Source organism: Anolis sagrei, chromosome 4 (genome assembly GCF_037176765.1).
Source record: "Anolis sagrei isolate rAnoSag1 chromosome 4, rAnoSag1.mat, whole genome shotgun sequence".
Classification (NCBI taxonomy): Eukaryota; Metazoa; Chordata; class Lepidosauria; order Squamata; family Dactyloidae; genus Anolis; species Anolis sagrei.
In genome coordinates, this window is record NC_090024.1 from 184,840,858 (window position 1) to 185,085,511 (window position 244,654).

The window sequence follows — 244,654 nt, forward strand, 5'->3', positions numbered from 1 at the left end:
AGAGAAGGAAGGAAGGAGAGAACGAAAGTATAAAAAGGAAGGAAAGGAGGAAAGAGGGAGGGAAGGAAGGAGAGAATGAAAGGAGAAGAGAAAGAGGGAGGGAAGGTTGGCCACAGCAATGTGTGGCCAACTTCTCTCTCTCTCTCTCTCTCTCTCTCTCTCTATATATATATATATATAAATATATACATATATACATACATATATATATATATATATATATCCACGAGGGGTATTTTTTAAGTAAGGTCCGTTTTGTTGTAGACACTAGTAGTTCGCACGCATACTCATTGAAAGTTGATGCCCTTAGTATATATCCCCCCCCCCAAAAAAAGGGGGGGCAGAGTGCCAAAGAGAAACATGAAAAAAAGGATAAATCATAAAATGCAAAGAGGAAGAGGGTTGGAAGAAGCCCTGACTCTACATTAGAGAAATTGTGATTGGCTGTAAGCCTTTTTGAACCATCCAATCAAACACAAAGAAGGGCAGGACTTTGTGCAAAGGAACCGGATTTAAATGCTAGCTTTGCTGTGTTTTATGTGTGCCTTCTGTAATGTGGATGCCATGCATGCAAGCATTCTTGATAAAATAATCTGCTCCACCAAACTTTGTGTCCAGAGAATAAGATACAGGCACTCTGAATTTGGGGAAGAAAACAGATTGAAAATATTTAATCCCACAAACTTTGGATAGAAAGATATTGACAAGCTGGAATGTGTCCAGAGGAGGGCAACTAAAATGATCAAGGGTCTGGAGAACAAGCCCTATGAGGAGCGGCTTAAAGAGCTGGGCATGTTTAGCCTGAAGAAGAGAAGGCTGAGAGAAGACATGATAGCCGTGCATAAATATGTGAGAGGAAGTCACAGGGAGGAGAGAGCAAGCTTGTTTTCTGCTGCCCTGGCTAGGAAATGGGACAATGGCTTCAAACTACAAGAAAAGAGATTCTATCTGAACGTTAGGAAGAACTTCCTGACTGTGAGAGCTGTTCAGCAGTAGAACTCTCTGCCCCGAAGTGTGGTGGGGGCTCCTTCTTTGGAAGCTTTTAAACAGGCTGGATAGCCATCTGTTGGGGTGCTTTGAATGCAATTTTCCTGCTTCTTGGCAGGGGGTTGGACTGGATGGCCCATGAAGTCTCTTCCAACTGTATGGTTCTATGATTCATCCTATATGTTCTCTCTCTCTCATACACACACACACACACACACACACACTTACTTACTTATTACTGTATGGATCCTATGTGCCTTAATTCTTTGGAAGCTGGATGGCTAAAACATTTCAATAAAGAAGAAAACAAAATAAGTATTTTTTTTTGCCTCTTCTATATTCAATGGCCCTCTGATGTCAGTTATCCAGTAAGCTGCTCAAGGAGGGTTAGGAGAACTTGAGATTTGGACTGCTTTGGGAGGGAAGCCTGGAGGCTTGCACAGGATATGAGGCAATTCGAGACTGTCTTTTGATCCGGAGCAATTCATACCAAACTGGAAATTGATGTGAGATGGCAGGGGACTAGAGCCTTGGGCAAGTGTGGGAGGTGCTCATGAGGACACCCTTCCTGCCTCCCAAAGACTGCCTGCAACGTTGTCTTCAGATCTTTAAAAACTTTGGTTTTACACGCCAATTGCTAGAGCTCTGGTTTTATTCCCAGTTGTTTCCTGAGGACATAACATGTTTAAAAAAGGAAAAGAAAGAAAAGCTAGACTGACTGGTTATATTTACCAAATTCTCCCTAGTGTTTCTGGAGGATGCTCCAAAAATATAACAGAACAGAAATTCTGGGGAGGGGAGTATATTTGTGTTTCATTGCTGCGGCTCTGAAATTCAGATTTGGGGATTTTTTGATTAAAGCTTGGGCAAATTGGTCTAATGTTAATGTTTCTTCCAGCAATTGTTACCCCAGCCTTGCATTCGTCGAGCCCTGCACATTTATGAGCAGCTATACATTCTTGAATAAGCAAATCTGCCAAAGAGAAGCCTGCAGATGTGGGGAGCTAAATGTAGGTTTCTGATTATTGTTTTTAAGTGCTGGCCAAGGTCTTTAGGGGCTGCATCCAGTGTGCCGATCACCACTGGGACCACTTTTACTGGCTTGTGGCAGAGTCTTTGCAGTTCGATCTTTAAATCCTCGTATTGTGTAAGCTTTTCCAGTTGTTTCTTGTCAATTCTGCTGTCGCCTGGGTATTATTATTATTATTATTATTATTATTATTATTATTATTAGGTGAAATTATATTATAATTGTATGAAAGGCCCCCAATTTGAGGGGAGAAGGTGGGATGTACGTAGGAAGGAAGGAAGTTAGGAAGGAAGTTAGGAAGGAAGGAAGGGGAAGTCCAATTCCACTCTTGCTCATGATTGTCTCTAGCACAATATGTGTAGAATAAAATAAGAGGATGCCCGAGGCAAGAGCAGAAGATACTTGGGGTTTGAAACAAAGTAGACTCTTTTTCAAAGCCCTGCTCCGGACCAACAATATGTTATTGTTGTTGCTGTTGTTGTCATTGTGTGCCTTCAAGTCATTTATGACTTATGGCAACCTGAAGGCAAACCTATCATGGGCTTTTCTGAGGCTAAGAGCATATGACTTGCCCAAGGACTGAGTATTCAAACTCTGTTCTCCAGAGTCATAGTCTAACACTCAAATCACCAAGTCATGCTAACTCATACAACTAAAATACTCTCCCAAAATGTGGATTAGATTTACTTCTGAGTTGGCATTACATTCTGAAACTATCAAATTGTGGAATTACATTCTGAAATCATGGCTCTCAAAATCCCTCTGAGTGTGTGCAGCCTCTGAGCTTTTCTCAAGTAATGCCCACATATTTGTAAACACCATATATCTTTACATCCTTATGGATTATTATTATTATTATTATTATTATTATTATTATTATTATTATTTACCACACTTGTACCCTGCCCTTCTCACCCTGAAGGGGGAGTCAATGCCATATACACATATACATATCAATAAATAAACAACTGCATTAAAATCAGAAACACTACAACAATCTGATGCCTCTTTCTCTTCCTTCATAAAAGAATTGAATGTAAATTGAGATTCAGAACTCTGTATTTAGTATTTGCCACCAAATTCTTCATTTGTGTAGTGTGCTCATGATGGACTATTTTATTCATTTATCTAACCATATTTCTATCCTATTTTTCTTAGGTGGAATACAAACCTCTTTTTAGAAAGTAATAAAAAATACTTTCTAAATGTCATAGTGCATAACATTGTAGTTCACCAGTGTGAGTATTTTGTGAAGGCAAAGGAAGAATTTGGCTGAGATGGCTGTGCCAACTAGATAGATGTCGCTATTGCATTTGAGGAAAAAGAAGCCAATTGTTAATGAAAGAGTGATAGAAATGCAAATAGAAAGTCTGAACATGAAGCAGCACTTTAACCTTAGATTTATTTTATTTCATTCTGCCACTTCCCAGGGGTGTTCTATCATTTCTTTCCATTTATACGGACACAAGCTGCTGCTGTTAAAAATATTAACTCTCTCTGGCTTACATTTTTATTTTTTTCTAAACTGTTCTTATTGGAAAGTCACAGTGATTGTCTCTAGTCCTCATAATCACCCAGACAACCTAATGAAACATAAATACCAACCAATTTCTCCAGCAAGATGGATAATTTTGATTCAATCTCTGCTGTTCTGCATGAATAATAAATTTTAGTTTTGCCAAATGAGCACAGAAGCTGATCAGGACCAGCTACAGTGAAGCAGACTTAACAGACAACAGTTCTAGGAATTTGCTAGATATAAGGCAAAAACGTATGAGGGACCTGCCCATCGTTTCTCCTCATTCTAGAAGGGACCACCCAGAGCTGTCAATGGCATTTAGACCTTTAGGCAGTGTCTGCACAGCCAAAATAAAGTGGATTCCCTGCTCAGCTGTTGCAAGGAGTCTACACAATGCAGCAGAACCACTGCATCCAGCTGTTAATCTGCATCAACGGAACACAGAATTTACTCTGGAGTTTTCTGGAGGCTCTAGACTAGTGGTTCTCAACCTGTGGGTTCCCAGATGTTTTGGCCTTCAACTCCCAGAAATCCTAACAGCTGGTAAACTGGCTGGGATTTCTGGGAGCTATAGACCAAAACGCCTGGGGTTGAGAACCACAGCTCTAGACTTATCCCACTGTTCTGGAAGTTTGTGATCCAGCCTGATCCGTTGCCTGCACCATCAAAGGTCCCACCACCATGTCGCTGCCAGTAAGCAGCTTCCTCCTAGAGGCTTGCTGGCACTGTTGCCTTTCTAGTGGTGTCATTTTAAAAGCAGCTGAGAAAGTGGAGCAGCAGAGATTAATTGGGATAGTGCCCACCAAAACTGGAGGGCATACAACTATTTTCTGTAAGGGAGCAACTGGAATTAGTCTCTGATTCTTTTTCTTCCTCCACTAAAAATACTGTGCTAGAAGGCACATGTAAATTGGGAAGAAGCTGGTGGAGGGCTACTTACCTGAAGACTAACTTAGCTGAAGATTGACTGCACCTTTCTTTTGTGTAGACCTTTGGATCAGGACCAATTAAAGCTGTGCGATGTTTCACAAAGATTAAATTTGATGGAACAGTGGCATGCCACACTGACATGTTGCTGCATTGGAAGCAACCCTTGATCTTTCTGGATGCTCTCTAAATAAATCATGAAAGACATGAAATCTGGAGTTCTCCCCATTAGTATATGTTGAAGAATCTCTATGGGAGAGGAGCAGTGCATATTTGTGTTTCAGTGTGAAGAGAAGGACTTAGTTTTTAGTATTAGCTGACATTTGTAGCTTCTGTGGATTGCTTCCTATTGTCGACATTCTCCTGTTTTATTCCCAGGGCTTTTCACTGTGTAACATTTCTCTCAGATCTTGGAAAGGCTCTGATCCAAAAAAAGTAACTTTGGAAGTTTTATTTTTCCTACCAATACCAATGGTGTGTTTGTACACATGCACATATTTGTTACAGAATAAATTAGCATTTTGCAAAATAAGAGAGAAAAAAACAGGGCTTTCAAAATGCTCAACAAGCAACAACAGAAAACACAATTTGCAGCCAGTCACTGTCCTTTTGAATGTTAATTACACATTTGCCCTGTGTGAATTCAATACACAGTGCCAGTTGTGCTCGACACGCCACTCCAATTACAAAACCTACTGATGATGATAAATTTTATAGGGGAAGATCTGAAAAGCATTTAATTGCTTAGCCATATTACACAAACATTTGGGATGCACATTTAAAGCCATCCTGATCTACTGTGCCAGTCTTGCTTGGGGGGAAAGCATTTCTGTCAGTCCAAGCTCCCAAGCCTATTGAATCCTTGTGCCGATTAAAATGTTCATTCCGATGCAAAGGGCAGGATCCCCCTTTGTGCTTGCATATGTTTTTTGTCTGTAACATTTGGGCATCTGGCATGAGATGGATGAAATATGTGGCCTTCCGGATATTGTCAGATTGCAACCTTAGCAACAACTGTAGGGCCACACATACTTCATCCACTATTGAAGGATATGCACTACTAGAGCCTTTTACAAGGGATTAAAAAGATACTCTTACTGCCTCTGTGGTAGTCACTCTGTGCTCCATCATGGTTTCTATAAGGATGTATTAAATGTGGGATGTCTTTCAGATGTTACTGAACTGCAACTCCCATCATTTCTCACAATGGATAATGTTGATTTGGGCTGATGCAAGTTGTAGTCCTTCAACAACTGGCAGCTGCACATTCCCCATTCCCGTACGAGATACAGAATTATTCATTATTGACTCCTTTCTCTTTCCTTTAGTTCTTCAGAAGGATGCCAGTCAGTGAGCTTTAGAAAATTAGTTTGAATACTATGAAATTGAAATACAAAAATGTAAAAAAGGAGGAAAATACACCTGGGATTACTGACTCATGTAGATTATGCCAGTAGACACCACATGGGATTCCTTTAAGGTAGAAACTGCTAATGTGAAATTTCTATTTACGGTATTTAGATTTGAGGTGACTTTGATCCCTTTGTCTATAGCTTGCCTACAGTAATTGAATTGGCCTTGCAGCCTGGTGCCCTTGGGATGTGTTGTATTACAAGTGGCCAATGGCGGGCTGCAGATGAAGGGAATCATGTGTTGGATGAGAGTGCAACATTAGGCAGCAGAGAGCTTAGGATGCAAAACTCCATAAAGTTTTCCTAGGAGTAAGCTCTGAGTAGAGATGGATAGGTTTGTATAGTATGAGAATTTTAACCAAGTGATGTGTCATCTGGTTATTTTTGACTGGGTGTTAAGAATTGTAATACAGTATTCGCAGCCCTACTGTGGAAAATAGCAAACCTTATTGAATGAATGACTTCCTAAGGAAGCATACCAAAGAATTGTGCTGGAGAACCCTAGGGAATACATAGAGAGGACATACAGGTATAGCATTTCCCCCAAAATGTATAGTTAAAATAAACTATGGTGATTATTGGAAGGATACGTAAGCACATTTCCATTGAAGAAGGTTAGAATAATGATTTAATCAGTTAGACAGTCTTATCTTAAATTACATTTAACCCACTGATGCCTCAATTAATGTAATTTTATTGGTATCTATTTTTATATTCAAATTTACTAGTAGCTGCTGCATTTCCCACCCTCGGCTTATACTCGAGTTAAGAAGTTTTCCCAATTTTTGTGGTAAAATTAGGTGCCTCGGCTTATATTCAGTTCGGCTTATACTCAAGTACATAAGATAAATCCAAGATCATATTAGACTGTCTGCAGAATGTAACTCTTCATCATATATTTTTGTTGATGCTTCTGTCCTCATTGCACAGTGATAAAGGGAAGGATCCTCCAACATCTGTGCAATGGACTGCCTTTGTGGTGATGTGTGGAGATTCCTCAATAGAGGCCGGATGACTATCTTTTAGGAGTTATATATTGTTGCATGACATGCCGTTGGACTAAATGGCCATTACAATCTTTTGCAAGTCTATGATTCCAGTTTCAATCACTGCCTGGCTGTGGATGGACCTAAGAAAGAGATGAGCAGAGATTGTGTTTCTAAAAGCATTTTCCCATTAGCTGCTTGATTCTCGGTATTCTTGTAAAACCATTCTAATCAATTATGTGCTCTGAAAGTGATTCTAGATTCTAGATATTGCTGACAATATTAGAACATCTGATAAGCCTAACGTGTCATTTATGCTTTAAGATAAACACTCACATGTCATTTTTAATAAAAGGAATCATTTATTTCAGTTTAAGGCAATCCAATAGAAACCATATTACAACAGACATTCAACGTAGAATACAGTAGCATAAAAGATATAAATAGCCATGCAAATAAAAATAGTTGTGAAGTGGGAGGGCAATGAGGAGAAAGTGAAAACATGCAAGATGGGTGTAAGAATCACCAGAAGTTAGAGGAAAGTGTTGATGTGGGGAGTAGACAATATACAGAACAGGATTTCTCCATGCTTTCCAATGAGGTTGCCTGGAGAATACCTATCTCCTTCACTGCCACCTGAGAATGACTCTCTGGACCTATGACTTTTCAGGTGTATCAGATTCTGTATCTGATCTTATACACACACTATACATTTTTGTTCCTGGAATGTTTCACTTCCACACTGTCTCTATAAACCCCAGGGCACAAATTCATACAACCTATGTCACTTACAACTGAGAAGAGGATTACTTTGCCACGAGTCACTCAACACATCTATTTTACAGATGTGGCAAAGACAAATTGCAAACTTCAGTTGTATTTGCCATTTTGTAACCCTGGACAGAGAGACAGAGCACAAATACCATGGGCAAATACTGTTCAGTAGTATCTCTGCTCCTTCAGAGCTGGGCATCCATGTTAAACTGCCTCTTCTATGTTGACCATGGTGGCTGGTGGTTTTCCTGTTACCTGAGTGGTGAATCTACATCAAGTTTCATCCTAATTGTAAAGGAGCTATTCAAGGAGCAGAACCCCTTGAAGATAGGCTTTAATACTGTGCATGGCTCCTTTAAAGTTTGGTCTAAAACCAGAGTGGATTCCATACTCCTTGACAAGGAAACCACCAGGTGCTTTTGAATGTGACTTTGGTTATAAGTGGTAGGAAGGGATGTAGTATGACTCAATACTGTTAAGACAAATAACAAAGGCAGAGAAGTTATGTTTTCAGCACTTCTCTTCTTCTAGAGCAGTGGTTCTCAACCTGAGGGTGCTCAGGTGTTTTGGCCTACAGCTTCCAGAAATCCTAGCCCGTTTACAGCTGTTAGGATTTCTGGGAATTAAAGGCCAAAACATCCGGGGATCCACAGGTTGAGAACCACTGTTCTAGAGCTTGGAAGACCATATATGTGTGGAGATTGCTCTTTGAAAGAAGAATCCACATCCCAAAGCTATCTCACTGGAAAATCTTCCATTTATCATACCTAGTTATGGATTTCTTCTGAATTGGTTATCCAGCATGGGAGAGAATTTCATACAAACATTGAGAATGTTGAGTTATAGTTCTTTCCACATCAACAGACAATTCAAATCTGGAAGGGGCCTGCTTCCAGACAAGGGTTTTATCCAACAATCACTAAGGCCATATTTTATGGGCAGATCCAGTAATTTTGTTCAGTAGCATTAGGAGCTCTTCACCTGGAAATATGCAAAATTCCCTGGATGGCATGGCCAACCTCTTATCTAGATATATGTTGGCATCCTCTTTACTTATGTCATAGCTAGGGGTCATAGTGTAACTACTTTTTGCAATAGTGAAATGAGGTATCCAGTACCTTTTTGTGCAACAACTTCTCTCAGCTGTTAAGGTGGCCACCAGAAAATGGCTGGTAGAGCTTATCCCCCTCCAACTCAAATGACTGCCTTGTTGGGGGCTGCACTGAGATGGCTCCGTTGCACCCAGTTGGCAGCTCTTGCTCTCTTGGACCTCCTTCACAAACTGTGCTCCAACAACATGAAACAAACTTTTGGCCTAAGAGATCTGAAGAATTCAGGACAGCTTCTCTAGGATAGATTTTTGTCCAGGTTATCAGCCTCCCTGCAGTATCTTGAGAGCAAGTGACATGGGAAGACAGTTTGATTTTTTAAATGGGGATTTTAATGGGTTGAGATTTAAATTTCAATAGATTTTTTAAAAAGTTATTCACACACACTGGAGATGTCTTGTGAAAGATAGATCAAGTATATGGTAGGTACTTTATTGAGACAAACTTGAAAAAGAGAGGCTGGAATATATTTTTGTGGACCTGCATAAACAACATCTTTGGACTCTCAGAAGCTTTTTCAACTGTGACCATTTTTAATCCTAGAGCATTTAGGAACTCAGTGGTCATCATTTCATATTGATTTCACTTCCAGTTGTCCTCTAAGAGTTTGATCTAGAGGTTTTGAAGCTACTTAAGGAATATCATTTGGAGATAGCAACTCCTCATTATTTTGGGGCAGTCAGTGTTGTTATGTGAAGAGATGGATATGTGTTGGGAGTGATGTGGGGTAAATGATGTAGGAACGGAAGTGATCATGGGTAACAGGGACTATGAATGAGAAGAAAAGGGATGTGAAAAGAATAAGGAAAAAGCTTCTTTGCCAGCAATATCAGTGAGGCGATCTACAAGTGAAGCAGATGTGGAAAAGGCCACTTGTTTGGAACATTTGGTGTGAACAAGGGACTGGATGATATGCTTGACTAAGAATTTGTAAAGTGTAAGCCACCCTGAGTCAATGGAAGAGGACAGTTGTATTACTGAAACAAGAGAGCAATATAAGGGCTTCCCAAAAAAATGAAGTAACTGTTTGGGAACTTGCTGAGACTCTTCCTGACTGCTTCAAAGCAGGAATAGAGAACCTGAAGTCCAAAAGCATTTGGAGGACAACAGGTCTCTCACCTTTCTCTCCCTTAGCATTATATGCATGTTGAGTGATCCAGGCCAGCTGGAGTTTTTATGCAGCAGCTCTGTATCTTACAAAAGATTAACATGTTGCAAGGACCCAGTAAAGTGCAACACCAGAATGTGGAAAGAACTACAACCATGGATCACATGGGAAGCAACTTTCCTCATCCCTCTGTAAACACATATTTAAAGCCTAAACCTCAGGCCTCTGCTGCCTGAGAAGGCTGGCTATTGATGTAATGCTACTAACTTGAGGGTCAGAACTGCAATAAGGTCAAAAATCTGGCCCAGTTTTAATTTTCATCTCTCTTACTGAGAACATCATATACAGAACATACAAAATCTCAAACTCTAAAAATGGTAGTTTGCTGAAAACCAGGACTTTATAAAAATGAAAGGGAACATAATAGAAGCACAGAAACAAACCAAAGGACAAACGGTTCGGGTCTGCACAAATATTTGCCAAAGTAGATTTACAAAGTATTAAAGGGGATTTCAACAACCAAGGGACAGGATGCAGAACAAAGAACAGCAATAACACCAGTAGCTTAAGAGATGACAATCACACAGACACTTGATCACAATATTCAGCCTGCCAGGTTAATCCATAAGCGAAGCCATTACAAAGCAAGAAGACGTAGGGCGGCAGGTGGACTATAAAAAACAAGTCATTCAGAAATTGATGTTGGGTTAGGAAAAAAGGAGAGATGCTTGGAAAATTGGGGAAGTCGTTGTTCCATCACACACACCATAAAGCAACACACAGGAGAGACAGGATTCCTGTCACCTCCATAGCCTTCCCAAGTACAAAGAAGCTTGCCAATGATTGGGGTTTTCCTGTATAAAAAAGACAAAAACCACATTTCCCCCAAGTTGCTGCATCTCAAGCATGGGGTATCTTTACCAATTATGCAAACTGCTTTGTCAAAATTACAGGACAGACTAGTTCCTGCTTTTGGACTTTTGGGGATGTAAAGAGTAGACTGTGGCTTTTCATGTTGTGTTGTGGCCGCTGCCTTGAGGTCTGCCCTCTGGGAATTGATGGTTGACACAAGAGTGTGACTTGTGTTTCGTTGGCACCTGTCTGGTGTGCTCTTTTCTCTTCCTCTCCTGATCTTCAAATCTCTGTCTGAAGGGTGTGTCCTGTAGGGGTGTATGGAGGGGGTGCCGGGTTGGGTTTGATGCCGCGTCCCTTCATGTAGGAGATGAACTGATCTGGGATCTCCGCCAGCACATCCTTAGCCAGCCGGGCCATGCTCAGAACATGGTTCCCTGTACGGTCAATGTAATCTCGAAATGGAACAAACTGGGAGGGGAAAAAAACAATATTTCAAAGACATGAAAAGCAGAATAAAGATTATGTAAAAGCCAATGGCCTAAGTCCAATTTCTAGTCCCAGCTAAAAGGGATTTCATGAATCAATGTTGAACTGATTCAACACTTATGTAAATTGCTTTTAAACCAAAGAAAAGCTCAGAAAGGCTACTTTTGGGGTGAGGGTTCTTGGAATTCTTCACACAAAGCAACCACTGAGTGTGCAGGCTGAAGATTTTGGATAATTTTTTAAAGCTGTACTTCTAAATTCCTATCTTGACACCTTTTGTTAACACCCACCTCCTCCTGCAATGTAGACATGGCTGGTTCTGCTGTTCCTCACTTTTGCTCTTGCTGGAGGTATTATTTCCACACACCACCTCAAGCAGGAGCACCTCAGCAAGTGAGAATCCAAAAGTGGCAGGTTAAAATCCAGCACCCTAATCAGTGGCTGAGCCCGGATGAGAAACTCCCTCCTGGGCACACAGAAGATTGGGTGAGCTGAAAGGCGCTGAACAGGCCCTGCTCTGGCAACCTTCAGAAATGAGGCTACAAAGTGGCGTCCATGACATGCGAGTGTGGAGAAGAGCAAACCACAGACCACCTATTACAATGCAGCCTGAGCCCTGCCACATGCACAATGCAGGACCTTCTCACAGCGACAGGGGCACTCCAAGTGGCCAGCTTCTGGTCAAAGAACATTTAGCATAATGCCAAGTTTTTTTATTTATTATTATTTATTTACATTATTTCTATCCTGCCCATTTCAGACCGAAGGTGACTCAGAGCGGTATAAACAGTCGGCACAATTCGATGCCGAAACGTATTACATACATTAATAAAGCAAAAACATCAAGTGCAATTAAACATAAACGACAGTGCATAATAAACAATTTAAAAAGAAACTATGTCCTCTCGTTCAAATCTTCATCTGTTACATTGTCTTGGCTGTTCCTGGGTCAATTTCCAACTCTAGTTTGTCTGTTTAATTTTGTTTTTTTACAATGCCTTGTAACTGTACCCTCAACTTGCTTCTGACACACACACAAAAAAAAACCCATCTCAAGCAGACTTAGAATCATGGAAACCCTTCAGTTCTTAACTATTCTGAAACAAGAGTGGCACACAATTTCAGAGGCCAGGTAGGTGGATGACTGTATGCACTCATGTATAAGTCAACCTCACATATAAATTGAGGCCTCTGGTCACTCCCTCCATTTCCCCACCCAGGCATTCAAAAAGGCCAGAAGCAATGCCATAGAGGAGGTCAGTGCTTTTTCAAAAGGTTCTTCCAGAATAGACAAAGCTCTTTGTTCATAGAAAAGGGCATAGTTCCTTTTCTCTTATGAATTAAAGCACAGTACTTTATACTTTTTGAGTATAGGAATATAGGATATATGAAATCTTTACCTGGACAATGTCACGTTCAGCAATCTTCCCACGAGATGAAATTCGAATAGCATCTCCGTCCAACTCCACCATAGCTATCAATTGCAGGCAAAAGGATTAGGAACAACAAGGATTAATCACTACGACTGAAGGAGCACCACAAGAGATTCTCAAAACCCATCTGTGTAATGGTTGATTAAAAGACCAATTGTCTCAAAAAAAAAAAAGCAATTTAAAGAAATGGCACAACTATTTTCTTGGTCAGACTTAAACAGGATTCACATGCTTTCTTTCTTTCTTTTTTCTTTTTTACATATTGTAACTTTCTCAGTTAATGGCCCCATCAGTGCTCATTTGTCATTGTTCACTGGATGGTACAAGTAATTGGTTATATTTTACCTGTTAATTATATTATGTAGACTTCAAGCAAGGGACTGATTTTTGCACTGGAGGCTGACATTAAATATGTAGTGCAAACATGTATATGACCACAGTTAGTTCTTGCTTAGCAGTGCCTTCAGCATATATTGCTGTTTGCTGATCTTTTAAAAATGAAGCATATGCCTTCAGTTTTGTACTGACAGAAGTGTAGATGGTTCTGCAGTCTTTCTTTTCTGGTTTCCTAAATATGTACAATTCAGGTATGTGGTGAGCACCTGATACCTAAGGATAAATGTTACACACACCCAACAATTTATCTCTGTGTAGACTGGGCTGTGGCGCAGCTAGCTGATAGATAGCTGCATTAAACCACTACTGACCAAGAGGTCATGAGTTCGAAGCCAGCCTGGGTTGGAGTGAGCTTCTGACCATTAGTCTAGCTTGCTGTAGACCTTTGCAGCCTGAAAGACAGTTGCATCTGTCAAGTAGGAAATTTAGGTACCGCTTTATGCGGGGAGGCTAATTTAACTAATTTTATGATGCCATAAAAAACATCCCAGCAGCATGCAGAAAAATGAGGAAGTACTCCATCAAAAGACTTGGTGCCATAAATGAAGCAGCAGCTCCCCCTGTGGCCGGAATCGAGTTGGAATTGAGCACACCCTCATGAAGCTGGAAAAGCTGGAATGTTAGATTGCCTCTGTTTCTGTCTATACATATGTTGTATGTCTAAATGGCATTGAATGTTTAGTATGTATATGTACTCCCTGAGTCCCCTGCGGAGTGAGAAGGGCGGAATATAAATACAATAAATAAATAAATAATTTTTCATCTCTCTCTTTTTAGTGTATAAATACAATAAGGGAGGTTTGAGTGGGGGAGGATCTTGCTTGAATATTTTCTAATAAAACTTAGGAAAGAGTATGTTTGTTTTCTTTTGTGGCTTCTAGAAGTATTATGGCATCAAAAACATTATCAAACTGAAGGGCTGCTGGAAAAACTCTCACAGACTGAGAGCTCATGTATTAAGAGAGGTGACATTGCACTGCCACCAGGGAATTCAGAATTATCTTTGCAAGAAGCTCCAGAATTTGTGTCTATAAGTGTCCAATTCATTGCTGGCTACAGTGTTGGAAGAATTTAGAGCTTGGTATCACAAAATACGGATACTTTTCTTCACCAACCAAAACGCACAATACATTGTGCAAGGTTTTGATGTTCCACTGACTTCTTCATCGTATAAGAGAAGAAAGTGATAATGTTTGAGTTATAGGGCCATATTTAGTGTCAGATGCTGTTTTTGTTATAATTCATTTGGTTTGGTCTGATCTTCGCAATGCAGGCCAAGGCCATTTTCCTTTCTTGTCTATGTAAAGATGAGACAAGGACAGTAAAGGTGAACTTCTCCTGGGGACCAGATTGTTTCAGTCCTTTGTGAAGCTACAGTAACTTCTCCTGGGGACCAGATTGTTTCAGTCCTTTGTGAGGCTACAGATCCCTTAGGCAGAGAACAAAATTCATTGGTGGAAATGTTCTCCATACCCTAAGAGGGCATTTGGAGGCAAAATAGTTATTTTTGTAAACATAGGAGTTTATTTCTATGCATGGTTGACAAAATACCAGTGTTGGCGGATAGTAAATAACACCGATGAAGTTTTACTGGACTATGGAAATTTCTTTCTGTGTTGTTCCATGAGCACATTTTTATGGGTGGCTGATACAGTTAATTTTGCTGTGGGTTCAGAATAAGGTTGTGATTACTTCATGCTAGCTTTAGCCCAGTCATAACTGCTGCCAATATAGCATGTGTACAGCATAATAAGATTTTTAGTAAAGGCATATGAAATACCTCACATTTCATTATTGGAAATAATTTGACACAAATTTCATCCTTACCATCAAATTCAGCCTGGCCAACTCCCACAATGATTATGGACATTGGAAGCTTGGCAGCCTTAGAACCAATAGGAAAAAAAGAGAATTAATGTAATTGTGGAGGTGGAGAGGATTAGGGTCAATAGATGTGGAGAAAGTAAAAGGAACAGCATGGATTTCAGATAGCAAGTTATAAGATGGGTAGACAACTTATTTTTCTCCAGATGTTGTTGGACTGCAACTTTTCCCAATACTAGTTAGCATTTGCCAATGGCAAAGGATGATGGGAGTTACAGTTGAATAACAACTAGAGGTGATGGGAATCACAGTTTGGTACCATTTGGTTGAACACACAATCTCCATCTCAAGTATAGTGTTGTTGAAATAACTATGAAGTGTTAAGCACTATTGGCTAAATCCAGTTACTGATCCCAGCTAGCATAGATTCATTGAACAAGTGGGAATAAGATATGTTTACACTCATGCAGAGCTCATTAACTCAATGGTGCTTTCCAGCTTGGCACTCACAATTGAATTTAACCCTAGGTGGCTCCTGAATCTTTTAAGAAATGCTATATTAGCAGTGCTATCAGAGCAGAAATTAGTTACAAAGTAGAAAGAAGTATATACATAATTCACAAGCTTAATAAAAGAAGCAGTTCCAAATTTGTTGTTTAGAGCTAGTGGGTGGCTAACATTTTTGGTATAGGGAAATACATCTCTGCTGTGACTTCAAGACCATATCTTCTTTAGCCAGAAATCTCTCTCTCTCTCTCTCTCTCTCTCTCTCTCTCTCTCTCTCTCTCTCTCTCTCTCTCGCACACATGCACACACACATATAATATCCCACTGTGGGCAGCTTACATATTAGCAGGACCTATGTGGCTAACATTCCTACTTGAAGCCAAAGGTTTTTTTTTTTTTAAAGATTAATCATTCTGGCAGAAATCAGAACACTTTCACTTGCTTTTGCTGAATTGCCAAAACAAACCCACTAGTCTGTGCTACTCACGTTGACAATTGCTTCCTTTGTCTGGGCCATGTCTGAAATCACACCATCAGTGATGATGAGCAAAACAAAATATTGGGAGCCATCCTGCACAGCTGCAGCATATCTGTATTAGAAGGAACAAAGTTGAATTCTGTCAGAGTGGCCTGAAATCTTCCTTTTAAAACCCATCTTTTCACCTGAATGAATTGCCCTTATGTATTTTCAACAAGCACTGCTTGGGAAGTTGGTCTCTAGAAACTGTTCATAGCACTTTGCTGATGAGGGCTGGGAGATTAAATGAAAATGTACAAGAGAAAATGCTCCTCCTCATTGCCAATACAAAAGGAACTTTTGCTGTGAGACTCATCAATGCCAGTACATTTTCCAGACCAGTATCATTTAGAGGTCAATGTCTTGTGAAGTTCAAGCTTATATATGAAGACTGATATCCAACATCAGCTCAATAGAAGGAATACAATGAGTGCTGGATTTACATAAGAGCTAATTAAATTACATCCTTGTTTTCTTCCCTGCTGGGCAAGATTCCATTTGATAAATTGTTGCCACTTTTCTCTTTACTAAATCACAATGGCATAAGTCTTACATCATCACAACTCACTTTTATGGTCATTGCTTAGATTGAAATTCAGTTCTGACCACTTAATGATCAAAATCCCTGCCCTCCAAACTCACCTTGTAAGCATTGCAACCCCTTCCAACATGGTAGAATTCAAAGACAAAGCTGGATCGGTATGCAAAGGGATATTACAGAAGGTAATTTGTCGGGGAGTGGCAGTGGGAGACACAACTACAAAATCAATCTATCTGGATTGCTCACTCAGACACACATCTTGCATGCTTTGCTATAGCATCTTGTTCGAGCAGCCAGAGGCTTCCATACTAGTGGTGCAGTGATCCCACTTTTGCTTTCATTCCAAATATTAAATAAGCAATCCAAGTTCTCAATCTATTTTTACCTATAGGGTTCAGCACCCTGGATAGCTCCTTTCAAAATGTAAATGATTTCCAGAGTCTTCACTGGACCACTAACACAGGATCCACTAGATACCCCTGCTTTGAATGCGATTTTCCTGCTCCTTGGCAGGGGGTTGGGCTGGATGGCCCACGAGGTCTCTTCCAACTCTATGATTCTGTGATTTACAGAACATACCTTGCAACATGGTTAACCACCGGCGCAAAGTTTGTTGGACCATAAAGCTGCACTGTCTTGAGGCTCTGGTGGTAGGCTTCAAGGATTCCTTCTATGCCACTACAATGAGGATTGTCAATGTTGCCATTCTGCATTAGAGAAAGGGAGACACAACTATAAGGAAAGTTCTTGAATTGAAACTGCAGCCTTGCTTCCTTTCTTATGCTCTTTCAATTCCTCTTCCATTCTTAACACTCCCTTTCAGTTAATAGCATGTTTAGCATCAACCATAAGACCTATAGGTCACATGCAACTCCCAGGGATGTTCTGTTTTGCTATCTTCTTGGAACACCAAAAGCCTTTTCCAGATACACCCAAAATCCTCCTCTAATATGTCTTCTCCTTTGAGATTGCATTTTTTCTCCAAATTACAGCTCTCCTGTCTTACTTTACCTCAGTGGTTCTTAACCTGTGGGTCCCCAGATGTTTTGGCCTAATTACTGGTAAACTGGCTGGGATTTCTGGGAGTTGTAGGCCAAAACATCTGGGGACCCACAGGTTGAGAACCACTCCTTTACCTACTTCTCCCATCTCAAGGGGCTAACCAGGAAAGGCTTGTGAATGAGTAGATGTTTTGTCTGTTAGTAGACCCATCTGGAAGTAAAGCATAATACAGATGCAATTTCAGAATGCTCAACAGATCTCAGGAAATCTGCTTTTTATATTAAAAAATGAATATCCCATGCAGCAATGGCCAGGACAGTGAGAGTTGAAATACTGCAACGTTCAGGCTCTGAGTGTGATTCAAAAGAGGCACCATTCATACCAAGGGGAATTCATGGGAGACATGGCCATCAGGTGGGATCTTGGCTCCAAACCCAAGTGCTGGGAACATTTTGTCACTGTCATAGTCCTGGATAATCTCGCCCACAGCCTTCAGTGCCATAGCATAGGCATTAAGCTGGTAAGGATTCATGTAGTGAAGTGAAGTCGACTGAGAGGGGTTGCCTGCCAAAGAAGAGAGGAAGAAATTGATAACAGCCTTTTGTTCATTCTTTGGAAGTCTACGGTATTTGTAATGACAGCTGCCCTGTAGTAGTCCTTAGTATGCAGTATCAGGTTAAGACTCTTGTATCTCTCAAGCATTTCGTTGGTTTGCTTTGTAGCTACACAAACAGACATTGTAAATTGTATTTCAAACACTGCTTTATACACCATAAAACAACTTTGTAGTGCTGTTTGATCAACTGTATTCTCTTTTAGGCATTAGATTAAAATATTTTTATTCTCTCAGGCATTTTAATGTTTTGCATTTTAAGTATTTGAAGAATATTGTAAACACTAGTGGGAAGGTTTTCACTGATGTTTTATTAACTGCACTATTTTTCTATTGATTTTAACAGCTTTATTGGACATCTTACCACTGTAATTGGTGTTGTAAACTACCATGGGATAAATATTATGGAAGGCAATGCATAAACAGCTTAAACAAACAAATAAGTGACATACAGTATGAAAGCATCAGGCAATTTCTCTCTGATGAGTTGGCCCGTGCAACATACTATTAGCATTCATACCTGTTTTTTGAAACTTGCCTGAGTCTGGCCAAGAATTAAGATCAGAGAGCCTCCTTTATGGCATACTAATGAGAATTGTTAGTCTGCTAGGCCACCTCATTACTTTTTAATATTGATTTCCTTCTACAAAGCAATGATAAGGCCATGCAATGAGCAATGTATTAAGGAAGGCTGTACTAACATAAGTATTCCTTTTGAAAAGCATTATTCTAGGAGTCGTATTATACTTCCTTGTGCAATGCCTTTGGCTCTAGCAATGCAAGAGCAGCAGGAAAGTCTGCTATCTCCAAGTTCCTTACTGGCAGTGGAGTACATTTGGTTGAAAGTCAGTAATTCCTGGAAATCTGGTAATGAAGTATATGCCATTTTCTGGTGAGCAACCCCCCCCCCCCCACCACCACCACCTTTCTGGTGTGCAAGTATAGCTGAATGATCCCCAGATGCATGTGCCACAGCCAACAAGTGGCCAAGGCAACCTTTATTGTGGGGGAAAAGATTCAACCTAGAGGCTGGATGGCCATCTGTCAGGGGTGATTTGAATGCAATATTCCTGCTTCTTGGCAGGGGGTTGGACTGGATGGCCCATGAGGTCTCTTCCAACTCTTTGATTCTATGATTCTATGAAACATTAGGAAGAACTTCTTGATGGTAAGAGCTGTTTGGCAGTGGAATATGCCTTGGAGTGTGGTGGAGTTTCCTTCTCTGGCGGTTTTTAAGCAAAGGCCATCTGTCAGGGGTGCTTTCATTGTGGTATTCCTGAATGGCAGGGGTTTGGACTTGGTGGCCCTTGTCTCTTCCAGCTCTATGATTCTTTGATCCTGTAGTGCATAATCATTAACAATTTTTCCAGCAATTGCATTGTATCTTGGATTTTGAGTATACATGGAGAGTTTTAGAAGGAGAAAGAGTCTAATCCCCCTTTCCACAGTTGGAAACAGTTCCAAGAGAAAAGTGATTCCATTAGATCTCTTGCTAGATTGCTAGTGGTGTTTCCCCTGAAAGTTACTCAACTATCTTTAATCTTTCTCTGTATGTATGTTCTTTCAAGCTGCCTGAATTTATGGTAATTATGGGTTTCATTGGGTTTTCCTAGGGAAGGAATACTTAAAGGTGACTTTGCCAGCTCTGTCCTCTGAAATAACTTCCAGATTACATTTTAAGGAGAAGGTAGGGTCGGCCCAGGTGAACGGCTGTCTCTTTGGAATTCTTTTGTGCTTCAGTGTATACTTGGCACGCAAACCAGACATTTGTTTTGAGCATGCATTAGTGTGTTGTCACTGAATCCTGTTTAACTAAGCAAGATTTAAGAGGGACACAAAGTTCATGTCTAAAGTGGTTTGAAACTTCAGGGCAAGGTTGATGTAGGAGAGAAAGGACTAGCCCGTGCAATGCTGCACATAGCCTCATCACACTGCGTCATTTCTCACATGCACTTTTATCCCAACCAGGCTTACTTTTTGCATATAATGTTTCATGAAACTAGATGTAAGCAAACAAAGTTTCTGGATTTAACACTGAATAGATTAGCACAGTGTCATCTGTTTTACACAATGGACAGTACAACCCTAACTCAAGAGTTGTGCCAGCTGATTTCAGAAGTATGTTGACAGACCAATCTCTTGGCAGAACTGCTTTGGGGGCTGAGATCTGCCAGAAGAAGAGGCTCCTCTCCCCACCAAAAAGGGAAGATATCAGGAGAGGAAGGAGCCAAGTCACACCTAAAGTAAATCATCCGCAGGCCAGGGACAAAGCCAGAATGCTCGGTTGGCTGTCTTCGTATATTGTGATTACATTCCCAAATGACTGCATACTCCCTGAGGGGAAAAGCCTATGAATCATGTAAACATGCTTGAGACTATGATGAGGCTAGAGTCAATAAATATGTACATCACAAAATATATTTGGTAAACTTTGGAAAATATATATGGATCCTTTAAAATATCTGCTATCAAAGCAACTTACCATTAGAAGCTGTGAAGTCAATGGCCACAGTGAAATTGATCTGTGTCCTACAAAAAGGTCACAGCACAAACATTAATAATTATTATACCAATCAGCACTTTGATTAGCCCAGAACCTTGGAGACAAATAGTGGTCTCTGGGTGACACCTTGGACTATCACATCTCAGATTCATCTTCCCTTTCTACCATGAACTGTAAATACAGTAGACCCTTTGTACCTGCTTGCCTATCAAAATCCATGGATAACAAGTCCCATTATATACATTGGTATAGTGAAATGGTGCCCTTTATTCAAAACTGCAAAACTGAGTTTGCTTTTTGGATTTTTAATATAACATTTTCAAATTGTGGATGTAATAGAGTTGATTGTATACACAAACCTCATTTTTTTATAATAAACACTCACAACAGTGTTCCAAGAAAGGGGTCAAAAAGTCAAATTAAGTTGACCAGTAGGGAAATGATACATTTTAAAGTGCAAACTCTGATTATGGCCATGGCCATGCTCCCAAGGAGAATTCAAAAATATTGGTCACTACGTTGCACCACATTTATAGTTGTGTCTGTGCACTCACAGTTATAGATATAAATATTTAATATTTGTATATTTAATGTGCCACCTTATCCTTACCAAGGCAATTTGCTGGTCAACTTGCTTCTTATCATCCAATTAACTGACTTCAGACAGTTGTTTCTGCTTCAACAAGTAGCTCTTATCTGTTACTTACATTACTGCCTTAGTTACAACAGATTGAGACTTCTATGCTTCTTGTTCACGATGCAAAAAGAGACAAAACCATGGTGTCTGCTATATTTATACCAAACTGTTATCAGCTCATTAATTCAGTGTCCAACCTCCTTGTCTATAGCAACATCTTCCTTGTCTGTTCTACACATGCTTCATAACATTACAAAGGTTTAACTCATTCATTACTTGCAGCTTGGATTTTTACCTAGGCCATTTCCATAATCTATTACCTGCCCTAACAATCCTGACATGGGATCCAATACGACTTACAACAAAATTACAAGATTGAGCTAAAAACCTGACTAAAAACTGAAAGCCAAATGAAAATATAGCATATTATGGCATTCATTTTAAAACGTATGAGAAACATAATAGATGAAAGTGCAGCAAGCCCTCATAATAAAGACTCCTCAGGAACAAATCACTTATTATATAAATTATCAAATTAGTCACATTACTTGTTTAAAGAAAATGGTCCTTGTGCACACATTTCAAAGATATACTGCCCTACATCCCAGGATCTGACATCAGATTATCTAGAGAAGGGAAGCCCTGTTTGAAGAAAAGGTCTTTCATGGAATTGTTATTGTGTGTGTGTGTGTGTGTGTGTGTCAGGCATGGGCAAACCTTTTGACCAACATAAACTTAACAGTATTTCAGTGGAAGACCCCAGAGGCCACCCAGTCCATTCCCCTTCTGCTATGCAGGAAAAGCACAATCAAAACACCCCTTGAGCAGTGGGAGGGAGATAGGATTTTGGAAGCAAGAGGAAAAGGGGATTATGGGGGTGAGGGAGGGAAGAAAAAAGGCTTTGGGGCAAAGGAAACAAGGGGAAAAGGCTTTTGGCAGCAAGGGAGATGGGCGGGGGAGGGGGAGAGGAGTGGGAGGAGGAAGGTATCGAGTCCCTGAGTAAGACAAAGATGCTCAGCAATACATGTAGTTTAACTGAGTGATCTCACCAGTACTGGTGCAAAAGGTATCATACATAGAAATTGAATGGAAATACTAAGCCAACACTGATAGAATGCTGGAGATTCCTACCATGTCTTTGTAAGGCTAAAGTGAACCCTTCATTCTAGTCCTGTTCTAAGGTTTTTCTGGAATTTGAACACTTGACAACAAAGCCTGCAGTTAATGCTTTAATGTTCCTCTCTTCATTGCACATTATTGATTTCAAGTTCATTCACTGTTCTCTGCAAAATTACCGTATCTTCCATATTTGTGGATTACATGATGTCCATATTTCTGTCTTTATTAAGGTCCCACATCTCCAGATACGGACTTTATGATATGTGAGGGTTCATCTACACCAGTGATTTCCAATCTTTGACCTTCCATGTGTTTTGGACTTCAGTTCCCACCATTCCTAACAGCTGGTATGATGGCTGGGATTTGTGGGAATTGAAGCTCAAAACACCTGGAGGACCAAAGGTTGGGAACCACTGATCTACATTATAGAATGAATATAGCTCGACACCACTTTAATTGTCATGGCTCAATGCTATAGAATACTGGAATTTGTAGTTTGGTGAGGTACTAGCACTCTTCAGCAGTGAAGGCTAAAGACCTTGTAAAACTACGGTTCCCACGATTCTATAACATAAAACCTTGGTAGTTACAGTGGTATCAAACTGTATTATTTCTATAGTGTAAATGTATCCTTAGACAGTTTATTTGAAAGGAAAATCCTTCCAAGCCTCAAAATAGAGAGCATCCCTTATTATTTGGGACATCTGCCAGTATACCAAAGGGCAAGCTTTCTGACTCTCAAAAATAGGACATCCCTCACAAAAAGAAACAACAGCCAACCCTAGTTGGAATACAGTGCCCAACATTCCCAGCCAGCACCAATCTGGCAAAGGCTGGTGTACAGAATGCCAAGTTGTGATTCTATTCTTTTGAGAATCTCAAGTATTTCCAATGTTTTGTTGACACGTTAAGTGCCAGATGCCTGCACTAAGTGGAAGCAAACTTCACTGCTAGGAAGAATGCAGTACATCAGCCATATATTATCTTTCCTTTGTTTCTCTAGGACTGAAAGGAAGCAGGGCCAAGTCCTGGAGCTGGGCTCCCCTTCCCAGTGGATGAGAGGCAGTGGTTTAGAGGACATGGAACATTAGTCCTGATAAAAGGGATGATTGAAAAGCCTGTCATCAGACATTTCTCCAGCAGCCTTCTCAGATGAAATTCCAAGCCTGTCATCTCCTACCCTCCGTCAATATCAATTGCTCCCATGACATACCCTTCAGATGTCATGCAAGCATCCTAATGAAAAAAACAGGGCTGTCAAAGGAAGATAACATTTAAAATGCTGGTTAGATAGGCAGAGACAAGGCCAGCGGGAAAGGCTTTTTTGTTTTGCTGCTGTTCTAGAGATGGCACAGGGTAGCTGGAGTAGGAGAGGGTGGGCAAGTCCCCTGAAGCCAGTGGGGAAGAATGAAAGCAGGGAAGCATCTCTGGCAGTGCAAAGATTAGGATGCCCCACTGATTTCCATGTGAGATTCTCTTATTGGCGGCTTTTGAATAGTTGTAACTGAGGATAAAGGAAAAGGAACACAAAAATAAATGCAGCATAATAGACTGCAATAAAATAATGTGATAAAACCCACTCCTGGGGTCGGAGTAATCCAAGCGCTTGAGTGAGCAACTCCAAACAAGCCCAAAATGTATGGATGAATTTTTCACTGCCATTCTTGGACCACAGGCTACTGGTGAACCCACTCCTGTTGCAGGGCTAGGGGAACAGAAAGAGTCACTAAGGAAAGTTAGCCCTCAGCCCCTCTGGTTGTTGTTATGTCTCCAGTAGCATATTTGGGTGCCTGGGCAACTAGCCAATCTCTTGTTGATCAAGTTGACAGATCAGGAGCTTCTGAACACTAAACAGGATAGAAGATGTTGCTGATGGTGGGCATAGATTGGTAGACGTGCCCATGAACAGATAGTCTCAAAACAAGTCATGAATAGTAGATCAGCCAAGTTCAGGACTTCAGGAGAATCCCAGTTTTCCCAGCATTTTGGAAATTTATTATTTATTTATTATTTGCACTTATTGACCGCCACTCTCAGCCCGAAGGCGACTCGTGGTGGTGTACAGAACATCGAACATAAAGACAACAGTTACAGTAAATCAGGATCATAACACACAACTTACTAACACACAGCTAATTAAACTAAAAATCCGCTTCGTCTTGTTTGGGTCATAATCAGTCTCATCGTCATAGTTCATTCCGGTGGTCATTCCGAACATAGCACTTAATTGAAGGCCTTTCCGAAGAGCCAGGTTTTCAGGCCCTTACGGAAGGCCATGAGGGAGGGCGCCTGTCTAATTTCGGCAGGGAGGGAGTTCCACAGCCGGGGGGCCACCACCGAGAAGGCCCGCTCTCTAGTCCCCGCCAAGCGTGCCTGTGAGGCAGGCGGGACCGAGAGGAGGGCCTCCCCGGATGATCTCAAGGTCCTCGTGGGCTGGTAGGCTGAGATGCGGTACTCAAGGTATTTTGGGCCGGAACCGTTTAGGGCTTTGTAGGTTAGCACCAGCACCTTGAATTGGGCCCGGTAGCTAATCGGCAGCCAGTGAAGCTGGGACAGCAAGGGCGTTGTGCGCTCCCTGCGTCCCGCTCCAGTTAACAACATGGCTGCCGCGCGCTGGACTAGCTGGAGCTTCCGGGCCGTCTTCAGGGGCAGCCCCACGTAGAGAGCGTTGCAGTAGTCGAGGCGGGATGTGACCAAAGCGTGTACCACCGTGGCCAAGTCAGACTTCCCAAGATACGGGCGCAGCTGGCGCACGAGCCGAAGCTGTGCAAATGCTCCCCTGGTCACCGCTGAAACCTGGGGATCCAGGCTCAGCGATGAATCCAGGGTCACACCCAAGCTGCGAACCTGCGCCTTCAAGGGGAGTGCGACCCCGTCCAGCACAGGCTGTAACCCTATACCCTGTTCGGCCTTGCGACTGACCAGGAGTACCTCTGTCTTGTCTGGATTTAATTTGAGTTTGTTCGCCCTCATCCAGACCATTACAGCGGCCAGGCACCGGTTCAGGACTTCGACAGCCTCCTTAGTAGCAGGTGGGAAGGAGTGACAGAGTTGGACGTCATCTGCGTACAGATGACACCGCACCCCGAAACTCCGGATGATCTCACCCAGCGGCTTCATGTAGATGTTAAACAGCATGGGGGACAGTATGGAGCCCTGAGGAACACCACAGGTCAACGGCTGTGGTGTTGAACAGGAGTCCCCCAATAACACCTTCTGGGTGCGACCCTCCAGAAATGACTGGAGCCACCGCAAAGCGGTGCCCCCAAGACCCATCTCTGCAAGGCGTCCCAGAAGAATACCGTGGTCGACGGTATCGAAGGCCGCTGAGAGGTCCAGAAGCACCAACAGGGACACACTCCCCCTGTCTAGCTCCCGGCGGAGATCATCCACTAAGGCGACCAAGACCGTCTCGGTACCATGTCCCGGTCTGAAGCCAGACTGTGCCGGATCCAGATAATCCGTGTCTCTCAAGAATACCTGGAGTTGTGAGGCCACCACGCTTTCCATGACTTTGCCCAAGAAGGGAAGATTGGAAACAGGCCGAAAGTTGTCAAATTTAGTGGGGTCCAGTGATGGTTTCTTCAACAGCGGCTTTATAATAGCCTGTTTTAGGCTCGCTGGAATCGTGCCTTCCCGAAGGGAGGCATTAACCACCACCGTTACCTACTCAGCCAATCCCCCTCTGGCCTCTTTCAGAAGCCAGGATGGGCAGGGGTCTAGGATGGACGTGGTGGGCCTCATTCCTCCAAGTATCTTGTCCACATCCTCGGGTTTCACAAACTGAAAAGAATCCAACAAAATAGGACAAGCAGGTGCTTGTGTCACATCCACAGAGACTGCATTTAATGTGGCGTCCAGCCCAGAACGGATCAAAGCGACTTTGTCTGCAAAGAACCGAGCAAATGCTTCACAGCGCGTGTCCGCATTGTCAGGGCTCCCACCTGAGGTAGGGGGAGTTAAAAGACCTCTGAGAATCCGAAACAACTCCGCCGGACGGTTTTTTGCAGACGCAATAGTAGCCGCAAAGAAAGTCTTCTTTGCGGCTTTTATTGCCGCGGCATATGCCCTTAAAAAGGACACAAACCGTGCTTGGTTTGGCTCGCTTGGGTCCGAGCGCCACACGCTCTCTAGTTCCCTCTTCCTTCGCTTCATCGCTGCCAGCTCCTCAGTGAACCAAGGAGCTGGTTTAGCTCGGTTACTTGAGAGGGGACGTTCCGGAGTGATCCTGTCAATTGCCCTGGTCATCTCCCCATTCCAGAGAGCGACCAAGGCCTCGACATGGTCACCTACCGAGGTGGCGGGAAAATCCCCAAGAGCCGTCAGGAATCCGTTCGGATCCATAAGCCTCCTGGGGCGGACCATCTTAATGGGTCCTCCACCTTTGCGGAGGTTAGGGGGCGCAGTGAGCCTAAATCTGATCAGGAAGTGGTCGGTCCATGGCAACGGAGAGATGGACAACTCCTCTACACCGCCACCTTGCTCCCATCCCTGGCAGAAAACCAAGTCCAATGTGTGTCCAGCACAGTGGGTGGGGCCAGTTATTTGTTGGGACAGCCCCATGGTTGCCATGGCAGACATGAAGTCCTGAGCCGCTCCTGTGAGGGTCACCTCGGCGTGGATGTTGAAGTCCCCCAGCACAAGGAGCCGTTGGGACTCCACCACCAGGCTCGAGACCACCCCTGCTAGCTCAGGCAGGGAGACTGTAGTGCAGCGAGGTGGACGGTACACTACAAGAATCCCTATTCTGTCCCGGTCACCCACCCTCAGGTGGACGCATTCGAAATTTGTGGTCTGCGGGATGGGACTCCTGGTCAGATGGATGGAATCTCTATAGACCACTGCGACCCCGCCTCCCCGTCCTCCGGCTCTTGGTTGGTGTTGCACGGAGAAGCCTGGAGGACAGAGCTGGGAGAGGTTTACGCCCCCCGCTTCATCCAGCCAGGTCTCCGTGATGCACGCCAGATCTGCCCGCTCCTCCAGGATTAAATCCTGGATCCAAGTTGTTTTTCCGTTGACAGATCTGGCGTTCAACAACACCACCTTCAAACCAGAGGGTCCGCTCACCTGGTTACACCAATTTACCTTAGGAGACCGGTTGGGGGTTGTTAATATGGATAAGCGGTCCGAATTAGGCCGAATTCGAGGTCTCCTTTTCCCGCATCTCCTCCTTCCCACCACGACCTCTATGGGGGCCCCTCGGCTCATGGAACACCTCCCCCCCTCCATGCCGCAGTCTAACGCCAAGGTCTTACTTCCCGCTTTATTTGTTGTTTGACTTTCTGGTCTTTGCCAGTCTACTTTCTTCCCCACTACCCCCCTCCCCACTTCATTTTTATTTATAGGGTCCCACCCACCTCCTCCCCTGTCCCTCACACTATACAATAGTAACAAGGATAACACACAGAGAGGGATGGGGGACCACATAGATAACAGCAGTACAAAGCGGTGTTGGATGCTCTGGCCCCACCACTAGAATAGTTCATAAAGTGCACAATACAGAGCTAGATCAAAGTGCAATCGCTATAATAGCTAAAGTGCAATAGCTAAAGTGCAGTAACTAAGGTGCGGCACGGAGGGCTAGGAAGGGGCGAAAGTGCTAATGCGGTTGGCGGCACAGGCAGGCGCCTTAAAGTGCTTCTCTTATATAAGTGCTATATCCCGTGTTAATATCACATAGTCAGCCGATATAGGCCCAGGAATGTACAGTTGATGGTATATAATCACCCTCCTATGGGGCTGAGGTGATGGTCAATTAACTCAATGCGATTATGACCCAGATGGAGTCTCAAGACCGTTGGAGTGAAGCGGATGGGGCTTCCGGGGATGGTAACTCGGCAAGGGCCACACAGTTGGTCGGCTACGGAACTACACACTCTGTACTAACACAGAAAGGCCAGCCTAGCTCATAACAACTCCAATGGCTCATAACAACTCCAATTGAATGAGTTCAGTAGGGAAGCTGCACATTAATTCCATAAACCAAGGCTGGGACTCATGTAGATTATGCATCCTGGAAAATAGAGGCAGAATAACAATCTTAGGTGGAATAGATGAGGGATGCTGGGAGTTGCAAGCTAACCACATCTGGAGGACTTTGTGGTTACATATATTGTTGAACTACCAGTCGCAGCACCCCAACCAACATAAAAAATGATACAGACTGATGAAAATTGCAGTTTTGTTAATACCTGGTTGCAGATATTGTTGAATTACCAGTCACAGCACTCCTAGTCAACACAGAAAATGGTAAGGACTGATGGAAATTGCAGTTTACTTAACATCTGGAGAGTTTCATGGTCATAAGTAATCCCCTCCAAGCCTGTCACATTTTTTTTTGCTTTTTTTCAGCAAAGACAAAGAAATTCAGATGCAAGGTGGTTTCAGGCCTTTTAGATCTCTTCTTCAAAGCAGCACTTTTTAGAATACAAGCAAACCTAATTTGCAGTCAACCCTCCCTTAACATTTCCTGAGCAAGTTTGTTTAAGCTGCCAAATGTTACAAGGTGATATGAATCCACCCATTTCACAGAAGAAAACTGACATTAAGTGGTTGCCAACTATTTTATTCGTCTTGTTCTTGTGTTTCTAACAACCAAAGCTGCACAGATGTTGGGAGACCTACTGCAGTGTGTCCACAACAATTTTGGTCTCATTTCAGGAGGGAAACCGCAAACAAGATAAGCAATGGGCAAAATGGTTTCCCAAGACTGAGGCAGGACACCTTCCAGCTTGTATATCATGTAATATGTTCAAAGCATTCTCCAGATGGGTTGGGTTACAACTTTCATCACTCCATGCAGCATAGCCATGGCATAACACAATTAGTGTTAACTAATTCATTTGGGAGAGGCCAATTTAAATGTTGGGTGTACCCACCATGCTGGAAAACAGCTACTTATGGGTTCTTCAAAGGAAAAAATTTATTTAGGCCTTTTCCACACAACAAAATCATAGCAATTTGATCCCATTTTAATTGCCATGGTTGCCTCCTATGGATTCCTGGGATTTCTAGTCTACTGAGGCATTAGAATCCTGAATATTTCACAAATCTATAAACCTGAGAATCACAGTTAAAGTGGAATGAATGGATTATCAGTGTGTAAAGTGAAAGAGATCTTATATCTGCATGAGGATGAAAAGGTAATTGTATTTATTTACATTAATTTTACATTAATATTCCACCTTTCCTCTGGCAAGTTCATGTTCTTCTCTATATGTCCTGACAATAACCGTGTAAGGTAGGGCGGTTTAAAAAAGCATGACTGGCCTAAGGTCAACTGGAGAGTTTTGTTTCCTAGAAGGGAAAAGAACATAGACCTTATACATCCATGTCTGACATTAATCATCAGAGCACACTAGTTAGTCACAAAAGAAGAACATGGATGGATCCTTGATGTGTGTTTAATCTTTTTTCCCACAATACTCAACTGGAAATTAGGTATTTTGGACTGAAGCTTCTAGACTCCCCTGGCCAACGTGAATAATGTCCATGCTAGCTGGGGAATTCTGGGAGTTGCAAAGTAAAAAGTATCACTTCCTGTTCCTGGACAGACCTATCTGTCAAATCAATAATGAATAAAATAGAACTTGATATTCTGAATGTGCTAAGCCTATAAGGAAAGCAAATCTTTGCCCAGCTGGCTAATTGCTCTCCCGGATGTCAGCCTGAGGCAGCGCAAACAAAGACACCACATCAGCCTGGTTGGTAGAGGAGCCTTGCTGAGAAGCCCAGTTTCCCACCAGCCCCAAGTGGGAGGACTGATGACTCAGGGAGAGGAATTAATAATTAACAAGAAATTAAACCAAGGCATAATTAAACTGAATACATCTTGTCTTGAGAAGGCATTTTTATGGCTCACAAAAATATTATGAGAGGAAATGAATTGAATCTGTTATCTGGAAAAGAGGTGATAGTTTTCAAGAGAAAGGAAAACCACACAATAAAATCTAGGGAGGAAAAGCAGTGGAGACTGATGGCTCCAGAGTCAATGATGCAGTAGATCCTCTCCAGGTTTTCACTTGAACATTAAGGGAACTATCAAAAGTGCTGAAGTTTGTATGATATGGCTTCAAGTCACCTATCTCATGGTGACCCCAAGAATTTCACAGGGCTTTCTTCAGGAAATGAGTACTCAGAGGTGGTTTTTCCAGCTCTTTCTTCAGCAGCAAATAAAGTTTATCGCCCTCCCACCCCCCTCCAAGTAGGCTCAGTGCCTAGGGAAACCACTTTACAGTTTGGGTTGAAACCCAGAGCAGATTTACTGACCCACTGGCACCAGAGCTGATTTTGGGTATATGCTATGTGTTGTTAACCAACTCACTAAATCTCTGCAACCTGAATGCTTTTTAATCCAATCAAATGCCCTTTTAGAATTTCTTCTGAGAAGTTTATAATGGCCAAGCAACAATCTGACAATGGCCAAGGAACAATCTGACCTCACTACCTCTGAGGATGCTTGCCATAGATGCAGGCGAAACGTCAGGAGAAATGCCTCTAGAACATGGCCATATAGCCCAAAAAACCCCCACAAGAACTGAGTGATTCCAGCCATGAAAGCCTTTGACAATACAAATCTGACTATTGTTGTTAAGTGCTCCGAATGAACCTATATTGAGTTCTACAGTTCGTCACCAAATTGACCTCTGATTAATTCTTTTTACAATTAGCCATTACTGCACTCTTTCCCCCCTCTGGACTAGAGTTCCCAGGAAATGGTCCAGCCAGTATAGCCACTGGCTGTGCTCACTGCAGGATTAGCAGAGCTGTAGTCTTAAAGAAAACCCCCAAGCTCTGGCTTTTGCAGAATGAGAATGCAATAAATGCAGGTGTAAATAAATACTAGGAATGTTATGGCAATACATGTCTAGGAATGTGTTGTCGAAGGCTTTCATAGCTGGAATCAATGGGTTGCTGTGAGTTTTACAGCCTGTATGGCAATGTTCCAGAAACATTTTCTCCTGACGTTTCACCCACATCCATGACAGGCATCCTCAAAGGTTGGGGGGGGGGGGGAGGGTGTCTGTTGGAAACTAGGCAAGTGACCCTAGGCATGTTTAGGAAATAAGCATTTTGCTAGTATCCAATTTTTAAATAAAGGCTAGAGTTCCACTAAGCCTGGAAATCACCATCCCAATGAAAAACTTGCCAACTGCTCATAGGATTGACTGCTGAAGGATCCAGAACATGGATGGAGGGGGAAAGCAGGCAAGAAAGGAGTATCTTGACTGATGGAGAGCTCCTCCCATGCTGCAACTTTTTGTTGCAAATCCTATTTGTACTCCCCAACTGCAGATGCTCTGAACATTGGCTTCAGGAGTGGATTATGACTAGGCCAGATATGCATCAGAAAAGTAGCTTTCAGCGCTGAGGAACTGATTTGCATTTTCCTTTGTTCTTTTTGAATGAATTTTGACTTTTAGAAGCTATTTCTCATCCCTTCTATGTCAAAGATTCTCTTTGGATGCAGGAGGAATAGGAAACAGTAAAGCTTCCACCGTGAGATGACTAGAGAAATAGTGCTGATATAACCCTTCCATTCTTCATGGAGATCATGTCAATTTGTACCCATCATTAATTTATGTCCTAAATACTTTTTCTTCCAGGACGTTCTTTTTAATTGTAGGAAGATTCCAGCTGTAGTTCTACTGGATCAGCTCCAGAGTGGCACTTAGCACAGATCTACTTGCTCTGAAGGAAGGGAGAAATGAGACAGCTTTCCAAGTCCCCTTTCATCTTGCAACATCTGTGCTTCTCAAAAAGCTCCTCTGCGGGGTTGGGCGACACTCTGGAGAAACATGAGAAGCAGTGCAGGAGGAAATCAGAAAATTAGCTCTTTGCCTAGGCATGGAGGCTGCACTGGACCCTCATATCTTCCATGAACAGAAAGAGCTTTTCATTCTATTCAAAAAATGGCCAGTCTGTGTCCAAACCAACAAAAGTAGGTTATGCAAAGGGGACTCCTTTCAGCTCAAATTCAGAATCATATTCAATTAAGATACATTTTTAGGGGCTCCAGCCCAATGGCAGGAGCAGCCAAACAAAGGAAGCATGAAAAATGCCAACATATTTGGATTAAAATCTTTTTCTGTCAGTCATTAAGCTTTAGAAAATTCACTCCAGCTTTTCAGGATGTGTTTAAAACCTGGAACAATATCAAATGGATAGTATTGTGGGAATGAGGGTATGGGATCAGTAGTTCCCCAAAAGGCTGAAGAGAGACTCCAGGTTGGCTGGATTTGGCCTGAAGGCCTGGGATTCCTTACTGATGCCATTTCAAGTACCAACAAGTATTGTTCCCTTTTGTATACATGTGTGTTGTTGACTCCTTAACATCATTGTCCATAGTAGACTGAACCATAGAGTTGGAAGAGACCACAAGAGCCATTCAGTCCAAACCCATTGTGCCATGCAGGAATACACAATCAAAGCATTCCTGACAGATGGCTATCCAGCCTCTGTTTAAAAACCTCCAGAGAAGGAAATGTCACCACATTCGGAAACAGCAAAATATTCTACTCTCGAACAACCCTTACCATCAGGAAATTTTTGCTGTTCCATTGAAATCTTTTTTCCTGTAATTGGAATCTATTGCTCCATGTCTTTTTAGTCTCTGGAGAGGAGAAAACAAGTTTTCTCCACCTTCAATGTGACATCCTTTTAATGATGTAAGCATTGCTGTTATGTCACCTCTTAGGCCCCTTCCACACAGCTGTATAAAATCACATTGAACTGGATTATATGGCAGTGAGGACTCAGATAACCCAGTTCAAAGCAGATATTGTGGATCATCTGCTTTGATATTCTGGGTTATATGGCTGTGTGGAAGGGCCCTGAATCTTCTCTTCTTCACCAGGTAACTTTGGTGACATCAACAGGAGTTACATTGGACATGATTCCATTGATTTTAATGAGTGAAAGTATGCCGAATGTTGGGTCTAAACAAGTTATTTCCCCAAGGCCCTGGGCATTGTTTTCCATGTATTTCTTTTGTTGCTTCCCAAATAGTTATTTTCCTGATAGGATGTAATCTGATCAAAACTCTTTGGTCCATATAACACGTTTCTTTCTTGTGATCCTTTAAACATTACCTATCGGCTAAGAGTCTCAGCCTCAGGTGGTATAAGTAATATGCATAGCATTGTCAGCAGAACTACCATCTGATGCTACTGATAGACATTATGGTACCGCAAGCTGCATACTTTCCTGAGTCACCATAATTTTCACCCTCTTCCCATCTGCCTGGTTCTTTGTACATTTTGAAACTTGAAAATGCCAGGAAATGATAATTCACATGCATATGGATATATAGAGAGATATAAAGAAAGACCTTTATAAGTATGAGAAAAAGCATACATATATTTTTGCACAAGGAAATGCCAGTACAGTGGATCAGATAACATGTTTGGTGCAATACCGTGTCAGCTGTGGTTTTTGTGTCAACAGGGTGAGTCCCCCTTCGGGGGGAGAAGGGCGGGGTATAAATATAGGAAATAAATAAATAAATTTTAGTTCAGATAACTTTATATATACAGTTAGCTCTCCATATTCATGGATTATGTGCCCACAAATACAATAATCCAGAACTTGAAAATATTACCCTTCCCAATAAATAAATAAATAAATAAATAATTCACAAAGCAAACCTTGATTTTGCCATTTTATATTAGAGGCACCATTTTACTATGCCACACACACACACTTATATATACATACATATACACACAGACACACAGGGATTTGAGTGCCCATGGATTTTGTTTTTCACAAGGAACCCTGGAACCAAACCCCAGTAGATACCAAGGACCACCATATTTAGTTAAACAACAGAATCACTAAAAAATCCCCGCTGTTGGTGAATTATCTAGACAGCTATTGGGACAATGGAAAAGAGTGTCTGGTGTTTCCTGAGATTGATGTATATCAGTATGAAATACATATTGGTATGCAATCCACATTTGGCAGTTTGTCAGCTTTGTTGCATAGTAACGTAACAGCAGCCTTCTACTAGGCATGAACATTATGAAACTGACCCATTCTAATTCCTGTATATCCACGTACAAAAACAAAATTCCTATATAGGATCCACTTTTATCATTCCTCAAATTTTGGGAAATGTGGCTTACAATTTAAAGCAAGAACAATCCAGTTTTTTTTAAAAAAAATACAGTGAACATTAAAATGGAATTAAAATATTCATGATATTAAAAATTCAACCATGCATTTAAAATGATAAAAAGCCATTTAAAACAGTTCTGTTTAAAACAATACTGTACCTTCTTAAAAGACTACACTCTAAAAACTTTCTGTTTAAAAAGCAAAAGGAATTTGCTTGCCAACTGAAGAACAATAAACAAAGGGCCATTCTGACCTCCCTGAGATGTGGTTTCCAGAGACTAGGGGTAGCTCTGTCTTCAGCCCCTTCCACACAGCTGAATAAAATACCACAGTATCTGCTTTGAACTAGGATAAATGGCAATGTGGACTCAGATAACCAAGTTCAAAGCTGACACTGTGGGATATTCTGGGTTATATGGCTGTGTGGAAGGACCCTAGGAGTGAATGGAGCTGTGCTAGCAAGGAAGTCGTATGGCCCTTGTAACCTGCCCCAGTTAAAATTATGGTTGCCGCTCATTGCACCAGCTGAAGTTTCTGAACGGTCTCCAAAGGCAGCCCCTTCCGCACTGCTGTATAAAACCCACATTGAACTGAATTATATGGTAGCGTGGACTCAGATAACCCAGTTCAAAGCAGATATTGTGAGATTTTTTTGCCTTGATATTCTGGGATATAGGGCTGTGTGGAAGGGTATTAAGAAAAGAAAAGACTCAAGGAGGCTATAGCAATTAAATGTCAAAGAAGCATAAAACAAAAATTGAAATTTATCACAAGGAATAAAAATTTCCAACAAACAACAAAAGGAGCAAACCAAGGTAATGACAAATGAGTGCAGTATCCACATACTTACGGATGGGACATTTTCTCAACTGAAGGATTAAGTAAAAAATCAAGTGGTCTGCCTCACCCTGAAGTTTTGGGGCTGATACTTGGGGGGGGGGGGGGGGAGGGGTTGCATCCATAAATTAAAATAAGATGGTCCAACTACCAACCAACAGTTCTTCTATTCTGATTAGGGAATCTACTTACCCTCCCTTGATGTAGTCTAGAAATGTGTGCTCTGATTCTGTCGCAAATGAGAGCAAGGTAACCTTGAAAATAAAGAAACAGAGGTACCATCACACAGGCGACCCTGATGAACTTATTATTGATACAGCCAAATGTTCATTTACTTTCTGCTATGACATTTGTATGTAAACCTGTACCTTCTTTCAACTAAAGTTAGGCAGGAATGCTTTGTAGAGTATAAGGATGGATGGCAGATTTGATGTGATTGTCCTTTAACTGGCATATCATGGGTGGAAACATTCAACACGTTTTTCTTTTCTATTTGACAAAGGAATAGGCTCTTGTTGTGTCCAGTGGCTGCAGTCAGGTAAATAAAGAGGGAGATGTTGAGCTGAGCCTTAGATACACCCACTTGATATGTAACTTAGGGCCTTTCCACGCAGTCCTATATCCCAGAATATCAGGACAGAAAATCCCACATTATCTGAGTGTGGACTCAGAAGTTATTGTGGGATTTTCTGCCTTGATATTCTGGGATATAGGCCCCCTACACTAACATATATCACAGGATGTGATCCCAGGTTATCTGCTTTAAACTGAATTATATGAGTCTCCACTGACAGATAATCCGGGATAAACAGATAATCCGGGGCAGGCTCAGATCCTGGGATATAGGGACAATGTGGAAGGGACCATAGACATAAATGCAAATTAAAATAATTACAATGTAATGTAAAAGTCATTAAATTGTAAGCATTCAAAAACTAAGAATAAGAAAGTGAATTAAACTATAGTAATTAAAGTGATATCAAACTGCTATTTGGATAATCTCAGAATGTATCAAAAGTATATAGTTACTGCAGTTAGGCAGTATTTTGAAGGGTGTGGCCCCATTCTATAAAATCAGTGCCTTCGATGAATTTGTAATCCAATGAAGAGTTTAAAATCCTCAGCTAGAGTGAAGAACTAGAATTAGAAGAGAATCCCAACTATCTCACCAAACTATCAACCCCAGGAGCCCATAGGATAGAGTCATGGCACTTAAAATGGTATTATACTGTTGTAACTGTTTAGTGTAGGTAGATGGAATTATACATGGAGGAAAATGATGAGAGTGCATTGGACCTCAAGAAGATCACACCAATCCATACTCCAGGAATTAAAGCCCAACTGCTCACTGGAAGGAAAGATATTAAAGACATAGATGAAATACTTTGACCACATAATGAGAAGACAGGATGGCTTGGGGAAGATAATGATAATGGGACAATGAAAGGAAAAAGGAAGAGGGGCTGACCAAGGACAAGATGGATGGATCGTATCCTTGAATTGACTGGCTTGACCTTGAAAGAGTTGGGGGTGATGACAGCCGACAGGGAGCTATGGAGTGAGCTCGTCCTTGAGGTCACGAAGAGTCAGAAACGACTGAACAAATAAACAACAAATACATAGAATTGCCACCCTGTTTTTTGGCCTACATCTGTGTAGCATGAGATCCATTATGTCTTGGGAAGTAGGGCAGAAGTAATTTCTTGATGGCACATTCTTATTTAGTGCACGGTTTTCATTCATGTACATAATGGCCCTCCTGCAGTTGAGTTTAAAAATTAATTAAATTCCAACCAGTTGACCAAAATATGGCCCATGCTACTGAGATACTGAGTCTAAAACCATCGGAGAAAGTATATCTCTGCTCTTGTTCAGCTTTAAAAGGATTTCTTTTTAGAAACATAAAACACGAGTTAAAATAATGTTACTCACTGTTCCAGAATTAATGTACTTCTTTTTCTTCATCTTCTTCTTGGGATTCACTACCTGAATAAGAAAAATAGGAAAAGAATAGCAAGTGAGGGTGATGCCAAATGGCTGTGGAAGATGCATTAAGAGCTGATATGTAAAAACTACTATAGTTGCATTGGTACAGATATTTACATTTCTTTATGCTAGACAGTTGGATAGTGGTAAGGTTTGCAATACAGATGTGCCACATTTGAGTTCTATATAATTAAATATCACAAGCACAGTTGCACTTTAAATACTGAAATATTCATATTTTAACAACAATACAATAAATTATTTTTAAAATTTGACATATATGCATGCAACCTACATGGTGCTTATACAGGACTGCATTAGGCTCGTAATACTATAGGATGCTCTGGTACCAGACCGTTACTCCAAATTATGTGGATTTGACTTTCTGTTCCAGATCTGAGACATTCCCTGAGTTATAACAGATGCAAATTCAAACATCAAATAGGAAATAATTTTTTGTAGTAAGAAACTATTGAAAATTCAAAGCAAATACTTTATATATTATTACACTGTAAACTACCACAGCATGTGTACAAATAATATTTTATAAAATAGATCTGACGTACAATGATAATCTTCTGTCCTGGTGTGTCATCAAAAAAGGGAAACAACATTTCTATATTAAGTCCGATCACAGCTACCAAGTTCTAAACAAACTATTTTGGGATGCTGCATTCAGTAGACATGATTATTTGTAGTTAGCATGAAGTACATACGCAATGATAGGAAAATTATTGTTTGCATATTTGCTATTTTGGAAGAGTGAAAGGCAACAAAATACAATAGGAAAACAGATTATGTTCCAAGTCTCTTGGACGTGTGATTGAAATGCATTTGTGATTTAAAAAAGGATGACTGTTAGACGCCAAATCCCTGGCTCTGCATTCTTTTCTCTGAGGGCAGGAGATGGTCTAACACTTTGCCACTGTTATGAATCGTTATGTAAATATCTGATATGCAGGATGTATTCTCATTCACTGGACCAAATTTGGCACAAATACCCAATATGCCCAAATTTAAATACTGGTGGGGTTGGGATGGGAGGATTGATTTTATCATTTGGGAGTTGTAGTTGCTGGGACTTATAGTTCACCTACATTCAAAGAGCATTCTGAACTCTACCAACGATGGAATTGGACCAAACTTGGCACACAGAACTCCTATGACCAGCGGAAAATACTGGAAGGGTTTGGTGGGCATTGACCTTGAGGTTTTGAGTTGTAGTTCGCCTACATCCAGAGAGCACTGTGGACTCAAACAATGATGGATCTGGATCAAACTTGGCACGAATATTCAATATGCCCAAATGTGAACAGTGGTGGAATTTAGGGGAAATAGACCTTGACATTTGGGAGCTGTAGTTGCTGGGATTTGTAGTTCACCTACAACCAAAGAGCATTCTGAAGCCCACCAATGATAGAATTAGGCCGAACTTCCCACACAGAACCCCCATGACCAGCAGAAAATACTGTGTTTTCTAATGGTCTTTGGTGACCCCTCTGGCAACCCCTCGCGACCCCCCCCCCCCGGGGTCCCGACCCCCAGGTTGAGAAACACTGGTCTAACAGGACCAGCACTAACATTAGGCCAAGTGAAGTAACCCTTTCAAGTGGCAGATGCCCAGGGAGGGGGCAATAGTGGCTGCCTACTAGCTGTTTTTCACTGTTATTTAGAGGTCTCATTGCAAAGAAGAAAGATATGGGAGCTGTACATCTGTCTTGGTGTCGTAAGAGAATGCTATTCCCACCATCAGTGCAAACATGTGATTTGGTTCTCATGCAAAGGATGAGTTGGGGTTCCCAACTCATCCTTTGCATCAGGCAGCAAAATGTCTTGAGCTGATATCTTGCTTTAATTTGTTGTAAGCTACCTTGGGGTTCCATGTCAAGGGGAAGGTGAAATATTAAATATATACATACATAAAAGTGAGGTGCAAAACACCTTTCTCAGTGTCTATTCTCAGTAAATAGTGGGGAAAATGGAAGGAAGGAAGAGGGGCCGACCAAGGGCAAAGTGGATGGATGGTATCCTTGAAGTGACTGGCTTGACTTTGAAGGAGCTGGGGGTGGTGATGGCCAACAGGGAGCTCTGGCATGGGCTGGTTCATGAGGTCACAAAGAGTTGGAAGCAACTGAATGAATAAACAACAACATTCTCTATATCTGGTCCCATCTTCACTGTCTATGGTGCTTGATTCCAGGTAACGAAAGGAGGAGGTTCAGGGTGATGTTGTGGTTTGAACACTGTACTTACTTACTTAGGCAATCCTCATTTTCTGAGCATGATGGCCTTCCAAGTGCAGTGCCTTGGCGGTGGATACGTAGGTGACTGTGGAGCCCTATTCTTGATCCCTATGTTCTTCCTCAGTGAGGGCATCATTTTCCAGGTGGAAGGCATGCTTGGTCAGGGTTGTTTTGATGTACATTCCTCTTGACACATTTCTCCCTTCTGCTCTCCATTTGTGCCTCTTTGAATTCTGCAGCACTGCTGGTCACAGCTGATCTCCAGTTAGAGTGCTCAAGGGACAGGGCTCCCCTGTTTTTGGTGTCCATGCCACAGTTTTTAAGGTTGGCTTTAAGCCCATCTTTAAATCTCTTTTCCTGTCCACCAACATTCCACTTTCCATTCTTGAGTTAGGGGTATAGTAACTGCTTTGGGAGATGATGATTGGGCATTCAGACAATGTAGCCAGTCCAGCGGAGTTGACAGCGTAGGAGCATCGTTTCAATGCTGGTGGTCTTTGCTTCTTCCAGCAAACTGCTATTTGTCTGCCTTCCTTCCCAAATAATTTTCAGGATTTTTCAAAGGCAATGCTGATGGAATTGTTCCAGGAGTTGAGTGTGATGTTTGTAGACAGTCCACATTTTGCAGCTGTATAACAGGGTTGGGAGGACAATAGCTTAAACAAACACCTCGGTCTCCCTATGGATGTCCTGGTCCTCAAACTCTCTGCTTCATTTGGAAAAATGCTGCACTCACAGAGATCAGGAGGTGTTGTATTTCAGTATCAATGTTGACTTTTGTGGAGAGGTGAACACTGCACTACAACTCAGGAGACTAGGGCTCAAATCACCAAACATTAAAACCGACTGGGGATACATCAACATTGTAGAATTCATGCCGTTTGACATAACTTTAACTGCCATGTTTCAATGCTATGGCATCCTTGGATTGGTAGTTTAGTGAATCACTGGCACTTTTTGGCAGAGAAAGCTAAAGACACTGTAAAACGATAACTTCCAGGATTCCATAGCATTGAGTCATGGCAGTTAAGTGTTGTCAAACTATATTAATTCTACACAACAGGTGCACTCTCTGTTTCAAGCTATAGAGCAGGGGTCCCCAAACTACGGCCCGCGGGCCACTTCCGGCCCACCAAGGGAACTTATCTGGCCCGCAGAGGAGTAGCGCCCCCCCACACAGTGCCCCTCCCTTGGATGGCTCACGCTATCCATCAGGCCTGATGGGCAGCGTGAGTCAGCCAAGGGCAGCTGCTCCGTGTGGCCTACTCATGCACAAAGCAGCTTGCGAGGTGCTTTACTCGCAAGTAGGCCACGCGGGGCTGCTCCTCCCTTGGCAGGCTCACGTTATCCATCAGGCCGATGGGCAGCGTGAGCCACCCAAGGGCAGCTGCTCCGTGTGGTCTACTCATGCGTAAAGCACCTCGCGAGGTGCTTCACTTGCAAGTAGGCCGCACGGGGCTGCTCCTCCCTTGGCAGGCTCACGCTATCCGTCAGGCCTGATGGGCACCGTGAGCCAGCCAAGTGCAGCTGCTCCGTGTGGTCTACTCGCACGTAAAGCACCTCGTGAGGTGCTTTACTCGCAAGTAGGCCACGCAGGGCTGCTCCTCCCTTGGCAGACTCACGCTATCCATCAGGCCCGATGGGCAGCGTGAGCCAGACAAGGGAGGCTGCACCATGCAGTCATGCCGGCCACATGACCTTGGAGGTGTCTACGGACAATGCCGGCTCTTCGACTTAGAAATGCAGATGAGCACCACACTCCAGAGTCAGACACGACTGGACTTCGTGTCAGTGGAAAAACCTTTAACTAGGAAAATTGTGGAAGATCTAGGGTGGGAGAAAGAACTCTTGTCTGTTGGAGTTAGGTATTAATGTTTCAATTGGCCACCTTGATTACCATATCATGGCCTGACAGTTTTTAGGGAGAATCCTTTGTTGAGAGGTGATTAGCTGGCCCTGATTGTTTCTTGTCTGGAGTTCCCCTGTGTTTGAGTGTTGTTCTTTATTTACAGTTATAATTTTAGAGTTTTTTAAATACTGGTAGTCAGATTTTGTTCAGACTAGAAATAGGAAGATTTCCCATTCTCTGCTCCTGGAATTACTGCCTAAAGAGGGCTAGAAAGAACCCCCTCTAAGGACCCTTCCACACAGCAAAATAAGATATGTGCAATGTGCATAGGATTTTTTAATTAAGTTTTTTTTAAAAAAAAACTATAGTTCGGCCCTCCAACGGTCTGAGGGACAGTGAACTGGCCCCCGGTTTAAAAAGTTTGAGGACCCCTGCTATAGAGCCTTGACCTTGCAAATTCTACCTCACTTACATAGCTTAGATCTAAAAAGCTATAAAGAAATCCTACAGCAGCTTTGAGACAGAGAAAAAGAAATGTCTAGCATAGGTTTCCATAAACTCCAGTCTTCTTTATCAGATGCATCTAACTTGTGCTAGAAATTTATTTACCTCACTTAGAATCAAAGTGTAAAGATGTCACCAATTTGTAACGATGCCACCACTTTGTAAAGACGACACCAGAAGCAGTAGGGCCATCACTGAGTTATTAGGGTCTCCTATTATTTGTAATGGATTTATAAAATTGATAACACAGTTAATAGCTTGTAATATTTTGTTGGGCTTTCTTTAATGTGCAGCGCGGCTTGACTTGAAAGTATTCGTAACAGAGACTTGGCTTTAAGAGAAACTGTAAGAAATGTAATGAAGTATAGAAGAAGCTTAATGGTTTCGATGTTTCTTAACTACTAGAGGCACATTTCTTTAGAGGTTACATTTATAACATTTCAAAAAGCAACTCTTGAGAGGACTGTTCCTTCCACTAAACAGGTTTTAACTTTATTTTTCTTCAAACTGAGTTTCTTTCCTTAACAGTTCACTTCAGGTACCAGCTTATTCCTTCCCTATGTTATTTCTGTTGCAGTAAAGATGCTTACTGGGATTCTCTCCCCCTTTTTGCTCATACACTAACTACTAATCTAAATAAGTCAACTTGACCTATCTAAACCACACAGGCTAAAAGCCTAAATCTTCCTGGTTCTCAACACTGTAGAACCAGCCTTTCCTGCAGTTCTCAGACTACAGACTGACCGTTTTAAAATGCCTGCCCTGCCAAGTGGCAGTTGGCTCCGCCCCTTTTTCCATGGCAACCAAGCTCTGAGTGAGCCGAGCTGGCTACCATCCCCCTAGTTATGTTATTTCAAATACTTACCCTTTTTAAACACCTATCTATAATTATACATAACTGTAGGTTACAATTCACACTTCATCACACAAAGGTGCTGTAGGATTCCTTTATAGCTTTTTAATGCTAATATAGTTAAGTGAGTTCTATTAGAGAAAGAACAGAGGGAAAGAAAGATTGTGAGTGGGGTGAGGTGCTATGAGGTTTCTAACCTCTGTGAAGCTGGGTTTCTTACCAGCAGAAAACTTAAAGCATGCTGAGCCAATAAACTATCCTTGATTTCACTTGGAGGTCTCCTCTCCGCATTCCTGTGCATGATGGTTTCCCAACTTGTCCCTTCAGATCTGAATCATACTCACCACAATGTGTTATTTGAGCTATATTGGTATTAATGAGGCTACCTCTAAGGCACAAGCAGAAATAAGCTAGCTCTTTCTCTTACATACTGGCTAATGGGAACAAGGATTAATTTTGAAGTATAGTCAGCCCCCGGTGCGCAGCGGGTTAAACTGCTGAGCTGCTGAACTTGCTGACTGAAAGGTCGGTGGTTCAAATCTGGATAGTGGGGTGACATCCCGTTCTTAGCCCCAGCTTATGCCAACCTAGCATTTTGAAAACATAATGTGAGTAGATCAATAGGTACATCTTCAGCGGGAAGGTAACGGTGCTCCATGCAATCATGTTGGCTACATGACCTTGGAGGCATCTGGTATTGATTTGCATTTTGAAGCAAAGCAGTATGAAAAAATAGCAGAAATTATACTTAGTACTTGGTGCGCAATCAGTCATACAAGCTGTTTTATTTTTGTAGCAATCCAAACTGAAGATTAGGAAGAATTGAGTACTTGATTGTACTTTGTTTTTTAAAAAGAATAAAAAGCTCTTCAGCTTAGAAATGGAGATGAGCACCACCCCTCAGAGTTGGACACAACTAGATTTAAAGTCAAGGGGAAACATTTACCTTTCAATAGTGAGCCCTCTGTAGTAGTTGTGGATTTTGCATCCATGGATTCAACTATCCCGTTTGAATTTTTAAGAAATCCATAAAGTAAACCTTGATTTAGCCCTTTTACATAAGGGTCATCTTTTTACTATGCTATTGTATATAATGGGAATTGAGCATCCAATGGGTTTTGGCATTGATGGAGGTCTTGGAACGAAACCACAGTGGATACCAAGGGCCCATGGAATTATGTTATCGATATGTGTTTTCTCTGATCGAAAAACACATATGGCAGGGAACAAGTTCATGGGTCTAATTCAGCTCCTGGTTCATGACAGTCTTCCTGTTGGACATGCTCACTGTTCCTTATTACCCTTTCTTGCTTTTGATCGCCTTAACTATTATTGTAAAATTTACTAGTTGTGGTTAGGATGCAGTCTTTTATGTTCCAACTTCTTCCAGTCATCTTGTAAATTTGGACGGGCAATCTGCATTGCAACAACCATTTATACATGATGTCTAAAATTGATGGGAGTTGTTGTCCAACAATTTCTAGAAGGCTGCAAGTTTCGTACCCCTACTATAAGTCTTCTACATTTCCTGGCCTCTTGTTACTTTCCAGAGGACTCACATTCTTTCCAGGGCTTCTTATTGCTTCCTGGAGCTTTTGGGTGTTTGTCAATTTCCAGACGTGTTGCTGTAGCATCCGAGTGTTCCATTTACAGCTGTAGCTTTCTTTGCTTCTGAGCCTCCCACTCAGGAGTCATGACTAAACACTGGGACGTATGATTGTTTCTCGAGGGGCTGAATGTGCACTTTGAAGTGGATTTTATTTTTTGTCTTAGATGTTTTCAGTTTAATGTATTTTGCTTCTGTGAAAATGTGATTTTGAGTTTCATTTTTTGGGGAGATGGTTCCTTTGCCCTTCTTAAAAACATACAAATCCCTGGGTTGCTGTAAGTTTTTTGGGCTGTATGGCCATGTTCCAGAAGCATTATCTCCTGACGTTTTGCCCGCAACTATGGCGGGCATCCTCAAAGGTTGTGAGGACCAAATCTCAAATCTCACTTGTGGTCATAACTTTTTTTTAGCCTATCCTTCCCCTTGCTCTCCCATGGAAATGGCCTTGAGAATATACTACTATACAATGTTCCAGAATATACTGGCAATGGACTAACCTCTTGTAGCTGCATAATAAATCTGTCAGGCTTAGGAGACATCTACAGTGACCACTTATTGCAAAAGGGTCCCAGATCAGCTCCGGTTTTGTCAAACAGTGAATGGAGCTGATCTAGACTAATGCAAAGCAAGGCCACTTTAATGCAGCCTTGACCCACAGTAACCAAAGTTGAGGAATATTCTCAATTCTGGACCAGAACCCAGAGCATCTCCCAGGTTTGGACCCACATGAATAGTTTAGTCAGTTCCAAGATTTCACTGCCATCCTGTTTTTCCCGGGCTCGGGTGGCCTTGGGAAATGGGATTGCACTAGCTATTCCCTTCCATTCTCTATGTTGTTATGGTCTCTGGCCATGATATATGTTCTACCACTTGGTTTCTCTCTGCAGTCGCATTGGCTGGGGCAACAGGATGATTGGGGAAGAGAAGGAAGAGGTGGTCACCAAGCAATGCCAAATCAGGATTGGGGTGGCTGGGTGATCAGGACTTCCTCCCAACTCTGTAGTAGCATGGGTGATATTGGTGGTGCTTGTAAGAAACATCCTGGGGCTAATCCAGAATACACCATGCTGGACTGGCCCTGGAATAGTGAGTCAGTGTAGATCTGTCCCTACATAAAATTCATAGCTAACTAAAGCTTTCCTCACAGGTTCCTATCACAGCAAGCAACATCAGAATGTTCAAAGCGTGGCAGCATCCATCCATATACATTGCTGGAAAGGCAAATATATAAGAAAGTACACACATGAAAAATTAGCAGAAATACATACATGATATGCCTTAGGTAAACATGGCAGGAGTTAAGCCCATGGCACCTGCTCAGCCTCCCTTTACCTACAATTTCATGAGGTTGCCGTAAGTAGGCAAGTGACTTAAAGACTCCTGGAATATGTTCTTCCTTCCACCCTTTTTGGATTTTAATTCAGCACACAGCAAGAAAAGGTTCACCATCCCAGTAGGACATGAAATAGAAGGAATGATTCTGTTTTGCTTCAGTTCTCTTTTGTGAGCCTCTCTAAAACCTTGTTTCCTCTTCTCATTATGGTAAATTGATAAGAATCCCTTTCATAGTCAGTGATATAACTTTTACCATGGTGTGTGGAAACTGGATTTCCTGCTCACCCCTCCTTTGTGGGCTGTGTTCTGCTAAAGTCTTGCAAATTAACCCAGAACAAATCCAGGCTGTCATGATTACAGGGGGAGACATCCCTACACACAACAAACCTGTTTCCCTCCTTCCTGCACATCCTCCCATTTTTTCCTTGTCAAAAAGAAAAGCAAAGCTCTAAGAATGGAGCTGCTGGGATCTGATTGTGTCTAACTCAGGTCAGTCGTTTTAGAAACCGGCCTAGAACTGTCACATTGGATAATATTAAAGCGAAGCTGCTGCATCTAACACATGCGGAGCTCAAAAATGTTAGGTAACAGAAGAAAACACAGGCATTGGGGCACAGTGGTGTGTGTGTGTGTGTTGACACTGCTGCAGCAATTTGTATTTTTGTTCCACACACAGGCTATGCCATCTGCTCAGGAGTTCAGACACTTGGCTTGGATTGAGAGTATAAAATACAATTCATGCTCACTCTCACTAATATCCAATGCAATCTGGAAAAAAGAATGCCCTGTAGTTAAAGGGGGAAAGAACTAGCAGAAAATTACGAGCTGCTCATTGCCTGATTGAAGGAAGAACTCGGTGCAACATTTTTATAGAAACTTGTTTGTGCCACATACTGGAAAAATAAGAACAGCAGTGTATCATCAGACGAGATAAAGAAACACAAATGATCTATAAAGAAAGTGCCGATTTATCTAGTAGTTTTGTTATTTTCTAGTTTTTCTCAGTCCCTATCTACCATTAGTTACCAAACTGATGTAGACAGAAACTAATTATTTCTTATACAATATCAAGATGATTTTTTTAGCAAGTTACAGAAGTTTTGTCTAAATAATTCCATATTAGGTTTTACTTTTTCCAGGGACCTTTCACACTACTCAATAATCATGCTACATTCCACTTTAACTGCCATAGATCCATCTTGTGGAGTCCTGGGATTTGCAGTTTAGGAGTCCAGTGCCTCTCCAAACTACAAGTCCCAGATTTCATTAGAGGGTGCCAAAGCAGTTGAAGTGCAATTATAGTACTATAATTAATTATGTAGTTTGAAATGGCAACTGAACAGCAAAAAATATCTATCTAATCTGACTAGTGGCTTCTAGTTTCTACTTCCTATTCTGCCATTGCTTAGGATCAGAAAATGAAAATACAAGAGCTTTTTAAAGACAAGCCGCTGCCCAAGGGAATCTGGAAACGGCAACCCCCCCCCCAAAAAAAAACCCCAACTTTTAAACCTCTCCTTAAGTTTCAACTGTGACACTAATGTTTTGGCGATCTTGAAAGTGTCAGAAAACAAGCAGACAGGAAATCCATGATTTGATTCAATATACTAATTTCCAAAAAACATTGATTAAAAGCCCACTGCCAAAGGGTTTTGAGTAAATCCAACATTTAGGGCATAAATGGGAGGATTTTTGTATGGAGACCGTGCCAGTTCTCATAATGAATTTTAAACTCACATCTTGTGTTCACTATATTTTAAGCTTTGTTCTGTGTATTTTAATATATGTATTTGTAGGAATATGTTTTATGATATGTATTTTATATAATGTTTATGATTTTTATGTGTTTTAGCTATGTTGTGACCCACCTTGAGTCACAAGGAGAGGAGTGTAAGAAATAAAAATTATTATTATACTGACACAAAAACACAGTATGTCACAGCAAATGAGATATATATGCCGGATTTTGTATCACAAAATCACAAGTCCAACATGTCCCAAGTGCCTAGGACTGTGTAATATATTTTCGAATGATGCGTGCAGACCGAAGTAAGGTGGCCTTTTGCAGTTGACAGATCGTAAACATTGACAAAATCATGATGATGATGATGATGATGATTATTATTATTAAAAAATACCTGAAATCCTATCAGATCTTGGAATCTAAGTAAGTTAAATCCTGGTTAATACTGAAATGGGAGCTGTGTTGGTGCAATGGCTGTACTGCTGACCTAATGGTCAGCAGTTAGAATCCACAAGAGGGAGTGAGCTCCTGTCTGTCAGCCCCAACTCCCCATGTATGGACATGAGAGAAGCCTCCCACAGAATGGTAACACATCCAGACATCCCCTGGGCAACGTCCTTGCAGACTGCCAATCTTCTCACACCAGTCCAATTCACTTCTAACATGATAAAAAGAAAGTACTGAAATGGGAGTGTGCCAATGAATACCAGAAATTGTAGGCTACATTCCAGAGGAATATACTGCCTCTGAATATTCCCTGGTTAAGAAAACTCAAAGAGATCCATGAGGTTGCCATAAGCTGACAGACAACTTGAAAGCACATGAACACATAGCCAATTAAAGAACAGAGGAAATGTGAAGAAGTCGAGGGATCATACTAATACATGTGGTGGCATTGTAGAAAAGCCAAAACATACTGGAAAAACATACAGCAAAAATTACAGAAAATACTGAAAATAACCATACCACTGAAACCAGAGATTTTTTTGCTGGGACTCTCAGATGAGATAATGGAATTAAACAAAGATAAGGACAAACTTCTTTCCCTAGCAACGACAGCGGCTAGAATTTGCTTCGCCAAAAAATGGAGGAAGAAGGAGATACCGGATATAGAAGAATGGGAAACCAAACTGGTGGACATAAGAAATATGGACAGACTAAGCTTTTTAATACAGAAAAGTAAAGGTTTTACAGAAAAAGAAACGGACTGGACTCCAATAAATGATTATTTTGGATGGAATGGATAGATAGAAAAAGAGAGATACTTGCCAAAAATAATTATAGTGATAAACAGAAACTGAAGTTTGACATACAAGAAAGAAAAGGAAACTTCTTCAACAACACCAGGAAGTCGGACCGAACGAAGGGGACACCCCAAATCTTCACACCTGCGCTTTTAAATCTTTACACTTTCACACTCCATTCCTACCCCAATGTTTGTTTTCCCCTCCCTTGCAACCCCTCAACCTGCATCCCATATTCCCTTCCCCCCTCCCACCGACCCACCCTATCCGTCCTAAATCCTCCCTCTTTACTTCCTTACTCTTTTCTTTCTTTTTCCTCTATTTGTTCTATCTGTTTTTAATATGTAATAAGAAAATCTTAATAAAGATATATTTTAAAAAAAAGAACAGAGGAAGGGAATCAAACGAAATGTATTTTCGCAGTGAAAGTAAGCAATACGTTTCTTCTGTGAAGGATCTGAATGGGAAGTGATGCTGTTTAAGTTATTCAGAAATGGTCTAGAATCAGAGAGTAGTGTTGCTAAGATTGCAGAAGATGGTAAATTATTTAGGATCATAAAAGTGCAAGCAAGTGTGAAGAAATCCAAAACAATTTCTCCAAACCGAGTGACTCAGCAACAAAGACATTTCCATATAAATAAGTATAAAATAAGCACATTTTGAAGAAAATATTTTAGCCATATGTGCTCACACACATTGTTTTTCTGGACTGAGAGTGGTGAACCAGGAAAAAAAATGAGGTTATAATTGGTAGATAGGCAAATTATGCATCAACAGAAAACAGAAAGAATTCCTTGCCTGGGATTATCAAGAAATGTGTTAGAAACAGATTACATCTGTATATAATCCCAAACAGAGAAAGAGTTAAGTAGCAATTAGAGATATTGATAACAGAAAGGTATAGTGTGGCTATAGCATTGGCATGTTGACCGAGGTATTCTGGGACCTGCAGGGCTCCTTTAGATTGGATTTTTTTTTAAACCGTGACATTCCTGGACAATTTTCTGGAAAGTTCTCCTACCAGCTATAACACTTTATTCCCGCTCTCAAGTGGGATTCTTTTTAATACAGAACAATAGGGCATTTTCATTCCCCTCTCACTCTTTCAGCGTTACAGTGCACCAATGAAATTGCAGTCTTGCACTACAGTATTATAGCTCTGTAGATTGCATCATTCTTGACCACTGGCCATGCTCCTTGGAGCTAATAAGAGTTGTCATCCCAAACATCTGGAAGGATCTATGTTGGGGAAAACGGTTCTTTGATGGTTATGTTAACTGTATTGAATGCGCTTTTTCATCTATAACACACAAATTAATGCCGGCATTATATTGTTATATGTTACTTTTCAATCAAAGTAAGACAATTTCATCCAGGATGATGTGATTTTAGCAAAAGAAAAACCCAGCAAATCTTTCTCTAATTGCTTTTCATTGTTTATTCTGCTGAATGCACTAGACCAATTGTACCGAATGCTTGACAACTTGATAAATGGCCCAATACTCATTCCTGTAATAACATAAGGTATTATATAAGTTTCTTTAAGGGAAAAATACAGATGAAGCTTTGACAAGTACAGTTTGAATGGCACTATGCAATCTCAAAGACCCAACTTTCCTTGGAGCTAATGAAGAAAGTTGTGTGGAAACTTCTTACCAATATATGAACCATTTCCTTTAAGACACTGGTTCTCAACCTTTCTAATGACGTGACTCCTAAATAAAGTTCCTCATGTTGTGGTGACCCTCAACCATATTTTTGTTGCTACTTCATAACAGTAATTTTGCTACTGTTATGAATTGTAATGTAAATATCTGATATGCAGGATGAATGTGCCTTGTACTGTCGCCCTTATGTTGACACTTCTGTATCATACAGAAAGGCAGTTTTGTAATACACAGTTACACACACTGTAATGAAAGATACAAGAACACAGAATCACACATACAGCACAAAATGGAAACATTTTTGTGCAGAAAGAGTGTAGGATGGCATAGCTCTCCTTCCCCTTCGGTTCTAACCCTGCTGTCATATTTTATTTAGTTCGCTGGGCAAAAGAGTCCAAAAAGCAATTCTTCCACTTGTTAGCCATTTCATTGGGAAGAAATTCCACTGATTCCCTTAATAGGATGATCTCGTCATCCCCGTCCCCCCTTGGGTACTGAAATTTAGCCTACTGTGGCAAGGCAGTTTCATCCATCCATTTTCTGAAGCATGTAGGGCTTGTGTAAAGGAAGACTGGATTTGAATGTGCAAAACTGGTTACCTTTCTGGTTTCCATGGCAGAGTGCAATAGAAAGGGAGAAAGAAGCTCAATTTTACATAGCTAATTTTTCCCTGGATATTTCCTTTATGGAAGTTATTAACCAAATACCAATATTCATACTATTTAGGATACAGAATCAGCTGCTGGAAACCAATTGTCATGATTTTCACTACCTTGAAATCTAGTTATTCATCATGTCTTTATAAATCTTCATTATCCTTCCAACATGGTATCCCTTTTTCCTTAGAGATTGTCCCTGTGCTTTTTGTGACTGGCAGGATAGGCTATGGGCATCTCAGTTGACTTGATTACTCATAGGGTTACTTTTAGATTCTGCCAGATTCTCTTTTTGTTGTGTGCATTCAATTTGTTTCAAATTGTGGCAAACCTAAGGTGACCCAATCCCAAGGCTTTCTGGGGCTGAGAGTGTGTGACTTGCCCAAGGTTGGTCAGTGAGCTTCCATGGCTGGGCGGGGAACTGAATCCTGGTCTCTGAAGTTGTAGCCCCCATACCAGTTGTGAATTACATAAGACCTAGGATCAAGGAATGGTTCACAAACTTTGATTAAGTGCATTGGTCCCTAAGGGCTTGGCAGAACAGCTTAGTCTAATAATAACAAGGTTGAAAGTCATTAGCATTCCATATTAAAAGAATATCTTGGCACTGATGTATAGGTAACATAGGCAATTTGTACTATACTTATCAGAAGTCACCAGCATTTTTGAAGCCTATTCTTCACTTTCCTTTTTTGGTGCTGTACCACATTTCCCTCTGATTTTTTTTAAAGAAGCAAACATAGTTATAATTAACTCCCTCCACATCCCTGCCTGTTAGCCTAATAAGCAAGAAACCCCACAAATGGTTTGGGTGTGAGGATGGAAAACAATTGCTTTAAAAAGAGAGGACACAAGTTAAGACTGTGAAAGCCTTATTGAGATAAACAGCCATTGGCTAAATTCCCATTCACTTCAACAGGAATTTAAGAACAGCCCAGTGGATTGTGACCTCAAATGCTTCTAGGCATCTGGAAATCCTTATTCGCAAATGTTCCCTCAGCCACCTGCCAATATCAATTAGACTGCTATGTTGATGTTGAGAGGCACCTCAAAAAGTCACTCACCTCGTAGACGTTAAATTGACTTTGCCCTCGTGCCAGTTCCCGATAGCTGGTTGTAAACTCTCCAATGAAATCATGGCTGTTAGAGGGAAAGAAGTCATGTGAGAAATACTGCAGAATGTTGTACCTCAAAATAATGTTGTAACGATGAACAAGTTTTCTGAAGCTGTCACGAAAGAAGTTGACACTGTTTCTACAACCAGCGTTCAACAGTTCTCTCGTCCTGGGTACCCATTGTGCACAGATCTTCCAAAAGCCAAGCAAAGCAATAAGGTGACCCACACGTTCTTGTGAATTGCTGATTATGCTTGAAATTTCTCTCTGAGTGATACGACAATCGTCCTGAATCAATCTGTCAACCTTTTGCTTGTGAAACCCAGTGGTTGCTGTCAAAGGACGTCCAACTCTTTGTTTGTCACACAAATCAGATGTTCCCACCTCAACATCGTTAAACTTACTCGCCCAAAAATGCACAGTACTCACATCAACTCAATCACCACAGCTTGCATTCTCTGATGAATCTCCTTTGGGGTGACACCTTCTGCTGTCAAGAATTCAATGACTGCACATTGCTTAAGTCGCATTGACCGACCATCTGTGCAGGGTTCCACACTTCGCACTTTAACAACACAACCATTCAATGCTAAGGCTTCCCACCAAATTGAACTGTAGAGGAGAGTCTACTGATCAAGCCAGTACCTGCCGCATACCAGTACTGCCATCTGTTGATTTTCATTCAACCCTTGTATACTATTATTGTTGAGGGTGTTTGCATTTATGTGCTACCTTTCTTCCAACAGTGAAAACCAAGGTGGCTTGTAACTTGATTACAAATGGATGATGCTAGAATACTTTGGTTACTATTTGCTTGGCAATGCATGCTGATTACACAACTGTCTATGGTTTTTTGGGAATCTTGTGGAAGGAAGCATCAGATATCATCTTGCTGAACAGCAGTCAAGGGATTCTGGTCCTTCTCCCCAGCTGCTGATTTTTTGGGGGGAGAATACTGGGACATTTAGGCTGCCTTTGCATACCTGCATATTTATTTATTTATTTATTTATTTATTTCGAGGTTTTATATACCGACCCTCTCACCTTCAAAGAGGGATTCGGACCGGTTCACAACATGTGTTAACATACAAAAAATATATAATAACAACACAATGCCACTTCATTACACGATTAAAATATCAGCACCATACACATTAAAACATGATCATCCCAGTTAAAAGAGCCAAATTGTCCGACACCATCACAATCCCATTCATCATCTTCCTTTCATGTGGGCAAAGAATTAAATCAGTTGTCAAATGCCGTGTTCCACAACCAGGTCTTTGTTAGTTTCCTGAACGTCATGAGGGAGGGGGCAGTTCTGATCTCTAATGGCAGGGAGTTCCAAAGTCGAGGGGCCACCATCGAGAAGGCCCTGTCCCTCGTCCCCACCAGCCGTGCTTGTGCAGGCGGAGGGACCGAGAGCAGGGCTCCTCTAGACGATCTTAAAGACTTTCGGTATATATTTCAGATTTCAATATTAATGTCAAAAATACGTAGTATGATTTTACATAGGATTTGTGCTACATTAGAACAGTCAAGACAAATATCACTTAAGTAAAATAAACATTAAATATTAAATAACCAGAAAAATAAAATAAGGTGTAAACACTAAACTAATCTGGGAATCTGCTATTGCAACACATCCAATGAAGTGGTTTAAAACCAGTATAAAAAAAAGATTATGATGGTTCGTAGGGGAGAATACGTTCGGAGAGGTAAACAGGGCCGGAGTCGTTTAGGGCTTTATAGGTTAACACCAGCACTTTGAATTGTGCTCAGAAGCTAATCGGCAGCCATTGGAGTTTGAGTAACAGCGGAGTGGTGTGCTCCCTGTACCCCGCACCCGTTAGTAATCTGGCTGCCGCGCGTTGTACTTGCTGCAGCTTCCGGGCAGTCTTCAGAGGCAACCCCACATAGAGAGCGTTGCAGTAATCTAAGCGGGATGTAACCAAAGCGTGTACTACCGTGGCCAAGTCAGCCCTCCCAAGGTACGGACGCAGCTGGCGCACAAGTTTTAATTGTGCGAATGCTCCCCTGACCACCGCTGAAACCTGGGGTTCCAGGCTCAGCGATGAATCCAGGAGAACTCCCAGACTGCGTACCTGTACTTTTAGGGGGAGTGTGACCCCGTCCAGCACAGGCTGTAACCCCGTACCCTGTTCGGTCTTACGACTGACCAGGAGTACCTCTGTCTTGTCTGGATTTAGTTTCAATCTGTTCTCCCTCATCCAGTCCGTGACAGCGGCCAAGTACCGGTTCATGACCTGAACAGCCTCCTTAGTGGCAGATGGAAAAGAGTGATAGAGTTGGACATCATCTGCGTACAGATGACATCGCACCCCAAAACTCCGGATGATCTCTCCCAATGGCTTCATGTATATGTTAAACAACATGAGCATCCATAGGCATATCACAAAACCAATGCTTTATTTTAAAAAAGCAGTGTGCTTTATAAAAAAATATTCTGTGCAATTTTCATATTTTGTGAAAATTTTACATTTTGTGCAACAAAAATTGTTACGTGAGATTCTGAAATCCTAAAATGCAAAGTGCTACAAATCTGCCTTTTTTATGAGGTGTCTTAGAGACACCCTTTCTCGCAACAACATGAAAGTTCATAAAACGTCTATATCTCTATATAGCACCCCTGCAACTACTAAAGCACTTCTCCCACAGTCAGTTAACAGTTAAAAGCCTGCTTGGATAACAAGATTGGGGGGTGTTGCAAGCAGAGAGACATTTGAGAAGTAGCTCTGATCCCAGCAAACTAACAGTATCACAGTGTCTCTTGCGTTTCATTATTTGTGTACCTGTGCTGTGGTATGACTGGGAAGGAAAGCAGAGTGAGAATTCACCTGTCATCACAATATAGACAACTGCTTATTTATTAGGTGCATTGACTAATGGTGCTGAAATGTCAGATTTTCCATAGGGTTTTGTTCTTGTTGCTCCTCTATTTTCTTGAGTTATTAAATGCTGTTCAGGCGCTCCTCAACCCAACATATTTTTGTCACATCCCTCTCCATCCTAGGTTTCTTTCAGTCCAAATCTATCCAGCCAGAGAGTCTGAATGCCACTTACCTGCCATCTCGGTCCCAGTCATACACCTCCACCTTTATGGTTCTGGAAAATATGAGATTAATGGTTATTCTCAAAACAAGTTACCATACCCATTGTTACCTCTTTCATTCCAATCTCTCGCTCTGCAGAGACCATTGGCAAGACATATGTCAAGCTGTGCATTAGAGATAAAATTCACAATTCACAGAAAACCTGAGCAAATGAACACCAATGGGATGTGAATAACATTAAAACTTCACTGGTTTCTCTGTGTAATGGGAGCAGTAAATTTCCTGTTTGGACCTGAAATGGCATTCCCAGCCAGTTGGGGAGATTAAACTTCTATGTGTTAGCATAGTTAAATGAGCATTCAGGTATGTAGGTCTTTTCAAAATGTCAGGAAAATAATGTTGCCAGTGACATAATTTCATACTTCCCAGAATGTATCCTGACTAAATCAGAAACCAGAGAGTGATATTTTGAATAGATGCTGAAAACACAGCTTGCAGAAATAGCAAAAACTTACTTTTCTGTCTATAATTCTCATTCAGTTGGTCCACAATGCATGAGTTAGAATGCTCATGAGAACATAGTGAATAAAGCATAATTCTGGTTATTTCTGGACAAGTTACCAATATAGTTGACCCTCTGTATCCACAGATTCTGCATTCACAGATTCTACCATCCATGGCTTTAATTTTTTTTCAATGCTTGATTTTGCCATTTTAAATAAGAGACACTCTTTTACTATTCCATTGTATATACTGTACTTCATCGCAAAATAGTCACCACCACATAAAAGTCTCACTCCCCTTTTGGGGGGGGGGATGCCAAAATTGTATTTTAGTTTTCCTCGCATAATAGTCACATCCACAGTTGACAGGCATTACTAGGGGACAAGCCTTGAAGGAAGTGGCAGGCAGGCAGATATATGGATGAGCTTTCACCTACCCACATGTCTGAGCCTTCATCCACCTGTGTGCCTACAGGCCAGAGGTGTGGTCAATTCTTCACCTGCCCGCATATAAAATGTGTCAGTGACACAAAATGGGGAAGGTAGTCCTGGGGAACAGAACCAGATTTCACAATATCCTTGATTGATTGAATTACTGAGTCAAAATTTAAAAATTGATTTCAACTGGGATAAATTTAAAGCACCGCATCTCAGTAGGAAAAATGTAATTCTCAAATATGAGATTAGTGGTATTGAAAGTAGTACACGAAGAAAGGATCTAGATGCCATATTAGAGCACAAACTAAGCACAACTCAACAAAAGAGCAAATGTAATTTGGGGTTCTATCAATAGGAATATATTGGCCAGAAAGAGCAAAGAGGCAGTGCCACTCTATTCAGACCTCACCTGGAGTAATGCATTTAGTTTCTGGGCACCACAGTTCTGGAAGGACACCAACCAGATGGAACATGTCCAAAAATAGCAACCATGATGATCAAAAACCTGGAAATCAGATCTTATGAAGAATATTTGAAGGGGCTGGATATGTTTAAGAACCCCATTACATGGGGTAATTAAAGCATCCTAGGACGCTTCTGCCCCAGTTTGCCCATGGAGCCCTACACTGCCCATCAAATGACATATGGTGACTTCTGATGGGGCTCCATGGACAAAGTGGTGCAACAGCATGGTGGGACGCTGCTGGCACCAACAGAGGGGCTGCCTCGTATTCCATAAGGAACAACGGGGCTTTCGCGCAGCAGGGACGCTACCCTATGTGGGATGGGGAAGCGTCAACTGGCAGCTGTGGTACCAGGATTGCCCCACTGTCACCTCACTGCTGCCATGATTCACTGCAGAGGCTGACCAATCATGGTGCTGGACCTTATTCATGTGATGAGATCCTAACTTAGACAGGACTCAGATGACTTGGTAGCTATTGTTAAATATATGGATGTCACACAGAAACTTGTTTTCAACAGATTTAAATTACAAGAAAAAAAATTCACTTAAATTATAGGATGACTTTTTATGCTTAGAGCTGTTTGAGAGCTTTGGAGGTTGGTAGACCCTCCAATGTTGGGAATCTATAAACAGAAGTTAGATGGGCATCTTTCAGGGGTTGTGTACTTATGTGTAGCAGAGCATTGAATGAAATGGCCCTTGTGGTCCCATCCAACTCTATGGAAGATATAGAGAAATCAGTTGCTTGGAGCTGGCAGATTTTGTCTACTTTCCTATCATAGTTCACCATAAAGTTTTTGACCATAAATGTTTCACTCATAACTCCAACAACAATTGTACATTTGTTTTGCTTCTGTCCCTAAACTGTAAATAAATACAAAGGCTGCCAGATGAGCTCTCTCTGTCTTTTCGTAATTATTACCAGCAGGGCCTGAACAATTTAAGCATTGATTAATAGGTAGCAGACCGTGACAACATTTGTAAACCTTTTGTTAGTATCAGTGGAGTGAAGCTACTCAAAAAAATATCTCTTGCTCTCTGTGATGCCAAGAAAGGCATGCAGCTGCTGGGCATAATCATTCCAAATTCACCCATCCGCCCCCAACAAGTTTCCAGCCACTAGGTTAGTGTCAAAAAATGCTTCCAGCTAACTGGCCTTTTAAATTCCTATTAGAAGAGTGACAATGATAAACTGCCCTGGTTTTTGGTATGTTGACAGGTGACAAGTTGAATTCTAGGGGCACTGAAGTGAGGGGAGATCTCGAATTGCACTTTCAGCCTTGGCTGGACCTCATTTGCAGAGATGCCACCACATCCCCAGTGACCTTTGGAATTGTTTTCTAAATATTTTCAGACTGGTTGGCCTCTTCAAGCCAACCAGTCTTCAAGCAAACTGCTGAACTGGCTGGCGAATGACAGAAGAGGAACATATTGTAAAAGATGGAGTAGAGTTGAGTAAAGGTAACTCTGAATAAACTGTATGGTGAGAAATTCCTGAAGGGATAATAAGGATAAGGATAGTCAGGCCACCACAATTAAAAGTACTTTTTTAAGATGTAGGGATGTGAAGTCTTAACAATGAATAGGAAGTATTCAATAGATTTAATAAAAGCAGCAGCTGATAGATATGTGCTTTTTTGGTGAGTTAGGAACTGAGCTCACACAAAAGCTATCTGAAAACCAATGGGCTGTTACACCCATAACAAAAAATACAAACAAACATAAATTATGTGCCCAGCTGGCAGAGGAAGGTCTGTTGATGTATGGTCTGTGAATGGCTCAGCTCTGTGTGGATGTTGGCACAGAAGGACCACCTTCTCTTATAATACTAAGAAATGGGGTTCAAAACCATATGCGGCCTTGGTCCCTGGTGTTTCTCTGTTGATTAATATTTTTAACATAATGTGCTCAAAATGCTAGTGACATCTGGATTTCTTCCCCTTTTGCAACTCCCCTAAGGAGTTTGAGGTAAGGTGACTTTCAAAAGAGAAATTCCACATTGATCTGGTCGGTGAACAACAACTCAGAAACTGCTCTAAATGACTTCTAGTCATAATGGCTAAGGACTATCTCCAGGATCAAAAGCAGCATGCTTCTGCCCTACTTATTTTAGGGGAAGGAAGGGCAGGTGGGGGCTGTTGCACTCATGTTCTGCTTCTATGTATCTAGTTTGCCATAGGGGTGGATGTGGTTCCAGTGAATTTTTATATTGTGTGTGTGTGAGAGAGGGGGGGGGGAGGGGGGGAGAGAAGACTGCTTAGACAGTGTGCTGCTGTATGTGTGTGTGTTGACTTGTGGGAAACTCATTAATTTCATAGGGCTTTTGTAGGCAAGTAACACTCAAGGTGGCTTTGCCAGTTGCTTCCTCTGAAATATAGCCAATCACAACTGTTATTCATTGTCAGTCTTTCATCCAAGTGCTAGCCAGGGTTGACCCTGCTTAGCTTCCAAGGTCAGACAGGATTTGGTGCCTGCATGCAAACAGCACGAATGTGTGTATTAGGGCTGGGCAGTTTCGTTTCGTAATTTTGCAATTCGCTAAAAATTTGTTATTTGTTTTATAACGAAGCGATTTTGAACCATTCAGGAGCATCTAAAAAATGAAACGAATTTTTCAATTCATTTCGTAATTGCTTCGTATTCGTTTCGTATTCGTTTTGAAATCGTTTCGAAATCGTTTCGTTATTATTTCCGCATGTCTGGGGCAAGTTTTATAGCTGTTGTTTGTTTAATCAGTAAAAAAAAAATATAAATATCACACCAACAGTCAACAACAGAGAGAGAGGGAAACTTCAAATGTTCCCCCTGTCCCATATGGAGGTTTTTTAGCGTATTGAGCGGTCGCGTCCGCCATTAACGAATCGATTCGTATTCGTTTTGAAATCATTTCGTAATTGTTTCGTAATTTACGAAATTTCGTAAATATTGAACTTTTTTAAAGAAAAATTTCTGAATTCTTTTAAATATCGAAACGCAAAAAACCCCAAAAAATGAATCGAGTTTAGAAACAAATTTTTCCATGGTTGCCCAGCCCTAATGTGTATGCATGCTTTCCCTTTGTGGTTCTATGCTATCAAGCACCACTTCTCCTCCTCCTCCTCCTCCTCCTCCTCCTCCTCCACCACCACCTCCACCTCCACCTCCACCTCCACCTCCACCTCCACCTCCACCTCCACCTCCACCTCCACCTCCACCTCCACCTCCACCTCCACCTCCACCTCCACCTCCTCCTCCTCCTCCTCCTCCTCCTCCTCCTCCTCCTATTAAACAGTCTACTAGGTGTTACTGACTGAAGTTCTGGACCATCAGTGATTCAGATTCTATCTCAGAATCGGGTTTCTTTTGTCAGATAATACAGCACATTCCACATTTTGCAGCTGTGCTGTTCTGATCCTCCATAACAATTTCATTCAAACATTTGGTTCAACAGTACCTGCCCTCAGTTCTTTTGCTCTCAGTCCCAAGCCTATTTATGGTGCATGGGCTTCCATTTCCTCCACTTATCTCCCTCTCTTATCACATGTACTAGCTCAATTGAGCCAAAAGGTCTAGTTGGCTGGGTACATGCTACTTATTTTTGTTCCATGACTTCAATTCTCTGTATTTTGATATTTTTATTAACAAAATATAATAAAAGAGCAAAACAGGAAAAGAGAAAGCAACATGTTCTATAATTAAAACTACAATACATCTTCTGATAAAAATGAAGAATAAGAAAAGAAAGAAAAAGAAGTACTTCTGATCTGCATATCAACAGTTATATTCAAAAGCCTTATCTCAACTCTTCAATTATTCTCATTAACCTAGAGATGGAACTGTCACTCTGAAGTAAGTACACACTAGGTCCAAACATCACTGGAGAACTAGTAAAAAAAAACAAACCCCAACACACACAAGCCACAAATTTGAGAGGTCAGGGAGACCCCTAAGCTTGAAAGGCCAGAGATCTCTGTGTCAGAGACCCATGAACCTAACTCAGAGGTAGACAGTGACATATGGAGTGGAAGGCAGACCTTCTTGGAACAATCTGCTCATATGGTGCTCTATAAGGTCTTAGCAACATCTATCTGCTTTCCACTCTATGGCCTCTGCTACTGGACTGAACAGCCATTACTCATTGAATCCAAGGACTCTGATGCACAGGACTCTGGACCTGGAAGTCTTTCTGTGTTGAGTACTCTGCATTAAAGTGAGTAATGAATGTTCAGTCCAATAACAGAAACCCCAATACCAAGCCTGACAAGTGGCTACTGATGCAGCCTATGAGGAACTTCAGCAGAGTTGTGCCCCCCCCTCTCCCAGTCTCAGTCAGACTTAAGAAACACTGAGGAGACAACCCTATGGTTTGTGGAATGTCATCAGGACAAGGAACAGCAGTAGGTAACAGATCTTAAATAAGAAATGCTGAGGAATCAAGCACATGGCATGTCATAAAGTCAAGCAGTTACAAATCCCAACAGCAGCTGCTGGGAGTTTTTGTTGTTTGCAACTATTTGTTCTCTCTGGCTCTTCTACAGTTCCTGTTAGTGAATTTATTTGGTTTCTTGATCTCTGGATGGGTTGATGGCAAGTGTCTCTATTTTTGTTGTGGCCTTGGTTAGTGTGACTTCTGGCTATTCAGAACACAGCCCCACAAAAGAAATATTGGTGTGTTGGTTTTTAGGCTTGTTCCTGGGATTATTTGGGGTGCTGGTTCAGAAAATTGCATTGGATAGAGTGCATCAGCTCTCTAGTTTGCTAGATATGTTTATCACGATTTTCTATGAGTGAGCAGGTGGTAACTGGTATATATGCCATGCATTCTGTATCTCAAAAATTAAAGCTGATAGGGGAAAACTAGGGTCATTTAAGAGAACACTCTTAAAGAACAACTTCAATGGAACATTAAAGTAGATCTATCCCCTTGTCAGGGCATGCCTTCAATATTGAGTGTGATCTGCTATTCGTAATCCTTTCAGATATCCTACGACTACTCCTTGACAATAGGAGCATTTGCCATGCCAGCTTGACTGCCTGAAACACAAATCTTCCCAAATGTTAGTTATTTTCTTTTTAAAAAATGTTTAAAAGCATTTTTTCAAATACAGGGTAACCAGAACCGCTCAGAGAATCCTCAATGTGGATGAATGAGAGACAGATATTATATTGACTGCAATAACAGTAGCTGGTATTGAAACTCACCCCAGCATTAGGATGATCATCATATTAAATGCAACCATGTATGTAGAGTCACTTATATGAAAATCATCTTGATTAGCAAATAAGTTGACTGAAATTATCTACAGTTTTAGTTTAACGGTGTAAAACTTTGACCCAGTGTCAAGGAATAATGCCTTGCAACTGGACTGTAGAAACTGATTGAAATCTTGCACTCAAAAAGTATGAGACTCGCGTTTCTTCTTCCTTGCCCTCTGTCACTTTTTATCGAGTCTTTGTGCTGTGGGTTTTTGGCCCAAACAATTATTTATTTATATACTATTAAGAGCATTTCTATCCCAGCCTTCTCACCTCTGAAGAGGGACTCAGGATGGCTACCAGCAGGCACCATTCAGTGCCAAACAATATACAACATAGAATGCATTTAACCTACATCAAAATCAGCTATAAATACATTAAAACAATACGCCATTTCATGTCATCCTCCAAATCAATCCATAGCCATCAATTCAAACAGTCCATTAAAACCATCTTCAATCCATTGCCGTCAACTAAAAAACAGTCCATTAAAACCATCTATCCTGCAAATGCTTGATCCCATAACCAGAATTTGAGCTTTTTCTGGAAGGTCATGAAGGAGGGTGCAGATCTATTCTTGTTAGGGAGGGCGTTCCACAGCTGAGGGGCCACCGCCAAGAAGGCCCTGTCTCTCGTTCCCACCAAACGTGATTGTGATGGTGGCAGGACCAAGAGCAGGGTCTCTCCACACAATCTTAAGGTCTTTGTAAAGGAAGATATGTTTGGACAGGTAAGCTGGGCCAATTATTAAGGTAGCCCAGGGCTTCTCATGTCAGGGCATGCCTTCTGTGTTGTGTGTGATCTGCTATTCATAATGCTTTCAGATATCCTATTACCACTCCTTGACAAAATTGAACATTTGCCATGCCAGTTTTGACTGTCTGAAACATAAATGCAGAAACAGATCTCAAGTCCTGTTTCTAATTATGATGAGGGAATACTAAAACATTCCTCTCAATTACCCATTTTAAAACATGCTTACTGCACAGATCTGTATCTGCTCCCTTTGGAGAATGACAAATTAGGGGATAGGAGGGGCATTTTGTTAGCATGGGCCAAGTTGGAAGGAGGGATATCAGTACCATGAAATTCAGAAAAGAGACAAGAACACTGTGATGGGTTCTGAAAGGAATCCAAGACTGATGCCAGCTAGGTAGCTATGCCATTTTCTAAGACTATAATAATAATAATAATACAGAACACAATCCACAATCCAGAACACAAAACACAATCCAGAGCAGAAGAGAAAACTGGTGAAAGAAGGCTCTCCATGGACAGTTTCTGGGAAAAATTGAGAGCCAAATTGACAAAGAAAAAACATGGCTGTGGCTCACAAATGGAACTTTGAAAAAGGAGACGGAGGGCCTGATTCTGGCAGCCCAAGAACAAGCCATTAGAACAAATGCCATCAAAGTCAGAATTGAAAAGTCGGCAACAGATCCCAAATGTAGACTCTGCAAGGAAGCAGATGAAACAATTGATCATATCCTCAGCTGCTGCAAGAAGATTGCGCAGACAGACTACAAGCAGAGGTATAACACCATTGCTCAGATGATTAATTGGACCTTGTGCCATAAATACCATCTGCCTGCGACAAAGAACTGATGGGATCACAAGCGTGAAAAGGTTACAGAAAATAACATGTCAAGCTACTCTGAGACTTCCAAATTCAGACAGACAGAGTTTTGGAGCACAATACTCCTAACCACATGATCATGTTAAAAGTATGGATTGTCAATGTTGCAATCCCAGGTGACAGCAGGATTGAAGATAAACAACTGAAAAAGCTGACACGATATGAGGATTTAAAGATTGAACTGCAAAGATTTGGCACAAGCCAGTAAATGTGGTGCCAGTGGTGATCGGCATACTGGGTGCAGTGCCTAAAGACCTTAGCCCACACTTAAACACAATTGGTGTTGACAAAATTACCATCTGCCAGCTGCAGAAGGCCACCTTACTTGGATCTGCATGCATTATTCACCGATACATCACACAGTCCTAGACACTTGGGAAGTGTCCGACGTGTGATCCAATAAAAAAGCCAGCAGAGTGATACTGTCTGCTGTGGACTCATCTTGTTGTCTTTCTAATAATAATAATAATAATAATAATAATAATAATAATAATAATAATAAATCTTTATTTATATCCCATGTTTCTCCCTCACAGGACCCAAGGTGGCTTCCATTTACTCCAAGTTACTCTATTTATGGCCTCCTCCCAATTTTTCATCATTTGCCCACCTCCAGCAGTAAAGCAGTTCCTGCCAAACTGTTTGCCTAGGATTCACCCCGCAAAAACTTTCTGATTCTTTTGCCAACCCTAGGATGGCTACAATGTGCCAGGTTCAAGCATAACCGGACATCCTGAGATTTCTTGCGCAGGAGCAATGCCACTTAAGCTATACAAGTGGCAACAATGTGATGACAGCAATCATAATTCAAGAAGGCAACAGATATGAGAGAAACCTAGTAACAGCTACATAGATGTCTTTAAATTCTTCCACTCATCCAAGCATCCAGTCTTTAAGCAGCCAAGGACCTATCAATGGTGTGAACCATCCCATCATTTTCAAGCCCTGGACAAGGAAAAGGTTAATATTTTTAAAAAGCACTCTTTCAGTCAGGCAACCGAATGAGGCGAAGATTGCATTTGTTGTCTCAATCTTGGTCCCAGTGTCACATGTTTCCATGGCAACTAAAGCTAAAAATATGCCATCTAAAAATGGGGGGAAAGGCCCACGCAGCAGTCAAAACAAACTAATTAAAGATCCAGTGCAGGAATTGCAAGGGAAATGAGAAAAAAAGTCAATTTAATAATTTGCTTGAATTTGTTTAGGAGCTGGTGAAGCGAGTGAAAGATGGAAAGAAATAATGTATTTTGCAGACAGGATGCTGAAATTTCCACCAATCAGACTGAAAGAGAGGTTCTGCTCTGTTGGAATGCTAGATTTTTCAGTCTCAGGTCCAAAATGACCTTTCAAGCCTCTTACCTCTCTGATCCTCTCAGAAGTTTGAGATGCAGAACACACATGGCATTTCCACGTCTTTGGGGGCTCATGCATCTCTATGTTGGCTCAAATTAGGCACCTTATATGAGGGGAAATCAGATTGCAAACTTGCTTTGAGGACGACAGTTCCCAGAATCCCCCAAACTAACATGGGGATTCTAGAAAAGGTAGTCAAAAAGTTACTGATAAAATGTAACTGCAAATAAATAAACTCCCATGCAAATGTGGGCAAGCATGCTTTGCTTTACCAAAAATTTTAATATTGCACACTTCTACAGTTCTATCATTATTATTCAGTCTGTGACCTGTTATACTAAAAAGTGAAAGAAAATAAAATTCAAAGTTGAAGCCAATACACATTTTGTACCACCATTAGCATCCAAATACTTAAATGTAGTATCAAAATAATAATAATAATAATAATAATAATAATAATAATAATAATAGGGCAGTATGAAAGAGACCATAGATCAGTCCTTGGGAATATGTATGGTATGTAAAGTATGGTATCCTATGCTGTGGTTAGTTCCAGATTCACTGTTATCTTACAGCTGGATGATTCTCAGTGGGAAATCAATGTATTTGTTTGCTCAGATAAAAACATGGAGACTGTCATGTAACAGAACAGTAACTAGAGAGATAACAGTGGGATTCCCACCCCAGCTTTTCTTCCCGTTGCTTCAGCCTTGCTTTTATCTGAATTTCAGTCAGTGTGCCACTTGCATCAAGTGATGTACAAATCACATATACTCTACTCAAATATGTTGCAGTGGCTCGAGTGCTCTTATCCATTCTGTTGTCCACAGAGCACTGGACATTTCTTCTCATACCAACAGGTTTCAGATGGATAGTAAAATTGATAAAACAAACACACAGTTTTCTTCAAGTCATTTAATTATGATGCCACTTATAGACATTAGCCAAAAAAGGCCACTTTTTAAGAAACTTGCTCAAAATAACACAGGTATGTATGTAAGTATCTCCTTAAATTTCAGAGAGCCAAACATGCTTCCCATCCAACCCCAAGTTCTGTGGAAGTTCTGTGGAAACAAGGCAACTTGCCTTTCTCCTAAAATAGGGCCCTAAGAGGTTTCAATATAATTTAAAATAAAATAGCTAACACAATATGTGATATAAAAATTTTCAAAGTTTATATGCAAAAGAAATGGTATCTGGATCATGGAGAGCAGGGTGAGAGAAAACAGGTCCCCAAACAAATTATGCTTCTCCAGCATAATGTTCCCCTTGGTATGATGATGATGATGATGATGATGATGATGGGGCAGGGCCATCCTCTCCTGCGTGCCACAGATGAGCCACACTTTCACATTTCAGCACACCTGAAGGGATGTCAGAATTTTCAGCTTTTTATGGGGTGAGGGATGGCTCTATGTGGAGAAAGTAGACTGTCACTTAAACTACCGAGGTTGCTTTGACTAATTTGGTGATACAAACTGTCTGAAAACTAGAGTATTTTTTAAAAAAATTCCAGGACACACTTTGGTGTCCCAAAAAATCACATATGGTCCATGGGCCATGTCTTGTCTATAGTATCCCTGCTTTAAGGCAGCTATCTTTGTGGGAAGCTGAGGATAGTGTAGGCCAGCCAAAGTGGAATAAAAGATTTCATTTCAGCTCCCACCATTTTTCAGAGCAAAGGGTTCACTTGGAGCCCTCCCAGATGCTGTACCCATGCCAGTTTGTCACCTTCTACCTTGTCAGTCCCTTTTAGATTTGCACAGAAGCTCAGTGTTTATGGTGGGAAGCTGCTTCATGTCTGGATGCCAGTGAGTTGATATAATATTGGATCCAAATCCAAATGAAGCACTGAAGGTTAGCTCACCCCTGTGTTGAAGTAGAGGGTTTTGACAAGTGAAACCAGATTCCCTAAACTAGATGGGGTTTAGTTTTTTTGTTTCACACAGGCTTCCAGTTTTTATGTCCTACTAGATTTATCACTGCACCTACAGTTCTAGGCTGCAGTGGCAGTTAGAATCATTTGTCACTACTGCCAACAATACTCCATACTCCAACAATAAAGCAAAAACTGAACAACATTCATGTTATTAGGCCATAAAATAGCATATGAAAAGAGGAGAGGAGCACAAGACTAAACAAACAAACAAACAAACAAACACCAAGATCTACTGAAAAACAACCTTGAAGTGACATTACTGAAACCTATCCCTTTGTTTCAACTTCTAGTTTGGCATTCCCTTCTCCCTGCCCCCACCTTATTATTCCTTTTCTAAACAGGAAGTCAATTATCTCTGCCACTATGCAAAGGGATCTTTGAGACTGAGAGAAAGAAGTTGGTATCATAAGCTTTCATAAGCATGTGTTTGCTTCATCAGATGCATGGAGCAAAGTGCCTAGGAACAAAGCTTTGTGAATAGCCACAGAAGTAAAAAAAATCGTGTGTATGGTGCTGGAGTCACGTGGTCAGTTTCAATAGTGGTCATTGGGGGAGGAAGGCAAGAAAGAAGATGTTGCCACCATGAGAAAATATACTATAGGATGTAATGAAGTGAGTCTTCAGCTTTGCTAAAAGAAAAGGGCCATGATCATTTTGACCTTGGCGCTCTTTCCAATCTCCAAACTGATGACAAGTTTTTAAAAGTCACGAATGCATCTCTTATAATCTCCTCTTTTATTTCTCAGCACTACCCTATTTTACACACAGTAAATATGGTTCCAAACCAATTAAAGTTTTCCAGCTTAATGCCAGATCTAATTGCTCATTAGTATTTTCTGTTGCATTGCCTTCATGACAACAGTTGTTTTGAGCAAAGTTCTGAATGGATGAACACAGCCATTGACCTAAATTAGCAAGCCACTGCAAATGCCAAGTTACCATAGAAGACATTAACATGGGGATCTAGAAAAAAATTGCATTACAGAAACTGTAACAACAGTTAGGCATTTGTGGTAGCCTTTAAGATATTATCAGGAGACCTAGCCATCATAGCTAATGGTGAGAAATCCAGGGAGTTGCAGTCCAGTAGCTGGAGAGGCACATGATTCCTAGTTCTTGTCTAGCTCTAGGATTTGGAAAACACTTTTTTTGCTCTGAAAAACTTCATGGTAGGATTCCTTCATGCATTTAGATTAAATGCACACACAGATCCCTGATTTTTGGATTTGCTTTTCACCAAGCACTTGACAATGAAAGATCTCAACCTGGTGAATGGAGCTAGATATGTCCTACTTCCTACTCACATACTTCCTATCCATTGTAACTACTAAATTAAATTAAAATTTTGAACTAAGTCCCTGGTCAATATCTTATATATATATTTGAATTGATGATGCTCTTGTCAAAATCATGTGTGTATATCCACAAGGCAAGGATTGTTATCTTCAGTTTAATATAGCTGTGTTCAAGAAAAAAAAAACAGAGGAAAAACTGGCCTGATTTTGGACAGAGAGTTGATGTTAAACATTATGCTCCCTGGGATGAATGACAAGATCTCCCTCTATCTCCTTCCTTCCTTCCTCTTTTTCTTTTTGGCAACTGACTGAACTTTAAAGTGATAAGTAAGTGATGGGCATACTGGGTGCAGGACAAATACATGGCACACACATCTCCATCCTTCACCTGAGCATAATAACTGACAGGTTGTAATGACTGTGCCCCAACATCTGCTTCTGAAGCACTTAGAATCATAGAATCATAGAGTTGGAAGAGATCTCATGGGTCATCCAGTCCAACCCCCTGCAAGAGGCAGGAAAATAACAATCAACGCACCCCCAACATATGACCCCGCCTCTGCTTAAAAGCCTCCAAAAAAGGGGCCTCCATCACAGTCCGGGGCAGAGAGTTCTACTCTCTCAGGTAGAAAGTTCTTCCTAATGTTCAGGTGGAATTTCTTCTCCTGTAGTTTGAAGCCATTGCTCCATGTCCTAGTCTCCAGGTCAGCAGAAAACAAGCCTGCTCCCTATGACTTCCCCTCATGTATTTATACATGGCTATCATATCTCCTCTCAGCCTTCTCTTCTGCAGGCTAAACATGCCCAGCTCTTGAAGCCATTCCTCATAGGGCTTGATCTCCAGACCCTTGATCATTTTAGCCACCCTTCGCTGGACACATTCCAGCCTGTCAACATCTCTCTTAAATTGCGGTGCCCGGAATTGGACACAGTATTCCAGGTGTGGTCTGACCAAGGCAGAATAGAAGGGTAGCATGACTTCCCTGGATCTAGACACTATACTACTATTTATGCAGGCCAAAGTCCCACTTACCACACTATGCCAAGTGGTATACTTATACCATCATCATAGGCTATCACTCATAGTTCGGTATGATTGTCTTCCAAAGGTAGAGTCTTGGCAGTGGGTCTATAAATGTCTACATTTGGGTGCAATCTTAGAGTCTACATTTTGATGCAATCTTGATGGCTATTGTGGGTCAAGTTAGTCAACGGTCTGTTCAGCAATCATCAGCACTTGTCATTGTGAGGAGGATATTGTGGCAGTCTCTGGCACACATAATAGTCTAAGAGGTGTCAATATTTTGACTGAGGGTGCTTTCTGATGTCTTGAACTTATTTTTCTGACAGAAGGGTGTGTTGGTGAAGACAAGGTTGTGTTCTGCACATTTGGTGAGAAGTACGATGCCATTCAAGTTGCTGTTTCCAACCTAGTCTTTCCCTAAAGTTCTTGGCCACAGGTCGAAATCTCACCCAACATCAAGGAATTCTCCCATCAGTTAGTATATCTAAAGGAGGGACTCAAAATTACCAAGAGAATGTGAATACCACAAATGGAAGAGATTTTCAATATCAAAGTCTTTGCAATGCTACCAGTTAGAGGATTAAGAAAAAATTACTTGGAGGATTGCACTCTGCTAGGGGACCTCAGGGTGCATCTACATTGTAGAATTAATGGAGTTTGACACCACATTAACTGCCATGGCTTAATGCTATAGAATCCTGTTCTTATAGACTTTTTATTTATTTATTTTATTGACAATGCCCTCTTTTTGGTTTCCCATTGCTCCATCCCTGACTTTGTCAAATGTGTAACATTGTTTTTGTGTAAAATACAGTTGAGCACCATCTTCACATGCTGGTAGAAAGCGAAATTTGCCACTTTTTACAATAACCAATTGGTTGTTATATTTCAACCATAGATCTTCTTTTAATCATCATTTGCTAAACAAGCCAACTCCAACCTATGGGATCTGAAGATTCCTTATTTTATTCATTGCAAAATCAGCTGAACATCTGGCCTGAAAATGACCTAAAATCCCATCTAGTTGTTGCGCCTTGGATTTTGGACTTATTTCAAATTTGGAAGAGTATGGGGGTCAAAAGAGTGAATAACATGGGAAACCATTGTGTTTGGGGGTGATTTGATGGATTTTTTTTGTGGTGTTATTTTCATCTAACATCACAAAAATGGAGTTGATGTAGTTAGAGAGGCCCATAAGACCATTCCAACATCAACAGCTTGGGATCTTGATATCCATGAAGAGATATATATGTCACCCCAGGGATTGCACTCTGCCAGGGGACCTCAGGGTGCATCTACATTGTAGAATTAATGGAGTTTGACACCACATTAACTGCCATGGCTTAATGCTATAGAATCCTGTTCTTATGCAGTACCATTAATGCCATCTTGTTTTTTTCCCTCCTGTACTTTCTCAGTTTTGTCAGGATTTCAAAATTGTTATATTCTGTTATAGCTAAACTTCAGCTCCCCACATCCAGACTCATAACTCTATTCCGGCTGTGCTACATTTGCTTTCTGGGGCAAGCAGACTCATGAGAGCATCTGAGCCCAAACAAAATGTCCATCCTTAGCAAATGAAATAACAACAATTCACCCTGGGATCCATTTTAGAACACTCCACAAGCAGCCCATTACACCCTCTGATGCAAGGATAGCCAACTCTCAATGCTGTCATTTTGTGTGGATTCGCTTTTTAAATAACTCACAAGTATACATGGCCATCCGGTTCCCAACAATGTGGCCAATTCTTGAGCAATTCAAATAAATGGGAGGTTAAGGACATTTAAAACGTTGCTAAGAAACAGAAGTACAACACAAAAATGAAGTACTTTTAACAATCTATTCAGAAATAAACTTCTCTGAATTCTACTGAAAAAACTCCCAAGTAAGTGGCATTAATTCACCTAGGAGTAAATTCCACAAAACTCAGAGGGATTTTGTTCTACATCTCTCATGCATAAGACATGTCAGGTAACAATAAGATGAATCAGATCAAGATATACTGGCAGAAATATCTGCCACTTTATTGGATTACAGTCATCAGTTGTGAATGCCGGTTTGTGCAAAATCAAAGTCATTGACAAGAATATTTTGTCCTTTTATGACTAAGATGACCTGGAATCCTCTTGGTGACTCATACTTGTGTAATGATGGAGTACGTAAGTCTAGGCCTTTAGATACCATTGCGTAATATATACCTACTATCTCCTTTTGCAATCATTTCTTCATGTCTGTGCAATGGCATAGGATGACTTCTGGGCATGCTTCTGCCCCAAATGGCTGCTGATTGGCCATGGAAGGCAGCATCCACATCATTCTTCCCAAAGCCATCATGGTATCGGACCTATGCCACTTCCAAGCAGACTTCTTGTTTAAGTTCACCGGTAATGGTTTAGGGTCAAAGATGCATCAGAGATGATCACGGCCTTAGATCCCAATCCAAAACACGCATACTTGAAATATAAAAGGTATTAATTTTCATTGGGCTTACTTCCTAATAAGTACAGGATGACCATTCCTATCCACAAATTTAAGTGTGGGTTTCACTTACAGAAATTTCAATTTTTTACCTCTTATCCACAAACCTGATATCCACAGTTTCACTTACTCACACTCCAACAAAATTTCCCCTCCTTCCCTTTATGTGCTCTCCAGGTCTTCCAGTGCTCTTTGGTCAAGCATAGCCAAATTATAGGGTACATTATTATCCACAATTTCAGGTATCCACAGGGAGTAAGTGGTCTTGGAATATATTATCTGTGGATATGGGAGTTGTAGTGTATGTGTGAATTTACAGTACTCATCTAGGATTGTACATACACTTACTAGAAAGTAAGCTCATGGCAAATTCAGTGAAATAAGCATAATTTGGAGAAGCAATGATATTGTGGTTGACAATAACTGCAGCTTTTTGCCTTACTTAATCAAATGGGGGAGGGATTTTCATCACAATTTCAACTTGAATGGAAATGCTTCCATTCCTTCCCTTCTCCATGCACAATATTCCTAGAGATAATTATATTCACCCTAGTCACCCTCTGTCTGGTATTTCATTTTAAAGAAATAACAGCATAATTTATGTTCATGAATGGAATAAGTATTTGGTTTTCCAATATGAAAGCTGGGCTCAGATTTCTGAATTATCTTCACTCTCTGTGTTCTCGGTGGTGGCCCCTCGGCTCTGGAACTCCCTCCCACTGAAGATTAAAACTGCCCCTTCTCTCCTGACTTTTAGAAAACAGGTGAAAACCTGGCTCTGGAAACTGGCATTTGACGACTGAGTCAATAACTTGTGGCTATATGGGTGGATGGTGATGAACAATGATTTTCTTGTGACGACTTGGCCATTGTAATTATATGATTGTATTTTTGGTATTTTAATGTGTTAGTGTATTACGGAATGTGATGTTTTTAAATGATTGCTTGTGATATTATTGTTGGAAACTGGCCTGAGTCCCTCCGCGGGGGTGAAAAGACCGGTATACAAAAGTTCTAAATAAATAAATAATAAATTATAGGGCTACAGTGACTTAGAACATTATCATAGTCAGTTGCTTTAGGTGTTTTCATTTGAAAACTACTTCTCCTATATTCAATAAAGTAGTAGAATAACAATGCATTCTATTGCACTGCATTTCAGCTTTAGTGGTTTTAGTTCCCATGTTTGCTTTCTCCCATTAGAAACATAACATTATTTATATCATCTTGTTTGTTCCACTTCCTGTTCCTTCACTGGTGTGTAAAACTGGGAAGCCATATTGTGCAATTGCGTAATTATTTAATGATGCTATTATGGAACCATCCCCAGTCCCTTCCCAGGCTGGGACTGTGAACACACAATATGTTGCTTTCACCATTTTACCTGTGCTTCTCCTCATTAATCAACATTTACCAGGTTCTGTTTCTGTATGTTACCCTTTAATGTGTGTGTGTACTATGTATATATATATGTAGATATTCTCTCTCTCTATTTACTTTTCAAACCTTTTCTGAACTTTGTGGTTCCTGTGGGTATTAATACTTAGCGGGGTTACGTTTGAATAGCAAATTTGAATAGCAAAATTAGCATGGTCTTCTTATTTATTTATTTTTTAAAGAATGGATTTTAAAATATGCCAGGGAATGGAGTATATACAGCAGTTTTCTTCTGTATTTTTGGGAATCCTGGGGTTCTTCCTATGCCAGCAGCAGAAGTAGTCTGGGGTTTCCTGTCTGGAGATTCCTGGAGAATACTTAAGGAAAGAGCAATGTCACCACATCTATACTGTGCCTACTATGCTCCCACGACAAAACAGAAAGAGATATTCACATCCAATGTGGTAACTAAACCACAGACGATCATGAACTAATTACTTCAAAGGGAAAAAAGAATCCAAACAACCCAGCAGCAGTACAGCACTATGCAATAAGCTCCAGGCAAAGATTGGACAAGTGCAACACAATTGTGGTATCACAGTGTAGTGTGATAAGCTCCTTAATTCATGTAGCTGCTTTGAGGATTAATAAGATAATCATAGTAAATAAAGCTCTTGTAATACTGTTATGTAATTATGCAGTAACAGTCTTAAGGCTGGCAAAATACTGATGCCACTGGAAGAAAATTTTCAGTTACATATTTTGATGGAACCCTTGAGATGAAATTGGAAGCCTCTTTTGGCAGATCATGGAAAAGTTCCTGTATTATAAGGAGGTGGTTAATGGACTCACCACCATCAGATAAGTGAATTCACTCTGGATTTTACTGCTGTGGCTTCAGCTCCTGCTGTGAGCTAAATGGGAGCTCTGCCATTACTGATCTATAACCCAGTACTAGCAGAACTCTCATTGAACTTGGATCAGCCATGGGAGAAGCACCCACTGTAGTAGTGGATCCAACAAGGCAGAAGAATGTCTGCCCTGTTGGAAAAAGTATAAAGCCATAGGCTCAGGCAGGCCTTCAAATGCTAATGAAGGTGATCAGCTGAAACATTCACACCTAACTGCACCAGGGAAAAGCTCCTTGCCCCACCCCAGCCATTCCACAGATATATAAACCCATTGTCCTAATTCCAACAGACTTCACTACCTCTGAGGATGCTTGCCGTAGATGCAGGTGAAACGTCAGGAGAAATGCCTCTAGAACATGGCTCTATAGCCCGAAAAAACCCACAAGAACCTAGTGATTCCACCCATGAAAGCCTTCGACAATATAAAGCCAGACTTGGTGAATCAAGAACTCATCTTGACTGAACGAAAGGCATTTCCGTTTCACACCCTGACAGGGCACAACCTGAAGAGATGTACTTCCACTTATTTCTCAGAAACTGCAAGGGGATGGAGATTTTTATTTATTTATTTAATTTACATCTCATTTTTCACCCAATATAGGGACTAGAGGAAGACAGTCCAATCACTTCCCTTTCTTCTTTGGTTGTTTAATGGTTGGAAAAGTGGTGGCAGCAGTGGCAGGCACACCTCATGCATACTATCTAGGACATTGGCCAATATGATTTATAGTGTTCACAAAATGCTTAATCAGGAAACAAAATGCATGAGGGTCAGTGTGTTAGGATTCAGTGCCCAAATGCCTTAGCTGGGCTTTGATTGTTTATTTGCTAAAATGGGCTTTGTTGTTTATTTGTTCAGTTGCTTCCGATTCTTCGTGACCTAAAGTGGGTAGTTCTTACTTTTGCTTTTTTTCCTGCCATTTCTCTGTTTACTCTTGAACAAGAGAGAAGTAGTGTGTGATTCTTCAGATATGGTTTGACTGCAACTCTCATCAGCCTCAGTCTTTATACCCAGTTATGGAAATGATGGACTATGTAGTTCAACAACAACCATAAATTCCCCAAACTTGTTCCAAGAAATAACATTTTCTTGCCAGGGGTGGCGAGACAGTGAAGGATGCTTTTATTTTTCCTCTTTTAGTTTACAGTGGGTCGTGCACAATGCCAGGAACAAGTGAAATGAAGAACAGTTGTGCATATGTGCTGAGGAGCTGTCCCTTAGCAGTAAATATTGTAGAATCCCCATGGGTGAAAGCTATGAGTAAAGAACATTTCTCATGCCTATAAATGTAAGCTCATCCAGATGCAGAGAGTGGATTGCATTGTGTTTTTCATGATGACATCAAGCTGAGAGAAGAGTATATTACACAGGATAATGGGCTCAATCATTTTTCCTATAATTGGCATTCCTGTGTATGAGGTGCTCTTATTACTTTGATTAACATGACTGTCAATCCGCCACCAGCAAGACTATCTCTCCGGAATTGCAACTGACCTTTTCTAAGGATTTAGGCAGAGGAGTGGTAGTAGCTTTTGTGAATATAACAGATAATCCATCTCCAGGGGCTTCTCCAATCAGACCTTTGGATTCATTTCCATCCATCAATCACCCCTTAAGTACATTTCTGTTCCATCATCTGAAAGCAGCATGCCTTCCCAAGGGGAGGCTCTTCTCCCCTTCGCCACCTCCATTTCTGTCTCTTCAATAACACTGACAGAAGAAAAGCTATTTTATTTAGAAAAGGTTGGAGCTTCAGCATTTCAGATTTGCTTTGAAGTTCCCAGTTAGGGTATTGTTGGTGTCACTGTATTTCAAAGTCTACAGGACAGAGCACCAAGTTCACTGGCTATGGAAAAGTCTGTGATTTATGTTTAAAACAACACCCCCTTCTCCCAGCTTTTGCCCTCCTAGATCTAAGAACCCCTTGCTAAGTTAAGATCCTGGTCTAACAGACCTTTCTGAACTATCCTCCTAGCCTGCCAAAGCAATTGGTTTCCGAAGGCAAAGATCAAGATGCCACATGTCTTCATTTTATGTGCAGAGGATAAATGAGTTGACTACTGAATCTTACTTCCCACACCAACAATACCCTCCAACAGAACACTCAGAAGCAGCCAGCTAACTTATGGGGTGCACAATGGGCCTCATGGCACATATAGATTTCCATGACAGGGGAATGGTTGGAAGGATGGGAGGTTTAGATGAAATGGTTGCAGGGCCTAAGTGGAACATTTGGGTGCAAGACAGCAGCATACTATGCAGCGCGAGTCAGCAGTTGGACCAGGTGAAGTCAAGTTGAATGAAGTTAAGCTACAACTGTAATGCATTGTACTTATATCTTACAAGAAAGTAATTATAATTAACTCATTATTCATAACAAGTTATTTCACTGTTATGGTTTGGAGGCAGCCTTATTGAATCAGTAAATTTAAACTTCTTCCTATTTGTTCAACTTCTACAATACATGAGATACTTGGATAGGAAATAACTTAATTGGCCTCGGCAGCAAAGGTAATGGAGATTGGGAGCACTGACTTACATTTCTATGGTTTGTTAGTCCTGGTTTATCTGAACAAAGACTCAACAGTCTAGCATCCTGTTTTCACCCATGTGCTTCCAGAGAGACCACAAGATGAGCCTACAGGCCAAAAGTGCCTTCTACATAGTTTCTACCCATGGCTAGCACTTGGAGTGATAGTAGCCATATTAAATGCCCTCACAAGGATTATGAGCATACCATTTCCAGCTTGGTACCTTTGAGACATGCTGGATTTATAGTGTCAATAATCCCCAGCCAGCATGGCCAGCATCCAAAGCCAAACAACTAGGAATTTTGATTAGCAGAGTTGGTGATATTATCTGCCATACATACATATTAGCTTTCCTTTATCTTTTGAGCTGGGAAGAGAGGGTTATACTTTGATAGGACCATACATAATTCAAAGTTGCTCTGAAGTAGGGCTTATGCAGGTACTTTGATAAGACCATATATAATTCAAAGTTGCTCTGTTCAAACATTTTCAATATGATGTTTTCTTGGATCCACATCACAAACAACATTAATTACCTCTATCATCTTCACATCATCCCTCTTCCCATAACCATGCAAACCCAGTTATTAAATTTGAGTCTAACACTCCAGAGTCTGTACCTGTCATAATCTCCATTGCACAGGGCTCTTACAGGGATAGCAAAGGACTGCCATACAGGATTCAAAGTGTTCTTCACCACTTCTGTTTTGTGACAGATGGTAAATCTGGCAAGATTTGGGGAAAAGCAGTTTAATTATGAACAATTCACCTTGACACTGACCTGTATTAGACAGTGAAGAATAAAGGCATTCCAAACTCCTTAACAACATTCTCCAAACTATCATGGATAAGAGTTTATTAGCCAAAGGTTGGACCAACATCAAAATGACTCATTTTTTAAAACTTGCGAACCATGTGTCAATAGAACAGTGAATCCAATCTATGTTTTAGTTAACAGACTCAAAAGGAGAGATCTTCCAAATAGATTAAGCACATTAGTTAGTTCCTTCAAGCAATTTCAAAACCTAGAGTAGATCCACCATCCTGCTGACATGGGATCCATGATTTATCTCTGAAACAGACAACACATAAATACATTACAAGATGAGTATCCCTTGTTCAAAATGCCTGGTACCTGACGTTTTCAGATTTCAGATTTTCTTTTTTAGATTTTGGAATATTTGCAAACACATAATGAGCTATCTTGGAGATGGAATCCAAGTCTACCACAGAATTCATGTATAGTTCATATACACATAGTCTGAAGTTAATTTTATACACAATACAGAAAGCAAAGGTTCCTCTGTCTAAATACTTCATCACACTTGAGAATGAATCCACTTTAAATCTGGTTTCTGCCTCCTGCAGAATTCTGGGGTTTGTAGTTTACTGAGACTGTTGAAGGCTTCTCCCTAAACTACAAACCCCAGGATTCTGCAGGAGGCAGCAACCCGATTTAAAGTGGATTCATTCTCTAGTGTGATGAGGTCTTTTGTCACCCACACAGAGCATTTTGAATTTTGGAATATTTCAGATTTTGGAATTCCAGATTTAAAAAATGCACAAATGACCATGTCCTGAATCTTCATGCTAGCTAATGATTCTTGGAATTCTAGTCCCCAAAGTGACTTTTCCAAGCTCTGGTAACTACTCTTTATCTGATTTGCATATTCAAAATGAGCAAAAGAAATGCTTTTGAGAGAACAGTCATTAGTGACTGGATAAGGGTAAAGAAGGAAAGCACATCAAGCCACTGTCAATCATTTATATTTCAGGACAGCTAATATTATACAATGGAGGAGCAAGGGTACATTAATTTCTTCCAGAGCAGTGTACAACAATCACAAGGAAGAGAATGTTGAAAAGTACTTTCCTACTCTGGCCAAGTTTAATACCCTCCCCTTCATATCTCCTCTTTCCCACTTCACTTTATTTTTGGACAGCATTCTCCAGGAGTACTGATTTCCCCATAAATATGCAAAATACACACATTTTTAGACTGGCAGGTACAGAATGTTTAAGAGGAGGTGTCAACACCATGTTATCATGTGTCAGATTTTTTGTGGCTTTACAAGAGAAGATGCATTGCTACAACAACCTTGTAAATAAGCACCCAAAAATTATTTGTCTTTTTTTTTTATAAAAAAAAAAACATCTTAAAATGACAGGATGTGACTATAGGGCCTGCATAAAATTCCAGGAAGAAAGAAAAAGAATTTGTGCACCAATGTACAGTAGTAGAGATGGTAGGTGAGTAGGGTTGTGATGCTGAGGTGAGGTATTTCTGCTTTGATTCAAATGTAGTTTGAATCAAAGGCAGGGCTGATACTTGACAAGATAATCCATAATTTAAAATAAAAGAGAGCCCCAACAGAGGGATACAGAAATAATTGCACTTTATCTGATTTTTAAAAAATGTTACAGATGTGTTAACCTATCAAAAAACCCTGCTGAAAAAATATGTTCAGTTACTTCAAGATGACTTACTGACTGGTTGAGAAAATTTCATTTGCACAAAAGGATTTTTCTGCACAAATCTACTCATCACAAATGTGTAAAAATTTGTGTAATCTCTTTCAGCAGGGGATAAAAACCACGTGAATGCTCTCATCCTTGGAATGAAAACAAAAAGAGCAAACAGCCTTATAGCTGAGCAATGAATATAGTTCCCACTACATCAACCAGAACATCTTTTTCAAGAGAATATTTCATGGCTCTTTATAAAAATGCTTCAGAGAGAGTTTAAGTAGATGTCAGTGTTATCATTTGAGCAGACCTCCTGCTGCAAAACGAAACGTTGTGGTACTTACGTCCCATCCTCATTGCTTCTGTAAAAGACCATGAAAGGGTCAGATTTTCCAAAGAAATCTTTCTTGTCCAGCTTGTTGGCACAGAACTGCATGGTGGCCACATCCTTGGAAATGAAAGCAGAAAACAGTCTTTTAAAATGTTGTTAAAGTGGCACAGCAACATATGGGCTGTGTTCCTCCTACATCATGCTGGTATGTGTTGTAGCAGCAGGACAACAGCAGGGATAAAATGCTTATAGGTCACTTCCTGTCATCACTTTGAGAGGGATTGCAGAAAAAACAGACATTTGGCGGTAAGTATAAGGCAATGAAGTTATTATGAGAACGAGGAAGGGATATTTTTTGTAAATTGCATACATTTGGGGCAGGGGCTTTCTGTATGATTAGGGGGATAAAAATTGCCCCAAACTTGTGTTAAATTACAGTGCAATCCTAGGAGCTTCAGTGGTCACAACAGTGAAATACAGGGTCATATGCTGCCTGTAAACCATAATTTTCCCATTCCTATGTAAGAGGTATGATGATCAGAGGAAGAGAGACAAAGAGGAAAACATATCTATCAGAAAGAAAGGGTCAGCCTTCCTTGTCAGCTTGCAGGACAGCTTTCATTGGCTATAGAGAGAACTTTTATTGTCATCCTTTCATCACTGCTATTCATGACTCCAAAAGGTGTTTTACATCAGTGTACTGGACTGTTATGCTGGCATGAAGCACCAATAACATTTTGGCTTTAAAAAAAACAAACCCTCCTCCAGGAAATTAGACAGGCGCCCTCCTTGATGGCCTTCCGTAGGAGCCTGAAAACATGGCTCTTCGAGCAGGCCTTCAACTGAGTGTATCATTGGAACGACTCTGGAATGGACTATGACTACGAAATTGACTATGACCCCAGGATTGGACGAAGCGGATTTTTAGCATAAGTATATGTTATGTAGTATTAGCTGTGTATGTATTGTCGCCTTTTTGTACACTGTCTTTCTATGTTGTTGTTCACCGCCACGAGTCGCCCTCAGGGCTGAGAGTGGCGGTCAATAAATGCAAGAAATAAATAAATAAATAATAAATAAATATAGCAGAAGAACCCAGAGTTGAAATGTCCCAGTGTGGATAGTGTCAAACTGCCCACATGAATTGACTGGTAGCAGATATAATGGAATTATAGCATGGAACTGGATTAGGAAAATTCAAAACATGTGGTACATTGGCATATAACAAGGTAACATTGCACTTTAGAAATGAGATGTCTTGTATTCCTCCTTTCACTCATTTGACTACGATACTTAAAATGTTTTCCCTGATCTCTGGTAAGTATACTCAAGCTATGAGATGCAGATACCAGAATTTTATATCAGATAAAAATGCTTCAATACACATTCTTTATTTTTGTATCTTAAATCAAATTATATTGTTAGTATTAAAACAAGTTCAGATGTTTTTAATATATGGAAAGCAGTAAGTGTGGATTTGGGCATGTTTACTGATTTATCATGTAACATGCTGGATTGCAATACCAACAGAACAGCTAACCCATGGTACCACAAACCTCTTCAGTGGCTTTTCAGTGCTGAGATTATTTGTTCCTACATGAAAAAATGAAATAGGATTTACATCCTATACTAGAATCAACAAAAATAGAAGCTACAAGGTATCCCTTGCCTATATACATGATGTCGCAATCATCTTTGAATATGGAAATAAAAACATACTTGTTTGAATGATCTAAACCAGGGGTCCTCAAACTTTTTAAACAGGGGGCCAGGTAACAATCCCTCAAACAGTTGGAGGGCCGGATTATAATTTGAAACAAACACAAATGAATTCCTATGCACACTGCACACATCTTATGTTGTAGTGCAAAACCACTTTAAAACAATATAATAATTAAAATTAAGAACAATTTTCAATGGGAAGTATGGGCCTGATTTTGGCTGATGAGATAGGATTGCTGTTGTTGTGTGCTTTCAAGTCGTTTCAGACTTAGGTTGACCCTGAGCGAGGGCTGGGTAAATGACCTTGGAGGGCCATATCTGGCCCTTGGGCCTTAGTTTACGGATCCCTGATCTAAACGGTGAGCACAAGTGTCAAAATACTAAAAAAAAAACCCAAAAAAACAAAAAACAAACAAACAAACAAACCCAAGGAACATAGTGTAGCTAAAGTTCCAAAATGCATGCTAGGCTAAAAATCTCATTAGACCAATTCAGAACTAAGGTACCTTTTCTCCCTGGCTTTGCAAACCCTATCAGTAGGCCATAGTGGTTACCTCCATAGTATCCCTTGAGAAGGACAGTCTGGGTGCTCTTTTATATTCAATCCAGCTTTACATTGTAAAGGCCATACCTATGGAGGGATGGGACGGCTGTGGCAGAAAGCTGGTGTTTTGAAGGTTTGCAGTAGCAGATATCTTTGTCCTTCGATAGAGTTTGACACTATTTTGTTCTTAATGATAAACATTGCAGGAACCCTACCTCCAATCCAATTTGGCAACCTTATCTAACAGGAGGCCAATATCTGAGTGCAGCAAATAAGACGGAAGGTCAACAGAGATTCTACAATACTTGACAAGGCTTTCTTTAGGCAGGAAAGAAGGGGTAAAGGGTAACTTTACATCTTGTTTTCAGAGGGAGTGGATTAGATTACAACTCTCAGAATCCCCCAGTCAACAGAGTCTATGCTGAACACTTTCTCCAGCTTAATACTCTTCAGAAATGATGAAGTACAGTATAACTCTTAACTGCAGTGCATGGGAACTGATGTCCCTCAAAGCCACTTCCCCAGCTCTTCTTTGTAATTTCAGTTCAGCTCCTCTGAACTTGGCTTGTCTACTGCTGCTACAGATAGTAATCAGCTGTCTATCTTTTGTAGGAAATGTGTGACTCATAATGGCATTTAATCTCTCTAGCCATGGTAGCTGAGTGAAAAGGAGGAGCACAGCTTCAAAAGGAAAGCATATTGAGGACAAACAGTGTGTCTTAGCTCTATTTCTGACTCTATTCTTTTCTTGAGAGGTGCTTCCTGGCTGGTCTCCTCTTGTTCTGTTCCTATCTACCCATAACAGTTTCTTAATCATTAGCCAATATTCTTTGAGAGACTACATTGGAAAGCACTACAGAAGCTTTTACTGTTTCAGTACTTTCCACTGTAGCTCAATAACCCTGCTGGGTGGGGACAATATGAGTTGCAGTCCAGCATTTCAGGAGGGTGCTATTCTAGAGAAAGCTGGCCGCACCTGAGAAACTTTGATCAGGCAAAGGAGAGCACAAAAGCAGTGACAATCCTGTTATAGAGAAGTAGTTTGATTCTACTGAACGTGAAATAACTGTCATACTCCCATTTTCATGTTTAATAAAAGAAGTTTGGAGATAATTGATATTTCCTAGTAGTATTGTAGAAGAGCAGGTAAAGGGACAGACAAATTAACTGAATAGATACAGTGGGATGAGGAATAGTATTCTTAATATCTTCAGATCTCAAGCACACTAAAGGACAATGTAAGTGCTTAGAATATCAAGGAAAAGGGAAATGCCTCTATCCTGTTTCCTTGATTATGAGCCAATGACACTACTGATTCAAGTATTATGGTGGTGATGTCAAGGTATGTGCCTTTAAATTACATTTAATATGCCAGTAGGAGGAAGGTTGCCTAGTGCTGATGTGTAAGAAAAGGCATTAGGAGGCAGGGCCAGCAATAAAAGTGGATAACTTATTTTATTCTCCTTTTGCAACCCCCCTTTCTCTCTGTTTTATCACACCTAACAGGCTGTCAAAAAAGAGGCAAATTATTCTGGCCCCCAGTCTGACCTGACTGCTGACAGAAGGAGTTGAAACTAGGCTGTCAGTGATAGGTTGGGCACCTCTTAGGTAAAAGGATATTCATCTTGGATCCATTCATCTCTGGAGATCATGGTGAATGTTGAAAGAGAGAAGAAAACAGAAAGACAGAAAAAAAAACCCCAAATACAAATCGATTTTAGAAACAAATTTTTGCGTTGTTACCCAGGCCTAGTAGCCATCCTACCTCTAAGACTTCTAAAGGAAGAATCTAGGTGACATCATCTTAAAGTACAAAGGCATAATCCTACAGATCTTGGCAGAAAATCCAGTGTACAATAGTTGTGAGATGCCAGGGCACGATGTCCTTTCCTTTGAAAATGTAACCTTTTTTGGACTACAGCTTCCAGAATTCTTCTGACCAGCATAGCAGTAGCCACGTTAGCTAGGGAATTCTGGAAGCTGGTATCCCAAAAAGATGATGATGATGATGAGGATGATGAGGATGATGAGGATGGTGATGATGATGATGATATTCTGCCCTTCTCCATGAGGGGACTCAGAGCAGATTACAGCATATAAACAGACACAGGCAAACATTCAACGGCTTGTTACAATGAAAAACAATGAGACACAAATACACAGACAAAGACAAAGGCTTTGCCTTTCATTTCCAGCTCTGGAGGTGGTGCTCATCTCTGAATCTGGGGGATATGCCCTTCTCACATTTACATGTTTTTGAACAGCTAGGTTGACAAGAGCTATGGCTAACAGCGGGGGCTCACCCCATCCCACGGATTCAAACTGCCATCCCTCAGGTCAGCAATTCAGCACCACAAGGGTTTAACCTATTGTGCCACCATTGCCTTTACATTATATGAGCTCAGAGATACATTATCTGAGCTCTAATTCCTTGTTTGTTTGGAGCCCAAGGCATCACACACTATGCTGTTCCATCTTGCTGCACATATCTGAAATAAAAAAACCATGCTGCTCACCATCACTTCTCCCACAAAGAAGGGGCAGCTAATAGGTTAAACATCTGTCCAGTGGTGAATTAACTCTTGATTTAAGTTAATAGCTTCATTATCTTCAATAATGTTTTTGAGATTAGGATTCAAACACAGAAGATGTGTTCACCATGTGGATGCTGCTAGTGAATTGGAGTAAAGTGGGTCCTCCACTGAGGAACTGTGTGTCCCCTGGTCCCAGAGTAAAGAAATCGAGTAAAATTGATTCTGAATATGTTCATATGATACTTACTAGGAAATCTGCTGTAGTCTTCCCAATCCATAGATATCAGTGACGTTTAAGGTCACCATTCCCTTATTGGTGTGGGATGTTCCACAGTACTGAAATTGAGGCTTGCATAAGGAATTTGTCCTTTGTGAACATTGATGGAAACTGATAAGATGGACACCTTTAGGACTTCACTGTACAATTTTTGGCTCCAACCCCCCCATTCTGAAATACGTTAAATATTTTGGGAAATGTAGGGATAAAATGCATTTAGTACATCTAGGCTCAGAAAATTACTTTTTTTATGCTACAAAAAAGCAGTGTCTCCAAGCTCTGGTTAATGTACAATGTTTTTTTAAATGCACGTTGTGAGTAAATATAGGTGTTTTTTAAACTACTGCACCTTCACACATTAATATGAACATGAGTTGGAATGGTTTTGTGAATGAACAGGTGCAAAGCTGACATGAACTGGAAACAGATGGCTTCATCTCTCCTGCTGTCAAAGTCCTCATTCTTGTCAAGTCAGGAAGGGACAAATGACTGGAAGAGACTTTCTACCATTAAGTTCAAAAAAGGAATTTTGACTGGGAAATTTACCCAAGAACCTAACTTGAGACTTTCTGCATATATTTCAGATTTCAATATTAATGTCAAAAATACATAGTATAATTTTACATAGGATTTGTGCTACAATAGAACAGTAAAGACAATATCACTTAAGTAAAATAAACATTAAATATTAAATAACCAGAAAAATAAAATAAGGTGTAAACACTAAACTAATCTGGGAATATGCTATTGCAACACATCCAATGAAGTGGTTTAAAACCAGTATAAAAAAAAAGATTAGGACTAAGTACGTTCCAGTCTACTTGGAATACAACCAGCACTCTTCTATCATGTGAATCTACTTCCTGAAGATATTTAAATATTTTCAAGATGGGAACCACAGCAAACATGCAGAGTGCAGAGTTTATACTTCTCTTGGGTTTTTTTTGGGGGGGGGGGGTGGGTGGTGGGTGATAATACTTTTTCTTTCCCTTCTCTAGCCACTTTCTTTTATTGTTAAGTCATTTTAGGATTAATATCTGAGGGCAGGAACTCTTTTAAAATGTTACAACATTTAAATGTAAGTCATTTTGAGAATTTTTCTAGTTACTGAGTTGTGGATAGGATATAAATGCTATAAATATATTTCAAAAATCTAATTTTATCTGGATTTGCATGATTCAACAGGAGACAAGAATCATTCAGAAAAAGTGTGCCCAGAGCTGGCCCAAAACGTTTTCCTGTCTGAGACAAAGACATCATCCTGCTATGCTTTATCCTATTTACAGAATCTTTCTATAACAGATTGAGAGGATACATTGTAGAGGATAGTATTTCTCCATGCCACCTGATGAATTACAGATTCATTCTTCAAACGTATAGCTATGTGCTCCAACAGAGAGGAATCCAACAGACAGGGAGCTGCCTGAAGCATCTGTCTCCCAAAGGAACTGCCTCACTATGTTTAATGCTTGGGCAGACCCTGGGCATAGCCCAACAATATTCTGTCCCTTTCCGCATGCCAATGCAAACCTCATGCTGCCAGCTGGCCCAGCCAAGCATGAATCCCTCAGAGAGAGTGAGAAGTCAGGGAGCCATTACCAACAAAAAATGGTGCTGGGTGGAAAATGGACAGATAATCGCAGACTGCCCTTTTCCAGGGAGAGTTAGGCCAACTCCTAGCACAGGCTGTGAAACTGCTCATGTGGAGCTAATTGTTTGTGTCTCAGTTCCTTCAGATTGAAATGGGTGTTAAATTCCCTTTATAGCACAACAGATGGTGGGCTGCTTTGAATGCATTCAAGCACACCCCTGAAATTTTGAGCAGACATTAGCGTCAGAAGCAGTATGCAGACAAGGGGTGTCCAGTGAGTCAAAATGGTGTCTACATTATAAATGGAGAATGTGTACACAAAATATTTGAGGCAATGTATTGTGGGTGCATATGTCTATGCATCCCAAAAAGCATTATAGAGAACCAGAGGAAGTCCAGTTGATCAGAAAGCAAAGTAATATATCATTAGCTCATTTTCATCCTCTGGCACAAAAAGCTTTGCTTTCTTTCAGGATGCCAGCCCCCTTTGCCTTTTGACAAAGTATTTTGTGCTGGAAGCATGGTCTAATAAAGCTGGTAATCTAATACAGAGTATGAATGTTATAAATAATTATAGTGTGTGTTTGTGGTGTGTAACTTGAAACTATTGGGGGCATGTACTCATTTGTACAAGTGTTTGTACGCCTACAAAGACCTGAACCTCAGAAAGGGTTGAGCTGTATGCATTTTAAAGCTGTGGGATGTCAAAATGAGTGTGCATGAGTGAGGAAAAGATTGTATGGCTCTGTGTAGGAGTGAATTAGGAGCTCCCTCCTCCTCTTGCCGACATCAAAAATGTGGGTGAGAGGAGGTGAGAAAAATTACAGTGATACTGTTTGTGTTCTTTTCTGTATGTGGGAGAGAAAGAAAATGAAGGAGTCTGCCTTTGCTGGTTGTCTAGACAGGCCTGTGTTTTTCCTGAAAGATATACACCAACTGTGCTGTTTTGTTCTGTTTGGTGTCAGCAGCAAGCTGGTCTCTGCAAGTGGAGAGATTCTGAACCTGTAGTGAGCAACTGATACTTGACGAGAGAGTTCAAGCAGGCACAAGCTTGCCAGTTGCGTAGCATGGAGTTTCCCTTTTTCTCCTTCACAACTCAGGTTCGTGGCGGAGACAGCTCAGAAGAGCTTCATGCGTCATGCATGGAAGTTACCCTTTGCAGGAAAAAATGAGTTGGAGAACTCTCTTCAAGCTGCTTATGCTGAAGAAGTTGTATGAGAGGAAGGACTTACAGCAGTTTGGGGGGGGGGGGCATTTTTGGAAACTATAATGCTATGAATACTTGAGTCAAGATGGCAGCAGCAGCTAGGAGCTTCTATGTCACTGGGTCAATGAATCTCTTCTAGGTTTTATACTGAATGTTGAAAGAACTATACAGAGTGCTGAATCATATAATTAAACATTTCAGCACCTTGGATAGCTTCTTTTAAATTCTGATTAAAACCTGGAGTGAATTCACAAATCCAGTGACAAAGAAGCTACCAGTTAGAACTAACTATTTTCTTGAGCTCTGACCAATGCACTGCCCTTAGGCTATATATAGTCTACCCTCCTTTTTGTGTGTGTGTGGGTCTCCATCCTCACCTCTTAGTGAACTGGTCACTAATGCAAATATATAACCAAAATATGTCCCATGCAAAGAAACCATATATTCCAAACACTCTGTTACCTTTCCTTCCAACAATCGAATCCTGTTCCCCTGATCTCACGAGGCTCAAGAGTTTTGGAGGATGCTCTAGGCCAGTGTTTCTCAACCTGGGGGTCGGGACCCCTGGGGGGGGGTCGCGAGGGGTTGCCAGAGGGGTCACCAAAGACCATTAGAAAACACAGTATTTTCTGCTGGTCATGGGGGTTCTGTGTGGGAAGTTCAGCCTAATTCTATCATTGGTGGGCTTCAGAATGCTCTTTGGTTGTAGGTGAAATACAAATCCCAGCAACTACAGCTCCCAAATGTCAAGGTCTATTTCCCCTAAATTCCACCACTGTTCACATTTGGGCATATTGAATATTCGTGCCAAGTTTGATCCAGATCCATCATTGTTTGAGTCCACAGTGCTCTCTGGATGTAGGCGAACTACAACTCCAAAACTCAAGGTCAATGCCCACCAAACCCTTCCAGTATTTTCCGCTGGTCATGGGAGTTCTGTGTGCCAAGTTTGGTCCAATTCCATCGTTGGTAGAGTTCAGAATGCTCTTTGAATGTAGGTGAACTATAAGTCCCAGCAACTACAACTCCCAAATGACAAAATCAATCCTCCCATCCCAACCCCACCAGTATTTAAATTTGGGCATATTGGGTATTTGTGCCAAATTTGGTCCATTGAATGAGAATACATCCTGCATATCAGATATTTACATAACGATTCATAACAGTAGCAAAATTACAATTATGAAGTAGCAATGAAAATAATTTAATGGCTGGGGGTCACCACAACATGAGGAACTGTATTAAGGGGTCGCAGCATTAGGAACGTTGAGAACCCCTGCTCTAGGCATCTTCCTGTATTGTAGAAATGCTATAATTGCTACCATATTTCATTGATGGCTTTAGCAGAGTCAGTTGCTCTGGTGGGAGCAGGGGAAGGATGTAAACTTTGAAGGGATACAGTGTGGTCATTGAGGTTGTCCAATCGAATGCAACATGTAATAAAAGACATGTAAAGTAAAGAAAGATGTCAAATGGCATCTTTGCAGGGCTGGAAAGAGGAGAATCCTCTGTTTTGAATAATGTTCAGCTTTGCAATATGGTAGCTGAAAACTGCAAAACTATGCCAAAGCTGCATCAGGATCTGGATGTGATCCACACTGATTAATTGCTTATCTTGTTCACTTTGGAGATTCACATGAAAAAGCACCCAAACATACAAAGATGCTGTGTATTTTATGCTCACAATAATCCTGTGAGAAAGTCAAGACTAAAAGTGACTACTCCAAGATCACCTCTCAAAAAGGGCTGAGAGAGGGAATTATAGATATTTGTGAGGAAAAATGTGTGGCACTGCCATAATTCATCCACACAGCTCTAAGTACAGTGTGATATTTGTGCTCCCTCTCTGCACATACCACATTCCCAGTAGCCTGGGTATCAGACACATCTCTCTGCACAGCCTTTTCACACATTCTTCAGTTCTTGGTGCTTGGCCTTGTTTATCCTTTAGAATGAAGCTGAACTCTTAACTTCCAGCTGAGACCACACTTTCACCAGTGACAGATGTAATCTCAATACTGACTCCAAGAGCTGTTACAGGCAACACTTGGCCACCAACTGTTGTAAACTCAAAGCTTATGTCGGAGGATCCTCTCCCCAGAGCAATAAAGAGATGAAGGGAATTGACTCTCATTGCAGCCTTATGGCTCCCTGGAGCTTCAGAGCTTGTTTCTCTGTATTAGAATTTTGCTGCTGATGCCCAACAGACCAATATATCCCATTGCTACAACATACTGTCCCATCCTGTCATGTCCAGTAAGTTTCAGTTTAAATGTGATGCTGACCATGGACACTTTTTCACACTCATGGACTTGTAGTGTTCCACGTATCTCCTGCTTTATTTCAGTGTGCTTACTCCACACACTAGTCTGCACATCATGCCAGCAATAGGATAAGAATTCTTTTGGGTTTGACATTCTTGATGAGAGCATTATTACTATTATTATGTTTATTTATATCCCATTTTTTCTCTCCACAAGGAGACTCCAAGTGGCTCACATTAAAAGCACTTCAATACAATTTAAAATATACAAATATTAAAACAAAATTAAATATCATTAGTATCATAAACAATTCCTTTAAAATCCAAAAAAAAAAATACTCAAACCAAAAACCACAGCAAGTATGAAATAATCCTTTTCATGCTCGCTTGTATCTGAAAGCCACACATTCTGAAGACTTTTGGTATTCTCTGGAGGGTATAAATAAACACAAACTCTGCATACCTTTTAAAATGCAAAAGACTAAAAATGCAATAATTGAATAATATGAGCAAATGTCCTTTAATCAGAGAAAAAACAATATAAAATTGGTACATGAAAAATAGGTATGAATTCTCTTATAAGGGGGATAAAACCTTCTCATGACCCAATAGGTAATAAATTTGAGATGAGAATACAGGTGGGACCTATTGGGACCTAGAGGGGCAGTAAAGAGACAGGCAGACTTTCACATTTCTTCTTACAAAAAAAGAATTAAGGTCTTTATTGTGCTGCTAAAAATGCCAGGTTTGCAGCCAGCACATATTCTAGGAGCATTGATATGAAACAGCAACTGGATGGAAGATGCTTTAGCATGTGCTTAGCCTATGGCTCAGGTTAATGCAAAGTCAAGGCCTCCCAGGAGTCTTTAGTCAAGCTCTGCTAGCTCCTAATATAGATACTAATCTATGAGGACAACAGCCTGAAATGCTTTTTCTAATGCAGTTCTCTCCAGGTATTTTGGACCTCAGGTCCCATAATTCCTTTTCACTGTCCAGGCTGACTAGAGATGACTGGATGTGTCATCAAAGCATACAAAGAGCATGTTTGGCAGGATCCTGCTGCTGTGTGATGCTCCTAAAGCACTTTGGCCTTTTGGTCTCAAGATTCCTACAGAGTGGAGTTTTCTTGGCTCTTCTTGAGAGCAATGCCCTGACCAGAAGCCCAAAGAAAAGATAAATAACTCACTCTGCAGTTTCCCAATTCCTCAGCAGACAGAACTATGGTGCCACACTTCTTCCCTGGAATCCCTCTGCAAGAAGAAAGAAAAGGTTTTCAACCAATGGAAATGAGACAGGGAAAAAGATAGCTTGGGAGGCATTATTCAGTCCAGTCCTAATGTGTATTTGTGTATACTCATTGTGTCACACAAGTCAGTTGGCTTCGACATTGGGGGAACGATGAATCTATGTCAGGTTTCAGACTGTCTGATACAGTCTTGAAAGTTATTTTCAAGTAGTTCCATAGGTTCCATAGTATCAAATACTCAAAGCTATTTTTTATAATCCAATAAGATCTTATATCCACAAGGGACATTAGATTTTATCTTTTTGATAGTGGTTGGTTTCCAGCCAGACTGCAGTAACCTGAAACCATGGATACAACTGAATGCCATTAAATTATTGTATTTCCAGTCCAGGCATACCATAGAATTGAGTTGGAGCAACCAGGGATTCCTCAAGAAACTCTTATGCTGACTTCTGTGGGAAGTATACTATAGAACAGGCATGGGCAAACTTCATGCCTATCGGCTGTTAGGAATTTTGGGAGTTGAAGTCCAAAACACCTGGAGGACTGAAGTTTGCCCATGTTTGCTATAGAATAACCTAGCAAAATCAAAGAGACGATTTTCCACCAGGGAGAAATAAGTGAAACCACAGATATGTGTTACGCGGTTATGGCGTCTTATTATAACTGTTTACTTTCCCATTTGTCAGAAATAAATTAAAAAGAAACTTCTCAATGGCCTTAGTGGTGACCATAGTTTCCATGTCAGGGGGGTGGTAAATCTACTCTCACAAAATCTACTCTCACAATCCACTCACAAAACAGGTTCGCCACCCTGGATTGCTCCTTATCTGGACCAAAATTGGAGCAGATTCACTATCCCCCTAACATGTAATCTACTAGGTGCTACTAATAACTTCTCCATCATATCCCAAAGTATTATTTTAGTTTCATTTGAGTTGTTCAGTGGAAGAAAGTGACTAGTTTATCATGGGTCACCATAGAGAGGAAATCTACTATGTTCCACATCCAAAACCAACATTCTGACTTTTATAACAGTCTTCCATTTTTTCAGACTTGAGATCTAAGCAGAGGTCTTTTGGCATAACATTTACAGGCTTAGCCCCTAGAAAACTGGGGCTAGTGATTCTGCTCTTTTCTGTTGCTTAATATATTTGATAGTGGTTGTTTTCTATTTATGGTTATATCAGTAGGTGTGTGGGTGTATTAATGTTCTTATTGTCCTGTAAGCCTCTGTGGAAATTTGGCTGCAGCATGACAGATGGAAGTATTTTAAATATATTACAGTGTAAAAAGTGAGTTTGGATAATCAGCCATATTTCTCCCTGGAAAACAAACAAAAGGGAGATTTATTTCAATTTTTGTTTTTCTTTCCTCTCTTTTTATGATCCGCATTTTTAGATAGAAATTTTTAGTGAGCTTTGTGATTAACCATCATTCTGTTTGTTCAATCTCACCACCACAGGGGAGCCCTGCAAAGTAATGAGATGTCAAACTGAATTCAGACCTCAAGCTATATGTCAAGCCTATCTATTCTATGGGGTTTGTAATTAGGATCAAGAGGGCAGGCCACTGACATGACCTTTTCCAGGCCAGAAATATAAATTACGAAAATCCACACACTACATCAAGTGGACTACCTTAATTAGAATTTCAGTTCTCTAGCAGCTTAAGGAAAGGTCTAGCTTTCATAAGGCAGACTGGGTTGCAAAAGCAGAAACAACAAAAAAAGACACAAACACATTCAGGAAGAAAACAACTTCTAACTAGACATGTCCTGCCCGACTTACCAGACAAGGATGTCACAGCGGATAGTGCACCCCACCTGCCATCCTCTCATTGAGGGTTCTCCTTCCCAGGAGCCCCTGCGCCCTGTGCATTTTGGCATGCATGGCTAGGCAACCAATTAGGTGCTTGCTCCAGCCTGCACCCTGATTCACTGCGCATAGGCCCCACTTCATTCCGCTGGTGTGGACAAAGTGGGAGCAGACCAGTGCTGAGGGTCAGTGGCCTTTCAACTGTCCCCTCCGTCCCACCTTGAAATTGTATCATTGTATGTAGTTATTGTTCTATTGCTTAGCATATTCTCTCATTACAACTTGTGGGTGTGTGGCATGGGACCTGGATCCGGTTTGCATACCTCCCCGCTTCAATGGTACAGGGGGAGTGTCCTGGTTGCATAGGGATGCAGCAGTACTGGTGCCCCAAGTTGGAACCAGTCGGCTCACTGCCAGGGACCCCTACTGTTGTGAAACGCCATCGGTCAGCATTGGACTGTCCGATTCTTGATCCAGGACCCATGCATGGCTGCCAACCCTGTTTTTCATTGTAACCAATAAGCAAATTGTGGCCTCTGGTTATTCCAAGCCATTGTATTTGTCTTTTCTTGTGGGTTCCTGGCGGGGGAAGGCCACTGCCCACACTATAATCCCTGCATCCCCTTGCAGCTTTGTCTCCTGGGCATTTGATCAGCTGTATGTTTGTGTGCTTTGACTCCTTTGTGCCACTCCTGTACACAGAAGGAGGAATGACCATCATCTGCCCCCCCCCCCAACACACAGCAGTGGCCATTATCAGCACAGACATACATCCAGTGTGAATAAAGGATAGGGAGGAACCAGCTACTGCATGCCAGAGCAGAGACCTTGCAGAAGAAAGCATTGAATACTTCCTACTCCAAGTTCAGGAAAACTACACACACAGGTGTGTCTGTATATGTCAACAACATAACAATTTATCCTATTATTATGGAGAGGAATTTTGGTAGTTTTAGTCCCACAACATCAGGAGGGCTTCATGATTCCCACTCCTGATTTACAAAACCCATCTCAGACTAAGGCACAAGGTTATCTCTGAGCTCATGATTTAGGATTGTTATCTATCTACAAAGGAGAAAAAAAAATGTTGGCAGGTGCCTTGACTTGTTTGCCATCTTGGGAGCAACACAGGAATAGTAGGACTTGAATGCCTCATTTTCTCCCCGAGGTTATATGAAACCCAACAACAATTAATATGACAATAAATAAGATTCATTGTATTTTCTGAACACTGAAATGATAGAGAAGAGCTAAAAGAAATGGGCTGATCTTTCTGTGTATAAACTTAGTGAAACTTCAAAGATGTGATGGCTGTGAAACCACAGATGGAGACTCATGGCAACATTTTGTTGTATGTGAACTGCCTCACAAAGCTGAAATGCAGACTTCCATCAAAAGAATAAAAGAACTACTCTAGTTCACTCTCCGTATCAGTGTCAGCCTCAAAATGACATATTTGAACAGTTTTTTTTCGAAGGGATGTGCCACCATTTGGCTAGAAAAACTGTTCCTCCTACAAGCTAGATTTAAATTTTGCAGTGGGTGCAATGTGCCAAGTTGGTGCTAGAATTAGTAGGCTTCTTCCTCCCACTTCCCTGTGGTTCTTGATTCCTTAATACACACTTCTCTGCTAATCAACTGTTAAGAACATTTCAGAGTGACTTCAAGCATAAGTGAGAGGTCTCAGCAGGACTCACCCATTGGAGACAGATGGCATGGGCTTCCCAGTTTTTGAATGTAATGTAAATGCTCCCATCCTGGAAAAAGAAATAAAAGAAGGGCTACAGGTATTTTTCTACTGATAGCAGACTTTTGTTCTGTTTCAATTTTAGACCAGGTAATTGTCTCCCCAGGTATCCTTGTATCATTTTCTGTTCACCCTTAACCAAAAGATAATCATATCCCAAAACTAGAAAAGTTGCTTTTTTAAAGACTGCAAACCCCAGTACTTACAAACCAGCACAGCAGTAGAGACAGGCTGGTTGGAGAGGCCAAGATATTCTAGTATTCCAACAAAAGTAACTTTTCCAAGCTCACATGAAAGCCAGATGTTGATTCTAATTCCCATCTTCATATGGTGTGATTAAAACCATTGTCAGCTTAGGACTAAGAAATAGTGCAACCGAAATTTCAGTCCTATTGAGTTCATTACAATTTAATAATGCATAGAGTACAGGCAGCTCCCAAGTCATGAACAGGATAGGTTCTATATTATTATTATTATATTATTATTATTATAACTTTATTTGTACCCCGCTAGCATCTCCCAAGGGATTCGATGCGGCTTACAACAGGCCGAAGCCCACACAATACAACAATACAGTACCTAGCAAATAAAACAGTTAAGCAAGAACAATATCAGTAGCAGTACAACAAGACATTATTAAAACTGAGCCGGCCAGAGTAGGGGTACAGGATTAAAAGTGCTGATGTGTTGGAGGGATATGGGATTATAATATAAGTGCGGTGTGCGGTGTGCGGTGATCTTGGTTCTAACTAAAGTGCTTCTGGGATTTGGTACTGGGGTTCCTAGTCTGAAAAGGCACATTGGAACAGCCAGGTTTGTTCTTATGCTGATTGTGTATGTAAGTCGGAACAGGTACATTTTAAGTGTCACTCTAGCTATATATATCAGCTTTGGATAACATAGGGAAGGGTTAACACCCCTATTAACTCTTCAACAGGGTGAGCTCCCACAGTTAGTCCCAGTTTCTACCAACCTAGCAGTTTGAAAACATGCAAATGTGAATAGATCAATAGGTACTGTGCTCCATGCAGTAATGCCAGCCACATGACCTTGGAGGCATCTAGGGACAATGCCGGCTCTTCAGCTTAGAACTGGAGATGAGCACCTTCCCCCAGAGTTGGACACAACTAGACTTAATCTCAAGGGAAAACCTTTACCTCTACTTAACATCCCTGTGGTATTTGTTTTGCCCTCTGTGCCTCTGTTCAGAAGATTTCACTTCACTTTCTGTCCCTGTGATAATTGGATTTTTAAAAAATGGCTTGTTGTGGAAACAAGGATATATTCTCTAATACAATTTTATACACCAGTATAGTTGAGCTACAAAGATCCACACTTTATGGTTAGATGGGGATGTGTAAAATTATATTTTCTCATTTGGTTCCCCAGGCTGGGGAACTCCTTGATACAAGGAATTCTCCCTCCCCCATTCTTGATGGCATTTCAACTTTTAAAGACTGATTCATTCCATTAAGCCTTGACTGACTGACTGACTTTTTGAAAACATTACATATAGTCTTCAGTATTGCCGGTTATTATCCACATTTTATTTAATTTAACCTGTGGCTGTGTTTTAAACTCCCCCCCCCCTCCCAAAAAAAATCCTATTTGTTGATTGCTGGTCTTGCAGATTTCATTTTGAAATGATAAGACATTTAAGCAGGATGTATTTGGTTATGACATACTGCCCAGCATTTCTTTAGGTAAACATGTTAGTTAGGTGATATCATGGAAGGGATTGGTACAGCATCATCCAAAACAAAGCAAGCTATACCCTGACATGCATTTGAGTTCACCCATGCATATTCATCACCTGATGACAGCCATCAAGCAATTACTTGGATGTGTATAAAGCAGTAAGAAATGGCCCTCAAAGATCAAAGTCAGAGATTTCAGACCACATCAAACATCAATGTTTTTTTTCAGTTCAGTGCAAACTACTGAGTGATGACACACAGAAAAATGAATGTGGATGTGCAAACCCACCCTGAAGCTTATAAAATCACTGCAAATAACTCTCAGATAACCATTATAGTTAACCCCAAGGGCTCCTGAAAGATGAAGCCAGCTTCTTGGTACAACATAGAAATGCTAGTTAAGTCCAGTGGCAATGGGTGGCTCTCATAATAGCAGAGTTAAATTCACCTTGGATTTTTGGCCAAACTATATGGAAGCTATCCAGATTGCTAACTATATGAGTTAGGATCCACCACTTCTACTTAAATACTAGAATATTAAGACGATTCACCACTTCCATTAACATGGAAGGTACTTGTTGTTGAATGAATATAGAGAAGTGCTGGACTGGGGCTCCAGAAGACCAGGGTTTCAATCCTCGCTCAGCCATGGAAAGCCAATCTCTCAGCCTCAGAAGAAGACAATGGTAAACGCCCTTTAAATAAATCTTGCCAAGAATAGGTTTTCAAGTCAGAAATAACTTGAAGGCACACAATAACAATACTAGACATTACTGGCTAGGCCCTGTTTTTCAAATAATCTTAAATCACATGTAAAATTCAGTATGCCCAGACAGGTCCAGCAGTGATATCTCCCCAAAAGTGTCCCACAAACCACAACAGCTTCAGCTTTGGGGTAGAAAGGCTTTCTAGCTGTGTTGGTCCAGGGGCCTGTTTTTTGTTCATAAGCACTCACGCCTCTGGATTCTCATTTCTTAAAAATGCCCTACAGGCTCACATTCAAAGAGATAAAATCCTGACAGAATCTGCATGCTTGCCAATGTTCAAGCACATTGCAACCTTGACCGATGTGCTGTCCTGGCTCTGGGATTCCACTGAGGAGCTTCATTTTTATGCATAGGCAGGAGTGGAAAGCATTGCTGCAATGATGGGGTCTCTCTGAGCTTTCCCCTCTGTCTACTCCACTCCTTCAAAGAATAGCTATGCCTGCTAAATTTTCCCATCTTCCTTGCTTGGGGCTATAACTACAGAGACGGTGACAAATCCCTTTCCTTCAGTGATACAGTTTCCTTGACAGTATTTATAGAACCTGACTGAGGTTTACTCCACCTCTTACTGAGTTCTCTGAAAGAGCAATTTAAACCCTCTCTCCATGTGCCTTGGCTCAGCTTTTTAGTTGTGCTGGAAGATGCATTTGGAAAATTGTGACTTCTATAACAGTTCAGGTTTCCTTATGCCCTGTAAAGGCATGTGATTATGTTTTTGTTTGGTACCATGAGGAAGGATGGAAATAGGATTGGTTAATGGGCAAGTAATACAGTGAGCATCTCACATTTGCAGATTTGACATTTGCAGACTTGATTATTCACAAATTTGATGAAAATGTTCTCTCTAGAAATCTCTAGATCTCTCAGTGTGACTACATGGACAACTTCTGCCATAGAATGCACTGAAGGATCTAGAGAATACTTATCTAGGAATCTCTAGGTCCTCCAGTGTGATCCAACAGCAGTTGACCATAGAACTATGCTGGAGAAACTAGAAATTCCAAGAGAAATATTTTCCCTGATAAAAAAAATTAGTAATATTATTATTTGCATTTTTTCATATTTGTGTGGGTTCTGTATATATTGGATTGATCTGAGCACTGCTTTCTTTCTGCAACCAAAATGACTGTCAATATCAATACTTTTCAGTGGCCAGCAGCAACATTTCAAAAATGATGTTTTTGCTATGACATAGCTATAATATTAGCTAACGGTGAGGAAAAATACAGCCTGTAAGCTGTATCCAGTCCCCAAACTCTTTTTTCAGACCCTCTGTACACTGATGTTTTGGAAAAATGGGAGCTACTGCAAATGCCTCCCAACACCCCTGGGAGAACATGAGGTGAATTTTGCAGCGTATTTCCTGGACTTTATTTTTTATATCCAGAAATTATTTTTGTAAAAGAGCAAAAAGTGAACAGAAAGTTGTCTTTAGTGTAAAAAGAAAGTCTTCTCCTGGGTCTAAAATATGTTAATCCTAAAGTAGAAACATTCTCCACAATATCTTAGGAGCCTTGAGGACATGGGGAATGTGGGGACAATCCTTCAAGGTACCTTGGGCAGTCAATATGTCTTCTAACTCCTCACCACAACACCGAGCCACAGACTATTCATGCTATTGTGCCACTGCCAATTACTACTTCTACAGAAGAGATAGGATTATTTTCTGAGGCTCAGAAAGCTCTCTAGGGTATAAAAAAGCAGTCTGTTCAGGTTGTTGTGGTCACCATGTCAACTGGAGTAATGGGAGGAGGCAAAAGAGCAGAGATGACTGATCACTGCAGCTGCAGCTACTGACAGTGAAGAGCAGTAACCTTCCTCGTTACCAGCTGGAAACAGCATCGATTAGCAAATTGCAGAGTCAGAGGACATGGCTTTGCTGGATGCCATCCCTCTCCTTGCTCCAAGAAGTGGAGAATTTATCCAGCACTTGCCATCAACTAGAAAAGCTCAGCCTGGTCAGCGCTCAGTATCGCTGAAACAGTTATCAGCATAATGTACCTCTATCTGCCGAGCATCAGCAATGTACTCTACTCTGCTATGTAAAATGATGGAGTTGGAAGAGACCACATGAACATTCAGTCCAACCCCATTCTGCAATGCAGGAATACACAAACGAAACACTCCCAACTGATGACCATCCAGTATTTTAAAACCTTCAAATGAGACTCCACCACATTCTGAGGCAGCATATTCCACTGCTAAAGATCTCTTACCACCAGGAATTTCTTCCAGTTTCATGTGGAATCTCTTTTCCTACAGTTTGAATTAACTACTCCGTGTCCAAGTTTCAAGAGCAGCAGAAAGCAAGTCTGCTCCAATATAGCCTTTGCATAATAACAGCTTGAATAACGGACTATGGATTTTGGAAAACAATTTGGACATGAGATTATGACTCAGCATTTTATGTGATTTTAAACTGTTTAATTGATTGATAAGTGTTTTTAATTGCTTATATGTGTAGATTGTCTATATTTTGATGAGATGTGTTGTTTATCTATGTGGCATTGAATTTTGCCAGATTGTATGCCACCTACAGTCTCTTCTGGGGTAGAGAAAGGTGGGGTAGAAATTAAGTAAATTACACACACACACACACACACACACGGCTATGATGTCACCTCTTGACCTTGCCTTTTCCAAGCTGAATGTACCCAGCTTCCTAAGCTGCTCTTCATAGGGCTTGGTTTCCAGACCCTTGATCATTCTGGTCACTCTTCTGTGGACAGGTTCCAGCTTGTCAATACTGTCCTTGATAAACCTCTCCTTCACTCTTCCATGCCAAAATCTGGGTTAGCAGGAATGGAAATTATGTCTGTCTTTCAAGAATTGGGGAAAATTGATTTTTCTCATTGAAAAATTCCACAACAGCCCAATCAGTATGGCTGAAGGTAATTGGAAAATGATCCAAAAGAATCTGAACGAGTAATGCTGGATGGAGAATCATGGCAATTTTATGTCTAATAAGTATATTTTCTTTGGTTGTTCCAAGCGCATCAAGTAGAAACTAATATTTGAACTGCACATAGAGGATTAGAATATAGGAAGAGCTCTGTTTGGGCCAAACTCAGTCAAGAGCAGAAGAAGGATCAGGCCATGAAACACCACTTCAAGCAGGCAGGCTAGGAAACTAGGAAAAAATTCAGAAGAGACTTACTAGATATACAGGGCAAGCTGAATGCCAGCCCTCAAAACAACCAAGACATGCTCAGAATGTAATTTAATAATAATCCGATTTCTCTGTATATAAACGGTTGGTAAATCTACCTGCTATTTTTTTCCCTGCTTCTCTTTTTAGGGGCCCCAAGGAAGATGACTGCAATAAAGCCACTGTATCTGGTCATTTCCCTATTTTAATAATAGTTGATGGACTTCCTTCAGCATCAGTACCAAGCCATGCAACCACAGAGATTCCTATCAACAGACCACTAATGCCTCCTTTGACATGGCTTCCAATGGTGCCACCATATTTAAGAGGTGATTTATACATTAACCTTATGATGATTATGGAAACGTATACAGTCAGGTACTATTCTATTTGTAAAACCTGGAAATCTTTCACTGTACTTGCTATGAGAATCAGACATGAATTTGAGGCACCACTCATGGAAACTGCAGTTTGGCACCACTTTAACTACCATAGCTCAGTTGTATGGAATCCTGGTAATTATAGTTTGACACACTCTACCAGAGAATCCAAAAGAACTTGTAAAACTACAACTCCCTTGATTTCATAGTATTGAACCATGGCTGGCAGCTAAAGTGGTGTCAAACTGCATTAATTCTACAGTGTAGATGTATCCAAATAAAAGCTAAATTACAGCCTTGAGACCACATGTGATTCTTTGACTGTTTTTGTAGCCTTCATCTGCCTCCAGCCTCCCAAATTACTCTTCTTCCCCCACCCCCATCCCCAAAAGGAATGTATTACCTCTTCTGGCAGTCTTAAATACATTGTATGCACATGCATGGATACACACATGTAAATTCTAATTGACCAAGGCATAGGACTGATCCTCTTCTTTTGCTCTTTCTTACAGCTGCACTCTGTCTTTCTCTATCCTCAGTCCTGACCCAGTTTTGACAAACCACAACATGGGATCACACCTGATTCTTTATTCCCGCAATGGGAGGACACAAATGCTAAGTGGGTTCTCCAGCCAACTGTGCCAGTCCCCAAGAAACAAAGCTCCCTCTCTCCTTCTGGCTACTAGAACACAAATAGATAGTTAGAGTTCATGCATTTCCTCCATCATAAAGATAGCACATGAGAGCAGCATTGCGAGTGAATAGATTCTCCAGTTTTCTTGGCATGTGACAATTATGCATCTTGAAAGATGATCAACATGCTTTACTTGCACTAGCACCTCTCAGATCGCAGGGGCCCATCCACTCTGTAGGGCAGGCAGGCATTCAGCCAAAGACTAAGATGTGGAACTGAGATTATGAAAAATTACTAGGGGAATGGAAACTGAGGCTCCAGTGACAAATAACTACCGTGCAAGGAAACCAGGCTGAATCCAATCTGTGTATGAGAGGGAAAGAGGGAGATGGTTGGGGAAGGAGAATTAATTCATTTTTCTGATATTTTAGAAGCTAAACATACATAAACACACACACACAGTGGGCAGTAATCTCATGAATCTGAGCCCACCAAATGTGCAAACTAATCTTAAATTAGTTTAGCTGAAAACAGGCTCAAGAAATCAGCTGGCTTCAGTGTCACTATTTTGCCCTCATGGAATATTGAAATGAGCACAAAGGAAAAGCACAGTTCTGCCAGGAAAGGACAAAAAAAGGCTTCTTCATGACATGCTGTTTTTACTTCTTGCATGCCTCATGCCATTGCTGGGGATAATACATCCCAGCTATGAAAAAAAGGGCAGATAGATGCTGCAGCCAATTGAAATAATAAAAAGATGCTTCCAGAGCTCCAGCAAACACTGGGTGTCAACAATGCAGGATTCTTCCATGCCATGGTGTTGGGTCTTTTCATACTACAGAGTTTAAACACTTTAATTGCTAAGACTCCATCTTATGGTCAACTAGATTTGTCATTTGGTGAGTCACTAGAGCTCCTTAGCTGAAAATTATAAACATTCATCCCTAAAAAGTGAATTCTAGTATTTCATAGGATGGAACCATGGCAGTCATAAGGCTATAACAGTGCACATGCATCAAACGCAACACCCATGGGCCAAATCTAATCTGCCACGTCCTTTATGTGGTCCACAAGGGTTTCAGTGCCTGAGCAACACAATTATATTTATACAGTCTGACAATTATAAACAGCCCTTTCAAGACAACCATAAGGCTGATGTAGCCATAGTTGAAAATGAGTTTGACACCAATGATGAAAGGGCCTGCATTCATGCTTTTCATAGAAAATATCTTTTGAGTTCTGAATTTCATGTGAATACTCTAAACTGAGGAAGGGAATCCTTAAACATGTACATCCTAAGTGAAAACCTCTATGGATGCCAGGAGAGTTCAATAAAGAAGACTGAATTATTATTCTGACTTCATTTTATAAATCCTGCTTAGTTTAACAAGACAATATAACAATTTTAAAAACCTGTTCCTGGTTTGAAAGTGTTATCCCTGTTTAATTTTGCAGTACATATTTTAAAAGTAGTTGTTATATTCAAGAAAATTCCTTTTTGTGGCTGCCACAAACTATATTGAATTGGTTGAAACTCTATGAGATATTCATTGAAAAACTATAGCAAAATGTGCCTAAACCTTTTCCATGTTTTTTTTTATGATAGAACCAATTAGTAAAATGACATTTATATCCCAGGAACAAAAATTGTATTACACAGTGTAATTCAATATGTGATAAAGAAATTGCTCATGATTCTAACTATTATTACATTCTCTCTCTCTAGGATGGGGATTTTAAATGTTCTCTTACAGTAAATCATGACGGACCCTGATTATCCTGAAGAATGACCTCTGGAAAAGCAATGATCTTGGTGTGCCTATATTAAGGATGTGAAAAAAATCTCACTTTTGCCAAGATTTTGGTGGAAGGAGCCAGTGTAGGGTGACACTACAGCATGTCAAGAATACTAGAGTCTACCCAAGAGATGTTTACATTGAAACAGAAATGGAGCAGCGAGTCTTGTTTTCCCTGCACTGTTTTTCCTGCATTTTGAGCAAAAGCTCTGTGCAAAGCTACAGCCCTTTCCATTTGCTAAACTAAGCACATGCACACATGTACAGCAAGTGCAACATGACACATTGATTGGCCAGAAAGGCAGACACAACTCAGTGCTACTTTGTGTTGCAAGGCAATTGTTATTGCATTTTTCAATTTTGTGTCAACACACACATGCAAACATATTGAAAATGAGCAACATCGCTACAAAAGTGACCAAAAAAACCTTGTTCTTTTGTGATGAGGTGATTTTCATCCTTAATCCTTGTAAGTCAGGAGTTGCATCCTTACTTGATAGAAGCCTTTATTTGTATTATTTGATAGATGCCTTTATTTGTCTTATACCACAAAAGTACATACAAACACTGAGATTTTCATATCTCTCCATTGGCAAAGATGACTCAACAAAGCAGGTGGTGGAACCAAAAAGAACTGACTGGAGGTTGAAAACTGACTGTTTGTATGATGTCCTGAGCATGAGTGGAGGAAGAGTAGTCTGCAGACAAGAGCTTCGAAAAGTTGCATTTTGCACTTTCAGCACCCTACTCCCAGTTACAATTGCAAGCATTCAAATGTAGGAATGCCATGTGCCCTCCAGATATAGTGAAACTGCAACTTAGATCAGTTCTACTTAGTAAGGGATGATGCGAATTGCAATCCAGCAATATCTGGATGGCCCATGTGACCCCATTCCATGTAGCTGAGGTTTTGCCTGAAAACCTCTATAGGAAATCTTGAAATACAAAAAGTAGAAACATTTGGCCCTCCAGTTTTGAGAGTATAAAACCAAGCTGTAAACTCAACTATTTCCAACCTGGGTAAAGTGAACTGACTTTCATTGTCATGTTCACTGAAGCTGTTTTCCAGCCTAGAAGGCTGCAAACTGATGTTCAAAACAAAGGTCCCAATTATATTCTGCTGTCTCTCGAGAGCTGGCGATTCCCAGGGTACCTGCTCCTCTAACTATCAGTGTCAAATCAGAGACAAGAGGATGAAAAAGCAAAGTGCTGTGTCAGCAGCCGCTCCTCCATCTCCCGCCTCAAAATATGCCAGGGACCTGAGGGGAACACATAGAAGAACACAGGCTTTGTAGTTGTGCTTGAAAGACCTGCTCACACCACCAGGAGATCCAAGCAGAGCAAAGATTATGCTGAGGCAGGGGTACATTCATCCTCGTCTGTGTTTGTTATTAAATCTGCAGACTTGCTGCTTTACTGTGAGCTCCCTGACAGCGCATCACTTCTTGCTTGTACTGCAGTCACATTGTCCTCAATGAGCACAAGATGATTCTGCAGTCAATGGGGACAGTTTCCACTGAAGTAACTAAAAAGTAGTTCTTTTAGTTACTTCTGAGAAAGGGGGAAACAAAGTATTACTGTTTAGAATGTATAATACTGTGGTAGCTAACCTACTTTTGAGCCTTGGAACTATAAATGTAAGCAATTACTTTTTAAAGGTAACCTTCAAGCTACGAAATGGATGTTAGGTATGCTGCAAGGGGAAAAGCCCTGGGCCATCTTCCAAAAAGTGCTGACAGAAATCCCTTAGTAATAAGATTGATTTCTTTGCCTCATGCTGGAGCACTTCTCCACTTTTTGGGTGTGTGTGTGTGTGTGTATGTTTAGCTTTTTATCTACAGCTGCCTTTAATCCCCATTTGTCCACTTTGGGATTGGAAAGGCATTGCTTGTAAGTTTCTCTTCTGCTCACAGTTGTCAGGATCCAAGCTGTTACATCTGGGTCTCATTTCTCTATCTATAGAATAGGAGGAACAGGGTCCCCTTGAGGGGGAAACATAAATGAGGACAGGAAAAGCATTTGGCACATTAGAAGAGCTGCACATGGTATAAATAATGATTAGAAGTCTGCCTCCTTTTATGTTTCTTTATACCCGGGCAGGATTGGCACTTTGTACCTGCTGCTTCTCTAAGGAGAAAGCATGGGGTTCCAACTTATTTCCAATAGCAATGATAATTAATTCCGCAGTGGGTTTCTGCAATGCCTCCACCCACTTGTATGAACTGCCTTCCTCCTTGCATTCACCCTCCCGTGGTGCTTTTAAATTAATAGGCATCTTCTGCAAAGACAGAAGAGTGAATCTCTCTCTTTTCTCTCTCTCTATCTTCACTTCCAATTACAGATGGCAATTGAGAAAGTATCTTGGCACCTGCTGCCTTCCAAGGGTTTTGGGGCTGTACTCTTAAAAAACAGTGAGGAAAGATGCTTGGATTTGGAAGCTGCAGAGTTATGGTTGTACTTTCAAAGGTTTTCACTCTCAGCATTAACTTCTCAGTGCAAATTAAGTGAGGAGGAAACCACCACAATACAACGCCACTCTGCTGGTCACTATTATTCTCTTTCTTTCTCTCTCCTGCCTTTTCTTCAAGCTCTAGGCAGCACACATAACTGGTCTCCTCCTCCTCTTCCTTCTTCATCACCACAATCACTACCACATTTTAACTTCACAAGAACCTCATAGGTAGCTTGGTATACCTCATAGGTAGCAATGGTATTCCCCATAGTAACCTGTGAATGTGAGAGCTGGACCATAAGGAAGGTTGAGCGAAGGAAGATAGAAGCTTTTGAACTGTGGTGCTGGAGGAAAATTCTGAGAGTGCCTTGGACTGCGAGAACATCCAACTAGTCCATACTTCAGAGAATAAACCCCGATTGCTCATTAGAAGGTAGGATATTATAGGCAAAGATGAAGTACTTTGGCCACACCATGAGAAGACAGGAAAGCTAGGAGAAGACAATAATGCTGAGGAAAATGGAAGGAAAAAGGAAGATGGGCCGACCAAGGGCAAGATGGATGGATGGATGGATGGTATCCTTGAAGTGACTGGCTTGACTCTGAAGGAGCTGGGGGTGGCCACGGCCAACAGGGAGCTCTGGTGTGGGCTCGTCCACGAGGTCACGAAGAGTCAGAAGTGACAATGAATAAACAACAACAATTATAGCTTTAACTTTACCTGCCATGGATTCATCCTGTGGAGTCCAGAAGTTTGTAGTTTGGGGATGCACAGATTTTAGTGTGCAGAAACTACAGTATACAATGTGAAAGGGGTCTGAGCGGGAGAGGGTGACTGGCTCAGTAGGTTCTGTGGGTCTGTTATACTTGAGCTTTTATCCCCCAAGTATTCTAATATGCTTACCACTACACTGCAAGGCCTTTTCCTCTCTGTCTTTCCAAAAAATACAAGAGTACCTTTGCTGATATATGATTCTTCCTAAGAAGGTATCTTAACTTCATCATCTCCTCAGCTAAAGGTGTTGGGTCAAGGCTTCAAATGTCTTTTTCAGCTTTATGGACTATTGCAGCAAAGGAAAAATACTGCAGCCCTGGGAGACCATCATAATCTATAATGCTAGGTAGCAAATATAAAATGCTTTTGAATCCTCAAACCTTTTTGAAACTTTCCTCCTCATATGTGCTTAGCCTATTATTAAAATTTGTCATCTGCATTAACTTGTACCAGAAATTCCTAGTTTAGGTAGTTTATTCAATGTGTGTTACAACATTTATCTTTGAATACTGTTACAAAACAAAATAAATATTTCAAGTCTCCCTTCCTGGCCTGTGTGTGATATGTTTAGATATATCTTCATTGAACTCCACGTTATTGGTTTTTACATCTAGCTCTCTGGTTTCTCAAAATTATTTCCATTGTGGATTCTGTCAACTAAACAGCTTCATACATTCTGCAGGGTTTAAATGGTCTCCTGTTATATCAATATTCCAATGTACCAGTGAACCATGATTTATCATTATGAGAAGACCTCACATTAATTATGGCTTATGAACAGGCCATCTCCTTCTGCAGTGTTTCTAGAACATGGCCGTACAGCCCAAAAAAACCTACAACAACCCAGTGATTCTGGCCATGAAAACCTTTGACACTACATCCTTCAGCAGTATTTCACTTTTGCCAAAAAGCTAAATTTCCCCCCAAGGCATTCATTTCTGTGGGTGCATCTACACTGCAGAATCAATGCAGTTTGACACCACTTTACCTGACCTGATTCAATTCTATGGGATTTGTCATTTGGTGAAGCATCATCACTTTTCGGCAAAGATGGCTAAAGGCCTTGTAAAACTACAGCTCCCATGATTACATAACATCATACCATGGCAGTTAAAGTGGTATCAAAACGTGTTGTTTCTACAGTGTACACTGTAAAATATGTATTTTATAGAAATACATTTTAATATGTGAATTTTATAGAATGCTTTAGATGCTTATGTGTTTTTAATTATGTTGTAACCCACCTCATCATCATCATCATCATCATCATCATTATTATTATACTTCACAGCCACTGGAGTAAAAGTAAGGTCTGAATCCCATTAGTTAACCCATCGAAACAATTGCATTTAGTGTATGTTGACTTAACATTCTACAATTTATTCAAAGTACTCTAATTAGGACTAAGTAACAGATTTCCAGCCCATTTACCTCCCAATCCTACCTATGTTTTACATCTACCTTTTTGGTCTGTGTTATCTATTTAGAATCAGAGCTTTAGGGCTGATCAAAGCACAACACTTCCTCTTCTATGCATACTAACAAAACTAGTGTAGCAGGTCTAGTAGTTTACTTCCAACTGCCCCAAAAAAGAAACAGTTGCCAATCAGGTGGTGGTGCAAAAAGATCTGTTCCTGCAAGTACACAAACAAATATACAAACACACTTGCCCATCAGTGGCTGTTGCATAAGATCAGGTGGAGTTGTGCCCAGCACAGGCTGGTTGCCATGGCATGGCTAGTAAAAAGCTTAATGAATGAACCTATCCAGTACCTCCAGTTACACCAGTGCAAGTCAGAAATAAAATTTTGGCAGGAAAGCAGGAAGCTAGAAATCTGGCTGGTTTTCTTGCAGCAAGAAAACATGCTTAGTGTGCCAATAAACCTAAATGTTCAGTTTATATATTTGGAAGATCAATGAAAAGTCATCTTAATAAGAGATTGTGATCTTGTTAAAACTTCACCAGGTAGTATGAACTCATGGCAAACTAATGAGACAGGTTGGAGGCACAGTAAAAACAAAATTTCATGCCTTCTTCTCTCCCAACCAAAGGTTCAAATATGAGTCTTTGGAGCAAACAAAAACTTTGATCCACAGGCTGTCAGGAATGCTATAGCATTTGAGGCACAGTCTGCCATCATAAAAAACAAAACAAAAGCAGAAATAAAATTAGCCTTGTGGGGGTGAGATGCACCCAATTTCTTCATCTTCAGAGCCTTAACATTTTAATCTCTAAGAGGCATGCACATAGTATCAGTTTGCTTAATTGAATAAGATGCTGCAAAAGAAATGCTGATGATGATTATCTTAACTTCAAATCTGAGCTATGCTAATATATCTCTGTGCCAACTTGTATCAAACTTGTGTAATTAGCTCCCTAGCAATTAAAAATATACTACGATGTGGAACAGTTATATGTGACGACTGAGCTGAAGATCAATTGAACTGCTAAAATTTGAGTCCAGTCTTAGCTTCCATATGAATGGAAGAGTGAATCTAGTCTGAGGTTTAGTCTGGACATGAAAGAAACATTGAAGCCCACCTCATCATACCTGCCCCCCAACTCACACATTTTTGGTATTTTTTAAATTTCTCATTAAAACCCAGAACAGGTTTACTCTCCCACAAAGAAACATAAAGGGTTCTTTCATTTTACCATGTGATACCAGATATTATATTATGCGTGTGCTAGATGGGAGGCAAAATGAAGGGCCCCTAAAAACAAACAAACTCAGAATACAACCAAGCTACAATTCTCTGAGTGGATCCACAGTGTTTGTGTTTTTTAATTTAAACTGAGAGGTTTGACATTACTGCTGCACATTCTTATATTTTCCAAAGTGTGAACCTAGGAGGAAACCTTTTGAGAATTCTTAGTTGGAAATATGGTTTGTGTGATCCTTTTGCTATCAGTCTATAACAGCTCACTATGTTCTGTCTCACTCAATATCTTGTGAACACTCAAAGCAAAATGCAGCCAAGTTCCTAGAGCTGAAATGCCACTAGCAACCACAACAAAGCTAAGCTGGCATGCAGTCCCTCTGCATCAGCATGGGCTGGGCACTCACATCAAAGGCTTCTCCAGGCGACTTCCCGGTGACCCAACAATCTCACCCAGCGTGCAGAATGTCTGACCGAGAAAATCCTGATGAAGAAAATGAATACCACAATTAGAAATTAACACAAGCCCATCTTGGTTGTTTCTCCTGGTCTCTGTGAATACTTGAGTTGAAAAGTTATCAGGAAGTCGCTGAGATGATCAGAGAAGTCTGGTATACAATTCATGTTTCCTTTCAGATGTGGTTGAACTGTAAGTTGCAGCAGCCTTAGCTAAAATCCATCTCGTATACCATGCTGCTCAGAGTTGTGGTCTTTGATAGCCTCCAGAGGAAAGAGGCCATATCATGATGCAATGCACCAGGATAGAGTGCCTCGGGGCAGAGCTGCACGTCTTATAAGTCCATGTTGCCAACTCCTCTCTTTCTAAAGTAATTGATCTACTCTCCCACCTCTAACACAGTGTAAATGTTGCTGATTGCTTCAGGACCACTTTGGAATTTTTCCACAGGTTTTTACCTACCACATACTGTTGACTAGAGACTGTGCCCATTGGCTTGTGGTGGTCACTTGACAGTCGGGGAGGAGAGAAACAGAAATTTGTGAACATCTATTGCACCCATTTGATAAATGGAAATGCTCTAGAACTGCCTCTTTAGGTCATACAGCTAGGAGGATAGGGAGGGAGACCTTACTTGTGGATGGGCTGAAAGCTGAATCCTTACTTCAAGTCATGCAGCTTGGAGGAGGGATTCCCAGGTTGGCCTTTCAGTTGCAGGTCATTTCGAGCAACCCAGCTTTTGAGTCTTCCTTCGGGCATAAATGTATAACCCAGGAGGAAATCTGGGGGAGTCTCTTGAGGGTTATATGTTAAATAGATTTAGGGTTATAAAAAGTGACCAATTTCAACTCACCCACACCTGGAGAGTTGCATAAAGTATACCCATTAGGAAGCTATCTTATAGTAAATTCATCCATTAGATCAGTATTCTCAAATCTGATTGGCAGCATTTGCCAAAGGTTTCAGGCAGGATTGTTTCTTAGCTTTCCCAGAGGCCTGATCCCACTTAGCTTTTAAAATCAGCTGGGACTAAGTGTGTTTAAGATGGTACATTAAAAACACTGAAATAAATAGGAACTCTCAGGCTCATTTCAATGATTCTATTCTTATTTTAGGACAAATGCTTGATTTCATTCTATATGTCTCGGGAAATGCAACTAACATATTCAGCCTCTCTGTGATTATTTCTTTACATGAGTCAAAATAATGGTTAAGAATATAATAACAATTATAAAGTGGAACAATATTGACAACCTAGAGGGATAATAAATGAATAAGAATGCAAAAACACAGAACTACATAGAATACCACAATTTACAATGAAAATGAAAACATGTATAGAGTACTATCAAAAGTAATACTGCAAGTATAGCAGGAAAATTAAAATGCAACCAACACTATCTCAGACCACAATGTGACCAACAAAGTAAGTGCAAAGTAAATAAAGTTTGCAACAATTAACAAACAGACTGAGTCTAATGTGGGTCTTCTAAAAGCAAACAAACGCCAGCTGTAAAACAAGTACATTGGCTAGAAATCAAAACTAATGTTATTTCATGAGAACTGCCTTATATATTTTGAGGGATGGCTCATACCCTTGAAAGAAAGAAAAGGCAAGAAAATCCCACACTTTTTGAATACAATTCATAAAAAGACCAATCTTTCATTCATCCTATGTAATTCTTTTTTACAGACATTTTATTTATTTATTATTTATTTAGCAATTTTGTATGCCGGTCTTCTCCCCTCTATCGGGGGACTCGGGCCGGTTTCCAACAATAAAATCACAAAACAATCATTAAAAACATCATATAACATATTCAATTAAAACTTTATAATAGCAAAATGCAATCACATAATAACAATGGTCAGTCGTCATAGTGAATTCGTTGTCCATCATTCATCGTCATCTATCCGATCACAGAAATATTGATTCACTCATTGAAAGCCAAACCCCATAGCCAGGTTTTCACCCATTTTCTGAATGACAGAATGGAGGGGGCGGTCCTGATCTCCAGTGGGAGAGAGTTCCAGAGTCGAGGGGCCACCACCGAGAAGGCCCTGTCCCTCGTCCCCACCAAACGCGCCTGAGAGGCCGGTGGAAGCGAGAGCAGGGCTCCTCCAGACGATCTTAACAACCTAGATGGTTCATAGGGGAGAATACGTTCGGACATTACAGGGGGAGTATGAAATAAAAAGGAAGGGGTTCTCATCCCATTAGAGATTAACCATTAACCTAAGGTAAGGTCATACTCCACAGCCTTGTAGTTCCACAGAAAGAACGCAACAACAGAGGAAGCTGCCTCAGACAGAATCAGGCTTTTGGTTCCTCTAACCTAGTCTGGCCAACAGTGTCTGGCAGCAGTTCTCCAGAAGGTCAGGCAAGAGTCTTTCCTAGGAGATGCCAAAGATTGAACCTGGGGTCTTTTTTAGGCCAACCACATGCTTTAGCATGGTGTGCCCAATGGAAGGGTGGCCGTATCTCTAACAGCAGTGCACTATTATTATTTTCTGCACGTACAGCTTATGGAGCATTGGCAAAAATGCATCTTCTGAAATTGCCCCTGGAGTCCAGCTGTTGCAAAGTATAATGCCTCTTCTCACTAGTGTCTGTATTCACCTCCTACTTCCATAAGCTCTACTTCTCTTGGTCCATGGCTGGACAGTAGAGAGACAGTATACAATCATATGTACATTTTTCTGAGAGAACACATCACTGAACCCAGTTCACTATACTTCTGTACAACAAGTATAGGATCATGCTCACTGAGGAGCAATACTATTAGAACCAATAACAGCAGCAGGAGTGCCATTAATATTATTAGTGGAACACAGGAACAAATCAGGAACTGCTCAGAATACTGCATACCTTGGCTATACCCAGTGGACCAAGGAGGCAAATATGGACAAATTAGAGATGAAAAGGAAGCATGAGCAAAGGAATAAATAAACAGAATCTGAAACTGAGTGAAATGAGGAAGAAGTAACTCAATAAGAGAAATTAAAAGTCGGAAAGATGTTTACATGGCAACAAAATAATTATATGGGAAAACATATTGGGTAGAGAAAAGAAAGAATTGTTTTAGTATTGCAACAACTGGAACAAAATATTGGTCAAGGTGAGCAGAAAGAAAATGACTGATATTAATGCTGTTCTTCAAGTTTGAATAAATAAATCATTAACATGGTTTGCATGCAGGTCAAGACTTGGTCCCTTGCATCTCCAATTAAGAATGGATTTTGTATCAAATGATTGGAAAGATTTTTGCCTGAGCTCTTGGACAGCCTTCAAAACAGATCATACTGAGCTACATGCACAAATAGTGAGACCCTGTATAAGTCAGCTCCTTATGCATGCAGAGAAGACAAAGAAAGCAGAGGCTCAAAGAGTAATTATCTGGAAAGTGGAATAATTGGACAAAGAAACAGGAAATGTGCTCTTAACTTACATGTTTTGATAGATCAGGGCTCTTGGAGTCCACATCGTAACTGCAGGGAAAGTAAGCAGAAATCATTTGTCACATTTTAGCCATATAGAATGGGAATGTTTTGCCCTCTGCAGAATCAGAGCAGTACCAAAGAAAAGGCAATCTAGACCTTTACAGAAAGCTTAATTTCTCTACATAGTGTTTTACACTGAGTTGAGGAAATCAATTAAGTAGGGCATATGATCTTTGAAAGAGCCAATATGATGTAGTAGCTTGAGTGTTGGACTATGATTTTGGAGACAAGGGTTCAAATCCCTGCTCAGCCACGGAAAACCACTGGGTGACTCTCAACCCATAATAGGGATGGCTTAGGGTTGCCATATCATGGTCTCTAAGTCTATATGTCCACCATCAGACAAAAGCTGAAATAGATGTTATTAAATAGCAAGGTTTTTCCTAAGTCAAAGTCCAATTGTCATGTGTTTTTCCAACTTGAAATATGAATGTTCTTAAATAAAGACACTTGGGCAATAAAAGGGTCATTTCCAGCTTCTCCTGACTCTGTGTGAACATACTTGCTGCCAATTTGGAGAAGTGGAAGTGGTGAGCCAAGAAGTCACCTCCAAATGTCTGGAAGGGCAATTTTCTGCTTTCACAAAATCTAGTCCAACCCCTTGCCATGCAGAAAAAGCACAATCGAAGTACCCCTGATAGATGGCCACCCAGCCTCTGTTTAAAAGCTTCCAAAGATGGAGCTTCCACCACACTCTGAGGCAGAAGGTTCCACCGCTGAATAGCTCTTACAGTCAGGAAGTTTTTCCTAATGTTCAGGTGGAATCTCCTTTCCTGTAATTTGAACCCATTGCTCCAAGTCCTAGTTTCCAGGGCAGTAGAAAATACACCTGTTCCCTCTTCCTTGTAATATCTTTTACATGTTTATACATGGCTATCATGTCTTCTCTCAACCTTCTCTTCTGCAGGCTAAACATGCCCAGTTCTTTAAGATGCTCCTCACAGGGCATAGTCTCCAGACCTTTGATCACTTTTAGCCCTTCTCTGGACACCTTCCAGCTTGTCAGTGTCTCTTTTAAACTGTGGAGCCCAGAATTGGACACAGTATTCCAGGTGAGGTCTAACCAAAGCAGAGGACAAAGGCACCATGACTTCCTTTGATCTAGAGACTATACTCCCTTTGATGCAGCCCAAAATCCCATTGGCTTTTTTAGCTGCTGCATCACACTGTTAGCCCATGTTCAGCTTGTTGTCCAGAACAATGAATGAATGGCAGATCTGTTCTTGTTGTTCTTGTTGCTATTGTTGTTGTGGGTCTTCAAGCAGTTTCCAACTTATGCAACTCTAAGGTGAGCATGTCATGGAATTGTCTGAAGATGTGTTCCAGATTGTCTTAAATCTCCAGTTAGAGCTAGAGAGCGTGAAACCTCAGGGAGCTCTAGACAGATAGATTTGCCAATACATGGTTATACAACATCTTTACAATAGTCTAACTCAGTACAAGGCCACTTTAAAAAAATTTAAACTTGGGGTAAACTTTGGTGCTTTGCATTTACCCTCTAAGACATTTTCAATGTCAGAACCCTTTGCATGAGGTCTGGTAAGCAAGCAGAGCTTGCTAAGTAAGGAGTCACTTTCTAACACCAATTTCAGCCCAGAACAGTGCATAAATTGAAAAAGAAAACTGATAAACACTCTCCTGATAAGACAATAATGCTGAGATTAATTGGAATCATTGCTGCCCTTGGCGTGCTGAATGAAACTAACTCTGCTGAATTTCAATACAGTTGGGGCTCCCTTTTCCATTTACAGATCCCAGCTAGAGCCAAGCACATGCTTCTTCTTCAGCAAGCCATCCCTGCTGAGCAGCATTATGGTACTCAAATCAAATCCACTATAAGCAGGTTTTGAGATTCCTTTCACATCACCTCCACACCCAAATTCAAGTCTCTAGGATCCACAGAGTCAAGCTGCCACTTACAGATCAAAACGCAGATTCTGCTTCTCTTCAAAAAAGTAATCAAGGATGAACTTGCGCAGAAAGTCTGGATTCAAGGTATTGTCGATCACTTCTGTTCTGCCAAACTAAAAAGAGAGGAAACAGAAAATGAGAAAAAGGGGGAGATCAGCAGGATTGCAAAAAAAAAAAAGTTAGGGATGGAAGAATCTTTCAAATTTTCTCTGTGCCACATTCAATTTTCTTATAATCTCGAGTCATTTACATTTCTATTTCTTTTTCTTTTTAAAAAAACCTATTTTGGTCAATTCTTCAAAAGTGGATTGAAAGGAACACCTCTATCCCCAATTTACCTTGGTCAAATTCAATATGTATTCTCATTATAGAATGTGTCTCGTTTCCACCAGCCTGCCATGTTGCTGTCAAGGACAAAGAGCCTCTCAGCAAAAAAGAGTTGGTAAATCTAGCTGAGCACTAACATGGCCAAACATACAGGGATTCACACCCAGACATTTAAGAGTTAAGCACTCAAAGCACGACATCTGGATGGACATGTGTAACAATTTTGAGTTCTCTAATGGAAAAAATGTTGAGTTATTTCAAATGAAGGAATTTAATAATCTGGGCAAATTCTTATAAAAATAACTCAAAACAAAATTCTTACTCATCACTATAAGCACCATGAGGGCTCAAAGAAAAATTGTGTATAGACTGCTGTGGAATGAAAACTCAGTGGTTGGTCTCTACTTCTGGAAGCATAAAGACTAGCTGCAATTCACATCCAGCTATCTTGGTTTCACCATTGTCACATCATATCCATTAATTCTGCATCCATGGATACAAACATCCACAGCTGGAAATATGGACATATACCTATAGATTAAATTCAAAACAGAAACTTTTGTTTTGCCATTTTTATTAGGGGCATTTTATTATGCCATTGAATATAATGAGACTGGGGGATCTATAGAATCCATGTGAGGACCTGGAACCAAATCCCAATAGATACCAGAGCCATGTGTATATGCTGTGCTGGGTAGTAGTTTGCTCTTGAATTGAATGATGAATCTGCTTCAGGTATTCATCAGAAGGAGTTATGCATGGAGATAAAGCCTGCCCCTTAAATAGCTTTAGCACCATGGATAGCACCTGTAAAGACTAGATCCCAGAGCAGATTTATTGTACCTTTGACTTTTGAACCATCAGACACCACTGTTTATATGCTTTGGCGAAAGCCATATTTTGCCATTCGGAATGAATCTATAAATAGATTTCCTGCAGTCTGAAAAAAGACTCTGTGTTCCTCCCAGCTACTAAGTAATAGTACAAAATTTATGCTTCAATTAACTTTTTAACCTTAGCACAATCTAAAATTAATCTCTAGCTTGGCTAGTATAAACGTTATCATATTTCTCCTTATTCTCCTTCTCTGTTTACCCAGGAAGGGATGTGCTTTATCTGCAACAAGAGAAAGCTGGCCTTTCTGTTGTTTGAAATATGATCAGCCATTTCCTCGTTGATTAAAATGCTGGGTGTAATCTCTTATCTGTGGCAATTGTCTGGTGACTAATTTGCTTAGTCTATAATCTCCATCTTGGAATGAATAAAGATATATCTTTATTTCATAGTTACTGCATTGATCCATCAGATGGAATCCTGGGATTAGTAGTGTGGTGCAATGCTCAAAATTACATGCTAGAGAGCTGCCGTTCACTGCCTTGTATCGCAGTTCCCAAAGTACCTGAGTATCAATCAAAATTATAAACACAATTTGATTTAATCCCAAACCTATCCTTTTTCAAGGTGTCTTGTTACCCTACAAGCACCTCACAAATCCCAAGATTTTTTAGAAGGAAGAAATAACTATTAAGATGGTATGCAACTGATACAATTCTATAGAACCTCTTGAGTCTACCCTATAAATCCTAAATTCTGGACTTTTCTGTTTCTTTCTCCACACTCTATGTTTTGTGAATTCTATATTAATGAAGAATTCTGAGACAATGGAAAGTTATGTTTGTAAAAAAAATGTACATCCTGATAAAGGTATTCCCAAAATCAGCACATCTGCTTTTGCTTTTTTAATGAGACAACCAAAGGACACAGTTGGAAGGTACAGGAATGGTGTGACCTTTCAAAACATAATGAAGGGGACATAATTAAAAGTGAGGAAGAGTGAAGTGTAGCTTTGAAAAACAGGAAAACGGGGAAGGAAAGATTCCATACAAAGACAAGAACTTCTTGCATCTAAAACTTCCAGTTTCCTCTCTGCATGGTTATGTGTAGTGACAAAGGACATCTGTCTTGACACAAAGCTAGCCTAGGGAGAGTTCATGAAGGCTGTGTGTTTAATTCTGTAGGTACTTCATTAAAGTAGATGTTAATTATATGTCATCAGTCCTCAGGGGTTACAGAATAACTGGGTGGATGTCCAGCACCTTCCTAAATTAATCCTAAGATTTATCTCTCTAAGAGTTAGATCGAGAGACTCTGAGCAGTCAACACAGCAATCAGGTGGGCTGTAAGTTTGGTCAAAGGGACAGAGGAAGACAGGATGTTTCCGAAGACCCCGTCTACATAGACCATTTAATGCACCATAAAGCTAGCTTTCAACTACGATGGTCAAACAACGAACTCCCACAAAAGTGCACAAAAGGAAGTCTTTAATGCACATCAATGGTCTGTGTCATTACCATCTGAGCCACAAACTGTTTCTAGTATTTCTTATATAATCATCTCCATAGTAAAACCACTGTATTCAATACAGAAATGACAGTAAAATGGTCACTGCAGATAGGGCCAAAAGTTATAGACAAAACAATCTAGCAAAGAGGAAATTAAACTAGATCTAGCAGTAATAAATCCAGTGAGAAGAAGGAGAATTTTGGATTTTTATGAGCTGAAGGAGACAAGGAATAAGTGTCCCCTTCACATATGTCCAGGAATATTTCATCTCTGTTAAATTGCCAGCAGACTGCTCAGCCTTGAGGCTTATTACAGAAGCCAAGAGGAGATAATTGCTGAGCACCTTTTTGCTGAGTGTGTAGAAGCAGACTGGGAATTTTACATTCATAAACACTTGGGTAGTCTTCGGTTCTGCCAGGGAAATCAATGTTTAGGGCAGAGAGCATGAAAATGTTTCACCTCCTGGGCTACATAATGAGGATATCAGTTCTGAACTGATGGTGCAGAAGGCATCTGACAAAGGGAGTGGGGGATTTGATGGTGAAATACTCTGAGAATCCTGATGGAGAGGATTTTAAAGTTGAAGCATATAGCTTTTTTGTCACTGAGGGGAGTAGGGGTGGTCAGTGAACATGCGAATGCCCGCCCATTCAGGCTATCCTTCTTCATGAGTAAAAGAAGGTAGGAATCTTTATCTTTAGGAGCCCCAATGATCAGCAGTAAGCATCAAATCACCAGTATCACCGGTTGCATCTTCCTGATATACAACCGATGACTATGCAGTTAAGCCCAGCACACCTGCCTTACTGCATTCACATGAATGTAAAAAGGACCAACCAAGTCTTGCATGGAAAAGGGTGGAAATAATCACTTTAAAAAAAAAAAAAAAGAACAAAATGTTAAACAACTTTCAACTATTAAAGTCATTTAAAATGTTCTGAGTGCAATCTTTGAGTGTGTCGTTCTCTTGCCATAGTTCAAAAGGAGCCTGTGACATCGCAAAACTGTTTCAAGTACTCATGACAATAGCAGCACCACAAAGAGGGATTTTTTTGTCACATGCCATAGTTTGCAACTGGAACTCTATTAAAGTGTATTTCTTCATTTGTTAGCAGCAGATATCTTGTAACCAAAGGAACATGACAGCCTACCACATATAGCTTCCAACATTAAAAACAAGCAAACAAATGTTTGTCCATAATCCTACAATCCTGTACATTCAATTGCTGCAGATTTTAGGAAATATTACTCTTTACAGAATCATAGAATTATCAAGTTGGAAGAAACACACAATCAAAGCACTCCTGACAGATGGCCATTAAGCCTTTGCTTAAAGACCCCTAGAGAAAAAGACTCCACCACACAGCTCTTACTGTTGGGAAGTTCTTCCCAATGTTTAGGTGGATTCTTCTTTCATGCCATTTAAATCCATTTCTACCAATCCTAATCTCTAGAGCAGCAGAAGACAAACTTGCCCTCTCCTCAATGTGACATTCTTTCCAATATTTAAACATGGCTTTCATGTCCCATCTCTTCTTCAAACTAAAGACACACAGCTCTCAAAGCCATTCCTTACAGGACTTGGTTCCCAAACCTTTGATCTTATTGGCTGTCTTTCTCTGGACAGATTCTATCTTATCAATATATTCTTTCTGAATGGTGGTGCCCAGATCTGGACACAGTATTCCACGTGAGGTTCGACCAAAGAAGAATAGAGTAGGACTGTGACTTCCCTTGATCTAGACCAGTGATTCTCAGCCTTTGGTCCTCCAGGTGTTTTGGACTTCAGCTCCCACAATTCCTGAAAACTGCTAAGATGGTTGGGATTTCTGGGAGTTGAAGTCCAAAACACCTGAAGAACCGAACACACTATACTCCTTTGGATGCAGCCTAGAATTGATACAGCATTGGCTTTTCCAGCTGCCACAAGACACTGTTGACTCATGTTCAGCTTATGGTCTACCAAAGCTTAGACCTCTTTCATGTGTACAATTGTTAGTACAATCATTTCAAGAATCACCCAGCCAACATCAGGATTGTAAGAACTATAGTGTTAAAATGTACCCTTTCCAAGTTCTGCTAACCATGTGCTACTTTGCCTCAGAACTGATATTGGAGGTTATGTTCAGGAAAAGGAACTACTTCACACATATAAGAAAGCAAGCAGATCTCCTATTTTTTAGAGTACAAAGCAGGAGAGTGGTGCTATTCTTTTCCTCCATGACCTCTGGAATAACATGCATTGCAGGCAAGAGTGTGAATTGTTAAGGTATCAGTCTGTGGTGTATTTTATCCTTCATTCTAGCTCATTTGAACAATGTGCTGACTAGATGCCTTCACAGTAAAAAAAATCATTATCTTTTGAGATCACATGAACAAGAAGAGGCAGAAAGTGGGAAAGAATTCAGAAGCAAATGCAGGCATGAAATTCTGCAATGGAAATGCTTACAAGGTATGCTATGACCAATTGCTGCCCGTGTGTGCCATTCTTTGCATGTTATGGTGAGTGTCACACTGCCAGTTGAGCTGCCTGGGGAAAAGTGACTCATCCCCCTCTACTTTCCCACTGGAATGCAAGAAACAATGTGGATGGAATATCTTTTTCACCCAGTGTTCGGCTGTTACAATGTGAGGACACAATGTACAATAGAAATGTTCTTAGTGTCAAGAGGTGCAAATGAGGATTATGACACTGTATGAAAATCTTGCAGAAGGAGCTTTAAAGGAGATCAAAGCTTTAAGGTGTCTCATGCCTCTGCATAAAGAATTGCTCAAAATGGACAGGATGATGAATATTATCAGAGTACTGTCCTGATCTTCCTTCCAGGAAAGGATACTTCAATTTATATTTATGGACATTCTCCAAGGTGGATTTGTACAAGGAAAAGTCACTGGCCCAAGGTCACCAAGAAAACTCCTCGGCAGCCTCAGGATTTGATCCCAAGATCCCATATTTGGATTCCAATATCCCACTAGCATAACTGATGGCTCAAAGCATCTCTCTCCCCCTCTCCCCTCTCTCTATTGTAATACAAGTCTCATCATACATATGAAATTTTTCAAATTAAATTAATATCATTACTCAGTTATATTATCAAACTATATTTTTTCTCTAAAACATTTCTCTCCTGCTTCAAAAAGTAACGAATCTACCCTCCCTTTAACATTATTTTGTAAAAAGAAAAAAGAAAATATGTACTTAAAATTGCCTTCCTGCCTACCTCCCTAAATACATTAATTTCAATAAAATAGTTTTATTCTCACTCTTGCTAAATAGTTGTCTATTTCTAGTATACGTCTATTTGTATTATGTTTAATCTTCAAAGCACACAAGCATCTTTACAGTTTCTTTCTTTTTAATGAGGGTCATAAAAATTCCAATCATTTAAAAAGTTTTTGTTGACTTTCCTTTTGTCATCATTGGTAGATTACACAGCTCCACAAAGAAATCTTGGTGTCTTGGTTTTTAGGCCTGTTTCTGGAGTGATTTGGGGTTCTGATTTAGAAAATTGCCATGGATAGACTGCAGCTCTAGTTTCTTAGATATGGTTATCATGATTTTCTATGGGTGAGCAGATGACGATTGATATATGGTATATGTTCTTATCTCATAGAGTTGACAGGAGAACCCTCATGCTATTTTTTGGAATCAGCAGGTAAAATATACCCAAAAACAGCTAACATTTGAAGCACTAAATGTGTGTTGGCCAGTGTTATCAATTTCAGACAGATCCCTTGATGATGTTGATCAGACCTTGGAAAAATTACTTCTTTAGACTACAGGATTATTTCGGTAGCACAGTCAGAAACCATGTTGGCTGGAAAAAAATTGGGAATTGTTGTCCAAAGAAAGTAACTTAATAATAACAACAACAACAACAACAACAACAACTTTATTTGTATTTTTCCCTATCTCCACGAAAGGACTCAGGGTGGATTCCAACATAACAATGGCAAACATTCAGTGCCTACATAAAACACACAATACTAACATATAATCTCAGAAAAACTCCACATATAAAAAGTAACATTAAAGCCTAACATCAAATTAAGACCTAACATCAGTAAATTAAAACTGACATCAATAAATTAGACTACATGTTTAATTTATGCTTTGCAGACATACTATCCATATGGTTTGGACACCAGTGGAAATCCTGAGCTATGGAAGCTTCTTTGTATGGGATGGAGAGCTCATCTTGACAATACCTTACAGTGTCTGCCTTCCCAAAAGCAGCAGATGCAGAGCCTGTGACAAGAAGATCCTTTGGGGGAACAACCAGATTCATTTCATATTATTATTTTAAGCTCTGTGTTTCCATGTTAACGTAGCAGATGCATATGGAGAGTGACTCAGTTAATGAACTTCAGCATCCCTCCATGGCAAGCACATCAACTCTGTGGAAATTAGTTTTAATTATATATTGTGTTTAGCTCCTTCTTCAGTCAACAAAGTGTAAATATTTTGAATAAATAAACATGGATTCACTGGTGCTAAACATAACTGATGTGGACAGAGAGAAATAACAGCTTTTAATTCTGTGATCAAGGATATGCTGAATGCTCTTTGCTCTGCTTACTCTGATTTTTAAAAAATAAGGTTCAAAGGAATTAGCTTTTTAGTAGTCAATTCAAAGACGCACTTTTATTTGTCTGTGAGAGAAAGCCTGTCACCAGTCTCTTTTCTGCCCACCCCCCCCCCCCAATTCATATTTGAAAATACAGAGATAATATTTTCTTTCACGGGACCAAACTTGGCACAAATACCCAATATGCCCAAATATGAATACTAGTGGGGTGGGGGATTGATTTTGTCATCTGGGAGTTCTAGTTGCTGGGATTTATAGTTAACCTACAATCAAAGAGCATTCTGAACTCCACCAACAATGGAATTGAACCAAACTTGGCACAAAAAACTCACATGATCAACAGAACATATTGGATGGGTTTGGTGGGCATTGATCTTGAGTTTTAGAATTGTGGTTCACCTATAGCCAGAGAGCACTGTGGATTCAAATAATGATGGATCTGGACAAATAGTCTTGCTTTAGCATTTCATGTAAAACAAACATCATCTGTGCAACAGGAGCCATAGTAAGATCAGTCTTTTAAATATTAAGAAATAGTTTTAAGTTGATCTTATTTGATGCACTAATAGTTCATCCTTTGTATTGCATAAAATAAAAGTTTGCATATAGTCTACAAATCAATACACAGTAACAATATTGCTTTTCTTTCTCCTTTTGCAGGAGCAATCATACAATCATGCTCCCTGAAAAATCTTTGTGTATTTTGTGTTCTCACCATGCACATTAAAGTCTCTGTTTCTCATTTTAGCAATATTGTCTCTATATTTCACACACTGCATTATGAAAGGGGAAGTTGAAAAACCAATAATAAGAGTAAAATGGTTTTTTACATTCTGGTCTAGCTGCTGAGTCCATTCTTGCAGTTAACGTCAGGAAAGAATGCCTCTAGAACATGGCCATATAGCCCGGAAAAAAAACCTACAACAACCCAGTGATTCCGGCCATGAAGGATTTCAACAATACATTATCCCATACCGCCACAATTCTGGGCATGCTATATACAAAAAAGACACAAGCAAGGCCAAATTGAAGTGTTTAGGCCTTTGGAAACATCTCTAAAAGCATGACCACTCTTTGTGCCGAAGTGTAAACTCCCCCACTGCAGGGTGGTTTGGATTGCTCCTGATTAAATTTAGTGATACTACTGAATGGAGAGAAGCCCACCCTAGGGCTATAGCTGATAATGTTAACACCTGAGGAGAGTAGCAGTTCTGACAATTACTCCCGGCTTTGATTCAAGCTAACTGTCCCCAGAGACAGAGACCTCAGTGACCTCTGCATCAGGGCAGTGAATCTGCTCCGGCTTTTAGTCAAGATGTATTGGACCTCCTCAAAGTACTAGATGTGCCTGGAGAATAGGAATAGTGTTAGGAACTTGGAAATATTTCTTTCCTATCCCCACTCCACCCCATCCTGATATGGAAGCCTCTCTGTGCCACCTGCCTCTTAACTTTGCAAGGCTGTACACAGTCGCAAGGCCGAACAAGGTATAGGGTTACATCCTGTGCTAGATGGGCTTGAAGGCACAGGTTCGCAGTTTGGGAGTCCTCCTAGACTCATTGCTAAGCCTGGAACCTCAGGTTGCGATGGTGGCTAGGGGGGGCTTTCACACAATTAAAACTTGTGCACCAGTTGCACCCATACCTTGGGAAGTCAGACTTGGCCACAGTGGTCCATGCTCTCATTACATCCAGGATAGATTACTGCAATGCGTTGAATGTAGGGTTGCCTTTGAAGACTGTTCCGAAGTTTCAAGTAGTCCAACAAGAGACAGCCAGGTTGAGTGTAAGTAAGTAAGTGAACTTTATTACAGTCGATGACCAGATCATAATTAGCAGCCAGGTTAATAAGTAGGACAGCATACAGGGAATACACAACTCCCATGTTACGTCAGCTCCACTGGCTCCCTGTTTGTTAACGAGCACAATTCAAAGTGTTGGCTTTGGCCTATAAAGCCCTAAATAGTCCCAGCCCAGTATACCTGTTTGAACGCATCTCGCTTTATGAACCACTGTGAAGACTAAGATCTTCTAGGGAGGCTCTGCTCTTGGTCCTGCCACCAATCGAATATTTCGTACAAAGAAAATATTTTTATTTTCAAAGTCCCAAACTACTTATACAGTAGAGTCTTGCTTATCCAACATAAATGGGTCAGCAGAATGTTGGATAAGTGAAAATGTTGGATAATAGGGAGGGATTAAGGAAAAGCCTATTAAATGTCAAATTACATTGTGATTTTACAAATTAAGCACCATGTTTTACAAGTCAACAGAAAAAGCAGTTCAATACACAGTACCGTTATGTAGTAATTACTGTATTTACGAATTTAGCACTAAAACATTGAAACAGCTGTGGATCCAGGCAGGAGGCAGATTGCATTGGATAAGTCAGAACGTTGAATGAGTAAAGGTTGGATAAGCGAGACTCTACTGTATATAGTAACTAACAAGATGGATGGAGAGAACATGTTTTGTACTACAGCCTAGTAGCTTGTAGAATTAACTAAGTTATTAAATTTAATCTGTTATGTAATTTAAATAATAATAGCTAGTTTTGAAGGATAAGAAGTGAGTTTTGAACATTGTAATTACCATGAACTGAATTTTTTATTGTTATGGTCACAGACCAAAAATGTAAAACTTTAACAGAGGGTTTTTTTTTTAAAGTTAACATTAAGACCAAAAATTCACAACATTAAAAGCAGAAAGTCCATAATGTGGAGTTGATCTACACAGCTTCATATGTGATGCTTATAAAAACTGTGGGTATGAGTAATAAAATGAGTAAGAATAAAATGAGCAAGTTAAAACACTATCTGCTAAAATCATCCACAAACTGCTTGCTTACCACTTCATCTCACTAGAGAATGAATCCACTTCAAATCCGGTTTCTGCCTCCTGCAGAATTCTGGGGTTTGTAGTTTAGTGAGGCTGTGAAAGGTTCCTCCCTAAACTACAAACCCCAGAATTCTGCAGGAGGCAGCAACCAGATTTAAAGTGGATTCATTCTCGAGTGTGATGAACCTTTATTTTTATTTATTCTTATAGCTGCCGCACAAAACTTAGCCACTCTGTACGTGATCGATTTTTACTGGCCACTTTGCGAGGTCTCAGAACTTGCTTGGTAATTGATTACTTCATATAGGCAACTGTCCAAGCTTTGCAGTGGCCTCCCTGCCTGTCAAAGGCATCTCCCGCTACAGCAGACATTTGCTGCAGGCCAACTGGCCTTCCTAAAGTTGTGGAAGCTTCTTCTTCTGTCAGTTCATGAGTTATTCTGGAGCTCAGCTCATAGATGTAATTAAGCTAATAGCTTCTGCTGAGGCACTGAGCAGGACTAATTTCCCACTTCATTCTCCACATGATCCCATAGTGCTTTCTGGTTTTTTCTACATTCTTTTCATGCTCCTTTGTTACCACTGTGAGGAAGTGAGATGCAGGGGGTGGGGGAATTGGGGAATGCTGATTTTGCAAATATAGGTTTTACGGCATTAGAGAAACTGAAGGCAGCCAAAGGGAGTCTTAAATGTTATCTTCAGATATGGGGCAAGACTTTGGGGACCTATATCTGTGATGAGCGGTAATATTAAAACACACCTCATTTTTGTAACCATTACTCAATAAACATTTGGACACATGATAACTGAATTCTTATAAGGGGAGAGACTCAATTTAATGCTTAAATTGAATATAGACATTTCTCACCAAGAGAACTCTGAACTTTGACAGACTTATAAGAAAGATCACACCTGTAACTAAGGGAAATCAAGACAGCTTGAACAAAGAAAAGTTACAATGCTACTGAAACGGATAGTGACATGATTACATTATGTAACACGATTTTTGTTGCTGGATTATAAATGTCATTTCCTAATTGGTTCTATCATAAAACATGGGGAAAGTTTATTAAACTGCAAAAACTTTGTTTTTGCCAGTTATCCTGCAGCACATTTTGTATAGTTTTTCAATGAATATCTCATAGAGTCTTAACCAATTCAACATAGTTAGTGGCAGCCATAATAACAAAGTTTCTGGAGTATAACAACTACTTTCAAAGTAAGCACCACACAGCTAAACAAGAATAACATTTTCAAACCAGGAACAGAAAATTTACATAGTGTTATTAGTGTGAACTACAGTAGACCTATGAAACCACTGGAATTTAATCACGTTTTAACTTACCATTCAATAATTGAATCAATGTGCTTTACTTGAGATTAACTAACAGAATTTAAGACAGAATAGGTTTATTGTATTCAGTAAAGAAGTACAATTATCGAGTCTAAAGGAAATGCTATATATATGCATGTATAAGTCGACAGCATTCCAGCATGTAATTGTCTTCCTGCAACTTTTTGTATGGGATTGTCCAGGAAAAGCATGTCCACTGGGTTGTTCTACAGTTATAAATTGGGGGGGGGGGGGTCAAATTTGTGCAAATTTTCTTTTCTTGTATAATGCATGCCAGTTTCAAAAGTCTAGTTTCCTTTGTGCAGAATCTGAGTTTTAATTAGTACAGGCTATTAATTTATTAGTATAGATTATGGGCAAAAATGAAAGAAATATCAGATAGAGCAGTGGTTCTCAATATGTCAGTCCCCAGGCTGGGATTTCTGGGAGTTGTAGGCCAAAACACCTGGGGACCAACAGGTTGAGAACTACTGAGATAGTTGGCATTGCTTCTGGGTCTATATGTAAGAGGATATAACACTTTTTCAGTTCTGCATTACTGATGATAATAAGAAGACACCCACCCACCTACACATACTCTGATTTTGATCTGATGTCCACTGAAGAATAATGCTGACAGCAATAAAGTATCCCAATGACCATAAAATAAGAACTAAAAGGAGAACTATAGGATTTCTCCAAAGCACTGAGCAGCTTTCTTTTTTCCTCTCCCTCCCTTACTTTGATGGATGAAAAAGTTATCTCTTTCATCCATTTAAGAAGTGAAAAAGTTACAAAGCACTGAAATGCTGTTTATGTGTACTCAACTCTCCTTAATCTAGATGCCCAAAGAAATTTTATATATCATTCAAGCTATAGGATATGATATTGCATGTTGTGGTTGCTGTTTTGTGATGTGGTTTAGTTTCCATAGTAAGTGAAGGTAGAGAGAAAAATCAACAGCATGAGCAAGCAAAAAAGAAAGATTAAAAAGAAGAAATTTGCAGTATGCAGAAATCTATACCAAACTGCCCTAAACAGCATCTCTCTCACTGGGAATTAAAGAATAAGAACAACTTGTATGACACTTTCTTTCTTAGATTCAGCAGGAAAATAAATATGCAATTAAAAAAAAAGACATTACAAAAATGAAGACAAATATCTTACATTTGGGCTGAGTATTTTAAACTTCAGCATGCAGACTCCATTTGTTGCGTTATGCAACCATTGCACTAAAAGGCAAAGTTGTACAGCTCAATTCACACTTCAATGTGCACTTGAGTCTGCATATACATACACAATGCCTAAGAGCAACCACAGAAAAGAGCCTCTCCTCAGCTTCACAAGGCAAACCTGGTGTTAAGGTTTTGTATCCATTACCTCCAAATTCATGACAAACTTCAAGATATAAGAATATTATCACTTAGGCTACAAAAGCCTTTCAGAACCATGCAATGACTGAAGTCAACCAAGCAATACCTGGATCTCATCACATGGGGCTTTTTGCCTATCCTAGAATGCTGCTGAGATACAGCCAGATTGGAGTCTACCTGAGCCCATCACATGACACTGGGCTACTTTCGGTGGGGTTCCATCTTGGCTCCATCTTGGCAGTGTGCTCAGCAGCCGCCCTGAGAATAGGGATGACTTGACTATCCATGTTCTCAAATACTAAGCCGGGGACTGCACGGGACCAAGCTAGGGACAGATGGGAAACAGCATGGGATGGTAAGGGGGCAATGCAGAGCACTGCCCGATGGTTTCCCCCACTGACCCACAGATTTGCCCTGCTGTCTGACTAATTCCTCCACTGTCTCCTGGCTTATGGACCTCTGTGTGATTAGGTCCTTAGTATCTCAATAGTATATTAATAGTTCTTAATCCTTTGCAAGTCATAGACCCCTTTGAGAATCCAATTAAAGATAGGAGAAATAGGTAATAAGAAACATGCACATAAACATTGTTGTTGTGTTGCGTCTTCACATCAACTCCAACCTATAGTCAGTCTGTTGTACTAAGCATAGTTACACTGTGCTGATTCTACAATTAATCATCAACCTTTAACTGATAATCTAAAACTGTATTTTTGATCATCAATAATAAAACAATAGGGAATTTAATAACATTCTTCAGATAGATATCAAACAAGTTTTACAAATCTACATCCCACAAATGTCTCTTAAGCATGAGGGATGGTCTTTGCACTCTCTCTTTAGATATTATCCAGACTACCTACCAATTAGATTGTGATAACACTCAGAATTCATTGTGGGCATGCATGTGTCTTTTTACATCTCCAAATTATTAATAATGTATCATTAAGCATTTTCAGTTGCTCTTCACTTGACATTTTATAAAAAGACATGTTAAATTATTCCAAGAGAAGTGGGTCAACAGTTTCTTTGTAGCCCTCCCAGAAATGCCAATAAAGCTAAAACAAACAAGTCTATTAAATTCTATCCCAGTCTACGGCTGCTACAAAAAAAAACTGCTGGGCTTAGTGCACATGGACTTTTACAGCAAGTCATTGCAAACCAGAACCCACTCCGCATGAAGTAGCAGCTATGTGATGACAGCCATCACATGAACAACCCATTAGCAAGGAGTTTTAGTAAGGAAGGATGTATCTGTTCAATTACATACTCTTCACCACCCTGGTGAACTCTCAAGCAGTTGGGTTCTAATTTTCATCACAAAGGTTGTCTGCACCAGAAAAAACCCACACCCATCCACACACACACACACAATAGTATCCAGTCCATTATGGTGCTATGGGAACACATAACATATAGTCACTTTAATAGTGAAAGTATTTCTTTTAGACTGGAATGCATTAAAACTCACTTCTTGCTCTGCGATTTTGAGGGAAAGACATTGTTTTTCCAGTGTGTCCATCTAGATCAGAGTGACATGGAGTGAGGTGGACAGACTGGTGGGTGGCAAGCACCAACATTTTTTTTAAAAAAAATGCCTTCACCATTTAAAGGTCAAGATAAATTACATATTTCTCTTCATTGCCGCTTCTTTCCCCCAACAAGCACCTGGTAGAGCCCCACATGTAAAATTGTTTACTCTGAATGTGCACAGTCATGGTATCAATGCTGAGGGGTCAATTGGGTTACCTCCATCTCATTGCTGATCTCAGAGCAAGCATAATAATCATCATCAACACCATCTTTATTTATATACCGCCCTATCTCCCCTAGGGGACTCAGAGCAGTTTCCACACATGCAAAATAATACAAAAACATACAATATAAAATAAAAACATAGGCATAAACTGTTAACACAAGATATACATTAAAATCAATTTAAAACCAGTTCCGCTCTCTTCTTCATGCAAGGTAAACTGCCAGGGGCAAAAATTTCAATAAGGGGCCTGGACTATATGGAACGGGCTGGGCCAAGGCTAGTGCAAGGAGAAGGGAAAAATGGGACTGGCTGAATGCTACAGTTGGCAACTTTGCAAGTATGGTTCTACTGTGGAGACGCATTACAAGGGAGGCTGTGGTGATGCTTTGGTGGGCTCAAGGAGGAAGATGTGACTTATTTTGCCTTTTCAATGGTGAGGTCCCTGATCTACCGTCACATTGGTGGTTGTTCATGGCTGGACTGGGTTGTGGAGAAGTTGGCAGCCCTGAGGAGAAGGTGGGGGGGGGGAATGGTCCCAATTTGAATTTGACCAGGCAAAATGTGTAGCCCTCAATACCATGTCACTGTGATGCATTGCAAGTAAGTGTGACACAAACAGGGAAATTCTGGGCAGTTCTAGGGCAGAATTGCAGCTGTGTTATTTTTCTGGTATAGACAATTTCACCATTGATAATATGCTACTTGGGGATGAGGGAATTTGTACTTTATAGGTGCTTGGGTGGGGGAAGGATGTTGTAAAAACTGGCTTGACCAACTGACAATTACAGCACTGGGTATTATTATGTGTGTCCTTGGAGCCATTTCTCCCTATCTTCCTTTCTTTGGAGTGACTAAGGAAGAGAAGAATACCCCGATTTTGCCTGTAGGTTCACATAGTGTAGATTTGGAAGCTGTATCATAGTTAACAGAATGATAGAGTGGTTTAGCTTTTGGCATCTTGGGATAGACGCCTGGGATCAAGTCTCTGCTCTTATAGAGGCACTCCATTAACCTATTAGTTTAATCATGAAGGAGCTGTAACTGGCTGTCCCTTCAGGAGAACCTTTGATGAAAAGAGGAAGGATCCTCTATGCGTCTTTTCTGTGCCTTGCTAATAAGAAATGGCTGAAGGGCGTATCTAGTGTGCATGTGCTGGCAAAGTAAGACCCTACTTTTGCTTTTGTCAACATTGCAAATCTGGGGCAAACATGTCACTGCCTGGCATGCAGGATTTTGTTGTTATTTTAATAGCAACATCTAGGGGATTTTCAGGTTTCTAAGGACTCACTCAGTCCTGAATGTAAATAATAGCTTTAGAGGGTGTTAGACTATTTGTTATGGTAAATTAGTAGAGTGCCTAGATGCAATGCTATACCCAATCTGCTGGACTACAGCACCTATCACTCCAGCCAGCATTGCCATTGATGTTGTAGGAAACAGTTTTGAACTTAGCGATTGCCTGTCCAGCTCTTCATATGTCTCACTATGATAGATTCCTTGATCTGGATTATGGGTGGACCAACATCATGCACAAACATATAAGTAATGAAATGATTGTGGGAGTACATTCGGATCTCTTGTACAAGCCAAGATGTCCTATGGTCCTAATCCGAATAGGTACAATATGATACTACTATCCTCATCTGTAATGTGACATTAATCTTGGAAAAGTGGCTGGGTTAAACCAGTGGCTGAGACCAGGATTCAAAACCCCTTTCAGATATCAAAATTCTTGGTGTGATCCTGGGCAAATCATACTTTCACTGTCTCAGCAGAGCAAATCTTGCTAAAAAAAAAAAAACCCCACTGGGATAAGATAATTTTAGGGTCACCATAAGTCAGAAACAATTTGAAGGCACAAAGCAACAAGCCCCAGGTCTGAGGTCATATTGCAGGACACAGTGAGGTTGGGAGTGGGTAGGGTTTGCTAATATAATAGCTGAAGTATTGTATGGGTTGGTGCATTGGCATTTTTTTTTGTTACAAATATCACTATGTGAAGGAAATCAGTTTTCAATGCAATAAAATAAATGGTGCCTATGTGGTACCCCTGGTGGCACAGCAGGTTAAATTGCTGAGCTGCTGAACTTGCTGACTCGAATGCGAGGAGCAGAGTGAACAGTTCAAAAACATTCAAATGTAAGTAGGTCAATAGATACTGCTTTTGCAGGAAGGCCACATGACCTTGGAGGTGTCTACAGACAACACCAGCTCTTTGGCTTAGAAGTTGAGATGAGCACCACCCCCTAGAGTTGGACATGTCTAGACTTAAATTTTTATCTTTACTTTACTCTGTGTTGATGAGTAGTTTGTGACTATGGTAGTAATTTGAGTGCTGGACTGGGACCCAGGGTCTGAATCCCTACATGGATGTGAACATCCGGTAGGTGACTGTGGAAAAATAATAGTCTATCATGGTGCATCTACATTACAGAATTAATGAAGGTTGTCACCACAAATTGCTACAGTTCAATGCTATGGAATCCTGGGATTTGTAATCCAGTGTGGCAAAACATGCAAACTACAACCCCATGATTTTGTAGCATTGAGTCATGACAAGGCATGCAACCCCAAATTATCTGCTTTGAGTTAGGATATATGGCAGTGTGGACTCAGATAACCCAGTTCAAAGCAGATATTGTGGGATTTTCTGCCTTGATATTCTAGGATATAGGGCTGTGTGCAAGGGCCCTTAGAAAAGTGTAGTAATGATTACCTTATCTGAATAAACTTTGCTAAGAAAATTAAATGATAAGGTCATCATAAATCCGACTCAGCTGAGGGCATGTAATATCAGCTGCTTCATGTGGGCTATAAAGATTAAAAACAGATCGATAGATCAATAGAACAGCAGATAAATATCTAAAAGATAGTATATACTTTGGCTTAAGTGGTGAATTCTAAGTGGCTTTCTCTAAGACATGATTCAGAATTAATCTCATTTAGCCTGAAAGATGTATATTATAAACTATAAGCCTCTCTCACACGTTATAATCTTAGAGAAAATTTGAGTAGCCCAAATAATATAAAATGGAGGGTAATTATATGAAATACTGGGTTAATACTGATGCAATATTAGAAGCGTATAAATTATGCTCATGTTGCAAAAAAAAAAAAATTAGCTTCTTTATCATCTTACCAAGCAAGCAGAGTCGGAGACGACTGAACGAATGAACAACAACAAAGGAATTTCCTTAGAGTTTATTAAAACTGAAATCTGATGACAAAAATATTTAGAAAATACTGATTTCTGTGAAACTAGAGCTTAAAATCTTATTTCAAGGAGAGGAAACATATTGCTTTCAAGATGTTGCACCACATTTTCCATCAGCCTTAGTAACAATAGACCATGATACCCAGGAAGAATTATGAAGCTTGCAAACCAGTATCTTTGGGGCCATATTTTTCCTCATCCTTGTCTTAAATATTTCTTCTGAGCACTACAGGAAAATGTCTGAATCTGAAGGACTGGTACTCATGGTTTCATTTACCTGTTTCTGACAAAATTCTGTCCTCTAGGATTTTCTATATCTTCTATTTGATTCTATGGTACACTTCCACTGGACATTATTCATTTGATGGGGTTTGCTATTACTTGTGGTTTTATGTATATCCAAGTGAAGCCCTGAAACATATCACTCTGTGGATACAAGGGCATGCTACCCAGCCCCATAAGGATTAGAAGCACTTTATCCTATTCACTTTTGTATTTTTTTCTATTTTTCTCTACTCTCTTCTCTTTTCATTCTAGTCTTTCTCTCCATTTTAGTACCAATTTTGTATTTCTCATCCAGTCACTCTCCTCATTAACCTTTACCAGGCAACAATAATCTTCTCTCTCCCCCCCCCCCCCCCCCCCACATCTACACTCTAGAATGAATACATTTGACACTACTAACTGCCATAATAACAATAATAATAATAATCATCATCATCATCATTTATATTCCACTTTATCTCCTTGGAAGGACTCAGAGTGGATTAAAGCTTTCCATATACTGTATAAGGTAAACATTCAATGCTTTTTTACACAGTAAACAACATCATATAATACACAGACAGAGGTCAGGAGGTGGTTAATTCTGGTCATGGGGAGGTGCTCTTGTTCCATTTTTTCATGCCAAGGAGCCTGTTGTCCATAGACTTCTCTGATCATGTTGCTGGCATGTTTGCATGGGGTGCCCTTTTACCTCCCCGCCAAGGCGGTACCTATTGATCTACTCACATTACATGCTTTTGAACTGCTAGGTAGGCAGAAGCTAGGGCTGACAGCCAGGAGCTAACCACAACTTCAAACTGCCAATCCTCTGGTCAGCAGATTTCCTGCAGCTAGCAGTTTAACCACTGTGCTACAGTAGCACTTTGTTCAATAACATGGAATTACTGAAGACGCATTGCTATAACTTCAAAATGTATATTTTCAAACAAAAATTAAACATGGATCCAACTTCCTTACGAATTCTTGATAATAAAGGCCCAAAGAATTAAAATGGCTTTTCTTGTACACCTTTTGTTTGAATGTATGAATCAGTTGGCACAGAGAAAAGGGCAACTAAAAACTCTGAACATTCTGGAATTATAGACTGGTATGTTCAAAGTAAATGTGTAACAATGTTCTACCTTCTCACTCTCAGCTCTGCCCTGCCAGCCTCCAGATTTCTAAAAATAGTAACCAAGGAAGTAATCGTATAAGATAGTGGGACCAACATATCCCTTTAATTCTGAGGCTGAATTTGAAAGACTTGTTTTCAGATACAAAGTACATGTCTATCTGTCTTTGCAGAATGCAACTCCACACATCTGTCCGATAAAAGGTGCAAATAATAACTAAGCAACTTCAGCTAGAGAATGTTATTTCCAGGGTGAGGAATCCCCTAAAAGCAAGTACACAGATGGAGAAATGGAATTTTATCAGTCAGAAAGAACCTTTTTGAAAACAATATTTACCCTTTTCTTTTCTTAGTACCTTTTGTTCTCATGGGTCAAATCAAAGAGGTTTGACGTCTACTCTGTTTTCAACAGAGACAATCAAGGCAGTTTTAAAAGACTTTCCCATGGCTGCTCATCAATGTCACCTTCACCGCTATTGTGTGTGTTCAAATGTCAACACAATAATGCTTTTTGTAGGCAAACTATGCTCAGATCTTGCTTTTAATACCAGGCACATGAAGGGAAGAGGAAACGAATCCAGATGAAAAAACCAACAAACCCAGAAGCTGTGTTCTCTGAAATTAAAATGGCGCTTGGTGAATGACAAAGGAATTGATAGAATTTTCTAATATAGGAACTAGGATTTATAGATTCTAATCCCAAAAGGTCCAGGTGCTTTTCCTCTGCCAAGGCGGCTATCAGGTATATTAACTCTACATACATTGATGACTGGTTGGGACTGAAAGGGAGGTGTGTGAAGTTTATTTTTCCTTAATGGTCAAAGGTCTTGACCATGCTATCTGATGAGTAGTTTAGGGAGATAATATATCTTTAAACTGGAGAACAGAATGCTAGGAGGGGATGTGATAGCTATGTTTCAACATTTTAAAGAATGTCATATCAAAGATGGGACAAGTTTGTTTTCTGCTGCTCTAGAGAGTAGGGGCACATCTACACAGACACTTAAACCCAAAGCATGTGGAGCTGATTTACCTCAACACAGCCTTGAACTGCGTTAACAAAAATCACAAGTTGTTCTTGAGTTTCCTTGAGAATCCTGAGCAAACAGTGATTTCAGGTCCATGTAAACAGTTGGACCCAAGATTAAACCAGCTGCAGCTGTTTACATGGCTAGATGGATTGTCACCCTGTCATGGTGAGGGGGCTTATGTGTTCCAATGAACCTGCGAGTGTAACCACCGGAGTCATGCACTCCCAGGAGGGGCTGCAAGGATGGTTCCAGAACAAGCACAATCTGAAGACCTCAACGGTGGAGCAGGTGGAGGATAACTTGGAACATGTTACAATGGCTGTGAAGGCAGAAGAAGGCTGCAACAGACTGAGAAGCCACTGTCATTGTGTTAACCATGCCAGTGGTTGGGACCTCACCCTGTGAAGACTGTGTGTTGATCGGCTGTGCCCTGACCTCCACACATTAAAAAAACCCCTCACACAGGTGTCTTCCAAGTAAGTAATTAAGTAAGTTAGTAAGTTTACATGGCCACGCTGCGATCCCAGACTTAGGTGGCCCCTGGGATGCAGGATAGCACTCACTGTGCCCCTCCTGTTTTTGTAGCAGAAACCACTGGGTGGTTTTCCGTGTTATGGATTTCCGTGTTATGCTGGCTCCAATGGAGCCAGCACACGTGCTCTACAGAATGGTGATGCTTTCCACATCTGATGAGAAAAGTGTCACTGATGGAGAGCTGTATAAAGGCTAGTAGATGGCCAACAATATATCTTGACAGGGGGGAAAACAGATCCCACCAACTGTCCCTCCAATATAAAGAATTCACACCACTGGCACCTATATAAACGTTATGAGGGAATGTCTCTCTATTTAACTTTCGCTGCCACCATAAACTGTAAAACACAGGAACACCCTAGCTGTTCAAAATATTAAAAAGGGGTTTAAGATCACCAAACACTGTTCTTTATTATTTTCTTCTTTAAAGGGAAGCAGGTGAGGTTGTTTGAAAAGAACTATAGCCACAAAGGCACACTTGACTCAGGCTTTTAAGTTTTAAAATAAACAAGGAAAGTTTATTGATGAAAATATACAAGAAAGTAAGTGCTGCTTAAATCTTGGCTGTTACAGAGAAAATGTTGGTTCTTGTAAGCGTAACGGTTACATGTGAATGGTTCTGTCTTTGTTACAAATATAGAGATTTTCTTCTCTTTAAAACCAAGTATACTTGACAGGAGCTGAATCTCTGTCAAGATACAACTGTAGCTTAGCTATCCTAAACTGTGGCCTAGCTAACTACAAATCTAGCTATTTCTCCCTAAATAGCTGTACCAGTTTGCTACAGCTTCTATTCGCTGACAAACCTAAGGCAAACTGCCTACTCTTAACACGAACTCCTAAAACTACCTTCCTATTCCTACTCTCTAACACCAACAGACTGACTGAAAAAGCCCTCTTCTTTCCCTCCAAACCATGCTAAACTCCGCCCCCTTTTCTCAACCAATCCTGGCCGTTCTAATACTGACACAGGCCTAGGACACTCCCCCTCTCTGAAATGGTGCCTTTCCCTGAACCAAAATAGCTACTGCTGCCCTCTGCCAGGCCTTCTAAGGCTGAAACTAACTGGCCTGTTTCTCCGAGGCCCTGCCATCCAGGCTGGCAAGGTAAGGGATCTTTACAAGATGCATGTGGGGCAACAGATTTGCCCTGCTGCCCCTCTGTTTTTGCCCATGATGCCAAGCGAAGTGGGATGCTTTGCCTGGCCTTTCTGAGGAGGCCCTAAGAGCTGTTTGATAGTAGAATAGTCTGCCCTGGAGTTTGATAGAGTATCCGTTTTTGGAAGTTTTTCAAATCAAGATATGTTAAGAATGCTTTGCATAGCAAGGAACTAGATGATCCTTGTGATCTCTTCCAACTCTAAGATTCTATGGTCTTACACCATAAATAATCAAATCCTGATTTCAATAAAAGGTTTTCCAATGAAAGTAGAGTGGCCTCCCATGGAAGAAATTCCCATAACCTGAGAGCAACCATCAAAAAGTTGTCTGTTGTGTGCTTATTAGATGTGCCTGGGGTGGTGATGGGAACAAAAGAAAGTCTTCTCTTCCTTAGAAAACTTCATACAGGGACATCTCATGGCCTGGACCTAAGCCCTATTGGACAAAATAGTCAAAACCAGAACAAATTTCAGAAATATATGGATTTCTTAGGCAAGATGTATTTTGCTTTGTTACCAGGCTTGTGGAATGTATACCCAAGAAATTTCTTTTCCATCTCTAACCTGGATCCCACTTTTCGCCATTTCTGCCAACTGTGCCCCATTGACACTTGAAGGAGACCCTCTCTTAAAGCTAATCACAGTGGAGTGAAAAAAACCATGTTAAATTCCTTGTTACTGCTTTTTCTTACTCCACCTCTGCCTATATATTTGAGAGACCCAAATAAACAGTAGAAGCAGGGGCAACCTGCATACCACCTGTCTGTCACATTGACCACAGAAACCTTCCTGTACACATCAAGGCACAGCGGCATTTGGCATTGACCCTGAGGCCAGATGACCTCCAGCAGAGAAGGGGCCCATCATGAGTTACAAATCTAACTGTTACCCTCAAGCTCCTCCAAGAACAGTAGCAAAAAGTCTGACAGTTTTGACAGCTGATAATATGGGAAGGTCCTGTGTGCCTTGCTCTTGCATGACACAAACTAGGTTCTGTGGTGCAGTGGACAAATGAAGGGATTGCCCATGTTCTTGATGCAGAGTGACAGAACAGAACTCCCTGGCTGGATAGCACAATGATATTCTTTTTAGACAGAACAGTTTTTTATGTCAAGCTCCATTTTTGTGCATGTGGATATGGAGAGATGTACATCCACATGCAATGACTATGCTTTTAGTTACCCTGAGGCCACTCTGCCTTGTATCAAATAAGCTTAGCAGAGGAGTCTTTGCGGCTTTAACTATACAACCCTGAACACATTATGTGTAGACATAATCTGATCTGTCTGGTTTCCTTTCATTTATATGCATCTCTGTGGAAATACAATTAGTATTTGGCTGTATACAGCTAATTGATGGGATTCTCCCTGCCAAAAATAATCATTTCTTTTCCATGAAATGACTTCCGTAAATTAGAACCCTGTTCATAATGAGACCTACTGACACCCCTAGCCTACAAGAATTCACTCCAGGCATCGGTTATACCAAAGTCTGTTATTGCTCTGCTGCTTTATTTACCTGGTGATTTATGAGCACTGGACCCAAAGAGCAGCTGTATAATGCCATCCTCAGGCAAATATTCAAGTTTCTCTGTTTTTCCTTCACAGTCATTTCAGAGCATCCAATTAAGTTGGAGGACTGCAGCTCATTGCATAGAATGCACATGTAATTTGGTAGATCTTGAAATTTCTACCCATGCTACTGCTGTCCTTACAAAGGTGCACAGAGCCATAGCCATATAAAGGGAACAAGTGTGTTGTTGTTGTTCATTCATTCAGTCGTCTCCGACTCTTCGTGACCTCATGGACCAGCCTACGCCAGAGCTCCCTGTCGGCCGTTACCACCCCCAGCTCCTTCAAGGTCAGTCCAGTCACTTCAAGGATGCCATCCATCCATCTTGCCCTTGGTCGGCCCCTCTTCCTTTTGCCTTCCACTTTCCCCAGCATAATTGTCTTCTCTAGGCTTTCCTGTCTCCTCATGATGTGGCCAAAGTACTTCAACTTTGTCTCTAGTATCTTTCCCTCCAGTGAGCAGTCGGGCTTTATTTCCTGGAGGATGGACTGGTTGGATCTTCTCGCAGTCCAAGGCACTCTCAGCACTTTCCTCCAGCACCACAGCTCAAAAGCATCGATCTTCCTTCGCTCAGCCTTCCCTAAGGTCCAGCTCTCACATCCGTAGGTGACTACAGGGAATACCATGGCTTTGACTAGGCGGATCTTTGTTGCCAGTCTGATGTCTCTACTCTTCACTATTTTATCGAGACTGGACATTGCTCTCCTCCCAAGAAGTAAGCGTCTTCTGATTTCCTGGCTACAGTCTGCATCTGCAGTAATCTTTGCACCTAGAAATACAAAGTCTGTCACGGCCTCCACGGTTTCTCCCTCTATTTTCCAGTTGTCAGTCATTCTTGTTGCCATAATCTTGGTTTTTTTGATGTTTAGCTGCAACCCGGCTTTTGCGCTTTCTTCTTTCACCTTGATTAGAAGGCTCCTCAGCTCCTCCTCGCTTTCGGCCATCAGAGTGGTGTCATCTGCATATCTGAGGTTGTTAATGTTTCTTCCAGCAATTTTCACCCCAGATTTGCATTCATCCAGCCCCGCACATCGCATGATGTGTTCTGCATACAAGTTAAAAAGGTTGGGTGAGAGGATGCAGCCTTGCCGTACGCCTTTCCCAATCTTGAACCAGTCTGTTGTTCCATGGTCAGTTCTGACTGTTGCTACTTGGTCCTTGTACAGATTCCTCAGGAGAGAGACAAGGTGGCTTGGTATGCCCATCCCACTAAGAACTTGCCACAATTTATTATGATCCACACAGTCAAAGGCTTTAGAATAGTCAATGAAGCAGAAGTAGATGTTTTTCTGAAACTCCCTGCCTTTCTCCATTATCCAGCGGATATTGGCAATCTGGTCTCTCGTTCCTCTGCCTTTTCTAAACCCAGCCTGAACATCTGGCAACTCTCGCTCCATGTATTGCTGGAGTCTTCCTTGCAGGATCTTGAGCATTACCTTACTGGCATGAGAAATAAGGGCCACTGTACGGAAGTTTGAGCAGTCTTTCGCATTTCCCTTTTTTGGTATGGGGATATAAGTTGATTTTTTCCAGTCTGATGGCCATTCTTGTGTTTTCCATATTTGCTGGCAAATGGCATGCATCACCTTGACACCATCATCTTTTAAGATTTTAAACAGTTCAGCTGGGATCCCGTCGTCTCCTGCTGCCTTGTTGTTAGCAATGCTTCTTAAGGCCCATTCAACCTCACTCCTCAGGATGTCTGGTTCTAATTCATTCACCACACCGTCAAAGCTATCCTCGATATTGTTATCCTTCCTATATAGATCTTCTGTATAGTCTCGCCACCTTCTCTTGATCTCTTCAGCTTCTGTTAGGTCCCTGCCATCTTTGTTTCTTATCATACCAATTTTTGCCTGAAATTTACCTCCAATGTTTCTAATTTTCTGGAAGAGGTCTCTTGTCCTTCCTATTCTGTTGTCTTCTTCCACTTCCATGCATTGCTTATTTAAAAATAGTTCCTTATCTCTTCTGGCTAACCTCTGGAATTGCGCATTTAACTGGGCATATCTCCCCTTATTATCCCTGTTTCCTTTTGCTTTCCTCCTTTCTTGGGCTACTTCCAGTGTCTCAGCAGACAACCATTTTGCCTTCTTGGTTTTCTTTTTCTTTGGAACGTACTTTGTTGCCGCCTCCTGAACAATGTCGCGGACTTCTGTCCATAGTTCTTCTGGGACTCTGTTTACTAAATCTAGTCCTTCAAATCTGTTCTTCACTTCCACTGTATATTCGCTAGGAATGTTAGTGAGATCATATCTAACTGGTCTGTGTATTTTCCCTGATCTCTTTAGTTTTATTCTAAATTGGGCAATAAGAAGTTCGTGATCTGAGCTGCAGTCAGCCCCAGGTCTTGTTTTCACCGACTGGATGGATGTCCGCCACCTTTGGCTGCAAAGGATGTAGTCAATCTGATTTCGGTGCTGACCATCTGGTGAGGTCCATGTATAAAGCCGTCTTTTAGGTTGTTGGAAGAGAGTGTTTGTAATACACAGCGAGTTTTCCTGGCAGAATTCTATCAGCCTGCGTCCCGCTTCATTTTGTTCTCCCAGACCATGCTTGCCTGTGATCCCAGTTGTCATTTGACTTCCCACCTTGGCATTCCAGTCTCCTGTAATGAAAATAATGTCTCTTTTTGGTGTATTATCCAGTAGGTCCTGCAGATCCTCATAGAACTGATCTACTTCTGCTTCTTCAGCAGCTGTGGTTGGGGCGTATATTTGGATCACTGTGATGTTGAAAGGCTTTCCTTGCACTCGAATTGAGATCATTCTGTCATTTTTTGGGTTGTATCCAAGCACCGCTTTAGCAAATTTCTTATTAATTATGAAGGCTACTCCATTTCTTCGATGTTCCTCTTGTCCACAGTAGTAGATCTGGTGGTCATCTGATGTGAAGTGGCCCATTCCAGTCCATTTCAGTTCGCTGACCCCCAGAATGTCTATCTTTAGTATTGACATCTCACCAATAACAACATCCAATTTGCCCTGGCTCATAGATCTTACATTCCAGGTTCCTATGGTGTGTTGATCTTTAGAACATCGGATTCGTCGTTCGCCTCCAGTACCGTCGGCCGCTAGCCTTCCTTTCGGCTTTGAGCTAGCTGCGTCATCACATCTGGGGCTAGTTGAACTTATCCTCTGCTCCTCCCCAGTAGCATTTTGGCCATCTTCCGACCTGGGAGTCCCATCTTCCAATGGCATACCGACATATCTCTGGTTGTACTGGTCCATTTAGTTTTCTTGGCAAGGATACTGGAGTGGTTTGCCATTGCCTTCCCCAGGGATCACGCTTGGTCTGACCTCTCTGCCACAACCGTCCCGTCTTGGGTGGCCCTTCACGGTTTCGCTCATGACATCATTGAGGTGCTCAAGCTCCAGCGCCCCGACAAGGCGGTGATCCTTTGCTGGAGGGAACAAGTGTATTAAATCTCAATTAAGGACAGGGAAACTCTAGGTCCCCACTCCACCAGCCCCCCATGTCATAGGTCCCTTCTACACTGCCATATAAATCCAGATTATCTGCCTTGAACTGGATTATATGGCAGCATAGACTCATATAATCCAGTTCTAAGTGGATAGTGTAGATTATCTGATTTGATAACCTGGATTATATGGCAGTGTAAAGCCCTAGATAGGGGTGGGTAACTTCCAGAAATCCATAGCCTGGGGCCCCTGTCCACATTCAAAAAGATTTTGTTTTTGCTCAAAAGCAATAATTTTTATTCCAAGGGATGTGATGGCTAAAATAAAGTAATGCCCCCCTCTCTCAGGACACAACTTGCCATTTGGAGGGTTAGTTTTATTTTTTCCCCAGCTAGCATGAAATAGTGGGTTAGAAGTGGTTGGCCTTAACTGAACATTGTATTCTGTCCATAGGTCATACCACACCTGTTGTCCTGATTTGCCCTTCAAGAATAGCCTTAATACCATGTTGAAAGTAAATAAAAATATTTTACTTCAGCAAACACAAGAGAACAGCACACACAGTTGAAAAATGCAAAAGAAAGCAAGGAATTCTTAATGCAGACACAATACTCAAGTCTCTGATAAAGTCCAAAATAAACAGCAGTCTTACATCAGACAATGGACAGTTATCACTAAATCCTTAGAAGCAAACTCAAAGCAGGTAAAATTGGAGTGAAGGCATAAGCATCAGAGTCGTTTCTTACCAGTGAAAGCTAACTGCTCCTGCTTCTGATTTATAGCCCTGAATTCCCCACGCAGGAGGTGCTAATAATAATAATAATAATAATAATAATAATAATAATAATAATACTTTATTTATACCCCACCACCATCTCCCCAAGGGACTAGGAGCAGCTTACATGAGGCCAAGCCCAACACTACATCAATAAACAAAAGCAATAAACAAAAACAATAAATACAATGCAATTAATATAAATCACATATAAACAATAACCAATAAACAGTAACACACAAGGATTTAAAAATCTATGGCCGGGCCAAATGTAATAGAATAAAATTAAAAAATAAATGCTGGGCATGAACAAGGTAGGATATAACTGGTATAGGGTTTTCAAAGAGAGATGAGGGAACACAGTCAATCCTAAACCAGTAGTAAAGTGCATTCTGAGGGCATATTGCTGAGAATTTTCTGGGAAGGCACACTGGAACAGCCACGTTTTCAGGCTCTCCCTAAAGACTGCCAGAGATGGGGCATGCCTGATGTCCTTGGGAAGTGAGTTCCAGAGTCTGGGGGCCACCACCAAGAAGGCCCTCTCCCTCGTCACCACCAATCGCACCTGCAAAGGAGGTGGGAGCACGAGCAGGGCCTCTCCAGATGATTGAAGAGATCATGTGGGTTCGTACACAGAAATGTGGTCACGCAGGTAGGCGGGTCCCGAACCATTCAGAACTTTGTAGGTAAGAATCTGCACCTTGAATTGGGACTGGAAAATGAACGGTAGCCAATGGAGCTCCTTAAACAGGTGCTAGGGCAGCTCCCAATTACCTTGTCATTTCTAGCAGCTATTCTAGCCTGTCCTCTGTTTCCTTTTGCTATTCCAGAAATGTGGGCACTTGCAAGACCTCATCCTCTGATTCCCATTCTCCCTCTAATTCCTGAACACTTTCCTGCTCCCCTTCCTCTTCTGAAGATGAGAAATCCCTAACACCTGTGATGGGTAGTGGCAGGGAATGGGAACATGCCATCATGTTCCAGAGCAAGACCCTCTCATGTCATTACATTGGTTGGTTAGCTAGAGCTCCTGCAGTGACTTTGGCTGGAGGAAATCCTGGAAGATCACAGACGCCTCCTCCAAGTGAGGCTAAAGTTTCATTAGAATAATAGCCAAGGACCTCCATCATATGCTCAGGTTTCCTCCAAGTGAGGCTAAAGTTTCATTAGAATAATCATTCCTGTTCTCAGCAAGCACCTTTGTTTTGAGCATTGACAAAAGTAGGGTTCCCCCTGCTCCTGGGGAAACTCCATGTGCCACAAAGCCAACATCCCAAATTAAATGCCCACTGGAAAATTCTTCATTTCCTTGCAGAAAGATGCATCATTATTTGGATTAAGCCATGACACACTGGAATACGGCCAAGCCATGATAATGAGGTGGTATTTTGGTGATGATTATCATCATCATCACCATTTATTGAGGTGATATGGCAGCAACAAGAACAAAAGACCTTCTGGAATGTGTTGCAGGCTGAGCAGTGGTTTCTTCCCTCCCTTCTCTTAAACAGCTGCTCAGTTGCCACAAGCTGAGCTGCAAGAACACCTGGTTAGGTCATTATGTCATTTCAATCTAGAGTCAGTCAGTCAAACCAGTGGGGGGCATGCTTCTTCTCTCCCTCAATGCATCTGGAATGATGCCAACACATCTGGAATGATGCATGTTCCAACTGGGGTTTTGTGAGAATACAAGATGGATAACAAAAGCAGGTAAGTGGTTGAAGAAAATGGGGGCACTGCCATCTCAGCGTTCATAATACTTTACACACACAATCATTAACAGTTTTCCTTTTCCCTGATTCCCCCCCCCACTCCCGCCAGAGAAAAGCCTTCTCAGTCCCACTCAGTTTCCTGCCTACCTCCATTTCCACTCAGTCTCTTTGTCCTACATCTCTTCAACAGCTAGACCTTTCCAAGGCAGTTTGTCAACTTAATCTATCTTTGTCATAAACACTGGCTGCTCTTATATAACTTTAAAAAAATGTACTTTCATTAGGAAGTAATTAAGCTGCATGTTAATATAAATTTTATTTTCAGTCTTAAAAGATTAGACATTTTATATTTCTGAATCATCCGCCTTCACCCAAATATGAAGGGGGGGGGGGGGGACTAAGCCTGAACATGTGTAATCAGTCTTCTCTGTAATGAAAATTATGATTATATTTTTAAAAAATGGAAATGTCTTAAATTTAAAAAAAAATAGCTTTTTTTGTTGGCACTGTTTAAATTGGACACAAAATTACATATATATACCCTACTATGGATATAGTTTCCCATATGGGGGAAGAGTTTGTGATGTCTTTCTGTCATTCCTGCTCTCTGACAAGCAGTGACATCAGGAGAAAATGCTTCTGGAACACGGCCATACAGCCCAGAAAACTCACAGCAACCCAGTGACCCTTAACTTCATGTGAACAAAGGGGCATGTATATCTTGCAAGATGCTAACTATTGCTTTTAACATGAGGTCTGTATGGGCTTTTCTTATATGTTTCCAGCCACCCTTCTTCCCTCCAAGGTTACAGCATCTGGGTAAGACTGGATATGTCCACATCAGAGTAAACAGCAACATTGATCACTGCACACACCTCATGGTCCCTTTCTCAAGTGGAACTGCTATAACATAATTTCCGGTTTGGGTTTCTACCACTTTCTGAGTGGCTTGGAGTTCCATCATTTACATTACCCTTTTGCTTTAAAAACAGACTTTTCAAAGCTCTTGTTATAAATCACTGTCATCCTATATTCTATATTTAAATAATGTTTTGCTCTTTCATCTGGTTTGTCCTTAAATTCTGTAAGTTCTCTACTGTCCCCATTTTCCTCCTTGAATCAAGACCTCCTTATCTTATGCCACCTGCAGCCTCTCCCTTAGCAAATGTACAAGACTGCAACAGGTACACTGCTGTGGTGTTGTGTTCCGCTAGCACAAGGGATTGCAGGTACAATCCCATTTTACCTAGTAAGCATCTGTTGAGTACAGAATCAAGCTCTGTAAAACGTCCCAACTTACAGCAGTGCCATGAGCTGTCGCTCTTATCAAAGTGGATGAGCAAGGTGTGAAAACAAGCTGTGCGCCCACCAACTAGTTGTCCCACCTTGACAATTTGTTCAGAAGATGAATCATAGCCCTTGCTAGAGAGGTGAAGAAACTGAGGCAACAATGCAGAGAAGTAGTTTGCAATCATTCCCCAGGAGATCAGAAGCAGAATAGCAGAGTGGATCCCAGGGTTTTGTTTAGCTTTTTTCTCTGACAGAATCTTTCCTGTCATAATGAAAAATAAATGCAGGTTACATACCTCTCTCCATTGCTTCGTCTCTATGCCTTGAGTATACAGCACGCACACTGCAAAGGAGAAAGAAATTATAGGTCAGCTCTTCTGGTGGTATGGAGAAAAGAGTTTAGCAACAGGGGTCATACTGCAGACTATATTAGCCAGACACCTCAAGCTTCTCAGCAAACCCACTGAAGCCTATCTCCCCAGTGCTGATTTGAGAGTGGATTTTTGAAAATTGGAAAGCTACGGTCCGCTATCTCTTTTGTTCCTTTTTCACTACACTGATATCGTTTATTACCAGGTGTACAAAAATAGCATCAAGACATCTCTTCTGTTTTTGTTGCACAAAGGAAAGCGTTCTCTCCACACATCTTCTGCTACCTTTCCACCTCCTTCTCCTCATGATCAAACAGACACCCCCCCCCCCCCCCAAATACATAACCTCGGGGTGTTTGCATCTTAGGGCCCTTCCACGCAGCCTAATAACCCAGAATATGAAGGCAGATATTTATTAATTTGTTTGTTTGTTTACAGTATTTATATTCCACCCTTCTCACCCCACAGGGGACTCAGGGTAGATCGCAATGCTCATATACATGGCAAACATTCAATGCCATAGACGCACAACATATATAGACAGACACACAGAGGCTATTTAACTTTCCAGCTTCATGAGGGTATGTTTTGAATTTCAGCCACTGGGGGAGCTGTCACCTCACCATCCACTTGTGACACTGATGGAGTACTTTCTCATTCTTTTGCATGCTGTTGGAGAGTTTTATGGCCGATCCACAATATCTGCTTTGAACTGGATTATGTTAGTCTACACTGCCATATAATCCAGTCCAATGTGGATTTTATACAGCCATGTGGAAGGCACTTTAGACAAAGAATGTAATGGGAAATTGAAACAGATGCTTCTGAATAGGTATACTGATAAGAACAGATATTACATTTGATCTTAGCCAAAAAGTCTCTCGAATTGGTCACTGACTGTAATATAGTGAAATTGAACTTGAAATAGGTATATACTTTTCAACAGTAAGTACCATAGCATGCTGCTTAGTTCTGCAGCTCCTTATAACAGTTTGTGGCTGTGTGCCTTTCTTGCCATTTCTGACATATAGCAACCCTAAGGAAACCTATCATTCAGTTTTCTTGGCAAGATTTGTTTGGAGGCCGAGAGAGTATGCTTTGCCCAAGGCCACCTTTCAGAATCATAGTCCAAAATTCAAACCACTACACCAGGCCTGCACAACCTGCGGCCCTCCAGGTGTTTGGGCCTTCGATTCCCAGAAGCTCTAGCCAGCTGAAGTCCAAAACACCTGGAGAGCCGCAGGTTGTAGAAGCCTGCACTATGCTGTGCTAGCTCATAGACCTGGGGTGGCATTTCACCACTGGTTCACACTCACAGAAATCATGATTCAAGCAGCTTCCTGCCCCACTTCTAAAATGCGAATAACACATTTCCAAAATTAGGGTGTGCATTAGATTTGTATAATATGGTAATCTTAGCGCTGAGCCAAAGCAAATGTGGAAGCTACTTCAGGAGCACCTGGAGCTCCGATTTGAGGGACATCATCACTAATTTAATGGCCATGGTTCAATGCTATGCAATCCTGAGATTTGTAGTTTGGTGAGACATCAGCATTCTTTGGCAGCCCCCATGACCCCACTGCATTGAGACAGTTAAAGTGGATTCATTCTACAGCAAAGATGCACCCCAAGGGATTCTTTTCCATTGCTAAAAGCTTTGGTGTCCTAACACTTTTGTTTTTAAAGAAGGAACTATAAGCAGACAACCACTGTAATGCACTCCTTCTTTTTGCCCAAATTACAAAGAGCACACAATTTACTGCTATGTATTACATTCAGCAGCAAATATTTTTTTGGTTTCAGGTTCTGAAAATTGAGGCACACATTAGATTTGATGGTGCATTATACTGAGTAAATACAGGTATTTCCTAGGGCTAAAACTACAACTCCCATGATTCCATACTATTGAGCTATGGCAGATAATAAAGTGGTGTCAACTTCATTAATTATGCAGTGTAGATGCACCTCTACACTCACACATTTAACTTCCCACAACCCCCCCCTCACATATATATAGTACCCATATAAGTAAGGGGTTCTGTGAATTGCTGTCCAAAATTGCATCTTTTTTAACTACTCAGGAAAATTGCAGCAAGCTAAATGCTTACAGAGTATAGTGTTGTTGGTTTTGTCTTTTTTAAATGATAGGCACAAGCTTTCTTCTATAGAATCAGCTCAAAGTCTTTCCCTTGGTGTGCCTTCCCCCACCCCAACTCTGCCTTTTCCTTTTTTGAGGCTGAGCAGGAAGCAGCTTCAACTTCTTACTACAGAAAATTGAGAGTTATGATTTTGCAAAGAAACCACAGAAATCTGAAAAAAGATCTTAAGAGTGTCTTGTTTAAATTAGCCAATAAAAATACTTTCATTAATGTGCTTGGCTCCCTTTCAAATGTTCCCCATTACTAAAACACAGCAGAGATGTAAAGAAGATTAATGAGATTTTGATGAAGAGCTGCTCCACAGCACTGGCAAATGGGCAGAGAGCAAATGCTGCTTGACTGAGCTTTTGGGGGACTTTGCTGCTTGCCCTGCTGCTGCTTGTCTCTAAAGATGCTGGGCATATCAAAGAAAACAGAACTCTCCATATTCCATGTTAATAATAAATGGTAGAATGTTTATGAATTTAACAAACTTGAAAGAAGGATTAGTTTCACCCATTTACATTGTTGTGACTTATGGCAACTCTACGGCAGAACTATCACAGGATTTGTTCAGTCTTTGCCTTCCTCAGAAGCTGGCTTGCCAAAGTTACCAAGTGTGTTTCAATACCTAAGCAAGGATTCAAAGTCTGGTCTCCAGGATTGTATCTGAATACTCAAAGCAATATATTACACTGGCTCTCATAGATAGATAGATAGATAGATAGATAGATAGATAGATAGATAGATAGAGATAGATAATGTTTGTTTATGGGATTAACATAACTCAAAAACCACTGGATGAATTGACACCAAATTTGGACACAATACAGCTATCAGGCTAACAAGTGACCATCACTCATAAAAAACTGAAAAACACAGCACTTAAAAAGCCAAAAACCAAAAAAACACATTACAATGCATGTTTAAAACCACATATATATACGCAAACACACGTATATACATATACACAGAAATATATACACACTCAAAACACATCTGGGCCACAGCAACACATGGCAGGAGACAGCTAGTATCTAAATAAAAATGTAATGTTTGTTTGTGGGATTAACATAACTCAAAAACCACTGGACAAATTGACGCCATATCTGGACACAATACACCTATCAGGCCAATGAGCGACCATCACTCATAAAAACACTGAGACTTAAAAAGTAAAAAAAAAAACCCTAAAAATACATTACAACGCATGCACAAAACCACATATATACACATATACATAAATATATACACACACATATATACACACACAAAACACATATACACAGACTGGGCCACAGCAACGCTTTGCAGGGGACAGCTAGTATATGTGTGTGTGTGTGTGTGTGTGAGTAACTAATGCCTGCATATCTTAACACATATTCTGAGCCCCCAAATGTAAATAACAAGAATAAGAAGAAATAATAGTGGAAATATTTCAAATGTGGAAAATGGATATAGAAATTGAGAGGGATGATATCCAAAGGGAAATAACTAATATAGCAAAGGAAAAATATTATGTACTTAGGGAAGCAAGAAGGAAGATGTTACAAAAATGGTACATGACTCCAGCACAACTTTCATATTCTTTACCTGGGATAAAGGACAGGTGTTGCCGTGGTTGTAAACAAAGAGGTGTGTTTAATCACATGATACGGGAATGCGACAGAGTGCAGGCATATTGAAGAATGATTGAAGGAGAAATTAATAGAACATTAAATCTTCAAATCATAATAGCCAATAGAATGTATTACTAGGAGTGTCCTTGCATGTAAAGGAGTGTATAATGTGTAAAAAGAAAAGGTGGTTGACAAATTAATAGTGTGCGCTCAAATTGTTTTAGTGAGAGGCTGGAAAGATAAAACAAAGTGGACTCTGACAAATTAGTATAAATATATAGTAAATAATATGTTAAATGTGGAAATAACATAACTCAAAAACCACTGTAACATTGTAAATTAAACAATTTAGACAAAATGGAAAATGTTATAATAATTAAGAACATGTGGGATCCAGTTAGGAATTATTTAGAAAATGTGTTAAGATGTAGAGTGGAAAAATTGAGACTAAGACTGATATTTCAAATGTAATTTCTTTAATTGTATATCCAGGGGAGATGGGGGAGGGTGGGAGTGGGGTAAACTATATATATCACACAATAAGGGAAAAAAATCTTTAACTCCTTAGTCAACTTCCAACCCTTCACAGTTTAGGGTTGGAGTCAGTCCACAGCCTAGCACTACTAAATCCTCTTATTTTGACCAAAGTGATAATGGTCCAGTTCCAGTGCATGCTTATTTAGAAGTAGGCTTTGCACAGGATGGCAGGGGAACCATATATTTTACTATCACAAGTTGAATGCAATGAACCTTTACAAAATATTTAGCTTTGGCTTTATCTTGCATGCATATTTGCACATTTCCACAAATTTGGGACATTGTTTCTCAATTCTTCCAGAGCCGCCACAAGTTAAGAGAAAAAATTGTGTAACAAAACAAACATAAAACAGTAAAGTTATATAAATATATACGTACATGGATCTGATTTGGAGAATGTATCTTTATCCAGAAGATTCCTGAAATGAAGGCAAAGAAAAAAAGAGGGTGTTATGCAATAGGCTGGATGATAAACTTTCATGATAGAAACAGAGCTGGTCGATGTATCCCCACTTTTCTTCAATAATGGCACAGATTCTGAAGCTCATGACAAACGGGCAACACTCATTTACTTTCTGAACCACACACCCTTCTGAAGTTGTAATGAGGGCTGAGCTGTTGGCAGCAGTAGAAGGGGATCCAAGGGCTGAAAAACCAAACATGGACTGGGCCTGCCATTAGGGAGAAAGAAAGACATCCCTCAGGAGATGGGAGAGAGGCATTGGAGGAGAGACTTCTTTTTGTACACTTCCTGTTGTGAATCACCTAAGCTAGGACTGAGGAACCTGGTGTTTCAGATTTTTTTCACCAGCTCCCAGAAGTCCACAACCATAAGCAAAGGTCATCATCATCATCATTATTTATATACTACCCTATCTTTCCAAGGGGACTCAAGGCAGTTTCCAACATATAAGGGAAAACATTCAATTGCCAGAAAGAAAAACCATACAGACAAATTAAAATAAATATTATAAAACATAAAATCCTACTAAAACGTATATTACAAAATTAAAAACCAATTCCATCATAGCTGAATCAGACAGGTTCAAAATACCAATGGCCAGGATTACAAAATAGACATTGTAATTATAAAAGGACTGGGCAAGGGATAGGTAAAGGAGTATGGGAGTTATAGTCCAAAACATACACAGGGTCAGAAGGCCCAGTCTCAGCTAACCAACTGCCTTCAAGTGTGATAGAGAATGTGATCCAAATATCAACAATGTGGCTCCAACAGCCCTATGTACATTGAAAGGATCTCATCTTGTTCTTTACTTCAGGCAACTATACATCCAGGTTTGGAATACCCTGAGATCAAGTGAAGGAATGCACCAAACCAAGGTGGCATTCCAGATGTTGGCAATGACTTATCTTACACAGAAAGACTAGGAACTATTTATTCTTAATTATTGGAGAGAATTAATAATGAATTCAGGAAAACTGCCAGACATCTTGACCCTCCATGTACTGAATTATTTATACCAATGCATTCCTATTAAACTTCCATTATCACTGCCATCCTCATACATTAACATTACTTAAGACCGAGACCCCTTCTACACAGCTGTATAAAATCCACTGAATTATTTGGCAGTGTGGACTCAAATAACCCAGATCAAAGCAGATATTGTGGGACTTTTTGCCTTGATATTCTGGGTTATATGACTGTGTGGAAAGACCACTAGAAGACTGGCTGGTTATATGGCTATTTGTCGGGGGTGCTTTACATGTGATTTTCCTGCTTCTTGGCAGAGGATTGGACTGGATGACCTAGGAGGTGTCTTCCAACTCTATGTTTCTATGGTTCTATGACGCTCTCCAAATCAGACATAGGGCACAATTTTTGCTAGTAGTACGGTGTAATCCACATACTATCACTTTTCAAAAATGCCCTGAGTATAGATGGATCCTTGTGAATATCGAAAACAGGTGCAAGAACAGTGTGATATATAATAAATGAACCTTTAAACTTTTGTGGAACATTTGTCTTTACCAGAATATGCATAGATATTTATTTGTATTTCAAAGCTTTTCCTTCTACAATCAAACTTTACAATATTAAGCCACGAGTCTCAGAGTTCTTCACAGCTGCGTTCAGTGTCTTTTGGGAATGTAATGGCCTCTATTTCTCCAACTACCACTTGCCAATGTGGGCAATCCAAAATTATTATCATACGTAATAACCCTTTTCTGGGAGCTGTCCAGCACTTAGAGTTTTGAATGAAGTTCAAAAAGGCTGCAAGAAAGATGTTACCATAAAAGTCAGTGAGATCTTTAGCTAACTTGGATGAATTTTGGATTGGGCCCTAATGGCAGAGAGTGTCAGCAATGAATAGAGGCGATAATGAGGGATTAGAAAGTGCTTAATAGCATTCCAGCTTCAGAGCCAGGACTCCTGCGAATGCTTCTTTCAATAGCTTATCTTCAAAGCGTGCAAGAGCACCAATTAAATGTAAGGAGATATACAGCCTGAGTGCAGAGGGAGCTTGTTTCAAATCCTTGGCACACTCGATCCAGGAAACAATATTTCATGGCTTTAGAAGAAAGAAGCTAAACTTCAGGGATTGCAGCAGCTCAGGCGGCCACATTTGAGCAGGAGAGAAAGCTGCACTGAATCAGCACAACAGTATGGAATAGTAACTAGGGAAACAGAAATAAGACTTGTGTGTTTCCCTCTGTATGGTTATTGCCAAGAGAGTAGAGAAAGGGTGTCGGCACATTGCAATATTATAGCTGCTTGATACCACTTTTATTGCCACAGCTCCATCCTATGGAATCTTGAGTGTTGTAGTTTAACAAAGTGCTTAGAATTTTCTAGTGCACTTCCCTAAACTACAGCATTAGAGCTCTCTGGAGGGCAATTCTAAATATCTTGCCAAACTGCAAATCCCGTGGCTCCAAAGCATGGATCCATACCAATTAAAGTGTTATCAAAGCACTATAATTGTACTATTTGTTGTCATTTTTTATTTGTTCAGTCACTTCTGACTCTTTGTGACCTCATGGATCAGCCCATGCTAGAGCTTCCTTCTGGCCATCACCACCCCAGCTCTTTCAGAGTCAAGCCTTGGTTGGCCCCTCTTCTTTTTTCCTTCCATTTATAGTACATATATAGTACATAACTGTACTATAAAGCACTATGAAGATGCAGCAGTGCTATTGCAGGGGACAAAAAGCATTATGGTCCTGATTATGGTCAAACATGAAGAATCTGAGGCTTCAGAGTATGGATAAGGAGCTACTAATTACTGAGTGACTCACCCACTCATTCATTCATTCTATACATTCAAAACATTAAGAAGCACCTTGAGGAGGCTGATTTATCTCCTTGACTAGAAGAAGTGACATTTAACAATTAAGAAAGGAGGGAAAGTCAAACATACTGCCCTGTTATTCTCATAGGTAATGAAGCCAGAGAGACAAAGAAGTTCTGGGAATCCAACAGTCATTGGCTCCAGAGCTGAGAAGTGCAAGGAGATGATTTATGTTAGTATCCGGAAGCAAACAATGTCTCCCTAAGAGGAGAAAATGTCATTACAGATAGTTCTCTACTGTACCTATTTGCACATATAGTTTTCAGTAGCCCACATTTTCTAATTCTCAGAAATGGGGGAAAGGGTTTATAAGGCCAAAGTTGTTGTCAACTGCCATCATGTTGACTTTGATTTAGGATGACCGGATGAATGAGAGACCTCCTGGTCCACCTATCACTCAGGTCTTCCAGACTCTCTGATTTGAATCTATCCATCTGTAATGCTATTTTCCTTAAGCATTATTGTATTTTCCAGTAAGACATGTCTTCTCATGATATAATCAAAATATATCAGTCTCAGTTTAGAGCACAGCCCTGTTAGTTTGGATCAGTGTTCAATGGGATCTTTTACTCCTTTGAGATTAACTGAGATATACAAGTAGGTAGCACAAACTTTCAAAACAAATGCCTCACTGGAGTCCTCGGTGGTACAGTGGGTTAAACTTTTTCCTGGCAGGACTGAAGACCTACAGGTCACAGGTTCGAATCTGGGGAGAGCACGGGTGAGCTCCCTCTGTCAGCTCCAGTTCCCCATGCGGGGCATGAGAGAAGCCTCCCAAAAGGATGGTAAAACATCAAATACATCCAGGCTTCTCCTGGGCAACCTCCTTGCAGATGGCCAATTCTCTCACACCAGTTTCTTAAGTTGCTCCTGACACACACACACACACACACACACACACACAAACTTATTATTATTATTATTATTATTATTATTATTATTATTATTATTACTTTATTTGTACCCCGCTAGCATCTCCCGAAGGACTCGATGCGGCTTACATAGGCCAAGGCCTCAAAACACAGTATAACAATACAATACCTAGAGCAAATTAAAAACAGTTAAGCAGAATAAACAACAGTAATAACAATACATCGAGACATCAAGACACTATAAAACTGGGCCAGGCCAAAGAAATGGGTACAAGATTAAAAGTGCTGATGTGGCAGGAGGTATGTAGGATTATAAATTAAGTGCAGTGTGTGGTGTGCAGTGATCTTGGTTCTACTAAAGTGCTTCTAGGACTTGGTATTGGGGGTTCCTAATCTGAAAAGGCACATCGGAACAGCCAGGTCTTCAAGTTCTTCCTGAAGACTGCCAGCGAAGGGGCCTGTCTAAGATCTTTTGGGAGGGCGTTCCAGAGTCGGGGGGCCACCACAGAAAAGGCCCTGTCTCGAGTCCCCACCAAGCGCGCTTGCAACGCGGGCGGGATCATGAGCAGGGCCTCTCCAGATGACCAGAGTGAACGTGTGGGTTCGTAAATGGAGATGCGGTCACGCAGGTAGGGTGGTCCCAAACCGTTCAGGGCTTTGTAGGTAAGCACCTGCACCTTAAATTGGTCTCGGAAAATAAACGGCAGCCAGTGGAGCTCCTTAAATTTTAATCATATTGGGTTCTAGGTTTGATTTGGTCTAGGCTCTGTTTATTTGTCTTTAGAAATTCATTATATCCATAAAACTGTTCTCCAGCACCACATTTCAAATGGATTAATTTTCATCCTATCACTTTTCTTCACTGTTTCAAAATCACCCATAAAAATTAGAATATTCAATTATATATCTTTATATTTGAGTTTCTTGTCTAGTTCCTTCATAGTTGTCATTCCAAGTCCTAGTCCTCTGATTTATTGAATGTTGTATCCATTCTGATTAATATAGGTGTGCAAATCTTGAATTCCAATGTCTTCATCATCTGTTTTACAGTTATGTAATTCACACATGGCCATTATTTTTGTTTTTTTCATATTCAACTACAAATCTCCCTTTGAATGTTGTTCTTGGATTTTCTTTCTGGAATCTTCAGGAGTCTTTGCAAATTTTTGCTAGTAGTACAGTGTAATCCACATACCCTAACTTGTTGATGTTCCTTTCTCCAATTTTCATGCCTTCATCCTCCAAGTCTAATTCTGTTTCACCCATGATGTATGCAGCATACAAATTAAACAGATAAGGCAATAAAATGTAGCTTTACCAGACCCATTGAAGTGTTTTCCATATTTGTTGACAGATTTAGTTAGAACTGGAGTAGATTCTGTTTCAGCACCTCTATTGTATGCCATCTGTTTATGGTGCTCTGAAGGCATCTCCCAGACACTCAGAGGTCAACTTCCACATCACTTTCTAAAACTGAATCTTCATCAACAAATGGTTCTTCCTTGAATGAGCCATTCTTTCATCTCTTTTATATGTTTTTCATCAATTTCTTCAGTGTATTGTTTCCATCATCTTTTTTTTTTTAGTTTTGTTATACCTGGTTCCTTTGATGGTCACAGGAGCATCCCCACTCTTAGTTTAAATTTCCCTTTGATTTCTTGAATCTTGTGGAAGAGGTCTCTTGTTTTTCCTTTTTTGTAATCATGTTTTGTTTCCCTGCTTTGACTAGTATAGAAGTTCTTCTTGTCCTACACAAGTTACTGAGCAGTTTCATTCAGGGTTCTGACTCTATTTGTCACTTTTTACATTTGTTTATTGCGTTAACGTCTTGAGGAGTTTCATCTCTCATCCATTGAGACATCTCTTTCTTTTTGGATGAAGATAATGTTATTTTGCATTTCTTCCAGAAAATGTCACTGACTTCAGTCCAGAGTTCTTTTAGCTCCTTATCAATTAAGTGCAAACATATTTATGTATTTATTTATTTTACTGTATTTATACCCCGCTCTTCTCAATCCCGAAGGGGACTCAGAGCAGCTTACAGATTATGTCAACATTCAATGCTGCATCATATAACACATAATAAATATAACATATCAAATTATAAAACAATTAAAACACATAAATGTAGTAACATGATCTTTGAATTCTACAGGGATGTTCTTTAGGTTGCATTTTGAAACCATTGGTGGTTTGGTTCTTCTTTATATTTGCTCTAATTTTTGATATTTACAGTTCTTGACAATCTATCATCAACAAGAATGAAGTCATCATGTTCACATTTTTTTTAAAAAGTAGAATCAATCCATGTGTTCTTAACTATGATTTTGCAATGACATTTTCTTTGAATAGGATGTCCTGCCCTGCAGTGACAAACTGCACTTACCGTGTGACAATTATGTAAAGAGATAGAATTTATGTGGGCGTCTGTCATGAACAACCCAAATGACCCATTAAGCGTGAGAAGTACACAGACAGAAAGAGAAAAATAAGCCCCCACTCATCCCGAAGGAGTGAGGATAATACATGGGGAATGGGCTGCCTTACAAGTTGTTACGCCTGAAGCAGTAACATGGGAAGTGATGCAGAAATCAAAACACAAGAGAAGTCACTGAAACAATGAAGGAGCAGAACAATTAGAAATATAATAACCTCAGCCAACTGGAAACCATTTGTCCTTCTGTTGGCAACAATGCCTACTGATGCTACCAAGAATGTCACTTTTCTCTCAGCGTTGTTTTCCTCTGGGAGTTCTTGATAGTCACCCTCTGCCATCCCTCAATACTGTCTCTACTCCTGCAATGATAAAAGGCCCACTGGGATAAAAATAAAAGCTTCTCCAGTCTCTTTATGCATTGAACAACTGTGACTTTCTGCAAGAGGACAAGGCTTGGATGACTTTTTCTTCCAGAGTAAAATAATACTCTACTGGCAACATAAGTTATACAAGTGTTGCCAAAAAGACAAAAATATTTATTGCTCATGAATAGGCCAGAAGTCAGCTGCATCACACTGCTGGGACAGAAAACTAGTTTGTATAAAAGCACAAAGAGGAAACAAGGAGAAATTGTCAGAAATTGGGAAGAAGCCATAGGAAAGGAGGAGAAACGGTCACACAATGACACTTACAGTCAATGACCATTGTCTACGGAAGAGTCTCAGTCCCACCTTTTCCAATCAGGACAATGCCAGCCATGTTGTGTCCAAACTCACCGTTTTTTTTTTCATAGTGGCCAAAACCCTTGCATTTCTGGAAAGAAGCTGATTACCAGACTTAAATTTGCGGCCACTATGGTGACAGTAGTACTCTTAATAGTAAACCCCTGGATATAAGAAGAATTTAGGCAGTACTCACTGTACAGACTAAGTATTGCTTATCCAGAAATCTGAAATGTTCTGAAATCCAAAATTATCCATAAGGGTGGCTGAGACAATGATCCCTTGGCCTTCTGGTGGTTTGGGTAAACAAACTTCCTTCAGTGCACAAAATGATTTTAATTTTAATTTAATTTTAAAATATTGGGTATAAAATTAACTTCAGTCTATGTGTAGAAGGTATATATGAATGTATGAAACATAAATGAATTTCATATTGTGTCCCATCTTGAAAATATCCAATTATGTGCGTGCAAATATTCCAAAATCCAAAACATTTCTGGTCCCAAGCATTTTGGATAATACTCAACTTGTATTTTGTGAATACAAGTATTTTGCCAAACATATGTTCAAAAATAGCTGATAGGCTTCAGAAGATCAAGAAAGGATTAATGCTTTGAGAAAATAATTAAATAAACAGAAATACAGAATTCTTCACAATATAATGTGTTTGAAATTCATCATTAGATTCTCACAGACAGTCAGCAGTTTGAATGATGTACTAGGACTCTAGGAGATTCTCAGGACCCTGCTGTACTGCCATATAATCCAGATTATAAAAACAAATATTCCACATTATTTGCTTTGAACTAGATTATCTGAGTATACACTGCCATATAATCCAGTTCAAAGCAGATAATCTGGGTTTTATATGGCAGTGCAGAAAGAGTTCCACTTAGCCATGGGAATTCACTAGGTAATTCAAACACTACTAGGTAAGTCAAACACTATCAGGCTATTAGAAAGCCAATGGAAAATACCCTCTGAATAAACTCTGACACCATGAGTCAGGTTCAACTTGAAGGTACATAATATCAAAGCTAATCCTATTTGCTGAAAAGTAAAAAAATGAAAATGGCAAAAGAAGCTATACTGATATACATGATAAGCTGGTGCTATGTATACTTATTTGAGATAAAAAACCTGTAGCAGTCTTTTTTTCTTGAATGAATGAATATCTTTTAGGCTGCTCTCCCAGCCATTTCATATACATACATAAAAATGGAACAGGAATCAAATCATGCCTTATTCAGTACAGGCAAATAAGATTAGATTTTAACCAAAATGTTTGCAATAAACCACAATTGTTGTTCCTATTAAATTCTTGTTAGGAACAATGCAATTTATCCCACTAGCCAGTAAGATCCTTACTACTCAGATTAGCAAGAGTTTTATCACAGTATCATTATAGCTAAAGTCATTAAAAGAACCAAAGAACAACACAATTGAACAGACAAATGGTCCTTTGTTGCATTTCCATTTTGAACCTTCAGGCTATCTTGCTACACTTTGAGAAATTTCTGCACAAAGACAAAAAAGGCTAGGAAAGGGTTGGGACCAAGTTGTATGTATCTTAACGCTGGAGAAGTGTGCCATTTTGAGCAAAATCAATTAATCTGTTCATTTCCACTGTAATCAGTGCTTACATATAAGTGTGTGTGTGTGTATATAGACACAGACATGGACATGGGCATCGACATAGACATGCTGATTTACCCAATATTTTCTCATCAAAAAGTGGGGGTAGTGAGTTGTGGCAAACTAGATTTATGACAATATGGAAATATGTATACACCAACGTCATTTACTAGATCATATATGCAGTAGAGGTTGCCTGGGGATGCTGTCTATTCCCATTATGTGCAGAAGATTCATAGTATAATAAGAATGCAAAGCAAGTCAAAGGATCAGACAAACTGAATACATCTTAGTATTATCAACAGTTACTGATTTGTAAGGAGCTACCCAAAGCACTGGCCTATTCTGGGGAAAGCACCATGGATAGCTCCATTAAAGTCTGAACCAAACCCTTCAACCAGATTCACTTTCCCACTAACATAGGATCTACACACCCTCACTAGATTTGTTTGTAACTGTTGGCAGAGTACTTTAAAGTTGTTTTTTTTAAAGCAGTAAGTTACTGAATTGGAAACTAGACCAATAGGAATGTCCTAGTACTAGAGGAATGGAGGCAAAATTCTTTTTAAAAAGGATGCTATATTATATCATCTAATGCAGTTGAGAATGTGGGAACATTGGTTTTATTGAGCAAACAAACAGACCTAAGGTATAAGCTAAATATTAATTATATTATATCGTGGGGCCTTGATAACCAGTGGAGTATGTGGTTCCAGGGGCCCCCTGGATATTAAGCCCTTTTATATACAATGGTGTAGTGAAATGGTGTCCTTTATATGAAATGGCAAAATCAAGGTTTGCTTTTGAGATTATTGTTTAAAAAAATATTTTCAAACTGTTTATGGTGGAATCCATGGGTGCCGAATCCAAGCCTAACTGTATTACTCTATGTTAATATAGGATATTTCTCATGGTAACTGACTGTCAAGATAAGGGTTATGTTATAGGTTAATATTCCAAAAGCCTAATAGAGGTGCAGATTTTTTGTTGAAGATGAGAGAACAGATTGTAGAGCACACAAAAAAATATTCCCACAGTGTACTGTAGAGCACAGTACTATTTATCTGAATCCCCAACAGACTAAGAAGCTAATTCACATTTCTGTACTACAGAAAGCAAAGCCAGTTAGCATGGGCATTAACTCAATCGCATTATTAGTTTGTCTAAAAGACAAGGGCAAGGGTGTTTGGAGGTCCATGCAACAGATTGGGGAGGGTGCCTGTGGACTAAAAATGTACAGCAGTGAAATGGGAAATTAGAACTAAAGAACTGAGATGACTTCAATGAAAAGATGTTTGAGGTATCCAAAATATTAGGGCGGAATGGGACCAAACTCATTTGAAGGCGTAAAGTACCTTCAGATGACTGAGGTGGATCCAGTTTACAAAGATTTATTTATTTACCATATTTATATACCGCCTGTCTCAGCCCGAAGGCAACACAAGGTGGTTTTCATAGGTTGTCTACACCTGATCTGTTGGCTATTCAATTTATCATCCAATTGGCACATTCTACCTCTATCAACAGCAACTTTTTAATAAAACTAATAGCTCTCACTCAAGACCAAGCCACATCAGAATATGGCACAACAATACCTTCTTTCTGTACCATGATATTCCTCCACCGGCTACTGTGGGGACTGTAGTCAAACTACAAGGAACAGAGAGTATGAGGTGGGTGGGTAGCAGATAGCATCACAGTCTCTACTGTTAAAATGTTCCAAGGCTTTGACCCAATAAGTTCTGACTCTACAGCACCGCTGTTAATGGTGGAGCCAGTATGACCATCTTCAAAGTGAGCATTGCCACTCAGTCTACATTCCAGGGAGCCACTTTTTTAAAGTGTCACCTCTGTATTCTGTTCACCAATGTGAGGAATGCAAACAGCACACAAAAGTGTAATTGTATGGAAACAGCCTGTATCTATCCAGCTACACCCTTTCTTTTCTCTCTCTTTCTCTTGTATGTATTGTAGCAGGCAAATGAAAACAGTTTTCTGACAGTTTCTCCTGCAGGCATTTAGAGACACAAACTAAAGCATGTCAGTTTCTTTCTCAGCTAGAGACTACAGATCTGGGTTGCTGAAAAGGACTGTGCAAGTAAAGCCTGGGATTTTAGAACCTTAGGATCACAGATCTCTCTGTACCATAGCTATTTGTTTCTCTCATCAAGAGTTGTTGAGACCATTGGTTACACGCGTGATCATGAATGTACACACACTAAATTCTTGAGGAAATTCTTAGAACGAGTCAATTTTCCAATTTTCTAAAGCCTTTAGTATGTGTGAGTTCACTAAACATGTAATCCAAATGGTCTCCAAAATTCTTGACAAGTCATTAAAAATCCACATTGCTGTAGTGATAAAATCCACATATGTAAGCCAACACATTCCCCATACTTACTTCCAGGTAACTTTGCGCAGGAGTGTGGATGAAATGCACAAATGCAACAAATTCACACACAGGGAGAGTGTTACATGGCATTGGGTTAGTCCAGTGACCCCCATTGCAAAACATCATTATTCATTTTCCCCAAAGTGACTGTGGAAGGTGAAAACTGAATCTTGCCCAGAACATATTCAGATTATTACCTCAGTGGAAGATGATTTAGCTTGCTTCTCTCTTTCTCTCTCCTAAGAATTGTGCTAATAGAGTCTGGAGGAGGACAAGAAAACAAGTTGGAGGTTCTCAAAACAAGTACAATACATAGAGGGATGAATTGCTCTTTAGAGGAATCCAACAGAACTGGTGATCCCTCCAAGAAATCTTTTGCTAAACACATTTTTGAGCTAATCCTATAAACCTGCATCTTATGTTCAGCTGCTGTTTATAGGTAAATGTGGAATGGGCACCTGCTAAAGCCTAGGTGGCTGTACGATCTCGTTTTTAGCTCTTCTGGAGCTGCAAAGGATTGAAGTATCTTCTCAGAGTTACCATTTTGAGTGAATAGAAATGATGAAGATTCACTTCCAGACACCTTTTAGTTCATTCAGGGGAAGTAGATATTTCAGAGTGGGAGGTTTCCTGAAACAACATTGTAGAGCCTCTCAGATATCTTAGTGGTTGTTATATAATTTCTTAGATTGAAAGATTTGTCTCCCCAAAACTCAGCAGATCTCTTTGTAGTGGTTCAACATTTGATAGGTGTGGGAAAAGGAACTTTTTTAAACAAAATGTTGCTGTTATAGCTGAGCCAAACAAGACTATTTCTCCTGCAGTGGCCTTATGCCAGTTGCCATTTTGGCTGACTATGTTATGAAGGGCTTGGAAACAATAGGTGGTTTGCCTTGAAAGGTCTGATGTTGTAATTTTTTTGGAGATAACAACTCTTTTGCCTCTCCTAACTATGGTTTTAGAAATATGCTAGTACTATAGGAAACGGAAGCACGGCAAAATGAACCTTTATTCACGAAGGACCCGCACAAGCCTTCTCAAACTCTCAGATCAACAGGTGAAAGCCTTTCTTTCAGTCTCACATCTTCCCAGATCATGTTTGGTGGGAATAACGGGAAAAGCCTTATTGTTGGCTGTTCCCAAGCTTTAGGACTCTCTCCCCATGGAGAACGGATCTTGTTCTCCTTACTCTTTTTCTACTAGCAAGTGAACACTTTCTGATTCTAACAGACTTTTTTGAACTGACAGTAATGCTCTTTTAATAATGAGCTGTTTTGTTTTAATACTCTTATCTTTCAATGATTTTTTTCATATGGTTTTAATTTTATAGATTATATAATTTTGTTATAAAATAATAATATTGATGTTATTAGTGGTTCAACATTTGATAGGTGTGGGAAAAGGAACTTTTTTAAACAAAATGTTGCTGTTATAGCTGAGCCAAACAAGACTATTTCTCCTGCAGTGGCCTTATGCCAGTTGCCATTTTGGCTGACTATGTTATGAAGGGCTTGGAAACAATAGGTGGTTTGCCTTGAAAGGTCTGATGTTGTAATTTTTTTGGAGATAACAACTCTTTTGCCTCTCCTAACTATGGTTTTAGAAATATGCTAGTACTATAGGAAACGGAAGCACGGCAAAATGAACCTTTATTCACGAAGGACCCGCACAAGCCTTCTCAAAAATTAGGAATTTTACTAATTGTTATCACTATCAGTCTCGTAACAGTGTGACTACATATACTATCATAACACACTCCTGGTTGTCCTCGCTGCTAAGTTGATATAAGACCTCTTTAGCACTTTAGGGCGTTTGCCACCGCTGCTAACTTCTCTGGCACTTACGCCCCTTCCCTACCCTCTATGCCGCACCTTAGTGAATACTGAGACTCAGTTTCAGGCACCTACTGCACTTTAAATCTTGCACTCTATGTACGTGCCCTACAGAACATAGTGTTGTCAACCGAGTGGTTACTGCTGTCTGTATCGCATTTAAGACTCTTGCACTCTCGCACTTTATAAACTGTCTAACGGGTGCGGCTGAAACGTCCTCACCATCTGTAGCTATTATCATCCATGTGGCCCCCCACCCCCCTGTTAATACTATCTCTGTTACTAGTAGTTAGCGGAGAGGCCAGGGGGGGAGGTGGGCTGGAGCCCAATGGGGCCGAGAGGAGGGAGGAAGGAGAGAAAGGATGTTGGCAGGATCCAACAAAGCACACAGCTGAGGAAGCAGGAATCAGGTCCTTGATATTAGATCGCGGCATGGAGGGAGGGAGGAGTTCCACTAGCCGTGGGGCCCCCATAGAGGTCGTGGTGGGAAGGAGGAGATGCGGAAGAAGGAGACCTCGAATTCGGCCTAATTCGGACCACCTATCTAAATTAATAACTCCCAACCGGTCTCCTAAGGTAAATTGGTGTAGCCAGGTGAGCGGGCCCTCGGGATTGAAGGTGGTGCTGCTGAACGCCAGATCTGTCAGCGGAAAAACGACCTGGATCCAGGACTTAATCCTGGAGGAGCGGGCAGATCTGGCGTGCATTACGGAGACCTGGTTGGATGAAGCTGGAGGGGTAAACCTGACCCAGCTTTGTCCTCCAGGCTTCTCCGTACAGCACCAACCTAGATCCGGAGGACGGGGAGGCGGTGTCGCAGTGGTCTATAGAGATTCCATCCATCTAACCAGGAGCCCCATCCCGCAGACCACAAATTTTGAATGCGTCCACCTGAGGGTGGGTGACCGGGACAGAATAGGGATTCTGCTAGTGTACCGTCCACCTCGCTGCACTACAGTCTCCCTACCTGAGCTAGCGGGGGTGGTCTCGAGCCTGGCGGTGGAGTCCCAACGGCTTCTTGTGCTGGGGGACTTCAACATCCACGCCGAGGCAACCCTCACAGGTGCGGCTCAGGACTTCATGTCCGCCATGGCAACCATGGGGCTGTCCCAACGAATAACTGGCCCCACCCACTGTGCTGGACACACATTGGACTTGGTTTTCTGCCAGGGATGGGAGCAGGGTGGCGGTGTGGAGGAGTTGTCCATCTCTCCGTTGCCATGGTCCGACCACTTCCTGATTAGATTTAGGCTCACTGCGCCCCCTAACCTCCGCAAGGGTGGAGGACCCATTAGGATGGTCCGCCCCAGGAGGCTAATGGATCCGAATGGATTCCTGACGGCTCTTGGGGAGTTTCCCGCCACCGCGGCAGGTGATCATGTCGAGGCCTTAGTCGCTCTCTGGAATGGGGAGATGACCAGGGCTATTGACAAGATCGCTCCGGAACGTCCCCTCTCGAGTAACCGAGCTAAACCAGCCCCTTGGTTTACTGAGGAGCTGGCAGCGATGAAGCGAAGGAAGAGGGTTCTAGAGAGCGTGTGGCGCTCAGACCCAAGCGAGTCAAACCGAACACGGTTTGTGTCCTTTTTAAGGGCATACGCCGCGGCAATAAAAGCCGCAAAGAAAACTTTCTTTGCGGCCACTATTGCGTCTGCAAAAAACCGTCCGGCGGAGCTGTTTCGGGTTGTCAGAGGTCTTTTAACTCCCTCCACTTTAGGTGGGAGCCCTGACAATTCGACAGCGCGCTGTGAAGCATTTGCTCGGTTCTTCGCAGACAAAGTCGCTTTGATCCGCTCTGGGCTGGACGCCACATTAGATGCAGTCTCTGTGGATGTGACACAAGCACCTGCTTGTCCGATTTTGTTGGATTCTTTTCAGTTTGTGAAACCCGAGGATGTGGACAAGATACTTGGAGGAATGAGACCCACCACGTCCATCCTAGACCCCTGCCCATCCTGGCTTCTGAAGGAGGCCAGAGGGGGATTGGCCGAGTGGGTAACGGTGGTGGTTAATGCCTCCCTTCGGGAGGGCAAGATTCCAGCGAGCCTAAAACAGGCTGTTATAAAGCCGCTGTTGAAGAAACCATCACTTGACCCCACTAAATTGGACAACTTTCGGCCTGTTTCCAATCTTCCCTTCTTGGGCAAAGTCATGGAAAGCGTGGTGGCCTCACAACTCCAGGTATTCTTGGGAGACACGGATTATCTAGATCCGGCACAGTCTGGTTTCAGACCGGGACATGGTACCGAGACGGTCTTGGTCGCCTTAGTGGATGATCTGCGCCGGGAGCTAGACAGGGGGAGTGTGTCCCTGTTGGTGCTCTTGGACCTCTCAGCGGCCTTCGATACCGTCGACCACGGTATTCTTCTGGGGCGCCTTGCAGAGATGGGTCTTGGGGGCACTGCTCTGCAGTGGCTCCGGTCATTTCTGGAGGGTCGTACTCAGAAGGTGTTGCTGGGGGACACCTGTTCAGCGCCACGGCCGTTGACCTGTGGCGTTCCTCAGGGTTCCATCTTGTCCCCCTTGCTGTTTAACATCTACATGAAGCCGCTGGGTGAGATCATCCGGAGTTTCGGGGTACGGTGTCACCTGTACGCAGATGATGTCCAACTCTGTCACTCCTTCCCACCTGCTACTAAGGAGGCCGTCGAAGTCCTGAACCGGTGCCTGGCCGCTGTAATGGTCTGGATGAGGGCGAACAAACTGAAACTAAATCCAGACAAGACAGAGGTACTCCTGGTCAGTCGCAAGGCCGAACAGGGTATAGGGTTACAGCCTGTGCTGGACGGGGTCGCACTCCCCTTGAAGGCGCAGGTTCGCAGCTTGGGTGTGACCCTGGACTCATCGTTGAGCCTGGACCCCCAGGTTTCAGCGGTGACCAGGGGAGCATTTGCACAGCTTAGGCTCGTGCGCCAGCTGCGACCGTACCTTCGGAAGTCTGACTTGGCCACGGTGGTACACGCTTTGGTCACATCCCGCCTTGACTACTGCAACGCTCTCTACGTGGGGCTGCCCTTGAAGACGGCCCGGAAGCTGCAGCTAGTCCAACGCGCGGCAGCCATGTTGTTAACGGGAGCAGGACGCAGAGAGCATACAACGCCCCTGCTGTCCCAGCTCCACTGGCTGCCGATTCGCTACCGGGCCCAATTTAAGGTGCTGGTGTTATCCTACAAAGCCCTAAACGGTTCCGGCCCAAAATACCTTGCAGACCGCATCTCGGCCTACGAGCCCACGAGGGCCTTGAGATCATCCGGGGAGGCCCTTCTCTCGGTCCCGCCTGCCTCACAGGCACGTCTGGCGGGGACGAGAGAGCGGGCCTTCTCGGTGGTGGCCCCCCGGCTGTGGAACTCCCTCCCTGCTGATGTCAGACAGGCCCCCTCCCTCATGGCCTTTCGTAAGGACCTGAAGACCTGGCTCTTCGAGCAGGCCTTTAACTAAGTGCTATGCTACGGGTAATGACAACCGGATTGAACTACGACGACGAGATTGGCTATGATCCCATAAATATGACGCAGCGGATTTTTAGTATAAGTTGATGTATGTATTGTGATGTTAATTGTTGTTTGATCCCTTTTGTAAAGTGTCTTTTGTACTGTACGCCGCCGCGAGTCGCCCTAGGGCTGAGAGCGGCGGCTAACAAATGCAAGAAATAAATAAATAAATAATATTATTCTACAAGCCACTTTGAGTCCCAGTAATGGTGAAACGCCAGGATAGAAGTCAATAATATAAATATATAAATAAACAATTAGCTCTGGCTCAGTCTAGCTCTCGTTTTTGTCCCATGTGCCATCTGATAAGAGGGGCATTTGTGATTTTTGTTCCTGCTTTCATCCCTCCCCCAGCACTACTTCCAATATTTTGCTTGGAAGAAATAATGAAAAGGGGCTTTGCTTTGAAGTACTCAGCTGCAGGGAGGCAAGTTTAGTTGGCACTTCTCATCACTCTGTTCACACAAGAGCCTCAAATGAACTCCTTAAATTTATCTTAACTATATTTTCAAAGCTTGACGGGGCTGTATCTTTAACACTTCCTGGCACCATCTTACAGGGCACAGAGAAGTAGCTGGGAAATGTGAAGGGTTTGTCTCTGCTAAATAAATATTTCCCCCATTAATTTTTTCTTCCAAACTTCTAACATCGTAGAGAAATGAAACACTGAAAATCTATCATAGCCAGAATTCTTCTACTGACTGTGTTTATATCCCATTTTTAAATTTTTGCCCTCCCTTTTACTTTGGATTGTATTTCTAAATGCCAAACTGAAGTATTGCAATGTTAGAAAGGTAAAGGCTGAATGAACATTTCATTGTGGAAGCAGCATTCTCATTTTGCCCCCCACTTCCCAATAGATACACCTCTGCTTTCCCCTCTGTTTTTCTCTAACCTTGCATTCTGAAAAAAAGAAAGAAGCTCTTTAACCAGTATGATGGCACAGCTGAAAATGTCTTTCCAAGACAATTTGTTTTTATGCTTTGTGCAATGCCACTCAAATCTGTGTAATACCAGGTGCGTAATTGCCTACTTCTTCTGGGTTAACGGGAGAGCTTATTGAATGCCTCGGCTTTTGTCATAAACAAAGTACCTTGTGCGATGGTATTCTGTTCTCTGTCACCAACCGAGGGAAAAGATTCTTTTAATTCTCTTTCCACATTTCCAAGGGACTTTGACTTGCTGGGTTTTTAATTGCTTCATTATTCACTCTGGCTATTCTGTCTTTGTCATTTATTTTAAAACTCACGGTCCCACATATAAGTAAGTGACTCATCAGAGGCAAACCAACCCAGGGGTTGGTTTGCTTCTGTTCTTATGTTACGAGATGTGTTGTGTCTTGAATAAAGGAATACAGCTGGTCAGTCCAGCTGATGCCACTCTCTCTCAACATTTCTACTTGGGGAATAAGCATTCTGCCAGTTTAAGTTGCCAAACACCAGTGCCTCCCATACACCAGAACATTCCCTTCAAAATCAATATCACAAATCCACCTGCAGGTTGTGACTCACCTGTATTCCAATTGCTGCTAGATGTACAGTACAATCCAATATATATCTAATTAAACATGAGTCTTATTGAGTTCCATTGTACTTTTTGGTAAATCTAATAGGAAATGTGGTTCACTGTAAGCAAGTTTACAGCCATGCCCATGGGAACAAAAATGCTAAGCTAGTCTTGAACAACCAAAGAATGGGATTGTGGTGAAGAGCTCTACTTAATGTTGCTCCTGGTGTGAAGAAGCAATGAATATGGCAAATTCCACAGTGAGGATCATTTGGAAAGGAAATAAAGGTAGTAAAAATAGAATGGTCATTAACATATTTTCTAACACAAATTTATGGGGTGACTAGGGGTGAGCAATTTGGGTAAACACCGTGCTATTTACCCAATTTTCAGCTGGCCCCATTCTGCTATTTTTGGTGGGGGGGGGGGAGCTCCCTGAATTTGGGAGGGCAAAATGCTGTTTTTTTATCTGGCAACTGGAAGATCTGGAAAGATCCGGTTCATGGGGGGACTTACAAGGCTCCCCTTTCCATTATTTTTAGGCCTACCAGGATGAAAATGGCCACACTTGGAGGACACGCTTACCACTGCAAGCCCACCAAGTTTCAGAATGTTTCAGTCATCCACTGATTTTTAGGACATTCTTCAAGTTTCCAGAAATAAAATCTCCTTTTAAAAAGCCCAAAAAGGTATCCCCTGGAATTTCTCCAACAGCAGGGCATCATTCCTGCCAGCTGTCATAAAGATCCACACATCCCACAATTTATAGGAATTATTCAAAGTTTAATTATTATATTTTTCTAGTTATTACTTTTTTTTATATTGGGTGGGGGAGAGAATGGGCTCAGGCTTCTTGTGTGAGAGGAGCACACACACACTTCTTGTGAGAGAGAAGCAGCCAGGTGAACTGGGGCAGGAGTCCACACAAGCCAGAAGGTAGGGCAGGGGAGGGAAATAAATGCGTCAGTCAAAGAGATGAGTGAGAAAAAAAATTGGGGGAGCGGGAGAAAGGCGCAGGACAGAGTACCCAAGTATAAAGATAGATAGGGCTGTGGAGCAACTGAATTCTTCCCGTGGAACTCAAGAAGATCAGGCTATCCCTTCCCTTCACTACCCCCCCCCCCAATGGTAAAAAATATTTAAACAAACACACCCAGAAATGCTCTTTCACAACCCTTCCCAATGCACGCCCATCCTCACTTCCCCAGAAAAATAGTTTTAAAAAAGGTCTGAAAGATATTAAACTAAGAAAATTTAATGCAATTGCCAAAGGAAAAGATTAGAATGGAGTCCAAAAGCAAGTGATCCTAATCAGCGATGGCACTGAGATAGAACACGGAGCTAGCTAGCACACAATATCTCTCTCTCAAATGCCAGGATACCACAGGAAATGGAGAAGCTCGACCTGGTATATATAGGCCAAAAAACCCACATGATCCACTCAGGCAAGGCTTCTACCAAGTAGCAACCAAGTTAGTCTGAGTCCCATTGCCCACCCCATTTCCAGACATTTGGTTGCCGAATCAGCCAAATTTCCCGGATCCTGTTTTGAAAAACAGCACCACAGTAAGTGTGACCACTCAAGGAATTTTAAGATGCTATGATCACATTTTAAAGAAAAGATATTGTAGGTCTACAAAAGCTTAACTTTTATGATTAGATAGCTTGGCATCGATTACCAATTTTTGTAGATTAGTCAACCTGTGAGGACAGATTATAATATTTGGGGCAGTTTGACTCAAAAACAAGGTTAGTAAGACATGGCACTGTGTATAACAGGAGGAAAGTACATAGAGAAAGGGGTTTCTCCTTTTTTATCTATTGAAGCTGAGTGGCTACATGATGGCTATGGAGTATACTAGCTCACTCCTCCCCCCCCCCAAAAAAAAGGCCTTTGAATAACAACTTTTGGGGAACATGCTCTTGTATTCATATCTTGCTTGTGGACTTCCTATATGTCAATCACTATGTAATGGTGAAACTAGGGGCTCAAAATGGTGGACCAAACAGTCCTTTGGTCACATCCAGCAGGACTCTTCTCTACTTGAATTCATCAAAATCTTATAAAAGTGACCATTACAGAAGACAGATACCATCTCTGAAAACTAGCTTTGGAATTGAACACAGAAAGTCTAACTCTGAATATTAAAATGTGGAATATTTGAACTTGCTGCAACCTGTGCTAGCAGAACTCATGGAAGCAGACAAAAGGAAAAGGGAAACATGTTCCAAGCTGTTGAATAATGGTCTTCATTTGCAAAAAGAAAAAAAAGTATTTCAACTGTGGATACTGTTAAGGACAAAGCATGTCAGGGTTTTTGACTAATAAAGACTATCTTGCAGCATTTTGAGACATGTGCCCCTTTTCTCTTGTGGATTTTAATAGATGCTCTTCAGTTCTGGATCATTTTTGGATAAATAATTCCAGTTATTTCATTTTTAGTGCCAGGCAGACTTTTTACCATTAAAAATATGTTGGTAGATGAAAAGATATGTCAAAATAAAAAAAAGAGGCTGGATTACTGGACAGACAAGCCATCAAGATAATATGCAATGGATCTTGTAGCACCTTAGAGACTGAGCGAGCTAAACTTCCATAGATTAAGCTTTCCTCAGATAAATGAAGTACCTATTAACAGATCTTTATAAGCAGACTGTGTGTGAACAGGCATAGAAATGCAAAACGCATGGGTATAATGATAAAAGTGAAAAGGATTCCAATTTTAACTATGTCATTGGGGGAGAAATCCAAATGGAAAGATATTGTCTAAAGCCAAGGTAAGTGGATAACCACCATGTGAATGGAGGAGGGAGTATGGGAAAGTAACAATATGATTGGGAACTAGAAGGGAAATGTGTGAAACTGGTCATTGTCATCAAGACAATGTTTACAACAACTTATCTGAGTCAAGTAAGTATTGATTCCAGGCAACCAGAAAGGAATGTTTATGTAAATTGTAATATCATCATCATCATCATCATCATCATCATCATCATCATCGCTCCTTCTCCTTCTCCTCCTTTTGGCTGTTCATATCATAAATAATAATTTACACCAATGGGCATGTAGGTTACTTCATGCCAATTTTTATGACCAAATAACTTCTGGACTAACTACATTAGACCAATCCCTGCTTCATATGCACTTGGCATATAAGACCATCGTCTCAGTAGGGCCATTCAGTCATAAATATTCTAGGCGATATAATGAGAACCCTGCTATACACACATGGAAGTCAGTTCCATGTAAGCATCTGCAAGAAACCACCATGTATTGGATGATCACATGCATTTGCTAGGAATCCCCGATTGATTCTGCTCTGCTCTTTTCATCTAATAAAAGTGACCAAACATGTCACCCATCACACATTGAAAGCTACACACAAGTTTCCCACAACTGAAGTGGCTCCTAGTCTCCACTTGGCTATGAGAACTCTCATTGCTGCAATTGAGTCTGGTATTTTAGTTCAGCAGGGAGTAAGGAAATGGCATAGAAGTGCCCGTTTCAGATGGGAACATGAGGTAATAGCACTGCAATTTTCCTAACTCAGAAGTCTAAGTGGAAAACAGAATTTTATACGCTTCTGCAGACCCCTTGGTTGCTGTACCAAGAGAATGCTAATGGATTTCTTTCTAGGTAAGCTGTGAAAAGCTGTGAAAAGCAACTACAAGTAATTCAAACGAGTCCCAGTTTTTGTCTTTGTTATCTCCAGGAAAGCCTGAGAAAGATTTTGGGGTCAATCCTAGGAATTGCATTTCCAGTCAATAGTTAAATGGATTAGCGCTCTGCCTTGCATAAAGAGGGATTTCTATATAACTAATTAAACAAATTTCCAGGAGAAAATAACTGTAGTCTTAAAAAGAGGAATGCCATATGTGTTCTTCATTACTGTGTGTCTGGAAGTTGGTTTTGACTTAAAGCAACCCTATCAGTTGAATGAAGTTTAAATGAGAGGTGGTATGTGGTTGTTGGGAGTAGAGAAAGGAATCTATATTTGACTGAGAAACAGGTTGGTCATATAACCTCCCTTCTTTCACCCCAAAAGGCAATGCAGTATCTAAATAAGTAAATAAATGGTATGTGATTTGCTTAAATGAAATGTACGGAGGGGTGTGTGTGTGTGTGATGTAGATTTAGAACTAATGCCTGTAATTGACACAGAAATGTGTCTTTTCAGAGCAGAGGAGACTGGGACCAGGGAGCCAATGCAGACTGCTGCTTGTTGGAAGGCAACTTCAAGGCACCTACTCTCTCTTCTTATGGACCTTTATTTTTAGACTAGATTATGACTAGATGCACTTTCTTGAAAGTTTTTTCTTCACAAAGGGAACAATTAAACAGTTTAGCAATGTTCTTCCTGCAGAGAGAAAATCTTTGAAACCTGTACAGATTTCAAAGATTGTTTTGCAGTTGAATTCGTATTTTGTACAAAATTCACACATAATATTTTTGTCCGGAAAACAATGACCAGAAACCTGTTGGGATCTTAAAAAAATGTCAGCACTGTAACTGACCAGACAGTTACAGGTAATGGACATTTTAAAGCTATTTTAGACCTGGCAATGCTTTTACACAGCCTAAAGTAAATGGAGTTTTAGGATTCTAGTGTAACTATTTTAATGGATAACCTCAGTGGCCTGAGGGTTAGGGATTTTTTAATGGCGCAATGTCTTAATGTATTAAGTTGTTATATATGGTTTATGTAGTGTGCAATTTGTTTATTTGGTTATATGATTTTTGTTGATTTTTAATGTTATGTAATTTTTGCCGCTTTTAACCATTGTACATCACTTTGAATCCCACCCATGAGAGAAAAGCAGAATAAAAATTAATTAATTAATTAATTAATTAATAATTCAGTGTTTGCAGTGAATCCTGTCCTGATCAACTCAATTCCCACTTAACAGGCAGTACCCAGTTCAATCTGGATCTGGATCTTTGTCAACTGGGAAGATGTCAACTTATGTTCCCATTACCATCCATGAACCATCTCCAGCACAACAGGCAGAAGCAAGAGCCTGCCCCAATTCCCTTCCATGCCCAAGACAGCTTGTGTAAGAGGATGGGTAGGACCGTTAGCCCACTCCTTCTTGAGTAACAGGGGAATAAACTCTGTCAATTGCTGCAGCTGGGAACTTTTACAATCATTATGTAACATCTAAACCAGAGATTAGATAGTAGTCACAAATATGAAACAATCACAGAGGAGTCCATCTTCTTGCCAAAAAATGTTTTTGCAAGAGACTTTGCTTATATGGTGCAATTCTAAATTTGAAGGCATTCTGTTTTGGAGCACTTCTAGACTTAATGATAAAGTTGATTTCTTTGGGAGTGTGTCCCAAAGAAAGCCACATAGGCCTACCGGACCTGCCTCTTTCAGGGTTCAAGGAAGGGGCCTCATCACTTAACTAGCACGGGGCCTCATTAGTCCTAAATCTGGCACTGATTGAAGGGCTGTGCCCCACAGCACCAACTACAGAAATAAAGTAAATAATTTTCTTTCCCCAAATGACCTCTAAAGGGACATGGGAATGTTTTGAAGCATTCCCTAGAGGAAACTTAGGAGAATTTTGAAAACAATACAAATTTTCATTTTGCTCCCTGATTATTCAAGGAGGCTCCAGTCCTGATATAAATGTCATCCACATCCCCTAAATGATCATTTCAGATCATTTTTGTCAAAACAATTGACCCTGGGGACCACAAATTGGCCTTGAGGGGCCACATGCAGCTCATGGGCTGCTGTAGCTGAACGTATGGCAAAGCTAGAGATCTCTGTTGGTAGCTGTCAAAGTGTGTCCATCCAGCCAAAGAAAAATAACTGAACACTTCATCACTGACCCCTTCAGCCTTCCACAACCCAGAAATTAATATGCTGTTGGCAGTATGGAACTGCCAACAGCATACAAGGTGAGTCTGTATGGGAGATGTAGCTATGGAGACACTGCTTGGTGAGACACGTATGTCTCTTGGTGCATGATCTCAGCTGCTGTTTTCTGAACAAAACAACCATGTGTGAATTTTGCATAGAATATGCCCCAAATTGCAAACATTTAGACAATACTCAAGAAACACGCTTTCCCAATATTTTTTCAAATACTTTGAAAGATTTTTTATGTGTCAAACATAAAGCGCCTTCAAAAAGAAGTCTGTTTTCTCAAAAGCATTCAAGCAGAGGAATGTTCTCTGCAAAATAGGGCACATGGGCTTCCTATTGAGGAGAGAAGAGTAAAGACAGCCAGGTTAATAGATGTAAACAAAGTAAAATGCAGTGTTGAAGAAAAATTGGGTATGATGGGAGGAGCAGAGGCACTATATCCGGTATCACAGTTCTTCCTTAATCTTTGAAAACCAAAGTCAAACTGAACAATTCCTGGCAGAGTTCTCATTTCATCTGATCCAGTAATAGCCACAGAGGAAAAATGTAAATTTAATTTATTCCCCACTTACCAGGGGGAAGAGGCCATCCATCAAACAGCTGTGAATTCAAAAACACATATGAGAGGACGACAAATTATGAAATTGCTCCTTAGCTGCATAAAACTGAGAGAAGCTGTGCTAAAGCCGAAGACATTCTCCTAAACTGTATCAGAAAAAGCTATGCCAGAGCAGCCAGATTTTACACTCATTTACATGATGGCATATATTCCTATGTTATTCATTTTCTTATTATATTATCATGATGATTACAAAGCTGCATTTACTTTTAATAAAAATTCAAAAAGAACAGAGAAAACACAAGCTCTTTCACATTAATGTGACCTGTCTTAATATTAATATGAACATTGAACATTAAAATAAAAGCCATTATGTTCTCATATCACATCTTTCTACTACCATGAAAACAAGGATTACCTATTCCCTATGACCCAGGCAGATCTCTATTTACTGAATTGAGCTCATGTGTAAGTTTTTCTAAAAATATTACTTAGATTACAAAAGAATTAAATTAAAATCTAATATTGTCACTTTCATTTTATTTAAAATTGAACTTGAATCTGTTTATTAAATTGTCCCATCATCCACAAAATTCTCTGGGCACCATACAAGAAATTCACCACATTGCATATGCCCTCCTCACTCCACTATTTTCAGAACAGCCCTGTAAGGTGGATTCACCTGCAAGAGAGTCATCAGTCCACCACTATTTATGAATTGGATCTGGCATTTGCCATCTTTTGTTATGAATCCACCCTGAGTCTCATTGGGGAGAGAGGGTGGAATATAACTAAAACATTATTATTATTATTATTATTATTATTATTATTATTGTTCAAATCAAAGGTATCTGGGAATCCAAGTCTGGCCTGTCAAAGTCCAAAGTCCCACCTACTACACCAGGGATAGAGAAGATCAAGTTCTCCAGATATTTTAGCTTTCAGAAGCCTCTGCCAATATGAACAATGGAAAGAGATCATCAAAAATCCCCTCCACACCACAGCTGTCCTACTACTTATCTTGGGCAATTTGGGGGAACAAAAGAAATCTTTCAAGAAAATAAAGATCAATTGTTACAAAATTTGCAGAAGGCTTAATGGGCGGCAGGGACATAGGCTTGTATGGAATCCCCACCCCCAATGTCCTTTTCACCAGTAACATCCAAAATTCATACACACTGACTCTGTGTAATAATTGCCACTGGAGTTATCTTCTCCTTTTACTATGCAAGTCTCTATACCAGATGCTACTGTAATGCAGTATATATGGATTCCCATTAAATGTTCATGGTTGCCTCTGATTTGCATACTTGCAGTGTGCAGTGCAATATATACCATTGTGAGTTCCATATTGGGTCACTCTATGTTATGCAGTAGGTCCATGGGTCCCCTCATAAAATGAGGAGAGGCTATTTGTAGATCACAGATTCCCCACCTGTTGTACTTCAATTCATGCTCTGCGTGCAGACCTCTGCTTGATCCCAACCAGTCAGATAGGGCTATGACACAATGTTTACTAAAACTACTTTTCTACTTTTCAGGTGTAATATTTCCACCTGTGCATATTACTAACAGGATGTAGGCAATGAATGCCACAAAGGTCTGCCCAGAGCTTTGTATCCATGTTGGCCTGAACACAGTTACAGAGCTCCTGAGACTAAGAACATGGCATTATCAGAGATCTTAATCATGGAAGCCACATAATCAAATTAGACAAATTCCTAAACAGGGCTGACAAGTATCACCATTCATCAAAATCATTACCTACATTCAAAATCCTGGAAATGTTCAAAGATTTCATGTCTTTTTAACAGTCCTGAAATCTTATTTATTAAAAATATTTCAACTGTTAAGACCCAGATTCCTATCCAATTTTTCAAATGAAATGTGTGTGGTGTCACCTTACTTTCACCCCCATCCCACCCCTTGCTCTCACCCTACAGAGTTCTATGGGAAGGGGTAACCATGGCAATAAAGCATTAAGAAAAACATTTAATGCTGCATTTTTCTGCTTTGGCAGCACATGCCATCCTATGCAACCAGGGGGCCAGGTGGGGGATTAATATTCCTTGAAGAAGATTCAGGAGGGAAACCTGAGAGTCACTGGAGAAATGCTTTAATCCTATTTAAAGGCCTGCTAAGATTGATGCACAAATCTGGCACTGAAATTGCCCCCCTTGGTTTTAATATTTGCTCGCATTAGAAGAAAATCAATCAGAATGTGGTGTCTGGTTTACAGCCGTGAAGAGAGTGCAACTTGGAAAGCAGAGCACTTGTAACACTGCAGCTATCTCCCCATCAGCACGGCAAAACCTATTTCCAATCACCACCCAGCAAAAAAAGCCAACGGCTTTCATCCAGGGCCTTCTGTGATGAGAAGAGAAAAGTCTAGATTGGGAAATTTGTCGGGCACTGGGATCTCTGACTCCTCTTCTTTCCCTTTGTAGTGAAAAACCAAACAACTTGAGAGATGACAGAGGCTGCGCTTATTACGCCCTCAAGGATTTTCCCATTAATGAGGCTTCTTCCCCTAAGCTCTTGACTCGAGAATAGTTTCAAGGAAGACCTCCACTTGCCACAAAGGGGCACTTTTTGAAGTTGCATTTGTCAAGGAAATAGGCTGATTTGAAAGTTAATTGTCTCAAGGCATACTGAACCAGGTCCTTATCAAAACATTACTGTTATCTGAAGAAAATAGAAAGATGGCATCCTACTCCTCCCCTTGTTCAAAAGTTGACTGACTTTACAACTGATGTAATTCAGTTTCTAGGTGCATCCCCCCATTGATGGTGGGAGAACTTGTGCCATTGTATCTGGTTGTGTGGAAACAGAGGGAGCACACAGAAGGCCAAATGGAGTGTACTATAGTAAGTAACATCTTTCTAACATCTCCTGTTTCTGAGACAACAGTCTGCCTCAAGTTAGGACTGCTCCGACATTAAATGAACATGGCTGCTGTAACAACATCACAGAAAAGAGTTTCATCATGAAACCAAACCAGGTAATACACTTGTAAGTATGGGCTTAACTGTTGAACAGCTAACTCAAATATATGTTGTCATTGAACCAATCCCAGCCTCAGCACCTTCCATTCTTAGAAACAGTTGAAGCAGTAGCTTACCTGTGTCATATTAGTAAAGATAAATGTTGCCCCTGACATGAAGTCTAGTCGTGTCTGACTTTGGGTGGTGGTGGTCGTCATCCCCATTTCTAGGCTGAACAGCTGGCACTGTCCGTAGACACCTTCAAGGTCATATGGCCAGTATGACTGCATGGAATACCGTTATCTTCCCACCAAGGTTGTACCTATTGATCTACTCACATTTGCATGTTTTAGAACTGCTAGGTTGGCAGAAGCTGGGCCTAATAGCGGGAGCTCACCCCGCTCCCCAGATTCAAACCACCAACAAGTTCAGCAGCTCAGCAATTTAACCTGCTGTGTCACCAGGAGGCATATTGTCCAAAATTATCATCTGCTATGTGACAGTTTCTCCTGTATCAGTGATACTGACACAATTGCCATTGCAAGCATAACTGTTGTCTCACTGTAGAGCAGAACAGTTATTTGGAGATACAATTTTGAAGAGTCTCCCAGCCAGCCTGGTGGGGAGCAATTATAAGAATTGTAGTGCAAAGAGAGAGAGAGAGAGAGAGAAAGAAATAAACTTTTCTCAACTGTGTTGCAAAGTGAGATGGCCACAAAAACACCATGCTGGACTTCATGGAAATGAGAAATAGAAGGCATGGAAAAGACAATAAATGAAAAGTGCTGATGGGAATGAAGGGAGGAGCAGTGGAAGAAGATAAGTTTGGGAAGTGTCTATAGCAAAAAAAATGACATTTTCCAACTTTGGGACTCTCTCCAGCTACTTTTCTATCAGTCATCCTGATGCTCACACAGACAGAAAATAAACTACCATAATCTGAAGTTCACAGCATGTATGGACTGCTGAAAAACTGTATGTCATATGAGCTATTTAATTTGTGCTTTGTTGTTATTTGTCTTCATTGACTTATGGCAACCCCATCACAGTGTTCTTTCTTGCCTTCGAGAGCAAGAAGGTATAGCTTGCCAAAGGTAATCCATTATGGCAACCCCATCACAGTGCTCTTACTTACCTCTGAGAGCAAGAGGGTATTGCTTGCCCAAGGTCATCCGTTAGGTTTCCATGACTGAATAGGGATTCAAAACTAGTTTCCCAAAAATCCTAGCTCATCACTTAAATCCACTACGCTTAAATCCGCTGATTTAGCTGTCAGTGGATCTTTTTTTCCATATGATCTAACATGGCTGCTATAGGAATGATGATGATAATGATGATGATGATGATGATGATGATGATGATAATGATGCATTTCTTACCCACCTCTCCCTGAACTCAAGGCGAGATACAACATGGGGCTGTTTCCCAGCCTTGCTCCCTCCATTCCTGCCTCTGCAATTGAGGGGGTGAAATTATTTGAAGTTCACACTTAAATGCTTTATTGACCTAAGCAAGACAGAATACAGGAGTTCTAGAAGTCATATGTATCACTATTTTGGGTCACAGTCTTTAAATCAATGCATGCACAGGAAAACATTAGGCCTAGGAAAAGTTCATACTTCTCTTGATCTGTATGGGGATTAATGCTTTGGGTCTACACATCCTGGAATAAATAAGAGAAGAATCGCATTCATTTGAGATACAGAGATGGGGAAGATAGATAGATGATAGATAGATAGATAGATAGATAGATAGATAGATATCAGGTTGACGCCACATGGATGTGCTTGCTGAACACCATTTGAGTGATTGCTGGCTGCAGTGTACGAGAGTCAGGAAGACCCCAGTTTCAGTCTTGCTTCTTCCACAGCTTCATCTGATAGCATTAGAGAAACCCTTCTTTCCTGGCCTTGCTCTCCTTCTCCTTGCCTCTATGACAAAAGGGTGATATTTATGTTGACTGGGTTGTTGCAAAGATGATAACTAGATAATGTGCATGAAGTGCTTTGAACACTTGGAAGTACTTACACAAATGTGAAGTACTATCATTACCTTTCCAAGGCTCAAGGATACTTACAACAATAACCTATAACCATAAAAATGCAATGAAAAAGCTAAATGAAAAAGTTTCAGCAACAGCAAAATGCTTTATAATTCAAAGCTTTTAAATTTTACACTATCAGAAGGGTTTTTTTTCCTGAAAATCTTACATATTTCCAAGAAACTAAAAGAGAGATACAATACTTGGCCCTCTTCTCACGGATCATTTCATAGTATTGGGCCAATTCACCATAAAGGCTCCACAGATCATAGGATGCCATAGGGTATGCACAGCTCTATGATATGTACATTCAGTGTCACAGCAGTGGTTTTAAAGATAAGCATCAAGACCTTGAATTAGGCCCAGTGAAGTTGCTTCCCCAACTCTAAGGTTGTGTTTTACTGGAATGTTTAAATAACTCCAGAGCTGCTCAGGTGCAGCCTAGCTGTTCACATGGCTGGTTGGACCAAAGCCACATCATGGCTATCATTGGCTCCAGCATTTTCCAAGGGACTTGCTGCCCAACAAAACCTCACAAGAAATTCAATGTCAATAGCATGCCTCTCAAAGACACCAAATGATGATGGCAAGGCAGTGGTTGGCCCATTTGTGATGTGGACAGCAGAGCAGGATAGATCCAGTCCTGTTCAGCTGTCCACAGCTCCAACGATGAAGCATCACTCCAGAACTTCCAGAAAGCTCCAGAATAAACCCCATGTTCCTCTATTGTAGAGTAATGCAGTCGATGTGCTGAGAATCTGGGGGGGGGGGGGGTGAGTCCATATTAATTTTGCCATGTAGTCAAGGCTTAACAAGAGAAAACAGTAGCAATCTGCCCTACTGGAGCTACAAGGTTGTCTTTGACAGCAGTCTTATGAAGAGTGCATTTCAAAAGGTTGAGAGACATGCAGCTGTATTCCTTTTCTCCAGAGAGAGGCACAGCTTCTTAACTGATTCTAGCCAGAATCCTATTTATACATTGTGCAGGAGTAACTATACCAGTATAGGTGGTGGTAGAAGCAGGGAAATAGCAACAGGTGATACCTTCACAAAGACATTTAATCCAATAATTACTGTGCCTGGCTTTCCCGAATCACCTGCTCCTCCTACATATTGCGCAACAGTTCCTATAATGTCTAGCCAGGAGCACCTCTTGCGGTTTACAACTCCCATTAACCACCACAGGAAAACTCCCATTAACCACCACAGGAAAAACTAAAGCAATATTTCAGGACCTGCATTTCTGGGGAAGTGTTCTGAGGCCTTTTTTATCCTTGCCTTCTACCCACACACACAAAGAGTAGTTGTAAAATTGCTTACAAAACATCCACTAAAAAGTAATGTGGCGGGCATTAAATATGTATCAGTTGCACTTATGAATGGTTGATTACTGTAGACTTTCATGTGAGTGACTTCTATCCATACTTTAGCCTGAACCTGAAAGGGACTTTCCAATGTGATCATTCCTAATTTGGTGACAAGGTTAAGTACTTTGGATAGCTGAGACAAAACACAAAAGCTGATTCCATACTCTTCTGACATGGATGCCACTAGCCATCACTGGTAATTGAGAAAATAACTCCCTATGTGACTCTGGTTGCTCCTACCTCATTATGGAGCCCATCTTAAGTTTGTGAGTTTCACAACTCATAAAGGGATATTTAAGATGACAGCAGCAGATATCAAGCTACTGCCACCCATCCCCCTGAGGAACCTGGAAAGTTACCTTTCTGAAGAACAGACCATAATGTCATTTTAAATCAGCCACAACTAAGCAGTGATAGGATGATGCTCTGTGAGGAAAAATGTCCCTATTTCCACTCCAATCAAAGTGTTATAAAAATAAGTCATATCCTCCCATTACCATTTTTTAAACTTTAATGCTTTAGCCCTTTTGCTCAGATAATTCCCTACTTGCCTTAGTTTCCATTTTTGTGTATTTTTCAGAAGGGTTTATTTCTTTCTTTAGAGTTACAGATACTTTGGATGTGGGCAAAAAAAAAAAAAACACCTAAAACTTAATCCAGACAAGACAAAGGTGCTCCTGGTCATTCAGAAGGCAGACCAAAAAAAAAAAAATAGGGAGACACAGGTCTGCAGTTTGGGTCTTCCTGGACTCCGTGTTGAACCTGGAGGCCCAGGTATCTGCAGTGGCCAGGAGAACCTTTGCACAATTAAAATTTGTGCACCAACTGTGCTCTTTCTTTGAGAAGCTAGATCTGGTACACTCCTTAGTCTGGGACTACTGTAATGTGCTCTATGTGGGGATGCCTAGACAACTCAGGTCCAGGCTATTTGACTGACTCCATCTCTTTGTACAGACCCGCCCAGGCCCTGAGATTTTCAGGAGAGGCCTGCCTCCATTTCAAGCTTGAACAGTGGGAATGAGAGAAGGGACCTTTTCGGTGGCTGCTCCTCGACTCTGGAACTCCATTCTTCCCAGGGATGCCAGAATTGTCCCTTCCTGTTGTCCTTCTAGTGGCAGACTAAAATCTTTTTATTCAGGTAGACGTTTAAAGAAGAAGGTTTTAAGGGACTGTCTATGCATGCCTAAAAACCTAGAAGTGACTAGCATAAAAAGGGGGTAGTTGCTAAATGATGATTAGAGAAAATGCAGACAGAATTGGGTCAACAGCTGAAAAGGTGTGCTTAAAACCTGATTCTGCTCAAAAATTGTGCACTTTCTCATGACTGTATATCCCTGAAGTCATGCAAAACATCAGATTTCCCTTCCTTCCCCCCTAGACTGCTCTAGCGCATGTGTGCATTTAAAAAGCCTAGACCATTCTAGCGCATGTATGCATTTAAACAGCAGTTCGGGCTGTCAAAAAATGGAACCACGGATACACTACAGCAAAAGGGAAGCAGTATTGGAAAGCAATTACAATGCTCTACAGTTTTCCTTTGATCTTTATAATATTAAACAGTGCTTTAATTAACAGTTGGGTGAAGAGAGAGAATAGGAAATCTACTTGTGTTTACATTTGGATCTCCACAATTGCACATATGAGTTCTAGCACATCTCAGAGAGAATTAAAAAAAGCTTCTGCCAGATGCCCCTGTGTCCCCTTCATCTTGATCTGCTTCAAAGGAATGTGTGAAGGTGACAGGGGAACATTTCCTGAGATTGACAGGTCTCCGTGTGAAGTGCTGGCAGGTTCCAGGATTTTTTGCCCCACCTGTTTTTAGTTTTGATTGTTTTTATGGATTTTAACTGCATTTTTAATACCAATGGTATTTAATCCTGTTTTAAAGTTTATATATGTGTAGATTTTAAATTGTATTGAAATGTTTTTAATGTGAGCTGTTTTGAGTTTCCTTGTAGAGAGAAAAAGCAGAGTATAAATGATAATAATAATCATCATTTTGTGGTCAACAAAGCATGATTTGCAACACAGTGGACTGCTTTGACTATTCTAAGTTACACATTAGCTACACTAACCTTGGGAACCTCTCTGGATTGTGTGCACCAGAGACACACAATTGATACTTCAGAGTCTTAAGAAAAGATCCATTCAGTCATGCATTGAAGATTCCCCCAAAAACTTCTGGAGCAAACATTTCCATTCATCTATTTGAAAAGCAAGAAAAACTTACCTTGTCAAATGAAAGCTCTCATATAACAAAAAACACTGCCAAAACAGCAGGCTTTTATATTTGCATATGTTAAAGGCCACACACTAAGACCATTGATGCTACAAGACTGCATTCTTACCTCAGGCTTCCAGCTGGCTTTCTATATCAATGCGATTTATCATTGTAATCCATTATCTCTCTGTATTATATATTATAAATCAGAATTTATATTCACAGTCTAGCTCTGTTGGGTTTCTTACTCTTATTGTATTACTGAAATATTGAATATTCTGCCTTTCACAGCTGCATGCAATCATCCTGACGCCTCTTGCAATCTGCTCAATGCTTTTCCTTCACATGCATCTAGAAACACATACACGGCACAGGCTGGATAAGAAGAGATTTTAGGCATAATTAGACTCTGGGGCTGGGGTAGCTACAAGGTATTTCCTTCCAAATAACAATTCAGCCACCCCACATATTTTTTCTTCAATCTCCAGATTTCTAGCATTGTAGTAACTTAAAACTTTAGTTGAGCACTTAGAAATAAAATTTAGTCCTTCACAGGAAAGGAGTGGGCAGAATTACCCAGGGAATGAATGTGAGTTCTATCAGCCAGCATGCCAATGCCTTAAATCAAGAAACAACTTCCTAAGATCCACAGAGATACTTGCAAGAACACCTCAGCAAGTGAGAGTTCAAAAGTGGTAGGTTAAAACTCAGAACCTCAATCCATGGCTGATATCAGGTGAGAAACTCTATCCTGGGCTCACAGAAAACTGGACGACTTGAAAGGTGCTGAACAGACTGTGCTCTGGCACCATGGCATGCAGAACCAATCTAAAGAAATTGGGCTACAAAGTGGAGTCCACGCCATGCGAGTGTGGAGAACAGCAAACCACAGACCACTTACTATAGTGCAACCTGAGCCCTGCCACATGCACAATGGAAGACCTTCTCACAGTGACACCAGAGGCACTCCAAGTGGCCAGCTTCTGGTCAAAAGAAATCTTGTATAGTGCCAAGTTTTAAACTTTGTGTTTTTAAATATATTATAACTGTATCCTCAATTTGCTTCTGACACAGTAAATAAATAATGGACAATTTTCAGTATCGTGCTTTATGCACTGCTGGAAATTGAGAGAAAAGTTCATTAGAGGGGCAGGATTCTTACTTGGGAAACAATGTCCTCATCTTGCCTGACTCCCCACAACTATACAATTGAAGCTAAAGAATAAAATGAAGGAGATAGCAACACCGAAAGATTATAAAAGCCCAGCAAAAGCAGGAGGCAAAGCAATTTTAGTTTGCTTTCTAATTTATTAAAACTTTCCCCTCCCCCTTTACATTTTTTAAAATGAAAATAGATTGTGAGCCCTTTGGAAAGGTCTCAGAAATGACCACAGGTGGTCACCAAAAACCATCACTTTGCACTTGCTCCACCCCAATCTTACAAAGAAAATGTGGGTACTTTAGGGCTTCATACCATCCAACTGCCCTAGTTTGGCAGGAAAAGTCCCAATTCATCTTCTATTGTCTTACTATTCAAAACTATTTGTCATGTTCTAGTTTTTCTCTCCTCCCCACAATTTCCCCCCTTTGCCCTTAGCTTACTTCAACTGCTGCAAACGTAGTTTGCACTCAGTTAGTTCTACAAAGTTTTCACTTAATGCCAGGTCATGAATGGTTAAAAAAGAAACCAACTTGGCATGTGTCACAGTGACCTGGTTGGATAGGCTGGAAAGGCAAATCTCCCTCATCTTTACCCACTAGGGTTCTCTGTGCAGCAGAAGTCAAGACTTGGAAGGCAAGGAGGGGTGTTGGAGTGGTTTATCAGAATGACCAGGTGCCCTGTTCCTGTTTGCAGGCTTGGAGTGGTTTATTTAAATTAAATTAAATACATCTAAAATTACTAAATAACCATAGAAGCAAGGACTCAATAAAATCAATTAAAAGCTTTGTTGAACAGGAAAGTCTTCACTCCTTTTCTGAAAGACATCAAGAGGCCGGCTGCTCTGATAACGTATGTTTCATATATGTTTATATAATGGCCAACCTTTTTTAAAATATATAAAAAAATAAAAAGAAAGCCTGAGCAAGAATTATCTGTCCATGGCAATTTAATAATAAAACGCTCCTCCATTCCCAGATCAATAACTTGTAACAAATCATATTTTGCCTATTGTGCCAAACTGATCATTTGTGACTTGCACACATTAGACTCAGCAACAGTGGGGTGAGACATCTATAAACCATAGTTGTTCAAATGTGGGTGAAACATCAGAATATGGTTTATGTATGCAGTAATAGTAAAAGTTTGTGATGGAAAGGAAAGGGGAAGAGGGAGCATGCAAGACAAACTTTCACAGCTTCCCATATCCAGCACTGCTCCAGCACAAACACCACTTCAGGGCACTGGGTTCTATTAGCCCCCTGTTTCAGCTAAATAGGGCAAGAGCCCCCAACTCTTTGGCTAGGGCCCTCTCCCTGAGTGTTTGGAGGAACAGTCCAATGACAAACGGGACTGGGGAGACCTCCAACTCTGCTAGATGGGATTAGACTGAAGTGGTTCTCTGGAATTTCTGGGGAAAGTGACAATACAGGATGCCCACACACATCCCACACGGAGGCTCCTTGGAATAGTACAACCAATGGTGAGGTGTGCTGGGTGTTGCAGTCCAAAAGCATTGACTGCCCTTCAAGGCAGCTGAATACAGGCAAAACATGGACCCATGTTATGATATAACAACAACAACAACAACAACAACAACAACAACAGCCTCTCCCTACAACTCCAAGGTCCAAAAGTACATGATCTATGTTTCCTCGGGAACCTGCCATTTCTCGATCTGAATCCTTTTCCTCTTTTACCCCTTCTCCTTTCATTATTTGCTGATACAGGCACTGCATGTTAAGTGTTACTTGGATGGAAATAGCCTGAAGTCTTTATGCTTTTGGCCTTGCAGCAACAATTGGAAAAGGATAATTTGCTCACTCTCTTTCTACCTAACCTTTGCTGTAGCCATGAGCTGTCCCTGCTTATCTTTTAGGAGATGGTATAATTAGCGACCAGTAGATGCTTCAGAGATCATATAACCTGAAGTAATAATAAAATTCAATAAGTAGTTTTCTTTTTGCCTTTTCTTAAGTTTCTTTTGTTGAGTTATCAGGGAGAATGCATGCTCTTTGCTGCAGTGGAAAATTCTTTGAGGTATTCTCTTCATGAATTATGAGGGTGCAAATATGACTCACATCACCACAATTCACTTTTATGGTGATTGCATAAGTCTGAAGCCTCTTCCAGGTCACAGTAAGGTCCTTGCAGATGCCTGTCAGATCATGTCCAGCTCCTGGAAAGAGCTGAACACAACCCACCCATCAGGCAACACAAAAATGGCACTGCTGGGAGGAGCTCCTTTACTTAAAAGGTTGGGTTCAGGTGAGGTAGCTATGTCTCAGTAGCTACATTTCCAAGTTCAGGATGATGGCCTGTGAATGAACTTGAGCCCAGTTGTTAGCAAGAGTTGTTCACTGCCACCAAAGTGCAGATGGTGGAGAATCTGGCTTCCTGCCATTGCTAGTTAGGAATGATGATGGAGACAAAATATGTGCAGCAAGAAACATGAAAGCGTACAGTTACTGATTGGTTAGTCACTTCAAGCATGGCTGGTGGAGCATGTGAAGTAAGTAGCTTGTGCTTCCATTCTGTGGATGGCCATCTGTCAGGAGTGCTTCAATTAGCTATTCCCACATGGCAGGGGATGGGCTAGGCATCCCTTGTGGTTTTTTCAAACTGATGTCATGTTGTCGATGCTTCCATATCTCCTATTAGCATAGCAAAAATGCCCTTCCCATGTAAACATCCTATGGCAGTGGTCAACATTTCCTCCTAAAACACTTTGCCAGACATTATTGATGTGAAGGAAATGAAACTTGAAAAAATGTTTGCCCATGATGACAGAAGAGAATTTAAACCGAGCAGGGCTATATACCATACTTGCCACTTCATCACACTAGAGAAAAATCCATTTAAAATCCGGTTTCTGCCTCCTGCATAATTCTGGGGTTTGTAGTTTAGTGAGGCTGTTAAAAGACTCCTCCCAAAACTACAAACCCTAGAATTCTTCAGGAAGCAGAAACCAAATTTTAAGTGAATCTTCATACTCATCAACAAAACTGCCCTCGGCATTGTGCAGTTCTAAAAGCTTGTGCATATGTATAGGCATGCATGTGGTATAGCTCTCTCATGTGGTTGCACCATTTCAAAATCCACAAAAGTGATCAATGTAAACATTGGTCCTACCAGAGGTATTTATTTCTTCTTTTATTTCACCTGCCTGTTGTGGTTTCCACCTCGCTGCATGTTTGTTCATTTGTTTTCCTCTAATAACAATCTCCATGGGATCTCATAACAGGAATGCTGGCACAACTGATTTAATTACTGTCGCTCTGCTCTATTGTGCATTATCTGAACACTCATAAGAGTATATATTTGTGGTGATTAATACATTCAAATGATTAATAGAGGGAATGGGGGGGAAGTGGTGAAAAATCTATCCAGATGAATTAGTTTGATATACGCTAAACCAAAAGATAATATATTTGCAAAAGATGTCATGAATAACCAGGACAAGAACATTCTCAATAATCTTATTGACCATATGAGGAAAAATACTTAAAATCATGAATCTTCAATGGTATAAAGCAGTGGTTCTCAACCTTCCTAATGCCGCGATCCCTTAATACAGTTCCTTATGTTGTGGTGACCCCCAACCATAACATTATTTTTGTTGCTACTTCAGAACTGTAATTTTGCTATTGTTATCTGATATGCAGGATGTATTTTCATTCACTGGACCAAAATTGGCAAAAAAACAACAACCCTGATTTGAATACTGGTGGGGTTGGGGGAGATTGATTTTGTCATTTGGGAGTTCTAGTTGCTGAGATTTATAGTTCACTTACAATTGGAGCATTCTTAACTCCACCAACGATAGAATTGAACCAAACTTGGCACACAGAACTCCCATGACCAACAGAAAATACTGGTAGGGTTTGGTGGGCACTGACCTTGAGTTTTATAGTTGTAGTTCACCTATATCCAGAGAGCACTGAGGATTACAACAGTGATAGATCTGGACCAAATTTAGCACAAATACTCAATATTCCCAAATGTGAACACTGGTGGAGTTTGGGGAAAATAGTAATTGACATTTGGGAGTTCTAGTTGCTGGAATTTATAGGTCACCTACAATCAACGAGCATACTGAACCCCACCCAGTGATAGAATTGGGCCAAACTTCCCATACAGAACCCTCATGTCTTGGAGGGACTCACTGGTGCGAGCCGCCCGCCAGCCTCGCACACTCTCCCTCACCCGCACATGTGCACCACATTCCCATGCACTGAGCACATCTGCTCTCCCCTCCCCACTTGGAGTCTCAGAAACAGCCCTCCCCTTAGCTGAGAGGCCAGCTGAGAGGCTGGCCAATCAAGGCAGAGAAGGACTTTTGGTGGGAGATTTGGCATCCCTTTCCGAAAAGGAAGAGAAGGTCAGCCTTCTCTGTCAAAGGGATTCCTAAGACCATCAGAAATATATGTTTTCTGATGGTCTTTGGGGTCCCCTCTGAAACACCCTCATGTCCCCCGCCCAGGGGTCCCAGCCCCCAGGTTGAGAAACACTGTTATAAAGCAAGTAATATATCAGAATAACTACGGAGACCATATGTTTCAGGATTTCCTTGGAATGTAGCTCCCATTGTCCCCCTCAATTGACAGTGCTGACGAGGGCTGACAGGAACTTCAATGCAACATGTGAAAAAGCTGCAAGCTGCCCACCACATGTTAGAGCCTCGCGGGGCAATTAAACTGCAACAGGTTTATTCATAGATCACAAATATCTGAATGAATTCTTGAAATTGGTCTTCAGAAAAGAGGTTACCAAGGAGATACCTATGCCTGATTCATTCCTTTCAGATAAAAGATCTGGAAAAAAAACCCATCACAAATTGAAGAGGCAGTAGTAGAGGTTTCAGAACAAATTGATAGGTTAAGAAGAAATAGGATATCAGCCCTAGACAGTATTCACCCAGGGATTTTGAAAGAACAAAATAAGAAATTGTTCAGCTGCTCATGTGTAATGCTCCACAGCATCAATCATAAAATCAAAGAATCTGAAGGCAGACAATTCCACACCAATTTTCGTTAGTCGTATCTCATGTATCTGCTGAGGAAAACAGTAGAAATGATAAGTATGCATGAATGGATTAAATTCTTGAATAAAACTGACACGTTGAAGGAAATTCAACAAGAAAAAGATTCCAAGGCTAAGGAGAAAAGAACCCATATGAGATATCGAGTTCAGCCCTTGGCACTTACCATTTAAGGGTTTTCTGGGAGCAGATGAGATGAAAGACCTCTCCCAAAGCCCTAAAGCTGCTGCTAACCACAGCAGACCATAATGGGCTTGACAGTTAAAGAGGCCAATTCTGAATTAAGCAACTCTATATGAATCTGACTCTTGAAATAGAGAAGCAATGATCAATAGATGATCATTACCTGCCTCTTCATGGCTTGACTATCTTCACTGCAGGAGTGGGGAACATTTGGCTGTGCAATACTTTCAGTCTTGAACTTCCAAAATACAAATTCAACATAGTTAACAGTCCAAACCATCTGGAGATTGAAAGGTATCTCACCGGTTTAAGTGGCTACGTACCCACAACAGTGAATGTCAACATGTGCTGATTGAAACATCACATTGCTATGGGTTATTGGGGTGGTTGGGGGGAGTCCCTCCTTCTGTGTAAGCATGGAAGGTAAAGAATTCATAAAGCTGAAAGATTAATCATTCTTATACTTGAGCTATGGAAGCACCGAGGCTCTCTTGTTCAGATGAAGATCAAGTCTCTTATAATTTTATCTGAATTTCTTTTCTACCTTTCACAGTTTCATGACTGGCTTAGAGTGCACCTGCACTGTAGAATGAATCAGTTTGATACCACTTGAACTGCCATAGTTCTATGTGAGTTGTAGTTTTGTAAGGCACTCTTTGGCACAGAAAGCCAAAGCCTTGTAAAACTACAACAATATTCTCAGGTCGCTTCCAGACGGGTTTTCCATGAGGGGGGAAAAAACCTGAGACCTGAAAGCAGGTCCGCACACAGACCGGTTGGTCTTGGGATTTCTGCTTGCAACATCCAGACTTGCTGCTTCATTAAGGGATTTTGAAGCCTGCAAGATGGCCATCACAGAACGTCCACCGGAAATTTTGGAGTTTTTTTTAAAAAAAATTAGATAAAAGAAACCTTTAAATGCACAGATGTGAATTTGCGCATTGTTCATACGAGTTTTGTTCCTAGGTCATACATATCTGTTCCTCATTGTTTTTCTCTTGAAAAGATGGCAAAGTTGACTAGAGGGCAAAAACTTTGTCCAGGCAAGAGAAACTTTATCCTTCACACGTTTAATGTACTTTGTGACACGCAAACAAAGTTTGTGGAATAGGACTACTACTTTCAACGTCAGGACCACACTATTAAACAGGAACTGACACTTTCAAGCCAGGAAGAGAACTTTGGCATTATTATTCCTATTCAGAGGCTGCATGGCCATCTGTCCAAACAGGTTTGGTTGTGTACTTGTGCCTGGGAACAACAGGGTAATGTTCCTGGGTTATACATGTCTGTCTCTCATTGGTTTTATCACAAAAAACATAGAGAAAGTTGATTACATGGTAAAACCTTTGTTTGTGTGTCACAAATTTCATTATATGTATGGAGGACAAAGTTTCTCTTGCCAATATAAAGTTTTTGCCCTCTAGTCAACTGTTGCCATCTTTTTAGGATGCCTACAATCAGTAACCGACATGTATAACCCGGGAACAAACCAACATAAAAAATCCAGTATTTTCTAAGTGTAGGAACATACAGAGATTCGAATATCTACATTTTCTGGCCAGAACTGAAATATTCCCACAACTGAAAATCTTGTGTTTTAGCACTTTATGGTGATTTTGAGGAGCCCCCGGTGGCTCAGTGGGTTAAAGCACTGAGATGCTGAACTTGCTGACTGAAAGGTTGCAGGTTCGAATCCGGGGAGTGGCATGAGCTCCTGCTGTTAGTCCCAGCTTCTGCCAACATAGCAGTTCGAAAATATGCAAATGTGAGTAGATCAATAGGTACCACTCCGGCGGGAAGTTAACGGCGCTTCATGCAGTCATGCTGGCCACATGACCTTGGAGGTTTCTATGGACAACGGTGGCTCTTTGGCTTAGAAATGGAGATGAGCACCAACCCCCTGAGTCGGATACGACTGGACTTAATGTCAGGGGAAATCCTTTACCTAGCGATTTTGTGTTTTTAGGGGACATTGTCAGGCCACCCTTCATTCTAAACTGGGAGCTCCTGGAATAAAGGTACTATGTATTCTCTCAATGGGATTACCACAACAGCACCAAAAACAGGTTGTCTCTGGATGCCAATAGCAGTCTCGGTTGTCAGAAAGATGAAGGATAAAACTTTGCCAACACTTGGTCATTTTACAAATCAGGTGGGTACAATTTCTTTTGTTATTTGGTGCAGGGGGAGAGTGTTGGTATTGTTTCTGTTTTGGTCCCAAAGCATATGGAAGAAACCTCCACTTTTCATGGAGCTGGACTTTCCAAGTTTTCAGCCTATAGAATTTCCAACAGCTAGCAGCTGCTCTGTTTCAGCTATGTCTCTCTTCCCATATTGAGGACGGTGGAAGTGACAACAGAGGAGGCTAGCACACACAACTTCTCCATGTGTTCAGTCAAAACACTTCAGTAACACCTGAATAGGGCTACAGTCACTCTCCACATATAGAAAATAATGTCAAAGAGATGATGCTAATCAGCTCCTCATCCTTACACATTCACACTAGTCCTGTCATGAATGGTTGAAAGGGGCTTATGTGTCTAGACCAGATCTCAGATAGAAGGAAGTCCATAAGAAGCTGTTTCTTGCTTATAGAACTCCTGACTAAAAGAGACACTCCTTCACAAGCTCAAGCAATCTTCTAGCTGGACTCCAGGCATAAGCAATACCTACATTTCTAAGAGACAAACTTAGTCAGATTTAACAGCAGCTACCATCCCCATGCTTTGGGGTTTGGTATGTGAAGCATTCATTCTCAAAAACTTTTCAAAACCCCCCAAACTGCTGAGCCTAAACATTGTCAGCAAAGGGAAAGGATAGGGGCCTCTATCTTGCTAACCCATTTTAAAATCTTGAACTTGGCTAGACATTCTGGCATCCTTGTGCTTACTGTGTTCTTCCAGAAACTGCATATACACATGAGTAGACTCTCAGAAAACAGAAACAAGGGAAGTGATGCAGGGTTTTGAAAGCGTTGTCGCACCATATAAGTGCTATTAATTTGCCAAAAGAGGGCTCTAATCTTTGTTTTTGCAGCCATAATTCACACTGTGAAATTGAATGCAAAAGCACCAGTTTGTGTATTTGCAGTTCCACTGTGGCCATAAAACAAAGTGCTCAGATGTTTGCAAGAGAGTGTTGTATGCAATGGTACAACATTTTTTTGGGAGTGAAGCGTGAGTATGAGTGCTGGCAATGTTGATTTTAAGATTATAGATGAGATCAACTTACTGCACAGAAAAGTCAGGGCCTTTGCCAATGAGATTCATTGATTTAAAAGTAATGGAGCTGTCCTGAGATACATGAAAACTGGGCTAACAGGCTTTATTTTTAAACAGAATCAGCTTAGACCATATTAAGAACCAATGGAGCATAAAACTCTAACAGTGTTCTTGTGCAGAAGGATGCAGAGGGCAAAGACTGTTCCTTCGTCTCTAGCTGCGCAACGGCAGCCAGATGGCACTGGATACAGTCCTCCCTCCCATTGTCACAGCAACTGATTGTATAGTGATGTGAGGGTGCAGATGGACACTATCCGGCTACAAGTCTATAGCAGAAGAAATGGCACTATACAAAGACATGCTGCGTATCTCACAGACTCATAGAGTTGGAAGAGGCCCCATAGGCTATCATGTCCAATTCCCTGCTCAATGCAGGATTTCCACTTTAAGAATCCTTACAAAAAAAACCCTAAACAACAATTGAAAGTTGGCAGCTTTTGTGGCTACTAGACAAAGAAACTTGCCTTGAGTTGTGTTGGAAAATTTTGTAAGATCAGACTTGGTTCTGCAACAACATCACCTGAACAAGTTGACAATTGATGGTCAACACATGATTTTATTTAAAGATATACCTCCTAGACTTCTGATGAAAAGAAAAGATTCTATTGTCTTGACATAAAAGCTGAAAGCAAAGCATATCCAGTTTCAATGGGCGAAGCTAGATATGGAAAGAGTTAATCAAAAGAGAGTCAGATTAAACACACTGCAAAGGCTGAAAGAAATCTTGAAGAAGTATGGAGACAGGTTTGACACACATCAGAAAGGGGAAAGCAGAAGAGAAAAATCAAAGGTGTGGAGAAGAAAAGACAAAGGATGATGAAGAAGATATAGGTCCTGATCAATGAGTTGAAACAGAATGGTCTCTGTTAATGGATGATGAATATTTATGAATCTGCCGAAATGAACAATTAACTATGTTGATTAAGAAGAAATATTTAGCTAACTATGAACAATTGGAACTCATTCATTACCCTTTCACAACAATGATGAAGGCATTTGTCAGCTGTAAGATTAAAGAATTAGTAGAATGCTACTAAAAGTAGTAATAATAATAATCACTTTATTTTTGTACCCTGCCTCCATCTCCCTGAAGGGGCTCGAGGTGGCTTACATGGAGATGAATCCAATCAACATGGTTAAAATATAGCACATTAAAATATATAAGCAACAGCATAAAATAGAATAAAACAACAACATTATAACTAAATATAAAAGCAAAGCATAAAACCAATAACCAATGAGCTCTGTGATAATGATCAGTTGTATGAATATATAATATCATTTAAAGGCAGTAAACTAACAAGGGATGATAACCATAGTGCAAAGTCTGTAGAGCCTTTGTTGTTATTTTATACTGTGCATGTTTATGTTTTGTTTTGTTTTGTTTCTTTTTTTGTTATTTTTAATAGTCACTTAGTTGTAGTCTGTAGTAGCAGCTAATATGTAATTGTGTAGATTTTAATTTTATTTATGAAAAAAAAACCTGTATATCTTATTTTGTCATTTCCTTGAATAAAAATTACTTTAGAAGCAATGGACAGAACAGCGATGATACATTTTGCCTGGTATTGTAGCACCTATAAGGGCCAAAAACATACATATTTTCCAAAATCGAAGCCTGATGATTTCCCAAACCAGCACTGAGTGACATGCCTAGAATTTGGATCTAACATGTTTAGCAGGGTATGATAAGCCCTCGGTGTAGCCACCCTATACCAAAACATCACTGTTCTGTTTTGGTATAGGGCAGCTGTTTATGTTGCCATAATGGCGAATGTGTAATATGAGTAGGATTTGCCAGCAGATCTGCAGCAGGGACACAACTTTTATTAGGGTTGTTATACATTCGAATTCTTAGGGAATATGGAAGGGCTATTAGACTTGTGTCTTGCTTATCATCTTCTTTCATTCTCTTCCAACTCTTCTTATTTACTCCAACACATCTGGAAGTAAGATGGCTTACAGCAGCTGTTCCTATCACACCTTATGAAAAGCAAGTGTCATAAATATGGGCTCTGGAACAGGCTCCTTGCACACTGCCTACAAAATAAATACTTATTCTGACAAAGCTAAGCAGAATTAAGCCAACAAGAAGATTTTGAGCTTTTTCTATAACAAGTGAATGGAGCTTGTGTGGAGACATCACTCCGATTGAGACTTCTCTAGCATCAAATATTATTGTAGATCAGTGCTTCTCAACCTGTGGGTCCCCAGGTGTTTTGGCCTACAACTCCTAGAAATCCCACCCATTTTACCAGCTATTAGGATTTCTGGGAGTTGAAAGCCAAAACAACAAGGGACCCACAGGTTGAGAACCACTGCTGTAGAGACAGGGCCTTCTCAGTGGTGGCCCCTCAGCTATGGAACACCCTCCCTAGGGAGATTAGATCTGCTCCCTCCCTCTTAACGTTTTGGAGGCAAGTTAAAACATGGCTGTTCGAGCAAGCATATACAAATGCAGAGTAGCTAATCGAATGATTTGACAATGGAAATGGACAATGCTTGATAGTAATGAGATGCTAATTATGTTTTTATTGCTTTTGTGGTGTTTTATATTGTTTAATGTTTTAATCTGTATTATGTTTTTATATGTACTGATTTGTTGGAAACCGCCTTGAGTCGCCGATTGGCTGAGAAAGGTGGTATACAAATACAGTAAATAAATAAATAAACAAATATTACTTACACACACATGCCAGTATGTAGTTAGTCATGTTAATGGCAGTCTGGGATATTCGTTACAGATAGCTTCACCTCCATGGAAACACCCCATGGAATAACTTTTTGGAAAGTTATTCTTCAGAATCAATTTATGTAGAGAACAAACACTTTCAGAAATTGTATCCCTCTGCCCTAGCAGGAAAGTAGGCTTTGTGTCATAAGCCACATATCTTGTTCTGCTTCAGAAACTGATGGACTTCCATCTAGTGGCTAGATCATGAAATTATCACCCATTTGGAAGCCCACATATATCATTCACTGTAACCAATTTACACTACCCAACAGGTAATTTTCAAGGGAAAGAATACAGTATTTTGACGCCCCCCCCCCCCCCCACCAATCACTGATATATATTTTTTGTTCGTCGTGGGAGTTCTGTGTGCCATATTTGGTTCAATTCCATCATTGATGGAGTTCAGAATGCTCTTTGATTGTAGGTGAACTATACATCCCAGTAACTACAACTTGCATATGTCAAGGTCTATTTTCCCCTAAGAGTGCCTCAAGAGCACCCCTGGGCAAAATCAACTATACTGCAAATGCTTACTTTGTGTAATGGGTTGAGCCGCCCCTGCTACCCAAAGACTCATCTGCAAACTAACTAGGTTATCAACAAACCAGCTGAAGAATGAGAACAGTTGGACTAAAATTCTAAACATTTATCAGAAAGACACTTGCTACTAATTTCAAATAGCAACTTACATTCTTTGGACACAGTCATGAAACATCTCTAATTTTATTCACACCTTTCCCCACACCTGAAACTGACAGTTCAAGTAATGGCAAATTTTCAAAACCTTCCATTTGCCTTCCCATAAACAGATAACAGATATTTTAAAGCCAGAAATTTTAAGCTAGTAAAGACTTAATTGAATCATGCTTCTTACCAAAGGCTACTAGCAAAAACCATTTAATAGCCAGAAAAGGATTCTAAAAAGGTGGCAGAAAGGAGAAAAGGTGGATGGGTGCTGTCCCCCATCAGAATTCTGTCCCCATAAAGTTTCCTTCAGTTCCCAAATTTCTAGAATTGAAGAGTGAAGCTTTGGAAAATGTTCACACCTAGAATTGGTATTAGATTCACATTTCCCTTATAACTTTGCCCTGCTCCTTTTTTGTCTTTGGATGCCTGGAACATGTTTCTAAACACTCAACTGAATTTTTTAATCACTGCAAAGTATGAAATATGAGGACTGAATGAACATTTCAGTTGGGAAGGAAGTTTATATAGGGACAATTTATTTCCCTCCACTGTCCCCTAACTACATCCCAGGAGGAGAAATAACTTTTGCAATAAGGTCCTGTTTTATCATATTCAAGTAAGGAGTCCCTGGTGGTGCAATGGATTAAACTCTTGTGCTGGTAGGACCGCTGACCGATAGGTCAGCGGTTTGAATCTGGGGAGAGCAGGTTGAGCTCCCTCTGTCAGCTTCATGTGGGGACATGAGAGAAGCCTCCCATAAGGATGGTAAAACATCAAAAACATGCAGGTGTCCCCTGGACAATGTTCTTGCAGAAAGCCAATTCTCTCACACCAGAAATGACTTGCAGTTTTTCAAGTCACTCCTGACACGAAAAAATAAAATCTTCAAGTAGTTCCTATTCAGCACAAGGAAGAAAGTTCCTATTTATATAATGTGATGTGGCGGCAAAAAAAGCCAATGGGATTTTGGCCTGCATCAATAGGAGCATAGTGTCTAGATCTAAGGAAGTAATGCTACCCCTCTATTCTGCTTTGGTTAGACCACACCTGGAATATTGTGTCCAATTCTGGGCACCACAATTCAAGAGAGATATTGACAAGCTGGAATGTGTCCAGAGGAGGGCGACTAAAATGATCAAGAGTCTGGAGAACAAGCCCTATGAGGAGCGGCTTAGGGAACTGGGCATGTTTAGCCTGAAGAAGAGAAGGCTGAGAGGAGATATGATAGCCATGTATAAATATGTGAGAGGAAGCCACAGGGAGGAGGGAGCAAGCTTGTTTTCTGCTTCCTTGGAGACTAGGACGCAGAATAATGGCTTCAAACTACAAGAGAGGAGATTCCATCTAAACATTAGGAAGAACTTCCTGACTGTGAGAGCCGTTCAGCAGTGGAACTCTCTGCCCCGGAGTGTGGTGGAGGCTCCTTCTTTGGAAGCTTTTAAGCAGAGGCTGGATGGCCATTTGGCAGGGGTGATTTGAATGCAATATTCCTGCTTCTTGGCAGGGGGTTGGACTGGATGGCCCATGAGGTCTCTTCCAACTCTTTGATTCTATGATTCTATGATTCTATGATTTTCAATGTACCATCTCTTTTGATTTGACGTCTAATAAAGTAACCTCGCTACAAGTGATGTTCTAAGTGGGGCTAGTGTGTGTGCTCAAGAGCGATGCAGCCTGAGAGCCAAACTGGAGCACAGGCACCTCTTTAATTCATAATTCAGAGGGGCAATGCAAGCAGGAAGCACAGGTCAGAGATCCACATCCTCTAGCTCCAGCAAAACCTGTTTAGTGTCAAAGGGGACTTGTGGTGCTTTGCAAAGTAATGCTCTCTTTCAGGAAGAGCAGGGAGGATGCATAAAGGAGTGCCTCATGCGCATGCTATTCTCCGATTCAGTATTCCATGCCTTCATTTCACTTTGCTTGAATTGTACTATTAAAAAAACATGACTACGAATGATTCAGTCCATCGCTTACTTCAATAATAACCCTGCTAATTATACCCAATTAGCCAAACACAGAGAATACCTACATCTTCAGAATGAACAGAATATCCCAAGATGTCACACTGTCCAAAGATTTTGAGTGTATGGGGAAAAGCTGCTTTTTCTGGCAAATTATCAAGGCACAGAACTACTCAGCATACAAGCCCTTGCCACTCGCCCTGGAACATCGCCACCGAGAAACAGACAGTCTGGTGTTCTTTCTGATCCTGAGAGATGTTGCACTAAGACCAACACACATTCTCTGGTGTCACTGCAAATGGAATCATTAAGAAGTTTTCAAAGGGATTAAGCAGATTCTAGATCATTTCCTGGGCTAGGGGTTTATTTTTCAAAATTAAGAACAAAATTATAGCGAATCCCAAACAACATACTTATTTATCTCTAGACGCTTTTTCTTCGGTTCAATGACAGAGGACTCAAAGGCCAATTAAGTGACTTATTAAAAAACAGACCACACACAGAAGCATGTCCCTTGAGAACAAATCTGATTGGCTTGTATTTCATCATGTTTCTTTGTTCTATGCAAGCCATCTTCAACCTGGAGTCCTCCAGATGTGGTCAGTCTGGGGATTAAGACTGATAGTTGTGCAGTCCAACACAACTATGAGGAAAGCTTCCCTGTGTTTTTGGATTTAAAGAGTATGGAAACAGAAAGGGAGACTGGGAGGGTAAAATAATATATTCTTGTTGCAGTGGTTACCAACCTTTTTTTTTTACCATGGACCACTTGGCCATGGGCCACTTTGACCAGGGACCACTTTGACCAGGGACCACTTTGACTAGGGACAACTTGACCAGGGACCACTTTGACCAGGGACCACTTTGACCAGGGACCACTTCACCGGGGACCACTTTGACCAGGGATCACTTTCCAACATTAGTACCAAAAAGGTTGCATTGGATAGACCACATCAGCTCTAGTTTCTGATACAGAACATATGCCATGGTCAGTGACAAGGAAGGAGTAGCAGGTGGTGCAAAAGGAGTGGAAATAAATAAAATTTTAAAAGGAGGAAGGAGGCTCACGGAGCAGATTTTCATCCTTGTGACCCACTGGTTAAGAACCACTGTCTTACTGAAACTCTGTTAATATTGTTTAATATTACATTGGTGGGAGAGACCTAATGAGGAGCATAGGAGATGTAACAGCTTTATTGTGTTCCATTTTGCGTAATATTTAGGTTCATGTGAGTGTATTTGATTTCCTCAAAATGAAAAAATTGAGCAAAGCAGTAGTTTGAATAAAACAGTGCCAATCCTACCTAATCCAGGAAAAATTGGGAGATCATTAAAGAGTAGCAAATTATTATTTTATTTGTTGCTCTTGCCTTCTTTACTGCCAAAGAATGGATGAAGTATCTGAGAGAGTTACTGATTTACTTTTTTTTTCATGACTGGTGTGAGAGAATTGACCGTCTGCAAAGACATTGCCCAGGGGATGCCTGGAGCTAACAAATGGGAGCTCACCTTGCTCCCTGGATTTATTATTTAGCTTTGGGTATATAACACCTTGAATAAGAATATGGGGGTAAGGGGAATATTTCTGTTCTTCTTCGGGCAGCAATGCAACAACTTTGGAATTTAATAAGAGGCTTTTTATTCCAGACTAATTAACTAGTACAAAGGAGTTGAATTTCTCATATATGAGCATGGAGTAAGTCACATAGGGAATCGCCATCTTCTTGTCTGTTAATTAAATTGAAATGATTTCTCTCCCTTCACCTAGTTCCATACTATCAATAGCTCCTCACCATTCTCCCATTATCCCTTATTCATTCTAGCCTGGACACTAAATTTATTTATTTATTTATTTCGGTTGCTTCTACCCCACCCTTCTCACCCCGGAGGGGACTCAGGGCGGCTTACAAAAGCAAGGCACAATCCGATGCCCACATCACATAACAGCGATAAGACAAATAACATTAATTAACAGAAAACAGCAATTCTAGCAATAATATCAATTAACAGAAACAATAATTATTGTAAGGCAAAAACAACCATAAAACCAGTAAAAGCAATAAAACTAATACAAACCATTTCTCCTCATTGACGGTCAGCGTTTTGCAATCTCATAGTTCAAATTCCAATTCCATAATTGTCAATCCTTTCAGTCCTATCCATCTGGTTGTCCATATCTAGTTGTCAGATTGCCCAAAGGCCTGGTCCCACAACCATGTCTTTATCTTCCTCCTGAAGGAGAGGAGGGATGTTGATGCCCTAATTTTCCCCGGGAGTGAGTTCCACAGGTGAGGGGCCACCACTGAGAAGGCCCTGCTCCTCGTCCCCACCAGCCTCACTTGTGACAGCGGTGGGGTCGAGAGCAGCGTCTTCCCCAGATGATCTCAAATTCCGGAGTGGGACATAGAGGGAGATACGTTCGGACAGATACACTGGACCGGAACTGTACAGGATTTTGTAGGTCAAAACCAGCACCTTGAATTGTGCTCGGAACTGAACCGGCAGCCAGTGGAGCTGACACAGCAGGGGGGTGGTGTGCTCCCTGTATGTCGCTTCGGTGGGCAATCTTGCTGCCGCTCGCTGGACCAGTTGAACTTGACAAACAGTCTTCAAGGGCAACCCCACGTAGAGTGCATTGCAGTAGTCTATTCAGGATGTAACAAGAGCATGGACCACTGTGGCCAGGTCAGACTTCCCAAGGTACAGGCGCAACTGGTGCACAAGTTTTAGTTGTGCAAAAGCTCTCCTGGCCACCGCTGAAACCTGGGGTTCCAGGCTCAGCTATGAGTCCAGGATCACTCCCAAGCTGCAAACCTGTCTTCAGGGGGAGTGTAACCCCGTCCAGCACAGGCTGTAACCCTATGCCCTGTTCGGCCTTGCAACTGACCAGTAGGACCTCTGTCTTGTCTGGATTCAGTTTCAATTTGTTAGCCCTCATCCAGTCCGACACAGCAGTTAGACATCGATTCAAGGTCTGGACAGCCTCCTTGGTGACAGGTGAGAAGGAGTGACAGATCTGGGCATCATCTGCATAGAGATAACACCTCAGTCCGAAACTCCAAATGATCTCCCCCAGCAGCTAGAGATTTGTGTACGTATCTTATAATCACCTGTGACTTGGACCTCATATATGAGCCTTGTAAGCACCCTTCAACTCATGCTGACACCCTGAATTTCGTAGAGTTTTCTTCAGCAAGGAATACTCATAGGTGGTTTGCCGCTGCTTTCCTCTGAAACACAGCCTATAAGCACCTAATATTCTTTGGTGGTTTCCCATCCAAGTACGATTCTCCTCCCCTTCCAAAATCAGATAGGACCTAATGCCTTTGAGTCATTTAGACTATTCCCAACTGGAATCAGTTGAAAATACATAATGAACCAAGCTCATTAAAACATTCCCATTGTTTTAATGAGCTTGCTTCAGCTGGGACTAATGGCTTGATTTAGGCTACTGACTCAAAATGTATGAGGATGATCTAGGATTTTGTCTTAATTCCAAAATCCTCACTGGGGCAATTATTTCATTACAGTCAATGTAAAATGTCAACACATGCCAAACAAGTTGCATGTTGAGCAAAGCAACCTGGCAATTGTTCAGGAACACTTCAAACCTTTCTTGTAATTCTGTGACACTTTGATTGGTTATGATAAAGCCATTGCCCTAAATGTGAAGTTTAGATGTGACTTTTTTCTTCTTACATACCTAAAGCAGTTCCTTTTGACTTTTCTATATAACAACGTGGCTATAATTCTATAGTCACTTGGGAATAAGTGAGTCCCACTGAATTCAGGGAAACTATCTTTTGAAGAAGTGTGGGTAGGATTTTACTGCTTCTAAGTGATCTTGAGTGCAAAATCTATGCATGAATAATATAATAATAACTTTATTTATATACGCCGCCACCATCTCCCCAAGGGGACTCGGGGTGGTTTTACATGGGGACAAGCCCAAATCACAGATAAAACAACAGCAATTAAAATCAGTCAAATAAAAAAATAATACAACAAAAAAGCAATATCATGGCTGAAAACCAGAATCGGACCTAGGTCCGGGCTCAAGTAAGTGTAGTGAAATTCCTAAATAGAGCAAAATTCCTAAATAGTGCAAAATTCTAGTGTGCCAGTCTAGCGAGAGTACCTATGGCCATAAGGTGTGGAGATTAGTGGGGGATGGAACAATTTCAACTCTGGTACTGGTTTAAAGAGTATGGAAATAGAAAAGAACAAGTTTAACAGTTTTTGATTAATGGATATAAAATATCATCATGTGATCCTATGCCTCACACATTATACAATCTATAATGTAATGTAATGTGTGTGTGTATACACACAAACACACACATATCCTAAGCCCTTTCTCCTGGATTATTCAAAAATACACATCAATCACTCTTTTGTGTCCAAAAGAAGGCAATTGGGGCCCCTTCCACACAGCTGTATAAAATCCACATTAAACTGGATTATATGGCAGTGTTGACTCAGATAATCCAGTTCAAAGTAGATATTGCAGATTATGAAACTTTAATTTGACTCTACAAAAATAGTTCAGTTTTAGACTTTGGCAAGAAACAATTGCAAACTTTTTCTGTAGCTGTAGACCAGTGGTTCTTAACCTGTGAGCCACGGCCCAGCAATGGAACATGAGAACAAAAGTCTGGTCCATGAACCTCCTTCCTCTTTATTTATTTATTTTATTTTATTTCCACTCCTTTTCACAGAGCTGACCAGTCCCACCCCTTTTGATACTAATGTTGGAGAGTGGTCCCTGATCAAAGTGGTCACCAGTCAAATGGGCCCTGCTCAAAGTAGGCTCTAGTCAAGTGGTCCTCGGTCAAGTGGGCCCGTGTCAAAGTGGGCCCTGGTCAAAGTGGACCCCAATCACGTGGACCCTGGTCAAAAAAAAGGTTGGGAACCACTGCTCTAGATCCATACAAGCAAACCAATTAAAAATTCTGTGTGAAATCTTAAGTTGTTCTCTAAATGTATACAGCGATATGTTTTAGGGATTATAAAACTGCTCATGCTCAGTATAACAAAACACTTCTGTCATGGAGAACTGAAAACAACGCTCTTTGTTCAACACTGAGTTTGATTATTACCTCTTAGTAATTTGGGGAATACGTGACAAACTGTACAAACACAACTGATGTTTGAAAGCACACTAGGGGCAAAGTACACATATTTACTCAAGTCTAATGTGCCATTGAGTGTAATGCGTACCTCAATTTTCAAAAGCCTGGAACCAGAAAAAGTATTTGCTGCTGAATGTAATGCACCTCAGCAAAAAGTGCACTCTTTGTCATTTAACCTTAAAAGGTATACATTGCAAAGGTATACATTACAATTGCTATGTGCGTCTTTAAAAACAAAATTGTTGCTCTCAGCAACAGAAAAGAAAACCTTAGGGGCATCTATGCTGTAGAATGAATGCACTTCAATTGCCCTGTTTCAATTCTATGGTATCATGGGGGCTATAGTTTTATAAGGTCTTGAGCTTCTTTGCCAAAGTAGGCTGGTGCCTCACCAACTACAAATCCTAAGATTCTATAGCACTCAGCCATGGCAATTAAATTAAAGATAATGTCTTTTAAATAGCAGCTCCAGGCGCAGTTCCTGAAGCAACTTCCCCTTTTGCTTTGGCTTAGACTAAGATTTCCATATTGCACAAATCTAATGTGCACACTAATTTTGGCAAGATAATTTAATTTAGCCCAAAAAAAGGTGAGCATTAGATTTGAGTAAATACAGTATTTTCTCAAATTAATTTGCTATACATCTTTTCCTTTAATTTGCTGGACGCAACAGCTTTCAATACTTAGCTATATGATACTGCCTTGAAGCAGATTTAAGCATCTGTCTACTGTACTGGAAGTTACTCTCCCATTCTTTCCTGCCTTTGCTGGCCAGGATCTTGTGCATGAAGACCATATGCTCTGCTGCTGAGATATGGCTCAATGCTTAAAGGTTCTTGCTTGTATATACATATGCTGCCTGTCCATCAGGACTCAAATCAATGGCTTCAGGCAATAGCAGCTGCTGGCTCCAACACCAATTTGGTAAAGAGTTTGCTCTGTTCAGTAATTACAATATCATTATCCCAACTTGTCTGCACACACATACCTTCAAGTCACTGTCAACTTATGGATACCCCATAAATTTAACAGGCTTTTCTTAGGAAACAGATATTTAAAGATTATTTTGACCATTATAAAATACCAGCTGTCCTCTGCCATGCATTGCTGTGGCCCAGTCTGTGTATATGTGTTTTCTGTGTGTATATATTTGTGTATATGCATATATATGTGTGCGTGTGTGCGTGTGTGTGTGTATGTGTGTATGTATGTGTGTGTGTGTATGTGTGTGTATATATATATATATATATATATATATATATATATATGGGGGTTTGTGCATGCACTGTAATGTATTTTTTTTGGCTTTTTTTTTGGCTTCCACTGTGTTTTTCAATGTTTTTATGAGTGATGGACACTTGTTAGCCTGATGGGGGTATTGAGTTCAAATTTGGTGTCAATTCGTCCAGTGGTTTTTTAGTTATGCTAATCCCACAAACAAACATTACATGTTTATGTATATAGCTAGCCATTTGGCATTCATTGGTGGTCTTCCAGTCAAGTACTAATCATGGGTGAACCTGCTTAGCTTCTAGGAGGGAATGAAATCTGGTGACTTCAGGTATTTGAGTCCCAAGTACAACAGTGTATTTACATACATTCACTTTCAGTATTATTGACCATTCCAATGATCTTGTTCACGTGGGCACATGATCTGCACCCACCCACCTACCCCCCCCCAACCCCCACAAACCCCCTATTTTTGAAACAATGAAACCTTCCTAGCACATTATCATAATCTAATGTGCTGGAGAACAAGTGGGCAAATAATGACATATCCAGCCCTCTTCTTTTAGTAAGGGCATGATGTCTACCCATGTGTGTTGTTGTCTCCTAGTGCAAGATCTCAACCACAGTTAACAATGCTGTATTCAGATTCAGCACCTTGGAAAGCTCCCTTATAGTGCATGACTGCAACTTGGAGTGAATTCACCATCCTAGTAATGTGGAAGTCATCAACCACCACAAACCACAGATCTAGACAGCATGCTGAAATGGCCCCCAGAGCCTTCTGGCTGCTTACACAAAACAGTGCATCTGAATCTGATTCATATCTTGAAGAATTCTTCATAGGTCAGATGGTATGAACACAGTTGTCATTGCGCTGAGAAAAGGGGATCCAAAGCATAGCGATTTATGTCAAAATAAATCTGTTCGCTTTAAAAGTGTCATAAGACACGTAGCCACTTCCACGCACTTCTGTGCCTTCTTCACAATAGTCCTTACCATCATCCAACAAACACAAGCTTCTGGGATGAACCAGAACACAGTCAGTGAATCCCTGTTGTCCTCAGATGTGGCTGAACTCTACTTTTCCTCATCCCCAGCCAAAAGGGCCATGTTGGGAGTTGCAGTTCAATAACACCTTGGAAGACCACAGGTTCCCTGTCCCTTCATGAGGGAAATAAGATCCTTTCTCACATGGATGTTTGAATCTTTTAACAGTATTAAAGGGTTTAAGGAATTTTAATTTATTAGTTGCTTGATTGTATTTTCATATTTCTGTGTTGTAGGTTTAAAATGGCACTAGTTTAATGCTGTGAACTGTTTTGGATCTCAATCTAGACCTCACAACCTCTGAGGATGCCTGTCATAGAAGCAGGCAAAACGTCAGGAGAGAATGCTTCTAGAACATAGCCATACAGCCCGAAAAACCTGCAACAACGCTGTGATTCCGGTCATGAAACCCTGCAACAACACATCTTCCTAGTGTGTTTAGTAGTGGAGTCTTGCCATTGGGATCCATTGCTCCGAGCCCTACATCAGAAAAACAAGCTGGCCCCTTCCTCAGTGGAACTCTCTCCCACGGAGTGTGGTGGAGGCTCAGTATTTGGAGGCTTTTAAGTAGAGGCTGGATGGCCATCTGTCAGGGATGCTTTGAATGCGATCTTCCTGCTACTTGGCAGCGGGTTGAGCTGGATGGCCCACGAGGTCTCTTCCAACTCAAGGATTCTATGATTCTAAGGGCGATGCTGTCCCTTCTCAGCCTTCTCTCCTCAAGCTCAAGGGACCCACCTCCCTAAGCAGCTCCCTCAAGGCTGCATCCCTCCTCCAGCCTTCCCACGAGCTCCCATCCCGGAGAAGGCAGGCAAACTTCGCCCAGGCAGGCAGCTGTCGCCCCCATCCATGGCCACAAATAAACACGCGCGAGAAACTTGCGGCTCCCTTGCCTGCCTGCCTGCCTGCCGGAGCGCCCGGGCTCCCACTCTCCGCCCACTCGCCGGGAAGCGCCTCACCTGCAGGAGACGGTGACTTCCACTTTGGTGGCCGGGATGTTGCCCGTGAGGGGGTCGAAGTCCCTCACCGACGACGCCATGTCCTCGAGGTGGTCCATAACGTCGTCGTCCTCCTCCATAGATAGGGCTCCTCGCGCGGCTCTCTCTCAACAAGTCTCCCTCCGCCGGAGAAAGAGGGCGAGGAGAGGGAGGGAGGGAGGGAGGGAGGGAGACCCCCTTAGCAGTCCCCAAAGAGAGCAGCCCAGCCTGCGCCCCCTCTCTCTCCTTCCCTCTCTTTCTCTCCCTCTCTCCTAATCCTCCTCCTCTTCTTCTTCTTCCTCGCGATTGGTTTCCCCTCGCCGACCCACGCGAGACACACAAACACGCCGCTCACATCTATATAGTACACCTCGCGCAAAGGCCAGGGTGGGGAGAGAGGAGGGGATGGATGCTGCTCAGCAGAACTCTCTCTTTCTCTCTCTGTTTCTCTCTCTCTCTCGCCCTCCCTCCCTCTCCTTGTGATTTTGTGTTATCTCTTTGATGATCCCCTCAGTCCACGGCGTGGGCTTGGGCACACGCTCCGCCCCCTGCCTGCCTCTACACGGAGAGAACGGACGCCGCTTGGACGCCGCTTTCACCTCCGTGGCTCAAGGCGATGCCACGAGGGCACTTGGAGCTCCACGAGGGAAATTGCGACGGAGTCCTGGGCCACTCTTTGCTTTCCTGTGCAATAAGGAGTGCTGGAAGTGGTACCTCACCACAGTCTCATCATTCCACAGCACTGAGCCATGACGGGCAAAGTGGGGTCAAACTGCATTCCTTCTACAGTGGAGATGCACCGTCCCAGCAAGCAGAAGGGCCAGTTTCGGAAGGAAAAGGAGGAGGAGGAGGAGGAGGAGACCCGGCGGCGTGAAAGGCGCGCGTGGGACTGAAGCGGGGTGGTGGCTTTGGTAGAAAGAGGGATGGGAACAGCCGTGGCTTCCTTTCCTCCCGTGTCCCGTTTTCCGTGGGTGGCGGGAAAAAAGCCTGCGGTCTCCCCCGAGGGACGGCGGCTTGGCATCACGCGCGTGGGCGCCGCTTTCTTCCTTGAATTGGGGCGCCAAAGGAGGAGGGTGCACGGCAGCACTTCTTCGGGAATGGGGGGAAAGCGGGCTGGCTGTGCCTGCCTCCCAGCCTGGTTCTGAAAAGAAGGGAAGGGGGGCACTAAGGCCCCTTCTACACTGCCATATAATCCAGATTATCAAAGCAGATAATCCCGGTTTTTTATGGCAGTGTAGAAGGGGCTTGAGAAACCCGGTTGAGGAAGAGGACGACACCACCTCGCCCCTTCCTCCCATCCTCTTCCTTCCTCATGTTCTGTCCCTTCAAGTCTTTCCTGACCCTAAGGCGAACCGAGGGGCTTTCATCCCAGGCTGAAAGTCACCCACTGGGTTTCCAAGACGAAGCAAGGAATCAAACCCTGATCTCCAGAGTCTAGTCCAGTGGTTCCCAACCCCCCCCCTTTTTTTTAACCAGGGACCACTTTGTCCAGAGACCACTTTGACCAGGGAACACTTTAATCAGGGCCCAATTTCACCAGGGACCACTTGACCAGGGGCCATTTGACCAGTGACCACTTTGACCAGTGACCAATTTCACCAGGGACCACTTTGGCCAGAGATCACTTGACCAGGGACCACTTTGACCAGGGACCATTTTGACCAGTGACCAATTTCACCAGGGACCAATTGACCAGGGACCACTTGACCAGGGACCACTTTGACCAGGGACCACTCTCCAATATTAGTACCCAAAGAGGTGCAAATTGGGGTTTTTTTTTGTCAACTTTAGATTTGGTTTGGTTATTTGAGGTTCTGATCCAGAAAACTGTATTGGATAGACTACATCAGCTCTAGTTTCAGATGCAGAACATATGCCATCCAGTAGTCACCATCTGCTCGCCCATAGAAAGCCATATTTACTAATCTAGAGCTGATGTGGTAGTAGTAATCTTTTGTGGGTAGTCAGCCTCTCCCCTCCTGACATTCCCATTTCCTCAGCACTGTAAGAGGGTTTTGCAAGACCATTTGCTCTAGTTGCCACGCGATTTTGAGGCAACAGTGGAGAAATGGTGAGGCCACAGGCCATATTTTCGATCTTGTGGACCACTTATGGTCCATGAACCACAGATTCCTAACCACTGGTCTAGTCCACACCAACTGTACTCCTTTTTCCTGCCTGCCTTTTTAGAAGAAAATATGAAATGGAAGTATCCTCTCCAATTTTGGGAAGGACCAAAGATCAGAACTGTCCAAGCATTTCATGTTGGTGACACACTTTTAGACATGCATCATTTCATGACACAGTAAATGAGTTTTACTAGGAAAGTGGCCAAAATGTCGCAGGTTTGAATCCGGGGAGCGGCATGAGCTCCTGCTGTTAGCCCCAGCTTCTGCTAACCTAGCAATTCGAAAACATGCAAATATGAGTACATCAAAAGGTCTGGTGGAAAGGTAACGGTGCTCCATGCACTCATGCCAACCACATTATATTGGAGGTGTCTATGGACAACACTGGCTCTTCAGCTTAGAAATGGAGATGAGCACCAACCCCCAGAGTCAGACACGACTGGACTTAATGTCAGGGGTAAACTTTTACCTTTACCATTTAAAGAGATATGAACACATACATAAATTGTCATCACGAAATGTATGGGGACACAACATATTGAATGAAAACCTTTTATTTATATATTTTGAAAGAAATGTCTGATTTATTGCTTATTTTTCATAGGCTCTGCACTGTTTTCTTTTGTTCATGAGATACGCCTATGTCCTTGCAGCCAGCAAACTATTGTGTCATGACACACAGATTGGAAGGTTCTACTTTAGATGTTCTTGCCTCATGGCACCACTTCCTCTGAGCTTTGTCCCTTTTTGGAGACAGGCAGGGATGCGTGCAAGGAAGAGAAGGCTGCTGCTGCTGTTCCTCCTCCTCCTCCTCCTCCTCCTCCTCCTCCTCCTCCTCCTCCTCCTCCTCCTCCTCCTCCTCTCTTTACTGGGGTCTCCCCTCCAGGAAGACAAAAGCCTACATTGTCAAGTAATCCAGATTATCCAATCAGATAATCCAGATGATGTGCTTTGAACTGGATTATATGAGTATACACTGCCATATAATCCGATTCAAAGCAGATAATTAGGATTTTATATGGCAGTGAAGAAGAGGCCATTGCTTAGCTTTGAAGTCAGAACTATCCCAGGTCCTAAGTTTTCAAGCCAAAATCTGGGATCTTGAAATGGCCTCCTGTGATATCACAGGAGATGGGCCAGGCATTCGTGATGCCACAAAGCACGATGGGTTAAGGACAGTTGCATAGAGTGTACCATTCAAAGAAGTGTTAAGTCTAACAAACAAGATGTGTGCAGAGATATACACATAATGTTCTCACCTTGAGATATTTTCTCACTCAAATTGAACTGAGTCACAGAGTATACATTAACTTGCTATACAGTTTAAATCAGCATGCAATGGGATCTTGTAGTAACGTAAGAGACTGGGAGAACAGAATTGGTTGCATAAGATACATCTGAGGAAGGGTGCATTTACACTGCAAAATTAATGCCATGACTCTATGCTATGGAATTGAGGGAGTTGTAGTTTTACAAAGTTTTTGGTTTTCTCTGCCCAAGAGTGCAGTTGTTAGTTAGGGTTGGTAGCGTAAGATGCATCTGAGAAAGTAGACCCAGGGTGCATTTACATTCACCAAACTATAACCATCAGGATTCAATAGCACTGAGCAGTGACAGATCAAGTGGTGTCAAACTGCCTTTATTCTACAGTGTAGATGCACCCTCAGTCTACAAAAGCTTGTGTTACTAACTTTGTTCTCTGAGTTAGTCTCTAAGGTGATGCAACATCCCTTTGCAGTCTCAGATGCCAGATTAACATGATTATATGAGTATACACTGCCATATAATCCGGTTCAAAGCAGATAATCTGGATTTTATATGGCAGTGTAGAAGAGGCCATTGTTTAGCTTCCAAGTCAGAACTATCCCAGGTCCTGAGTTTTCAATCCAGTGAATGGAGTGAATAAAGATGTAAACAAGCTTCTGGATAACATATCAGAGACATCGGCCATGATGACATCAAAGCTTTAGAAACCACATAACACATAAACTTATCTCTCATTCTGTCACACATAGAAGCTTGTATGCTGCAGGCCACTGTGATAAAACACTCCTCTCTCTCCCTTTCCTCCCTCTGAGTAACAGGTGCAGGTGACAAAGCCCTGTTTATAATCTCTCCAGAGACATTTGTAAACAGAATTGGAAACAGAGGCTGAGTTAGGTGGTGCAGAGAGATTTGCCCCAAGGCCACAACTGAACAGAAGTGAGCTCTGTGAAAATCCAGAAACAATGAACCACTAATTTGAGATTTCACTTATTATCTCAAATCTACAGCTGTTTTGCAAAAGGAAGTCATGATCTCCCTAATTCCTCTTCCATTCATTTTACATTGCCTCCAAAAAAAATATTTCTTCCTATTTTTTGTGCCTGCCCAACCATTGACTTCCTCTTTCACCACTTTAAAAGCAGAACTCAAGCTTTCTTCGGACAACTTCCAAGCCTGGAAACCTTGGATGAAAACTGGCCATGCCGATTTGATCTATTCTAGAAGCGTCACCCCAAAAAAAGTAGTTTTATCAAACTCTGCAGAACCTCCATTCAGCTCAAGCAGTTATATTGGGCAACCAGGTTTCCCATTTTAATATGTCTCACTGCTTGTGCCCCTGATAAATGCACAATTAGTTAAATGGCCCTTAGTTGACCTTATAATTCTGGCCAGCACATTTGGTGGATGTTTATAGGCTATGAAACCATCTGTGCCATCCTTCTGCAAGTAAGCCTTTTTATTTGAGATAACAATTTTCTTGTGTTCTTCTATATGTTTTTAACCATTTTAATACTGTTAATTCTACTTTCATGCCAAACAAAAACCTATTGTAAGTCCCAAGTTAAAAAAAAAAAAACCTCCCAGCCTCCAGCCTATGCCACTAGCTGCCAGTTTGCCACCAAGCACAATTCAAAGTGCTGGCTTTAGCCTATAAAGTCCTAAACAGTTCCAGGCCAGCTTACCTGTCGTATCTCTGAACGTATCTCCCTCTATGAGCCACCTCAGAGGTTAAGATCTTCTGGGAAAGCCCTGCTCTCATTCCCGCTTCTTTCACAAGAGTGATTGGTGGAGATGAGAGACAGGACTTTCTCAGTGGTGGCCCCTCAGCTATGGAACTCCCCCGCCAGTGAAATCAGAGCATCCCCCTCCCTCCTGACCTTCAGGAAGAAAGCAAACACCTGGTTATCGGACCAAGCTTTTAGCTAGCAAGTTAGTGCAATATGTGTCTATAGAATTGTGAAATGACTAATGGGACGACCTTGGATTTGACTCTGGATGACATGATTTTAATAATTTTTTAATATTGCTGCTGATTTTTGGTTTTAATGTATACGTTTATTTTTACTGTATGTGTGTATGTGCATGGCATCAAAGTCCCACCAGTCTGAGCCTCCCTTTTGGGGTGAGAAGAGCAAGATATAAATATAGTAAATAAATAAATAAATACATAAATAAATAAATACACAAATAAACTCTTCCAATATGGTTGGGACAATCCTGATTAATCTCCTATCATTTCATTTTTCTGCTGACCACTCAGACCACTCAGCAAGGAGAGGAAAGAAGGGAATCTTCCACTTCATGGCAAGCTCAGGAAAAAGCAAACCACTGTAGCTTCTCCTGGTTTGTCCACATCCTCTTTTGCCATCTTGAGCAAATTGTGATGTTGCTTGGCCACATATTAAGATAAAAAGGTAAAGGTTTCCCCTTGGCATTAAGTCTAGTTGTGTTCGACTCTGGAGGTGGTGGTGCTAATTTCCATTTCAAAGCTGAAGAGCCGGCATTGTCCATAGATGCCTCCAAGGTCATATGGCCAGCATGACTGCATGGAGTGTCGTTGCTTTCCTGCAGAAGTGGCACCTATTGATCTACCCACATTTGCATGTTTTTGAACTGCCAGGTTGGCAGAAGCTGGGGATAACAGCAAGAGCTCACCCCACTCCCCAGATCTGAACTACTGACCTTTTAGTCAGCAAGTTCAGCAGCTCAGTAGTTTTACCCACTGTACCACCAGGAGCTCCTAGGTCACACGTATCCTGGTCTGAATCTATGAAACCCTGGTGGGCATGCTAGAATAGACCTGTTGAATTAATGGATTTATCCATTAAATAATTGATTCACTGGTTCTGTCTCAGCTGGCACTCACAGGATTCAGGCACTTGCCTGATTTGGCAGGGAGGGTGACGAATCTGTTCTCAATTTTCTTATCATGTTTATTGATATCACTATAATTGGATATTCAAACAAACAAATGAAAGAAAGAAATCATGTAAAGAAAGAAATAAAGCCTGAAAGCTGCCCAGTTGTACTGTGAGAAGATTTTGCATAATCTGGGACATTGAATGCCCAATGTTTCTGATGATGTGGAATGTCCCTACACAGATACAACGGTACATGCCCAGAGGCTTCCTTTATATACTGGGATGTTTAGCTAGTCAAGCTGGCACAGCCTTTCCCCTCCCCTCACATATTCAGGGAATGTGTAAGGAGTTCACCCGAAGTAGGCTCCAATCAACAAAAAGGGTATGCATGCAATCACACATGTTCCCATTCTCCAGGTTGCACTTAGCTATCCCTTCTCATCAAACCAAAGATGTTCACTTAGCATTTCACATGCTACAGGAGCAGGCATAAAAAATAATGTCTCCTAACTGTGTCACACGAAGGCTTGGCACACTAGCTAATAGCTCAGAGCATTGGCTTCAGATCATTTCAAATCTGCTAGCAATTTGAGGGAAGGCATTTGTTTTCTCCTTTCAAGGATAGTGGGTATGGTGGGCATTGTGACATCTGAATGAACAATCACCACTCTGCCCTTGTATTTAAAATGAGAAGCCTGTCACCAATGAATGGGATAGTGATGTCTTCAGTCTCACTTAGCCTCTTAGGATTGGGAAGTGATAACATGCCAGAGATGAAAGACCTTGAAAAAGGTTGGATTACATGACCATTGTATAGTGTATTTCCCCACCCAGAGGAGACTGCAGCAGAGGGGAGGTTTAAATGTGTGTAAGTGAATGTGGGGATTATATGAATGGATGAATAAGTGTGAATGAGAGAGCAATATAATATCTGTGAATGAAAAAGTGCATTAATGAATTGAGTATATATGCACATGCGTTTGAAGAGGGAGTAAGAAAAGCGACTGTAGACTGTACGTCAATGTATGGAGAGCATAAATGAGGAATGTTACTGTAAGGGTATGAGTGATGTAAGTGAGGTATAGTGGCAAACTGATGACTTCTATGTTACTGGGATACTCAATTTGCAATGGGATGTATTCAGAACTTAAAGGAGCTATCCAAGTTATAAAATCCTAACTGCAAAATAGCCTGTGAACCTTGGATAGTTCCTTTAAAGATCAGGGCAAAATCTAGAAAGGATCCTTGTCCCATTGACATTGAAACCAACACACCACACTACAGTGATGGGCAATCTTTTCAGCTTGGTGTGCCAAAAAACCGAGCAAACTTGAGTGGGGTGTCTGAGAAAAAACCCATAATTTTGTGATATTTATAGTTTAAACAACAAAAATGTATAATTGTGATATATAGCTGTATTTAATAAACCAAAACCTAATTATTTAACTTACCTGCTTAGTTACTTTTTTGTTCATCCATCAGTTGATTTCTTTTGTTGGTTTTGATATTGTTTTAACTTGTGTGAACTAAGGTAAGTGAGGGGGAGGAGGAATTTTTTAACTAACCTGTCAATTAGAAATCCATCCCCAGAACAGTAGTTTGGATTATGGTTGCTGTGGTTATGTGGTTACTGATAATGGCAATCACAGGGCCCCTAGAGATGAATCCACCACAGCATTCTGCTGCTCCCTGCTCCGCTGGCCGGAAATGAGGTCAAAGATCCCCTAACAGCCTAACCACAAGTCCCAGAACTAGATGCTCTGTGCTCGAGCTCTGTTGTTTTGGTCTACAGACCTCCTGCACAGAGTGTCTACACTACACGACAGCAAATGTTTCATCCTCGGCTCCTGCACCTGGCCATGCAGGAGCCAAGGATGAAACGTCCTTCTCAGCATGTAGCCTCATACTTCTCTGTATGCGGCCGCGTGTCATCAAAAATGGCTACATGTGTCAGTGCTGACACGCATGTCATAGATTTGCCATCTCAGCCATACTATCTGGTAACATTCAGATCCAGCATCTTCCTGGTCAGTATTTCTAGTTCTTCAGCTTCTGAATCTGACAATGGCAGGACACTGGATTGGGTGATGATGGAGATAAAAAAAACCTAGCCATGAACAGAGGTTCAAGCCCAGAATCGAGTTGGAAATACGTCCTTGCCAGTAAAAACTAGAATGCTCCTAAATACTTCTGAGTCAGGCCCGTAGCCAGGATTTTGATTCCGCGGGGGGGGGGGGGGGGGGGGGGTTCGGGAGGGGTGAGTTTGATTCGGGGGGGCGGGGGAGCTCAGGATCTACCCTAGCAAACCTTTTGTAACATTGTCCAAATACCCCCATGCATATTGGATATATTGACCATGGTGATCAGATCATTATATGAATAAATATAACAGTTAAAATAATGTACCAGTAAGGCCTTCTCATAGACCACCCTAGGAATTTCGGGGGGGGGGGCGGACTTAAGCCCCTCAAGCTCCCCCCGCCCCCCAGCTACGGGCCTGTTCTGAATGTACAGTGTCATTTAGCCCTTGAGTGCTCACTTTGATGTAGAGATTACTGGCCTTTTACCGCACTCACCCATTGGCCAATGCAACACAAACTCTTCCACTGTATATTGCACACAATCTCACAAAGTTTCCAGTTTTCTGGATCAGGGAGTTTGTTGCATGGGAAGGAGATGGTGCAAATAGCTAATTGAACTCATATGGGATTTTGCGGTAACCTTATTCTCTTCATCTGGACAATTTGTTGAAGATGGTTTATTCTTACAGACTCTCAGTAAACTGGCACTTATGGGAATTGGTAGATGCCAGATAAATGTAGTTTCTAACTGCTTGAGAGTTACTATTAAAAATAGCCCTAGCTGTTTTAACTTTTTGCTTCTTTATTTACTGTATTTTTACCCAACTCCATCTCAACCCTGAAGGGGACTCAGAGCGACTTCCAAACTGGTGCAATACCCCATACTATACCAATTCATAAACTCTGCATTAACTTAATATTCCTACTGAAAGAAAATTAAGGCAAATAACGACTAACTTGACCTAATGTAATACTGTATTTCAATCTTTATTTAAAGAATTATTTGTATATTTTCTGCCCATTGTTTGAGAGCTCCAGTTGCTTGATTTCTGGTTAACTGAGAATCTGCTGTATCCAGGCCCTGGAAGAGAAAACCACAATGTTAAGGACAGCCAATGGGATGATTGAAGGATTTCACATACCCTATTCATCAGACTCCTCCTTCCAATTACAATTCAGCACCGTGTTCTTTTCACATAGTTGTAATGTTAGTGGGCAGTGCTCAGCCAGTGGGCTGTGGAAACAACAAGAACATGCTCTGTGAATAATGCAAGGAACTCTGCCTCTTCCCCCAACCCGCCCACACACAAAAAAGCCCTAGAGCAAATATTTGTACTAAATAATTGAATACAATGTTGTGCAGACCATTTCATACACAACAACAGGAGTGTAAAAGAAAGTAATTTCCAAATGTTATAACTAAACAATCAATCATGACTTGAAGGCAAGGTTTATCACCTTGGATTTCCTTGAAACGTTGCTATGTGTTCCACGTGAGATCACAGGTTTTAAGACGTTAACATGTGTTTTTAGCTATAAGTATAATAACTTGTAAACAAGTATTACTGGAGAATTGAAAATTATTTCAGGGATTCCTCCAGGATAAAAAGTTTGAGAAAGGCAACTTTAAATAATAATTTGGGATGCTGTGCTGTGCTGCTATAGGGCTTTTAATATTGATATTGTATAAAGCGCTGCTTTCCAGAATTGAAACTCTGTAATTTTATTTATTTTAGAGTTTATATCCCATCTTTCTAGCACATATGCATCATTTCAGGTGGTTACAATTAAAACCATCTTTATAATATAATGATAATACTCTGAAAAACCAAAAGGCATGTTGAATAAAACAAAGACATATTCAGCAGAAAATCAAAATCAGTAGACTGGAAAAATCTTCACCTCCTGAAGAAAATAAAAACAAAACCAAGAGAGCAGAAATCTTGAGATTCATGGGTCAAAGAGATCTGCCATTTAATGTTCGTATATTTTGGCATATTCCAGAAACACTTTGTTATGCATCATGATTTTTTGTCTGCAACATTGTACAAACTTACTTGTAAGTAAGCACCAGTGAAATGAATCTCTCTCTCTCTCTCTCTCTATCTATCTATCTCACTAAGCCACACACAAGGCTGAATTAAAATCATGCTGAGGCCCAAAATTATAACAAATGTAAACCTTCATGACATTAACTACAGAGTGTACTGTTCAATTATACAAAACTTGGCATTTTGTTTATAAAATGCATTTAGAGGCATCTAAGACCCTGAGGTCTTAAACTGTAGTTTATTTAGCTTGTGGATAAATGTGACCATGACTAAACAATGCAAAATTTCAGCTGCCACAATTTGATATCATTATTCATAAGCTGAAATTCTGTACTGTACAAACACCTGAAGAATTCAATATTATTCTGATATGCATGTGTAAAGCGATATGCATGCTAATTATTTCCTTATCAACATTAAACAGCATTTTAAAACAAAATTACAGATTGGTAATATATGATTCACTGATCAGGAAGATTGATATAAATTGGCCTCTGATGCATTTATTTTCATTCCTGTAATCCGCCTTGAGTTCCAGTTTTGGGGAAAGAAAGATCACAACAGTAACAACAGTAACAGATTTCAGGTTCACCTGGGTGCTGCTGTAAGTAAAAAATGATAACAGGTATTCCATTTTATTTTAAAGATAACTTTAAACAATTATTCAGACCTGTTGCCGTTTAAGTGAGTTTAAAACACCAGCCTTGTTGGTATTTGGCAAAGTACAGGACTTAGCAAAATACAGGCATCTCCTGATTATTTGAATGGGTTATGGACCAGAACACTGTCAACTGGAAATCAATGAAATTCAGAACCCAGTGGTTTTTTAGCCTGCATATCTATTTTGGCCCAAAAAAGAACCAGAAACAACAAACTATATTTCACTTGTTATATGTCTGAAAGCTAAATAACACTATATGAGTACTATATGTGCACAAAATACAATAAAAAACAAAATACAATAAAATGAACAATAAAGCAATTCTTAAATACATGCATGATAGATGGTGATTTATTGAGGGAAGTCTAAAGAATATATCCTTTAGTCCCATCATTGGAAATGTGAAACAATCTCATTGTTTTTTCAGAAGGGGAGCCTTGATCTTGGGCTGGAGCTACACTCTCATATAATGGAGTTTAAACTATGTTATATGGCAGTGTAGACCCAGCCTTATAGGGTGATGCTATTATTGAACTTGGTGGTTCTGAACCAGAATTATTGTTATTGTTTATTATGTTTATTTATTCCCCAATTTTTCTCTCCATAAGGAGACTCAAAGCAGCATACATTAAAAGCATTTCAGTGCAATGAATGGCTATGGTAATTGGAATGGCATCTTGAAATAAGCAAGCAGTCGATATGGTCACATTGACCTCTTTTGCCTTTGTCTGAGGATGCATCTACACAGCAGAATTTTAATGGAGTTTGAGACCATTTTACCTGCCATGGCTCAAAGTTATAGAATTATGGGAGCTGTAGTTTACAAGTTCTTTAGCTTTCTCCACCAAATAGTGCGTGGCCTCACCAGACTACAACTCCCATAATACCTCTGCAGTTAACGTGGTGTCAAATTACATTAATTCTGTAGTGTACATGCAGCCTTAGACATTCTCTGTAACAAGCTGTTTAGTTTTATAGGCTTCTATTGGAGCCCCCGGTGGCATAATGGGTTAAACCCTAGTGCCGGCAGGACTGAAGACCAACAGGTCAGAGTTTCAAATCCGGAGAGAGTGCGGATGAGCTCCCTCTGTCAGCTCCAGCTCCCCATATGGGAACATGAGAGAAGCCTTCCACATCAAAACATCAAAACACCCGGGCATCCCCTGGGCAATGTCCTTGCAGATGGACAATTCTCTCACACCAGAAGTGACTTGCAGTTTCTCAAGTCTCTCCTGACAAGGGGAAAAAAGTGTCTCATCATGCAACGCAAGGAATTCTGCAACATCTGGAGACCGGACTTCCAATTCTAACTCCCTTGCCATGTCAACAACATTTCCAATTCTTTTAAATAAGTCTTAACTGTAGGCTTGAAATAATCTGATAATTTGCATATAAATCAGCAGTCATCCAGGCTTCTGCCTTAGTCTTGTAATAAATTGGAAAAGTTTAAATAGTTTTTAAGGACCCCAGGGCTTTCTGAATGGTATAAGCTTAGGCGTCAGCTTGAAGTCACCAGCTGCATTAGGCCCCAGCAACAGCATTAGCCTATCTTTTGTATGTTTGAATCCAGGCATCGATGTCTCTTCATTTGCAAAAATCAAGTTATTGAAGGAGACAAGAAGCTAGCATTTTTTTCGAATATAGTGATGTTTTCATCCATATTGAAAATCTGTTATTTTGCATGGCACCACCATCTATAATTTGTTTCAAGCTCTGCAGGATACATTTCCACAGCTGTGGACTCTGTGCTAGCTGCTTCTCCCTGTACTTTTATATTATGCAAATTGGACTTTGTTTTAAATCTGTTAAACCAGGTTTTGCTTGCCTCAAATGTTTCTTTAGCGGATGTCTCTCCTCTTTCAGCTTTCATTACTTAAACAGACTCAGGGCTTTGACTGGATCGTTCATCCACACATTTTAAAGTTTTTCCATGTTAGCAATTAGACTCTCCTTCTTTCTAAAAACTTTAGTGTGCAATGGTGTAGTGTTTTTTTTTCTTTTCGTTTTACAATTTGGCTTTATTTATAGCAACTGGTGGGCGAGGTATGCCTAGTTTGCGACCTATATTTCTTATGGGTATGCCCGTCTCACTAAGTTGGATTAGTTCTAGCTTTTCTTGTGAACTGAAAATCTTATGGCATCACATATACAGGTTTTAGATATAATTTTAAATGGCCAAAAGAATGGCTTGTTGAAAAACAGGTAGCTGAAAAGAAAGGGACTCCTGCACAGTCTTCCAGGTATCGTTGGCCGGCAGTGCTGGGAGTTGCAGTCTGATAAATCGGGAGGGATACACCTTGGGTGCATCTATACCAGTATTCCTCAACCTTCCTAATGCCATGACCCCTTAATACAGTTCCTCGTGTTGTGGTGACCCCTAACCATAAAATTATTTTCATTGCTACTTCATTTATTTATTTATTTATTTATTAACTTTATTTGTACCCTGCTAGCATCTCCCGGAGGACTCGATGCGGCTTACACAGGCCGAAGCCTCAAAACACAATACAGTAAAACATAACACGACAATAGAAAACACAGCAAATCAATAGTTAAGCAAGCAACAACGACAATAACAATACATCATGACTCTTTAAAACTGGGCCGGCCAGCGCAATGGGGGTACAGGGTTAAAAGTGCTAGAGTGGCAGGAGGAACATAGGAATAAAAATAATACGGTGTGCAGTAATGTTAATTGTACTAAAGTGCTTCTAGGACTTGGGTAGGGGATTCCTAATCTGAGAAGGCACATCGGAACAGCCAAGTTTTTAGGTTCTTTCTGAAAGCTGCTAAAGTAGGGGCCTGGCGAAGATCTTTTGGAAGGGCATTCCAAAGTCGGGGGGCCGCCACAGAAAAGGCCCTGTCTCGTGTCCCCACCAAGCGCGCTTGCGACGTGGGTGGGATCACGAGCAGGGCCTCCCCAGATGACTGGAGCGAGCGTGTGGGTTCGTAAATGGAGATGCGGTCATAACTGTAATTTTGCTACTGTTATGAATGGTAATGTAAATAATTGATATACAGGATGTATTTTCATTCACTGGACCAAATTTGGCACAAATACCTGATACGCCCAAATTTAAATACTGGTGGGGTTGGGGGAGATTGATTTTGTCATTTGTGAGTTGTGGTTGCTGGGATTTATAGTTAACCTACAATCAGAGAGCATTCTGAACTCTACCAATGATAGAATTGAACCAAACTTGGCACACAGAGCTCCCATGACCAACAGAAAATACTGGAAGGGTTTGGTGGGCATTGACCTTGAGTTTTGGAGTTGTAGTTCACCTACATCCAAAGAGTACTGTGGACTCAAACGATGATAGATCTGGACCAAACTTGGCGTGAATACTCAATATGCCCAAATGTGAACACTGGTGGGGTTTGGGGAAAATAGACCTTGACATTTGGAAGTTGTAGTTGCTGGGATTCAGGCATGTAGCCGGGGGGGGGGGGGGGGCTGAGGGGCTTCAGCTCCCCCCCAAAAAAAATTCTCATGGTGGTTTGCGAAAAGGCCTTACTGGTGCATTATTTAAACTGTTATGTTTATTCATATCATGATCTGATCACCATACTCAATATATCCCATATGCATGGGGGTATTGGGGTAATGATACAAAAGGTTTGCTAGGCTAGACCCTCTTTCACTCAGACTCAGCCCCTCCCCCCGAAACTCAGCCCCCCCCAAAGCCCCCCTGAAAAATTTTTACCCCCCCCCCCCCGAAACGAAATCCTGGCTACGGGCCTGCTGGGATTTATAGTTCACCTACAATCAAAGAGCATTCTGAACCCCACCAACGATAGAACTGAGCCAAACTTCCCACACAGAACCCCCCCTGTGTAGGAAGGGACTCGCTGGTGCAAGCCTCCCTCCAGACACGCACACTCTCCCTCACTCGCATATGAACACCATGCTGCCATGTGCCGAGCACACCTGCTCTCCCCTCCCTGCGTAGAGTCTCCGAATCAGTCCTCCCCTTGGCTGAGAGGCCAGCCAATCATGGTGGAGGGGGGCTTTTGGTGAGACGATTCACTGTCTGTTTCCAAAAAGGAAGAGAAGGACAGGCAAAGAGATCTTCAACCTTCCCTGCCAAAGGGGCTCCTAAGACCATCATAAATATATGTATTTGGACAATCTTTGGTGACCCCTCTGAAACCCTCTTGTGACCTCCCACCCCCCCCCCCAGAGGTCTTGACCCCCAGGTTTTAGAAACACTGGTCTATACTGTAGAATGAAGGCAGTTTGACACCACTTTAGCTGCCATGGCTCAATGTTATAGAATCATGGGAGTTGTCATTTGGTGAGACCCCCAAATACAGTTTAACACTCTTTCGGAGTGAAGGCTAAAGATCATGTAAACTACAACTCCTAGGATTCCACAGCATTCACTCATGGCAGTATAAGTGGTGTCAAGCTGTATTTATTCTGCAGTATAGATGCACGCCTTGTCCCTCCTGGTTTACAAAACACAAGAGGACAATTCCTTACCACAAAGACCTTATACTCTAAAATAACATGGTTTGCATGAGGAAAACCTTTAGATGATGTGCTTCTCTCCCTTCCCTCTCCATCTAACAATCTTTCTTTACAGATGAGCAATGCAACTGAGGTAATCTGAATTAAGTGGCTCCAACATTGGTTTCAAATGGCCTGTCCTAGTTATCTCTAATAAATCATAATCTTGCCACAGGGCATGTGAGCTGGTCACCCTTGCTCATGGTTGTGTTGACATTCTGTTACTTCAGAAATAGAAGCACATAAAGTTAAAGAGTGACCCTATTCCAAAGAGAGTGCTTTTGTGACTCTGACAACTATGTGTGAGTGATGGCAGGGGCCCATTTACACTATGAATTAAGTGGTCATATGGCATTGTGTCCATCTTTCAGGAGTTATTCAAGATTAATTTCACAGGTTCAGAGAAAGCAGCAGGCCTTTTAGGCAGCAAAGACCCTTTTGTTGTCTTTCTTACGTTTCACTGGCATTTGCTCTTTGTAACGATGGCTAAATAATCTATTCATGTTCTCAAAAGATGAGAAAGCTGCAGGCTAGACAGAGTCAGGCCACTAGAAGTCAGATAGTCTATGAGGTGTCAGTGTCACTACAACTAGTGTGGCGACTGTGGTTGTTGATTGTAATTATGTCAACTTTGAATGGGCACCGCATGTGAAAATGTAAAAGTAAACCATATAGTTTTAAATAAAACAGTAGTCCATAATCAACATCATCAAATACATGTGAAGGGGGGAATATGAGGCTTTTGAGATGTTATTGGATTGCATATCCCTACCAAGCATTTGGCACAGTGGTGTGTTATAGTAAGAGACGCAATCCAATACTATCCAATGGGCCACAACGCATGCTAGTTAGAATCATATATAGGAGTTACATCTTCATAAGCTGACTTGCCTATGTGAGAATTAGAATAGGTCATTATTGCAATATCCAGATCAAGTAGAGGTCTACTTTTATGTTACGATAGTTAAAAGCTGGCAAAATGCCCTGTGAGCACCCTGCATCGAACTCTCTTGCCAGTATCCTGAGCTAGATCTTTCCCATTCACTAACAGGGTTTCTTAATACCTCTGCTATGCAGCTAAGTGTGCTGAAAACCATGTTAAGTAAAAGGAGATATAGGATACTGGCAACCTTCTTGACTTCTTGAATGGTAATGAGTTTGAAACTTGGCTAAATGGCTCCATATGGTACACAGATTCATAATCTTTGCCTGAGACTATAAACATTGGCTGTAGAATCACACTGGAGGAGCCAGAGGTTTCCAGAGACAACATTCAAAACAAATCTGTGAACAATCAAACCTGTAAAAGTCACATCCATCAAAGTGGAGTGTCAACTGTATATTCCTTGTCTGTGTCTGCACGACCTGGGTAAAAAGACAATATTGTATTCTCTGACCATCTATACATTTATTTTATGTTATTCATTAGATGATGGATATATTTTATGCATCTGTGTGAGCACTAATCTTTGATAAGTGTGCATGAAGTGTCATTTTGTGGGGAAAACAAGCAGTCCATTCAGACTTCCTGTTTCCCTAACAATAACATCGGTCTAAGGAAGATATTTCTGATCACATTCAGTGCTTCAAGAGCTCTTAGAGTTGTCTCTAAGGCAACTCAGGTGGAAATACTCCATGCCGCTATTATACTAGACAATGATACCGACCTGTACAAGATGTACATGGCCAATGGTGTGCTTACAAAAAGGGGGCCTGTTTGTATTAGCCTTTTAAATAATCCAGGCAGATTTTAGAATATAATGAGACAATACAAATTATTTCTATACTCATCAGCAACTAATGTCCTTCTCCCATTTCAGTGTAGTATTAACTCCACCTGATGTTGGTGTGTGCATAATTTCCATAAGCAACTATTATCTTCCTTCAATTTTATCTAAACATTGTTGCATGCTGTATATATTACCTGCAATGTAATATATTTACCAATGTTTGTAAATATATTTCCAAGACACATTATTTTAGGGATCATTGGCAGGGAATTTTATAAAACCTGTCTTTAAAATAGACACTTCAAAAATATGTTTGTACCTTAGCTTAAACTCAACTCTGTTTGGTATTTTAGCTAAGTATCCTTATTTTACCTTATTTTGCACTGGAAAATATCCTTATTTTGCACTGGAAACCATTTTCTAATATTTTGCCTCATCTACCTGCACAAACACTGCTCTAAAGTAATCTTATTTTATTTTCCTCTACCAGGACAATAAACGCAGAATGCACCACTTGCATTTTATTTTCACAAGCACCTGGGAGGTAGATTATGTGGAGAGATAATGACTAACCTAATGAGTTTCAAGGCCAAAGAGTAAATGAATGGCTCTAGCCATTACATAACCATGCTGGTTCCTAACGTAAGAATACACGAAAATAATGCTTTATGGGAAATTTTTAAAATAGTATTTAAACTCATTGGCTTTAGGATTCAGTCAGAAAGTGGATAGTGTATTAATTCATACTACTCATTGTTATGTGATTTCAGCTCCGTTAAAATCATGAATTCAAGGCCTGGAGTGCCAAGCTTCCAAAGGACCAAATAAGACACAGACGGACTGAAGGCAAAACCAGAAGCTTTATTCTCCACAGCTAGGGAAGAAGTCAGTGGAGATGGCACTCCAAAGAACTGACATACCACAATGTTGAATACATGGCATATGTGACACCGCTAGTGGCGCCACCTATGTATAGAACTGTTAGTTGTAAGATTTTAACTGTTGTATCATGCTTAATCCTGCCCCTTTTTACCCTGCTTATGTATAGTTGTATGGATTGGTCACTTGTAGCTGTCAATCAGTACTGTTTGGCTCCACCTCTTCCTGCAGGAGGGGAGAGCTTCCTTTTTTCTTTTCATTCTGCCATTAGAGTTCATACCACATGGACGTGAGTAAAAGATTTGATTCTAAAGGACCCTGATTTAAGTTACCTCTTAGCACCAGTTCTGAGGTTTTTTACCCTTGGGACTCATGCTTTATGTCCAGATCATCCTGGATAACATTGAGGAGTTCCCAAGCGCCTTCAAGCCGGTTCTTTTGGCACCAGAGGAAGATCCTGAGTCTTCAAAACATAGGCCATCTGAACTGGGGTTGTGGTTTGCTCCAGCATTCACAGCCATTGAGAAAAGAGAAAATTTGGTGAGGCTTCTCAGCTTCAAACCCCTTGGACCCAGGACTAATTGAGACTGTAATGTATGTTTTCCTTCATCCCTCTAAAGTTTTCCAGCTCGTTGCTTTAAAGAAATGACTTTGTGATAAATAAAACTTATCTTGAGCTATTTACAGCGTTTTGGGTTTTTGTGAGTTCCAGTTTCCTATAGGAGGGCAAGAAGCAATCCCTTGGGGGAAAGGTGCCACGTTCATCCCTCCTTCCTTAAGACTAATAGCCCCCAAGCGTGACGGCACAGCATATTTATTGTATTTTGATAGCTATTCAAGTCTACTGTGTTGGGTCCTGATTGGCTCAGAAACTGTCTGGCTAGGATCTGTTCCCTGAATGGTCCAGTGCTCTGCCTGTTGTCGTTTCTGGTTGGTCTTTGCTGTGGTGGGAAACTTTAATAAACTGTCACTGAGCTCTTTTGAAGAGTGCATCCATTTATCAATCTGCCCACAATCAGAAAGGAACATGGCGGTATAATCGATAATGGGCTTAATATTCTAGCTCTGGTTAATACAATGGTGTTCGTCCAGATAAACAATGGGGGATTACGGTAATGGCCATCTCAATGAATGTTGTGAGGGTGGATCTGGTTTGGGACATAGGAAAATAAATGCTCCCAGAGAGTGAAACAGAAAAGCAGACCCAGGGGCTCTGATACCAGTTCTTTGTTTGTTTCCCCTGAGTCTCCTAGTTCATTTCGAAAGGATTATGGTAATTTGCGACATCATTTGCTGAAGTCCCAGGTATGGTGAGGCATCATTCCAAGAAAATTCATTACTAGGTGAAATGGAAAAGACAATGTGAGCATTCTGTATGTCTCAATGGACCCACATCTCATAATTCATAATTTTGGGGTCTAACATCATGATATAGTGGTTGAGGGATTCTGTGATGAAAAAAAGAAGAAGAAGAGCAATGACTGTCCCAAGCTCCTGGAGGCATCTTCCCCAGGTAAAGTACTATCTGGAAATGCTTGATTTTTGGATGGAGGGGGTGAATTATGATCAAGTGTAGACATGCCCTTAACATTTGTGGTGTGTACCAAACCTTTAATATATCTACCTTTCTGCCTGAGGAGCAGAAAAAACATAGAGAACAAACCTGTCACTCAAACCAATTTCCTTTTCCATCTCCACCCCAATCTATCTTCATATCCAAGAGACATTAGGGACTGGAGGGATAATAGTCAGCCCTCCATATTCACTAGTTTTAAGGCTGCAAGATCCCCATGAAAATGGAACAAAGGAAATAAAAACACTATTTTTTTTAACCTGAGAGTATGCCTCCCTAGGAATTTCTAGTTTATACAGCACAAATCTACAGTCAACTACCAGGAGACAAGTAATAACCAGTTAAGGTACAGAAGACATTCCCAGCAGAAGTTGAATGTAGGCTCACACTGAAGGGCCTACAACTGCCTAGAGAAGCGTTCTCTCTAGGAACATTTAAGTTCTCCAGTGCAACTGAAGGATCTTAAGATTATTATAAAGAACATATTAATCGAAATTTGTGAATAATCAAATCTGCAAAAGTGAAACTCACAAATATGGAGGGCCAAATCTATCAATCTACTTTGGTGATTTGGATGCTTTCAGAAATAGCACAAAGCAATGAATTTTTGCCCCTACTATGTTCTTTTAAAAGAACTTGCATTATGTGAAAGTCACATAAAAGACTACTGACAGTCATTTTTAATTTGAAGTGACAGATTCTAGAAACACTGTTATTTTAATCTGAATGAATGTTATTCTCTTTCTGTTAAAAGTGTTTTCAAAGGCTATATATTATCAATTGCCAGTTGCCAAGGTTTTAGGTGGGTTTTTTTGTGCCACAGACAGATACTGTATAGAGAGCTATTCTCTCTAATATTGTACCAATATTATAACAAAGGGGAAAAGAGGAAAAATAATAAATACAGACATGGAGTCTGGGGCGGGGGGGGGGGGTGTCTCCCAGCCCCATCACTCTCAGATGCACATCTGGTGGAGACACAAGAGCTTTTTTAAAAAATAAAATAATAACACCCTTATTTTAAAATTAATTTTATTATTATTTTCTTTTATATTTTGCTTTTGTCTAAATGTGACTCATAATTGCAACATAATACAATATCAACGTCTGCTTTGTTCATTCATTCAGTCGTCTCCGACTCTTCGTGACCTCATGGACCAGCCCACGCCAGAGCTCCCTGTTGGCTGTCACCACCCCCAGCTCCTTCAAGGTCAGTCCAGTCACTTCAAGGATGCCATCCATCCATCTTGCCCTTGGTCGGCCCCTCTTCCTTTTGCCTTCCACTTTCCCCAGCATAATTGTCTTCTCTAGGCTTTGCTGTCTCCTCGTGATGTGGCCAATAATCTAGAGCTGATCTGGTAGTAGTAGGGATGTCGGGAGGGGAGGGGCTGAGTAGTCAGCCTCTTCCCTCCTGACATCCCTGTTGCCTCGGCACTATAAGAGGGTTTCGTGAGACCAGTCACTCTTGTTGCTGCGTGGCATCGAGCCAATGGTGTATTAATGATTAGTAGGCCACAAACCATATTTTTGTTCTTGAGGACCACTGGTGGTCCATGGACCACAGTTTGGGAACCACTGATACTATGGTAGAGTCTGGTGGAAGCATAATATAAAATCACCTAAAGCATACAGAAAATTCCTAAAGAATATATATTTTGTTGGATGCTGGTAAGACAAACCATGGGCACATGGGTAATACTGTATAGTACCATATATAATACTGTATAGTACCATGGGTTAAACCGCTGAGCTGCTGAGCCTGTTGACCGAAAGGTCATAGATTCGAATCTGGGGAGTGGCATGAGCTTCTGCTGTTAGGTCCAGCTTCTGTCAACCTAGCAGTTCGAAAACATGCAAATGTGACTGGATCAATAGGTACCGCTTTGGCGGGAAGGTAACAGTGCTCCATGTAGACATGCCAGCTTGGAGGTGCCTATGGACAATGCTGGCTCACCAGTTTAAAAATGGAGATGAGCACCAACCCCCAGAGTCAGACACAACTGGACTTAATGTCAGGGGAAAAGTTTTACCTTACCTTACCATATTTCACTTTAAGTTCAATCGTAATGTCCTATAGAACCCAGAAATTGGAATTTTTAGGGAGGGGAGTTATAATTTTAAACCAAAGAGTTTTGGTACTACAAACCCCCAGATTGCGTATGTTGCCATAGTAGTTGAAGCAAAATATATTGCTAATGTAAATGGACCCATGCATTTTTAGTTTAGCCTCTAATGGGCAATAAAGGAAGCTGTCTGATGTTAGGCGAATAAAATGTCATACAGTGACCCAGACCTCAGAAATAATGAGTTCCAAGTCAAGTTTTTATCAGTAATTAGTTGCTCCGTTAATAAAGAGCGTGTGACTAAGCTTCACTTCAAAATAATTTAACAAACAAGAGAAAAGCAACTTTTAGGATGTAGAAAATAAAACCTTTTCATATTTTAACAGCATTTTGGGTAAGAATGCTCTCCTATATCTCACTCTTCCAGGCAGGAACTTTAATCATACCAATTCAGTAAGTTCAATTCAGTTTTTCTTACTGTGAAACCGTAGGCTACTGGCCAGCCATTATTATCTGACTCTAACCTCAGCTCCTTGCAACCTTTTAAAAATAAATAAATCATGCAGCGTTGATGTGGGTGTTTATGGACTTGCTCCTGACTTAACACAGAAGAAGGTCAACTGGAATTTAAGTGTTAAGGGTGGTGTGCAACAGGGCTCGGAAAACAGCAAAGAGAAGGAAAGTTTGGAGTATAAAAAACATTTTGGGGGAAGAAAGAGCAAGTGAGAAAAAGATTCTGAAAATTAGATATAGCTCAAAATATGTCCTAAATGTATTTTGAAAAGCCAATGTTTTCCCAAGTATTTAAATTACTGAGGGTCCCAGTTCTGCGCTACTGGGTTTAGAAAATACAAATGAATATTTTAATGAAAATGTGTGTCACAATTTTACCAGGTTTTTTTTTACAGCCATGATATGTCATACCTCCACATGTTACATTATCATTTATTATGCATATGAATATGTTCCCTGTGATTAGGGCTATTTCCCACAAAAAACCATTTAACAGAAACATAGTAATTAAAATTCTCAGTTTAAGTACAGATTGTAACGTCTTTTAATATCACTTCCTAAAAATAGCCTACTGAGTCACATTGCGATGAACTTACCCAATTTTTCTCTCTGAATTCAGTCATGAAGCTTAACTGCAAATTCAGTGACATCAAAGCCTGCAATCATTACCTTGGAGACAGTTTTAAACTTTACCAGGTATCTGGACTAATAATTTGGGGCAAAGGGTCACACTGGCCATGGCCAATATTTCACCCTCTAGAGCAGGCATGGGCAAATTTTGGCCCTCCAAGTGTTTTGGACTTCAACTCCCACAATTCTTAACAGCCTCAGGCCCCTTCCTTTCCCCCCTCAGCTACTTAAGCTTAAGTGGCTGACGGGAAAAGGAAGGGGCTTGAGGGGGGAAAGGAAAGGGCTTGAAGCTGTTAGGAATTGTGGGAGTTGAAGTCCAAAACACCTGGAGGGCCGAAGTTTGCCCATGCCTGCTCTAGAGACAGTTATAAACTCAGCCTGTTTCCTATTGCCTGATGTAAACAATAAGATCTAGAGTGGGTTTACACTGATCTTGAAGGTGGCTAGATGCACTTGGTTGAACCTACTGTAGTGTTGTATTGGTGTCCTGCTGGATCAAGACCATATTTGCTCCTCTGGATTATCACTTTGACCTTTGTGTCACCAATGCCATTCCTTTCCAGCTGTGGAGCTCTGTATGAATTGCTTGCTATCTCCGTGATGTCAAAGGTGTGCCCACATGACCAGGGAGGAAGGGGTAGATTGATCCTCTCTTTCTTGCTGGTCATATGGAGACCACCATATGCAGAACTCAATCATTTTTTAGTTTGCAAATATATTTTAGGTGCCAAAAAGTGTAAATAAAATATTGTATAACAATAAAGCTACATATACAGTAAATGAACAAAAGTTTACCTTTAAATGTTTTGATTCGTTCATACATGGATGAATGATGATGATTTATAGAAGACAGTCAGATGGAGATAGTTGAACCTCATCATCAGAAAGTTCAAACTATCTCAATATTTTTTCTGAGATGGAACCTTGATGTTGCTATTGATGTTGATGACTCTGAATCTGAAAAGGTAGCTTCTTGAAGGAGCAAAACAATTACGTTTGCCACATTGACATTTTTCACCATCCTCTGTAAGGCTATTTGGTTTTGTAAGACTATTTGGAGCCCCCGGTGGCGCAGTGGATTAAACCCTTGTGCCGGCAAGACTGAAGACTGACAGGTCGGAGGTTCCGGAGAGAGCACGGATGAGCTCTTGTCAGCTTCAGCTCCCTATGTGGGGACATGAGAGAAGCCTCCCACAAGAATGGTAAAACATCAAAACATCCGGACATCCCCTGGGCAACGTCCTTGCAGACAGCCAATTATCTCACACCAGAAGTGACCTGCAGTTTCTCAAGTCACTCCTGACATGGAAATGTTTTTTTTTTTTTTTTGTGGGTATCCATTTGCTTTTGATCTTTATTCAAAATTGGTATCAACCTTTTCCCAAAACGCAATTTAATCTTCTTTGTTGGCAATTTCTATTTTTGATTCTTAGGTGATCAGGATCCTTGGTCAAGCCATATCATCAGGCAATAAGAAGAGATCCTATGTTGGTGACCCATCATGTGATCCAAGCAGTCATGTAACATCTTCAGGCTGGACTTCCAATTCTAATTCCCTTGTCATGTCAACAACATTCCCCCATGGATGAAGAATGAGTTTCTTCCAAGCACCTTTTAAAAATGTTTTTTCAGTACATCTCTACTTGTTTGAATGCTATCCAAAACAATGAAACTTTTCCAAAAAGATTTTGATTTATTTTGCTTTGATTTCTCAGAACAATAATCACTTATGGAAATTATAGTCTTTGCAAAAATCCTCCTTAAGATACGAATATTGAAATCATATCTGGATCCATTGGTTGCAACAATGAAGTTGTGCTTGCAGGCATGAAGGCAACTTGAATTTTTTTGAAGGACTCAGTCAGACCTCCAGGGTGCCCTGGAGCATTAATAGCAGTAGAATATTAAGGGGAATTTTCTCTTCCCTGTAAAACGTCTTGACTGTAATCTTGAAATATCTGAGAACCAAGTTGCAAATCAACCATCAGTTGTTCAGGTTTCTACATTACCAGTGATATAAACATAGAACCATAGAATAATTAAATTGGAAGAGATCACATTGGCCATCTAGTCCAACTCCTTGCCATGCAAGAAAAACTCAAAGTACACCTGACAGATGGCCATCTAGCCCCTGTTTAAAAGTTTCCAAGGAAGGAGCTTCCATCACACTTTGAGGCAGAGAGTTCCACTGCTAAACAATTCAAACAGTCAGGAAGCTCTTCCTGATGTTCAGTGGAATCTTCTTTCCTGTAATTTGAACCTAGTTTCAAGGGCAGCACAAAGCAAGTCTGCTCCCTCTTCTTTATGACACCCTCTCATATGTTTATACATGGCTATCATGTCTTCTCTCAACCTTCTCTTCTGCACGCTAAACATCCCCAGAAAGAGTAAGTAGTTTTTAAAGGTTTAAGAATTCTCTGAATGATATCTAAGCATAGGCTTTAGTTTGCCGTTGCCAGTTGCAGGTTTCAATCCAGGCATAGATATTACTTCTTTTGCAATAAGTTTTTGCTTCTATTTTCTTTCAATATAGGGCCATTTAGGGCATAGGCACCACCTTATATAAACATTTTTCAAGCTCTACAGGATATATTTCTGCGGCTTCTGTATCTGTGTTAGCTGCCTCTCTCTGCATGTTTATGTTATGCTAAGTGGGCCTTGTCTTTAATCTAGTAAACTAGCCTTTGCTAGCCTCAAATGTTGCTCTTTCGGCTTTTGTTATATTAAAAAAGAGTTAGGGCTTTGGTTGGATAGTGCCTGGGCTTATAGGAATATTGTGCCTGATTTGATCTTGAATCAAACTCATTTTAAATATTTTTTCATATTAGCAATTACGATAGAGTGCTATGCTTTGCAATAACTTTATTATACACAAGTGTAGCATTTTAAATTTCATCCAGCACTGTGGCTTTATTCATAACAATTGTACTACCTGCTGAGTGAGGTACATCTAGCATTTGACATGTTTTGCTTATGGAGATGCCTTTTCACTAAGGGCTCATTTACATGACACCTAAATCCAGGTCTGGTCAGAGCATTGCTGCCTCAGACTAGCCCTGGATTCACTGGAGCTCTTTACACACTTCACTCTTAAACCATTACAGCAGCAAGAGCAGAGTCCAGACCATCCAGTTGGGGCAAATCTGTTTTGGCCCCTCTGGATAGTTACCCTGACCTGGGCTGTCCTTTTTGCTACAGCAGCCAGCCATGGAACTCCAGAGTGTTCTTGGCCATCAGTGAGTGCCTGCTTTGTAAAGTAAGGGAGGCTCAGATAATGACTGGCCAAAGACTACATCAGCAAAGGCACCTACGCAACTTGTGGAAAAAGAGGGGTAAACATGTGCCAACATGACAGAAGTGTGATCGTGTATGAAATATGCAGGCTTTGATGGTTAATCAGAATGGTCAAAAGATTGTCTCCAAATGACTAGTGCCACATGCACTTCAAATAGCTGACAAAAAGTGGTTTCATGCTCAACACAATGGACTTTGCCTAGAACAGTGGTTCTTAACTCGTGGGCTGCAAACCACCAGTGGGCTGCAAGGACAGAAATCTGGTCCATGAACCTCCTTCCTCTTTATTTATTTATTTATTTATTTTATGTTCCTTTCACATCATCTGCCACTCCTTCCCTGTCGCTCACCATGGCACATGTTCTGTATCAGAAACTAGAGCTGATGTGGTCTATCCAATGCAATTTTCTGAATCAGCACCCTAAATAGCCAAACCAAATCTAAAGTTGACCAAAAACTGATTTGTAACCCTTTTGGTACTAACATTGGAGAATGGTCCCTGGTCAATGTAGACTCTGGTCAAGTGGTCCCTGGTCAAAAAAAGGTTGGGAACCACTGGGCTAGAAAGCCCTCATTTTCCATTAAATTCCTAAGGTATCTTTAGACCAGTATTATCTGAGCCTAGCTTACCTCACTGAGGCCCCATCTGCACTTACTATTCAATGCAGTTTGAAGATAGCTTCAAACTACAGTGGCCAGATAACTAGCTCCCACAAAAGCATGTGAAAGAAAGTCTCTAATGTGCATCAGTGTTCTGTGGTTTCTGTCATTACCATCTAGGCATCAAACTGGTTGAAGGATTCTTTATGTAATCATCCATACAGCAAAATCGCTTTCTTCAATACTGGTTTGAAACTGCATTAAATGGTCAATGTAGATAGGCCCAAAGTTACAGTATTAAGAGCATAAAGTATATGTTTGTATCTGGAGGTATGTCAAGTATGGTTAATAAAAATGCTACTAAAATTAAAAGCAGACTTGTTTCAGGAATGGTGAAGAGGGGAGGAAGAGGGAGAAAGGAGGAGAATTCAACCCCCTGATTTTACTTCACTGCTGGCACTGAAGCGAAATGGCCCCATCACAAAGTTTGTGTCATCATGTGACATGATTGGCAGTTTTTAATGGATTTTGCCTGTCAATAGCAGAGGATGGGCTAGTCACAGGGGGGAGGCATGATGTCAGTCCTGCTTCAATGCTAGTTTTCCACATTTGTGCTATAAAGTTTTTAAAACACCCACAGGTTGGGCACACCAGGTTGTTTAGGTGCTATTGTGATTACCATCCCCACCACCACTATCATCTTTTCATCAAAGCGTAGGCATCTTCCAGCTTAATAGAAATGCAATATAGTTAAAGAATACAAAAGATTGACATTACATTTCAATTCTGCTGTTGATGACATTAAAAGCAACTGCAAACATACAATTATTAATTGTAATAAAAGAAACTGCTTATAAAGACTACCTCCCAGCATTTTGAAATGTGTCTCCCAACATCTAGTGCATGGCTCAAAGGAAGCCTGAAGAAGGCAATAGATGATGTGATTGCCACGCTTTTGATCCTGCAATCCCTGGTTCCCTATAACCATCTTCCTTCCTCCTGATGAAAATAGGTACAGTAAATGTGGTATTTCAAGATACATACAGTCAAGGTATATACATGGCTAGTTTCTCCCTTTTTTCCTTATTAGCCAGAAGCTGTAGCAATGAACTCTGAACAATCATTGGTATACTTAAAAATTCTGCACAGTTTAAACAGCAGTGGGAGTTTAAAACAAATATAAAATATTACATAATAATAGACTGTTAAAGATAGATATGGTGTGTTTATTAATAGAGCAATTATTCTCCTCCGTAGCAAAGATGCTAAAAGTAGGGCATGTTATCTAATTCTGCTGCATCTGTGCACCTTCAGAACAAAATAAAAAAAAACTGCAGAAAGTCAAGCCCAGACTAGAATATTTTCTTCTTTATGATTTCTGTCAATTATTCAGAAGCCCAAAAAGTATTTTAGACTTAGGCTCATTCTTCTATATTGCTTATCTCAGGAAATAGCTGACAATAGCTTCCAGAAGCAGAAGTCATCACACTGCACCACATACTACCAGCAGGCGACATTGAGTACCTGAAGCCCTTCAACACTTTAGTGTAAGCCCAAAGGCACTATGCCACACTTTTATAATATTACATAAAATTATAATCACTGGCTTGTGCTCATGTTCATCAATGCAGAATAACTGTGGAGCCCTAGTCTCAGAAACATTAGTAATTGTATTTGTATTTATTTCACCATGTAACAAAATTTGGGGGGGACGGGGGGACCTGTTCCTGTTTTGAAAGTGTTATTTCTTGTTTAATTGTGCAGTACTTACTTTGAAATTAGTTGTTATACTCCAGAAAATTTGTTTTTGTGGCTGCCACAAACTATCTTGAATTTGTTGAGGCTTCTATCAGATATTCATTGAAAAACAAATGTGTGGCAAGATGTCCCGCAAAAACAAGGGTGTGGTGTTTTTTTTGGGGTTTTTTTTTTTGCAGTTTAATAAACTTTTTCCATGTTATTATGATAGAACCAATTAAGAAATGACATATATAACCCAGGAACAAAATCAGGTCACACAGTGTTATTGAATGGGTTAGCAATGGGGAGGATAGTGGTCTTCAGTTATGGTCTTCAGAGTTTCAGAGGAGTGACATAGCCTTAGATCTTTGTTAAATCCCTGACCCTGCTCTAAATCTAAGGATGTTGTTCTGATTGTGAAACTGTGTCTGACATCAGTGATGGACTAAATGAGAACAAACTAAAACTTCACCCAAAAAAGAGCAGTGGTGCTTCTTGACAGTCATAAAACACATCAGGAAACAGGGAGAGCTTTGGGTCACACTTTCCTTGAATTTTCAGGTTTCCAGTTTGGATCTATTCCTGGATACAACCCTGAGCCTAGATGTTTTGGCTGTGGTCAGGAGTGGATTAGTACAGTTGATGTTTGCATGGCAGCTCTGCCCATTCCTGGAAAAAACAGATCTGGCCATGATGGCACCTACTGTAGTTACATCCTGGCTTAAACAACTACAGCAATTTCTTTCTGCTTAGGACTTCCTTTCAAAGGATTTTGGAAACTTCATTTGGGTTTGCATACTGCAGTCAGACTATTGACTGGAATTGGATGCAGAGAAGCATGTGAAAGAAATAAATTGTTACATCACCTTCAATGGCTAAATTTTTGAACACATTTCAGAGTACTTGTTCAAACTAAATCAGAATCAAGCATCCTCTGCCTGGGACTTGAGGAAAGCCTTTCTTTTAAGCCATCCATCCTTAGAGGTATCTTTGATGGGGACATGAAAGTGTTTTCACAGTGCCTGCTCCCAAGCTGCTAAAAACCAAAGGAAACCAGATTGTCTTAGCCTTGAATTCTCTCCTTTCCTTTTACTTGTAGGCAAACACTTTGTATTCAGGCCTCTAGCATCAAAACTGGATTATTCCTGAGGGGGACTGAGATTGATTGGGGTTAGTTCCTGTTGTTTTCTTGTTGTGTAGTTAATTATGGTTTTCCTCCATTTTTATCTTTTGATTGTCTTTGTTTTCCTTTAGCACATTTAGCTATCATGGGTACTTTACACTGATGAAAATGTGGTTAATGAACAAATAATAAGTTTATAAATCAAGTGGATTTGGAGAGTACAGATATACAGGGTTAGTCAAAATGCATAGGCCAATAAGCCATTCAATTGAATGGCTTATTGGCCTATGCATTTTGACTAACCCTGTATTTCACTGTGAAAAATATTGCAATTAGCCTGTGTAATAGCAAATGCAATCTGTCACCTAATCACAACAGGCAACTTGCAAACAAAGCCGTAAAACAATTTATATTGCATTATATTATATTTATGATGGCCGTCTGCAGCTTCCACAAATTGAAGTCCTTTTCTTAAACTTAACAAGCTTGAAAAGACAAGAAAGGAGTAAAATACTGATTTGTGAGCAGAGCTTAGGAAAGCTATTGTAACTCAGAGGATTCTGGGAATTGTAGCTTCCCTGCTGTACATTTTTGAATACCGTATATACTCCAGTATAAGATGAGTTTTTCAGCCCTTGTTTTAGGCTGAAAAAGCCTCCCTCAGCTTATACTCAAGTCAAGATTATTTATTATTTTACTCTATAATATTGTTGTTATTATTACATTTATTATTTTATTCTATTATTATTTCATTTATTATTTTACTCTATTATTATTATTGTTATTATTATATTTATTATTTTGCTCTATTATTACTGTTATTTCATTTCCATTATTTTGCTATATTATTATTATTATAATACATTTGTTATTTTACTCTTATTATTGGAAAGATAAATAAGCACATTTACATTGAAGAAGATTAGGGTAATGGTTTAATCAGAATTGGAAAGTCTTATCTTAAATTACAGTTTTATGTAAATATTCAAAAACATTTAACCTATTGATGCTTTAATTAATGTAATTTTATTGGTATCTATTTTTATTTTGAAATTTAGCAGGAGCTGCTGCATTTCCCACCCTTGGCTTATACTTGAGTGAATACATTTTCCCAGTTTTTTGTGGTAAAATTAGATGTCTTGGCTTATATTCAGGTCAGCTTATACTCGAGTATATATAATAACTTGTTTTACATCAATTACGTCATCATCTCTGGCCTGCCATCATCCATGTTTTGACCTGGACAAGAGGTCTGACAAAAGCTATACCATTGGGAGTGGGTGAGATCAGGGACATTCTCTATTTGCTTTGAACTAAAGTACTAACAAACAATGATATGGACTCATTATAGAAGAACATACTTGTAGCTGTTTCTAGTGTAGGATTCCAACGGACAATTCTCCCCACCTCTAGCACACTGAAATCTGAATGCTGACAGGAGTGGATAACATTTGGCTTTCCATATGTTTTGAACTGCAACTCCCACATTAATTTCCCACACTGAGTGCCCATGATGGCGATTGTAGCCCCAAACATCTGTAGGGTCTAGGTTCTTCACTTCTGTGACTGCAACCAATAAGAGGTCACCATAATATTATCATTGCTGTGTGCCTTCATGTTGTTTCCAACTCATAGTAACCCAGAGGTAAACTTATCATGTAATTTTCTTGGGAAGACTTGTTCAGGAATGGTTTGCCATTACCTTCCTCTAAGACCTATGAGCCATAGCAAAGGATCTAAACACTGGTTTTCCAAAGTCCACCACTCAAACTACTATACCATATCCTCGAACTGTCCCTGATTTTGCAGGGAAATTGCCAATTAATCCTATGTCATCTGCCTCTAAAATCTCCCAGCGTCTCTCTCCTCCTTCCACTTTGTTCTCAGCCTTAGTAGTTTGCCTGTAATTAACTCTGCTTTTGCCTGAGCACTTGCTAATAAATAAAAATGTTATTTCCTATTTTGACTTCACTAGATTGGCTAGACTTGTCCTGGTTTTCATCTACTACACCAGCTTTCTTCACCTTATATACAGTCTCAAATAGAGATAAACAATCACATCATTTATTACATATAGGCTTTAGGACGATTTTTCCCTTCCCACCAGTATAGTATATATGTATATATTTTCTATGCCACCTTTATCTGATCCTTGGCGACTTATAAGAGGGCTAAGCAAGATCGGGGTTTGGACTGGATGGAAAGGATTGGACTGGATGGCCCATGAGGTCTCTTCCAACACTATGATTCTATGATTCTATGTTCTAAAACTAACAAGAAAAAACAATCTCACGGGCAAACAAATAAAAAAAACATTTAAAAAAGGGTAAGATCATTAAAAAAATAAAAAACAGTACAGTCAGAATACAGCACATAGATCCCCCCCCCCAAAGATTTTCTGCAACCAGCTAATTATTAAATACTGTTTTGTATAAAAAGGTCCTTGCTCGATAGCAAAAGGAGAGCAGAGAGCTAGTCTACATTGGAAAGGAATTTTGCAGCCTAGGAGCAGCCACCAAGAAGGTTCACTATGAAGCAGGATCCCGGCAAATGTCAGGTAAAGGAAAAGATCTCTGAGTTTGTGCTTGCAGAGAGTGTCTTTCTTTTCTGTTGGAAAAATAATATTCAATTTTTTTATCATGTCAGGAGCGATTTGAGAAACTGCAAGTCACTTCTGGTGTGCGAGAATTGGCAGTCTGCACGGACCTTGCCCAGGGGACACCCGGATATTTTGATGTTTTACCATCCTTGTAGGAGGCTTCTCTCATTTCCCCGCATGGGGAGCTGGAGCTGACAGAAAGAGCTCAACCCATTCTCCCCAGATTCGAACCACTGACCTGTTGGTCAGCTGTCTTGCTCGCACAAGGGTTTGATCTATTGTGCCACTGGGGAACATCCGAATTGAAGAGCATGACTTCTGGGACAAATGGCATAAGTCCACAGATGTTCCAAGATTTTGATGCCTGAAACTGCATGCTTCTCCCCACAACCATGTGGCAAAAATATAATAATACACAAAAGGATTGATTGCTTTGTTCCTATTGGTAGTCTAGAATCTGTCAACACACCTTGCATAGATTCCAGGACAATATTGGCATGCCTCCCATTTCAGAAAGCCAAGAGTGTCTGCCTTCAGCTTTTTATCTGCATAGGGATGCCATTAACTGTTGCACCAGAGCAGAAGATTACAGATGAGACTCTTCTGTTAATATTAATGACTCTGGCTGGAACTATACAGCTGATTCAGTAGCCTTGGCTCAGGTTGTCCATCCAGTACATGGATTGGAATCATGATTGCCTTTGGCAGTGAAGAAGCAAGTGCCTTTGGCAGTGAAGAAGCAGGTGCTAATCATGTGAAAAATACCAAGTGTGACTCATTTGAGATATGAGCATGACTTTCAGGTAGCTGACATTCGTGGTAATTTTCAGCCCAGCAAATATGGCTGGTTGGTGATGTATGCCTGCTCTGGGTTTCTAGTGGGGCTTGAAATTATCGTGCTGCCATGTCAACACTCATAACACCACTGCAATCTCCCACAGTTGTATCTCTAAGAGGGCTGTGCCGAAGGCTCTATATGTTCAGGAAGACTGCAAACAGTAATAGGCAGCTGCAGTTGGTGGTTATTATTTCTCATTTCCCAGCAAACCTGTTCTGAATTTCAAGCAAACTGAATGTGACTGATTGACATGTGAGTGCACCAGCACAGTGATCGAAAGCAGTCATGATTAACCTGGTGATCCCCAGCTTTGGTTAGAATACAGGAATATGGGAAGCTGCTTTGTAGGAAGCAATCATTTCTGGTTTTGCAAAAAAAGCCTTCCATATATAAAAAGCTTGAAGGAGAGAATGAAATAGATTGAAATGATCAAGCATGCATCCTTTTCTGAATTGCCAAAATTCTGGGGGTCACATAGATAGGGTCTTGGAGCAGCAGTTTCTCCTTCTGCCATCTTTTCCCCCTTTTGGATTGAGATTAGGACTGGGATCATAGCATGCAGGGAGAAGAGAATGACCCCCCACCTCCAAACCTTGATGAAAATCCCTCCTGATAAACCCAGGAGTGTGACATTCATTGTCACCAGTGAATCATCTGAAAGACTGTGTTTCAGTGTATGAGCTTGAGCTCTACGATTATTGCCAAGGCTTTTTTCTCTGATCTACGATTCTTCGAATCTTGCATGATGAATGAAAGGGAGAGGGCCTTCTTGGTGGCTGCACCCAGACTTTGGAATTCCTTCCTTAGAAAAGGAAGCTGAGTGAGATGGCCTTTTAATGGTGTACTTTTCTTTTTTGGCTGATTTTCCATATCCTTCCTTTGATTTGTTTTCAGTGATCTTAAGTCTTTAGATGGCTTAAATGTTTTTGAATAAGACCTACACTGATTTTTCTAATCTGTGCTGGCTTTAATTATTTGTAACAGCCCTTAAACCCCATTACAATTCCATTACATTTCCATTAAAAGTGGGATTTAAATGAATAGAAGTATCACATCATCATCACTATTCCTTCCTAGCTGGGATCATACTGAGAGAAATTATGGCTGTTTATAAGGGGTTCCTCCTCTCCCACCTCTCTTCTTCCTCTAGAGAGTTAAAATGATTCTTCTTTATCATTTCTGTCAATAATTCAGAAACCCTGAGAGTATTTTAGACTCTTGGGACTTCTGATTAAAATGATACTGCCAAGAGGAAGAAAAAGTTTTATTCATTAACAGTGCACTGATTCCTCAGATACTGAGCCATGATGGCCTCAGGGTCCCCAACTATTTGTTACAAAATGGTTCAGGCCCTGTCTATCTTTGTGATTGCGTCTTCCCCTATGAACGGGTGCAGGCCCTAAAATCTGGTGGGGAGGCCCTCCTCTTGCTTCCACCACCTTCACAGGCATGGTTGGTAGGGATGAAGGAGAGGGCCTTCTCAGTGGTGGCCCCCCGTCTTTGGAACACTCTCTCTAGGGAGATTAGGCAAGCCCCACACTGTCCTCCTTTCATAGGGAACTAAAAACCTTGATGTTCCAGCAAGCTTTCAAGAATGATCAGTCCCTAGGCTCAGTCCCTAGGTCACCAAATATTACTCTGTTCTGCACTTCATCCACTTCCCCAGCCCTGTGATATGCTGTTTGCACTATCCCTCACCTTTGGGGAGATAGGGCAGTCTATAAATAAAGATGATGATGATGATGATGATGATGATGATGATGATGATGATGATAATGATGATGATGATGATGATGATGATGATTATTATTATTATTATTATTGGAAACACAACAAGATGAGTCCACAGAAAACAAGATAACCCTGCTGGCTGTTGTATTGGATCACACATCGGACACTTCTCAAGTGTCTAGGACTGTGAGATGTATCAGCTAATAATGCATGCAGATCCTAGTAAGGTGGCCTTCTGCAGCTGGCAGATGGTAATTTTGTCAGCGCTGATTGTGTTTAAGTGCAGGCCAAGGTCTTTAGGCACAGCACCCTGCATGCCGATCATCACTGGGTCCACCTGTACTGGCTTGTGCCAGAGTCTTTGCAGTTTGATCTTTAAATCCTCATATCGTGTCAGCTTTTCTATTATTATTATTATTATTATTATTATTATTATTATTATTATTAAAGTCCTTTGTTCCTGTTAACAAGTGACTTAGGATCGAAGTGATTGGAATTTATGAGCTGTATAAGAATTAATTCAGTCCTGGTCAGTTCACAGAGTATCGTGCAGGGTGAAAGGAGACACAACAAAGTGGTGGCCAGCTGTCCAGAAGCTATTCATACATGCATCAGATAACTAAAATCAGCAAGAAGTAAAACAGAGGCATACATTGTAGTCAAGATCAGGCAAGCACGAACACCAAAAAGTACACCAAGAAAGCAGCAGAACAGTCAGGGAGTGGCTGGGAGATTTATGGGCAGCAGTTTCCAGACACAGATGCCTGACTGATCTCTCATTGTCCCTTTTTCACTCCATGAATGGTGGCAATGGGTCTTCAGCGTCTATTGACTTCTATGTAGGACCAGGGCCTACTCCAGGTCTTCAGAGTCAGAAAGACCATTGTTATCATTGTTATTTACTCCTGGCAATCTTCCACCTCCTCCTCTCTGTCTAACTTTAGAGGGTGAGGTATGACACTATGTATTATTATTCCATTTTGCATGCAATAATAATACAGCTCACATCTGCCTCCCTAAATATTTCCTTAACTCAGGCAGAGTTTTTTGGCTGCTCAGTTCAATGGGATTTCTCCTCCTGAGATACATCCTTTTTACAAAGGTATTTTTTAGCCTCTTTCTAATTATGATTCTCCTCTCAGTCTTAAATACCTTAAGAGTTGAGGACAGGATGACTGTTTTGAGAGGAAGCTGTGGAGGGCAATTCAAAAAAGAGGCCACGTCGTTTGCTTGTCATAATTTCCTTATCCCAGCTGAGCCCAAATGCACACAGTCATTGATGAGTCTGATAATATATTATGCCTTGTTGAGCCTTGGGCTTTGGTAGATGAGCTGAGTGACAAGTTGACAGTCTGTCCAAACACACACATAGTCACGGTTTCTCTTTCAGACACACTTCTGGAAGAGCAAGCCAGCATGGCAAGAACTGAATAATTCTGCCTCCCTAATCCTCCATGGTTCTCATAATCGTGGTGCTTTGTTGTCTTTACAGCATAAACTTGCATCCATTGCATTCAATGAGAGCTTTGCCACTGACTTTCGTGACCTTTGCATATTTGAAAGAACACAAACATTAATTTCTCTGTCCCATGATACTGAGCTGTGATGGCGCTATAAAGCTGCTCCCAGAGCTCCAGTCTGCACAATAGAACTGAAATTACCTGACTTATAAATGAATATAATTACATTTTGTATATGAGGATTTAAGCCCAGGGAAATTATGGGGCCACATCTGTGTTAGCTGTTTACTACAGGTGCTGATTTGAAGCATCTGCAAACATGCACCTGACTTGCACAATCTGGAAGTCATTGTGAGTTTGTGTAGCATGGTGTTATTGTTGCATTATATTACATTGCAAAGTGGGGGAAATCCCACTTCTCAGTGACCATGGCAAAATAATATACTTTTGCATAAGTTAACTCTGCCAGTTATCATCCATATTTTTCTGTCTAAACACAGGTGAGGATTTGTACTGTTTTTCATCCATCCTTAGTCAAAACAATGCTATGAAACCTTCTCATGTGGGGAGGGGAGGGAAATCTATGGCTGGAAGATTCTGGAATTGGAGCTATATGGTAGTCCAAAATAGTAATTTTTCCAAGCTCTGGGAAAAAACCTTCCAAATTCTGACATGGTTTTTCTAATTTCTGACATCTCAGCCTGACCTGACAATATAATTCTAATTTTTCTGTACAGTGTAGCCAGAAACCCTTAGGGAAGTGGCTGAATATACGATAATGAGGGTACAGTCCTGAGGAATGGATACAGGTGCTGCAGTGGCTTTTGCTATTAAATCCCAATTCTTAACATGAAAACTCCATCCAAAAATGGTAGGGTTAACAAGGACATTTGCTAAGCTGAGGACACAAAGTTTCTATAGCTAATTGGCAATTAGATGCTGACAGGCAAATAATTACATTTCCTGTAAGACATTGTCACTGTGAAGCCAATAAGAGGCAATTATAATTATAAGGTAATTTGTGCTCAGTTCAAAAGCTACTGGTAAAACCCAACATTATAGGGACATGGATTTTAGCATATCTGAGGCACAAGAAAATATAATATTACCAGATTATTGCTAAGAGAACTGTTTGGAGTCCTTTATTCCATAGTAGTACCACTAAGTTAAATGAGATTTTCTGAGAGGGGCCGACTATACATTGCATTAAGCATGCTGTTCACACCCATGATAGCTATTTTCTTCACAGGAGGCAGTCACAGGAAGAAGAAAACACTCTATTACAAGATATATCTGTATAGGTTTCCTGTTAATTCATTATTGTTTCACTGTGTCCTATGATCAGGGTCACATGAGACCCTATTCTACCTAAATTGCAGACCTGGTGTAGTTATCTATTCTAGGGTCAAACTTGTGACCCATGAGCCCAGATCAGCATTGGCAGCCCTTAAACCTGGCTTCAATACTGGCGAAAACATCTTCTCCATTAGCAACATGATCTCTTGAGTGGGCACATGAATGCCAAGAACATATCTGGTGTGAGTTCTTGGGGAAATGACAAAGGAATGCTTTTTAAACTTCCAGTACCATAGAAGCAAGTAAAGCCTGGGTGAGATGGTCTCGTTTAAGAGGAATAGAAAGGATGGAGACCAGGCATGTAGCCGGGGGGGGGGGGGCTTGAGGGGCTTCAGCCCCCCCCCCCCCCCCGAAATTCTCATGGTGGTTCGCGAAAAGATCTTACTGATGCATTATTTAAACTGTTATGTTTATTCATATCATGATCTGATCACCATACTCAATATATCCCATATGCATGGGGGTATTGTGTTATGAACTAAAGAGGTTCCTGTTCTTTTGTGCAGAGTGTATAAGGAATAGTAAGGTAGTTTAGATCAATGAGACACTTTGGAGACCAAATTTGGTTTTGACACTATTCATGTAACTTTTATTGAAATACAATCAACACAGAATCATGTCAGGATCACATCAAGGAGAGCTCTCTTGCACACACACATTCACGCATACTCACGCACACCAGGCCTCCTCCGGCGAAGATGATCAGTCTTTTCC

General features: G+C 40.8%; 1 protein-coding gene across 2 annotated transcripts; it reads right to left on the reverse strand.

Moving 5' to 3' along the window:
* Window positions 1-7,200: 7,200 nt before the first annotated feature.
* CPNE5 (copine 5) lies at window positions 7,201-207,073 on the reverse strand. Of its 2 annotated transcripts, none has more exons than XM_067467959.1 (21): window positions 206,232-207,073; window positions 149,941-149,981; window positions 145,194-145,240; window positions 114,242-114,345; window positions 112,270-112,309; window positions 108,771-108,847; window positions 94,004-94,063; window positions 90,430-90,493; window positions 79,119-79,222; window positions 76,929-77,033; window positions 55,129-55,170; window positions 51,990-52,069; window positions 37,172-37,221; window positions 35,432-35,493; window positions 20,509-20,555; window positions 17,796-17,977; window positions 16,991-17,118; window positions 15,841-15,943; window positions 14,850-14,907; window positions 12,594-12,667; window positions 7,201-11,175 (listed from the first exon to the last, which is right to left on the reverse strand). In XM_067467959.1, the coding sequence occupies exons 1-21, from the start codon at window positions 206,348-206,350 to the stop codon at window positions 10,987-10,989; spliced, it is 1,776 nt and encodes a 591-aa protein (XP_067324060.1). In that variant the 5' UTR covers window positions 206,351-207,073; the 3' UTR covers window positions 7,201-10,986. The 2 variants fall into 2 exon arrangements, with proteins under 2 accessions (XP_067324060.1, XP_060629213.1); XM_060773230.2 differs by having other exon boundaries at window positions 37,172-37,225; window positions 51,994-52,069; window positions 206,232-207,071.
* Window positions 207,074-244,654: the final 37,581 nt, after the last annotated feature.

Excerpts from the sequence above, each read along its gene's own strand:
- CPNE5 (XM_067467959.1), bottom strand. The coding sequence starts at position 206,350 with ATGGAGGAGGACGACGACGTTATGGACCACCTCGAGGACATGGCGTCG. Across the intron at positions 108,848-112,269 it reads GCCCTGATCTATCAAAACAT|GATTTTCTCGGTCAGACATT; the intron begins GTAAGTTAAGAG and ends TTTCTTCATCAG. Across the intron at positions 15,944-16,990 it reads GTGGTTAACCATGTTGCAAG|ATATGCTGCAGCTGTGCAGG; the intron begins GTATGTTCTGTA and ends CTTCTAATACAG.